Source organism: Panicum virgatum, chromosome 2N (genome assembly GCF_016808335.1).
Source record: "Panicum virgatum strain AP13 chromosome 2N, P.virgatum_v5, whole genome shotgun sequence".
In the NCBI taxonomy this organism is placed as follows: Eukaryota; Viridiplantae; Streptophyta; class Magnoliopsida; order Poales; family Poaceae; genus Panicum; species Panicum virgatum.
Genome location: NC_053146.1, coordinates 68,894,797 through 69,177,309, shown reverse-complemented (window position 1 = coordinate 69,177,309; position 282,513 = coordinate 68,894,797). Strand labels below are relative to the sequence as shown.

General features: G+C 46.8%; 18 protein-coding genes, 5 non-coding genes and 3 pseudogenes across 26 annotated transcripts; 18 read left to right on the top strand and 8 right to left on the bottom strand.

Annotated features, from left to right (window-relative positions):
• Window positions 1-25,661: 25,661 nt before the first annotated feature.
• On the bottom strand, window positions 25,662-30,817 carry LOC120662192 (probable galacturonosyltransferase 7). The gene is made up of 9 exons (XM_039941315.1): window positions 30,403-30,817; window positions 30,214-30,245; window positions 30,003-30,074; window positions 29,485-29,635; window positions 28,878-28,939; window positions 28,097-28,395; window positions 27,483-27,840; window positions 26,855-27,397; window positions 25,662-26,521 (listed from the first exon to the last, which is right to left on the bottom strand). Exons 1-9 carry the CDS (start codon window positions 30,800-30,802, stop codon window positions 26,240-26,242), a joined length of 2,199 nt encoding a protein of 732 aa, XP_039797249.1. The 5' UTR covers window positions 30,803-30,817; the 3' UTR covers window positions 25,662-26,239.
• Window positions 30,818-31,059: 242 nt separating this feature from the next.
• On the bottom strand, window positions 31,060-39,368 carry LOC120662191 (probable ATP-dependent DNA helicase RecQ). Its single transcript, XM_039941314.1, has 20 exons — window positions 39,211-39,368; window positions 38,962-39,074; window positions 38,400-38,475; window positions 38,147-38,289; window positions 37,422-37,508; window positions 36,995-37,078; window positions 36,368-36,575; window positions 35,870-35,955; window positions 35,170-35,401; window positions 34,952-35,072; window positions 34,577-34,713; window positions 34,150-34,258; window positions 33,417-33,459; window positions 33,163-33,337; window positions 32,994-33,064; window positions 32,813-32,906; window positions 32,334-32,570; window positions 32,047-32,253; window positions 31,572-31,886; window positions 31,060-31,468 (listed from the first exon to the last, which is right to left on the bottom strand). The coding sequence occupies exons 1-20, from the start codon at window positions 39,226-39,228 to the stop codon at window positions 31,343-31,345; spliced, it is 2,682 nt and encodes an 893-aa protein (XP_039797248.1). The 5' UTR covers window positions 39,229-39,368; the 3' UTR covers window positions 31,060-31,342.
• Window positions 39,369-61,264: 21,896 nt separating this feature from the next.
• Window positions 61,265-71,296, bottom strand: LOC120662190 (mediator of RNA polymerase II transcription subunit 33A-like). The gene is made up of 12 exons (XM_039941313.1): window positions 70,948-71,296; window positions 70,747-70,860; window positions 69,737-70,090; window positions 68,675-68,991; window positions 68,425-68,516; window positions 68,016-68,343; window positions 67,508-67,715; window positions 66,907-67,021; window positions 64,621-64,788; window positions 63,204-63,879; window positions 62,901-63,107; window positions 61,265-62,774 (listed from the first exon to the last, which is right to left on the bottom strand). The coding sequence occupies exons 1-12, from the start codon at window positions 71,181-71,183 to the stop codon at window positions 61,684-61,686; spliced, it is 3,906 nt and encodes a 1,301-aa protein (XP_039797247.1). The 5' UTR covers window positions 71,184-71,296; the 3' UTR covers window positions 61,265-61,683.
• An 11,817-nt stretch (window positions 71,297-83,113) lies between these two features.
• LOC120659047 (probable calcium-binding protein CML32) lies at window positions 83,114-83,937 on the bottom strand. Its single transcript, XM_039937119.1, has one exon. The coding sequence runs from the start codon at window positions 83,921-83,923 to the stop codon at window positions 83,372-83,374; it is 552 nt and encodes a 183-aa protein (XP_039793053.1). The 5' UTR covers window positions 83,924-83,937; the 3' UTR covers window positions 83,114-83,371.
• A 10,688-nt stretch (window positions 83,938-94,625) lies between these two features.
• Window positions 94,626-99,850, top strand: LOC120662189 (probable inactive receptor kinase At5g58300). The gene is made up of 3 exons (XM_039941311.1): window positions 94,626-94,877; window positions 97,273-98,624; window positions 98,999-99,850. The coding sequence occupies exons 2-3, from the start codon at window positions 97,340-97,342 to the stop codon at window positions 99,628-99,630; spliced, it is 1,917 nt and encodes a 638-aa protein (XP_039797245.1). The 5' UTR covers window positions 94,626-94,877; window positions 97,273-97,339; the 3' UTR covers window positions 99,631-99,850.
• Window positions 99,851-100,884: 1,034 nt separating this feature from the next.
• Window positions 100,885-104,688, top strand: LOC120662188 (eukaryotic translation initiation factor 2 subunit beta-like). Its single transcript, XM_039941310.1, has 10 exons — window positions 100,885-101,012; window positions 101,097-101,197; window positions 101,416-101,521; window positions 101,598-101,653; window positions 101,745-101,796; window positions 101,874-101,971; window positions 102,331-102,476; window positions 102,593-102,735; window positions 102,931-103,016; window positions 104,379-104,688. The coding sequence occupies exons 2-10, from the start codon at window positions 101,153-101,155 to the stop codon at window positions 104,448-104,450; spliced, it is 804 nt and encodes a 267-aa protein (XP_039797244.1). The 5' UTR covers window positions 100,885-101,012; window positions 101,097-101,152; the 3' UTR covers window positions 104,451-104,688.
• On the top strand, window positions 103,180-103,259 carry LOC120663148. The gene has a single exon (XR_005670372.1). It is a non-coding gene; the product is annotated as a small nucleolar RNA SNORD34 (small nucleolar RNA).
• Window positions 103,447-103,527, top strand: LOC120663153. Its single transcript, XR_005670377.1, has one exon. It is a non-coding gene; the product is annotated as a small nucleolar RNA SNORD34 (small nucleolar RNA).
• On the top strand, window positions 103,670-103,753 carry LOC120663151. Its single transcript, XR_005670375.1, has one exon. It is a non-coding gene; the product is annotated as a small nucleolar RNA SNORD34 (small nucleolar RNA).
• LOC120663149 lies at window positions 103,946-104,029 on the top strand. The gene has a single exon (XR_005670373.1). It is a non-coding gene; the product is annotated as a small nucleolar RNA SNORD34 (small nucleolar RNA).
• Window positions 104,201-104,284, top strand: LOC120663152. The gene has a single exon (XR_005670376.1). It is a non-coding gene; the product is annotated as a small nucleolar RNA SNORD34 (small nucleolar RNA).
• Window positions 104,689-105,853: 1,165 nt separating the features above from the next.
• Window positions 105,854-109,825, bottom strand: LOC120662187 (serine/threonine-protein kinase AtPK2/AtPK19-like). Its single transcript, XM_039941309.1, has 7 exons — window positions 109,668-109,825; window positions 107,431-108,325; window positions 107,240-107,322; window positions 107,028-107,148; window positions 106,774-106,947; window positions 106,557-106,661; window positions 105,854-106,460 (listed from the first exon to the last, which is right to left on the bottom strand). The coding sequence occupies exons 2-7, from the start codon at window positions 108,088-108,090 to the stop codon at window positions 106,143-106,145; spliced, it is 1,461 nt and encodes a 486-aa protein (XP_039797243.1). The 5' UTR covers window positions 108,091-108,325; window positions 109,668-109,825; the 3' UTR covers window positions 105,854-106,142.
• Window positions 109,826-114,843: 5,018 nt separating this feature from the next.
• LOC120662185 (protein ENHANCED DISEASE RESISTANCE 4-like) lies at window positions 114,844-119,015 on the top strand. Its single transcript, XM_039941308.1, has 4 exons — window positions 114,844-115,187; window positions 116,132-116,158; window positions 116,582-116,731; window positions 116,823-119,015. The coding sequence occupies exons 3-4, from the start codon at window positions 116,614-116,616 to the stop codon at window positions 118,775-118,777; spliced, it is 2,073 nt and encodes a 690-aa protein (XP_039797242.1). The 5' UTR covers window positions 114,844-115,187; window positions 116,132-116,158; window positions 116,582-116,613; the 3' UTR covers window positions 118,778-119,015.
• A 2,181-nt stretch (window positions 119,016-121,196) lies between these two features.
• LOC120662184 lies at window positions 121,197-141,140 on the top strand (annotated as a pseudogene). Its single transcript, XR_005670202.1, has 19 exons — window positions 121,197-122,317; window positions 122,556-122,750; window positions 123,025-123,086; window positions 123,198-123,687; window positions 124,174-124,374; window positions 125,051-125,306; window positions 125,801-126,044; window positions 126,552-126,712; window positions 132,473-133,069; window positions 133,237-133,397; window positions 133,534-133,747; window positions 133,834-134,025; window positions 134,269-134,385; window positions 134,473-134,718; window positions 134,870-135,074; window positions 139,336-139,532; window positions 139,895-140,046; window positions 140,175-140,433; window positions 140,507-141,140. The product of XR_005670202.1 is annotated as an E3 ubiquitin-protein ligase SHPRH-like (transcript).
• Window positions 141,141-142,222: 1,082 nt separating this feature from the next.
• LOC120662183 (WRKY transcription factor 55-like) lies at window positions 142,223-144,636 on the top strand. Its single transcript, XM_039941307.1, has 3 exons — window positions 142,223-142,733; window positions 143,166-143,273; window positions 143,745-144,636. The coding sequence occupies exons 1-3, from the start codon at window positions 142,387-142,389 to the stop codon at window positions 144,316-144,318; spliced, it is 1,029 nt and encodes a 342-aa protein (XP_039797241.1). The 5' UTR covers window positions 142,223-142,386; the 3' UTR covers window positions 144,319-144,636.
• A 14,360-nt stretch (window positions 144,637-158,996) lies between these two features.
• LOC120662182 (vacuolar-sorting receptor 1-like) lies at window positions 158,997-164,299 on the top strand. The gene is made up of 12 exons (XM_039941306.1): window positions 158,997-159,534; window positions 161,124-161,810; window positions 161,905-161,993; window positions 162,091-162,160; window positions 162,237-162,320; window positions 162,420-162,496; window positions 162,595-162,676; window positions 162,788-162,870; window positions 162,959-163,025; window positions 163,315-163,446; window positions 163,599-163,705; window positions 163,818-164,299. Exons 1-12 carry the CDS (start codon window positions 159,222-159,224, stop codon window positions 163,920-163,922), a joined length of 1,896 nt encoding a protein of 631 aa, XP_039797240.1. The 5' UTR covers window positions 158,997-159,221; the 3' UTR covers window positions 163,923-164,299.
• A 9,992-nt stretch (window positions 164,300-174,291) lies between these two features.
• On the bottom strand, window positions 174,292-190,811 carry LOC120662971 (annotated as a pseudogene).
• On the top strand, window positions 186,994-211,831 carry LOC120662181. 3 transcript variants are annotated; one of them, XM_039941303.1, is made up of 7 exons: window positions 186,994-187,360; window positions 206,419-206,651; window positions 206,752-206,863; window positions 206,956-207,167; window positions 207,275-207,444; window positions 211,287-211,440; window positions 211,590-211,831. In XM_039941303.1, exons 4-7 carry the CDS (start codon window positions 207,042-207,044, stop codon window positions 211,602-211,604), a joined length of 465 nt encoding a protein of 154 aa, XP_039797237.1. In that variant the 5' UTR covers window positions 186,994-187,360; window positions 206,419-206,651; window positions 206,752-206,863; window positions 206,956-207,041; the 3' UTR covers window positions 211,605-211,831. The 3 variants fall into 3 exon arrangements, with proteins under 3 accessions (XP_039797237.1, XP_039797238.1, XP_039797239.1); XM_039941304.1 differs by lacking the exon at window positions 186,994-187,360 and having other exon boundaries at window positions 205,634-206,651; window positions 206,974-207,167; XM_039941305.1 differs by lacking the exon at window positions 186,994-187,360 and having other exon boundaries at window positions 205,634-206,863; window positions 206,974-207,167.
• Window positions 189,209-193,885, top strand: LOC120662180. The gene is made up of 2 exons (XM_039941302.1): window positions 189,209-193,241; window positions 193,311-193,885. The coding sequence occupies exon 1, from the start codon at window positions 192,161-192,163 to the stop codon at window positions 193,058-193,060; it is 900 nt and encodes a 299-aa protein (XP_039797236.1). The 5' UTR covers window positions 189,209-192,160; the 3' UTR covers window positions 193,061-193,241; window positions 193,311-193,885.
• Window positions 211,832-220,614: 8,783 nt separating the features above from the next.
• Window positions 220,615-224,311, top strand: LOC120662970 (annotated as a pseudogene).
• Window positions 224,312-238,317: 14,006 nt separating this feature from the next.
• Window positions 238,318-247,474, top strand: LOC120662179 (B3 domain-containing protein Os07g0679700-like). Its single transcript, XM_039941300.1, has 12 exons — window positions 238,318-239,020; window positions 239,841-239,922; window positions 240,013-240,114; window positions 240,180-240,910; window positions 241,090-241,186; window positions 243,795-243,969; window positions 244,203-244,279; window positions 244,393-244,806; window positions 244,944-244,993; window positions 245,451-245,564; window positions 246,033-246,100; window positions 246,356-247,474. The coding sequence occupies exons 1-12, from the start codon at window positions 238,884-238,886 to the stop codon at window positions 247,156-247,158; spliced, it is 2,850 nt and encodes a 949-aa protein (XP_039797234.1). The 5' UTR covers window positions 238,318-238,883; the 3' UTR covers window positions 247,159-247,474.
• Window positions 247,475-247,809: 335 nt separating this feature from the next.
• On the top strand, window positions 247,810-252,403 carry LOC120662178 (transcription factor RF2b-like). Its single transcript, XM_039941299.1, has 4 exons — window positions 247,810-248,442; window positions 250,516-250,648; window positions 251,274-251,358; window positions 251,664-252,403. Exons 1-4 carry the CDS (start codon window positions 247,937-247,939, stop codon window positions 252,050-252,052), a joined length of 1,113 nt encoding a protein of 370 aa, XP_039797233.1. The 5' UTR covers window positions 247,810-247,936; the 3' UTR covers window positions 252,053-252,403.
• A 6,833-nt stretch (window positions 252,404-259,236) lies between these two features.
• LOC120662969 lies at window positions 259,237-265,346 on the top strand. Its single transcript, XM_039942012.1, has 10 exons — window positions 259,237-259,557; window positions 261,287-261,472; window positions 261,614-261,706; window positions 261,798-261,980; window positions 262,080-262,182; window positions 262,271-262,453; window positions 262,732-263,025; window positions 263,359-263,837; window positions 264,183-264,811; window positions 264,929-265,346. The coding sequence occupies exons 1-10, from the start codon at window positions 259,237-259,239 to the stop codon at window positions 264,993-264,995; spliced, it is 2,538 nt and encodes an 845-aa protein (XP_039797946.1). The 3' UTR covers window positions 264,996-265,346.
• A 1,062-nt stretch (window positions 265,347-266,408) lies between these two features.
• Window positions 266,409-270,805, bottom strand: LOC120662177 (alpha-galactosidase 3-like). The gene is made up of 15 exons (XM_039941298.1): window positions 270,445-270,805; window positions 270,224-270,282; window positions 269,869-269,925; window positions 269,736-269,770; window positions 269,420-269,523; window positions 269,265-269,337; window positions 269,024-269,082; window positions 268,855-268,920; window positions 268,667-268,750; window positions 268,510-268,574; window positions 268,323-268,405; window positions 267,528-267,618; window positions 267,304-267,362; window positions 267,071-267,211; window positions 266,409-266,955 (listed from the first exon to the last, which is right to left on the bottom strand). The coding sequence occupies exons 1-15, from the start codon at window positions 270,639-270,641 to the stop codon at window positions 266,848-266,850; spliced, it is 1,281 nt and encodes a 426-aa protein (XP_039797232.1). The 5' UTR covers window positions 270,642-270,805; the 3' UTR covers window positions 266,409-266,847.
• A 5,029-nt stretch (window positions 270,806-275,834) lies between these two features.
• Window positions 275,835-277,085, bottom strand: LOC120662175 (transcription repressor OFP1-like). Its single transcript, XM_039941297.1, has one exon. It carries the CDS (start codon window positions 276,878-276,880, stop codon window positions 276,086-276,088), a length of 795 nt encoding a protein of 264 aa, XP_039797231.1. The 5' UTR covers window positions 276,881-277,085; the 3' UTR covers window positions 275,835-276,085.
• Window positions 277,086-281,215: 4,130 nt separating this feature from the next.
• LOC120659046 lies at window positions 281,216-282,204 on the top strand. Its single transcript, XM_039937118.1, has one exon. It carries the CDS (start codon window positions 281,282-281,284, stop codon window positions 282,026-282,028), a length of 747 nt encoding a protein of 248 aa, XP_039793052.1. The 5' UTR covers window positions 281,216-281,281; the 3' UTR covers window positions 282,029-282,204.
• The last annotated feature ends 309 nt before the right edge of the window (window positions 282,205-282,513 follow it).

Sequence of the window (282,513 nt, the reverse complement as noted above, 5' to 3'; positions counted from 1 at the left end):
TCTTAGGATTTTCCTGTGAATTTCTAAGCAATTACGAATTTATAGCCGAAATAAAGGAATAAACACATAAAAGAGAGGGGGGGGCTGACAGCCGGTCCCCACATGGCAGTGGGTGCCGGCCCAGCTCCCGCTCCCCCCTTCCTCTGCTCTGCCCCGTGCGGGCCAGCGCGCGGCCAGAAGGGCTCGCGGCGGCCGAGCGGCGGCCGAGCGGCGCGCTCCCGCCGGCGGAGCCCGGCCGGCGGCGCGGCGCGGCCCGGTCGCTGCCAGTGCGGGGCGGTGGGGCAGGGGCGCGCGTAGGGCGGCGCGGGGGGCGCATAGGGCGGCCCGCGGCGGCACCGAGGCAGGACGCGTGGCGGCGGCGGCGTTCCGGCCCTGCCACGGCCAACCGACAGCGGAGGCGGGCGGCACCGCGGTCAGGGAGTCCAAGCGGCCCTAGGGAGCGCGGCGGTGGTGTGCGGGCATGGGCAGGAAGGGCCGGCCGCGTGCATGCGGTGGCGGCGGCGCAACCACGGCGGCGTGGTGGCACTGCGGCGACGGTAGCCGCGGAATTGAGCGGGGAAAAGGTCGAGGAGTAGGAGGATGGCATGGGGAAGCTCACCGAGGGTCGATTTGGGGCAGAGGATGGCTGGGGAAGGGAGCTCGACTGAGAGGTCGAAGCTCGGCGAAGAACGTCAATGGCGGACGCTGCTCTGGAGGTCGATTCGGCCAGGGAGCAGCTCAAATAGAGCTCGAGGAGGGTCGTGGATCTTCGGGGTGAGGCTAGGGAGCTCGGGCGCAAAGGGTTCGCGGCGGGACGGCGAGGAGTGATCGGCTCAGACGTCGACGGCGAGCTCCGCTCGGCCTAGCTCCGCGCGAACCCGAGGATGGGGATGGAAAGGAGGAGAAGCGAGAAACGGCACTGCGACTGGATAAGCTCGCTCGCCCATCGGTCGATCGGCGCGACGGTCGACGCGTGGAAGCATTCGCCGGCGGCCAGAGCGGCGGTATGGGCGGCGTACGAGAGCACAGGAGAGGAGCAGTGCACCCATTGAATGAATTGGACTCGAATTTGACCCGATTTTGGCCACCTAATACTCAAAATTTGATATAGGAACTTGAAATTTGGCCAAAATAAAAGTTGTAGAGGAAAAGGAGATCTACAACTTTCGTTTTGGGCGAAAATCGATTTGAGGCTCGGATCAAGGATAAAAACGAGATCGAACACGGCTAAAACAAAGATTACTATGCGAACCCAATTAACGCTAACGACGAACTCGAGTCCACGATTAGCGAATTAACTCGTGATTAGCGAGCACAATTAACACAGGGGTGTTACACACAGCGGGCGACAAATCGTGCAATATCCGCCTTCATTCCATCCCACCAATATTTTTGTCTTAGGTCCATATACATTTTGGTGGATCCTGGGTGGATGGAGTAGGCCGAGTTATGGGCTTCGTCCATGATTATCTGCCTGAAGTCTCCCTTCTGGGGCACACAAATCCTATCTTTATACCATAACGTCCCCTTATTATCCACTCTAAAGTCCGGTGCCTTATTTTCTCCGGTCTGCCTCTGTATCTCCATCAGCCTCTTGTCCGATCTTTGTGCCTTTCTGATTCTGTCCTCTAGTGTGGATTGGACATTCAGCACTTGGCTGGAGCCTCGAGGGACAATGTGCACATTTAATCGTGCCATCTCCTCGCGCAGATGGTCATCCTTGGGTCCATAGGATTTCCGGCTTAGGGCATCGGCTACTACGTTTGCTTTTCCGGGGTGGTAATGGATTTCCAAATTATAGTCCTTAACCAACTCCAACCATCTTCTTTGCCTTAAATTTAAATCTGGCTGGGTGAAGATGTACTTCAGGCTCTTATGGTCGGTATAGATCTCGCACTTATTTCCAATCAGATAATGCCTCTAAATTTTAAGGGCATGCACTACAGCTGCAAGTTCCAGATCATGGGTTGGATAGTTCTGCTCATGAGACCTGAGCTGGTGGGAAGCATATGCAACAACTTTCCCGTCTTGCATCAGTACACAACCCAATCCTTGTCGGGATGCATCACAATAGATGACAAAATCCCGATGAATATCTGGTAGGGTCAGTACTGGAGCGGTCGTCAATCTTCGCTTCAGTTCCTGGAAACTCCTTTCACATGACTCTGTCCAGGTGAATTTCTTTTCCTTCTTGAGCAGCTATGTCATGGGTCGGGCTATCTTGGAAAATCCTTCAATGAATCTCTGATAATACCCAGCTAATCCAAGAAAACTTCTGATCTCACTGACGTTGGTCGGTTGCTGCCAGTTGGAGACTGCTTTGACCTTCTTGGGATCCACTGCTACTCCTTCCGCGGTCAGAATATGACCAAGGAAGGCTACTTTCTCCAGCCAGAACTCACACTTGCTGAATTTGGCGTATAGCCTATGCACTCTCAGCTTTTCCAAAACTACCCTCAGGTGCTGCTCGTGTTCCTGAATGCTCTTCGAGTAAATAAGTATGTCGTCGATGAAGACTACGACAAACTTATCTAACTCGTCCATAAACACCTTGTTCATGAGGTTCATGAAATAAGCAGGTGCATTTATCAGTCCAAAAGACATTACTGTGAACTCAAACTGCCCGTATCGGGTGACAAAGGCTGTCTTTGGGATATCGCTCTCCCTAATCTTGAGCTGAAAATATCCGGACCTCAGATCGATCTTGGAGAAGTACTTGGCCCCTTTTAACTGATCAAAAAGGTCATCGATCCTGGGAAGGGGGTACTTGTTCTTGATAGTGACCTCGTTTAGTGCCCGGTAATCTACACACAACCTCATACTTCCATCCTTCTTCTTGACAAATAGAACCGGGGCTCCCCAAGGCGACGAACTTGGCCTGATAAAGCCGATTCGTTGTAGTTCCTCTAGTTGTTTCTTCAGTTCTGCCAATTCAGAGGCTGCCATTCTATAGGGTCTCTTAGCTACAGGGGCAGTTCCAGGGACAAGGTCAATAACAAACTCTACATCCCTATCTGGTGGCATACCGGGAAGTTCTTTGGGGAAAACATCTGGGTACTCATTCACTACTGGGACTTCTTCCAAGGACTTGGCTTCCATGCTAAATACCATTGGGTTTGATCCACTTTCCCGGGTATGACAGGTCACTCGTACCCCTTCTGGGTTTGTTAGGTGCACCACTTTGTCAGTACAGCCTATGAGACCATTATGTCGGCTTAACTAATCCATTCCAAGGATCACGTCTATCCCTTCTGACTTAAGTACTACTAGGTCCGCTAGAAATTCTACCCCACTTAAATTGATCCTTACCCGTAGACAACCCAGTTGACACCTGATGTCACCTCCGGGTGTTCGGATTAATAGGGGTGTTTTTAGTAGTACTGTAGGTATTTTATGTTTCTCCACAAAACTTGAGGATATGAATGAGTGTGATGCTCCAGAATCAAATAGTACTGTTGCGAGGGTTGAGCTGACTAGGTACTCACCGAGTACTACGCCCTGAGCTCCTTGAGCTTCCTGTGCGTCGATGTGGTTGACGCGGGCTCGTCCAAACGACTGTTGAGGCTGCCTTATCTGCTGACTATTGTTTGTTGGTGTTGTTGTTGCCGCGGATGGGTACTCGGTTGGCACCCGTCAGAACTGGCTTTGGTCCATTCACTGTGTTGGAAAAGGCTGACGTAGCCGGCTTGTTTTTGACATAGGGGCAGTCAGCAATGAAGTGCCCCGTCTCACGGCAGTTGAAGCAGGCCCTCACATTGCTGTTGTTGGTGGTGACCTGGCTTGCATTACTCTGCGGGGCCCCCATGGTGTTCTGGCTTCTGGGCTGGGTGTTAGGGGCTTGTGGTCCTGTCACTTGAGACTGAGTTCTGTATTGCATTGGGGCTTGGGACCTTGGTGCGTTGTAGCTGAAGCTTCTGGGCTTCTGGAAACGATCCTGCTGGCGAGACTTGCTCTCCAGAAACTTGCGCTTGTTATCTTTCCTTTCATCAATCTTAGCCTTCTCGGTGAGGATTGCCTTGTTCATCAAGGTGTTGAAATCCGGATAGATCTGAGGGGTGAGTAGGGTTCTGAGTTCTGGATTTAGTCCCTTCTTGAACATATCTTGCTTCTTCTCGTCGTCGTTCACCTCTTCTGGTGCATAGCGGGTCAGCTCCATAAACTGGTGGGTATACTCTTCCACCGACATACTCCCATGCTGAAGTGAGCGGAATTCATCTGCCTTGCGCTTCATGGTGGCCAAGGGGATGTGATAACGGCGGAACTCCTTCACAAATTCATTCCAAGTGATGGTGGAGGCATCTTTGGCAGCAGCGCAGTAATTCTCCCACCAGGCTAAGGCAGACCCGGTGAACTGATGTGCTGCCAGCAGAACTTTATCTCGATCCAGGCACTCGAACGGCTCAAGCTTCCTCTGGATCACACGCAGCCAGTCATCTGCATCCAAAGGGTTGCTGGATCCAGCAAAGGTGGGCGGCTTGGTCCTCAGGAAAGCTGTCAGCTTGTCATTCATGGTTTGTCCTCGTGGCTGCCTATTGACAAGGGCATTGGCCAGTGTTTCTAGGATGAGGGTTTGGTTGTGGATTGTTTGTGCCAGGTCCCCGAGGGGTGGTGGTGGTGGCAGTGGCACTTCTTGATTTTCTCCTCGGTTCTGGCTCACTTCTTGTTTATCCTGAGGAGGGCTCTGTCCATTCGGCTGCACTCCCACATCAGCGACTGGAGGGTTCCGAATGCGGGAGGCCCTCGTAATGCTTCGGGAAGCCATCTGTAAATTGGGTAGAGTTTTTGTGAGATTTAGGATTAAGTGATGTTTAAGTTATTTAAATCATATTTTTGAAAAGGCGGTATCTACCTTCTGACGATAAGCACACAACTAACAAGCACACAACATATCAAACAACAAGCACAAATAACTTTATTACTGCAAGGGAGGTACAACACGGGGCAAGGCCAAACGCGTACTACACGTCCGGGTACACAACTTCAAAAGAAAGAAAGGGCACAGATCTTCTTCGGACCACACGGCTTCATCCCTTGACGGTCGCTAGCACTTTAGGCAAACTCATCGGCTTGAGTGGGTTCTTCCCTCGGAAGAGAACTCACGTCTTTTAGGGGAATGAGTGGTCCTTGCTCACCGTCCTCTAGATCTCCGTTTTCCCGGGGTTGCGTAGTGGCTTCTCTTGCGGCGGCGGCCGTAGACCTTCCAGGGTTCTCGGGTGGGGCTTGTGGGTTTCCAAAGAGTGGTCCCCATCCTATGACAGGCGTTCCGAGCAGAACATGGTCTTCTCCTATTGCCGGGACTGGGGTTCCACTTTTAGCCCATTCCTGCATACGCCGGTCCCGGACTTGCCTGAGGCTCTCCTGAGCAACTGCTTCACTGCTGACTGCGGCTGCGGCTCTTGCCTCGGCTTAGACTGCTCAGATCTGTTACAGTCTTACCGCAAGCTCTGCTTGCTTGGCTCGATGGGTCTGTTCCCTCAGCAAGTTGGCTTGCTCGTCAAAGAGCTGATCCAAGGAGGCTAGGTAGGTAGCCACTTGGTACAGGAGGCCTTCTTCATGGCGGCGCCGTTCCAGGCTTCTCATTCGAGCTTCCTAAATTGGGGTTCTGATGGCCGGCGGAAAGAACCTCATTGGTGTGGGGGCGAGGTGTCTTTCGAAAATCCGGCACAGGTAACGGAGTGCTTTCCTAACGGCTAAGGGATAGGTGTCCTGGTGCCTAAACCCTATAGCGGTCACTCGTCATGACTGGATGTCGGGGTAGCGGTCACTTCTGGCGATGACTAGGATCACCCTGCAGCGGAGAGTGCCATGATGCTCATACTCTCTGCTGTAGTACCTTGGGCGTTCCGTGATGCCAAGGCTTTCCAGGGCGTTGATCAAGAGGCTGGGGAAGCCAGGTGCAACTTGGCAGTCGCCCTGGGTCCATCCTTCCTCAGCCATCTGAAAACAAAGATTGGGTGAAAAACTTGCACAATTATTTGGGGTACATAAAGGGAGTGGGTGATATTTATTAATACAACATGGTGGGGTACAAACTTCATGGTTACACGATTATTAGGGCAAGGTTCTAGCTTGGGGTGCTACTCCTATCATGGGGACTCTTCCTCGATCCTAAGAGGGCGCTTCTTCAGTGGAAGATACTGATCCATCGCGTCATCTTCAGTCTGAGTACCTTTATCCCAGTGGGTTTCTTCGGGTTCATCTTCTTCTGTCTGAGTACCTACATCCCAATGGGTTTCCATGGGTTCTTCTTCTTCTTCTTCCTCTATCCACCCACCTATTCCTCTATGAGCCTCGTACTCTCGCATTCGGGCTTGGAGGGCGGCTAGGGAATTCTCGGCGCATGTGACTCTTGCCTGTTGTTCTTCCAGTTCTGCCTCTTTTTCTTGCATTTGGACTTGGAGAGCGGCTAGGGAATACTCGGCATGTACAGTTCTTGTCCATTGTTCGTCCAGCTCTTGGGTTGCCTTTTCCGCTCGGTGGACTTGTTGCTTCAGTTGCGCCGCTTGTTCGCGGTAGAGTTCATCCTGGCCGGTGAGGTAGATGGATAGATGGGAGACCGTGTCTTCTAGGTCTTCTTCTTCCCTTCCTAGTCCTCTCATCCGGGCAATCCATGTGCGTCCTCTTCCTTCAGTCGGCAGGAAAAATCCCATAGGAGTCCGCTGAAGGTGATGCCTGTAGATTGTGCGTAGACGTCGCAGGGCGTTGCGGGCGGCTTTTCGATAGGTGTCTGGGAAGCAAAAACCAGTGGTGGAGATGAACCAAGGGTCAACATCTGGGTAGCGGGTGCTCCTTGCCACGAAGATCATCAGGTCGCACCGAAGAGTGCCCTTGGAGTCGTACTCCCGGTAGAGAAACTTTGGTGGGTCCACAACTCCGATGCGTTCCAGGCTGAGTATCAACAACTTTGGAAGGCCGGGCTCTGCGTGACAGATTCCGCCGATCCATCCATTGTTAGCCATCTGGAACAGGGCAAGAACCAATGGTGAGTGTCAGTGTGAAGAAAGGGTAAGGAAGGAATAATCCTAGTGTGAAAGGACCTAAAACAGGGTTTCGCTCCTAGGGTCACGTCCTACGGACAACCTACAGCTCTGATACCACCTGAAGCGTCCCCTCATAAGAGAAGACTTAAATGTGATACAACATCAGTCCTAGGAGGCTGATGCCACATTTATTACATCAGATGGTTCATTACCGTACAAACCTCCGAGGAGGACACTCGATACAGATAATAATAATAAGTAACCAAGCTACGACATAACACCAGACAGTGACCCACATGGGATCTAGCTCGGGCTCAGAGTACTGCGCCAGCGAAAGCATCTCGAACAGGGACGGTTCCACAGGCAAGGTTGGGTGTAGAACGATAACCCTACTCGGCGTCGCCTGGTACGAAGTCTGAGTCTTCTTCTGTAAAAAGTAAGAATGGGGTGAGTACAACGTACTCAGCAAGTCCAACCACACCCACGGAGGGGGGTTATATCAGAATAACATGCTCAGGTAAAACAAGGATAAGGTTATGGTTTTAATTTGCGAAAAGCTAAATTTCATGCAGGGGTTCGTTTAACCGAAAATATTTCAGAAAACCAGCTTTTTTGTAATGAATAACACGGAGTTTAAGTTTTAACCTGCTACCGGACTCCCCGTCCATCGTAGCACACGGCACAACTGCCGGACACAATTCCAAAACAACTCACGCTAGCCCAACCCAAAGAAACACTAGTTATGTGACCACACCGTAACTCGCCCAATACGGTGGGCACGGCTATTCGAATAGCTTTTGACTCTACAGAGGTCTGCAACTTTACCCACAAGCGGGTACCACAACACGAGCACCGTAGTGTCGGTGTAGATCCCGACATAGCCATTACCCACCTTAGCTAGACCTGATTTGCCATCACGGGATTCACCAAGGGGTCATCGACCTAACTCTGAGGTATAACCGGGGTATAAGTCACACTGAGCCTATCCCTTCTCCTTGGTCACCCGTTGCTCTCAGCCCTCCTGATGGCTATCACGTCAACTAGTGGGGTTTATGCTAAGTCGTTGCCCATTCAACGGTCGAGTGGTTTGCACGATGGTGGAGTTAGGTGAGATGACACACCAACTCGGTCCTTAGTTGTGACAAGATGGATATCTTCTTTCCTTGCCCTGCCACACCAGCACGAGCACACCAAATTTCAAATCCCGTAGAAAGGCCATCCATCCCGTCTAAACCTCACTTTTCAAAAACACCGCTTTTATCCCTTCCCACATACTGACACATTTTCTTTTATAAAACGAAAAACGTTATGTGTATAGTCCTAAGCATTCTAATAGCGATTAACGTCCAAGCAAAATCAGACATTAATCTAGGTGGTCAAGGAATGGTTACAACAAATCAAGGGGTGGCTATCCAACCGTGTTTTCATGCAGGCAAAACATATGCAATTTTATAAAGCAGGCCAATAGGTTATGTTTATAAAACTAGGACTAAAACATGCATCAAAGGGCGGGATTGAACTTGCCGTCTTCGTAGCCTTCGGGGAGGTCCTATCCTTTAGGCTCGGGGTCGCAGAACTGGTCCTCGTTCACCGGCTCATAGTTGTTATCGCCATTAATTAACAGGATTAATTTATGGGCCGAAAGCAAGATGGGCTTAAAGCATAAGACTAAGAAGACTTGTAAATCGGCTCCTGCGTGAGCATCTGGGCCACATGGGCCATGTATCCTTAGATTTAGTTTAAGATTAGAGATAGAGTCCGAATGGGACAAGATTAGTTTAGATTGTTTCCCAAGTCTCCGGACTATAAATATGTATCCTTTGTTATTCGTAAAGGAGAGCGTCATCACGTCTCGCAAACAACAACTCTCGGCACATCGCCACCCCTAATCCTAGGGTTTCATCCAAGTAAATGACATGCTGCCCTGATCGCTTCTTGCGATCAGGGCAGTATTGTTCTTACTTTTACCATGGTATTACTCGTACTGAAGCGTTTTTTATGGCGAGTAGTACTAGTTATCCTGATGTTCGTAGCATGGCTTTTAGTAGATCTGTTGTGCTTCGTTGCTTATCATCTATGAATATCATGTTGTCTCTGTGCAGTCACATTTCAATCTCATGCTAGTTCTTGTTGCATAGAATTATTTGCACAGAGGCAACACCCTGCTTCTTTTATGTCTAGTAGATCTGATCTGTTATGGTTTGCTCTTATCTTAAGAGTTGGCATAATATCTGCTAGATTAGGCCTTGCAAACGGATTGGATGATCCGGTGGTGTAATAGATGCTTTATCTTAGCCTTGATAGGGATTGTTCCGGGAATCGGCTCTTGCTAGTTCTTCGGCCTCTGTTTTGGGTTGTGGTTTAGTTGTCTGTTATGTTCATTAGGCCTAGTCACGTGTAGGATGTTCCGATCTAGCAGTGAAGCTGTTACCATCGTGGATTAGATCAATTAGATTTAATTGAAGCAGCTTTATATTTAATTGCTTTATTCATCAATATCTGGATGCAACAGATCTCATCTGACACCGGGACTCGATCGGCTCTTTAAAGCCGATGCAAGAGTCGTCCCGGGGGGCCGACCACGGCTCGGACTTACATTTGCACGTGTCTTTGTATGCAGGAAACTGTTTGGAGCACGTTCACACCCTCCAGATCGGGTATAGGTCAGGTGGCACGCCCGGCTTTCCACACATTCTACGGGTGCGTGACGGAATTGCGGGCCGTCGACGAGGGAGCAGTGCCTATCAGCGCCCCGGCGACCTCCCGGCTCTTCGTGTTGCCCGTCGCTGCTCGCCGGTGGGTTTCGACAGACAACACATTCTGGCACGCTCGGTGGGACACATCTCGGCAACAACGTCCACTGCAACGATGACGGGAACACAAGATCAAGAACCCGCTCCCAAGCCCGTCACGTATGAAGAGCTTCCTCCTAAACACAAGAAGAAGTATGATGAGATCAAAGCTCTGCTAGAAGCTGATCTCATCGGCTCTTTTGAGAAGACCCGCAACCATGGCATCAGGTGGAAGGGGTTCTCACCAGAAGGCGCTCTTGACAATATAGATCTGTCTGTACCATCAGAAGAACGCACCAGAGCCCTGCGTCAGGAGATGAACTACATGGTAGCCTATGCGCTTCATCGGCACTCTCAGAGCCTAATGAACGAGCTTGAACGCATGGCGCATCGCGTCATCCAGGAGATAATCAAGAACCAGTACTCTCCATCGGGACCAATCCTGGGGAGTCACACAGAGGAAGCTGCACTGCATTCTAGACCGGTATTGCCATTCTCATTTGCGACTCCAAAACCGCAGAGCACGCCGATCTACGTCGTCCACAAGATCGGCGGTGATCCTGGAGAAGGCCAGTTCCTCACTGAGCCACCCAAGGAGATTCCGCACGGCTACACGTGCGCTTACATCCCTGACAGCGTCAATCCAACATGCGCGGTGCAGATGGTAAACCCAGGAGCTTCTGGAGCAGACGTGGAAAAACAAGCGTGGCTGGCAAAGTACGCTACTGGGCCGAGTGCTGAGCCATCGGCCCCAGGAGTTCTTAGTGTGGAGCAGGTCAGTGCAATACTGAGAGACCAGTTCGGCATCCTGCCCAAGAGGAAAGTGATCGGCTATTCCAAGCCGTATCCCAGCGATTATGACTTGATCCCACTGCCACCCAAGTATCGGCTCCCTGAGTTCACCAAATTCAACGGGTCAGAAGGAGCCAGCTCCATAGAACACGTGAGCCGATACTTAACGCAGCTTGGGATGATCTCAGTATCGGATCCGTTGAGGGTCCGGTTCTTCGGCCAATCCCTTACAGGCCCAGCTTTTGGATGGTATGCATCACTGGCTCCGGATTCAATTCGGACCTGGAGGTAGCTTGAAGATCAATTCCATACCCAGTACCACTCGGAGGCTGCTGAAGCTGGAATTGCCGACCTCGCCCAAGTCAGGCAGAAGCGAGGAGAAACTATGTCAGAATACATACAGCGCTTCAGGGAGGTCAAGAACCGATGCTACTCGTCGCGCATCACAGAGACAGAGGCAGTCGATCTGTCTATCCTGGGACTCGCTAAGCCGATCAAGGATGCGGCTTTTCAGTTGGAGTTCACATCTCTGGCGCACCTGGTGCAGAAGCTTACAACATACGAGCATTACCATCTTGAGCTGTACCAGGACAAGTTCAAGCGCCATGTAAACATGTCACAAGCGGAAGAATCTGATGACTCTGGCGAGGAGCAAGAAGTAGCTGTGGCAGAGTGGACTCGGGGGGGACAAACCCTGTCGTGTGCAAGTGGATCAAACAGCAGGGGCTTCTGAAGGACTTCGACTTCGATGTGACCAAGGCGGAGCAGATATTTGATCTGCTCCTCAAAGAAAAACAGCCGAAGCTCCCAGAGAATCACAAGTTGCCGACAGCCCAAGAGCTACAGGGAAGACTATACTGCAAATGGCACCACTCGTTCACTCATTCCACAGGTGAGTGCAAGGAGCTACGTCGTCAGATACAATCGGCTATCGAGCAAGGCCGATTAATCTTGGCTCAACACACGATGAAGGTTGACACCAAGCCCTTCCCGCAAGCTAACGTGGTGGAGCTGTCAGATTTCGGATCCAAGGGCCAGGATTTGGCGTTCCAGATCAACATGGTGGGACCCATGCGCCGCCATGACAAGCAGAGGAAAGAGCCCGCTTCTGGCAAACGGCCGTAGGATGAAGACAAGCTAGGGCAGCAACATGTCACTGAAGAACAAGTGCGTCACATCCGCAATCAACTTCCAGCTTCTAATCGGCTTCTGGAAAAGTACCAGTACCAGTACAAGTTGCGGCGCCGATATGAATCGGAAGAAGACGAGTATGAGCACCGCTCAGGAAGGACATTGGGGAGACGCCAGGCTATACGCGACCACTGGCATTGCCCGTTCTTCAGGTACTGTTGGAATTCCGGCATGAGCCGATTGCCTACTATAGATGATTGCTTGGAGTGCAGGCCTCGAGGACACCAGTAGGACAAGGCATCAGTGTTCCGGCGCTTAGGGCCTGGAACACGTCATGATGGCCGTATGAAGAGGCCAACCAGGGGCGATTCCGAGCGAGAAGAAGAAGAAGACAGGTACCATCGCCCACGGTGGTGTCCTAACGGGCTTAATCGGTCGCAGAAGCGCAGAGTACAGTGCTTGCGCAATCTGGAAGAGGCAGAAGCAAAGTACCTCGACGTGCTGAGGAAAGCGCGTCCGGATCTCGCGGAGCAAGTCAGGCGACCACGAAGGGAGGAGAGACGCCCTCCGAGAAAAGAGTGGCGCCCCAAGCAGACAAAAGCCGATGAGAAGTCATCGGCTGATGTGAACATGGTATTCGTGCTCCCATCGGAGTTTCGGGCACCCCAACCGGAAGAATCGGCTATCGCACAGCTGGATCTGGGCCCACAGTCGATCATCTTCGAGAAGCCCAAGGAGAAAAGCTACAAGCACCTGAAGGGATTGTATCTCAAAGGCTTCATCAATGGCAAGCCTATGAACAGGATGTTGGTCGACACTGGTGCCGCGGTCAACCTGATACCATACTCTGTGCTGCGTCGATTGGGTCGTTCTTCTGCCGATCTGATCAAGACCAATGTGATGCTTAATGACTTCAATGGACAGCCATCAGAGGCGATGGGGGTCCTAAATGTGGAGCTAAAAGTGGGTCGTAAGACTGTGCCAACATCGTTCTTCATCGTCAACATCAAGAGTACGTACACAGTACTGCTTGGGAGGGACTGGATTCATGCCAACTGTTGTATCCCTTCCACAATGCATCAGTATCTGGTCCAATGGGATGGCGATGAAGTAGAAGTGGTCCCTGCAGACGATTCCAGCGAAGTCTCGCTTGCAGATATGAATGCCTGGGACGCAGACGGACAAGAGCCGATCTCAGGGATCGCCCTGGAAGACTGTGATCGGATCGAGGCGACAAAAAATGGACTGAGGCTGGTCTTATCCACTGGCCTCACAGAGTAGATGTGTCCTGGCATGCTACGGGATGTAATAGAAATAGAGAGGCCGATCCCAGCGATCGGCCCCAAAAAATAGAAAGATTCTGCGTGGGTTCGGAATTGTCACATCATGTACACACGATGGCCTGCTCTGGCAATTGGCCACTCATGGACTATTTGGTTTCGAATGATGATGGAATTATAGAGGCGGCCAGCCCGTGCGGTTGGCCAAATAATTTTTCTTGTCATCTCCCTGTGTTTGCCGCTGATCTTGAGGATAACAAAGACTCGCTTGCATTCGCAGCTGATTTTTCAGATGACGGCAAACTCGGATACGGGTTCACGTCAGCTGATGACTTGGAAGAAGTTGACATCGGTCCTGGGGATAAGCCACGGCCGACATTTATCAGCAAGAAGTTGGATCCGGTCTTGCGAGAGGAGATGATAGCGCTACTGAAAGAGTACCGGGACTGCTTTGCATGGGACTACACTGAGATGCCCGGTCTGGATAGAAGCATCGTCGAGCATCGGCTCCCGCTTAAGAAAGGGTTTCGGCCGTTTCAGCAACGAGCACGTCAGATGAAGGCCGAAGTCCTAGAAGAAGTCAAGAAAGAGGTGGAGAAGATGTTGGATGTTGGGTTCATCAGGCCATGCCAGTATGCGGAATGGATCTCTAGCGTGGTACCTATACAAAAGAAGGATGGCCGATGGCGTGTCTGCGTCGATTTTAGAGATCTCAACAGAGCGACGCCAAAAGACGAGTACCCAATGCCTGTTGCAGAGACATTGATCAACGCAGCTGCCGGCCACAAGATGATGATTTTTATGGACGGTAATGCCGGTTACAACTAGATCTTCATGGCTCCAGAAGACGTGAACAAAACCGCGTTCAGAGTACCAGGTGCGGTCGGCTTGTTCGAATACTTGGTGATGACCTTTGGACTGAAAAATGCCGGTGCAACGTACCAACGTGCCATGAATTACATTTTTCATGATCTCATCGGCAAATTGGTAGAGATTTATATTGACGATGTTGTGGTAAAGTCCAAGTCAGCTGGGGGGGCATCTAGAAGATCTGCGCCAAGTTTTGGAACGGACTCGAAGGTTTGGGCTCAAAATGAACCCAAAGAAATGTGCCTTTGGAGTATCGGCAGGTCAATTTTTGGGATTCCTGGTGCATGAACGGGGAATTGAGATCGGCCTGAAGAGTCAAGAAGCTGTGAAGACGATGAAGCCACCAACTACGAAGAAAGAGTTACAGAAGCTCATCGGTAAAATTAATTTTGTCAAATGATTTATTTCTAATCTGTCTGGGCGCATTGAACCATTCATGGGTTTAGTAAAGATCAAATCCGATGATGAGTTTCGCTGGGGGGCAGAACAGCAGCAAGCTTTTGATGAAATTAAAGAATATTTGTCCAAGCCTCCAGTGTTGGTTCCTCCTCAGCAAGATAGGCCGTTCTACGTGTACCTGTCCGTGGGTGACACTTCTATTGCTTCGGTGTTAGTCCAGAAGCACGACGGCCAGGAGAGGGTGGTTTTCTACCTCAGCAGGCACATGTTAGACACCGAGACCAGGTATCCTGAAATCGAGAAGCTTTGTCTTTGCTTATACTTTACATGTACAAAGCTTCGCCATATTTTGCTCTCGGCGGAAACAATTGTCATATGCAAATCGGATGTCATAAAGCACATGCTGTCGGCTCCTGTCCTAAAAGACCGGCTGGGAAAATGGATGTTTGAATTGTCAGAGTTCGATATTCGGTATCAGCCTGCGAAAGCAGTCAAAGGGCAGGCACTGGCGGATCTTGTTGCAGACAGGATCAGCACGGATATTGCTGCACTATTTGTTCGTGCTTGGGCTATGTTTTTTGACGGATCGGCTTGTGATGATGGGTGCGGTGTGGGAATTCTGTTGGTCTCGCCTCGTGGAGCGACTTACTCCTTTTCCATCAGAATGACTGCCCCATGCACTAATAATTTGGTGGAATATGAAGCCGTTCGCAAAGGGATGGAACTGCTCCTTGAAGCTGGTGCAGAAGCGGTGGAAATTTTTGGAGATTCAAAGCTAGTGATCTCTCAGCTCACGGAAGAATATAGATGCAAGAGCGAGGCTCTTTTCCCAATATGGATGCAGTGCCGTGAGTTGATGTCGCAATTCAGATACATCAATTTTCACTGGATACGCAGAACTCTGAACAATGAAGCCAATGATTTGGCACAGATGGCTTCCGGGTACAGGGAAGCAGCCGATGGAGTTGACGTGGAGGTTCAGTTTCTAGAACCCGGAGACTGGAGAGCCGATATCTTCAATTACTTGAAGGATTCGGCTCGGGGGGCACCCAGAAGGATAAGACTCAAGGCCATGAAGTATGTTCTGATAGGGGATGACATGTTCTACAGGACCTTAGAAGGACTACTACTTAAATGTCTGAGACCTTCAGAGTCAAATCGGCTCTTGCATGAGGTTCATGAAGGAGCTTGTGGTACTCACCAATCGGCTCATAAGATGAAGTGGCTGATTAGGCGATCAGGTTATTACTGGCCCACTATGCTTGAAGATTGTTTCAAATATTATAAAGGAGGTCAGGCATGTCAGAGGTTTGGCAAAATTCAGATAGTGCCAGCATCAGTAATGAATCCTATCATCAAGCCGTGGCCATTCAGAGGTTGGGCCATGGATATGATTGGACAGATCAACCCGTCGTCTAGCAAGGGTCACCAATGGGTTCTAGCTGCTACAGATTATTTCACAAAGTGGGTGGAGGCAGTGCCCATGAGATCAGTAGCGTCAAGAGATGTGATCAGCTTTGTTAAAGAGCACATCATCCATAGATTTGGAATTCCTCAAACTATTACGACCGATGGGGGATCGGTCTTCATATCGGAGGAGTTCAGAAAGTTTGCTGATGACATGGGGATTAAGCTGATCAGATCATCTCCATATTATGCCCAAGCTAATGGACAGGCTAAAGCATCCAACCAGAGCCTCATCAAGCTCATAAAGAGAAAAATCGATGAATATCCTAGGCGCTGGCATGAGGTGTTATCAGAAGCTTTGTGGGCGTATTGTATTTCATGTCATGGGTCCACCAAGACGTCGTCGTACCATCTAGTCTACGGCCAAGATGTTGTGTTACCATGGGAGATCACGGCCGGATCAAGGCGTGTTGAGTTTCAGAATGATCTATCCGCTGAACAGTATGTAGCCTTGATGAATGATAATGTGGAGGACCTGACAGAGCTAAGGCTTTGGTCGCTGGAGAAGATCAAAGAAAATAAGGCTAAAGTGGCTCGTGCGTACAACAAGAAGGTCAGGCCTAAGGATTTCCAGGTTGGAGACTTGGTTTGGGAGGCAGTATTGCCATTAGGAACTAAAGATAAAAAATTTGGTAAATGGTCTCCAACTTGGCATGGTCCGTACAAGGTTGATCAGGTCTTGCCTGGGAATGCATACATGCTCGAGGAATTGGACGAAGTCAAGTTTCCTGTTGCTGTCAATGGACAACATCTCAAGAAGTATTTCCCGAGCATGTGGGAAGGCGAGTAACGAAAAGCTGATGAGATCCATCTGGCTGCAGTATAATAGGCCAACACGTTGAGTTGGCCGCAAAAAAAAAGAATCATGACAGGCCAACACGCTGAGTTGGCCAGTAATAATAAAAAAAAGAAAGAGAGAAAAGAAAAGAGATAGGCCAACACGTTGAGTTGGCCAGTAAAAAAAAGAAAAAAAAGAGATAGGCCAACACGTTGAGTTGGCCAGTAAAAAAAAGGATATATGAGGAACGAAACAGCTGATGTGTAACCATCGACTTAAGATGTTTTTAAACAAGTACAAGTTTCAGATTAACAGGCAGTACTAATTGTATCTTGAGCCTATCTACTAGTTCAGGAATTCTTCTATGACATGGATGGCTTCTATACATACGGCGTCTGCTCGTGCTATGATTGCTTCGTCATCCTTGTCATCACCTGTTACTATCTGCCGACTCAAGGTGCTTATCTCTGCAAACTCTGCTTGAATCTGCTCGGTTATTTCCTGGGTCTCTTGTTCGGAGTTTGCGATGGAAGTTTCTTCAGCCTGGATGAGCTTCTTGGTGGTACGGACCTTTTCTTCGAGTTCTGCCAGTTCTTTCTTCAGGAGGTTGAGTCGCTTCTTGTTGGCAGACACGTCAGCTTTGGTATCTAGAGTTGCCTTCTTCTGGTTGAGGGCCTTGCACTTTTGGGTAATGTCAGCTTTCAGAGAAGCTTGAGAGCGACGTGCTTCCATTCGTTGTTGTGCTTTATTCACTTCTATCCGAAAGAATGGAAGGTTGCTGGCTGGCCAGAGCTTGATTTGCAACGGCTCCGGGAGTTGGGTTTCTATTTACTCGAATATGTTCTTTATCTTGCTGGAATCATCAACCAGAGCAGTGATCGGAGCAGATAGTAGATCCTTGATGAGTTGAAGTTGGTGTGCCAAGTTAGCCGATTGCTGTAAACATGATGTTTCTGCTCCAGGGAGAGTCAGACCCATTGATGCCGAGTCAAAGGAAAGTAAATCTGAAATGTCAAAATCCTATGGACATATCTGGAGTTAGAGCAAGATACATTTATGGGGCTATCGACTGATTCAGAATTGGTTTTGTAATGTTACCTATTCTGAAGAAGTGTTGGGCGATTCAGGAGCAATCGTCCTGTTAGAGCTTGTGTTGACATCGAGAACATTGACCGTATCGGCTTGTTCTTCGTTTGCATCCATCAGTGCATCAGGGGTTGCAGCTAGCTCATGTTGATCCAGGCTTTCTGCATTGGGGATTTCTTCAGCTGCTTCCTGAAAATAGAATTACAGTCAACCAGAGTACACATGTATGAGATAAAGAAGAAGTTTCAGAGAAATGAGTTACCTGGTTGGTATTAGACTCTGATGGACTCGGGGAAGTTGGTGCTGGTTTCTTGATCACTCGCCTCGTGATCATTTTCCTTTTCTTGGTCAAGACTCGGGGGGCAACACTTGCAGAAGTTTGTCTTCGCTTGGAAGCCGACTGAAGTAAGTCTGGCTGAACAGACATTATCACTTTCTTCATTGGTGGTGATTCTTTGCAGAAGAGTACATCAGGAGCAGTTGGAAGAAAGTGGAATGGCTCACCAGTGCTGGTCGTAGGTTCTGGACCATCTTGTTGCTGCTAACAGGATTAGCAGGATTAGCCAAGAGGAAGGGATAGAGGACTCAGAGGGAATAAAGTGCATAAATTCAGTACCTCTTCCTCGAGGATTACGTATTCAGGATCGATTTGCTGCAGTCGAGGACCTAGAGCTTTTCTGAAGACATGAGTTTTCCACATATTCCACCAAGTATCAAAGCCGATTGATGAAGAGGTAAAGGACAGATCGGCTGGTATTGGGATGTGGAGGTCATCAAACATGCTAAAGCATCTTGAACTGGTAAGACCATCAGGCAGATCGGCTCTGCTCTCCACCAAGTGGTGAATATGGAAGTGGGGAGGGACCTGTCCTAGACCAAATTGCCGAGCTGCTATGGCTGGTTGGTAAGTTTCATAAGCTGGCTTGATAATTCTATTGGAGGTGCTGATGCCAACGGGGAGGAAGCCAGGTCGAATCATCAGAGAATATAGATGCCGAGTGCTGTCGTCATCGGCAAAGTTATCTAATCTAAAGGCAATTGGGTTCTCAAAGGATTCAGATTCAGTAAATGGGAAGTAGAGAGGATTATCTAGTCCTTTGTAGAAGACTCTGAACCAATTTGCTGCATCTGTTGAGTTCAATTTACTGCCAGGAAGGCTGAACAAAGCTTGGCCGTAGCTAGTACATCTAATTGGTTTGCCACTCTCATCAGGGAAAGAGTTCTTGGTCAGGCCTTGGAAGTTTGGGATATGGTGCTGAAAGTACAGTTGTGCCCACAACTGAATAAACCACCAAGGGCCTCCAGTTCTCAGTTTCTTTTGGTTAAGCAAGTTAGATGTCATCAAATGGAGATATCTGTAGGTTTCTCCAAGGAAAAGTTTACCTAGGCCGGTGCGATTGCCATGGGCCAGGTGATAGGCCAAGGGAAGATAATTCTTAGTTGGAGCTAAAGAAGGACCACAGAAGATGAAGTGCTCTAGCCAAAGATTTAAGAAGGCTATGTGTTCCTTCTCAGTCACTAGACCTTTTGTTTTCATGTGCTGACTCATGTAAGTGCCCCAGTTTGTGCGGTTAACTTTGGAAGAGAGCTTGAAGGGGACTTCTGCCATTTTGTGAGCAGCAGGATTAGGAGAATTAATGTCTAGGCCAGTGATCATGGTAACATCCAGTAGAGTAATGGTCATGGGTCCATGACCAAAGAGGAAACAATTCAGGGCATCAGACCAGAAGTAGCCGATGGTTTTCAGAAGATTTTCATCTTTGTCAAGTGGAGACAGTGATAAACTAAGTGCATCGGCTATGTTCAAATCCTGCCACAAGGGCATATGAGCTTTTGCTACTCTGCTGTACCATGTAATCCAGCTCTCAGGGGGATTAGGCCAGGCTCTTAAGCAGTCGGCCCAGAGGTTCAGATCGATGTTTTGACTCACAAAAGGGATCCTATTTGCTTCACAAGAGATCAAATCTATGGGGTTTTCATGGGTTTGTGGGCCAAGACAGAAAGATTTTGGATTGGAGGGATGCGGCGAAAGGATGTCTGACACCTGAAGTTCAGAAGTATGCATATGGTGTCAAGTTTAAAGTTTTAGTTTCAGAAGCTTGGGAAGCTGAAGAAAACTAAAGGATTGGGCCGAATATTACCTTCAGGCCGCAGATTGCCGCATCATCGATTGCAGAGTTTGTCGTCTGAGCTGCAGAATCCGCCATGATTCAGATCTGTTGACTCGAAGTTTAGTTGCTGTGGGTTCTGATTCGAATTCCGACTACTTGGAGAGTTCTTGCTCGGATTTGTAGAGCTTGGTTTTCGAATTATGCTTGGATTCAAGAGTTCGGTTTAAGGTGGAAGTGTTACTCTACTCTTGTGCGGGTTGCTTCTAGTTTGAATTCTGTCGGCTCTTGGATATTTATAGAAGCCTGATGCGTTGCCATCGGCTTTTTGGGAAGTAAATATCAGACACATGGAATTGAAAGGAAACTGATTTCATTAATGGAAAGTCCATTACAAGGAAAGCCGATTGTTACAAAGGAATTAATCCTTCAGCTTTATGATCCTACCCCTACGATGCTACCTACTACTACTGCTTGTAGGTACCTAGTACCTACGGCGCTTGGGGCTTCGGGCCGGCACATCCCCGCTGCTACCGTCACTGCTGCCATCGTCGCTATCGTCGTCGCTGCTGAAGGCGCTGCTGCCGCCTTCGGACCCGAAGTCGTTCCAGCCCTCGTCGTCGCCGCCACTTTTCTCTTCCTCGCTGTCCTCCTCGGAGGACCCGAGGAACCGGAAGGGCTTTCCGCCCATCGGCTCGTCGTCATCGGAGGGGGAGTCGATCTCCTCTTCCGAAGAGGAGTCGATTCCGTCCGAAGAAGGAGGGTCTTCTTCCTCGCCGCTCTCCGACTCCTCCTGGAATAGGAGCCGTAGGTCTTCTCCTTCAGTCATGGGTTCGTCCTCCTCGGAGGCGACCCCGAAGTCGAACTCCTTTGCATCCCAGTGCAGAGGAGCCAGCGCCTCGTAGGCTGCTGTTGGGTCCCACTCCGGCGTCGGCTCCCGACTCTCCGGAATGGAGTCGATGGAAGAAGCAGGGAGGGGGAAAGAAGAAGGAGAGGAGGAAGAAGAAGAGTCTCCGAAGGAGTTGGAGTCGGAGGAGGAAGAGATCGCCATTGCTGGGGCTGGAGGATTGGGGTTTTTCTGTGCTACTGGCTCTAGGAGGAAGAAGGAGTTTGCTGTGGAAAAGAGCCGATTCGGGTGAGATTAAATAGTGAAAAGATGGAAGACGGATCGGCAGTTTTCACGTACTACGAGAGGCCAGTTGCAGAGACGTTGCGTCTTCCTTGGTGGTTGCAGTGTGTTTAATGAGCATTAACGGGAAGATGAAGCGACGGATTGGTTTTGGAACTATCATTGCCAAAACCAGGGGGCATGTGTTATCGCCATAAATTAACAGGATTAATTTATGGGCCGAAAGCAAGATGGGCTTAAAGCAGAAGACTAAGAAGACTTGTAAATCGGCTCCTGCGTGAGCATCTGGGCCACATGGGCCATGTATCCTTAGATTTAGTTTAAGATTAGAGATAGAGTCCGATCGGGACAAGATTAGTTTAGATTGTTTCCCAAGTCTCCGGACTATAAATATGTATCCTTTGTTATTCGTAAAGGAGAGCGTCATCACGTCTCGCAAACAACAACTCTCGGCGCATCGCCACCCCTAATCCTAGGGTTTCATCCAAGTAAATGTCATGCTGCCCTAATCGCTTCTTGCGATCAGGGCAGTATTGTTCTTACTTTTACCTTGGTATTACTCGTACTGAAGCGTTTTTTATGGCGAGTAGTACTAGTTATCCTGATGTTCGTAGCATGGCTTTTAGTAGATCTGTTGTGCTTCGTTGCTTATCATCTACGAATATCATGTTGTCTCTGTGCAGTCACGTTTCAATCTCATGCTAGTTCTTGTTGCATAGAATTAGTTGCACAGAGGTAACACCCTGCTTCTTTTATGTCTAGTAGATCTGATCTGTTATGGTTTGCTCTTATCTTAAGAGTTGGCGTAATATCTGCTAGGTTAGGCCTTGCAAACGGATTGGATGATCCGGTGGTGTAATAGATGCTTTATCTTAGCCTTAATAGGGATTGTTCCGGGAATCGGCTCTTGCTAGTTCTTAGGCCTCTGTTTTGGGTTGTGGTTTAGTTGTCTGTTATGTTCATTAGGCCTAGTCACGTGTAGGATGTTCCGATCTAGCAGTGAAGCTGTTACCATCGTGGATTAGATCAATTAGATTTAATTGAAGCAGCTTTATATTTATTTGCTTTATTCATCAATATCTGGATGCAACAGATCCCATCTGACACCGGGACTCGATCGGCTCTTTAAAGCCGATGCAAGAGTCGTCCCGGGGAGGCGACCACGGCTTGGACTTACATTTACACGTGTCTTTGTATGTAGGAAACTGTTTGGAGCACGTTCACACCCTCCTGATCGGGTATAGGTCAGGTGGCACGCCCGGCTTTCCACACATTCTCCGTGCACGTGACGGAATTGCGGGCCGTCGACGAGGGAGCAGGGCCTGCCAGCGCCCCGGCGACCTCCCGGCTCTTCGTGTTGCCCGTCGCTGCTCGCCGGTGGGTTTCGACCGACAACAGTAGTACTGCTTGTCAACGGGCTCTCCTTCATTCACACCGTGGTCTACGACGCATACAAACAAACACACAATCAAAAAAAAGGAATAAAAGTTTTATCGTTGAGCTCGAACCGGAAACAACTAAGATATAGAATTCGGAGTAATATTTTCGAGCGGTTTCCTAATGGCATGGTCAAAACTAAGTTATGAGAGTCGTGTTAAAGTTTCGGGTGGATCGGAGTTCATTTGGTGCATAAAATGATAGGTTTTATAAAGGTTCAGGGCTAGATCAGGGACCTAGTTGTAATTATTTGTGGGTGGGAAGGGACTTGATTGTGATTTCTGGAAATATCCGGGCTGTACTAGAAAATAGGTACAATGGATAGTATATGAGGTTTTAGGAATTTAGGAAAAAGAATCAAATGAAACGGAGTTTAGACAGGTGAGATATGGCTGTGTAAAGATTGGGTATTAATTAATTTCCGAAAATGGATTATCAGGAGTGGGCGAGACTTAATTGCACGTGGTTTTCCTGAATGAATTTTGGGCCTTTCGACCAGCACATCTTCACGTGGGCCAGTGGCATTTTAGATTCACCCACCGATCTGTAGTTGGTGGCTAGCTGGTGGCCCATAGGATTAGCAGAAAGGAACAGGGGTGGGAGAGGGTCACGGGACGTCGTCCCCGTCTTCCCAGCGCCGCCATGGCAGCAGGCACGAGCTCTCAGCTCCACCGAAACGGCGCTCCCGGCCACCGTTCCCGAAGCCGAGGGCATGGGGGAGAGAGGAGGGAGAAGGGATCCCGTTTAGGTGACTCCGGGCATGGGAGAGCGAGCGGGAGGGGGTCCGCCCCGAGCAGCCATGGCTATGGCTCCGGGAGCTCGTGGGGAGCTCTGCACCGGCAGGGAAGAAGAAGGTCGCGGCTTGGAGAGGGTCGAGGAGGGTGTGGGGGTGCTCACCGTAGGAGGAATCGAGCTAAGATGGCTTGGTTGGGGAGATCGACGGCGGCGTTTGTGACTCTGTTCTTGGGAAAACAGGAGCGAGGAAGAAGGTGAGCAGGATGGCTTTGGTGAGCTCGGGATGGCGATGGAGGGTGGTATGGGGTGCCTTTTATAGGCGGAGAGGTCGAGCTCGGCCGGTGGCGCCTTCAATCCCGGCGACTGTGGCTACGGCCGCTCGGCGTCAACACGAACAGCGGCAAGCTTGTAGCTGAGGCGATGGCGGCGTTGAAGCGGCAGCAACGAGGCAGGCGTCGGCGTGCAGCGCGGTGTTGCTGAGATGACGGCGGAGTTGACGATGCGTGTTACGAGGCAGCGGGGCTGGCGTGCTTGGGCGCAGTGGTGCGAGCAGGGTGGGGGCACGGCGAGGGGCGGCACGGTGTAGTGCTGGGCGACTGCGTGTGGCAGGCGGCGGCGGTGTGCCAAGGTCGCCAGTGCTGTGTGGAAGTCGTCACACGGTAAGGAGAGGGAGGCGGGCCGGCGTGCGGCGGGAAGGCTGCAGCGGGGTGGGGGAGCAGGGCTGGTCGGGGTCGGGTGGCGCTCGGGAGCAGAGAGGAAGGGAAAAAGAAAAAGGAAATGGAGAAAACAAAATGAGAAAAGAGGAAAAAGAAAAAGAAAAAGGGGAAGGGGGAAAAGAGAAAAAGGGGAGACGCGTCGGCGCCGACCGCGGCAATCGGTCGCGCGTGGCCGACCAGCAGTCGAGCGACGCGGGATGGGACAGCAGCGAGGAAAGAGAGAGAATTACGGTCAGCGGAAAAAGGAACGACGGTGGAAATTGGATGTCAGGACAGCGGAACAAAATTTAGGGAGGGGATTAAATGAGCTCAACAAAATTTAGGGAGGGGATTAAATGAGCTCAACGATGAAATAATTTTTTGAAATAAATAAACTAGCGCGCGATTTAATTTTAATGGATTTTCGGGATGTCACACCCGTTTTCTAGAGTGGTAGCAATCTCACTCCACTGCTACCGATACAGTAGATCACAGTACGTAGATGCCCTTGTGAAAAGATAAACTACTTACATCATTATCGTGTGACCTTTGACGAATATATGCAGTGACTAGTACCGTATATGCTTTGGTTCGGGCCGGGATGACGTGGCTGACAGGAACATGAACAAACGGACAGATTAATCGCACTAACCATTTCTAATCCTCCCAAGACTACCGATGCATGACAACACCCATGGAAGCTTGAGCTTTTGCTATAGTGCTGTGCCATTTCTAATCCTCGGCCTGCAAAGTTGCATCACTGCATTGCCACCATTTACTATTTAATTCGCACAAGTGGCTAGTATTTGTGGCTCCTTAATGCATGTCTCTTGTGGTGGCACATGGTGTACTAGATACAAGTCAAATATTAGGAAGCTTCGATGAGCTGTGCACATACATGAAGTGGTATAAAAAATAGCACAAGTACTGGAGCGATGAACAAGTACGTCAGCCAGCACATCCAAGGGCATCACATTTTGTAACGAACCGGAAAATCCACAAGCTCTGTTCAACTGGCTTGTCGGCCAGACAGTCAGCAGTGTTTTTCTTCCACACCAAATCAGCATCAATTACTAGCTAGCAGCCACCCAGCAGTATTTTTCTCTAACAATAAATCAGCACCAGCTACCAGCCACAGCCAACAGAACAGACATGCTGCCATAGAGATCTTAATTACGAGCGCTAAGGCTGGACGATAAACTCGTAACTCGCTAGCTCGCTCGACTCGCTCGTTAGTAGCTCGGCTCGAGCTCGACTCGTTTTATAATGAGCCAGCTCGTTTTATAACAAGCCAGCTCGCTTTATAATAAGCCAACTCGAGCTGGCTCGCGAGCCATAACGAGCCAAGATAAATAACAAATATTGTATGAATTAGTTGAAACGATCAACGAATAATGATTGATCATGGTCATGGACGATAACATACCTATATTTTTCATTGTAAAATTCACATTATTTTATTTATTTCGCTTTAAATATGCATGTAATGTGTTTTTTTTTACAGATTTACGTTTATGATTTTTATGTAAATATTTTTATACTCTGGCTCGCGAGCCAAACGAGCTAGATCGAGCCACTAACGAGCCAAGCCAAACTAACTTCCTGGCTCGTTTGTATAACGAGCTATAACGAGTCGAGCCATAACGAGCCGATCTGGCTTGATATCCAGCCCTAACGAGCGCATGAGTGCATATGGGAATCTTGCTGGAAAACTTCGCAGTATTTTTTCTTATATATCAGGTTCTGCATTTAACAGGTGTGGTTCACGGTTTCAGTGGTTGGATCTGGATTGCAATCAACCAAAGTACACTGTGCCCAAGAAGTGGCCACGTCTGCGGCATACCGATTATAAATAGCACATAAGAGCTGTGTAAACATTAAAAAAAATCAGTATACCGATCAATGTGGTATGGTATAGAACTATAGATGGACTTTCATTATCAATGAAACAACATATAGGAATAACAAAATAAGGAAGCCCGGCACAACCGCACAAGCAGCACTGCAGTAGAAAACACGGACAAATAATATACAACTTGTCAGAACTGTCAGTAGGTTTGGAGAACCACCATTGCAGGATTGTAATTTTGGTAAATAAACAATGTGTGACGACTATAAGAACGAAAAAATGACTATATGAGAATACATGTGCGCCCTTATTGGCATAAGGAAAAAACAAACAAACAAATCAGCATCGACGAGCGTGACACACCACTTTTAGCAAAGGTGCCACGACTCGTCAAAAATCCTATCTAAAAAATCTGGACAGTGAGGTCTACTGGCTACTTGAAGCCTCATGCACATTCAACCATCCTTGCTGCATATTCTGACTCACGACTAGTCCTAGAATACAGAAATCGTCAATCAAGTTTGTTTTCGGTGAACAGAAGCTGCTGCCTCTACTCCGTAGTCCGTACAACACTAATGGCCAACAACCGCACCTCTTTTCCTGTTCAACAGCTGTGTTTGTTGTACCGGTGCAGAGCTTTTGAGAAGTCTTGCGTCGACAGTTCACAAACTTTAGTGAGGCCATTAGATGCAGCAATCTATTGCCATTGTTCTGATTTCAGGTCCACCTGTGTCAAGGATTTACGTTGCACTCGTCCATAAATCGGTCTCCTCGAACAAGAAACCTCCTCCAGTACTTTTTGTAGTCCGGTATACCTAGTTCAAGCCAAGGTTTCATGTTGCCATTGTAGTGCAACGATGCGGCTCTCCGAGCAACCTCTTCATCAATTCCATAATCATATCCAAGTCCAGCCAGGGTCAATTTTTCATCTAGGGGATAGATGAGATGTTGGAAGGATAGCGAGCTTAGAGGAATTGCTGCCGCTCGCAGAGATCGCTCATCCTTGAATTTAAACTGTAATAAAACAAGAACAAAATAAATAGATGCGCCAGATAATCATAAGAAGCAACATCCAAAATATACCAAGAGACTATATTTAGTGTTACATTGGAGAAAATTCAACAAATACTAAGAAAACAAATTAAAATCCAGAATAGAGAAAAAGAAAAAAAAATGCAGCATCTTTCATGCAATGTGTAATTCAAAGTTTAAACCACATGTGCACTGTGAAATAGTTCTTATCCTGTTCTAACATGCGAAGTAAGAAAGGCAGACCACCTAATGTGAATGTACCCATTTATAACATGCAGTAGCATGAAACTTACAGACCACTACAACACAACTAACCTTTTTCATGAGCAGCAGATAGTTCTCTGTAACATTATGTTCCCTCCATTTATCCAAATTAATCAAATTCACGCCTGACATCCATGCACATGACTTGGGATCATATGCTGTTTTGCCCAGTACATTTCTCATTTGACCCAGTTTCAGACCACAAAATTTGACAGCACCATTAACCTTGTCTCCCATATCAATATTCCACAAGAAAGACAGATCACGTTGAACAACTACATCATCATCCAACAGAACCACCTTGTTTAGATACTTGAATATTTCTGGAATAAGGAAATGTGAATGGCTGAAAAGTGACAGGTATTCCATTCTTGTGTTCTCAGTAGGCTGCTTAATGCTCCTAATGAGAACACGAAACTCCTCTGGCAAGTACAGCTGCTGGATATTATACTTTGGCAGCTTCTCCAAAATAATGGCCTCATAGTTTATAACATGGATAACTGCATTTTTATATGAATTCCTGGCAAACCAGTATTTCATGGCATAGAAGTTCTGAGCATCAGTTAGGATATGAAAAGCAAGATTGCCTGGCTCCTGCAAAAAGATGAAAGAACGCTAGGGTTAACCAGCTCAGAAGATAGTGTACGAATTATTAACACTGTAAATATCAGTCAAATACCTTGCAACTGCTCACAGTTGAGTTGATCACTACAGAAGCCGCAAGAACGTTCTTAGATAGTATAACATAGTGCATATATTTTGGACTGTTGAACTTGCCAGAAGGAGAATCATCTGAATCCAATGAAGATGATTTGAAATACTCTAACGTCAACCTCATATTAAGGCAATGATGACTTTTCTGTAATGTCTGGGCACCAAGGTTGTACAGGAATGCACTCTGCTTCATATGAAAATGAGCTTCATCCTCAGTCATATCAAGTATTTGGCGAAGCTTCCTGTCAACATTCTTACAGTCCACCGTGCAAGATTTGGATCTCGCAATTGTTCGCTCCATCTGCTCCATCCTCTTGTTGATACTGAAATCACCAAGACAATTGTCATTCAAATTATCAAAGTAGTAACTCCTAGCAATGATTGGAAATAAAGTCCCTAGGTCGAATGAAATATATTGACTCCTATGCTCCATCCTAGGTTTGACTCAGCATAGATATATGTTATCGTAAAAATCATTCAGAAAAAGAAAGATTGTTTTAACTTAAACATAATCTACAATTCAGCTTTAGGACTAATCACAGTGAACTATGATCTTAAGCAATAAAATTTAATTCTCACAATGATGGTAGATCAGCATCGACTGTTGATACACTAAGCACCCTCTCATGTTCTTGTATGTTTTGCTTCATTTCCTGAGTCAGAGCTTCATGTCCTTGAAGTTTTGCAATACTCGGATAGTATGAGCGTGCTACAAAGAGTTGGTCTTTTAGCCTCTTCACTATGGAATCTTTCATTACTTCTTTGTGTTCTATGGACCAGAGACAATAACTTCCAAATTCAAGTTGACAAGCCTTCGCCTTTTCCACTTCATCAGCTTTTGCAACTTTTTGTCGCCCTTGTACATCTTTGCTAATCTCCTGAAACGATAAGTGTGCATTATGGTCTAGCATCAGCATAACTCAGGCTGATGTAACAGATCTGGAGGAACTAGAAAGAACAAAACATGAAGTTATGCTTTGAAAAAAAGTAGATGCACTAAACTCTATACTCAAGATTGTCATAAGCTTAACTTTTTAAACTCTAGGACTAGTAATGATGATGGGAAATGATTCAAAGTGCTGCACCATGTAAACTAATATATGCTTATTTTAGTGTTATTCTTGCTGAGGAAAACTAATATATGATTATTTTAGTGCTATCCTTGCTGCCAGTCAGCTACTATACACTCCTACTGTCTTGTGGAAAACATGCTTTCAAAGTACAGTTTCATATAGCCAGAACAGGACACCATACTTCCATTATATCAACAAAAGATGTCTTAAATAAGCAAATTCTGAAATGACATGAAATAGCAATTCCAAAGCAACAAAGTACAACTTTGAGCACTAAAGATCCATACTCTTGTCTCTCGAGTTGATTCCGCCACAGCCTTTGATGGTTCAACTTTTGGTGCTGGAGGAGCTGTGTATGATAGAAATTATAGTCAAATGTAAAGAAAAGCAAAATGACTACAGCATCAGACATGAAAAAAATAAGGTAGGAAAAGATAACCATCCAAAACAGATGGACTGTAACCTCCAAACAGCTCTGACCAAATATCCACTAGTCAATAGTCATAAGGGCAACTATATGAGAGTCAATATACCCAGGGGGTGGCTTGGCTGCCTGGAGATAGCTGGGTAAAAATAATTGCTGCTAGGTTCTAGAGTAAATCTTGGAAGGGAGGGAACCAAGAGGGAGGAAATGAAAAAACTTATTTGATATCAGAAATTTTGGTGAACATCAGAAAGTGAAAGACTCAACCGCTATGACATTAGAAAGCTAATTTCACAGCCGAAATTATGTCCACATATAATTTATTAATTTTCACATGGGTACCATTGAGGCCACATATAACCCCAATGACCAGGTTTGGTAAGCTGGCAGGCTACTCTGCATAGCTCAAAATTTACACACCATGAACAATGAATCCTTTTGGCCTTGTACTGATGTCTGATATGACATACCTTTTGATTTAGCACCACCACTTGTCGAATGGCTATCAATTTGCTTATGCTGATCAATGACTCCTGCACTAACTTTGGAGATCCTCTTCTCTGGTACATGCTGATGAATGACTCCTGCACTGCCTCTGGGGATCTTCTTTTCTGGTGCATCCTGAGGAAAATGTAACCGTCATGGACTGTAGATGCAATCCTATCAACTCTTAAGCAACTTTGGGAGATACACTCTTACAGATTCACAAACGTAACAAGGGGGGGAAATGATCAATCGACTTTCTTTAACATGTAGAAAACATTATCCCCACAGAGCTAAGAAGTGAGGAACACGACACAAGGCACTGCCTGTTATTACAAATTCATGACCTTAGACAAGCTTCAAAAATCCTGGTGGGTCTTTGGAAGGTGGTCACGAATAGGAGTAGACATCAATGCCGCACCCCCAATAGAGTCGTCACTCCAATGTCCAAACGAAAATAAAAGTTACAAAACAATCACCATCAATGGAGTAATAGATAACAGACCTGTCTCCGTCCGCTGATAGCGCCAGGACGACCCCTCTTCTCGGCGTGATCCAACGAAGGCAGAACGACCTCCTAATCCAACGCGGTAATCACAACAAGGAAAAGAAGAAGCAGTGGCAATGAGTCACGTCCGCTCGCACATGGTGGCATCCAAATCAATCAGCATCAACAGCGACTACGCAGAAAGGGGGACAGACAAACAGTGCGCTACCTGTCGGTGCCGCTCCTCCGTCGTCACGTACCCTGCATCGCACACCAATCGGAGAGTAAGGCAACCGAAATCCCCAGGACGAAGCGGTTAAACGACAAAGCAGCGCGTTAATCGAACAACCGCTAGACCCCCAGATCCACCGGCGGAGGCGGCGATCCGAGCATTGAGGGGAAGCCCTGGGCTACATACCGGAGGGGGCGCGGTCGAAGAGGAAGGCGAAGGGCACGAGCAGGGAGCAGAAGACGAGCGCCAGCACCGCCACGCGCGGGCCCCTCCGCCTCTTGAGCGCCGCCGGCAGCAGCGGCTGCGCCTTCATGGCCTCCTCCTCCTGGGGTTGGCGGCGCCCGCGACCTCTCCGCTGATCATCGCACTGCAGGCGACCGAATTGCTCCGAATGCTTGCCGACTGCCGAGTTCGAGGAGGCAGTTGCGTTGCGTTGCGTTGCGACGGGATTTGCTTTGATCGCGGCCGGGCCGGCGGCGCAGTGCGGTTTGTTGAGCCCAGTGACTGAACTGGATGCTGGTCGGTTGGTGACCTCAACCTCGTGCGCTCGTGCCGGGTACGTTAAAGGCAGGGCGTGCGTACCCATCGACCACGTGAGGTACGAATTTTTTTCAAGAAAATATTCACCTGCTTTTTATTTATATTTGAAAGCAAATATTTCGTAAAGACAAAAAAAAGCAAGTATGAAATAAACTAATTAGCTTTTTGTAAACATAATCTATTTGAAGATAGAGATTTCTGTTTTTTTTAACACCTGAGTCACATTTTCGAAGATCAAACTGTTAAACAGGTGTACGCTTCAACACAAGAGGAAAAAGAACGGAATGAATTAGCAAAGAAACCTGAGATAAATCCATGAATCATTGAAACCCATGCATGAGACGAGGCACAACTAGAGGCCGTCGGGTCCCCAACAAGCGCTCGTATCGTACAACTTCTGGTCGATCACCAAAACGTGCACATGCACACCAGCCGGAACAGCGATGTTGCTGATAAAAGTTTCACCTAACCATAGTCCAATCAGACTCCAACGCCACCACCAGCATATATACACATCCAGGTGCAACCCTAGCCTAGGCCGGCAAGCTCTTAGACATGGGTTTTAGCGACCCCTCAGTTTGCTACATTACATGATCATGTATTTCCCATTTTTCTTGTAAATTTCGAATTCGGATTCGAGGCTGTCCAATATCTCGACAACTGATTCTCTCTTGGATCCATTGAAATGCTTGACAACATCGTCTAATAACACCTGAAAACATATCGAATCGTCAGCACTCAAACACAGGACGACAGGAACGACAAGGGTTTCCAACCGAGATTCAGAAAAAAATGTTTGGGCGGCGTCTCCTTACCCCATCGCGGCTGGCGACAAGCTCTAGTACAGATTCTTCAGTGGCACTAGTTGTGCCAGAAGATTCAACTCCATGCTCCTCTATCTTCTGCAGTTTCATTGCTGGCTCCTCAGCAGAACCAAGCATGCCGTCGGTTTGGCCTCTCTTTGCTGAAGGGTTTGCATCACAGGCATCTGCCGTCTGGACACCATCTGCTGGATTATCATTTTCGCTGGCTTCACTTGCATGGGAGGAAGCAGGAGCGTTACTAAAAATCTGCTCTGACAATCCACGTCCCTCAATCGTCAGGAATGTCTTGATCATGTCGTAAGTTACCTGCAATTGTCATGTAGCATTTATTTTCAAAGTAAAGTAAACATTCATAACAGCTTTGGATGAACACATACAATTAACTATACACCTTGTTTCTTTGGAAGCAATACTATGCATAAATCATGAATATATATGGAGTGACAATGTACTGAGGGAATATTACATTCTCTGGGAGCTCCTCTTTGATTGGCTTCAACTTGTCACGTGATCCAACCTTTGATATTGCAAGACGGATCCCTGAGGCTATCTCAGGTGTCAGCCCTACCTCCCTGCAAAACCGACTCCAGTCCAACTCACATCCTTCTCGAGCAGCATCAAGTATGTAGGCAATAACTGTTTGCTCTTTTATTGGCACTGCTCTGCGAAAATACTAGAACACACAAGCATGTTAAGCTGTGAACTTGAGTATACCATCAGTGGAAGACAAAAATGAAAACAACAGTAACTCACAGTAATTTTTAGGAATGAGAACTCCTGCTTCTGCCACAATTCCCATGCAGTCAACTTTGCATCACCCAAGATCCCAGGAAGATTGTTTTGCACAGGTTCTGGCACACCAGCTATATTCTCTACAGCTGGATTTATTGTCGGTGGTGGTGATGGTGAATTATCTAGTGGAAGGTTTAACTCCTTCGACAATTGTGTGATATTTTGGATAAAAGTGTGACTGAAACGCGAGATAAAATGCTGCAAAAAAAAAATCAGATGTGTCAATATAGAGTATAAGAGGGAAAAGAACGGTCACACTACTGTGTATTTTAAAATTGGATGCACTGAAGAAATGCATAGTATTCAACAACAACAACAACAACAACAACAAAGCCTTTTGTCCCAAGCGAGTTGGGGTAGGCTAGAGATGAAACCCAAAAGACACAAAGGTCATGGTTCAAACACTGATAGTTTGCTATGTATAGTTTTCAACGTAATACCTGGTTGACACCATCGATGTTAGCAAGTCTAGCTCCAGTAGAAGGCCTCATCTTTGCAAAGTTTCTTATTGTCTGATCACCACATATGGCATATCTGTAACAAGTGGGATTAAAAAAAATCACTGAAAAACGAAGATTCCTTAACTCATTGTTATTATCGTTTGATTTTTTTTTTACTCACGGAGCGGTCCCGATATTTTGAGCAAGCTCCATCCTGACATTGAGGAGCATTTGATACAGTTTTGATTCATCCTGAAAGAAATTTAAATCAGACACAAAATAGCCTAAATGTCCAGGGTAAGTAGTGGGTGGGTGGGTGGGGATCAGCAAATTACAATTGAGGAACCTACCTCAGAAAATTTTTCAGACTCTAATGTGGGCACAAGATTTGAGCCACCACCTTCTTTGTGCTGCGAACTACCATGTTCCTCTAAATCAATCATCTCTGCAGTCAGCTGTAAAATCAGTGGTGTTCCATCTATTCTATGAGCAGCAGAGAGAAACTTGACCCCTTTTGGACTGACACTGAATATATAAATGCACAGTTAGTGGTCGGGAATGATTAGAATGACTACAAAGCAAAAGAAAAACAGTGACAAAGCACCTGACACATCTAAATGTATCACGGACAGTCTCCTTCAAGTAATCTGCGCATAGATAAAAGAAGACAATGAATAAATAAACGCACATTTCAGGGTGATAAAATATTTCAGTATCCTACAACTGATACAGAGCATTTGCTCGGTGTAGCCATACATCAAGTATACATTCAAATAGAGGTTTAAAAAAGTGTGAAATCAGTAGCTGACATGTTCATGAATGCACTTTCTAATTGACATCAAATTGGTCGAAAGATGCGCCTTCAAATTGGTGCATACTTTCTAAGCTTTACATGTTTCAAGATTAGACTAAAAAAGGATAACCAGCCTACTCTTTGAAAAGACATTGCACTAAGAGTCAATTCAGTGTACCATTATTATGGACATATTACTGTGAATATCTTTTAAGGGCAAAAGGAAGTTACTGTTGGCACAGGTTATGCCATTTGCTTGCATAGAAAATGTAGACCATAACTCTCTTCTTAATACAAATCTACAGTCTTCCTGTGTATTCTACAAAATGATCAAGGGCATAGGGTTTACGAAAACGTTACTTCTACTCACAAGAACAAAGTGTAGCACTATCTCCAAATCTTTTCCTAATCCTATCTTTCTCAGGAAAAAGAAAGCAAGAGAATCGGCTTTGCACATGGAGAGCCAACAATTTTAAAAAGTGCTGCTTCATATGACTTGCGAGAATGACCAATTGAATGGAGAGGTTGGCAACAGTATTAGTACCATGTGCAATAAGGAGGCCACCAAGTGCTTTCCACCAGTTTGGTGAGTAGTCTTTACCTCGCCCATGCATTTGTAGCTTATCATAATTGTTTTCAACAATTTTCTTGGCCTACAAAATGTGAACATCTTTCTTTCAAGAAGGAGCAATCTAATGACCAAGATTAAGTTCTAAAAATATTTACTATTCAATCTACCAATTTGAGCTCATAGAGTAAAAATACTGTGGAAGACTTCAAAAACCTATATGATCTAGTATATGCCAAGAGTGCAGCAAAGGTAATAGTACTTTCCATTGAAATGATTAACTAGGAGTAATCCTGTCCAATATGGTTGTTCCCAGCAATAAAATTATCAGCACATACGTTTGAACAGTCAGTGTATGTCGCAATTGCAGAAAATGTGAAACAAAAAAAGGGTAGAAACTTACTCGTGATCCACGGAGAACATCAATAGGTAAATTGAGGCCCCAGCGTCCTCCACAAGATTTTATGCACGACAGCAACAAAAAAGTTTCTTTTGACAAATCTCTCACATTTTTCACTGCTGTGCAGTTATCACAGTTACCTGTATAGCAAGAGATGTGGGGTTATTAATCATTTAATCAATATGTTACTGCAAGGCAAAATCCAGTGGTTGTGACTTGTGATAAGATTGCATGATACCTCCTAACCCAATAGATTAAACAAGGATAGGAATAAGCAAAAGAAACCTAAACAATTTCAGTTTGACAATATTCACAAACAAAGTCCAACAACTTCTTAAAATTGTTCTTTTATTTATTTTAAAAAGAAGAAGAGAATACCACAGTCAGAGTTGAGCTCTTCGCCAAAATACTGCAATAAGAACCTTCTACGGCACGTAGCAAGGAGGCAATATTTTTGTGCTGCCATGAAGGAATCTATGATTGCTTTCCTCTGGGTGCCCTGTTTGATGAATTGAAACATTAAGAAAAGGAGTCGTACATAACAAGCTCTAGGTTGCAGGGATGTGAACAAACATCCAACATGCACAGTTACGTACATTTTTTGCATCAGCACAATAAAAGTCAACTTTTGTAACATCGCTTCTTTGGTAATATAGCCAGCAGACTGAAGACAGACCATCTCTTCCACAACGCCCACTTTCCTGGTAGTAGGACTCTAGGCTCTTTGGACATCCATAGTGTATTACACATCTAACATCAGGCTTATCAATACCCATCCCAAAAGCTATAGTTGCCACCATCACACGAACTTCATCCCTGATGAAGGATCTGCAAAGGAGCACCATGACAAGATGAATCATAATGCTGCCACCATAGTTTGTAAGAAAAACTGGATCCATAAATCACATTACTGACTATCCTTATGCCCCTCGACTCATGCATTTGTCTGATTGTCTAATTATATGATCGATGCAAATCTAACAGAACAAAGATATTTCAGCAAATAATTTACAGTGAATGTTGAGAATAAATAATAAATCAAATACTAGCCCTTGTGAACCACATGGCATTCCATGCCTCGCAATGAAATGGTCAATCATTCCAGTAATAGGCCAACATAAACAATTCAACAAAACCATTTGTCAGAGAGAAATGTTGATAATTGGTTCAAAATATCATTTGAACATTGGCCAAAACTTGAAGCAATATAGTTGGAGGATTTAGATTGTTCAAGGAAAATGGAAGTAAAAGCAAAACAATATTACATCCAAACAGCCAGTGAAATAGATAACAAACCTATGGGATTCCTCTCTAGCTCTACTGCCCATTTTACCATGGTAAATTCCAGACTTGATTCCAGCAGTAACCAATGCATCATGAACCTGGCAAAAAGATTATTTATGTACCCAAATTAAGACAGCAGAAAGTATGTACTAAACTAAAAGCAGGTCACACAACCAATAAAGAACCCCAACTTTATCAAATTATTTTAGAATTCGTGAAATCACGCTTCCAAATTTTATTAGACTTTAGTGAATCCATCCTTGTAATGTGAACGGAATCTGAAAGTTCCCACATGGCCACATTGACCAGAAAATAAAGGAGGTGCTGTTAGCCTGTTACTCAAACAAACAAAAGCAAATATTAAGGAACTCACATTGCAAGAATTTGATGTGCATCTATATAATTTGAACAGTGCACAACTCCTATTTTAAAGGAAAACAGGAAAAAAATGCATACTCCAGCATTAGGATTTGCAAGTTCAAAATTATACAGTTCTGAAAATTCACAAACCTGTTCGGTCTCCCGGATGGTAGTACAATACACTATTGTTGACTCACCCGCAGCATTCCTCTTTGAAACATCTTTCACAAGTTCATTGATAAAGGATATAGATCGATTGCATGACTTGACACCATAGAAAAGGTTGTGACGATCAAACGATCCAACCACAACGTGAGGATCGCAAAGAACCAAAGAAGTAGAAATATCTCTGCGTACCCTGCAATTAGACTTCAAGTGGCGTTAGGAACTTGGTACAGAGAGAAAAAGGACAATACCAGCTCTAAAAAGCACCTGCAACGTGGCTCCACAAAAAAAAAATGAAATCTCATGTTGACAATCCCCAGCTAAGGTATAGCTGTTATGTCTGTCTGGCGGGTTCAACTGCTTGTATAGTCTATGCATATGTTATTATGACACTAGGGATACGATTTCATCAGTTCTGGGATGATGAAAAATCAAACCACTATTAACCTCTAAGGATCTAGTGCTGATTATTATTATGTTTAGGGAGTTCTGTTGTTCTAAAGCTATAATTTTCACCTTGTCCCTTTAAGCAAAGGAAGATTAGATACAATCAAAAGAAGCATAAAAAGCAAACATTAAGAAAAGAAGGTGATCGAGTAGTAACATCCATACCTTTCAGTGGCTGTGGCAGTTAATGCAACAAAGGGAACGCCCACAAGAAGGTCACGCAATAGATGCAACTCCTTGTACTCCATCCTGCATTAGTGCATTAAGAGTCTGGATTATGGGAAACAGTTTGAGGTGGGTGGGGCCGTCGGGGTGGGGGGATGCTGATTGACTCCAATAGACTCAATAGCAAATAATGGGGTAGGGGAACTATAAAAGATGAAAAAAAAACATGCACATGAAGGAGCAATAGCATCAGCCCAAAATCTGGATACATTAGAACATACAGTAACTAGTAATTACTACAAATACATTTTCCATAAGTGCATACGGGATCTTCCAAAATGCATAAATATACTTATGAAACTCAAATCACTAAATACCAGTTACTTTTGTGAGAAGTGATTTGTTTATCAAAAGAAGAAAAAACAACCTGAAATCATGTCCCCATTCTGATATGCAATGCGCTTCGTCAACGGCCAGCAAGCATATTCCGGCAGCCTGCAAGTTATTCCAAAACCTGGACTAACATGAAAAATGGTAAGTAAACAGAACACAAGCTGCATGCCTTATTTGTTTTGTTGCTTTCAGAAGTAGGGAGGACCTTACTATTTACATACAAAACACAAAGTTCTGAAAGGCCAATCGAAACTAAATTTACTAAGGTCACGGGACTATTACATGAATATCAATCTATTTAGAACAAAATTCTTTTAGTCGTATTGCAGCCAAGTCAGAAGCCAGGGCAAGAAGCCTTTCATTGAGCAAATCTATATCTGCCGCTAGCATTACTTTCATCAATTTTCATTTGGAGAAATTTTATCAAAGAAGCACCTATTCATTTGGAGCTAGATATCCCAACAGCCAAAGATTGTAACTTGTAAGCTCTTTAAAATAAGTTTTTTACTTGAAGGAAATAAGAATGACGTGAGCTATAATTGAAAGTAACCATCTAATTACAAAATATGTACATGCCTTCATTTTCAGCCAAAGTATCCACATTTTTTTCGATTTATCCTACATAATCAGACGGTCAAGTTTTGCAATTGCCTACTATGGTATCACAATAACAAGTCGAGCACTACAGGTTTAATAGTAAAACAAACCATAAGCTTAAGACACCCTCTGAAGTATTTATAAAATATCACAGGATTTTACCTTGAAGAAAGTGAAATTGCTTTCTCTGGTGTCATGTACAGAACATCAAACATGCCTTTTTCAGCCTCGCTGCTGGCTGAGCTATTTGTTTGGGTGCTGCCCAGGTACTCAGATTTAACACCTTTTTGTTTTAAACTCATAACCTATTTTATGAAAATGAAAGCCACAGCAAGCCTTTTAGTAAAAAACAAGAAAAGGGAAGACCATAATCAGAAGAGCATCAACGCTATTGTACTGAACACTCCAGACTTACCTGGTCTTGCATCAGGGACAGAAGAGGGCTTACAACAACAGCTGTCTTCTTTGTAACCAGTGGGGGTATTTGATAGCTGCCAGAATGGAATTTGTCGTGATCAAATGGTAATTTTGTATGTGAAAAGAAATAATCAGATACTAATCGATTAATAAATGAGTTGACGAAAACAGGAATGCAATTTTTTTCCTCTGGGATGGAAATGCAGAAGATTTACAAACGAGAAAATAAATTTCTATAGTTGTAAGAAACAAATCCGCAAATTGTAAGTGTTTAGTTTTAACAACATAAGGAGCAGAGAAAAGTGTGCTCTAGTCTTTTTGAGTAAGACAATTTAACTGGTTTTGGCAAGACGTTTTATAATCATGATTGCCTAAGTGGACTTAGCCTCCAACTGACCTGATGAATTGTTGGCACGAAATGTATCTTTACAGGCCACATTTCTACCAACGTTGTTTTTTTCCCCCGAACGACCACAACCAACGAAAATGTATTTAATGGGACCATCAACACCCATCAATCAACCAATCTCGAACAAGCGAGGGGAGCGGTGTCGACTTACCAGATGGATTTGCCGCTGCCGGTGGCCATGACGACGAGGCAATCCCGTCCATCCAGGACCTTCTGTATTATCTCCCTCTGGTACGGTCGGAACGACGAGTACCCGAAATAGCCCTGCACAAGTGCAGCATACAGAAACGCCCGGATTAGACCAATGCCAGGAGTTAGGATTCTAGCGCGCGGCAGCGGCGGCGCGGACCCACGGAGCCTAGGGTTTGGGGGCGTGGAGTTGGAGCAATGAGATGCTTGCCTTCAGCGCCGCCTCCATTCTGGCACGGAGCTCCGCCGGGATGGCTGGATGGGAGCGGAGAGGTTTCGTCTCGAGGAGGAGACGAAGAGAGGGCTCGTGGCGGCCGGCGAAGATGGGGGCTTTGGCCGTTTGGGGAATGGGGAATGGAAGGGGAAGCGGCGGCGTTTCGGCGATTTTCCCGCCAAATCCATCCTCTCCAGGTATTGGAGCCTAGTGGGCCGTGTAGCCCGTTAGGATTTGGGCCTTGATAGTAGGGTTCCTTCACCGCCGCCGTTTCGAGTTAAGCATTTTGCATTTTTGCTTATGATTGGCCACCACTATAGCTGATACTTCATAATATATGCGATGAAATGTATCAATATTCAAGACAAGGCTCATGTGACAAGATGAATGCCACGACATAATCTAGTATGAAAACAATGATAAGCAACGATTATCATGTGAACTGGGATATGTGTTAATGATGAATAATTTACTCAAATATCTAAGTAAAGCTTATTGAAGAATGTGATATTCAAAAGGAAAAAGTCTAATTTACTACCCCAACTATCCGTTTTGTCCAAATAACCCCCGATCTATTTTTGGGTTTACTAAACCCCCTCCCTTTGCTAAACTGGGTTACTATTCACCTTTAGGCACTAATCCAATCTGGTTTTGATGACTAGGAGGGTGGTTTGCTGACTGGGCGCGACACATGGTGTTCCAACGTGGCAAAAGAGGTAAGGTCCACAAAACCCCTACGACCGGCCCAGCCCAACAAGCGCTCCCTTTCTCTGTCTGTTTTCTCCTCTGCACACTCTGCGACGCCTTCGACTCTGCCGTCGTCGCCAGGTTCGTCGTCGTCGTCGTCCCAAAGGGAATGATCGCAGGTGGAACAAGTTGATCGGCGAGAACTACGGCAACCAGGTGCGTTCCTTACCCTAGGACATTACAGTATGGGATGTTATCCATGTAGTTGGTGCTGCTAGGGTTGTAGCGTTCTGAACTAGGATGGAATCAATTTTGATTGGAACTAGGGTGTAATCTTTGCCGATCTTACCATCTTGTTTCAGCTCGGGTTTGGATGAATCAAGGGAATCACTTGCAGTCAGGTTAAAATCTGATGGTAGCAGAGGATATTCGCGGCATTGTTCCACTGATAGCAGTCCATGTCCTGCGCTCCGACAGGCATGCCCCCACTGTATTGGCTCGCAGTTGGTGGTTTTCAGTAACCGAACTGCAGGATAGTTCATGCTTGCAGTGAGTCGAAGAAGGAAGCAGTTTGGAAAATTTTGAAACTAGTACCCCTAGATAGACAATCTTGTTTCTTGAGAGAACAGAGCTAGGTTAAAGTGGTAAGGTAGGCTACACTAGGGATAGTGAAAATGGGATGGCTACACTAGGGATAGTGAAAATGAGATACGAGTAGTAATATAGACAATTAGGCTACAAAATGGGTTCAGTACTAGGGGTCTCGTTTCCTTGTTTTGAAATGTTGAAAGTTTGATTTTTTTCCCCCTCTGCTTTTGAACTCAGTTGTGTTGACATGTGCAATGGAACCACTCAATAGTCTACCAGTAAGATTTCATTTGAGAGGACAATTTGATTATGATGGATATGGACTGAACTATGTTGGAGGTTCAGTGGCTATGTCATATTTGGACAGGGACAAAGTGTCATTGCCAGAATTGAGGGGTTTCTTGGCTGATCATGTGACACTATCTACAGACGACAACATTGATTTTCATTGGTTGACCCCAGGAGCTGAACTAAATAATGGATTGAAGATACTTGCAGATGACCAGGCATGCCTTCATATGTGTACCTGCATCACAGAGGGAGGAGTGGCAGAAATTTATGTTGAGGTGTACAATGCACATAGAGTTATAAAAGTGGGAGATCAGTTGGGGTTTAATGCAGCTAATGAACGGAGGGCTCGTGATGATCAGACTTTAGAGGACATTGAGAAGGTTAGACAATTCTATAGCTCACCAGGAAAATAGAGTGATAACTGGTGGACCTTTTACAACCCAGGTTCTGATGATTCCAATAGCGAAGATGAAGAGTATATTCAAGATGAAGATGACTCATCTACTAATGATGATGCAAGTCAGGAACTACATGATGAAACATCTGATTATGATGAAGAAGCTAGTGAATTCAGGAAGAAAGTAAGGAATCAGACAAGAAATCCATCAGGGGTTGTCCAAAACCAAATATTAAATCAACTTGACCTTGCTGAAATTGAAGAAGAAGCACATAATTTGCAAGATGACGATGATCCACCAGTCATAGATAGTAGTGAAGAGTGCAGCTATGAAGATGATGATCATGGAGAAGCCATTAAAAGGAAGAGCATATTTGCAAGGTATGACCCATAAGCAAATATTCCTATTTTCTCAATTAGGATGATTTTCAGTGGTAGAGTGCAGTTTAAAGAAGCCTTAGTCAAGTAAGGACTTGCTACTACGAGACACTTGATATTTAGACAGGATGAGGCTAAAAGGATAAGAGCTAAGTGTTCATGGAAGGATTGCCCTTGGTTCATTTATGGCTCCAAGCACAATGATAAGTACATGGTTAAGACCTACAACAATGTGCACCACTGCCCACAAAGAAGGGATAATAGGTTGGTAACAGGGCCTAGGATAGCAGACAAGTATGAACATATCATCAGGGCCAACTCTTCCTGGAAGCTGAAGAATATCCAAGAGACAATCTTGATTGAGATGGGAGCAAATATCTCAATTTCAAAGGTCAAGAGAGCCAAGGCTATGGTTGTGATGAGGATATATGAGTCCTGCAAAGGAGAATATGCCAAGATTTTTAAATATCAAGCAGAAATCTTGAGGAGCAATCCAGCGAGCACTTGTGCAATATGCTTGAATCCTAATTACAATTTTCCAGTGTTTCAGAGAATTTATGTGTGCTTCGATGCCTGCAAGAGGGGCTTCCTTGCTGGGTGCAGAAATGTAATTGGAATTGATGGGTGTTTCTTTAAGGGAGCATGCAATGGAGAACTCATTTGTACAATAGGCAGAGATGCAAATGACCAGATATATCCTGTAGCATGGCAGTTGTAGAGAAAGAAACAGAAAACTCTTGGACTTGGTTTTTGGGGCTTCTACAGAAGGATCTACAGATTCCCATTGGTGGAAATGGATGGGTTATTATCTCAAATCAGCAAAAGGTAACAAATTTGATTTTTATTTGTCAATTAATAGACATTGTTAATTCATATCTCATAATTTTTATTTGTTGTGCATGCCAGGGCCTTCTCAACTCAATTGCAGAATTATTTCCTAACATTGAGCACAGAATGTGTACAAGGCACATCTATGCAAACTGGAGGAAGAATTACAGATCTGAGGACTATCAAAAGCCTTTCTGGATGTGTGCAAAGGCCTCTAGTGTGCCCTTCTTCAACTACTGCAGGGCCAAGCTTGCTCAGCTGACCCCTGATGGTGCCAAGGCCATGATGAACACTAATCCCAAGCACTAGAGTAGAGCTTGGTTCAACATTGGTTCAAACTGTGACAGCGTCAACAACAATATGTGCGAGAGTTTCAATAACTGGATAGTAGATGTAAGGGCCCATCCAATCATTTCAATGCTAGAAGGTATCAGGACCAAAGTTTATGTGAGGATCCAGCAAAATAGGAGTAAGACATCCAAATTGTCAACAAGTATATGTCCAAATATATTGAAAAAGCTGAACAAATACATTGATTTGGCACAACAATGCTCTGCAATTTGGAATGGAAAGGATGGGTTTGAGGTGCTGTTGACATTGAGAAGAGGACTTGTTCATGTAGGTACTGGCAGTTGGCTGGTATACCCTGTGCTCATGCAATTACTACACTTTTTTACATTTCTAAGCCTGCTGAAGAATATTTAGCACAATGCTACTCAGTTGAGGTGTACAACAAGATTTATGACCACTGTATGATGCCCATGAATGGAATCGATCTATGGCCAGAAAACACAAGAAGACCAAAACCTCCAGCCTATGTGAAGATGCCAGGTAGGCCTAGAAAGGAGAGGAGAGAGCATGGAGAGGCCAAAAAAGCAACAAAAGTCAGTAAGATTGGAACCAAAATAAAATGCAGCAAGTGTCACCAGAAAAGTCACAACAGCAGGACTTGTGGGCCTAAATCTAATGCCAAGAGGAGGATTTTTGAAGCTGGCAAAGAGGCAAGTATATGTGATGCAGAATTTTTTTAGGACTTGTCTATTCCACTGTTAACTAGTTTTGATCTGTGCAGGTCCTTGAAGGCAGTAGGCCACTAAAAAAGTCAAGGAAGACAAAATAAAATCAAAACATTACTCAGAGTGATATGCCTTCCCAATCAACCTCAACTCCAGTGAAGGACAAATCAGCTCCCAAGCCAAGGCACTCTCTTAGCATCAAGGCTCTTGCAAGGAAAAAGAAGGGAGCATCTACTAGGAAATGATTAGATGTCTAGCGACTTATTTCTGTTAAAAGTTGGGCCAACTCCTATGAGAAAAGAGCACTACAAAGCTCAGGTCTTAAAAAGCCTAGTCTGCAATTCCAAAGAAAACAGCCTGAACCTGTTATGTTCAGAGCCATTTTCCACCATGCTAGGGGGCGAATTTGAGGATGTGCCTGAAAGGAAAATTTTAGACAAATGTGAGTTCTACAACTTTTATGTTGGGCGATTTTCGAGTTTAGGAATGGAATTATAACAAAATTTGGTTTGAATCAGCAGGTTTGTGACAGTTAGACTGAAAACACCCTAAACCTGATGGTTCAGTTCAATTTTTGATCAACATAGAGATTGAATTTGAACTTCTTCCTGAAAGAAAAATTGTACGAAAACATGAGGGCTAAAACTTTTGTGTTGGACGATTTCAATTTTTGGTAATGAAATATGGAGAATCAAAGGTTGAAAAATTCAGGTTCAGAAGAAAAGTGACAGTTTCAGATAGGAGCAGTGCAGAGCTATGCCACGCAGCTGCTTGCCGCCGTCGAGCAATGCTGTGCGAGCACCAGGACACCGCCGGACATAGCAGCAGGAGGTGGCACGGTGATGGGCAGTAAGTATTTGAATGAATATCGCACTCCCGTACTAGGGACGACGACGACGAACCTGGCGACGACGGCGGAGTCGAATGCATCGCAGAGTGTGCAGAGGAGAAAACAAACAGAGAGATGGAGCGCTTGTTGGGCTGGGCCGGTCGTAGGGGGTTTTGTGGACCTTACCTCTTTTGCCACGTTGGAACAACATGTGTCGCGCCCAGTCAGCAAACCACCCTCCTAGTCATCAAAACAAGGTTGGATTAGTGCCTAAAGGTGAATAGTAACCCGGTTTAGCAAAAGGAGGGGGTTTAGTAAACACAAAAATAGATTAGGGGGTTATTCGGACAAACCGGATAGTTGGGGGTAGTAAATTAGACTTTTTCCTATTCAAAATGACAAACAAAAGTACTGTGAATGAGACAATTGTATGCTTATGCATAGTCTCATGTTGGAAAGCTTGTCATAAGAAATGCATGTGATATTTGATGTTCAAGCAAGTATGAAGAAATGGTTTTCATTATAACGGCAAAGATCAATGTGAGTTCAAGAGGGCTCTTGTGAATAAATGGACGGGATTGAAAGCCGAGTTTCTAGAGACTATGTAAGCAAGGGCTTAGCGTGAGCAAGGAAACCGATAATGATCAAGTCCAAAAATTCTAAGAGACAAGGAGAATTTTGCATTGAAAAGCATCATCTACTAGAGAAGAAAAAATAGCTTGTGAATCAAAGTGGATTTCATTGTTGAGTTGAATGTGATACAAATGTATATGAAGCTATATACGATGCAAGAATGAAGAGTTGGAATTCGGAAATGGGTTTCTAGAAACTAAGTGTAACACCCTAGGTGTCTGCACAGTAATTAAATAGGTGTCTGCACAGTAATTGTGTATATTTTATATGCATCATGTGCTTGAATTGCTTGAAAGGATCTTTTTGTAAATATAAAGGTTATATGTGTAATTACAATTTTAAGCAAGGTCCTTTCTATAGTTATGTTTAATAGGTTGTGTAATTCTAGCTTTTGTGGAGGGTGTTATTGCAAAAATTCAGTGCATTTAATGCATGGAAGCAAAATTTGCTTTTAAGTCTATGTTTGAAGTGAATTTGCTTTGAAAAAGACAAAATCCCTAGAATTCAAAATCCCTTCAATGTTTTTAATTTTAGCTCTTGAATCTTTGATCAAATAAATTTTTGCACAACATCAAAGTTGTAGATCTTGAAAAGTTGAACAACTTTCATGTTGGGCACTTTTCCATTTGAGCTTTGGTTTAAAAGTTATCGCTGGTTTACAGTTTAGTCCCTGGAATTTTTGGAAATTGCAAAACGACCCTTATCTCCATCTCCCACCTCCCTGCTCTGTTCTCGCCGCCGTCCACCGACAGCGCCGCCGCCGGCGTCGTGGAGAGGCTTCCCGGCCATTAATTCGCCTCGCGATGGCACCCACGCGTCGCACCGCTCCTCCTCCCCCTCCTGTTGCCTCGCGCTGGAGTTCCCCGGCCGTGCCACGCACCCCCGCAGCTTCCAAAGCCGCCCCGATGGCCGCCACCGCGACGCCGCCGTGAATAGCCCCGGGCAGAGCCCGCCACCCAATCCTCACGCGCGCCCGAGCAATAAAGGAACCCCAGAAACCCATTCCCCTCGCTCCCTTGCCCTTTCCTCGCGCCCACGCCTCGGAACGCCGCCGCCGCACCACCCCGACCCCCGGCGAGCTCGCCCCGCCGCGGAGCCGCCACCACAGACCCGCTCCACCCCAATAGCCCCCATCTTTAGCCGCGCCTCGCCCTCGCGCAACTCCCAGACCGCTTCCCCTCGCCCGAACCTCACCGGAGCCACCCCGCCGCCGTGCTCCGAGCTCCACCGGCCGCTAGATTTTTTATAAAAATTTCATGATCAGTTCTCTTGTGTAGCTATTTCTTTGATTTAATCCTTGTTTGGTAGACTTTATTTATGTTAAATAGTTTCTGTTCTTGTTAAATCCTGAAAATAATCCTGAGTGTTAATCTGGAGTATCTTAGCTTGTCCAGGACGTTTGAGCTTCAGTTCACGGCTAGATTAGGATCTAAAAATATATCTTGCTAATCTGTTGTCTGTTTTGTTTATTTTCTCATAATTATTTCTGTGTATATAAAATCATGAAAAATTCACAGTAGCTAAATAATCCCTGGGTAGGTCTGCTGTTAAATTTTGAGGTTCTGATTTGCTCTAGTTTGACCTGTATAATTCAAGCTTGTACTAGGTGTTGTCTGAATGAATGAATTGTTGTGATTAATTGGCTACATGTCTTGGCATGATTTTTACAGGGTAGATTGATTTGTTCATGTTCTGTTTAGGGAAATTTTGGCAGATTTTGTTACTGTTTGTACTATGAGTAGTTGTTTTGTTAGCAAACTATGTTTTGTTTGTTATAAGAAAACCACCCCCACTTGGTTATGAAGTTAGTCAACTTCTTTTGTGCTGTTGATCATGATGCCTTGTGTAGTTAGATTTGTTATTTAACTACTCTATAAGCGATTGCCCATGTGTGCTTATAATACTGTTCTTGCATTACATGTAGACACGACTGCCTTATCGGACGGGACGTACGAGCTGATCCCGGGTTCCGAAGGAGGTGATCCAGAAGCTCAAGTAAACACTGCTGAACTAACTGAAGCCCCGGACCAAAGTTCGGAAGAGCCTAGAGCTGAAATAGTTAGCAACTATCGAGAAGGCAAGCCCCGGACATAACCTATATTTCAAATTAATATCATTTACTGTATTATTTACTTGTGCATTTACAGTTCTTAGCGTTTGAATTGAAACCCTAGATGCATGATCCTAGGAACCTATGTACTGAACACTAGACCTAAGTTCGACTACTTGCTAAGCTTATAGGACCGGTAAAAGTCGAGTGATTGCCTGTCACTCGCGAGCTTTATAGGAATTGTTTGTTTACTTTCTGTTATTCATATAAGGACGACAGACGGGGTTGTGTTCGATCTCATGACCTTATGTGAGACCCCGTCTGTGTTGATGAACTTGTTAAGGTCGCGGTGTGTGGTAGCGGTGGTTAAGTTTTTGAAAGTACTAACCACATACCGCAAATATGGTATGCGGCAAGCCTAGTAGCCGATTGGACCGGGGAGTGGATATACCTCCCACTCTCTCTTAGGGATAGGTTTTATTTTATGTTGCGCAACACTACGACTTCTAGGGACAAGGTTCGGCCTTGGAGCCCTGTAGTCGGGGAGAGTGGCACTATCCACAAGCCGGAAAGAAAGGTCAACGGTTGTTTGGAAACGACCCGACGGTGTTCCAGACGTGTGTGCTAGGTTTATCCTTGCAAGGTTGAATTTCGATTCAGAATCGTCCGCCTCTCACGATGAAATGAGACTGCTTGATCCCTTTGCCACACAGAGTAATAAGAGCAACAATATTATTTATCAATTTTGATGTTTGCTTAGTTTTCTACCATGATTGAATAGTAGTTGCTTACATAGAATGGTTAATCAACTAGAATCTTGAAAGCTAAAACTTGAAAGTAAGGACATACTCTTTATTACTTTTCAGCAAAAGGAAAACCAGTGCCTCACAAAACCTTGCATAGTCTAGCTAAAGTGGGCTATTTATACCCGTTGGCGGTTAAGTCTTGCTGAGTATTAGAATACTCAGCCTTGCTGTTAAACTTTCTTTCAGGTATGAGTTTTGAGGATCAGATCGCTAGCTTGACCTACCCTTGCTCGTTGCCTCCTGGCTGGTCCGTAGAGTGGGAGACGTCTGCGACTGGCAATGACTATGACGAGTGATACCATGCTTGGGCTAGCCTGGTGTCCTTTTGCGACGTGTTGTAGCCGTCGTGTTTTATCTTCCGCTGTTTTAAACTCTGAACTTAAATTATGGTTTGTATAACTGTTTTACTTAAGTTGGCTTTGTAATAATGGTTTTAACTGGTTTGTAATCATTATTATGCCTGTGTTGAAAAAAAATTTGTGGTTGTAATATCTCTGGACTCGCCTTCGTGCGGGGTATGCTTGTTCGATCCGAGAACCGGTGGTTGTATCGGGACGTTACCCAACAGACCAAGAATTGTTCCGTTTGAAGTGCGTTTGAGCTAATGTTGCCTTTATGGTGATGGCCTGCGCACTTGAGCCGGGATAATTTAGGCGGTTCTGCCACAGCTGGTATCAGAGCTGCAAGCATACACCAGAGGTGTTGGAACCTTAAAAATCGTCTTCCGTATAAAACGGAACAACAAAGGATTTCGAAAAACTACGTTGGATTCGTTAAGGGTTGTGCATAGAACGTAAAGTCCTAGAGAATTTACGGGAATTACTAGGTGGCTATTTGTGTATAGTTTATGTTATCTGACTTCCAGCACTTTACATTTTATTAAACCATACTCACAAGCAACTCTTAATTCTTGTAACGACGCACCTACGTTGAGGTAAGAAGGTAAGGATCCTCAGTCAGCTGAGGGAGTCTGACCTTCCCGTCGGTGATGCGAGCCGAACGCTGCCCTCAAGCAGTGGCTTACTTGAGGTGCTTCCAATATATCGACGATTAGTTGACTATATTGGAAGTAAAGTGTGCTCAGTCAGCTGAGGGAGTCTGACCTTCCCGTCGGCGATGCGAACCGAACGCTGCGCTCAAGCAGTGACCTACTTGAGCTGCTGCCAATATACCGATCTCGGTCGACTATATTGGGAGTAAAGGAACTTGTGAATACGCCTCTGAGTAGCGTATGTTAACGTTGGCCATACGGCGGAAATTGTATGGCTGCCGCTTCTATAGTGAGCGGTAATGTATGGGGACGCTTTCATGAGTGCTGGCATGAAAGGTTCATTGGATATATATATATATGTTCTGTCAATCTTCTGCAGGTACACTAACCGCGATTCGATAAGTTAAGAACGGTTAGAATGTGTCGACTAGCTATATAGGGAGAGCCGTATCTATGTATGCCACCGTGCTAACCACGTAAGCCCAACCATAGTTGGCAATTGTTTATCTTGTGAGGACGGTCAGGACGTGCATGCATATTTGGTTGATGTTTGATTGGTTCATAATATTTGATGTTGCTACATGAGCTTCTTAAGGAATTTTTAGTATGAATCCTCATAGATAAGTATTAGTGTGCTTAAACCATAAGTGGGTTAGATTTTGATTTTTGAAGCATGCTTGTTAAATGCTTAGACTTTCTTGGTTGAAAACGATGGTTTTGAGTCATGCCTTCATCCTAAGCCCCATCTTGTTGTTATAAGGATCTTTTCATTCCTTTGAATCTCAAATGATGAACCAGTACCGATTGTGGTTTATTATTTTCTGAGTTTGGAACCATATCATCTTTTGAATTAGAATCACATTTGTTTTACCGCAGTCTTCTTAAAGCTTTATTTGAGAAGTCTTGAGATAATTGTATTACTCACATTTGAATCCTTTTTTATTCAGATGGCGACTTGTTCCCAGATCTTTTGGGATGAGAAGGGAAATGCTCATACCGACTGTCTGTACTGGGAGGGTTTCCCGAGGATTCTTTGGGATTCACTTCGTATCTTCCACTACCCAGAGCCACCCCAGTACACGGGACGCTAGTTTTCTGAGGATGGAATTAAGAAGAACAGAGTTACAATGACCATTCCTCAGCACCCCACCTTGGAGTGGCCACCGATTGAGATTGAGGTGATTGGGTACCGTCTTGTTGATGCTTTTGAGACAGCAGCTCTCAAAGCAATTACTACTTTTTGTGAGCACCATCCCGAGGAGGTAGCTGCATATCCTATGGGTTTGTTTCCAGCAGTCAGTGCTGGCAATGCAGAGTGGCTGTTCAGGGTCACCCATTTCGGGCACTTAATTGGAGATGTAGCGGATGAGACTATTAAGGCCGTAGTCAGATATATGAATGCTCAGTCGCACTACCAGATACTTCAGCAGCGACACATGGACCAGGTGATAGACTTGGCCCAGAGCTTTCAGCAAGGTCTTCGTTTGAGAGATACCCAGATTCAGGGACTTCAGGATGCCGTTGCTGGGAGGGATCTGGCCATTGCACAGTTTGAGCATCAGGCTATCGAGCATGGTGCTAAGATAGAGCAGCGCAACATAGTTATTGGTTTTCTTCAGGGGCAGGTGAATGAGCTTCAAGCAGATTGGGCTGATGCTTTAGCACATGTTGGTATGCTCCAGGAGCAACTAGATGCCCCAGCTGAGCCTGCAGCAGCAGATGAGGACCCCGAGGAGATTGAAGGAGTTTCTGATTTAGATTCAGAGCACTCACTTGTTGAGCCTAACCCTCAGCCGGATGACTCTTCTTCCGGCAGTGCCTCTTCTGTGGGCAACCTCGGCGACTTCTAGGCACCTTAGACTAGTCCTAGATACTTCGTGTTTTCTCCTGTTGTAGCTTATGTACATAGGGAAGAGATGTTGTAAAATAGCCCTAGGGAGCAGTACCACTTGTTGTATTATATGTGGTAAGGGTGAGTGATGTTAGGTTGTAAGAAAAATGCTACTTTGGGTGTAATATAAGTAGCGACTACCAGTTTGGAAATCATGATCTTCCTGTTTACCAATTCTCTTCGTTTGTACATTTCTAGGCTGTTTGATGAATACTAAAGATGTTGCAAGTTTTGTGGCATGTGTGCTCATCAAATTTTAGCCTATTGAATTTGTGAGACTAAATTTTTAGTCCAATCACTTCTATGATCTCTGTTGATTAGCAGCATAGCACATAGCGATAAAGAATGAATTGCTAGGTTATCTTCTTTACCCTTTTGCTCTCAGCATTAAGTATCCAAAACGATGGAGCATGAAGCTATCTGACAGCTGACCTATTCTGAGTATTATGGGTTGCACAAATATGTGTTATGCATATTGTGCTACACCGCATTTAGTTAAATTCTGCTGATTTTATTTTGATATCCAATGGATGATCATTGCATGTACCATTGATTTTGGAAGCAAGAAATATGTATCTAATGGATGTCTTCCATAATTACAGATGGTTGGTCATACTCGTGGAACGCCTGATGGCTTCGGTTGTGAGGCTGGCAGTGGATCTCAGCAGCCACCGCCACCCCCGTCGAATCTGGCCGAGTTAATGGCCATGCAAACAGAATTGCTTCGCCAACTAGTGCAAGGGCAACAAAATCAGCCACGCCAACAGTATGGAGGACGGGAGGCACAACCATCGGGTTACCAGGAATTCTTTGGTACCCAACCTCCACTTTTCAGTCGAGCTGATGACCCACTGGACGCCGATGCTTGGTTCTGTACTATCAATTCCAAGTTTGCTCTGCTAGCGATACCGTGTGCTGATGCAAACAAAGCCCACTTTGCCGCCCAACAACTTCGTGGTCCTGCACGTATATGGTGGGATCATTATTGTGAGATGCAACCTGCTGAACATATCATATCTTGGGAGGAATTCAGAACAACCTTCAGATCACATCATATTCCTGAGGGACTAATTGAAAGAAAGTTGAATGAGTTCTTGGTTCTAGATCAGGGAACCCGCACTGTTCTACAATATGCACAGACCTTCAATCATCTGTGCCAGTATGCGGGCCATCATGCTGATACGGATGCCAAGAAACGTGATCGTTTCCGTCGTGGCCTCACTACCAAGCTCAAGGAACGCCTGAACCTTGTTCAGCCCAACACTTACAATGAGCTGGTCAACTTGGCCATTACGCAAGAGGACTGTATTGCCCATCGTGCCGAGAAGAAGCGGAAGGCACCAACAAGACCCTCGAGTGCTCAGCCACAAAGGTATCGTCTAGTGCAGAATACTCCACCCAGACCTCCACAAAGAAATGCCTCAGTGGGCAGGTTTGTCTTTAGGCCGCCTCAGCAGCAAGGAGGATTCAGACCTCCAGTGCCTCAACAGCAGCAACAGCAACAGCAGCAGCAACAGCAATTTAGCCCAAGGTCGAATGCCCCACAGTTCAATAGTGGGAATGGTAATAATCGATGCTTCAACTGCGGCAGTACTTCTCACTTTGCCAAGAATTGTCCGCAACCCAGAAGGAATAATCCAGGGCAAAACTCCAACCAGAACAACAACAAGGGCAAGGTCAAGAGGCAAATGGTGCAAGTCCGACAAGGGCGAGTTAACTTCACTACTCTTGCAGACCTTCCAGAAGGAGCACCAGTAATAACGGGTACTTTCTCTATCCACAATAAACCCGCAGTCATATTATTTGATTCTGGTGCAACTCATAGGTTTATAAGTGACAAATTTGGAGTAAGATTAGGATTGGACTTTTGTCATACTAAGGGATCTTTTATGATAACAACTCCTGGTGGGAAGATAGCTTCCAATCAAATCACTAGATGTGTGCCAATTAAGCTGGGTAGCAAATTGATAAAGACAGATTTGATCTTGTTGAACTTAGAAGGGATGGATGTTATTCTGGGCATGAATTGGATGACTACACATAAAGTACTGTTAGATATCTCTTCCCGAGCTATCGAGATAGATTCACCCCATCAAGGAGCCACCATACTCTATCTACCACAACAAGAGTGCTTCAACTCTTGTGCCTATACCACAAAAGAAATTAAACTTGAAGATATCCCTATTGTGTGGGAGTATGCGGATGTATTTCCAGATGATTTGCCTGGAATGCCCCCTGATAGAGATATTGAGTTTGTTATTGAGCTTCAACCCGGTACCGCCCCTATTTCTAAGAGGTTGTACCGAATGCCTCCAAATGAGTTAGCAGAATTGAAAGTCCAACTCCAAGACCTTCTTGACAAGGGCTTTATACGTCCAAGTTCTTCACCCTGGGGATGTCCAGCCCTGTTTGTGAAGAAGAAGGACAACAGCTTGAGGCTATGTGTTGATTATCGACCACTCAATGCGGTCACTATTAAAAACAAGTATCCTCTTCCCCGCATTGATATACTGTTTGATCAGTTAGCTGGAGCCAAGGTTTTCTCAAAAAATCGATCTTCGTTCTGGCTACCACCAAATAAAGATCAGGCCTTGTGATATTCCAAAGACTGCTTTCTCGACCAGATATGGACTCTATGAGTATCTGGTCATGTCTTTTGGTCTTACCAACGCCCCAGCCTATTTTATGTACTTAATGAATTCAGTCTTCATGCCGGAGCTGGATAAATTCGTCGTGGTATTCATTGACGATATTTTGATCTACTCCAAGAATGAAGAAGATCATGCTGAGCATTTGCGTATCGTTCTTCAACGATTACGAGATCACCATCTTTATGCCAAATTCTCAAGTGTGACTTTTGGTTAGACAGTGTGAAATTCTTAGGCCACACTATCTCCAGTGATGGAATATCTGTTGATCCAACTAAAGTACAATAAGTGATGGATTGGGAATCTCCTATTTCAGTTCATCAAATTCGCAGTTTTCTTGGTTTAGCTGGATATTATCGTCGATTCATTACTGATTTCTCTAGAATAGCCAAGCCTATGACGGAGTTATTGAAGAAGGGAGTGAAGTTTGTTTGGAATGATAAGTGTGAAGAAGCCTTCCAAACTCTCAAAGCACGATTAACTACTGCTCCAGTATTGGCTACACCAAACAGTACCAAACCTTTTGATGTCTATTGTGATGCTTCTGGTACGGGACTTGGTTGTGTGCTTATGCAAGATAACCGGGTTATTGCTTATGCATCCAGAGCTCTCCGGAATCATGAGAAGAATTATCCAACACATGATCTGGAGTTAGCAGCTGTTATTCACGCTCTCAAGCTTTGGAGACATCATCTTATGGGAACTCACTGTAATATTTACACTGACCATAAGAGCCTCAAATATATCTTCACTCAAGCTGATCTCAACATGAGACAGAGGCGCTGGCTAGAGTTGATAAAGGATTATGATCTAGAAGTGCACTATCATCCAGGAAAGGCTAATGTGGTTGCGGATGCACTCAGCCGCAAGTCACAATGCCATTGTCTATCTGTAGAACCATTCAATGAAACTCTATGCCAGGAAATGATGAAGTTAAACCTAGAAATGGTACCTCAAGGAAGTTTGAACCATATATCCCTTGAGCCTACACTTCATGATAGCATCATCATGGCACAATTACATGATGAAGGTATCAAGATCATCAAAGAAAAGTTATCACAAGGAGAAGCAAAGTACAAATGTTTCCGAGTGGATCATAGAGGAGTTTTATGGTTTGAATCTCGACTGGTTGTACCCAAGGATCATCAGCTTAGAAAGCAAATCTTTGATGAAGCACATCTATCGAAGTTTTCGATTCATCCTGGTGGTACCAAGATGTACCACGATCTTAAACAAAATTTCTGGTGGACTCGAATGAAAAGAGAGATCGCCAGATATGTCTCTGAATGTGATGTTTGTCAAAGAGTTAAGGCTAGTCACTTGAAAGTAGCTGGTACTCTCCAACCTTTACCCATTCCATCCTGGAAATGGGAGGACATCAGTATGGATTTTATCGTTGGCCTACCCACTACTCCTCATAAGCATGATTCTGTTTGAGTAATCGTTGATAGACTCACCAAGACCGCTCATTTTATTCCAGTACACACCACTTATTCTGCCAAGAGATATGCAGAAATTTATCTCGATCAGATTGTTCGTTTGCATGGAATTCCAAAGACAATTATTTCTGATCGTGGGCCTCAGTTTATTGCATGTTTCTGGGAGCAAATACAAGAATCCCTTGGAACAAAACTGATTCGTAGTTCAGCTTATCATCCACAAACAGATGGGCAAACTGAACGAATCAATCAAATCCTTGAAGACATGTTGAGGGCATGTACTATTCAATATGGTAAGAACTGGGTTAAGTGCCTAGCACTGGCAGAGTTTTCATATAATAACAGTTATCAATCCAGCTTGCAAATGGCACCATTTGAAGCATTATACGGTCGAAGGTGTCGAACTCCTTTGAATTGGTCACAAGCTGGAGAACGCAAAATTTTTGGGCCAGATTTAGTCTTTGAGGCAGAGGAGAAAGTTAAAGTTATCCAGGTTAATCTTAAAGCGGCTCAATCAAGACAGAAAAGTTATGCAGACAAAAGAAGAGATCCTTTACAATTCGAGGTCGGGGACTTCGTATATTTGCGAGTATCTCCTACTAAAGATGTTCAACGCTTTGGCGTAAAAGGGAAATTAGCACCCCGATACATCGGACCATTTGAAATTATCGAAACTTGTGGACCCGTTGCCTACCGACTTCGTCTTCCATCTCAGTTGGCTGCCATTCATGATGTCTTTCATGTATCACAACTCCGGAAGTGTACCAGGGTACCTACTGAGATCCTTGAACCACAAGATTTCGAGATTGAATCCGATCTATCTTATACGGAGTATCCAATCAAGATTCTTGACACCAAAGAAAGAAGTACTAGAAGGGAGAAAGTTAAAATGTACAAAATCCAGTGGAATCAGCATACTGTAGAAGAAGCTACTTGGGAGACTGAAAATTTTCTCAAACGAAACTTTCCCGACTTTCTTAGAACCAATCCAGGTACCAAGTCTTTGCATCCTTTTCTTCCTGTAATCTCGGGACGAGATTCCTTTTAGGGGGAAAGGCTGTAACACCCTAGGTGTCTGCACAGTAATTAAATAGGTGTCTGCAATTGCTTGAAAAGGATCTTTTTGTAAATATAAAGGTTATATGTGTAATTACAATTTTAAGCAAGGTCCTTTCTATAGTTATGTTTAATAGGTTGTGTAATTCTAGCTTTTGTGGAGGGTGTTTTTGCAAAAATTCAGTGCATTTAATGCATGGAAGCAAAATTTGCTTTTAAGTCTATGTTTGAAGTGAATTTGCTTTGAAAAAGACAAAATCCCTAGAATTCAAAATCCCTTCAATGTTTTTAATTTTAGCTCTTGAATCTTTGGTCAAATAAATTTTTGTACAACATCAAAGTTGTAGATCTTGAAAAGTTGAACAACTTTCATGTTGGGCACTTTTCCATTTGAGCTTTGGTTTAAAAGTTATCGCTGGTTTACAGTTTAGTCCCTGGAATTTTTGGAAATTGCAAAACGACCCTTATCTCCATCTCCCACCTCCCTGCTCTGTTCTCGCCGCCGTCCACCGACAGCGCCGCCGCCGGCGTCGTGGAGAGGCTTCCCGGCCATTAATTCGCCTCGCGCTGGCACCCACGCGTCGCACCGCTCCTCCTCCCCCTCCTGTTGCCTCGCGTTGGAGTTCCCCGGCCATGCCACGCACCCCGCAGCTTCCAAAGCCGCCCCGATGGCCGCCACCGCGACGCCGCCGTGAATAGCCCCGGGCAGAGCCCGCCGCCCAATCCTCACGCGCGCCCGAGCAATAATGGAACCCCAGAAACCCATTCCCCTCGCTCCCTTGCCCTTTCCTCGCGCCCACGCCTCGGAACGCCGCCGCCGCACCACCCCGACTCCCGGCGAGCTCGCCCCGCCGCGGAGCCGCCACCACAGACCCGCTCCACCCCAATAGCCCCCATCTTTAGCCGCGCCTCGCCCTCGCGCAACTCCCAGACCGCTTCCCCTCGCCCGAACCTCACCGGAGCCACCCCGCCGCCGTGCTCCGAGCTCCCGCTAGATTTTTTATAAAAATTTCATGATCAGTTCTCTTGTGTAGCTATTTCTTTGATTTAATTTAATCCTTGTTTGGTAGACTTTATTTATGTTAAATAGTTTATGTTCTTGTTAAATCCTGAAAATAATCCTGAGTGTTAATCTAGAGTATCTTAGCTTGTCCAGGACGTTTGAGCTTCAGTTCACGGCTAGATTAGGATCTAAAAATATATCTTGCTAATCTGTTGTCTGTTTTGTTTATTTTCTCATAATTATTTCTGTGTATATAAAATCATGAAAAATTCACAATAGCTAAATAATCCCTGGGTAGGTCTGTTGTTAAATTTTGAGGTTCTGATTTGCTCTAGTTTGACCTGTATAATTCAAGCTTGTGCTAGGTGTTGTCTGAATGAATGAATTGTTGTGATTAATTGGCTACATGTCTTGGCATGATTTTTACAGGGTAGATTGATTTGTCCATGTTCTGTTTAGGGTAATTTTGGCAGATTTTGTTACTGTTTGTACTATGAGTAGTTGTTTTGTTAGCAAACTATGTTTTGTTTGTTATAAGAAAACCACCCCCACTTGGTTATGAAGTTAGTCAACTTCTTTTGTGTGGTTGATCATGATGCCTTGTGTAGTTAGATTTGTTATTTAACTACTCTATAAACGATTGCCTATGTGTGCTTATAATATTGTTCTTGCATTACATGTAGACACGACTGCCTTATCGGACGGGACGTACGAGCTGATCCCGGGTTCCGAAGGAGGTGAACCAGAAGCTCAAGTAAACACTGCTGAACTAACTGAAGCCCCGGACCAAAGTTCGGAAGAGCCTAGAGCTGAAATAGTTAGCAACTATCGAGAAGGCAAGCCCCGGACATAACCTATATTTCAAATTAATATCATTTACTGTATTATTTACTTGTGCATTTACAGTTCTTAGCGTTTGAATTGAAACCCTAGATGCATGATCCTAGGAACCTATGTACTGAACACTAGACCTAAGTTCGACTACTTGCTAAGCTTATAGGACCGGTAAAAGTCGAGTGATTGCCTGTCACTCGCGAGCTTTATAGGAATTGTTTGTTTACTTTCTGTTATTCATATAAGGACGACAGACGGGGTTGTGTTCGATCTCATGACCTTATGTGAGACCCCGTCTGTGTTGATGAACTTGTTAAGGTCGCGGTGTGTGGTAGCGGTGGTTAAGTTTTTGAAAGTACTAACCACATACCGCAAATATGGTATGCGGCAAGCCTAGTAGCCGATTGGACCGGGGAGTGGATATACCTCCCACTCTCTCTTAGGGATAGGTTTTATTTTATGTTGCGCAACACTACGACTTCTAGGGACAAGGTTCGGCCTTGGAGCCCTGTAGTCGGGGAGAGTGGCACTATCCACAAGCCGGAAAGAAAGGTCAACGGTTGTTTGGAAACGACCCGACGGTGTTCCAGACGTGTGTGCTAGGTTTATCCTTGCAAGGTTGAATTTCGATTCAGAATCGTCCGCCTCTCACGATGAAATGAGACTGCTTGATCCCTTTGCCACACAGAGTAATAAGAGCAACAATATTATTTATCAATTTTGATGTTTGCTTAGTTTTCTACCATGATTGAATAGTAGTTGCTTACATAGAATGGTTAATCAACTAGAATCTTGAAAGCTAAAACTTGAAAGTAAGGACATACTCTTTATTGCTTTTCAGCAAAAGAAAAATCAGTGCCTCACAAAACCTTGCATAGTCTAGCTAAAGTGGGCTATTTATACCCGTTGGCGGTTAAGTCTTGCTGAGTATTAGAATACTCAGCCTTGCTGTTAAACTTTCTTTCAGGTATGAGTTTTCAGGATCAGATCGCTAGCTTGACCTACCCTTGCTCGTTGCCTCCTGGCTGGTCCGCAGAGTGGGAGACGTCTGCGACTGGCAATGACTATGACGAGTGATACCATGCTTGGGCTAGCCTGGTGTCCTTTTGCGACGTGTTGTAGCCGTCGTGTTTTATCTTCCGCTGTTTTAAACTCTGAACTTAAATTATGGTTTGTATAACTGTTTTACTTAAGTTGGCTTTGTAATAATGGTTTTAACTGGTTTGTAATCATTATTATGCCTGTGTTGAAAAAAAAATTGTGGTTGTAATATCTCTGGACTCGCCTTCGTGCGGGGTATGCTTGTTCGATCCGAGAACCGGTGGTTGTATCGGGACGTTACCCGACAGACCAAGAATTGTTCCGTTTGAAGTGCGTTTGAGCTAATGTTGCCTTTATGGTGATGGCCTGCGCACTTGAGCCGGGATAATTTAGGCGGTTCTGCCACACTAAGCTTGGATAAGGACAATTGTGGTTGTGCCGAGGAACCAATGCTAGGGTGACGAAACGTTCTTTGGATTCAACTTGAAGAATCTTGGTCATGTATGGTGTTCATGTCGGCAAGTATCAATCTTTCTAGAATCTTATTGTGAAGAAGATGACTTGAAATAGAAATGGATTTCATTCAAAAGAATAAAGTTCAAGATCACTAGCTCAAGGAAGATGTGCTCAAAGTAAAAGAAGCCAAGTTGGATGCAATCCTCAGGTTGTGGTTGATCAAAGCATAGTATAAGATGAAAATGAGAAGCTTAAGAAGTTGAAATATAATTTATCTTTGATCTTGAGTATAGGTATGCCGTACTATCAAGAGGGATGCATTATAATGATCTTTGGTTTAGTCTCAGTGCTCAAAAAACCTAAGTGAGTTGTGAGAGACACAAAAAGCCTCACATGCACATTTGACATTGCTGCCAGGGCAAATCCGGAAGTTTCGGATTTGTCAATCCGGAAGTTTCGGATTTGGCACACATGGCACTAACGGCAAGTTAGTTTGAAAATCCGGAGGTTCCGGTTTATAGGATCCGGAAGTTCCGGCTTCTAACTGTCACATAAGGGCTAGTTTCTTTGGAACCGGCTATTTATACCTCTTAGCCCCCTCCTTGGTGGGCTGCTGTTCTAGGATCTGTTAAATTCATTGCTGGTCGTCCCAAGAAACTTGGTAGTCATTGTTGAGCTCTCCCCAAACTCTTGTTGTGAGATTATGTGATTAGTATATATTCTTGAGTTGGGTTGAGAGAGTGAATGCTTGAGAGCACTAAAGAGCATAGCAAACCTTGAGCACTTGATTTTAGCCGAGATTTGTGTGATTCACATTTGTTACTCTTGGAGGCGAAGCCTCCTAGACGGCTAGGCGTCGCCGGCTAGCTCCCAAAGATTGTGGTGAGCAGCGGCAAATTTGTTACAGCACCGATCTTGTGCCACGAGGGCGCATGGTCATATAGTGGAAGGAAGAAATAGCTTGGCCTTGTGGTCGCCATAAGCTTCCTCAATGGAGACTAGGATTCACACGTGGGTGCACGGGGTGAATTTGAACTTAAGTAAAACAAATTCTTGTGTTCATTGCATTTATATTTGTTTTATGGATTTGAGGAGCTCTCCATTAAACACTTGTGTCCTAGAGAGATTGTTGTTTGTGTGTGCAGGATCTGTGTGAACCTACTCAAGGAGCTTCATTGAGTAGACTCTACAACCGGGGTTTGAACTTGTTTTCATTTATTAGCACTACTTTTATTGTGTTCACTCTGCTCTGAGTGAACTCGGAAGTTCCGGTTTGATAAACTCGAAAGTTCCGAGTTCACCTTTTGTCTAGCCTAAATCCGGAAGCTCTGGATTTATTAATCCGAAAGTTCCGGGTTTGGCAGACAATGAATTTAAAATCCGCTGCATTTGTGTGAAATTTATAGGTTCGCCTATTCACTCCTCCTCTAGGCGATATCACGGTCCTCTCAATAGTGAATAACAAAAACAACATACTCTCTCCGTCCCTAATTAAACGTCGCCAGAAAGCTGAGCCAGAAACTAATGTGATAACAAATTTCTAACAAATCATCTAACAACTTTCTGGTTTGAAATTTGTTATTTTTATATCTTACAAACGAAGTCGAGTTTGGACAAAATATTTTACAAGATTGTGTATCATCATATCATCTGCATGTGTGGTTTTTTTTGTTGAATTTAGACGACTTTTTTGCTGTGGTTTGCACGTGTTTTCACAGTAGGCTGGTTTCCATAGCATATGTTGCCTTGGAAAAAAGCCCTAACACCCTATGTAGCAGTCATTTCTCAGCTAACACATTTGGATAGACATGTCATTACTGCTGTATTCCTGAGGTGAAGAAGCACCATACCACACACAGCATCAAATTTTTAACATTACACAAATCAGCAGTCACATCCACTTTTTCACATTTAAACATGCACTTTTTTACATTTAAACATAAAGTACAGTGTTTTGATCTTAAACAAATAAAAAAGGACAGCAAAATATGATGCATTTCATTTGGCGGCGTGTGGTTGCGCAAGGCCGTGAGCGGAGAGTCTGGGATAAGACAGGCAGTGCGGTGCAGCTACGGCCTTAGGCGACGACAGTTAATTAGAGACTAGCTGCTGTAGATTTATCGACACTTAATTAGGGATGGAGGGAGTAGATTTCAAGGGGAAAAAACTCTCGTAAGTCAGGGTCAGCGTGGCGTCAATTTCATAAATTTAGATGTTATATGGTTTGAGTACACATAATACATGTGGTCCCATGTTAACACAGAGAAGCAACACAATGCCTTGCAATGTGCAACAACTTCAGCAATTCACTACTCCCACTGATGCTTTAGACTTCGAGCGGAGCCAGAATTAAAACAAAAATAGAGGTGTTCAGCAGAATTTCACATATATTACATGTTAGGGCTTAAGTTAATGCACTCCTAGTAGGTTGCATGATCTTCCCCTGGTGGGCTCGCCATTCATGAGAAAAGTTCAGGCATCCTGATGGATCCACTGGAATTCTGGAACTAAACCTCATATCACTAACCTCAAAAGGCTCAAGCTCTCAACTCCAACAACGAAGGCTATGTCATTGTTAGGTGGAGGGCAAAATGTCCAAACTGCAGGATCACAACATCGTCTCGACTACAGCAGAGATTGCCAGCGGCCCCCCTCGCTCAAGAAGAGACAGAGCAAGGTCATGTTCACGCCAACTCCGAAGCCCAGCTGCTATCTTCTTTAGCGTGTCCAGTTTTATGTCACGCAACCATGATGGAACAAACTTCACCACCAGGAACACAAAGCGCGACACATATGCTTTCCAGGTACCCGGATCGCAGCCGAGGAGAATGTGTCCATCCAATACACCAGCTATGAAATCCATGTGGGTTCCCACCACCCGTGGCCTCCTTGAGAGGAAAGACAATTTTATGACAGGAGAAATCCTATCCGCTCCCCAAAGCAGGCTGCCACAGAAGAAAAGCATGTTGGCCATGGCATAACCTTGGAGTGTGCTAGAAACTGGCCCAGGGTCTTTCAAACTATGTTCTCTGGCTGACAGAAGCAGTGTTGGCAATGTTTCCTCATACAGCACCTGGACCACAAGTGATCCACCTGCAATGCATAGGAGCCCACCACCAAGCATCGCGACCTGATGAGCCATGGAGGCTGCACAAGATAGTGATGTCCGCCCTGACTTCAACTGCGGAGGCCTGTTAGAAGACCATCCATTTGCAAGTTTATGGGACCACTCAATAACTTGCTTGAGGATCACTTCACTGACAAAGTAACTGTCGTGGAATGTTCGACATGTTCTCAGGTAGATGAAACCAGGTGCCATTGGGAGCCTAAGACCTTGATTCGTGATTGAGTCCCCAAGTAAAGCCCCAACTCCACGATTTGCAGTTATGTCAGAACCACTGGATGACGACTGCAGAAAGGACGAAAAGCAACTTTGGACGAGCTGTGCAACTGCATCTTTGTCTCTGCCAAATGGAGAACGCAAACAAGAGAGGACGATGAAGTCATGCCATCTTCGCACTTTCTGTGTCCATAATGCCGCAGTAATGGGCATGCTCGGCCAGGAACTTGCCCCTGCACAGTTCTCTAGTGCTTGTCCAATGACTCCTTGAATGTACTCCAAACTCCTATCTAGCTTAAATGTAATTGTCAAGCTGACAAGCGCAGCCATCGGTAAAGGAAGCATTGGCGGCACACCACCTGAAAGGATCTAGTTTAGTTTACACTTTATATGACGACATAAGTGGAACAAAGGTATTAAAACATGACAATAATTATGAATTAAAACAATTAAGTTGATGTGCAAGAATCGAATGCAGATCATACGTGGATAGCAGCTGTGAATCTGAACACCAGCAGATGCAAGAATTTCCTTTATTTCAGCTTCAATGGAATGAAGAGAAGCACCAGGGCTAGGCCATTCAATTCCATTCATCGGGACAGGTTTCCAGATTCCTCGTGTAATTTCTGCTGAGAAGTAGCTAACGATCGCAGCAAGAGAAGCAGGCAAAAAGTCCACCAGATCCCTTAAGCCTGCAGTATAGTAGCACATTATTCGCAAACATAAAATGAGATTAAGAACGTTCACTGTTACGCAATAAGATATGGAAAAAAACAAATATTACTCACTTGTAGTCAAGTCTCGGCTGGAAAGTCTCCCATGAGCACATGCTGTAAGAACAGCTTCAAGGACAAAAGGAACAGCTTCTAAAAATTCCCATGCAGGAACTGCAGGCCTTTGGAAAGAATCATCTGATGCATTTACAGAGGAACCACTGACACTACTACTAGAAGTGGATGAAAGATTACCAGATGATACCCCAACTTTATTCATTTTTCGGCAAATCATACTCAAAATTTTGTTTGCAACTTGATGGACAGGGTTTTTGTTGCAAAGACCCGAAAGGGTAGATGCTATGCAAGCTTGATTCTGGAAATACCAAGCCCTTAACTTCGGGAAAGAATCAATATAAACCGGTTGAGCAGGGACCTCGTTGACTGAGCCCATATTATTGTAAGAATCCCTACTAGGGGCAGACGAATTTGTGAAATCAATGCGGTTATTGCGCATCAACAACAGATAGTCCAGAGTAAGTTCCATTCTTACTGAGCCTCCACGACCAGCAAGACAGTACTCTTGAGGAGGCTTATAAAACTTCCACAAGCGAAGGAGACAAAGAAATGCACAAGAGAAGACCGAATAAACAGATGTTTCCCCAAGGATGGTGGACTTGTGGTTAGGTGGGGGTGCTATTGACCCAAAACCTTCGCATAGTGGCATCAAAGCTGCAGCAACATCTGGAACCTGTATCAAAAAAGGATTTTCTTAAATTCAGGATAGAAAACAGTGCAAGCATGCTAATAAATACATAAAGCTGAAGGTAGCATTATTATAAATTATACAGCATAAAAATGCTTGCATCTGTAACATGGTGAAATTAGAACACGCATAGCACTAGTACAGTAGTACTTCATTTTCCACAGCTGGGCCAAGCTCTAGTACTTCATTTTCCACAGCAAGGCCAACCAATAGTACTTCATGCAGGATAGTTCTGAAAAGATACCTAAATATTTCCAAAGGCACACAAAATTACACACCTATCTCGATCAATGAGCCTAGGACCGTCATCAAACATTAGTGAAGCAAGGGATAGCTGTTATGGCCAAATAAAGTGCCAACAACTATACTAATCAACATGATAGGTTAACAAGGGCATGCAAAACTACAGTAGAGGTACTTTAAGCTGTTGCTGAAGACCAACTGAAAAGTGAACACTAGATTAAAATAAACAAAAAATCCATACAGAGAGCAATTGGATAGGGATACAAATCTATTGGCATTCCGAATTTCTGATTAACGATGTCGTTGATGGAAATGAAACAAATAAAGAGCCTTTTTCCCGAAAGAAAAACGAAGCCCATGTCCAGTGGTGATGATCTGTTCTGAATTGAAATAAGCAAAAACATTTGCGTAGTTCAATAAGCCTATAACAGATTGCACAGACAAATAGAAGGCACGAGCAAGTTATAATGCATTTTTCCTTACCATTCCATACAATGAAAGAATATGGATGGCATCACCATAAGCCACACCGAGTAAGATTTCATTTAATGTAGACATCTGAGCAAGGTAGTGGCTCCCAGGTGTTGAGGTTGAGGAATCTGAGGGCAATGAAGCTGATAATAGCTTGACCACCATACCAACCACATGTTCCTGACAGGATATTTAAAATTTAAAGAATACTTATAGAAAAAGAAAAGTTCCTGGGCAAAAATAATCTGAGAAACAATACTATGCAGCATAACCACAAATGGAAAAAAATGGCACAGAACATGGTAAAAAAATTGTGCAGTAGAAGAATTCGCTTGCAAAGATTTTGTAATATGTGTGCTTGTATGTTTCCCTATAAGGTTTACCTAACTAGTTGTGTCTCAACAATTTTGCAAGCAAACATATGCTAACATGTCCTACATCCCTACACTTCTAAAGATGTTTGGGACTATTCTCACGTGCAGTGATTAGGCTATCCGCACTCGTCATACTCTAAACCCATCCTCTAAAAGGAATATTCCGTCCTGGTCATCAATATTCTCTTCTCTATATCCAGTTTTCCCGCAGCCATCTATACTCTATCTTTCTCTATATCCGCCGCCTCGAGCACCGCCGCCTTCACCTCCCTCCGCAGCCGCGGCCTCAAGCAGAGCAGAGCAGCCCTCCCCACGCCCTCGGAGAGCGGGACGGGCTCAAGGACGTCGCGGCGTCGGCCGGATTCCGGCAACCTGCGCGGGCCGGTACGCCCCTCCTGCCCTGGTCGGTGCGCCCCTCCTGCGGCGGTGGACAGCTCTGCCTCGGCTGCTCCGCTCCGGTGGACGGAGCCCCCTCGGCTTCTCCGCCGCGCCGCGAGCAGGGGCAGCCCTGTGGCGCGGAGGGCGCACGGCGACCGGGCGCGCGACAGCCTGCTCGAGCTCCGCCCCCTCCTCCTCCCCCCCTCCCTGACCGGCAGGCATGGTGGCGGCTGGATCCTGGCTCCCCCCCCCCCCTCTGCTCGGCGGGTCTAGGGTCCATGGCGCCCTCCTCGCGCGCCCGTGTCCTGCCATCCATGCTCGCCGTCGCTGGCGCGGAGGGGTGTCGTGCGCAAGGCAGATTGACCCCGGGCCGGCGGCACGCAGGAGCCCCTCCTCCTCACTCCTCCCTCCGCCGGCGCCCCTCCTCCACGGCGAGCTGGCCGCGGCGTGGCGTCGTGAGGCAGAGGCACACCGACGGCCATGGCGGGACGACGGCTTGAGCGAGCTCCACCCCGCCGCATCCACGCGGTCTCCACGGACGCCGGCCGCCGCTGCCTCCTCGCCACGCCTCCTTGTCCTGCAGCGGCGCGTGGTGCGGGCCGCCTGAGTGCGCTGCCACCGCGGCCTCGCCCTCCACCGCAGCCATGCGCGCGTTCGCCGGCGCCATCACGGGCCTCCGCACGGTGCATGACGGCAGCTGCTAGCGGCTCGGTGGCGACGGCGAGTAGCTGCTGCTCGAGCTCCATCACGGCCGGGTGGCGAGGCGAGGCGTGCAGGGCCCACGCCGCTCCCTCCCCCTTTCCCTCTCCCTCACCTTCCTGCGGTGGCCGGCGACGCTCGTCCCGCCCGCGTGGCCGGCGTCGCCGGCGGCGCTCGTCTGCCCGGAGGGCACGGACGCGAGGTCGTTGGGGGAGGTGGAGCGGTAGCGTTTCCTCTGTGTCCGCCAGAAATAGTGTTTCCTCTGTGATACGCTCTTTTACCGTATCACTTACCGGACCCCGGTGCAGCAAAACTTGGTCGACCTGCGTACGCTATCGCGTTTAGCGTTCGTTTTACAGTACCAGCGGACAGCCTTAACAGAAATTGGTGAAGGTAAACTTTCACCTATGCTATCAGCCCAAGATCCCTAAGTCCCATCTAAAAACAATACAAAGTAAATAGTGGAAGCACCCTTTTAATGAGTATGAAGAAGTGAAATGCAATTCCGCATTGTCTGATTGATTCACCTAAAAAATACTCCCTCTGTTTGGAATTAAAAGGCTATTTTATTTCATTAGTATGATAGATAATTTTTGTGACACAAAATTGACGTTATTAAATGCGTATTAAAAAATACATGATATAAATTTGGCATCTCATAAATGAAATATTAATAGTCATTGTCAGTGAAAGCTTTGTACCAATGAAACAAAGTACACCTTAGGAGTAATAAACTTTGTTACATAAGAAATGAATATTTGAGGCAGTTATAAAAAATTGGGCCTGGCAATGCGAACAGTATGCGAGCTCTTCACACGATATGGTTTACAAGTGTAAATCAAAGTACCTGAATGTTCCAGCCACGGACAAGCGACGCGCCGCAAAGAATCTTGGCAGCAGCTGTTTTTTCTTCTTCTGAACCATTTGCTGCTATATTGTATAATTTGTCCAATTCCCCAACACTGAAGAAACAAACAGATTCCAAATCAAGGCAGGAATATCGTGGTGGCAGCAGTAGAGAGGGGAAAAACATATCAAGCAGACTCAAATTAAAATATGGACAATCAGCCAATCAGGGTACCTAATTTAACTTGCATGCTCTCTGGATGCATCTAGTTTTATTTTCAACCGAAGGCATTATGCCCCACTTTATAGAAAGCGTATCAAGCATATTAAAGTGGTTGCATCTAGTTTTATTCCCATTTTATGTATACTGCACTACAGAAAATGATGTAATATAACTAAAGTAGTAGACTATTAGTTCAAAAGATGTCTTTAAGAACAAACTGTCAAAATCATGACTGGCCATTAGAGTTGAGTTAGAGTGAGCGATGGCCCAGTTGGGCCTTTTTTCTTCCTTCTAATAACTGGCGGTCCTGCCGGTTCGAAGATAAGTAATGACTTACAATTAGAAATTCTAAACCAATTGTGAAATTAAATTTACACACCTTGAAGCAGGAGTAGCAACCAGAGCATCAATAAGTGGACCAGAAAGTGGAGCCCCTTTAATAAAGTTTAACCACGGTGATTCTTGGGGTAAAGTTGTATCTTTCAAAGGCCCAGATGATACAACATAACCAGGCCATAAGTAAGCAGATGTATCAATCAAATTTCTCGAGATACAGGCCTCAATAATAAGATGAAGCATATTCCCAACTGAAAAGAATAGGTGGCAAGTAAAAAAAAGGATGAAATAACGAGGGATTAAAAATAAATATATCTCCTATGAATAAGAGAATACTGAAGAAAATAAGGGCTGAAATGTTCCAGGAATAACAAGCAAGCAATATGATAAAAAAAAATCTGTTATCATGGGGACCCAACTAGTGGGGGCCAATAAGAAATGATGAAACCAAGCACTTATGTAGTTATGTGTGACACATGCAGCGCGATCTCTGCTTTCTTTCAAATATAATAACTACTAATTACTTAGTAGAATATGAAGAGTATAAGTACCAGCTTTTGTCGACGAGTCAATCTGGGCAACCATGCTAGAGTTGACAACCCCAGCATTATAATTGGACTTGAATATTGCAGCTTTCGAGGCTGCAGAATTAGCTGCATTCATCACTGATGAAGGTGGCACAAGAAGTCCTGAATACTGGATCAGATCCTGGAGGGAAGATATGAGCCCTTGTCTTCGTGGAAGAATTTTGCTTCCTTCAGCTCCGAACATATCACTTTCTTCTTTAAGAATTGCAGCAACCGATAGTGGTATAAGAGCTAACAACATGCATAACCTCGCATCTAGATGAGGAATTGGTCCTTCAAGAGGTTCTCTAGCCTAGTTACAACAGTTCAAATGAGAAAGCCACATGGAAGTAAATATGTATAATTGATCATTATCATAAAAAGTTCTATTCACCCGCTGAACAAGACGAAGTGCGGAAATCCAAAGAGCTTTAAATGTTTCCGGCCAGCTTGCCTCATTAAGTACTTGCAGTGTCTTCGTCGTTTCTGTATGAGAGATAGGAGAATCAGGATATTAGTAAAAAAAGACCAGTTCAGTCTTGCAAGAAAACTGATAGCAGGACTTGAATATTTTGATTGCAAACTCATGGATCATTTTCATCCACATAGTTGAACCAACATATAAAATCATAGTCAGGGGGTACCTTTTAAAACCTCAATAGCTGATATACCACTTAGATGCTTCCCATCAATTGCATTTTCCACATAAATATCAAATATTATCCAGCAGGCAGCCCTCCCAGCTCCAGTAAGTTGACCCAGTAGAGAGCCACCTGATCTCGTATTACCAAGAACATCCACAATATGTTTGTTATTCGGTTGATAGTTTGCATTGCAGACTCTCCGGATATCTATTAACAAGTCATTAATTTTGTGTCCAGCAGGCAGTAGAGTCTCCAAGGCCACTTTGTGAGCTTCAATAGAACTCAACCTCTGGCTTAGATAACTGAACTTTTCAGGCCTAACCTAGAAAGGTATCCTCGTTAGCACATTTGTAATGCTAATTAATAGCTAAATAGAAGGTACAAAACCACAGCAGCACAGGTCAGCAGCCGAATTGAAGAAGAGGCTAGGATCTGGCCTCTGGCAGCATGCCAAGGCCTAATCGCTATTGGCCCGGGGGGGTGTTCAGATTGAGCTATTAGTTTCATGGCTCTCCACTGCCAGGTTGTTTTTGTTTCTCAGTATAGTCACACTTGTTTGTATGCTTTCTAGTGAATGCCTCAGCAGTTCACGCTTCTCAATTCCTATCTAATACAAAGATACGCAGTTCTCCTGCATGCTTCCAAAAAAACAAAGTACAAAACCAGCAGAAATGTATGTTCTGAAAGGTTTTGTGCAAGATAATGGCAATAAGGATGGAAGGTTAGGTAATAAATCCTACAATAAATATGGCTTACTGAGAAGTTGATAGCTATTTAAGTACTGTTTGAAAGTTTCCAGAGTATAATACATGACAAGAAGGCAAGACTAAAATGATGGATACAAACATCTTAATTGTCAACATGTTAATAAGGTGGATTGCACTTAAAACAGCTTCTATTTGCTTGCATTTGAAATGAATGGATCAATGTTCTGCAGTTAAATTCAGCCTTAGTTGCAACCAGACTAAGTTAAAAATTATCAATAGGGTAATACATAGACGAAAACGACAGACCTTTCTATCATACATAGAACAAATGAGAAAGGGTTAGGAGAAAATATACATGTTCAGGAATATCAAGCGCAGAAATGATTGAATCTTTCTATCAGCAACCATCATATGCAGCACATCCAAGGCCATGACAGTGTTCTTCCGGCGCAACTGTTCGCGATGCTCATTTTGGTTCTCCGTAGAGACCTTTTTGACATCTAGGTCCATAGGCTGTGGTCCTTCAATGGCGTATACACTCTCTTGCCCCTCTGCCATACCAGATGGAAGGCCACAGTCCTCAAGTATGCTATCAATCAGTTTGGTGACAACTGCCAACACAAACATGACGACAACATGCCCAAATTCTGTTCCACAATATCCATAATTCTTTGATAGTTGCAAAGCATCAGCAATGGACTTTGTTATCCTGGGAAGTACAGTAACCACATATGAGCAACACACAGTAGAGTACAAGTCACTGCATAGTATTAGCAGGCTGGTCAATAGGAACTATGAAAATTAGAAAAGATGAAGAGAAAAAACACAATAAAAAAGGTTAGTGTGGGGGGACAAAACCTACGATCATATAATATACCTAAGATTCATGACATTACGGAAAGTGTTAGGCTGCTATCCACATCTGAGCAAGAAAATTGATATAATAAGTAGAAAACAAGAATTAGAGAGTCTGGCACAGGTTTTAACATAAAGCCTTACCACTGTACCTCAATCTATGTAACTAAACCTCATCATGTTGTATATTTCAACTTAACTGTACATTTTTATTCAATAAAATACATGCATCTCGATTGAATTGAGAGTATAGCTGAAAAATCTGAAAGAAAACTAGAGTATGTGTTTCAGAAACGCTGATGCCGAGTACGCTATGCAAGGTTCAAACATGCAGCTTGCCAAGAAGTAAGAACCACGGGCAGTAGCTTCTGTGAGTGACACAGAATCTATAATATATTTTGCACAACTTTGCACACTGCAAAAAGTTAGCCATACAAAATACTAGTGTCATAGTAGTGCTACGACTAGGCCTCGTCTAGTGCTAGCAAAATTTCGTAGCTGAAGTCTTACTTGTCACGATTAGGCCCGGCCTCCATAAACAGCGAGGAGGACGTGACGTTACCCTTGATGAGCTCCAGGTAGAGTCGATACGCCTCAGGCTGCACTCGCCGCTGCGGGAGAACCCTGCAACAACACCGTGGCGAGGTCATTCACGAAGCAGTCGAACGAGCACCAATTCGATTCGCGCAGGAATTGGAACAGTGGTAGTACCTGGGGGTGAGGAGTGCGAGCACATGGAGCGGGCAGAGGAGGCGGGAGGCCATGGCCTGGCCGACGAGCTTCCAGAGCGAGGGCGAGTTGTGCGCGAAGCATAGGTTGGAGACGAGGATCGCCGCCAGGTCCGCGCTGGGGATCCCAATGCCCTCCCCCGCGGCGACGCGGGCCAGCTCCACCGCCCGCAGCAGCGGCGGGTCCCCGCGCGCCTCCGACGCCTTCACGGCCGCCATGACCCTCCTCTCCAGATCGGCGGGGCCGGCGGGGACCAGCCCCGCCGCCGCCACCGCCGCCGCCGCCGCCGTCGCCGTCGCCACGATGGCGTCCTCGCCGAGGGTTTGGGTTTGGATTTTTTTTTTTTGAGGGATTTAGGTTTGGATTTTGCGAGCGGGCGTCCCGGATTAACTTAATTTTGGGGCCGTTTGGTTCCCAAACCAAAAAAAAATTTGTCACATCAACAGTTTGACTAAATGTTGGGAGGATTTTTCGGACACTAATTAAAAACTAATTTCAGAACTCACCTGGAAACCGCGAGACAAATTTTTTGAGACTTTTAACTACATCATTAGTACATGTGGGGTTACTGTAGCACTTATGGCTAATCATGCACTAATTAGGTTCAAAAGATTCGTCTCGTCGTGTACATCCAAACTGTGTAATTAGTTTTGTTGTTTAACTACATTTAGTGCTCCATGCATGTGTTCAAAAAGAAAATCACAAATTTCGAGGTGAAAATTTTTGAGAACTAAGACCATGTTTAAATCTTTACCCGTAAACCCCGTAAACGCAAAAAAATGTTACATTGAATGTTGGGACACATGCATGGAGTACTAAATGAAGTCTATTTACAAAACTTTTTGTATAGATGTACTGTAAATCGTGAGACGAATCTAATGAGCCTACTTAATCTATGATTTGCAACAGTGATGCTACAGTAACCATCTGCTAATTATAAATTAATCATAGATTAATTAGCATCATTAGATTCGTCTCGCGATTTACAACCTATCTATGTAAAAAATTTTATAAATAGATTTCATTTAGTACTTCAAATTTTTACATTAAAAAACTAAACACGGCCTAAACGCCCCCTTTGTTTTCCTTGTTCGCCCTCTTCTGCCGTTCTACACTTCTGCGTCACTCACGAGGGGTTCGCGTGAAAAAAAAAAAAAAAGAGGGAGCCCGGAGTTAGAGGCGGAGGGGACACCGCGGGAGAGATCTGGGCCGTTGGATCCCGGCCTGTCGCCGTCGGCCGCTATCGTGGGAGACCGGTCGACCAGCTGATCCGCGGCGGTCCCTGCCAAGTGGCGCTAGCGATCAGGACGTGGTCGGATTACGCGTTCAGGACGGGGCACAACTTGCTGGTACTGTAGTAAAACGTTTCAGAAGCTGAGACCCCATGTCAAGACGAAGCAAGGTCCCATGCATCATGCATGCATCTCCCTCTAGAAGACACGCCTCGCAAATTGTAAGGTGTGGGGTTTTTTTTTAAGAGTGTTAAGTGTTAGTATGAATGGGTGTGAATATGATCTGTCATCCTAAACTATCCTAAACTAACAGGCAAAGCAGCAATTTTTGACCTTGATTGAAGGTCAAAGATACTAAAACACACCTAGGAAGTCCCCCCAGTGTGCTGTGCTCAACAATATAAGGGGATAAAACCCCTGGGCAGAGGCACGTCCTAGTGACTGCACTTGCCTCTGCCCTTAAGAAACCCAATCCACAGAGCACTGAAGCATTGGTAAGAGGCTTCCTAGAGTTCTAACCGGCTAGAAGAAGGAGGAGAACAAGAACAGAGGAAGAAGAAGAAAACAGGAGCTCAAGATCAAGGTATTAACCCTAATCCGAGCCCATGTTTGTGGTTCACTCTTAGGCTAGAAGATCCTAAACTACCTAACAATGGCACCAGAGCCATCTAGACCTAAGTTTGAACCCACTAAGATCAAGAATTTCATGCTAAAAGGCCCGTGTTCATGTTTTGCCTTAGTACAATTTATGCTACCACTGAAAATTGAGTAATAAGTCTGCATTTAAAATTGGGATTATTTTCAGTGAAGTTTTAGATTCAGTTTTTAGTCTGTTTAAAGCATTATTTGTAATGTTTATGGTCCAATTATGATGATGAATTACTTTTATTATGAAAATAAGTTATCTGCCACATACTTACGTGCCACTTGAATTGAGGCTTAACAATGAAGCATCTTATGATCCATAAGTATTATCAATTATGTGAGCATGTTTTACTCACAAAAATTGATATGCCCATAAGTGAAGCATAAAGCTTCAGACCCATTTTGGGAAGAATTAAATAATGACATCCTTAATGGCCAATTACCTAAGAAAATTAAATAATGGGCCATATTCATTTGATGTCATTAATACTTTTATTTACATTTGGAAAATATGGCAGAACCGCCTAAATTATCCCGGCTCAAGTGCGCAGGCCATCACCATAAAGGCAACACCAGCTCAAACGCACTTCAAACGGAACAATTCTTGGTCTGTCGGGTAACGTCCCGATACAACCACCGGTTCTCGGATCGAACAAGCATACCCCGCACGAAGGCGAGTCCAGAGATATTACAACCACAAATTTTACAACACAGGCAGTTTCAGTAGTGATTACAAACCAGATCAAACCATTATTACAAAACCAACTTTGATAAAACAGTTATACAAACCACAACTATAAGTTCAGAGTTTAAACAGCGGAAGGTAAAACACGACGACTACAACACGTCGCAAAAGGACACCAGGCTAGCCCAAGCATGGTATCACTCGTCATAGTCATTGCCGGTCGAAGACGTCTCCCACTCTACGGACCAGCCAGGAGGCAACGAGCAAGGATAGGTCAAGCTAGCGATTTGCTCCTCAAAACTCATACCTGAAAAGGGTTCAACAACAAGGCTGAGTATTCTAATACTCAGCAAGACTTAACCGCCCACGGGTATACTAAACCCTACTGTAGCTAGACTATGCAGGTTTTGTGAGGCTCTGGTTTCCTTTTGCTGAAAAGCAATAAAGAGTATGTCCTTACTTTCAAGTTTTAACTTTCAAGATTCTAGTTGATTAACCATTCTATGTAAGCAACTATTATCCAATCATGGTAGAAAACTGAGCAAACATCAAGATTGATAAATAATATTGTTGCTCTTATTACTCTGTGTGGCAAAGGGATCAAGCAGTCTCATTTCATCGTGAGAGGCGGACGATTCTTAATCGAAATTCAACCTGGCCAGACAAACCTAACACACACGTTTGGAACACCGTCGGGTCGTTTCCAAACAACCGTTGACCTTTCTTTCCGGCTTGTGGATAGTGCCACTCTCCCCGACTACAGGGCTCCAAGGCCGAACCTTGTCCCTAGAAGTCGTAGTGTTGTGCAACATAAAATAAAACCTATCCCTAAGAGAGAGTGGGAGGTATATCCACTCCCCGGTCCAATCGGCTACTAGGCTTGCCGCATACCATATTTACGGCATGTGGCTAGTACTTTCAAAACTTAACCACCGCTACCACACACCGCGACCTTAACAAGTTCATCAACACAGACGGGGTCTCACATAAGGTCATGTTATCGAACACAACCCCGTCTGTCGTCCTTACATTGATAACAGAAAGTAAATAAGCAATTCCTATAAAACTCGCGAGTGACAGGCAATCACTCGACTTTTACCGGTCCTATAAGCTTAGCAAGTAGTCGAACTCAGGTCTAGTGTTCAGTACATAGGTTCCTAGGATCATGCATCTAGGGTTTCAATTCAAATCCTAAGAACTGTAAATGCACAAGTAAATAAAACAATAAGTGATAAACTTTGAAATATAGGTTATGTCCGGGGCTTGCCTTCTCGGTAGTCGCTAACTATTTCAGCTCTAGGCTCTTCCGAACTTTGGTTCGGGGCTTCAGTTAGTTCAGCGGCGTTCCCCTGAGCTTCGAGATCACCTCCGTCAGACTCCGGGATCAGCTCGTACGTCCCGTCCGACAAAGTAGTCATATCTAAATGTAATGCAAGAACAGAATTATAAACACACATGGGCAATCATTTATAGAGTAGTTAAACAACAAATCTAACTACACAAGGCATCATGATCAACAGCACAAATGAAGTTTACTAACTTCATAAACAAGTGGGGGTGATTTCCTATAACAAGTAATTCGTGGTTTGCTAATAAATAAACAACTCAAAGCACAAACAGAAATAAATTTAGCAAAATTTACCCTAAACAGAACATGAACAGATTAAGCTACCCTGTAAAAATCATGCCAAAATATGAAGCCATTTATGCACAACAAATCATTTATTCAGACAACACCTAGAACAAGTTTGAATTATACAGGTCAAACTAAAGCAAAAAAGAAGATCAAAATTTAACAATAGGTCTACACAGGGATGATTTAGCTACTGTGAATTTTTCATGATTTTATCTAGACAGAAATAATTATGAGAAAATAAACAAAACAGACAGAAGATTACAAAGATTTATTTTTAGCTCCTGATCTAGCCATGAACTGAAGCTCAAACTTCCTGGACAAGCTAGGATACTCCAGATTAACCCTCAGGAATATTTTCAGGATTTATCAAGAACAGAAACTATTTATCATAAATAAAGTCTACTAAACAAGGATTAAATTATATAAAAAGCTACACATGAGAACTGAGCACGAAATTTTTATAACCAAACTAGTGTCACATGAGTAAACTACCATAAAAATTTCAGAGCAATACAAACTTTCAATCAGCAGATAAGAAAAAGATTAAATAAGTAGTCTTTATTTACCTAGTGACACAAAACCATTTACACAGCAAAAACTTGCAACAAACACCTACCATATTATGGTTCTACTGCAAAGATCTACTCTCAAGGATTCCAAAACATCAAGATTTGCTATTTTACTAATTTTCTACGAATTTCTATGGAATTTCAAAGTTCACTGCAAAAATTACAAAGGAGTCCTTGGTGGAACTATTCAACTGAGTCTAGGCCTATTCAAATAACCCCTTGGGTTTTCTTTCCATTCAACCCGAGGTCCCTGGGCCGGGTCAGAGAGGGGAGGCGGTGGTTGACCGGCCGTTTCCCGGCGAGGGGCTCACCGGCGGCGAGGGTGAAGGGGTGTGGGAGCTTCACGGGTTCAAGGCGCACCTCTGGGTGGTCTAGGGGTGCGGGGAGGGGCTCAGAGGCGGCGGCTCGACGGAGCAGGGCGGGTCGGCGGCGGAGGCAACCGACGGCGAGGGTGCTCCGGTGAGGGTTGGGCGAGGGGAAGCAGTCTGCGAGCTGCGCGGGCTCACGGCGGAGCTCTCTAGGGGGTTAGCGCGGGCGGAGGAGCGGCGGCGTTCTGTGGCGTGGGAGCGAGAAGAGAGCAAAGGAACGAAAGGAATGGATTTCTGGGGTATGTGTAGTGCTCGGGCGCTCGCTAGAAGAGGGTGGCGGCTTCTGCAGCGGGCTCTCCACCGCGACGGCGAGGTGGCGGCGGCGCGGACGCTTCTGGGCTCGGCGGCGCGCGTGGCACGGCCGGGGGGCTCCAGCGCGAGGCAACAGGAGGGGGAAGAGCTCCGGAGCGACGCGTGGGCGCCAGCGCGAAGCAAAAGGTGGCCGGGAAGGCTCTCCACGGCGCCGCCGTCGGTGCCCTGCACAGCGGCGGCGAGAAACATAGCAGGGAGCTGGGGAAGGGGAAAAGGATCAATTTGCAATTTCTGAAAATTCCAGGGACTAGTCTGTAAACCAGCGATAACTTTTAAAATAGGGCTCAAATGGAAAAGTGTCCAACATGAAAATTGTTCAACTTTTCAAGATTTACAACTTTGATGTTGTGCAAAAATTTATTTGACCAAAGAATCAAGAGCTAAAATTAAAAACATAAGAGGGATTTTGAATTCTAGGAATTTTGTCTTTTTCAAAGCAAATTCACTTCAAATATAGACTTAAAAGCAAAATTTGCTGCCATGCAATAAATGCATTGAAATTTTGCAAAAACACCCTCCACAAAAGCTAAATTCAAAAATAACTATAGAAAGGACCTTGCATAAAATCATAATTACACATATAACCTTTTATAATTCCAAAAAAGATCCTTTTTCAAGCAATTCAAGCACATGATGCATATAAATTATACACAACTACTGTGCAGACACCCAGGGTGTTACAAAAAATGTGCATTCCATTAATAACGCCACTAAGGAATTACTTTTTATAATGATTGGAATGCACAAATTCTAATAAATAAGTTGCTCTAACTTATAATTTTATTCCAGTTTGGAATCAATCCAACGGGATATTTAGATTTATGATTTGAATTTCACTGGTGATTCGTGGTTGTATTCTGACCAAAGTTGTTTACAATCATGGATTATCATGATATAATTCATTTATTAATAAAAAATATTATTCTTAATCCATGCATACTTAGTGAGTCCAATTTTGGACATAAATCTTAAAGCTGACTTTTGAATATTTTCTTAGTTGAGCCATAAATAATGTTGATAAGAATGTTAGGGAAATACTAAGTTTTCTCTGATAAGTGAGAATTTTCTCAAAAGAGTATTGGCATAACGTAACCGATTATAGGACTTGTGACCAGGGTTTTTTTTCCCGACCGGTTTACCCAAACCGGCGCCCTCCGGTTCCGGTAAACCGGACCGGTTTGACCGGTTACCGGTAGAAACCAGTCAAATTCAAATTTGAATTCAAAAAACTCAATTCAACCGGTTCGTACCGGTATACCGACCGGTTAGACCGGTTTACCGGTCGGTTTGACCGGTTTACCGGCCGGTTTGACCGGTTTGAATTCAAATCCAAATTTAAAATCGCATGTGTAACCAGTTTGGACCGGTATACCGGCCGGTTTGACCGGTTTACCGGCAGGTTTGACCGGTTTACAGGCCGGTTTGACCGGTTTGAATTCAAATCCAAATTTAAAATCTCATGTGTAACCGGTTTGGACCGGTATACCGGCCGGTTAGACCGGTTTACCGGCCGGTTTGACCGGTTTACCAAGTGGGCCTTAATGGGCCGTCTCATTTTTTTCCTTTTCTTTTTTGTTTTAACTTTAAATGCCCGAAAAGTATGTTAAACGAACTAATTTTTGAGAAAATTTGACACCATTAGATTCGTCGCACCTTGAAGTATTTTTAGGAATTTTTTAGGAATTTTCATTTTTTTGAATTCAAATTTGAATTTTGAATTTGGGCCGGTTTGGTACCGGCCCAAACCGGAACCGGACCGGACCGGTTTGACTGGTAACCGGTCAAACCAGACCGGTTTCCACCGGTAAGGGGAACCCTGCTTGTGACTACATACTGAACAAAGTTGTTTTGTAGCCACATGTCATTCTCAACTTGAAGATTATGATTAATTTTGTGACTCATGACTATATACTGACAAAAGTTGTTTATGATCATGTGTCACTAAGATTGATTGAGTTATTAAGCTGCCAGCTCTAGAAGAATTATGGGTATAATCATAAATTAAGATAGACTAAACTATTGATGACTAATGTCAATAATGATTATGTTTATACAAAATTAAGAAATCTCTTATTAAGAAAAACTAAAGAAGTGTCTTAGTTAATGATTCAGTTATGAGAAATTATGTTGAAAGGCACATGGGTCATTTCCAATAAAGTTTCCGCTGCAAAAGAAATAACACTCTGATTAAGTGTGGCTTGTATTTATCATTCTGATCAAAGCTGATTGATAAATACATGTCCCCAATACTTTTGTTGGTCTTAATCTACTTCTGGCCAAAGCTGATTTGGGTTATCATTCAACAAAAGAAATTTCATGCACATGATATTAAGTGTGGCTTGTACTTATCCTTCTGGCCAAAGCTGATGAATAAGTACTTGTTCACAAAATTCTATTGTTCTTTTCCATTTCTGGCCAAAGCTGACTTGGACTGGTTCAATAGAAGAAGTTTGTGCTGATGCTTGCTAAAGTATTCAATAAATCCTCTAAAGATAAAAAACAATGAGTGGCACTAAGCAATTAAGTGTGAATAACTATGCCTCTTGGAAAGTACATCCGTTTATGGATGCAAAATCAAACTTATGAATTATCCCTATTGATGATAAGCATTAATTAAGTCATAAATTTCTAATAAAGTTGTTTTAAATACTATTATTAGAAGTGAAGTGTTTTTACCTACACATCATTGGTTCTTAAGATCATAACTAAGATGGCGCATATAAGTGTCATAAAAGGTGTAGTTCCCATTAGAAAAGTTCAATACTAAGGATATTGATGAGAAATTAATTAATCATCAATACCTAATGGGAAAATATTAAGATAAGTCATTTATGGACAAATATCAGAATAAAGGGGAGCAATCCCTAAATTCTAGATAAACGTAAGAATCAGGGGGAGCAATCCTCAAGATAAGTTATGTTAACGAGCACATTTTACATTAATGGTGAGTTATTTCCTTCATCATGTATCAATAAGGATAAGATAATGTGATACGCCTCTGGGCATAATTAAGATAAAAAAATGAGACTAAGGTAATAAGATGAGTCTCTAAGTAATGAAAATCCGAAGTTCTAAAGAATTGTATTTATGAAAAGGAAGATAATGTCATTAGATTCTATTAGTATAAAGTTATGTTTATTGTTCTTATATGTTGGAATAGTGACCTTTACTTAGAACATATATTAACAAAAGGCTATGAAAATTCTTTGAAATATCGTACTACTGCATAGTCCACATTTCGAGGGGGAGAGTGGAACTTTCATTAAGAAAGTATTTTCCGCCTCTTTATGTCAGGTAAGAATTAAATATTAATATATATATTAAGATAAATTTATCATGTGTTAGTTTCTTATGTGTCATTTAATTGACAATGTTATTCTTATTATGAGCTATATGCTAGCCTTAGAACTAAATACTATTTCAGTATCATATCTCACCACTAATGTCGCTAAGTTGAGAATTAGATGGGAATTCTAAAGCAAGGAAGAATAATATTAAAAGAAAAATAGCTAAGTTCACTTATGAATACTTGCTTTAGCTCCTTGTAGTGCTTTTTGTGCCCACATGAAAATCTTTGATCAATCCCACTTAAAATAAAAGGGATTGATTATGTCATAAAGATTGGATGGCACTCGTTGCTCATCATTTGAAAAACTATTGAAGTCCATAAGTGATACATAAGTACAATGAGAAATAAGTTATTTAATTAAGGTTTAAACAATAGGGATATTGTGTACATAAAATCCAGATTTTCTTTTATCTGGATACTAAGATTGTCTTGGTGATATCTCTTAAGTTTTGAACAATAATATTCACCAAGATAAAGGTCCAGGAAATGGGTTGATTCCCATTAAGGACAATAAATTTGCTTATGTTATGGCAGACGTAAGCATTATGTGTTTAATTAAGTTATAAGTTGCCCTAAATTTCCTTAAAACGACCGAGATATCTGGAAAATAAGTCCAGGACTGGACCCCTGGTCCTGGAAAATCATTAAGAACACTTAACCTTATTGGCATAAGTGCAAAAGGTGCTATGTTACTTGCCCACAAATAAGAAGTCCAGTATTTGGACAATTACGTTACAAGAAATGTTGATATTAAGAAATTCCACATAAAGTGTTATCAACACTCTTGAGGGAGAAGTCATATGTGGAAGGCTTCAACCAATACTTTCCCTAAAGGCATCATTAAATATGCAAGTTAAATTGTGGTATGTCTTGAATTATACACCGTCAAATATGGATTTGTATCCCCGATCCATATCATTTTATTGATAAGAAACTGCTTTAAGCAATTTATCCCGGAAATTATTAAATGAAAGAGTGCAATTTTGGATCGAGTAACATGTTGAGAGGTATTCCCAGACCTAAGACATTATGAAAAATTGAATCCAGAATCAAACATAAATATTTAAGACCTAAATGAACTAAGTTTAAGACTAAGTGGTGCTTAACAAATTAAGTATGTCATAAGTGTTGAGCATCAAATAAGTTCTAAGATTATGATGCTCAATATATATAAGCTTTAAGTGATGTGACATAAGTTCTAAAGATTGAGCATCATGTTCAGAGGCTTGCCTAATATATTGCCGGCATAAGAGATAAATGGCAGCCTATTATCTAAGGGACAAGTTATGATTCTGGAAATATGTTGGTTTTCTTCCTTTAAAAGTGCATGCGCATAAGAATAAATGTACGAGGACAAAATATATGAAAAACCAACTGCACTCAAGGACTATAATAACCCCATCTCCCCATAAGCCTAAGAGGAATCACTTTGATTTTGAATGGGGACCATGGTCACTTAGTCCTGTGGTACTTAATTGACTGCATTGATTGATTGATCTGGTGTACCATCTTTTGAAAAATGAGTCCATAAGTTTTGTATAAGCATAAGGAATAAGTTTTTGGAGCTCCTAAGTTAAAGAAGTTTGTTTGATATGAGGTGGCATACTATAGCAACTGGGTTCAATGGTATGTATGATTCACCATTGTAATACTTCTGTCTTGGTATGTCATTTTGTTGAAAAATGGACTTATGAGTTTAGTCTGATGATCAAGGGGGAGAATGTTAGTATGAACAGGTGTGAATATGATCTGTCATCATAAACTAACAGACAAAGCAGCAATTTTTGACCTCGATTGGAGGTCAAAGATGCTAGAACACACCAGGGGAGTCCCCCCAGTGTGCTGTGCTCAACAATATAAGGGGATAAAACCCCTGGGTAGAGGCACGTCCTAGTGACTGCCCTTGCCTCTGCCCCTAAGAAACCCAATCCACAGAGCACTGAAGCACTGGGAAGAGGCTTCCTAGAGCTCTAACCGGCTAGAAGAAGAAGGAGAACAAGAACAGAGGAAGAAGAAGAAGACAGAAGCTCAAGATCAAGGTATTAACCCTAATCCGAGCCCCTGTTTGTGGTTTACTCTTAGACTAGAAGATCCTAAACTACCTAACATTAAGGTCCAGTCTTAAGTAAAGCCAAGACCATTGAAAAACGTTTACAGCATAGTTAGCGCATCAGCTCGGGAAAGAAGAAGAAGAAGAAAACAACAGAGTCTGGAACTCCCAGAACTACACGCATGAGATCAGGACCAGGCGAGCACGCCCGCATTGCTTGAGCTCCCGGTCTTCAGGTTTGTTTTCAGCTCCTTCCTGATCTGTGCCTTCTCTTCTTCACTCTTGGACACATCACCAAAACGCCGATCTACCATGTCTCCAGCAAGCATCATTTGGCAAGCTGTGGGGTTTGGGGCATCGTTCAGCGACCACGCATGCAGTCGTTCGGCGTGATGTGAGAGAGAATGGGACAGTTGGTCAGCCGATTATAACACGTAGAATTACTTGTGACCCTGTTTGATTCCTCTTAATTATTTGGGCTTGGGTTATTTTGTGAAGCAAGATTCTTATGTAAGCCAGTTGTCTGGAGAATCGGTTGCCTGTATAAGCTGAGTGTTTAGCAATTCTGATTATTTTCAGTTGATTCTCTGAGCTAAGTGGTAAAATGTCTGAAGTGCCCTAGTGCTGATAATATCTTATCTTTTAATTGAAATACAAGGCGAAGTCAGTAAGTCCTATATTTTTTATATATCTTGAATAGATAATTGATTAAAAATGATAACGTGTAGGCAATCAATACGTCAACTTTGAACTAATATTCCATTAACATATATAAAATCTAATGAGTCTACCAATAAAATGCAACAATCGCACTTGTATTATCTGTTCAGGGGAGCCAGCCAAGGCGTGTCCAGTGTTCAGGGGATGAGCGGGCACAGCAGGGCGGCTGGGAGAGGACGCCTGCTGTCACGCGCTCGCCCGAGCGGCGACGGGGCCAGTTCCGCGGGGCACAGATCGAGGTGAGGGAAAAATCCAGAGTAGTTCTGACGTTGAGGCTTTTAATATGATGAACAAGGCAACATTGAACTGTATTTGCGCGGTAATTCATTTTATATCCGCCATGAATCAAAATGCAGCAGCCCATGCGATGCAGCATCAACCCAAGACGCACAATAATTACGTTTTTTTATGGGTGGCGGTGGCAGAGACCGGAATGTAGCAATGTCATGTGGACATGGCATGGTTATGCATGAACATTCATTCAGACACTCGCATCGTATCAGCACTAGATCAGTGAAGGGCCTCAGAACAGCAGCACACAACTACTGTACTGTACTAGGCAACTACAATTAGAGAGAAACGCATACGCTGATACGCATGCATCAGGGGAGGAGAGGGGAGGCAGTAGTACCTACAGCCACAAGACAATTGAATTAAAAGGACCATCAGGCCCTGCTGCCTGCAGTAGTGCGTGCATTCAGCCAACTATACTACTAGATAATATATAAGAGAAATAATTAAGGTACTGATGAGCAGCTAGCATATATATCATGGCATGCATGCATCTAGATCTTCTTGGACGATCCCACCTGGGGGCTGGGCCGGGGCGATCGATGATCATCAGGCGCCCCAGACGGTGATCCCCTGCATCATGCACTTGAACTCGCTGAAGTCGACGCGGCCGTCGCGGTCGCGGTCGACGTTGCAGATCATCTCCTTGACGTTGGCCATGCTGCTGGCCTCCGGGAGGCCGAGCTTCTTGAGCACCTCCTGCAGCTCCGCGGCGGAGATGAAGCCGTCGCCGTCGACGTCGAAGACCTTGAAGGCCTCCCGCATCTCCTCCTCGTCGTCCGCGGCGTCGTCCTGGTCGGCGAGCGCGCCGAAGAAGGCGTCGCCGAGCGCGCGGTGGAGCGCGTCGAAGTCGCCGAAGCGCAGGCCCGCGGCGCCCTCGGGCACGTAGGCGCCCACGGTGGCGGCCAGGCTGGCGCGGTCGGCGTCCAGGCCCAGCGCGTCCAGCGCCTGCGCCAGCTCGTCCACGGTGATCTCGCCGTCGCCGTTGCGGTCGAAGAGGTCGAAGACGCGGCGCAGGCGCACCGCGTTCAGGCTGCCGTTGCGGAGGCGGAAGGACGCCGACGGCGTGCCCTTGGCCAGCGTCTGGTTCGTGTCCGCCATGATGGGCAATTAATATTTTGCACAACAGAATGGGAATGGCTCGGCTTGGTTTAATTATTAGTATACTCTTATTATCTATTCCGAGCTCTGGCTGTTTATAGCAGGAGCAAATTGGGCATGGGACGGACGACCGCGTCCGGGGGACGCGGACCAAATTGCATTGGTCCCTGCTTTGCCCACCAAACCAGCCATGCTGCCATTCCGTTTCGATGCATCGACATTGGATTGGAGGTAAGGATATTATGCGTCGTAATCCAAACGTGTCAGACTAGCAAGCTAGCTAGTGATCGCAGCAACTGCGCGCTGGGATACGTGCTACTAGCTAGTTTCTTCACGAATATTTGGGCGCGCAAAAAGTGTCGTTTTTTTTCTTCTTTCTTGACGAATCTCAGCTCAACACCAGCTGGCAGGCAACCGTGGAACGAACGAGTCTGTAATTGCTGCATCGCCTTTTCCTCAAGGTCCGCGTCCGGTCTCTCTTCAGTTTGGCCTGTCGGATCGGAGAGACCTGGCAAATTAAATCCCGACTTGTCTGCACAGATCGTTTAATTAGCAGAAACGAACAGGAGAATCGTTTTGCAGGAGAATCTTCAGGAGAATTACCAGTGTCGTCTGCACAACCGTTGGTACCAGCAGCTGAGCCTTGATTGTTTAGCTCACGTCGCTGGTGAAGAAATAGGCAGCCATGTTTAGTCCAAGACTGAATGAGACACGTACGTCCTGACACCGAACCATATGTACAGTACAGGGCAGAGACCAGATTGTCGTCTTGTCGATACTTGGGCCGAAATTTTCGTTTCAACAACGAGGCCCAAAGTTGAAGAAACGAGCGCTTAGCACCCGCAAGTACCGAAACTTTTGGCAATGCGACAAAGGTGAGGAGAGCAGAGCGAAGCAGATCAATTCAAAGGCAGCGGCCGGAGCACGCACGGGAGGAGAGGACCACCGAGTGGATCAGATCAAATCGTTCTCTCTGGTCAGAGAGACGACCCAAACCTCAGGTGAACCGGCAGCGATCGGGACAGATTCTGAGAGGCAGGCAGGCGCGTCCTTCTGTCGTGCAGCCCCAGCCCCGGGTGATCCCCTGCAGCTGGGTTACCGGCAGGAACTGGAACAGGGGCCATTGGAACGGAGCTGTTCGTCAACGATCCCCCGATCTCTTGCGCAACGTACTACTCCTGTATTTACCATTGATTCATTTCAAGCTTTCAACGGAATCCTGAAAAGAGCCGCACGCACTAGCATCTGTTAAATCCGTGAAGCTTTGTCCGACCTATAACCGAGGGAATGAACAGCTCGACGTTATCCTTTACTTACTAGTATATCATTTGCGCGTACTGTGCAATTAGACTTGTCTCACCGGAAAAGAATTGAACCGCTCCGGCGCCACCCACAGCGCGTGGTACAGGTACAGCGCCAGGGCGCACGCCCCCACGCAGCACAAGCCCGCCGCCGCCGCCGCCGCCATCTCCATCTCCGACGATCGATCGTTGCAACGACGTAACCGGCGCTGCAGTAGCAGTAGCGATGGATGCATGGATGCGCGGGGAAGAATGGCCGATGGATGGATATGTAGTGTCTGTCAGAGAATAAAATTGAATTGAAACACCAACGAACAGCTAGCCAATTGCATGCCTCTATGGAAGATAAACCCGATCGAATCTCATAAGGCTATCTAGGGTAGGGGAGGGGGCGGCCAAGAGAAATAGTATTTTTTTAAAAAAGAATAAAGAAAGAAAGAACGAAAGGGAGCAGGCACTGTGCTGTTGCAGTTGGCGCCATGATACGGACGCACGTGTGCAGGGTGCCTAGGTTGTACTTGTACTAGGTTCTGATGTGCCAAGGACCAGTTAAGCTGTAGCTGAGAGTGAAGCTGGGCCCTGTTAAAGCCCAAGGCCTAGTCAGGTTGGGCCGTGCCCAGGAATGAAGAAGGACCTGGTGTATGTAGTATTTTTTTTTTGCGAGGCTTTTTTGGGGCCTAGGGCGTGGTGGTTAATGCGCCCCAACGATTTTCCATACCTGGATGGATGGCTGCGGGATTCATTACGGTCCGGGAGACCATCATGTCATGTCAACCCAGTCGGCGCTGTTCGTAGTTCCCTTGTCTTGCCGCGGTAGACGGCGATGCCGAAGGCGCGGCGGCACACCCAGCCACGTGCAAGCGCAACGTACACAGATCACTCACCAGGGTGCCGTACGTCGGCAACGGTCTCCAGCACGCTTCAGGATCGATCCATCGGCGCAGGAGTTACGTGTACTGGAAAGTAGCTAGTCCTGCTGGTGCTGCCTAGAACGAACCAGCTGGAAAGGACTTGCAATCCAATGTGCCATATATCACTACAACAAAAACTGATTAACAGCAATCTTTTTAAGAGCTCTGAGATGGGCATAAAAAATAGTCATTTCTGTTAGTACTTAGCATTAACTGAGACGATTATTTCTTATTAACCGAGGAAGTTAAAGAAACCGCCTCTCAAAATCGATTAACACATGCGGTCAGCGTAAAATCTGTTAATACTCCTATTTTCAGAGGCGTTCCAGTTACAAAAGCCCGCCTCAGTTAAAAACCAAGCCCACTCAGATTTAGAAAAGCCCAACTCGATCCGGTAGATGACTCCAACTATATTAGCGTTTTCTTCCTCACTCTCACTACTAGAAAAATTGCTAAAGGTACCGGTTGAAAGGACCATTTGGTACCGGTTATTGAACCGGTATCCTGAAAGCGGTACCAAAGGCTCGAGCCTTTGGTACCGGGTAAAATAATCGGTACCTAAGGGCTCATTTGGTACCGGGTCAAGATTCCACCCGGTACTAAAATATTAACGCAAAATATCCTTTGGCTGGGATAAGGTACCGGTGGAAAGGGCCCTTTGGTACCGGGGTACCCTGAAAGCGGTACCAAAGGCTCGAGCCTTTGGTATCGGGTAAAATAACCGGTACCTAAGGGCTCATTTGGTACCGGGTTAAGATTCCACCCGGTACCAAAATATTCACGCAAAACATCCTTTGGCTAGGATTTGAACCCGCGACCTCTAGCCTCATGCGTTGCTTCTTTAACATCTCACCTACGCAGCAGTTCTGATTGAAAAGGAGATATTTTTCTTTTGAAGTAACCCATAGATGAGCCTAAGGTACCTATTGGTAATACCAACCGGTACATAAGGCTCCTAAGGTACCGGTTGGTGTTACTAACAAGTACAAAGGCCCAAATACGCGCTTGGCCCACGGCCCAACACCAAAGTACGGCTCATCCGAGGCCCCTGGCAGCACGTCGCATCTCCGCCTCGCCCGAGGGTAAGACGCTTACCCTCGGAGAGCATGAGAACTCTCCCACTCGGCCGAGCCCTCCCGCGAGGCCTCGGTGCGAGGGGAAACTCCGCCTAGTTCGAGGCCCCCTCGGCAGACTGGGACTGTAACCCTCCCACTCAACGGGACATGCGTATTTATTACGAACCACTCCGCGGCACGGCACGGGTGTCAGGCGGCGTTAGCGGCCACGCCGCACAGCGGGCATGGCCGGAGTCCCATCCACCAACTCCGGTCACTATGTCGCCATCCCCGGCGTTGTGCGGACTCGCCATGCGCTGCGTGGACGTGACCGGCACTGCACCCGCCACTATGCTACCAAATCTTTGTACTTCCTCCTATGCAGGACCCTCGGTAGGCATGGGCAACGACCCTCGAGCATGGTGCGGCTATCGACCAGGACAAGACCGCCATCAACAACACCATCGGTGCTCCGTCCGGTCAAACGCAGAGGACAGCGTGCCCTATAGCTGTCGCCACGCCGTCCATGGACGCCACAGGACAAGGACACATTCCAAGCATGGCTAAAAGTTTCCAAGGACGACGACCATGCCTGTGGCCATGCCTCACAGTGCTCGGCGACAGGAACTACCAACTGCTCCCCCCGATTCGGGGAGAGGATGACAGAACCCGAGACGCTCCGTGCATGTAATCCGCCCCTCCTTGAGCCTATAAAAGGAGGAGGCCGACCTCTTCCCACCAGGGGGGTCGAACTCTCTAAGACATGCACACTCAAGCACGTTTTCCCCCATATTGTCACTTGCCTCAATCACTCCTCACGAACACTGAGACTTGGGAGCTTCTCTCCCTCTCTCGCCCAAGGTTGTATCCCCTACTACAAGCACCCCGGTGCAATATAATACAGTGTACACCCCCTTTACTGGATGTACGGCCTCATCGGCCGGAACCAGGATAAATCCCATGTCATTGTGTTTCATCTTGCATCAACCATCTAGAGACAGGGGCACGCAGCATCATTACTGGTTGGTGCTGGACCGCGAGGTCTAGACACCGACAGTTGGTGCGCCAGGTAGGGGAAGTTGCGTGATGATCATCTTTTGTTCCCGCTTGCTCTCTGCATGGCAGACGAGTCGTGCCTGATCCGGCCAGGCACGATCATCTGGTTCGAGAGTCTTGAGTTCATGGCAACCGGCAACGGTTACGACATGGTGCTCCTCCCGCCCAGAACCAACCCCGACGCTCCGACACCACAGCACCGGCGCAGGAAGCGCTCGGGCCAGCGCACGCGGCAAGCGTTCTTGGAACGGCGTAGGCGGCTCGCCTCAGCTCCCCCGCATGGGTTGAGGCTAGCGAGCCACCACCTGACGCCGTGGTGGAGGACTCCACCTCTTCATCACCAAAGGCAGCAGCTGAGCTGACAGAGGGGAACACATCTAGTCCGCCGCTCCATCCTTACGAAATGAGCAGTCCTGCTGTGACCTACGCGTCATCCGTCAGTACTAACATGAGCGCGTACGAGGACTTGCCCGGGCATCATCTGCCCTCGGCCCGTAACCTCATCGCATCAACACCTGACAGCTCGTACCCTAACTCCGCGGACGAGGGATACATCTTCATGCGCGATCGAGCCGCCCCGAACTTCTCTGGGGTCCGCAATCGCGAATCCTTTTTGTCGTTTCAGGCTGCGGCGGATTACTGCCTCACCTGCTCCAATGACTCCAGCGAGGGGGCTTACGATCCCACTCGGGAATGCTTCCTCGTCGAGCTAAACGAGCACGATGACAACGCGCCAAACGCAGCACTTGCCCCGGCAGCAGCGCCGCTAGCGCCTGCAGCACCCAGACTGACCACCCCGGTGAACTCGGGACTGCAGCAAGCGCAGCTGGAGCAACTCCAGGAGCTTGAAGCCAAGCTCCAGGAGGAGCGTCAGCATACGCAGCAGCTGCGCGCCATGCTCAAACAGGAGCATATCGGCCATGGTGCGGGAGCCCGCGAGGCAGGATGCGTCGCCCGATAACGGATCATGGCGGATGACGGCGTGGAGAACCAACCGGCCTTGAACAGGGCCAGCCAAAAAATTACCGCTGCGGTTATTCTACTCCGAGCCATGCCCGAACCCTCTACGCCCGAGGGCCGCAATCGGCGCAGGGAAGCGCAAGCTCTCCTCGAAGATGCTGCGGTGCAATAGGCCGAGAGCTCTGCGTTTCGTATGCACTCGGCGGCCTCGGCAAAAGCCGGTGGAACAGCGCGACAAGACTGCGAGGCCTCAATGCACACCCCACCAGCGGAAAGGAACAAGGCACCCTCGGTACGCCCGGCGGTCAGGACACAGGCACCCACGGTGCACGACCGTATACAGTTGCCTCCTGTAAAGGAGCGCATCTGGGACACGCGCGGCAACAACAACGATGGCAACACTCGCAACATCCTCAACCAAAAGAAGCGGGACGGTGCGGCCCGTGGCTACGACCCTCGGCGTGGCGGCCGCTACGATAGCAAGGAGGACAGGAGCCCATCACCGAAGCCCCCGGGCACCCGCGTATTTAGCCGGAAAATCCGCACTGCTCTGTTCCCCCTGCACTTTCGACAGGCCACCACACTCACCAAATACTCGGGAGAGACAGATCCCGAGCTCTGGCTCAACGACTACCACCTGGCTTGCCAGTTGGGCGGTGCGAGTGATGATGCCGTGATCATTCACAACCTTCCTCTGCACCTTGCAGATTCCGCGCGTACATGGCTCGAACAACTTCCCGCCAATCAGATCCACGACTGGTCCGACCTGGTCAAGACCTTCGTGGGGAACTTCCAAGGCACATACGTGCGTCCTAGGAATTCTTGGGATCTCCGAGGGTGCCGTCAGTAGCCCGACGAGCCCTTGCGTGACTACATTCGCCGCTTCTTGCGTGGGAATGTAGAATGCTCTGACGGATTTCTTGCTAGCGCAGAAGAAGATGGCGGAGCTGAAACCTCCGAGTTTGGTAGTGACGAATCGTAATGCCGCAACAAATCATCAAGATTAAACGGAGGTTCCTCACCCCTTGCCACACATTCTCTATATTCTTTTTCCAAATAACGGAGCGCTTCCCTATAAAAAGCGCTAGGTTTCTTGCACCGACGACCTACTGGAGTTGTGACCATCTCTCCAGAAGGACAACGATCACCCCTACTGCCTCCACTCCCTCCAGCTGCTGATGCCATATTTTACTGGAAAACACTTTTATTTTTCACAAAATTATAAATTCTTACAATTACAATGCACATATTATTTACTATTACAATTACAATGATCAGATTAATTACTCTTGCAAATAACAATGAAAACATATAAAAAAGACGAAATCTCTAATTAATTGAAAGAAATCTCTATAACTCCTAATTATTTTGACACCCTTCAGTTCCAGGAGAACACTCTTTTCAAAATCCAGAATCCCTCTAGAAGAAAAAAAAACTTTATTTTAGAAAATGTATATGTCAGTAACCTCGACCCTGCGGTGATGACACAACCTTTCGGGGGGACACGGTACTGTACAAGTACGTCACCAATAGGCCAATCGTAACACCAACATTTACAGTTGATAGGAACACAGCACTTGGCACAGGCAGCATGCTCGTTGATATGCTCTCAGTGCAACAACGGCCACGCTGATTGTGCCAAATATTGTGTTCGTATTAACCGCAAGTGCTAGAGTTATGACCAGCCCATTGGTGACGTCCTTATAATACATCGTGTATCCTCGAAATGTAGTGCCACCACCGTTGAATGGAGATTAACGACGTATACTTATTTTGAAATAAAGTTTTTTTAAGCTTCTAGATGGTTTCAGTGTGAGCACATGAACGAATACATCACTAGAGTGTTAAAATAATCTATTCATAATACAAAAAATTCTAATATACTCATTTTATTAATTCATTCATTAATACAAAAATCAACTATCCACAATATGGTCATATATACAAGTAAATCACATGAAGTGTTTACACTCATTCTAAAAATTTCTACTATCCACATACTCATCTAAATCTAAAAGAAAATCGCACCTACATATGCAATCTAAATGTCCAAGAAATGAGCTAGCTACACATTTTCTCTATTTATAAAACATGAAATGAGCTATACAAGCCAAGGAAGAAGAGAAAAACAAGCCCCAAACCTTTAGCGCCGATGGATGGACGGGGGAATCAAATATCTCCATAATTGTGATGAAAAAATGAGCAAGAACTCCCCTCTCCCGATCCAAGAAAAGTAAGAACAAGTAAGCTAAATGGCTCGGGCGGGGGGAGGGGGAAGGGGGCCAAGGAGTTTGGTCCCGGTTGGAGGCACCAACCGGGACAAAAGGGGAGCCTTTTTATCCCGGTTGGTGGCTCCAACCGGGACAAAAGGCTGCGCTGGCCTTTTGTCCCAGTTGGAGGCACCAACCGGGACAAAATGGGGGTCTTTTTATCCCGGTTGGTGGCTCCAACCGGGACATAAGGCCCCTACCCCCCCGTTGGCTCGGCTAGCCGTTGGACCCGGGACAAAAGCCACCTTTTGTCTCGGGCCCAAATGCAGCGGGGCAAATGGCCTGGAAGAAAGGCCTGTTCTGTAGTAGTGGTCGCACCTGGCACGAACATGCATCTGCAATTACTGGGGTTGCTGTATGTAATGTAACTCCAGTAAGAGCATATAGTGCCTCTTTTAGACTCTGTTTGGTTTCTAAAAGTCCCTGGTCTAAAACTTTTAGTCTCATCCTGTTTGGTTTCAGAGACTAGAGGGTCTAAAGGTCCTTTATTGAAGTTGACAAAATACAAAAATACCCCTATATGCACAGTACATAAAGGACATTCCGCTGCCGTTCGCTGGCGCCGGAGGCCGGGCCGCCGCTTCCTCGAGTCCACTTGCCAGAGAGGGAGGCCGCGCTCGCCCCTGCTGCGGCCGTGCGCGCGCATCATGCTGCCCGCGGCGCTTCGCCCGCCAGCCGCGACTGCTCCGCTCCACTGCGAAGGCGCGCGCACCGTCCCGACGCGAAGGCGCGCGTCGCCCGCACCGCGCCGCGTGTGTGCGCCGTGGCCGCCAGTTCGCCGGCGACACCCCCTCGATCTGCGCGACCCCGGCGGCGACGAGCCCTCTCCGACGGCCGCCACGCCCGCGGCTCGCCGGCGATGATGGCTGGCCGCGCCCACGGCCACCAGGACCGGCTCTGCCGCCTCATACGCGGGTCCTCCTCATCGTCTTCGCCACAGACATACCAGAAGCCGTGGCCGCGCCTCTCCTCCTTCCTTCGGTCGGCGGCCCCTCGCCACCGCCTCACACCTGCGAGGCATACTTCGGCAACAGCTTCTCCCGCCACGTGGAGGTCCTCCCCGCGCGCGGCGGGGGGCGGTGGGTGGTTCCGGTGCCACCACAGCGAGACGCTGGGGAGCTCGATCTGCGAGGGCGCGCGGGTGCGGCTCGACCCGGCGCTCATCGCGATGTCGCGCGGCGGCGGCGGCCTGGACCGGTGGCGCGGAGGAGAGTGATGCATGCGGCGGTCGGCGCGGCCGGGAGGCGCAGTGGAGGGGGGAACGGGTTGGGGGTCACGGTGACGGGGTGGTGGGAGGGGATGGGGCCCGCAGGGGTATGGTGGAATCTGAGTCTAAAAACCAAAAAAGATTCTCAAGAGAGTCTTTTTCTTCTTTAGACTCTAACCATCTTTTAGAGTCTTTTAGACTCTCCTGTTTGGGTTTTTAGACTCATTAGACCCAGGGACTTATGGAAAAGACTCATGAAACAAACAGCACCTTAGTCTTTTGATTCTTCAGCATGTATCTCTATGCTTGGTTTGCTATCCGAAAATTGTACAGGGACTGTGATGGTGAAACAAGAGCTGCTGCTTTTGAAAATAGGGAAAACAAGAGCTACTGCTAGAAGCTACTTTAGATTAGCTGGTTAACAGCCTAGTTGAATTAATTTTCAGACACCACAGTCCACAGTTGCCAGTGAGGATGGGCAGGGTCAGAAGCCGGGCTGTAGAATTGCGCAAAGCTCCATTTGCTGTTCGCCTGTTCAGTAAGCCATCACGCGTGGTTTAAAAACGGTTGGGAGACTGATCACTCTCTTTATTTAAAAAGAGTGATCCGTAAAAGTAAGCCAGAGGGGAGCGACCACTTCCACTAGTACCTAAGGTTCACCAAACCGGTGGAACCGATCCGGTTTGACCGGTCCGGCCCGGTTTTAGTTTGGGCCGGTTTGAAACCGGCTCAAATTCAAATTTTTAAAAATAAAAAAATTTAAAAATTTTCTAAAAATACTTCAAGGTGCGACAAATTTAATGGTGTCAAATTTTCTCAAAAATTCGTTCATTTAGTATAGTTTGCGGGGATTTGAAGTTAAACAAAAAAACATGGATATAAAAGTATACAAATACAATGTAAAAGTAGTACAAAAGAGGGTTGGAAGGTTCATTTAGGCTAAAATATGTTATACAAACATTTATTTAGTATATTTTGCGGGCATTTGAATTTAAATAAAAAAAATTTGAATTTGGCCGGTTACCAGTCAAACCGGCCGGTAAACCGGTCAAACCGACCAGTAAGCCGGTACGAACCATTTGCACTGCGGCTTTTGAATTTAAATTTAATTTCGACCGATTTGAACCGGTTTTCGGCCAAATTGATTCGTAATCCGGTATACCGGTACCGTACCCGCCGGTTTGGCCGGACGGTCGGTAGCCTTAACCCAGCAGCGAGCAGGGTTTTAAAAACCGACCGGACCGGCCTAACCGCCGCCCTCCGGTACCGGTTTACCGGACCGGTTAGGCCGGTAACCGGTGGAAACCGGTTGAATTCAAATCCAAATTCAAATAAATTCAAAAACTCCCATGCAACCGGTTCCGACCGGTTTACCGGCCGGTTTGACCGGTTTACCGGTTTACCGGTTTACCGGTCGGTTTGACCGGTTTACCGGTCGGTTTGACCGGTTTGAAATTCAAAAGCTCCCGTGCAACCGGTTTACCGGCCGGTTTGACCGGTTTGATCGGTGGGCCTTCATGGGCCGGCCCATTTTTTTTCTTTTTCTTTTTTGATTTAACTTTAAATTCCCACAAACTATACTAAATGAATGAATTTTTGAGAAAATTTGACACCATTAGATTCATCACACCTTGAAGTATTTTTAGAATTTTTTTAGGAATTTTTCATTTTTTGAATTCAAATTTAAAATTTAAATTTTAACCGGTTGGGTACCGGTCGAAACCGGAATCGGACCGGACCGGTTTGACCGGTAACCGGTCAAACCGGACCGGTTCCCACCCGGTTAGGTTAACCTTGGCAGCGAGTCGCAGGGTCACTAGTGTAGTGTACACAGTTGTGGCTCACTGTCACACTGGTCCCCTGGTGCTTCCTCCACAACGTTTCGGGCACCGTCGCGCTGCTGCTCGGTCGCTGGCGGCTGGCCCCGTTTCATTCCTCCTCATAAATGGGGAGCACCTCCCTCGCTCTCTCCTCCTTTTCCCGTCCCTCTCTCTCCCCCTGTCCTCGAGCTATTCCATCTCTCTCCTGCGGCTGCGGCCTCCCCTCCATCTCAAAGCCGCAGCAGCACTCAGCAGAAGCAGCGCGAGGCATCAAGACCCGATTCCTCTTGCTGCCGACAGAGGTGCTCCACGGCCGAACCCTAAGCCCGCACGCATTCCCTGTGCTCCAAGCGTGCTGGCAGTCCGCCGCGGAGGTAATCCGTCTCCTCCTCGCTGCTGCTGCTACTCCGTCTCTTCATTTACACACCTGTTCTAAGCTTCGATTTCGAGATTTTGGATTTTTGGTTGCTGTTTCGGTGTGCTAGCTAATCCTTCTATGTCACTCTGCGGGATGCGCATTAGCTTAGCTAGGCGTTTCCCCCCTCTGAATTTGTTCTCGTCTTTTAGTCAATTTTCTTCCGATAGGCGGAGGGAATGTAAGCATCTTTTTCTTTTTTTGGGTTAGATTTTAGGGGAAATCAGTGGGTTTTACATGTGTTTTGTTATTAAAACAGAGGAGTCGAAAGCGAACGCCATTTTTCGAGTTTCACTTGTACTCCCTACCTGGCATGCCAAATTCCCAATTAAGTAATGGAACCGTTCAACCGTACCATTTTTTTTTCTCGCGTGTAGTTTCTGTTCGACGAGGTTTCCCACAAGGAAAGGTCACTTCTTTGCTTGTCCTTCCTAAATTCGACATTTCTTTTACTCAGTAAGTACAGCCGAAATCTACACAGTTCCGCACTAGGTAATCTCACGATTTTAGCTGAGCTGGGGTGGGTGGTTCCCCACGTCATGTTTACATCAGCAGTGTTTTCCCCCTCAGTTACACTGGTTGATAGCCATCTATTCTAGGCGAATTTGTTGGTAGCACCGACGTTCTTGCTGTTTCCGGCGTTTCAGCTAAACTGGAATATACTTCTGCAGTAATGCTGCGTTTGGCGCCAAACGACATACTAGGGTGCTAGTAACATACACCCATAATATCTCGCTAACTTCAATCTTTCCTTTCAGCCTTGTCATTTTAGTTAGCTTGAAATGGACAAAGGTTAGATCTTTGTTGAGTTCCCTTTCTTGTATCCTCGTGTGCTGGATCTAGTGGTAACTACCATCAGTAAACAGTAGCTGCTATGGTGCTATTAATTTCCTGTAGCATGTTCCTCCTATTGCTTACAATCGACTCAAAAAAAAAGTTCCACTTGAGCTATAAATTTAATCTCGTACCCTCGAATCGCCTGCGGTCAATCTTGGTTTTCGCTCTTGGAGCTAGAAGCCACCACTTGAAAATGTGTGGATTCCTGCAAACAACTACTAGGTGTTGAGCTTGGACTTTCGAGCAACGCTCACTGGTCATTTGCTGGCCCGGTTAAGGAATTGTTTCTTTGCAAGGTCTCTTTAAGTGGAGGTGAAGTAACTCTACGCTGTTCTAGAATCTAGATCTTGTAATCCGTAAACAATATGGTAAAATCTGCGCGCACATGGGCATGTGCAGTAGTTTCCCTGACAATGGCAGCTTCCTGAGTTCCCATTAGAAAATTAGGTTAGATTAGCGTAAACTCTGCCTTCGTTTCTTTCTCATTTGGCTCACCTTTTTTTAGTGGCTCTCTGATGACATTATCCTTTTTATGCGATCACTGCCTTAGTTGAAGAATCTTTTGTGAGATAGGAAGGCTGCTCCATGTTAGTCCTAATAGTGCATAAAGTTGCTGGCTTGCTGCATGATGGTATGTTTGTTGATATTGCTGCACGCCAGTGTAAGAATGCATTGCCTGACAACCTGAGTCTATGCTAAACTTACCCTAGTCTTTCATGTGAACAAGTAATAAAATTAAATACATGATGTGACATGCTCATCTTTGTGTACGCTATGATGTGTTCAACTTTGTTCTTGTTCCCTCTTTTTCGCTTACTTTGTTGATGCTTTGGACTTTTGTATGCTGACCGGATGATTTCACTTTTTCTCCCTTCTTTCCCTTTATTTGCTTTCTGTCCATGATTTTAGAGGCCATGTTTTTTTATCGCTTTTTATTTATTGGGTTCCATGCTTCCATTCTTTGAAGATGGGTTTCATGTCTCTTGTGTTTATTAACTGCTGATTTGATCCTCTTGTTCTCAATGTTGCCACACAGACCAGTAAAATGCTCAGCTGTGGTGCACCTGGGGAGATACTAAAATCAAGCTTAGCATAAAAATTTCTTGATGGCTCATATGCATACTGCATCCAGAGTTCTCACTTTACATACATTCTATAATAAACCAGTGAAAAAGGAAAATCCATTGGTTGGAATGAGAACTCTGTAATCATTAGTCATTGATGGGAACTTCTTTTTCAAAGTGTCTTGGTCAGTGTCATGAGTCACTTGCTGGAAAGGAAAGTCTATTGTGCTGCCCCACGGTGGTGCACAGGCGTGCATCGCTTTTGCATAAGCAGACATATTTGTTCACTCCGGATCATGCACTACACAGACATTTGACATATCTACATATCTATCTAATGATTGCCAATGTGTGTTTGGGTGTCTTCTGATAAAGAACACATGGGTGCTTTTGAAATCCTAGTCTCAGTATGCTAGCATTTATCACTGATTGTGTGTTATTTTGATTGAACAGGGTTGTTTACTGCCTCATATACAAATAATATGCTGCTCAATTAATTTGCCCTTTTGAGGATCATCATATGGGTTACCTCAATCTCAGGAGCTCTTTCCATATTCTGCTCTCAATACAGTTGCTGTTATCATTGTTCAACCCCGTGGCAGTCGGAGACTTGGCCTCCGAGAAGCAAGCGCTTCTGGACTTTATCTCTGCAGTCTCTCATGGCAACAAGCTCAACTGGGATAAAAATACATCATCTTGTTCATGGCATGGTGTAAAATGCTCGGCAGATCAGTCACACGTTTTTGAATTGAGGGTACCAGCTGCTGGTCTCATTGGAGCAATTCCTCCAAACACTCTTGGAAAACTCGATTCCCTCCAAGTATTGAGCCTGCGGTCTAATCGTTTAACGGGAAGTCTTCCATCTGATGTGGCCTCACTTCCTTCTTTACATTCCATATACCTACAGCACAATGAATTTTCAGGACCGTTGCCTTCTTCCTTCAGTCCTAGCCTCAGTGTAATAGACCTCTCCTACAATTCCTTCACAGGACAAGTTCCTGCAAGTTTACAAAAACTGACTCAGTTAACTGCGCTAAATTTACAAGACAATTCTTTCTCTGGATCCATCCCTGACCTCAAGCTTCCAAGTCTGAAACTATTAAATCTGAGCAACAATGAGCTGGAAGGTCCAATTCCTCGTTCGCTCGAAACATTTCCAAATGGTTCGTTCTCAGGGAATCCTGGACTGTGTGGGCTACCTCTACCTGAATGCTCAGTTCCTTCACCAACACCCTCACCCGACTCATCTTCATCGCCACAATCGCTGCCTTTGCCACACCATAAGAAACTAGGCATAGGTCTCATAATTGCAGTTGCTGTTGGTGGATTTGCATTGGTGATACTAGTTGTGGTTGTGTTGGTTGTGTATTTTTCAAAGAGGAAAGGCAAGGATGAGAGTGATGTGGAATCCAAAGGTAAGGGTACAGTCACCAGGAGTGAGAAGCCGAAGCAAGAATTCAGTAGTGGTGTCCAAATTGCTGAGAAAAACAAGTTGGTTTTCTTGGAAGGCTGCACCTATAGCTTTGACTTGGAGGATCTACTGAGAGCTTCTGCAGAAGTCCTTGGCAAGGGAAGTTATGGAACTGCTTACAAAGCTATACTTGAGGATGGTACTGTCGTGGTAGTCAAGAGACTAAAAGATGTTGTGGCAGGGAAAAGAGAGTTTGAGCAGCAGATGGAGCTCATTGGGAGGTTGGGCAAACATGCCAACCTAGTCCCACTTCGTGCGTACTACTATTCCAAAGACGAGAAGCTTATTGTCTATGATTATATTGACACTGGCAGTGTTTCAGCCATGTTGCATGGTATGCTTTTCAACTGCTACTTTCTTATCTCCTGCAGATGTTTTTTTTTGTTTGCAACTGATTGATACCCAATTTAATAACATAATTAGAGGCAAGCAGTCCTGAAAGTGTCAACCTCTGACAGCATGCTTAGCTTGGAATCACATAACTTGCAATATCCACACCATGTTATATAATACTTCTCTCAATTTGATATCTAAATTTAAAAGTTAATGTCGTGGACCAATATAGTTGGAAAGAAGGCTCACCTTCTTATGTAATTCGTCCACTTCCCTAAATGCTGAAGCTGCATTTTTCTTACTTTTATATACAGATAACTGGGGCATCAGTTTGTTTTGTTGATAGTATTTCTTACTGAATTGGTTGCTCAACAGGTATCAGGGGTGTTACTGAGAAGACACCAGTAGATTGGAACTCCAGGGTGAAGATCATCCTTGGAACAGCATATGGAATTGCTCACATACATGCAGAAGGTGGCGCAAAGCTCACCCATGGCAATGTCAAGTCAACTAATGTCCTCGTAGACCAAGATCACAATCCTTCTGTTTCAGACTATGGCCTTAGCACTCTGATGAGTGTGCCGGTCAATGCATCTCGCGTTGTGGTCGGTTACCGCGCTCCAGAGACAGTCGAGAACCGCAAGATCACCCAGAAGTCCGATGTCTACAGCTTCGGCGTCCTCCTCATGGAAATGCTCACAGGGAAAGTGCCGCTTCAGACCCAAGGGAACGACGATGTTGTCGACCTCCCGAGATGGGTGCACTCCGTGGTCCGGGAGGAGTGGACTGCTGAGGTGTTCGATGTCGAGCTGATGAAGCAGCAGAACATTGAAGAGGAGCTGGTCCAGATGCTCCAGATAGCAATGGCATGCACGGCAAGGTCGCCCGACCGGCGCCCGACCATGGAGGAAGTGATCAGGATGATCGAGGGGCTCCGGCAGTCCGCCTCGGAGAGCCGAGCATCCTCTGATGAAAAACCCAAGGACTCCAACCCATCATCAGTTTAGTTGTGCGCGGTGCAGCTCCCACCATCTGCTTCACCAATTGCTTCCAGTTGCAGCCCATTCGATTTGTTTAGCTAATTTGTGATTGAGTTCATGTAAACCATTGTTGACATCAGGTGCATTCAGCCTCAGGAAAAAAAAAACTGAGCTTTCTCATTGAAAGATTTCAACTTTGTATCTTGGCGAGTGTAGAATTTTTTTCCGCTGGAAAATTGATTTGCTAGACTTGTTCCATGTCGTTGTGCTGCTCACCGTATGCCTACTCGAGACTGCAAAACTTCTTTTAGGCCGTGTTTAGTTCCATGCATGTGTAAACGCAAAAAAATTTTGCGACGGAATCTTGCTAATTTAAAGTACTAAATGAAGTTTATTTATAAATTTTTTTGCACAGATGTGTTGTAAATCGCGAGACGAATCTAATGATGCTAATTAATCTATGGTTAATCAATAATTAGCTGATGGTTACTGTAACATCACTGTTGCTGATCATGGATTAAGTAGGCTCATTAGATTCGTCTCGCGATTTACAGCCCATCTATGCAAAAAATTTGTAAATAGACTTCATTTAATACTTCAAATTAGGAAGATTCCTTCGCAAAATTTTGCGTTTTTGCGTTTACGGGGTGGGAACTAAACATGGCCTTAGTATAATCATTCGGCAAGACTAATCAGCGCCGCTCCACAATGACGCACATGCTGAAAGAGGAAGAAGAAAAAACTGGGGCTATGTTTAGTTCTAAAATTTCTTTCTCCAAACTTCACTATTCATCTATTACATCAATTTTTTTGCCTCATGCATGGAGTATTAAATGTAGATAAATTAAAAAACTAATTGCATAGTTTTAATGTACATGACGAGACGAATCTTTTGAGTCTAGTTAGGTCATGGTAGGATAATAATTACCACAAACAAACGAAAAATACTACAATATGCTATAGTGTCCAGCTCTTTTTTGCCACCTTACGGATACACGGCCTGGATCGAAGTTGCGCCGCCGCCCCATGCTCGCACACCAACAACAACTCGGTCTCGCCAGGGCCAGAAGCTGGGGGTTTTCCGATAACGATGTATTGCGTCCGATGCAAAACAAACGGCTCAGATTGGCTTGTCGGTGAGAGGTTTTCAGTAAGACCCCACGACCACGAGGTAACGTATTTCGTAGTCCAGCAACAGAACGTTGAGTGACATCCGTCCGATCGAGGTCAAGCGGCTGGGATTAAGGAGGTGGACGTTTTTGCGAATATAGCCCTGGCATCTCCAAAGACTAAGAATGCAGGAGAAAAAGATAGAGAGCGAGAGGATCCTGAGGAAACCCTAACTCGAAGCCCTACGCCGCCGCCGCCGCCGCCGCAGTCTCTACCTCGCTCGCGCGCGCTCTCCACCTGTAAGAACTCCTACGACCATCTCGCGCCGACCGAATCGAACAAGCGCCCCCGCGTTCGATCTGATCCGCTTCGTGCTGTTGCAGCAATCGGAGACGGTTCGAGGAAGAGCCTCTCGGGGGTGAAGGCGAGCGCCTCAGCCATGGCGGACGAGGAGCACGCGGAGAAAAAGGAGGAGGTCCCGGAGGTGAGCGGCTTGGCTCTTTCTCCGCCTCTGCACTGATCGATACGGGCGGTGCCTGTTGGCTGGCTCTACTGTGGTTCGGCTAGACGCTAGACTTGATGCGACGTAGTTCAAAATAGGGCTTGCTAATTGTTGTAGATTGGATTAATTATGCCTTGATGCCTGGCCTCATTTTTTGTTACGACCACATGTTTATTTACCAATTTTTCCCTGTCCGGCAGCTTGCCCCCTTTGATCCAACAAAGAAGAAGAAAAAGAAGAAGGTTGTCATCCAAGACCCTTCTGATGAAGTGGACAAGCTGGCTGACAAGACAGAAAGCTTGGCAGGTATGTATTCCTGCAACAAAGTTGGTTGGGGATTCATTGGAATATCTTCGTTAACGTGCTTCTTGTTATTCCTCAGTCACTGAACCGGCTGAACTCAACTTCACTGGGATGAAGAAGAAGAAGAAGAAGCAGGTTAGGATTTGGACTCTTGAGGCTCGATTGTGCAATTTATGTGGAGCAGCAAATGAATGGTATTCCATTTATTAATCCTGCAAATTTTCAGGTGGATCTTGATTCATCTCTTGCTGACCTTGGAGATGGGGACGACGCCCAAGGTGTGTTCCATTTGTTATTAATTTAAACCTTGCTCTTGTTGACTGCTTTTTGCAATATCTGAGTCCCTGCTCTTTAGATGATCAAGCTGACGAGGAACAAGGGGAAGGCATTGTACTTGGAGGTGGCCCTAGATACCCTTGGGAGGGAACTGATAGGGATTACAAATATGAAGAGGTACTTAAATATTTTTCTGCCAATTCTATTTCCCATCTAAACATGGATCTCTGTGCATTATTATTAATAAACACAAGATTAATCGATAATTTTTAGTGGAATATGTTAAGCGATTATCCAGAGCTTTACATCCAGGATAAATTTGACGTTTGGATGTTTCATGATATTGGAATTGCGTTGTTGTTTCCACTTTATGACTTGTGTGCTTTTGGCATCTGTTGCTTTGGGAGCATAAAGCATGCATCATTCTGTGCTGTTAATTTTGATTATATTTTTCCGCTGCGGCTCTCCCATACGTAATTAGCTTGGGTGGATCAAATTACTACTTGTGAAATTTGGCATTGGTTATTTCTTTGCAGCTCCTGGACAGAGTGTTCAACATTCTTCGTGAGAACAACCCAGATCTTGCTGGGGACAGGCGTAGAACAGTTATGAGGCCACCTCAGGTTCTTAGGGAGGGAACAAAGAAGACGGTTTTTGTTAATTTTATGGACTTGTGTAAAACGTGAGTTTCAGCATCACTTTGCTTATTTTTAACTGATACTTTCTCGTGTCAACCTTCTGAAGTGCTCTTTCCAGTTGATAAAATGTTTATTCACCCCCTTTAAATTGTATCTCCAGGATGCATAGGCAACCTGAGCATGTGATGAACTTTTTGCTCGCTGAAATGGGAACAAGTGGATCACTTGATGGGCAGCAAAGGTTGGTGATCAAAGGAAGATTTGCTCCCAAAAACTTCGAAGCAATCCTGAGGAGATACATTAGTAAGTTACCAATTCGATTCTGTCGATATGTGTAGTATGATATTTTCGGAAGATGATTTTGCATTCCTTTTATAAGCATACCATCTGTATTGGTTAGAAGAAATATGGTTTTTATTTACTTGTTTTCCTGCAAGTTTCTTTAGGTTCTGTACTCTATATACTTGTTTTCATCTTACGTGATTTTATACCTTTTAGACGAGTATGTCATCTGCAATGGTTGCAAGAGCCCTGATACCATTCTATCCAAGGAGAATCGTCTATTCTTCCTTCGTTGCGAGCAGGTAAAATGTCATGCAAATCCATGTAAAATTGTGGGGCCTGCAGTTTTGATCTTGCTATATTTTCCATGGGCTCTGGGCACATTCAGTTACATCCAGTTTGCGCATGATTGTTGACTATGAACATTTCTAGCTCATGCATTGGCATTATTTGCGTATTCTGCACTTCTGCCAATGAAGAGTTGCAACTTTATTGCCTACATTGTTTGAAAGTCTGTGATAAGAATTGCAATTTCTGAGGCTTAAAAACAATGCCATAAATTTGTGCCAGCATTATCTTTTGTTGGTTATTTTTCTGCTATAGATATTTTTGCATGCATTCTTTCTAAATGAAACAATTTTGTGCCAACTTTTTTGGTACACATAAATTTTCCTCTCATTTTTGTTCTATAATATATAATCTGCTAGCCCTTATTTGGTCCAGCCATGCTGTTGTAGCCTGTGATGAGTTGCAGAATCATTTGCCTACATTGTTTGAGTTAACATGATAGGATCTGCTAAATCTGAGTCTACCTTTTTCATTGATCATATTGGAAAACAAAATTTAAACATGATCATTGTTGCATTTATTTTATCCCCATTTCACTTCCACATTACTTTGCACTTGCTAAACACTTCTAGTAGACACTTCGTCGAACCATCACATCAGCATAGGGTCCTGCCAATGATGAGTTGCAACTTTATTGCCTACATTGTTTGACAGGTCTTTTATGATAAGAAGTGCAATTACTGAGGCTTAAACAGGATCATAAATTAATGTATTAAGATTGACAAAATCTGAGTCTACTGTATTTATTGATCATATTGGAAGACCAAATCTAGGCTTTATCATTGTTGCATTTAATTTCATTCCCATTACACTTCCACCTTACTGTTCACTTGATAAACACTTCTAGTGGGCACTTCCATTGAACTATCATGTCAGTTTATGGTTTTGCCAAAGATGTGTTGCAACTTTATTGCCTACATTGTTTGACAAGTCTTCTGTGATAACAAGTGCAATTACTGAGGCTTGAACAAGGTCATGAATTTGTGGCATGCAGTACGTGCTCTCAGTTTCCCTATCACTTATTTTTTTCTAGGTATTTTGGGATGCGAGTCTTATACTGTTACTTGAGTTTTCTTTTAAGAGTCAAAACATTTGCTGTGCTGAAATTAGTTATCTCATTCTTGTTTACGGCTGTACTTTTGGCCTATGATGAGTTGCAGAATTATTTGCCTACATTGTCTGAGTGATAGTATGATATTATCTGCAAATTTCTGAGGCTATCCTTTTTAAATCATTTTTAGACTGTTGTTTTTCATTTTTTTTGTTACCTAAGATTTTTATCAGAAATCTGAATTAGCTGTTCTTTTGCTATCTAGTGTGGATCTTCAAGGTCTGTTGCTCCAATCAAGGCTGGATTCGTTGCTCAAGTTGGTCGCCGGAAGGCCTAAACACAAAACAAAGCTTTGAATTGTTAGTCTTGAGCTGCCATATGATGTTAGAATTGAGCTCATGCTCTGTTTTGGTGACTAATTTTGCACTGTGACCTTTGTGGCCGTGTATTTCTTTTTCGTGTCATGTGAATGTGGCTGAGTTTCAATTTTTTATTATCTATATGTGGCTGGTTTTGGGGCCGTATCAATTTAACAATGGTGGGCAGCTGTGCAATGTCGAGCTACCTTTGTCATCGATGCCATTAAGCGTGAGGTGGTTATCGAAGGGATTCGCTGTCATATCATATACAGGTAGGTTTAGTAGCACTAGATACTGTAGCCAACTTTGATAATTAATTACAGGTATTAAATAAGGACAGTTTACAAAACTAAAAACTCCTGCGCTATTTCGCGAGATGAATTTAATGAGGTCTTTGACCGCACAATTAGAGGAGGGTTATTGTATCATTACTGTAGACAATTATGGATTAATTAGGCTTATTAGATTCGTTGTGCAAAGTTGTACCCATATGTGAAAAAGTTTTGTAAATAAACTTTGTTTAATATTTCATGTATGTAAGATTTCCTTTGTAGCCTAAGTAGCGCTAGGGAAACAAAAATGGCCAATGGCCGCGTTTGGTTACCGCTAAAAAAGAGTATGAAATGAAATTTATTTGCAAAATTTTTTCACAGATAGGTGTAATTTTGCGCGACGAATCTAATGAGTCTAATTAATTTATGATTTGCTACAATAATGCTATAGTAGTCATTCTCTAATCATGTGGTCAAGATCTCATTAGATTCGTCTCGTGAATTTACCCAAGGGTTCTGGAGGTGGTTTTGCAATTAGACTTTATTTAGTACTACTAATTAGTGGTCAAAGGTGCAAAAAAATTCACCAAATTTTTTCACCATCCTAACCAAACACGGCTAATCATGTGCTGGCGAGTGCAAAAGCTGTTCTGACCTGAAAATTTAAACATCTAGTTACAGCAATCACAAACACGTGTATTTGACCATTTTCTAACATCTAGATTAATCTTGTGATTATAAGTTTATATCATATAAAATGGTATATTAACAGTGATTGCTTGTCAAAAGTTTAATCCCAAAGAAACTAAACGTGAGGAAGCATCAATTTTTCATTGTAGTTAATATATTTTTATAAAAAATGGCAGCAGTGTTGAAGACTATTGATAACATTTTTCTTTGGATAAATGAAGCAGTAATATTACCTGCTGCCTTGGATTGCTGTTCTCGCTGTTTGGGTAACATTTGTTTCGAGAAGCCCGTTGTCCCGTTGCATTTAAATTTAAGCTCATCTCGTCACGGCGCCGAAAACTGTTGCTCATCACTTTCGAAATGAAATGTTCAATTACTAAAACTTCGTCAGCATTCGCTTATCATCAATGCATTTCACCTTTGAGCAAACTTCCCAGTACATTATGATATAAAAAACCGTCTGCCCCTATTCTATGTTTCCATGCAAATGGTACATGTTTGAATACGGCGACATCGTCTCTTTTGCCGATACATCTCAGAAGACATCTCGCTTAATCAAAGGTCACTCGATCAAAATTGTACGCACATGTTTGATATACAACACAACACAGAAACAATGTCTCTTCTGAAGATACATCGCTGAAGACATCCCACTACCAAAATATCACTCGATCAAAATTGTACGCACATTTCCAATGCGCTACCACCCTAATCTTTCAGCCTAGAGCTCGATGGCTGCACCTCCTCAAGGATTGGCGCAGGCCTGACATAAGTGAACCCCGCGAAGTTGTTGTGCCCGCCGCCAGCGGGAGTGGCCACCGGTGAGTCCAGCACGGGCGTCTTTGTCCAGCACTCGTCGAAGTTGGCAATGCATGTCAGCCCAGCTACGTTAGGCCTGAAGCTTGGCTGGATCTGCCGGGCCTCCAGCTTCCTCCAGTTGATTGGTTTGAACCACTTGTGGTTCTTTATCTCGTCGCTGCCTCTAGGGCCGCTGCCCAGCCGCTTGTTGGGCTCTTTGTGCAGCAGCTAGAAAATGGTGGGGATTGAGAATGTCAGCTCAAATCAAGCTAATGCTTCTGATTATGAACGATGAGATCACGGGGAATGAATGTAAAAGCTTACGCCTTTCAGGAGGGAATGAGCTTCACTTGACAAAAATGAAGGAAGCTTCAGTTTTTCTTTTACAATCTTCTGCTGAACTTTGTCCCTGTTCCCAACAAATGGGGGCTGCAACGTGTTGCAAAGAGTATGCATAATTAGCAAAGAAAGCAAACGAGATAGTAAATCTGCCATGCAATTCCTATCTTATGAGAAGCTCTGATGCAAACATGCAACTCACCTTGCCCGTAAGCATTTCAAAGAGGAGGATTCCAACGCTCCACCAGTCTGCAGCCTTATCATGCCCCCGGCCAAGAATAATTTCTGGGGCCATGTACACAAGAGTGCCACACATCGAGTTTGATCTAGTATTTTCACAGAATTCCTTTGCAAGGCCAAAGTCAGTGAGCATGGCCTACAAATGCAGGGCAAAGGAAGAGATGTCAGCAAATTGAGTAAGTGATGAAGATGTCGGCTGTCGTATGTGATTCTTACATGGCCATCGGCATCCAGAAGGATGTTTTCAGGCTTGAGATCCCGATGCATAATTCCATTGGCATGAAGATGCGCTACAGCAGATACAATTTCAGCTGTATAGATTCGTGCAAGCTCCTCCCTGATATGTAAACCCAGTTTATTATCAATAGTTCAGTACCATTGCTACTTCCTTTTGATAAACAAAACTACTAGCAAGCAATGGAAGATACCTAAATAACCCTTGCTTATAGAGCTGAAAGAAAAGATGCCCCCCATTTACGAAGTCCAGGACAAGATAAAGTCGATATTTCGTCTGCATAGTTAGACCATTGCATTCTAAAATTTGTATTAGGATTTCACCAAATATAAACTCTTCTTCTGTACTGTGTATAAGGGTGAGAATATGTACAAAAAAAGTTACCTGAAATGAGTATCTCAGCTGCACTATGAAAGAGTGGTCGAGTTTTGTCAATATATCTCTCTCGGCTTTCATATACTCAGCATGATTATTTTCCAATATCTTGTCCTTCCTCATAACTTTCATTGCATATATCTCTGAAGTATTTTTCTTTCTCACCTGAAATACTTTGCCAAATGCTCCTTGGCCAACAAGCTTCAAGATTTCAAAATCATCAAGCCCAACACCCTCATCTTCTGTTGTAGCATTATCAAACTCTTCATCGCTGAGCTGCCCTTGTTCCCCTTCCTTTTCTTCTGAGAGGCACTTTGCAAATTCTGATGATCCCGCTGTTTTTCCTAGACTGAGCTTGCTAAGTCGCAAGGACCGGCTAACAAGTGATGTTGGACCAACAAGAGAATGGGATCGCTTGATGATGACAACAGGATCATTGTAAACCTCTTCATTGGACTCAGCAGTAGGCGCAGGGCTGTCTGGACCATGGCCACAAAGGTTTGTTGGTGTTTGGACTGGGGGGGATCCAAAAACATCAGAGAAATCGTACTCCACACTTTCTGAGGAGACAACATCTGGGGGGCCCATTGGGAGAAGTATCTTGACTGGGCAGAGGTTGGGGCCCTGTGCGAGGGTTTCTGTCAGAGTGGAAGGCTGAGAAGAAACCATGTTTCAAAGGCTTAGCCACTCCTAGGAAAGGCTTCTGAACTAAGATTTCTGCCACAGTGAGGACTAAATTAGGCTTCCTCCACTGCGAATACCTTTAAGGAAGTGGAAGCTTCAACCAGGAATTCCCAAGTATCCGGCGAAAAGGCAGAGAAAGAAGATGGTGCTGTTCACTGTTGAATAAGAGATGCTGGATGCCAGTGCTTTCCCTGAACTCATGAAGCCCAAGCAGTCAATGCTGGACACAAAATGGACATTGGTTAGCTATCTTTCATGCAAAGAGGACAAGAAAGGAGAAGGAACTTGTATGGGTCTCAAATCCCAAGACAGGGATACCCTGTTGGTGTCTGTCATTGGCTGTAACTCTAAAAAAGTTCTTTTGCTGAGGATGCTACTTATAATCAAGTTATGAATCCTAGAAAGTTCATGGAACTACCTATTTTACCAGGATTTCTAAATTCTCTGACATTATGGACACATCTGATAACTGAAAAATAAATATGAATCTGAATGATGTTATACGCTGTGTTCGCTTGGTTTGTCAGCCAACCAGCCAGCAGTATTGTTCTCTCATACAAAATCAGCACTAGCCACCAGCTACCAGCCAGTCAGCAGTACTGTTCTCTCATAACAAATCAGTACCAGCCATCAGCCACAGCCAAGCGAACACAGCGATAAAAGCTAAAGCAGAGACAATCATACTATCCAGCCAAAATAATGTAGCCGGTTACTCTAGAATATCCAGAAGTTGCAGTAACCATTATTATATTGTGTCACAGGACAGGATTATGTGTGCTGTTTTACTGGAACATTAAAAACCCCAGTGCAGCAGTCAACAAGTAACTGGACAACTATGCAAATTCACAGCTTATAAACAATGGAGGTGTACTGTCAAGCATATGCTGAGCATGTCAAATGTACAAAGGAATCCTTATAATTCTGGTGATGTGAAATTGTGAATTAACACAACACCATGTCACCATGACTAACAAAAGCTTTGGAGCATAGCAAGGAACCCTCAGTTTCCAAAACTAAGCTCCAAAACTTTTCGAGCAAGAGGCACAGAGCCTGCTTTTATAGAAAGAAAAGATCATAGCATAAGATTTTTTGCTTTCTGAAAAAGCAGGACCAATGCCTATTGTCTAAAATTTTAGCCCAAGTCCTCCGATCCTATCATCCTATCCACATTATCCTGTACTAGCAGGTAACAGTGTACCCAATTCAGAGTTTCGGATCCCGGCTGCCAACAAACTCTTATTTACGTCCAGCTCAGGCACCTGTGCGGGAAAACAAATATTGGTGCTCTGGCTTAGGCAGCCGAATAATCGGTAGAAAATTAATGCTCTCCTTGCCAGCTCATCCACATCGAAGAAATCGTAACGGTGGAAGCAATCAACCGCACCGAGGAGACAGCAAAGATTTGCAGCGGGAAACGGACTAGGTAACCGATGAATCGAGCAAGGAAAACCGAACCGCAGCGAGCGCTGTGTGGATCGTAGGGGCATGGACATGTGCGCGTGGATTGCAGCCGACGATCGAAAAGATACAGCACAAAAGGAGGGGGGAGAATTGTCTGATACCTTTCGCCGATGGGAGGGAGGGATGGCGACGATGCGCCGGCGTTGATCCGTTCTGCTCGACCGGCGGCGAGGAGAGGAGCGCGGGGGCCTCGGGTCGCGTGGATGAATGGTTGGTGGTGGGGAGAGGAGTGCCGAGGAGGAAGGAAGGGAAAGCGGAGACGGGGTGGGTGCAGGGGGCCCACAGGTCACTGGCTAGTGGTGGGCCAGGGCCGACCCAGCCGCCAAGTCGTTTCCGTCTGGATCTGCTCGTGTATCTTCTCCGGCTCGCGGGAAAACACGTTGACCGGACAAGCCAAGCTGTGCCGATGATGATGAGCAAGTAAGGAGGCCGCGTGGGCAACTGGCCCAGCTGATTGATCTAGGCCGAGCCCAGCCATTTTCCAGCCCAGCTACGTTGGTCAAAAATGGAAATCGTTTTCATAGCCACCATTGATCATCCCATCGGATGAAATAGGGATGTAAATGGTATGGATATTTTCCGACTGTATTCGAATTTGATCCGGTCTGGAAGGTTTTTATCCATCCATATCTGATTCCGAGTATTCAATGTCCGTGACCGATCCATATCCGAATACTCAAAAGTTACATTTTTATGATGTCGGCATCCATTGCAATCTTATGTGGCAAAAACTAGTACTATCCATATTTGACTCCGTATTCGAACAAAAATATGAATACAAATACGATATCAGTAATATCCATCTGTATCCGATCTGTTTACATTCCTAGGATGAAGGAAGAAAATGGTCGCTAATACGGGAATCGGCATGCCCCTCCATGCTCTCCTCTCAAGTAGGAGACAAGCACTCAAGCTCTGCTCTTCGCATTGCGGAACTGGCAGCTTATGCTTAGGGTTTAGAGGGAGGTCCCAACATTAGTCGGTTACATCGATATCCCAATCCGACCGGCCGGAGCTGAGTTGTTGTTGGCGCGCGTTGATGTCCAATCCAACTCGGTGTTTGTGTTTGTATTTTTTTTCTTTTTTGGTCGCCTAGTTATAATCTTTCCAGGAATATAACCTTGTATTTTTCTGCTATATTAATAGAAACACACTCGTTGAGTGTTGTTCGTTCAAAAACACATTAGTTGGTTACTATCTTATAGTATCTGCATTGCACGTAGATAGGAGTAGTTGCATGTTCCTTTTGGAACAGCTTTTCTTGCACGTAGATAGGAGAAGTTGCCTGGCCTGTTCTGGATCCTGTCTCGGTCGAGGGAGTCATCAACGCGACATATAAAAAGGATTGATAATCCCAACATCGAACGCACCACGACAACGCGGAAAGCACAATGTGGCAGATGCGAAAAGCCGAAAAGGGGCTTCTAGATCCTCCAGTCAGAACTCAGAAGCCAAGCCATTGGGGGCATTTTGGCCTTAAAAGGGTGCTTCCTCGTAACCCATCCCCATGGGCCATGAGTAGGGTTGGCAACGGGCATATACCCGTCGGGTTTTGCCCACCCAGATCTGTGCCCGCGGTGCTGGAATTAGACCCGCTAAGAAACTCATACCCATCACAGGTTCATTTTGAAGCCCAGACCTGTGCCCGTTTGGGTCTCGGGTCGCCCGTGTCCGTTAACCGAATAGGGTACTACGGTCATCGAACAAACCAAAAATTGACGTAACAGAGGGAGGGTGGCTTGCGAGCGGGCGGTGCACGGAGAGATGCGAGCCCTGCGTTGCGAGGTGAGAGAGGGGGGCCGCCGGTGTGTCGCACGAGCTGCAGTGTGACAGACCCGCCGAGTTAAAACGCTTAATTAAGTGTAACCGCCGTCCTTTGGCGCATTATCTTAATTAAGTGTAACTTGACAGACTGTTTCCAACCCACAGGCCGATCGAAACACACCAGAAGTCTCGCACGAAGGGGAGCACAGAAGGTACCAGCAAGATAAAAATATTGCAAAAATAGTAATTAACATTAAGGCTTTTACAAAACAGTTTTAACTTTAAAATTTACAAATGAAAAGAGAGCAGCGGAAGAGAATATATCTTATAGAGCATTTTTACTAGAGAATAAATAAAACAAATTAAATAATTCGAGAACTACCGAGACGTGAAGATAAGACGCCACATCGAGCCCACCGATGTGAAGCCTGATTAGCTCCTATACCTGAAACAAGTTAAACAACCAATCCTGAGTATACTAATACTCAGCAAGACTTACCCGACCAGTAGGTATAACTTAGCCCACATACCTAGACATGCAAGGCATTTGGTTGGTGGTTTTTTTTGCAGAAATAGCAACTAGAGGTGTATCCTTACTTTCAATATTTTAGCCGCATATTTTATATAGATAGACTATCACTAATGTTTGCCTATCTACACACTCATGTTGGAGCATCCAATTAAGATTCAGAATAATAGCTATTTTTATATCTCTAATATCCTAACTCATTTGCTACGAGGTGACAAAGAGATCAAGGCCCTCATAACCGCGAGACACGGCGAATCGATCCGATTTAACCTTGTAAGGTGGACCTAACCAACACGGCACGTATAGGCCCCGTCGGGCCCCACGCACCAACCATTCCCCTCCCCACCTCGAACTACAGGACCGCCCCACCATCACATGGTCAGCCGAGCTCAACATGAGACCACCAAAAGTAAACATGCATCCACATTTCTCCACGACTACTCGACTACTCCAGGAGGTGAGTTGAAGTCCTGTACTTTCGAAGTAAAGCAGTACTAGGCTTACCGGTTTCGACTACCTCCTACTCCCGGCATGCGGTTAGTACAATTCAATCCCCGATCAGCACTGCCACAACGACCGATCCTTAATCGACACGGACGGGGCTAAGACACCCAGGAACCCTGTCCTGTTGCCAAACCTAATACCATCATCCCCGCCCGGTCTCAAATCTCCATATCCATTTCAATCCATTTCTCAATTACTGAAGTATAAAGATAATAATGTATCTCGCGAGTAACCGGCAATTACTCGGCTTCTAAAGTTTCATGTGTCTCGCGAGTGACACGAAGTCGCCCGACTTCTACCGGACTTATTTAGCCTGGCACCGCTATCGACCTAGACATACTAGTAAAAACTCAAGGAAACATAGGGATCATGCAGCTAGGGTTCCAATCAATTCCTAATACGTAATGCACAAGTGATGGATAAAACATATACATAGTGAATCATAATTTAAAATAATAGGACATGCACCAGGGCTTGCCTGGGGGTAACACTAAGTTAGTGTTAATTTTAGTAAGGCCTTGGGCCCTTCCGACCATTGGGCCGGGTCTTCACGAATTCCTTCTCAATCCTGCTTCGCTAGCTCTTGGGCTTCTTGGCTACGCTTGTTCTACAGTCTCGAGATCGCATGCACCGGAATCTACATGTGTGCATAAGCATATGATATGAGAATGTATGCAATATAATTTGAAATTTTGAAATAAACCTGAACTGATCATGAATATTGTTAACCGAATAACCCGACGTCCATAACTCTGCAAAACCGGAATATCCGGATTTAAATCCGGAGTCTCCGGGTCTATACCCGGAGTTTTGCCCGGAGTGTCAAAAACCCGGAGTATCCGGGCTTATACCCGGAGTCTCCGGGTCTGACAGCATTTTCGTCCCAAAAACTGAAATCTTGATTTTGGCAAAACCACCCCACCAAAATTGAAACCCTCTTGAATCCTAGTTCAAGGATGCATAAGGAGATGATTGACTAGAGGAAACCACTCAAAACCTACTAGAAACATAGATCGGGGCGGCACAAGTTGGAGTACCTTGAACGAGCTTTTCCCCGCACGAAGAACTTGAAACCCAAGGCTTCCCGGGGAGGAACATGTGGAGAAGAAGGTGCTCCTCACCATCTTGAAGCCTTCTTAGCATTGAGCTCAAGTTGGGGTGGAGGATTTTGGGTTTAGGGCTCTAGGGAGAGGGAGAGCACTTGAGGGAGAGAGTGAGGGAGGGAGTAGACGTGAGAGAGGGAGAGAGTGACGTGAGAGAGTGAGGGTGAGCGTGAGGGAGAGAGAAATAGTGTGGTTATAATGTTTTAACATTTGGAAATAGTAAAAAAGACCAAGGCACGTGATATAAAACTTCAGGTCCGGACTATCCGGAAGCAAATCATGAGTATCCGGGTAATTCCGGAATATCCGGGTGCAAACCCGGAGTATCCGAGTTTTCCCAGGCTCCAGAAAATTGGACTGAACTTGAGTTGATTTTGGTGACTCGATTTGTACCCAAAAGATTAGGTCTCTAATTAACTAGTTAAGCCCGTAATTAATATTGATTATATGTGATTAACACTTGGAGTGTTACATGCAGCCTGCTGCCTGTAGCAGCAACGTGCAGACGCACGCGAGCGAGGGAGGCCGGGAGGGGGTCAGGTGGCAGGCCGCCCAGGGGGGCCGCCGCTGCAATGGCTGCAGGCTGCTGCCTGCAGCAGCAGCGTGCAGACGCACACAAGGGAGGGAGGGAGGCTGGGAGGGGGTCAGGGGGCCAGGCCGCCAGCGGGGCGCCGCGCCGTCACAAGGGCCTGGGGGGCAAGCGACTATTGGGTGTGGGGGAGGAAATTAATTAGGTTTAGGATTTGGAATGGACGGATGGTTTGGTGTCTCTTATATACTCTCTATATTGGACTAGACTGAATTAGACTGGGAAATGGGCTGGTATACAAACTAATATGACTATTGGCTCGGATAAAAAAAACCCATGGGTTCACGGGTTCGGATTTTACAGTCCCAAACCCGTGCCGCAAACCCGATGAGTCTGAATTTTTGTCCATTAGCAGACCCGGGGGTTGTAAAAGTGATCCAGACCCGTGTCCTAATAAAATAAAAACCCATCAAATTTCGAATTTCAGGTAGCCGTTGCCATCTCTACCCATGAGGTCGCTGGTCGCTTGCCTGACTCGCCGCGGAACGTGTATGTCATGCATGGCGCCGGGTTGGTTTGGTTGGTGCTTGGATCTCCTGCCGCGGAGGCGCCTGCAGTGCAGGGATCAGTGCAGGCGGCTGGCACGGCACCGTCCGGGCGCGGCCGAGGCCACACGTGGGACGGCCGGTCTCGCTCGCCCTCCACCTCCTCGTCGCCCCGACCTGGCCCGACCCAGACCCAGGCAGCCAATGGACGTAGACCACTCACTCCTTGTCGTTGAAGCGGTCGCCCGCGCCGTTCCCCTTCCTTCCCTGCTGCCTCCTCCCTTTTTCTCCTCCGCTCCGCCTCCGCGTATAAATATTTGCCGAGCACGCGCCATCGTTTTTCATGAGCTCAGCTCACCTCCTCTTGCTTGTTTTTCTATTGCTCCCTGCCTCCCTCCCTCCTTCGCTCACCACCAAACAGCACCTGCAGCCAGCGTCCGTAACTAAAAATTATTCGCCCGGTTAGGCAACCCCAACTACCGAGAGCTCAAGCCCGGGGACGCGGGAGGCGTCGTACGCACCAAGCCAGCCACGGGATTTGGATTCGGAGGAGCAGTTGAGCTTCAGCCTTCAGCGGTCGCGGGCCGCCGCCAACCAGGAGAGACGACGGCAAGGGGAATTGGGGAAAGGCCAAGGCCAAACTAGAGGTGAGTGAGTGCGCGCCTCTGTTCCCATCCCATTCCCATGCTCGCCTTGCTTCTTTTTCTCTTGCTCTGCTTGTTTCGTGCTTCAGACCGCGATTCCCTTCTCCAATGTTCTGGAAACCCACTTTCCTTTCATGGAAACACGCAGTGGCCTTGTTTGATTGTGTAGCGCGCTAGTAACTGTAACACATTTTGCTATTAATTACGGTGTCAAACAAAGTCAGTTTATAAAATCAACTTCAGAACCTCCGCGCTAGTGATCTGAAGAATCTAATGAGGTCTTTAACCACGCGATTAGAGGATGGTTACTATAGCATCACTGTAGCTAATCATCAATTAATTACCGTCATTAGATTCGTCGCGAAAAGTTACACCCATCCCTAAAAAAATTTTGCAAATAAACTTTATTCAGTTTTTCATGCGGGAAAGATTTTCTTCTAGCGCTAGGATTCTAGCGCGCTGCCACACAAGGCCACTTCTGCCCCTAAACACAAGTTTTTTTTTTTTGAGGGCACCCCAAACACAAGTTATTAGGCAGGCGCGGCACCGCAGTTTCTCTCCTCTCTTGGAATTTTCTAGTAGGCCTAGTGGCAGTTTCTTCTATTTATCCTCTTCTTCTTCTTTTTTTTGAGTCTTTTTTTTTATCCTCTTCAGTAGTAGTAGTAGGACTAGGAGTAACGACCCTTTTAGTGCACTTATTTATTTGCCCAAAGGAAAAGAACAGTTCAAACGTTTCCTGAAAAAAGAAACAGTTCAAACATAAGGGTCGCTTTTACTCCATCATGCTTACGGTTCTTTCTCTGCCATCATTCGCACTCAAGTCAGAGACTTTGCCTGCCAGACGTTACACAAATAAAAGTACATAATCTGTTTATTTGTGCAAAATTAGATGTGAACAGAATGCTCATGTGTTCCCCTGCTATCTTTTGGGTTGATTGGCCCCGCAGGCAGCGTTCTCCGATCATCGGCAGCTCCTAAGAGCATGGCTTATAATTCAGCCCGTTGCCAGCTAAATGGGTACGCCATGTCATATAAAGTCATCACATAGCCATCACAAGTATTATAAACTGGCTATTAGAATGGTTGCATGAGAGCATCAAATATTTAATGCTGCCATGTATCCACGATCTACTGTGAAGTATATCTCTGTAAACATGAAACATGCATGCCAGAAACGAGATGAGGTGACACAAAAGATCCCAAGATTGAATAAAACACCAGCTTTCTCGCCGGCAGCAGGCTGGGAGCAGGCTTCTTTTTCTCGTGCCCCGTGTTTCATCCCGGCGGTGTACAAAACGCCCGTTCCCTCTTCTCTCTCCTTTTCTCTTTCTGCCAGCAAGGAAATTTATGACGTGTCCATGTATTCAGCCAGCTGAGGTGGCGTTATAATACTTGCTCTAATGTCCTGGGCCCTGGGGCCTGTCGGCTCATGGAAAATTCAGACGCCAGGCCGGTTCGCCGCGTGAGATGTCCGAGGTGCCACTGCGTTCTTGAGGAGCCCGGCGCACCCGTCTACCAATGCGGTGGATGCGGCACTAGTCTTCGAGGTAATTTCAGGTTCAGTTCTTGTTTCGATCGCTAGCACTTGGATGCTGCTCACACTGCAGATTTCTGATGGGTTCTCCTGTGCTCGTACAGCCAAAAACCGCACCGGCAGCACAGGAGACGCGGCCAGGGCTTCGCCTTCAAGGAGTGGGCTGCCTCCTCAGAGCAGACACTTGGACTCCACTGACGTCGCGAGCACCAGCAGGTCCAGCACCCCCACTTCCCTTGATGCCACCAGCACCAGGCACCGAGCCACCGACACGACAAGCCGGCATGAGCTCGTGTCGGCGAGGGGGCATGCTTCCGGTGATGTTGCCAGCACCAGCAGCACTCCCACTGTTACAAGCACCAGGCGCCAAGGCACTCGCACGAGGAGCCAAGGCGAGTCCGGCGATCTTGTTGTGTCGGCGAGGAAGCACGATTCCGGTGATGTTGCAAGCAGCAGCAGCACTCCAGGTGCCACAAGCAGCAGGCGCCAAGGCGCTGACTCGACGAGCCGCCGCGAGTCCGGTGATCTCGTGAATCGTGTCTCTGAGCAAGTGGCGCTGATGGAGAAGAGGGGATATGATCAGAGTGCTGCCAATCAGGTGCTCTCTTACAATTCTGAAGGTCGCAGACAAGGAGATGCAGATGCTACTCCTCCCAAGGAGAACAAAAAGGCTACTACTTCCGAACTGAATGATGATACAGAGAAGAGGATGAAACGCCAGGCTGAATCACCCGATGCTGCGAGAAAGAAACATTCAGGCGAAGCCACAGTGCAGCCGCAGTACAACCATCGCGAAGAACTTGCACCGGAATCAACTCGAGCCCCAGCTGCGCATTCTGCACGACATGTGTTGGGACACGAAGATGCTGCTGCCGGCGAAAAGGCGATCAGCCCATCTCGCCAGGAGGTTCAAGCAGAAAACTTGGGGCCCTTGCGGAAGAGGATTCTGAAGACGGTGGATGAACTGAAAGGCGACCTCTCTGAACTTTTCAGTAAGTCCCCAGAGCTCAATCCAACGCCACGCGCGCGTCCTCCTCGTCTTCCCAAGCAAGAAGGATACGTGTCTCGCGCGGCCGTGGCCCCAACCCTCCATGCCAGGGCTCGCCATCAGGCAGCAGCTGCCGCCGACGGCCACCGTGGCAGCCCGGCTCGTGTGGTCAAGCCCCGCCAAGCTGCTGCTCCTCCGCGTGGCTTGCCGTCACGGCGCTACCGCCAGTGCAGAGCCGACCAGTGCTGCCACAACGTGCAGCCAAGGTCGTGCCATCACGGTTGCTGCCGCCACCACGGCAAGCCGGAGTGCAGCAGCTGCCGTGGACACTGCTCCAGGCCCAGAACACAGGAGCCATCATCAGCGCCGTCGCGGAAGCCACCGGCAGCCAAGCGGCGCCTGCCGCCCCGCAACCACTGCCGGCCGGTCCTCAAGGGCGCGCCGTTCATCATCTGCTCCAGCTGCTTCAAGCTTGTCCAGGTGCCCGCCGACTTTGCCGTATCGACCAAGACGGTGCGCAAGCTGCGGTGCGGCTCCTGCTCGACGGTCCTCTCCTACTCCTACAGGGACCCTGCCAGGAAGAAAGCGTTCAGCGCAGACGGTTCCGAGCTGCAGGGCGGCGAAGAAGGCTGCGCGGCGCAGCCGGAGCTGTCGGACCCGTTCGCGCCGTTCGTCGACGGCTTCGGGCTGAGCAGCTACTCGACGGAGGACGAGCAGGCGCTGCACGTCTCGAGGAACACGTCGTTCGACACCATGGACGGGACGAAAGGCGTGGGCAGGCTGCACCGGCTGATGGGGTACGGGTCGGCGAGCGAGCTGCTGCGGCACTCCCCTGACCTGTACGAGAGCTTCAGCGAGCGGACGACGGCTGACGTGGGGCACTACCACAGGAAAGGGAAGGGTGTTTGTGTTTGGGTCGACGACAACGACTACGACGTCGACGACTCGGATGAGGAACTAGACGGTGGCGCGCTCAAGAGATCAGCGGCGAGAGGATTTGGTTGGCCGCTCCCAGCCACGGGGATGCCAGGCAAGAGGATCCCTTCACCGGGCGCCATCCGGATCAAGTGATAGCAGGGTAGCTAATAGAGGCTTGTGGAATTGGATTGCTCCGCTTTTTTGTTGTTGTTAGAATTCTTATAGGTATAGCTTTACCATTCATTAGGTGCAGTATTGGATTATTTATAGGCAGTTTCCTTGTCCATTTTTTTTTCGAGCTTGAAAATGCTGTGCTGACGAAATGTAAATATCCAGCATTACAAATCTCACAAACAATGAGCATTAAGACATTACTCCTATTTGGGTACAACAAAGCTGAGTGCTAATCATTGTAGTAATTTGAATCAGAAGAACTTTTTTAATATAAATGAAACAAAAGAACTCCATATATGAATTATTGGAATAGTTTTTCATGTTAGGTGTGATGCATGTCTCACGGTCCTGTCTCCGCCACCGGCAGAAGCTTGACTAGAAATCAATCTTCTTCCTTAACAAAGTATCCTTGCTCGAGTTGATGTGTTTAGTCTATTTACTAATTTGATATAGTCTCAAAATTACATAATTTTTTAAATTACACAATACAATTCAGACACTCACAACGTCACGCATACTATGAACATACGTACACAAACTTTACCCTTATAAACATCTTCGAAGACTGATATACTTACTCCCTTCATCCTAAAATGTAGGACATTCTAGATTTTTGCAGGCAAATTAAGAAGGTAGAGAAAAGACGTATGTATCCCACGTTAGTGCATTGTTCATTTAATCAATTGCTTAATTTTTATTGCCCGCACCAAAATCAAAGAGATTAGCATATCTTTTTTACTCCTCTGACCCATCATAATTAATATTTTATAAAACTAGCACCAAAACTAAGAATATTAACATATCTTTTTTTTCAAAGAACTCTATAATGCCTTATATTTGTAAAAAATTTATTCTAGAACGGAGGGAGCATGTGACTACTTATTAGTTGTTGGTGAGATACTACAAATCATCAAGCTTTCAATCATTCGAACACATCGGGCATTGAATTCATAGTTCTATGTAGTTAACCCGAGAATGTATTGATAGTTTTATTTACATGAAATAGAGTGAATATTATGCTCTTATATTATCATACTATTATGTTATAGATGCATTATGTACAAATATAGATCTATATTACATGCTGATGTAAGATCATGTGTCATGTTGATAGTGTTTTTACTAAGAGTAAAATGCACCGTGGGCATCTGAACTTGCAGCGCTGTGTCAAATAGGTCCATGAACTTTGAAACCAGACATCTAGCCCCTCGAACTTGCGAACCCGTTCACCCCAGGTCCAGCCCGGTTTTGCATGGCTTGCGGGCACTGTGCGGCCAGGATCTACTACAGTAACCCCAGATTGCTACAGTACCGTGGTTTTGTTTTCCCCCTTTTCTAATTTATTTCAGTTGAATTTTTGAAAAATCATAACTCTTCGATACGACATCGTATAAAGATGATTTTTATATAAAAATTGTAGCCCTCGACGAGATCTACAACTTTCTAGTTTTAAGTTTTTTCATTTGATGAAGTTAATTAGCCCAAAAATTTATACAAAAGTACATCACCATAATAATCACGTACTTCTACTTGTCGCACTAGAAAATTAATATATTTTTCTGTTTGTTGTCAAATGAAGACACTTGTATACTAAAATTTTAACACTCTAAAAGATCTATATTCTTATAGTTTTCAGTTTTTATATTTGAAATTGTTAAGATGTCGATAAAACAGTAGAAAGCAGCATATTAAGTACGCGAAAGACGTTGAGGTTTTATACTATTTTATCAACATCTTAACAACTTCAAATATAAAAACTCAAAACTACAAGAATCTAGATCGTTAAAAATGTTAAAATTTTGGTATACAAAGTGTCTTCATTTGACAACAAATAAAAAATATATTAATTTTCTAATGCGACAAGCAAAAGTACGCGATTATTATGGTGTTGTAATTTTATATAATTTTTTTGAGCACCTTAACATCGTCAAATGAAAAATTCAAAACTAGAAAGTTGTAGATCTCGTCGAGGGCTACAATTTTCATATAAAAATCATCTTCATCCGATGTCATATCGAAGAGTTATGATTTTTCAAAGATTCAGCCGAAATAAATTAGAAAAGAAAAAAACAAAACCACGGCTAATGTAACAAATCCGGGGTTACTGTAGTAAATCCCGACCGCACAGTGTCATGCAAGCCATGCAAAAATCGGGCTGGATCTGGGGTGAACGGGTTCGCAAGTTCGAGGGGCTAGATGTGTGGTTTTTAAGTTCATAGACCTATTTGACACAGCGCTGCAAGTTCAGGTGCTCACGGTGCATTTTACTATACTACTCATTTGATATAGCCTCAAAATTTCTTACGCCATAACCTTCTTACTTGAGTTTATGATGTGAATTTGACGAATTGGCAACGCTCGGCAGCTTAAAAGTTCTACCTCAACTGTCTTTCGAAAAAAAATCGACCTCAACCCAGCCCTTCCTCCGTTCTCTCCCATCAGACATCAGTTCGCCGGCCGGTTCCTCCTAAAACCTCCGCCGACCGCCGTGTAAACACATCTCCGTCACCAATCTCTACCCCATATGCTCCAGCCACTGCCACTCGTCTTTGCTCCCGTCTCCTCCCTCTCTTCTCAAAAATCTGAGGGCTCCAACTCCAATCACTGAAGCACCGCGAGATTTTTTTTTTTGAAAGCTCCGCGAGATTTCCTCGAATACCCGCGCCCAATTCCGCTCCGGCGTCCAAAAAACCCCACCTAAGAATTCAGCACACCGCCTGAATCACACATGGGGAGGAAGAAATCTCGGCCGGTTCGAGCGGCGGGCACCGCCTCTGCGGCGGCCGAGGCCGACCCTGACGCGCCGGGCCCTAGCGGGGGTACGAAGCGCGCGGCCAAGGGCGAGGCTAGGAGGGACGTGCGCGTGGAGGTGGATAGGAGCACGTGGGGGCTCGCCGACGCCGACCACCGCGACGTCGCAGAGGTGGTCCTCCGAGACGTCAGTGTCTCCGCCGACGGGGAGGAGGCGTTGGAGGAGGCATTCGGGGCATCAGGGTTCTCCTTGCGTATGCTTGTGCGTGACGCGCCGGAGGAGGGCTTCAGGATGGGCCAGTGGCCCGTTGTGCCGTCGGATTGCGTGCTCCTGGAGTATGTCGTCGTCCGTGGGGATCGCCAAGAGAAACACGAGCTCGTCGTGTCAGGGTGTTTTGATGGTCCTGATGAAGGTATATCCGGCCTCGCCCATCTGGTGAGCTTGAGATTCGTCACCCTGCGCGTTCAATCGCTTAGGGCGTTTCGGGATGCGGGCGAAGCCAAGGTTGAATCATTCAGGGTTAGAGTGGAGGTGATGGAGGGGGCTTTCAGCGCGTGTGAATCGCTACTGGAGGTGGCTAGGCATCCATGGAGGAAGAGCTTGATGAATATGATGGCTTGGTTGCGTCCTGAGGTCACAACATCGGCTGCAATCTATGGGATGGATGGCCTTGGTGTGCCAATGGATGATGCTAATGCTGATTTCACACCGAAAAGTGATTCGCAGTTTGATCTTGCTGCTTTTTATGAGGCAGTTAAGCCTTCGATGTGAGTATCTTACATCTCATTATTACTCTAAGCTCATAATCATGTGCTTTAACATGAATGTAGGAGAGCATTTAAACTCAGGTAAGTACTTGCTGCCATTGTTATGTTACACCATATGTGCCTGCTTTGCCAGAATCTATGATTTGAGTTATACAAAGCTTAGTTATGATAATGCAACATACTTTTTTCTCGCTGTTGTATGATACTTCTTTTTTTGTTCCTGACTTCCTGTTATTAGTAATGCGGAACAGTTGGAAGTTGGTCTTCCTGATTTAGTTCCTCAGCTCAGGCCATACCAACTCCGTGCAGCACATTGGATGGTTCAACGTGAAAAGGGAAATATTCTCCATCATGAATATGTTAATTCTGCACCATATTGTGTTCCTATCGATTTTATTCACAAGAACTCAAGGATGTTCTACAATCCTTTCAAGTAAGTCTGAAGTGCGTAGCCGCTAATCATATCTGGTTGATATGTTTGTAGCTTGCGGGATTAATTATACTAGAGATTACTTAAGTTCCTTTCATATTGTCGTACTATTCGAGCAGCCTGTTTTCCGAGCACATAATGTTTCCTGTCTTGATTTCAAAATTTATTTGTTCCTCTGAATGCCTCAGATTTGCACATATATGTCACTACAGAGGAAATATAAAATTTAATTGTTTCCGTGAATGGCTCAGACTTTCATGTATCTGTTGCTTTGCAGCGGAAATATTTCATTGCAACCGGAGCCTTCTCCACCTTATGTTTCTGGGGGCATTTTGGCTGGTATGTTGATACCAACTGTGATAATAAATTCATGATTATACTGCTTTCATGGTTTTGACTTCTGTGGATAGTTGCTGCTGACATTCCTTTTGTGTGCTTGATTGATTATAGATGAAATGGGCTTGGGGAAAACTGTCGAGCTTTTAGCTTGCATTTTTGCCCATAGTAGGCCATCTTCAATTGGCCTTTCTATCTCCCAGAACAAAACTGAAATGGCTCAAATAAAGAGACAGAAAGTAGAAAGGGTTGAGTGCGTTTGTGGGGCTGCAAGTGAAAGTTCTGCATACAAGGGTCTGTGGGTCCAATGCGACGTTTGTGATGCCTGGCAACATGCTGATTGTGTTGGTTACACACCCAAAGAAGATATACATTTTGATAACACAGCTGAAGATGTAGCATCAAAAAATGAAAAAAGTGACAAGAAGCCTGGGATTAGAAGGAAAAAGAAACCCAGGTGCACTATTGTTGATACAGAAGACAAATATGTTTGTGCACTGTGCTTGGAGCTTACTGAAGCAGCTCAAACTAATATATTCAGCCATGCTACATTGATAGTATGTCCTGCACCAATATTGGCACAGTGGTATTCTGAGATTACCCGGTATGATTTCTTTTATCGAAATGTTAGTTGAACAGTTTTGTGGATAGTTTCTGAATAGCAGAATCAACATTCTTCTGTTTTTCTGAGCTAAACATCATTATATCAAGATAATGTGTAACACTATATGTGCTGCTGTTAATTTCAGATTTGAGATCTCTGTCTCTTCTTTAGAATTTAGGATTATTATTTTGTTCATACCATGCTAGACACATAACTCAATCTTGTCTTCACTGCTTGCATTTTTGGTTGTTGTAGAAGTTCCACATCTGTATTTTAAAAATCCTTCTGATGGATCTATAAGAATTAAGAGTGCCTATAATAACAAGCTTTTTAGATAATATGTTCCCACTCTAATACAATCTACACCAAGAATGAAGCTTCAAGTGCCCTATCCAATTTTATTCTTCAAATGTTTCAGCTTATCTCTTTTTTTTTGCGGTATAGTTATCTGCATATAATGATAGTAGCTGTTTTCTTTAACTCAAGGCACACAAGGGCAGGATCTCTGAAAGTTTGCATTTATGAAGGTGCAAGGAACTTAGATCTGCCTACCATCCAAAAAATTGATATGACTGATATAAGTACTGCTGATGTTGTCCTGACAACCTATGATGTCTTGAAAGAAGATCTATCACATGATTTTGATCGGCGTGATGGTGATCGTCGTTTCTTGAGATTTCAGAAGAGGCAAGTAATGTTTAGTTTCACTATGATGCCTGACAAGATAGGATAGACTGATTCCAGTAGTTAAAACCCTCTTTAAATAATTGGAAGCATACCTTTCTTCTTTACCAGGAAGTCGTGGATCTTTTCATCTTTGAGGCAAATGTATTTTTTGGGGGTTTCTTGTTGTTGATTTTTTGGGTTGGGGAATGCAGCATGTCAGGTAAAGCTAAATTGAAACAATAACTACAAGTAGCAGAGTTACATGACCCATATACATGCTTCTGCCTCGCGAAGATACCAAGGAGCTGAACTGCTCAGAATAGGTTTTTTTTTGTTGAACACGCTGGAGAACTGCGTGTTATATATATTAAGAAGAGGGAAAAAGAGAGGCCATACACAACGTCAAAAACACCTGCGTCTTTTTTTTTGTTTGAGGTGTTGTGTTGGGTTCAATGATATCTTTTTAGTGATCTGGCATGATATGCTGAAAGGATAACTAACTTGAGCTTATTTACATTTAGAATCAGGATACACTGATAAAAGCTGAAATAAAAGTGAAATAGCTTGTTGGATCTGGATACTCCTTTGAGTGCTTACAGTCTTGTAAGCATCCCATATGTTATCCTGGTGTGCCATTTATGCAAAAATTAAGATGACTCATCTTGAAACTCTGCTGAACTGTCATTACACTCTATAGATATCCCGTCATTCCAACTGTCTTGACAAGGATCCACTGGTGGCGGCTTTGTTTGGATGAAGCTCAGATGGTAGAGTCAAGCAAGACTTCTGTGACTGAGATGGCGATGCGGCTACATGCTCAACACCGTTGGTGCGTCACAGGAACCCCGATACAACGCAGGCTTGATGATCTCTTTGGGCTTCTACGTTTTCTTAGGACAAGCCCATTTGACACATATAGATGGTGGGTGGACATTATTAGAGACCCATATGAGGTATGTTGCTTGCTACTGTTAACTGTGTTTCTATTACATGCTGACGCTGGAAGGCATTGTTAATCACTTGCTTAGGCTGATAACTTAAGCACCGTAAACTGTTAATCACTTGCTTAGGCTGACAAATTGAACACCATAATTTTGTGGTGGTTGGTGATGGATATAGTGAAATGCGAGAAACCTGGTTAGTATGGGTCTTACACTGAGCCTGTTGGGTCTTCTTACCATCTAGCTCCATGAAGTCTGAAAACATAGGCAGGATACAATGAAAATTTTAGTGCTAGTTTATTGCTTGGTATAGCAATACAAGAAATCATGAATAATATTGCCATAGCTGTGCATGTAATGCTTGTCTTTACTTGGTAGGCCTTGATATGAATAATATTGCCATAGCTGTGCATGTAACGTTTGTTGCTAGGCTTTGATAACATCTTTTTAGTGAGATAGCTGGACTGAATAATTATTTTCTTTTTTGTCATTGAATCAAACTGCAGAAGGGGGACCGAATAGCTATGAATTATGCACACAATTTCTTTAGGGAAATCATGTGGCGCTCTTCCAAAGATCATGTCTCAGGTGAACTACAGCTTCCTCCTCAAGAAGAGTGTTTTTCATGGCTCATCTTTTCTTCCATTGAAGAATATTTCTATAAGAAGCAGCATGCAACCTGCATGGATCATGCACATCAGATTATTAGAAGTTTGAGAAATGATGACAACAGAAAGGAATCAACTTCAGGTACTTTGTTCACCAAATCAGTCATTTCAGGTTTGCAGATCAATTCTCCGGGTCAGTGTTTTCATTCTATTTCATAGATATTATGAGCAAAAAAACTAGCTGGAAAGGACATTTCTTAAGCAGATAATATAGATGAAAAGATTTTACTATTACTTTCTGCTTCCTTCTCCTTGCTTTGTTTGTCTCACGTGACTGGCTAATGAGGTGATTTAATATCCAAAATTTACATTTCTCTTGTTCTCCATATCCCACTCTAAACAAAGCAACAATGTGCACAGTGCCCTTCAGAGGCATTCATAGGTAATAGCAAATGTTCAATGACTGTTACATTTTGTATAAGGCTGCCTCAAAATTCCTTTTCCCAGAAACCCATGTCGTGTTGCGTGGGAGCTTTCAGCATTGGGTAGGCCCTTTTTGTTAAACACATTGCTCGGTGGTCGACAATTGCCACACTATATTCCCTTTTTCCAAAAAAAATTAAGCTTCTTTTTTACCTTGTGTTTGCAGATTCAAATGCTTTACTAAATGTTTACCTCTCCAATGATGACATTGCCAAGCTCCTAGTCCCACTGCTGAAAGTTCGGCAGGCATGCTGCCACCCGCAAGTGGGGAGTTCTGGTCTCTGCTCCCTGCAGCATAACCCATTGTCAATGGATGAGATTTTACAGGTGAATAGCTAATTATGTTATAGTCCTTGTTGCCACTGTTGGAGAGAATAATTGCTTGTATTCCTCCAAACCCTAAAAGGGTGGGATATATAGATTCTATACATGTGCCTCTATACATGGGCTCACATATACACCAACACCCCTCCGCAGTCTGAACTATCGGCGCAGTGGTGTTCAAGACTGGACAGCAAGAAAGCCAACACCCCCCCGCAGTCTGAACTACCGGCGCAGCGGTGTTCAAGACTGGACAAGAAGAGAGTACAAAGGGCAAATACCCCCCCGCAGCCACAACTAGCCACCGGCTACGTTGAGACTGGAGCGAAACTCCGAGAAGGTCGAGGAGGGCAATCCCTTGGTGAAGATGTCAGCAAACTGGGAGGTAGTCGGGACATGGAGTACCCGAACATCGTCGATGGCGACTCTGTCGCGCACGAAGTGTAGGTCGATCTCCACATGCTTTGTCCGCTGATGTTGGACGGGATTGGTGGAGAGATACATAGCGCTGACGTTGTCGCAGTAGACGAGCGTGCTCTTGGCGAGCAGGCTGTGAAGCTCCGCCAAGAGCTGTCGTAGCCAGGACGCCTCCGCCACGCCGTTAGCGACAGCCCGGTACTCCGCCTCAGCACTGGAGCGGGAGACAACCAGCTGCCGCTTGGACGACCAGGAGATCAGGTTGCCGCCCAAGAAGACGGCGTAGCCGGAAGTAGAGCGACGAGTGTCTGGGCAGCCAGCCCAGTCAGCGTCGGTGTATACCACCAGCTCAGCAGAGGACGAGCGGTGAAGCACCAGGCCGAGGTCCACAGTGCCACGAACGTAGCGGAGGAGACGCTTCAGCGCAGCAAGGTGTGACTCCCGGGGATCATGCATATGGAGACAGACCTGCTGAATAGCGTAGGTGAGGTCCGGCCTGTTGAAGGTGAGGTATTGCAAAGCGCCAGCCAGACTCCGGTAGACAGTAGGATCAGCCATCGGATCACCCAGATCAGCAGACAGCTTCGCCTGAGTGTTGACAAGAGTGGAGCAGGGCTTGCAATCAGTCATCCCAGCCCGCTCCAGAATATCGAGTGCGTACTGCCGCTGGTGAAGGAGAAGACCAGACGGGCGAGGCTCAACAGTGACGCCCAAGAAGTGGTGGAGCTGACCCAGATCCTTCATAGCAAACTCCTGCTGCAGAGAGTGGATGACACGCTCAAGCAACTGCTGACTGGAGGCAGTGAGCACAATATCATCAACATAGAGCAGCAGTTAGGCAGTCTCATCCCCACGGCGGTAGATGAACAGAGAAGTGTCAGCCTTGGCCTCGGTGAACCCCAAAGTCAGCAAGAACGTGACGAACCGAGAGTACCAAGCCCGATGAGCCTGCTTCAGACCATAGAGGGACTTGTTGAGCCGGCAGACCATATCCGGACGACTCGAGTCCACAAATCCCGCTGGCTGACTGCAGTAGACTGTCTCTGACAGAGTGTCATGAAGAAACGCATTCTTCACATCCAGCTGGTGCACAGGCCAGGAGCGAGAGCGCAAGCGAGAGGACCGTGCGCACCGTAGCGGGCTTCACCACTGGACTGAAAGTCTCATTATAGTCCACACCAGGCCGCTGGGTGAAACCCCGGAGAACCTAGCGAGCCTTGTAGCGCTCCAGTGTGCCGTCAGCCCGACGCTTGTGCGTCCAGATCCACTTACCAGTGACCACATTGCCACCAGACGGACGCGGCACGAGGTCCCACGTCTGGTTAGCAAGGAGAGCCGCGTATTCCTCTTCCATCGCGCGACGCCAGTGAGGATCCGCCAAGGCGTCACGGACAGAGGAGGGTACCGGAGAGACCCGCGGCTCCCCCTTGGTGGCGGAGAGAGTCGCGGCCTGAGACGCCATCCGCCGAGTCACCATGGGATGGACATGTCGAGGATCCCGATGGACAACTGTCGGGTGGTACACCGCCGGCAAGGCTCGAGAGCGAGGCGGCGGAGGCGGCGGTGGCGACGGCTCCGGTGTAGGCGTCGCAGGAGCCTCCGGAGCCGGAGGCGGCGCCGGTGTCGGCGCCGAACGACGCTGGTACACCTGCACCGGCTGAGCGTACCGCGCAGGTGCAGGAGGAGGCGCCGGTGCAGCGCGTGGCGCAGCAGGGGCCCACGGGGCCGGGCACGGCACGACAGGAGGTCCGGGGGCTGCGCGTGGCGCGACTGCGGGCACCAGGGCCGCGCGTGGCGCGACTGCAGGCACCGGGGCCGCGTGTGGTGCAGCAGGGGTCACCAGAAGTGCCGGTGCACCGGAAAAACCTGCAGGGAAAGGGCAGACAGGTAACGGTGGCTGAACCACCGGGTCAGTCGGGAACAGAGACTCCAACTCGGGGTCAGGAGAAGGTGTGGAGGAGTAAGGGAAATCCGACTCGTCAAAGACGACGTGTCGGGAGATCAGGACGCGGCGAGAGGTGAGGTCAAAGCATCGGTACCCCTTGTGGTCAGGGGAGTACCCAAGGAACACACGAGTCGAGCGGGGCGCCAGCTTGTAAGAAGCGGTTGCGGAGGTGTCAGGGTAACACGCACACCCGAAGACCCGAAGGTGGTCGTAGCGAGGAGGGGTACCGAAGAGGGCGTGGTGTGGAGTGGGAGCAGAAGCAGTGGACGGAAGACGGTTAAGCAAGTAGGTGGCGGTGTGGAGGCTCTCGGCCCAGAAGCGCGGGGGCAGAGAGGCCTGGATTAGAAGGGTGCGCACGACGTCGTTCGTCGTGCGAATTATCGGCTCAACCTTGCCGTTCTGAGGAGAGGTATACGGACAAGCCATACGCAGCTGAACACCCCGAGAGAGGAAGAAAGAACGGGAAATGGAGTTGTCGAACTCACGCCCGTTGTCACACTGGACGGCCTTAACGGTGAGGCCGAACTGAGTAGACACCCAGGCAAAGAAGTGGAGGAGGGTGGGAAAAGTCTCAGACTTAGCCCGCAAAAGAAAGGTCCAAGAGTAGTGCGAGAAATCATCGACCACCACCAGATAGTACTTATAACCAGAGAGGCTAAGAACAGGAGAAGTCCAGGTCACAGTGAACAAGATCGAAGGCATGCGTCGCATGCGAAGAAGAAGAAAAAAGAAGCCGAACATGACGACCAAGCTGGCACGCATGACAGAGGTGCTCAGCAGGAGCCCTAGTACCAGGAACATCGGTACTACGACTGAGCTGAGACAGAACGTCGCGGCCAGGGTGACCAAGACGGCGGTGCCAGGTGGTGGAAGACGGTGTCGCTGCAAAAGCGGCAGACCAAGACGGCCAGGGCGAAGAAGAAGGCGAGAGTGGTGCAGCGGAAGAAGGAAGGCGAAGGGTGTAAAAGGGCCCTGTGCTGTCACACCGGAGTAGCGGACGCCGGGAGGCCGAATCCTTTACAGTGAGGCCAGAAGAGTCAAACTCGATGGAACAAGAGTTGTCAGCAGTAAACTGACGAATGGAAAGAAGGTTATGAACCATCTGAGGAGCAACAAGGACATTGGGAAGACGAAAAAAGTCAGGAGCAGAACCCACAGCGGTGACAGGAAGGCAAGACCCGTCACCAACCATGATGGAAGAAGGACAAGAGGGGTGTGGGGGTCGGACAGAAGAGAGGATACCGGCATTTGGGGTGGTGTGGAAGGAGGCACCCGAGTCGGCGATCCACTCGGTGCTGACCGGCGGCGTCCGCCCCATGGCGCTGAAGGACTGCGCCAGTGCGGCCTGGTCCCACCCCCAGGCCAGATCGGTGGCCGGCCGGCCATGGCGCCGGCGAGCATGGCCGCCGGCTGGCCCGGCTGGGGCTGAGGTCGAGGAGTTCCCTCCTGACCATGGAACGACCACATCGGGAGGCGCCCTGGCCATGGGGCGCTGAAGGATGGCCATGGCGTACCTCCAGGGACAGGAGCAGGAGTGGGAGCCGGGGTCGGGGTCGGAGTGCCCCGACGACCTCCACCAATAGCACCCGGAGCCGGTGTAGTGCCGTCAGCACCACCACCACGACGTCCACCCCCCCCCCCCCGACGATGCCCGTGGCCTCCCCCACCCCCGGTCTGGCCGATCCGGGGTCCAGATCTAGAGGGCGGAGTCTGGTGAGAGGACGAAGCGCTGTGCTCGGGAAGGGTAGTGGTTCTCCGCGGCGACCCGACGAGTGAGAGCGACGGCCGCGGAGCGCTCGCGCTCCCAAGCGAGGAGGGCTGCGGCGAGAGCAGCTTCGGCCGCAGCAGTGTCGGCGGCGGTCTTCGGCCCGCGGAAGGCGGCGGCGGCGAACAGCACATCCGCGGGGGGTATAGGTGGCCAAACGGGCGGCCCGGACCGGCCCGGCACGGGCCCGTCTAAGCACGGCCCGTTTAGGCACGACCCGCTTAAGCACGAAAATATTAACGGGCCGTGCCGTGTCTGCCCATGGGCTGAAGTGCCGGCCCAGGCACGGCCCGAAATTGATTTAATCGGGCCGGGCCGGCCTGTTTGGCCCGGCAGCCCGAAAATGTTTAAATATGGTTTGATAATGGATAACATAGTATTTAAACGGACCTATCGTGCTATCCATCGGGCCGATCGGGCCGCCCTTTTTCGGGCCGTGCCTAGACGCATCGATGGGCTGACAGTGAGGCCCGGGCACGGCCCGGCTATCGTGCCCGTGCCGCCCGGAGCCCAATAATAATCGGGCCTAGATTGTGCTCGAGTCAGGCTAAATTGGGCCGGGTCTCGGGCCCCCATGGGCATCGGGCCAAACGGCCATCTATAGCGGGGGGCATACCGAACCCAGGCCACGCGGGCGCGGCCACGGGCGGCGCGGCCACGGGAAGAGGCGCCGCAGGCGCGTGCAGGGACGCGGGCACCGCGGCTAGCGCGGGCGCGGACACGCACGCCATGGCCAGCACGGCCGTAGGCACGGGCACCGCGGGCGCATGTAGGGGCGCGGGCGCGGGCGCGGGTGCGTACGCGGACGTCGCGGCCGTGACGGCGGGGCACGCTCGCGCGGCCAGGAGGACGAGCTTGCGCGGGGCACGAGCGACCAGGAGGGCGAGCTCGCGCGGAGGTGCGGTCGCGGCGGCAGTGGCAGGGCACGCCCGTGCGGCCAGGAGGGCGAGCTCGGGAAGGGCGGATCCGGCGGCCGCACCAGCAGTCCGCGCGCCCTGGGCGGCCAGGGCGGCGGCGGCCTGGGCCGCAGCGGCGGCGGCGGGCCACGCGCCCACGGCCAAAAGGGCGCCAGGGCCGGATCGGGCGGCGGCCAGCGGAGCAGAGGGCCCGGCGCCGGCGGCGGAGCAGAGCGTGTCTGCGCCGGCCGCGGGGGCGCCCTGGGCGGCCATGGCGGCGGAGGCGGCTGCAGCCGCGCCCGCAGCCCGCGGCGGCGGAAAACGCGGCGACGGCGGCGGATCCAGGCGGGCGCGGCCAAGCGGACGGCGCGGTAGCGGATCCAGGCAGCTGCGGCCAAGCGGGCGGCGCGCCGGGCGCAGGGGAGGAGAAGGAAGAGGGGAGGGAAGAGGGGCGGCGGCCGGCCGGCCATGGCCGCCGGCGGTGGCGAGCGTCGGGCGGCGGGTAGGGCCGGCGGCTGCTAGAGGGAGGGAGGGAGAGGGAAGAGAAGGCTAGATACCATGTTGGAGAGAATAATTGTTTGTATTCCTCCAAACCCTAGAAGGGTGGGATATATAGATCCTATACATGGGCATCTAGATGGGCCTCTATACATGGGCTCACATATACACCAACAACCACCTAATATTTGTGGTGCAACTTTTTAATAATGTTCTTAGTAGGCTGGTAATACTTTTGTATCCAGGTCCTTATTGGTAAAGCAAAAATTGAAGGAGAGAAGAGCTTAGGAAAATTGTAGTTGCCCTGAACGGTCTTGCAGGGCTAGCTGCTATCGAACAAAAGAACCAAGAAGCCATTTCACTGTACAAAGAAGCACTAGCTTTGGCTGATGAAAATGTTGATGATTTCCATGTTGACCCTCTATTGAATCTTCATATCAACTACAATATTGCGGAACTGCTTAGAACTAGTTCTGAATATTTACAAGAGTGCCCATTAAAAAATCAGGCTTCTGAAGTTGACATTGGCCGGAAAAGAAAGGAGATTAGCACTGTTGAGACATATCTACGTAGCATAAAGCGAAATAAAATATGTGAGAACGGTGTTTCAAGTTTGACAGCTAATGGTTTGGAAACGTTTGAGGAAGATGAAAATGTTATTGGACAAGCATGCACAAATGGAGAAATGGACACAGAATGTTCCTGGAGGCCACTCATCATCAAAATGTTTTGCTGATGAGTGCTTGAGGAAGACTTGCAATGCAATCACAGAAAAGTACTTGTCAGTTTTTACTTCAAGGCTGATAGTAGCACAGAAGGATTTTAATGCATCATTCACAGAGGTTTGATTAGTACACTTCTCTCTTATTTTTGTGTTTGCGCCAAGCTATTTTAATCTATTTATGTTTATATTTCATTGTCTTCTTTTACATTCCTAATCCTCAGTAAATGTTTTGCGATCCAAGCCTTTCCCTTTTCTCCTTCATACTGACCCTCTGGTTGCCTTTAGGTCTTGAATATCACTAGGGAGCTACAGAGTGAGCATATGAATTGGTGGCTACATGCTTTGGACTGCATTGACAGGAGCAATGCTAGCGAACTCCTTAAGAAGATTGATAATTCTTCTACTAAGAGCACCACTGGTTTAGGTTCAAGGGGAATATCTTCCAGGTGTATTTTCTGTTTGTCCATTTTTTTAGTTTATTCTCCATGGTACCTATGGTGATTTTTCTGTTCAAGAATTCATGTCACTAAATAAATTCTTCTTTTACTTGATAGTTAACTTGGTTGTTTTGTTCTTTCACAGGGTTAAAAGTATTGCTGGCTTAAAGTATGAAATTCAAGCTGATATTGATTCTCTACAAACTTCTAGGCAACAGCTGATGGATAGACTTTTGGAAGTTGACAGCACAATGGATAATCCAAGGGATGAGGACATTGAGGGTCAGCGATATTGTCCAAAGTGTTATGATGGTTCTGGTTCTTTATGTATCCAATGTGAGCTAGATGAACTCTTTCAGGTAGTCACACACCAATGCCTTTTGATGTATTTATGTCCCTATGAGATTAATCATTTATATCAATTTAATCTTATCGTTTCTTTTAAAGGTATGAAGCACGGCTGTTTCTTGTTAAGAAATCAAACAATGATTCTGTCATTGATTCAGTAGAAGAAGCACAGGATCTACAGAGGCGAAAATATGAGCTCAATCACTTCTTCCGTAATAAAAAATCCAATGAGGGATCTGAACCTGGTTATGACAATAATAATCCTAGATCGGCTCGAGAAAACATACAGGTGTGTTACATACTTTTATTCTGCATATCGTACAGTTAAATAGTTGTCACTTCTCTTGTCCACACTGTTTTCTAGGATAATGTGACAACCTCAACTCTTGAAAATAATTTTGCACCTTATATTTGTTTCTCCCATGTGTCTTCTTCTCTAAGGCACGCACATATTTTGAGATTCAAACTTCATAATCTTTGACCATTTAGTTGCTATCCAATATTATATGTTTTGTACTGCCAATGTTTACAGGTCTACAGGCATCCTTCTCGAACTGAGACCACATTGAGGGTTATCCGAAATCACTCAAAGACAGTGTTGGGAAGGCAGTATTCTGCAATTGCTAAAAAGCATTTACTTCTTTTTGAGGTAGATTTTGTTTCCTTCTCTTTTAACATGCTCAAGCTGGTTATTGTAATGCTAACTAACAAATTTGGCCATGACATGGTGATTGAGGCTATGCGCAAGGAGTTTTCTCAAGCACGGTTTTTGTCAATTGCTCAAAATCAATTATTGCGTGCTCATGACGAGATCAAGATGTCTATCTCAAGACTACAGCTGAAAGAGAATCATGATGAACCTAGCGCTGTCAATATTGTAACTAGAGAGGAACTCATACCATATAATGTCCAGTTTACAAGTGAAAAATTCATGTCTCTCTCATCCTTAGCCCGTGTAAGGGGTCAACTTCGGTATTTAAAGGTGTGTATTAACTTTCAGTAAACTTTTGCTATATAACTTCACATTCTACTCTACAGCTTCCATGGCTTGTTTTGTTTTCAGATATTGCACTATGATACTATCTTGGATTTGTGTGTGTTTTTATTGCTGCTGATTGCATTTTTGCCTTTAGGGTTTGGCGCTATGTAACAAGAAAACACTTAACAAGCATGGCGAATCGTTGCCTAGAACAGGCGATGCTGTTGATACAGCTACTTCTTGTTCTGTTACAGGACAAACCATTTCTGATATTAGTAATGAACCATGCCCAATTTGCCAGGAGAAGGTTTTTGACCAAAAAATGGTTTTCCAGTGTGGTCATTTCGTATGCTGCAAGTGTGAGTATCCATGCTAGTTTTATTTTTAAAACTTCTTCAAAGCCGCCATTTGAAGAAAAGCAGTAGATAGCATAAATACTACTGTTACATGTCTGCCTGGTTGTTGTTTGCTGGAATTTACTTGAGCAATCTTAAAGCGAAGTGCAAGTCGATCTCCACATGCTTCGTCCGCTGATGCTGAACGGGGTTGGTAGAGAGATACACGGCGTTGACGTTGTCGCAGTAGACGAGCGTGCTCTTGGCGAGCGGGCTATGGAGCTCCGCCAAGAGCTGTCGAAGCCAGGACGCCTCCGCCATGCCGTTAGCGTCAACACGGTACTCCGCCTCGGCACTGGAGCGGGAGACAACCAGCTGCCGCTTGGACGACCAGGAGATAAGGTTGCCGCCCAGGAAGACAGCATAGTCGGAAGTGGAGCGGCGAGTGTCCGGACAGCCAGCCCAGTCAGCGTCGGTGTAGACAACCAGCTCAGCAGAGGGAGACCGATGAAGAACCAGGCCGAAGTCAACAGTGCCATGGACGTACCGGAGGAGACGCTTTAGCGCAGCAAGATGTGACTCTCGGGGATCATGCATATGAAGACAGACCTGCTGAACGGCATATGTGAGGTCTGGCCTGGTGAAAGTGAGGTACTGCAAAGCTCCAGCAAGACTCCGGTAGGCAGTAGGATCAGCCACGGGATCACCCAGAGCAGCAGACAGCTTCACCTGAGTGTCGATAGGAGTGGAGCATGGCTTGCAATCAGTCATCCCAGCCCGCTCTAGAATATCAAGTGCATACTGTCGCTGGTGAAGGAGAAGGCCAGACGGGCGATGTTCAACAGTAACACCCAAGAAGTGATGGAGCTGACCAAGATCCTTCATAGCAAACTCCTGTTGCAGAGAGGAGATGATGCGTTGAAGCAACTACTGACTGGAGATTGTGAGCACAATGTCATCAACATAGAGCAGCAGGTAAGCAGTCTCATCCTCACGGCGGTAGACGAATAGAGAAGTGTCAGACTTGGCCTCGGTGAACCCCAATATCAGCAAGAACGTGGCGAACCGAGAATACCAAGCCCGAAGAGCTTGCTTCAGACCATAGAGAGACTTGTTGAGCCGACAGACCATGTCCGGACGACTGGAGTCCACAAATCCCGCTGGTTGAGTACAGTAGACTGTCTCTGATAAAGTGCCATGGAGAAACGCATTCTTCACATCCAGCTGGTGCACAGGCCAAGAGCGAGAGAGAGCGAGCGAGAGGACCGCGCGCACTGTAGCAGGCTTCACCACTGGAGTGAAGGTCTCATCATAGTCCACACCAGGACGCTGGGTGAAACCCCGGAGAACCCAGCGGCCTTGTATCGATCCACTGTGCCATTAGCCCGACGCTTATGCATCCAGATCCACTTGCTAGTGACCACATTGCAACCAGACGGACGCGGCACGAGGTCCCATGTCTGGTTGCCAAGAAGAGCCGCGTACTCCTCTTCCATCGCGCGACGCCAGTGGGGATCCGCCAGGGCGTCGCGGACAGAGGAGGGTACCGGAGAGATCCGCGGCTCTCCCTCTGTGGCGGAAAGAGTCGTGGGCTGAGAAGCCATCCGCCGAGTCACCATGGGATGAATATGACCAGGGTCCCGATGGATGACGGACAGGTGGTACACCACCGGCTCGTCACGAGAGCGAGACGGTGGAGGTGGCGGTGGCGATGGCTTCGGTGGAGGTGGTGGCGGCGACGTTGGAGCCTCCGAAGCCGGAGTCGGCGCCGGTGCCGGCACCGAACGACGCCGGTACACCTGCACCGGCTGAGCGTAGCGCGCAGGCACAGGAGGAGGCACCGAGGCTACGCGTGGCGCAGCAGGAGACACCGGGGCCGCGCGTGGCGAGACAGAAGGCACCGGGGCCATGCGAGGCGCAACAGAGATCACCGGAGGCGGTGCGGTGTACCAGGAAGACCTGCAGGAAAAGGACAGATAGACAAAGGTGGCTGAACCACCGGGTCTGGCGAAAACAGGGTCTCCAACTTGGGGTCAGGGGAAGGTGTAGAGGAGGTGGAGTAAGGGAAATCCGACTCGTCAAACACAACGTGTCGGGAGATGAGGACTCGGCGAGAGGTGAGGTCAAAGCATCGGTACTCACGCCCGTTGTCACACTGGACGGCCTTAATGGTGAGGCCGAACTGAGTGGACACCCAGGCAAAAAAGTGGAGGAGGGTGGGAAAGTTCTCAGACTTGGTGCGCAAAGAAAAAGTCCAAGAGTAATGAGAAAAATTATCAACCACCACCAGATAGTATTTATAACCAGAAATGCTTGATACATGAGAAGTCCACAGATCACAATGAACAAGATCAAAGGCATGTGTCGCATGCGAAGAGGAAGAAGAAGAAAAAGGAAGTCTAACATGACGACCAAGCTGACACGCATGACAGAGTGCTCAGCAGGAGCCCTAGTACAAGAAACATCAGTACTACGACTAAGCTGAACCAAAACGTCGCGGCCGGGTTGACCAAGCCGGCGGTGCTAGGTGGTGGAAGACGGCGTCGTGGCAAAGGCAGCAGACGAGGAAGAAGTCGAAGGCGAGGCAGCGGAAGCAGAAAGATGAAGGGTGTAAAGGGGCTCCGAGCTGTCACATCGGAGGAGCGGACGCCGGGAAGCCGAATCCTTCACAGTAAGACCAGAGGAGTCATTCGATGAAACAAGAATTGTCAGCAGTAAACTGGCGAATGGAAAGAAGATTATGAATCATCTGAGCACCAAAGAGGGAGGTGGCTGGCGAGGCGGAGGAAGCCGGTGGAGCAGCCACGAGCGCGGTGGAGGAGGACGAGGACGAGCTGGTCACGGGACCCCTGGTGATCTCCTTGAGAACGAGGTCGTCCCGGACCTGCGGGAAGGAGGGGAAGGGCCTCTGGCAGGTGATCCATGTCCGCAGGTGGCCATAGGTGGCGTTGAGACCCCGCAGGACATTGAGCACCAAGACCCGGTCGGGCACCAGGCACCCGAGGTCGTAAAGAGCATCAGCCATGCCCTTCATCCTCTTGCAGAACTCACCAACGGAGAGGTCCCCCTGCTCGAAGGTGCGGAAGCTCGCGTCGAGCTGGAGAGCGCGGAACTCGGAGTTGCCGAGGAACTGCCCCTCGAGCGCCAACTAGGCCTGTTGCGCGGTGCCCCTGTGAGTCCTGACGATGTCCTGCAGATCTAGGAAGATGGTCCCAAAGATCCAGGACATGGCGACGCTGTCGAGGCGCATCCATACCACGTCTCGTGCCTCGACCGGGGTGTCGAGGAGGACGTGGTCGTCGAGGGCGTAGCGGCGGAGGGCGAGAAGGACCTGGTCCCGCCAGCGCCCGTAGGAGGAGGACGTAGGGTCGAGGAGGACGGAGACCAGGGCCTTGATGTTCTGGACGCCGGCGGCCTGGAGGTGAAGCTGGGCGATCATGGGATCGGTCGGATCGAGCCGGGGTCCAGAACCCGAGGACGGAGCCTGGTGGGAGGAAGAGGCAGCGTGCTCGGCGAAGGGGACGACGGGCTGCTGGCCGGAGGAGAGGAGGATGTAGTGCTCCGCCTCGGCGACCCGGCGAGCAAGGGTGTCGGCCGCGGAGCGCTCGCGCTCCCAGGCGATGGCAACCACGCGGACCCGCTCCTGAGCCGCCGCAGCCTCGGACTTGGCGGCAAGGAGGGCCGCGGCGAGAGCAGCGTCGGCCGGAGCAGCGCCGGCGACGAGAGGCGCCGTTCCGCGGAAGGCAGAGGCGGCTGCGCCCCCGCGCCAGCGCCCATGGTGGCTGCGGCGGCGTCGGCGTCGGCCGCGCCCCCCGCGCCCAGACCGAGAGGAGCGGCGGGGGCGGCCGGAGGCGGTGGCGGCGGCGGATCCGCGCCCGCAGGGGGGTGCAGGGGCGGCGGCGGCGGCTGATCCGCGCCCGCAGGGGCGTGCAGGGGCGGCGGTAGCAGCAGATCCACGCCGCCCGCGACGGCGGCGGCCGGGAGGAGCCTGCCCCTGCGGCGGCGGCCATGGCCGGCGCGGCTGCGGCAGCCGCAATGGCGGCGGCGGGCCCCCAGGGGCGGCGCGCGCCTGCAGCGGCCGCAGCAGCAGGAGAGGAGGAGAGGGGAGGGAAGGAGAGGGGAGGGGGCCTCTAGATGGGCCTAACACATATACACCAACACTAAGTATTATGCTAATCTAGCATCAGGGTATATAGTTGGATAATCATGCCAATTGTTTGTTCATATGATGGATATTGATTAGTGAATCCCTGGCTTTGACTATTTATCTGCTTACTACTCTCAGGCTGTCTTTACATGACAGAACAAGATGCAACACAATTTGGGAAGCGTAAAAAATGGATCACGTGCCCTACATGCCGTCAACGTACAGATCTTGAGAATGTCGCATTTGTAGTCGAGAAACAAAGTGACAAAGCCGAAAAGAGCGCAGAAGATTTGACTGAAAGCACTATTTCTGTCCAAGGTTCATATGGAACAAAGGTTTCCTGCCATCTCCTTCCTTGTGGTTGTTTTATGTATTCTGCACTTGAAATGTACATTTACTGCTTATTTGACTTGTAACTTGGAAAATTATCATTGGAAAATAGGACCTTTGTGTCAATGTGGCCAATCACATGAATACATGATTAATCATGTAACCTCGCAAAATGGAATGACTATATTTTCAAGAATCCTGAAATGTTATTCAACTACACTACTATAATGGACTGGCTGTTAAGTATTTGCAGAGTAAAAGATATAGCCCATACTTTAGCTAGCTCCAACTTCTGGTTTGTTTGCTTATTGTATGTTGAATTTTGGTGTAATAATCCCATCTTCTGTTTTCTCTTTTTCTGGTGAAGATTGAAGCTGTCACAAGAAGAATATTGAGAATCACTTCAACTGACGGAACAGCTAAAGTTCTTGTTTTCTCAAGTTGGAATGATGTACTCGATGTATTAGAGCACTCCCTTGCAGCTAACAACATTTCATTTGTTCGGATGAAAGGAGGAAGGTGAGATATCTCAACCCATATTGAATCAAGGTCTTGATTGGCCTTTTACTGTTCCTTTTCTTTTTTATCTTTCTGCTAGATGGTTATTAATGAGGAAGTACTTACATGCTAGTTCGTTTCCTTTTCAGAAAATCACAGTCAGCACTCTCCCAATTCAAAGGTCAGAGCAATATAAATGTAGATAAAGTGAAAAAGACAGTCTCCAAAATGCAGCCTGTTCAAGTACTACTGATGCTCATACAGCATGGAGCAAATGGTCTTAATCTACTGGAAGCACAGCATGTTATTCTAGTGGAGCCATTACTAAACCCTGCTGCTGAGGCACAGGCTATCAACAGGATCCATAGAGTTGGGCAAGACAAGAGCACATTTGTTCACCGTTTTATAATAAGTGCACATCCTATTTTTTAATTTTAACTTAATACTGGAGACAGGTTATAATGCCTTATTTTGCTTTTAGGTGAAGAAAACAATAGAAGAGAGCATCTACAAATTAAACAGAAGCAGAGCTGTCTGCTCTATTCTAAACCGAAAATCCAAAAATTTCAAAGATGAACCTGTTTTGACCCTGAAGGATGTCGAGTCACTATTCCCAATGACAGCACCTGATGAACCCCCAGAACTGGCAAATGAAGATCATGATGATAGCTTGAGGAGTTTGCCTCCATCAGTTGCAGCTGGGTTAGCTGCTGAAAGAAGGCGACTGATAGAGCAACAGGACAAATCAACAATAAGCTAACAGATGTCTTAACTTCTCGTATGAAGGATTCAGAAGCAGAAGCATGTATATAGTTCAGATATAGCAGTTCGATCAGGGACATGTCATCGACTTATGCCACGCGTATCGTCATTCATGAACGCAGTTGCATTTAGGCTACTAATTGGAAGGTCAATTTTCTTCTCAATTGTCTGGTCTTGTCCTCGAAATGTACTAAAGAGAGAGAGACATGCCTTACCCAGTACCCACATACGAAAAGATATAAAACTTGTGGGGGCGTCCGTGTTCCCGTCATGCATGTGTCAGGGCAAAGACTAGTCAGCCTAGATGCACAAGTTTTCATAAGAAAATTGCCCGTGAGTTGTAGTTGTCTGCTTGGAAGATGCTCTCCGATCCCCTGAAACATTTGCCCTTTTCTCCACCATTCACTGCGTGGCGAATGAACGAAAATTCTTCGTCTCAACACGAGCTGCTGAGTTTTCAAAAAAGAAAAAAAAAACACTAGCTGCTTCTACAACTACAATTGACAGACAACGATGCACCATTGCATTGGTGTTCAAAAGAAAACGAGAAAGAAAGAAACGCGCCAATTGTATGCTGTAGTGTTAAGATCATCAGGGAATGGCTATTATTACGTTATCGCTTCCAAATAATATAGTAGGATTATAAAACCACATAGATCGGAGGAGCCTCACTCGAATGGTTAGTGAAGGTGACTATATTCTTCACGAGGATCTTCAAATAATGTCCGATCCTCAAAATGTTTATCGACAGTGAGACAACAATACTCGCTCCATACTTGAAAAGAAAGTCGTTTTGGACAAGATTTGGATCAAATATTGGAATATAAATCATGAATAATTTTTAAGTTGTTGAGTTTCGAAATACAAAAATTATATGAATAGATTTGTCTTGAAAAATATTTTCACAAAAATATTAATATATCACTTTGCAATAAATATTTTTATAAAAATAAGAAGTCAAAGCTATGCTTTAGAAACCGTGTCGTTGTCCAAAACGATTTTTTTTAGTATGGAGGGAGTAGATCTGTAGCTAGTGATTTCGTCAGTATCAATATAATTTAGTTTATAGCAGGTGTAAATGTGTGCCTTGTGACGATAGTGTGCGCGCCTTGTAGTGATTATGTTTGTCATTTCTCGTTATCTATAGCCCTTATTACGTTTAATCTCATGAAAATTATTATCTGTTCAATTCTGTCCACTGAGCTTAGCTTGTGACTCTAAGACACGACCATGAGTCGGCTGCCCCTGACCTCACGGTGGCGCGTCACAGCGATGACGACCGGCCTGCTCCCGCCCCTAGCTTCGTCGCCTTGCGCGCAGTGCCAGTGCGACACATCCATCCGGGGGCCCACATGTGCGCCTGCATGTTCTTCCACGCCACTTCCTCTTTCGCCTTCGCCCACCCCGTCCCGTCCTCCTCTCCTTTTCCTCCCAACTTCCCACCGCGGCCGCCAATAAAAGCAAGCCGCAGTAGCTGCTGCTGCGACGACGACCCTATCGCTCTAGCTACGGCCGTTGTCCGGGCAGGTGGACACGCATGCACTTGCTGCACCGCAGCTCTAGCTCAGCTAGCTTAATAGCTAGTGGATTGCTGCCAGCATGGCGGCGTATTCAGCTAGCGGCGGCGCCGACGGTGGCGGCCGCTCGTCACCACCTGCCGCGGCTCCTCGGGCGGTGGTGGACAACCTGATCGACATCCGTGAGCGAACGGAGATGCTCCGGAACATGCTGCAGGGGTCGCCCACGCCGCCCGGAACGCCCGCCGTCGCCGCCGACGCCACACCTGGGACCAGCGAGCTGATAGACGGGATCATGAACAGCCTGTCGAGCGCGCTGTCGGCAGCTCTGGACACCACCGCCGGCGGCCATGGACAGGGCCGGAGGAGGAGGAGAGCTGGCGCGGTGACCGGGTCTGGACCGCAGCGCCGGAGCACCACCAGGAGAAGGTGAAGAAAGTTAATCAAAACCCTTACTAATTAACCGTGCAACTAGTAGCTGCATGCATTAGGATATATATACGACCATGCTTATATGATTGCCTTGCAATTTGGAGAATACCCTAGACTGTCTAAGTTTAGTAGTGGGGCTTAATCAACTTTATGTGCCCATGATAGGCAGAAAGCTGAACTTGCTTTCTTTCTAACAACTTGATTTCAATTGTGTATTTTTTTTAAAAAAAGGGGGTTAATCCAGGTTTTGGTGCTTCTAGCTTAGCTATTCATAGCTGCAGCACTTGCATATATGCTTTTTCCATAGTTTATTAAAATAGTATTCCAATTAATAAAATCGGGCGTAATATATATGGGTCGTCATTAACCTAGCTTGTATATATATGTAGAGTATGTCATTCATGCATGTACTACGTATTTATATGGCAGATCACACAGCCCCTTCTTGAGGACAGTCACTACAAGTTCTCTGGATGATGGCAACTCATGGAGAAAGTACGGCCAAAAACATATCCAAGACTCGCCTAATAACCCAAGGTATATGTGCATGTATTGTTAGAAACTTATATATCATGCATAATATTCTAGTTGATGCAAAGGCCGGAGATGAGGCGGATCGAGACTACCTTCGTTCATTGTCTACAAAAAAATTAAAGATAATTGGTCGAATAATTGAAGCCTAGGGGAGAAGAAATAATCTCTCCTTTTCCTTTTGCCTAGCTTTACTAGAGAAACTAAAGGGGCGCACCAAACACTTGTATACTAATACTATATGTAACTTGTTGTCCAGTGAATTAGAAAGCACATGTATATATTAGCCCTCATGTACAGCAAGCAATTAATTCACTGATAAACAAAGCATATGTTGCTTTCTATGCGTAGCAAGATTAGTATAGCTTAAAAAGCAAAACAAATTAATCTCAGCTACTGCAGTACTATAGCTTGTATTAGCATCTTATAGATATCAGTTCTCTCTTGATCGATCTGCATGCGTATGTGTATATGCAGGAGCTACTTCAGGTGCACCCACAAGCCAGACCAAGGGTGCAAGGCGACCAGGCAGGTCCAGGCCTCCGATGACAACCCGTCCGAGTTCGTCATCAGCTACTACGGCCAGCACACCTGCCGGGACCCCTCCACGATCCCGCTCGTCATCGATGCCGCCGCCGCTCCGCCCGACGACTGCGCAAACCTCATCAGCTTCGGTTCCGCTACCCTGGGCCTGGGCGCATCCACGACCACGCTCGCCGCCGTTCCTCCCCAACCCCAAGCCTTGGATCCGACCATGTTCATCTCTCGCATGGTCGGGTACAGCTCCTCTCTGCCGGCGCAGGACTACCGCTACGGCAGCGAGGAGCTGCACAGCAGCAGCGCCTCACCGGCCGCAGAGGTGGCCGCCGTGGTGGGATCAGCTGGAACGACCTCGTCGGCCATCGTGGGGTCGGCACCGGCGGAGTACTACTGGGGAGGCCATGGCGCAGGCAGCTTCCCGTCGTCTCCTAGCAGCCTCGGGTTCATGACGGGCTCGTTTGGATCCTTTGGGAACGCCGGGGATGATGACATGTTTGGCTTCGATCCCTGACAATAATGGCTCATGCATGCATGCATGCATGACAGGTTTGCAATTTGCATGCATGCACTAGTAGTTGCACAACTAGTAGCCGCAGTGAATAGATTGATGTGGCCAGATATCCACATGCATAGATAGATGTGTTGGTTAATACAATAAAGACTAGCTCTATGTTCATCTGATGAACAGCCTCGTTCTGTGTATTTGTACATATGATGCATGATTATATATGTATATATATGATCCGGAAAATGTAATGGAATGTATGTAGGCTACATATATAATCTGTTCTGTTAAGCAATACTACTAGGTACTTCAACTTTTATAATATGACAGAATATGTAATTTGTGGTCATTTCTTCTGAAAGTGAAAACAATTCTATCATTTAGAATTGAACTACACAACTACACAAGAACACACACAACTACACAGTAAGCCTTTGATCCAGGCCATTTGTCCCGGCTGTCTTTGGCCCGGGGCCAAAGGTGGCTTTTGTCCCGGGTCCAACGGCTAGCCGGACCAGCGAGGGGGACAGGGGCCTTTTGTTCTGGTTGGAGTAGAAATCATATACATCTTTCGGAAGATTTTTTCTTCCCCACCTTCCAGTGTTTGAGATTCGTGCAAACTATTTCATCCGTTGGATCTTCCCAACCCTAACCTCCTTCTTCCTCCCGCCCTCTTCCTCGCTATGCGCCGCCGCCCCCTGAGCCTATCCGCCTGCCCGCGTCCTCGCGAGCGCCCGCACATCCACCTGCCTGCCGTGCGCTGCGTGCTGCTGTTCGCCGCCGCTTCTGCTGCTGCTAGCTGCCGCCGCTTGCTGCTGCTTTGTTGCTGCTGTGCTGCTGCTGCTGCTAGCCGCCGCCGCCGCTTGCCGCTGCTTTGGTGTTGCTGCTAGCCGCCGCCGCCGCTTGCTGCTGCTTTGTGCTGCTGCGCTGTTGCTGCTAGCCGCCGCGGCGGCCACCGCTTGCTGCTGCTGCGTGCTGTCACTGCTGCGCGCTACTGCTGCACGCCGCTGCTGCGCCGACGCCGCCCGAGCGCGCCGGAGCCGGAGAAGATGAAGGAAGATGTTCAGTTCAATATTTTTAAAATATTGATTCAACATTTTCAAAATATTGGTTCAACAATTTTTAATTAAATGGGTTTTATTGGGTTTTATAGGTAACTTGCTTAACTATTTTCCACAAGATGTATAGGAACCCCCATGTACTACTTAGGTGAGTTGGCAAGGAAACCATACGCTAGACAATAGGTCTTGGAATCGAATCCCGCGGGGCGCAAAAGTTTTTTTTAGCGTCAGGGACTTTTAGTCCCGGTTCTGCCACCCGGAACTAAAGCCTGGAGGCTTTTGTCCTGGCAGCCAAATCCCGGTTCCAAAACCGGGACAAATTGGCCTTTGAAACCGGGACAAAACTGCCGATTGTAGTAGTGACACACACACACGAACGATTGACAAAAGACTCAATACGTAGCAGTAAACATCATGCATTTGTTATCTCCTCTGAAAAAATACAGAAAATCACAATCAGCTTTTCAAGCATGGTTTGTTCGGCATGATATGATATACTAAAGTGCAAACTTGTTCAGGCCCGCTACAAAAGATTGAGATTGCTATCAACAGATGCGTGAATCGTCTAATCCTAAATGGAATATATAGAACTAAGGATGCAAGTTAGATAATTTTTTGATCATTAGATCGACCCAAAAAGTTGATAAAATAAACTAGAATGTCATTATGCGTAAATAATTTTAGGAGGAAAAATGATCTAGAGTGACATGCCATTGTAATTAATTAGCTGACCCAAAAATATCATTAGGTACCCACTTGCATTCCCTATATAGAACTATATATGCTAACGGCAAAATCTCGGCAAGATTTAGAATGTGTGCTTTAGTTATGAGCTGCCTGTCGTGAACTGATCAATTAAGCAGTAGGATCAGCACACGGTTTGTCAGTGTCAGTCCAGTTTGTGGCCTGCCAGCTCTCTTTAACGCTTTTTAAGCTAGTTGTATATGGTGTTGTGTAGATCATGCCTGTCACTAGTCGGCCCTTTCTGCATCGATGCCTGGTTGGACCGATGGATATCCACGCAGGCCCCTCGTGACAAGAGAAGTTAGAAAATCCTTAATCTTGCCAAGTTACTGTCAGGCCAACTTCAATATTGCTCACTCTCGTCCACTTCCAAGTCCTGCACTCCAAGGACTTTGACTAGCACACATTAATTATATAGTGCATGCGATTGTTTTTAGGGGATCGGACAACATGGAAATTAAAATGGCTAGCTCTCAACAACCACTCGATACATGCATGCATGAATTGAGCCCCAAAAAAATCTCAGGAAAAGAAAGCCTAGTTTTTCTTCTTCTTTTTTCCCCTTCCGAGCAACCAAGGGAAAAAGGAACCCAACTGAATTCACTTTACGTACTGAAAAGAAGGCAAAGATTATGTATGTATGCATATAGCTGCATGGAAGCAAAGTTAACATAATACAGTTCATGCCACAAGGTATATATAATTAATTTCTTTCTGGACGTTCTAAACCACATCAAAGGTAGAGTATATACATGATGTAAGAATACAATTGAGTTGTTGTCATTGGTGGTGAATTGGAAAAAAATTAGGTACAGCAGGGCTGTAAACCTGTGCCCTTACAGTCCCATCTAGATATCTGCCACGTGGAGGAAAGAGCATCAGATGGAAAGGCCTTTCGCTTGCGCCCAGCGCATGTGCTCTCCGCTCGGCTCATCCTCCCAACGCATGCGCGGCTCGTAATCTTCCTCGGCTCGTTAGCTTCTAATCTTGACGAACGCATATGCTAGGGCCGGCAACATCTACACCGACGCAAGCACGATCACGCCGCCGTTGCCGGCCGCCGCTCTGAGTTGCCACCGCCGGCCACCGCTCCGAGTTGCCGACGTCGGCCGCCGCTGCCGCGAGTTGTCGCCGCCGCTCCGAGTCGCCGTGGCCACTGGCCGCTGCCGTGAGTTGCCGCTGCAGCCGGCCGCCGCTACTCTGTGTTGGTGATATGTCCAAGTGGCCATCATCACAATACGGTTTAAAGGCCCAAAAGGATATTGATCCAAGAGTGATTAGAGTTACTAATGGGCCTATGAGATAGAAGCCCATTAGTACGCCCTATATATATGAGGGAGGGGCTAGGGGGGCGGACATCCTGTGAGCCGCGCCACCTCCTAGCCGCCGCCCCTCCCTCTCTCTCTCGGCCGCCGCCCTTGCCGTGCGTGCGGTGCTAGCACACCGACGCCCCGCGTTTCATCCCCGTACGTGTGAACTCCGTGGAGGCGCTGCTACGACTGCTGCGCTGATCGGATGCTGGGATCAAGTACGAGGAGCTCGGTTCGTGGGGCGTGATCGACTACTTTGTCTACATCGACACGCGACTTCTTCCGCTGCGCTGCGCGTCTAGTGGTAACGATTTATGATCTTCTACTCGCAAGTATCTTGGGTATATGCGGTAGTGATGCTAGCGTAGCCTACCCGTTTCCCTACAGTGGTACCAGAGCCATTTTGCGTAGTTTTTGGTCTGGATCTTTTGCATATAGGTGATATGTTGTAGTAGTAGATTGGATCTATTACTTTTGCACGGTTTGATTAGATCAATTGGTAATAAGGGGTTAAAACTGGAGCGAGTTGATTGCGCGGCATGTGACAAAAGATTAGTTTGTGTTCTTTCTCTGTTATGCATACGACATGTCCCTACCGGCTGGAATCACCATCGGGACTAACTGTGTGCATAGTCAGCAGATTGAACCAACAGATCGAGGTCATGTGTAGATGCAGTCTTCTCAAGTGCAAAGTTTGCACGGTCAATGTGTTTGACCTAGTGAAAATTGAGGCATTATGAATGGCTCGGATTTGAGGTGATGCGATCACTCTGATGAGATTTTCATAGGGATTCCATAGATGCGATCTGTGTAATTCCGTGACTTTCTCGCTGTAGCGGCTTCCCAAGCGCTACTTTGGTAGAACACGTCGTACGGCTAACTTGTTTTTGCAGGTTGTGATGTGAATGGTATGGCCTCAATGTCATGTGATGATGTATGTGATGATTTGTGCGGCCTGCGTGTCGCAAGTTAACACAACCGGGTTGAGGTTGCACCATTATTGTATAACGACCTGCGTGTCGACTTGTGATGTTTGAATCCTCATGTAATTATTTCACTAGCTATTAGATGTAGTAGCTTAGTATCTTTTCATGGAGGCTTCAATCATGATGGCGATGATGATCACCACAAGACAGGACGGATGGCAATGGAGGTCACCTTGGTGGCGATGGAGCCCATTGTGATGCAAGAGGCCATACTATTCACAATATAATATGATTATATGCCTGTGATGTTTATTTTTCTGTCATACTATTCTTTCATGTTTTTACATATGGTGGATGCTTTAATCATGATAGAATAGTTTCCCTCAGAAAAGGTTGAGTTTTTGATGCCTTTTACCAATAGCTGCACCTATAAATTTTGATCGTTGTGTGGTAGGTTTACCAAAGTAGAGTACCCTCAGCTATCACTTTTGTATAGGGTGGATGTCGGACATTCACAAGCATAGTATTTGTTTACTCAATAAAGCTATCAAAACAGTTTTGGGCTTTAAGGCATAGGGTTGGGGCCGGGGCATTGGATGCCACCCAACAAATAAGAGTCGCATAGAGATGTGATTAGTAATTTGTTGCTTACCTGTATCACTACTTTTCTAGCCGTGATGTTAAAGCTCACTAGGATTTTAGTGATTATGGATCTTGAACCACTATATGTCATTAGAGGGAAGATGACTTTGATATAGTAGGTTGTCTTTTGTTAAATCAGTTAATGAAAGTCTTTACATAAACTTAGTGCTGAAATCTTGCTTTACTTTAATGTTGTAGATCATGTCTGCCAGTAACAATTCCGCTTTCAATTTGCGTTCTGTTCTTGAGAAAGAAAAGTTGAATGGAACAAACTTTATTGATTGGTACCGCAACCTGAGAATTGTTTTCAGACAAGAGAAAAAGGAGTATGTTCTTGAGCAGCCATATCCTGATGATCTCCCTGACAATGCAACTGCTGCTGATCGCAGAGCTTATGAGAAGCACTGCAATGACTCACTTGATGTCAGCTGTCTGATGCTCGCCACCATGTCCCCTGATCTGCAGAAGCAGTATGAGCATGCGGATGCTCATACCATGATAGAGGGGCTGCGTGGGATGTTTCAGAACCAAGCCAGGACTGAGAGGTTCAATATCTCAAAGTCCTTGTTTGCGTGCAAGCTGGCAGAAGGTAGCCCGATCAGTCCTCATGTGATCAAAATGATTGGTTACATTGAGACTTTGGACAGACTTGGTTCTGAACTTCACCAAGACTTGGCTACTGATGTTATTCTCCAGTCGCTCCTGGCGAGCTATGAGCCTTTTATCATGAACTTTCAGATGAATGGCTTGGATAAAACATTGAGTGAGTTGCATGGGATGCTAAAGACAGCAGAGAAGAGCATTAAGAAGAATCCCAATCATGTGATGATGATTCAGAAAGGGAACAAAAAGAGGAAGCGTTGGACGCCTCGTAATCCCAAAGGTAAAGGCAAGGAAAAGAGTTCCAGTGGTGAGTCCTCGGGCTCTAAGCTAAAGCCAGCACCTAAGGTCAAATCTGGCCCTACTTCTGAGGATGAATGCTTCCACTGTCATGAAAAGTGACATTGGTCTAGGAACTGCAAGAAGTACTTGGAAGAAAAGAAGAAGAAGAAGGGAAGTGAGACTTCCACTTCAGGTATAAATGTTATGGAAATAAATATTGCAGTATCTTCTAGTGAATCATGGGTATTTGATACTGGATCGATGATTCACACTTGCAAATCGTTGCAGGGTCTAAGTGAGACTAGAAGATTTGCAAGAGGCGAGTTGGACGTTTGTGTCGGCAACGGCGCAAAGGCTGCGGTGTTGGCGGTCGGCACCTACCACTTGTCTCTACCCTCCGGATTAGTTTTGGAATTAAATAATTGTTATTGCATTCCTGCTTTGAGCAAGAACATTATTTCTTCTTCATGTTTGGAAGAAGTTGGTGATTTTAAGATTGTAATAGAGAACAAACGTTGTTCTATTTTTTGCAATGGTATTTTTTATGCTCATTGTCCATTGGTGAATGGATTATATGTTCTTGATCTTGAGGATAAATCTGTCTGTAACATTAATACTAAGAGGCTTAGACCAAATGATTTGAATCCCCCTTTTATTTGGCATTGTCGCTTAGGTCATATAAATGAGAAGCGCATTGAACAACTCCATAAAGATGGAATGTTAAGCTCATTTGATTTTGAATCATTTGACACATGTGAGTCTTATTTGCTTGGAAAGATGACCAAAACGCCTTTCGCTGGTCATAGTGAGAGGGCAAGTGACTTGTTGGGACTTGTACATACCGATGTATGTGGACCAATGAGCTCAATAGCCAGATGTGGTTTTCAGTACTTCATTATTTTCACTGATGACTTTAGTAGATATGGCTATATCTACTTAATGAGGCACAAGTCTGAATCGTTTGAAAAGTTCAAAGAATTTCAGAATGAAGTACAAAATCAATTAGGCAAGACAATTAAATTTCTGCGATCTGACCGTGGAGGAGAATATTTGAGGCTTGAATTTGGTGATCATTTGAAGCAATGTGGAATTATTCCGCAGCTAACTCCGCCTGGAACGCCTCAATGGAATGGGGTATCCGAATGGAGGAACCGAACCTTGTTGGACATGGTTAGGTCCATGATGAGCCAAGCTGATCTTCCATTGTTATTTTGGGGTTATGCTCTTGAAACTGCTGCGTTCACACTGAATAGGGTTCCAAGTAAGTCTGTTGAGAAGACACCATATGAGATATGGACTGGGAAGCGTCCCGGATTATCTTTTCTCAAAGTTTGGGGATGTGAAGTTTATGTCAAACGTTTGATGTCAGATAAGCTCACTCCAAAGTCAGACAAATGCTTCTTTGTGGGGTATCCTAAGGAAACCAAAGGATATTATTTTTACAATAAGGCGGAAGGCAAAGTGTTTGTCGCTCGCAATGGTGTTTTCTTAGAAAAGGAGTTTCTCTCAAAAGGATTTAGTGGGAGTAAGGTGCAACTTGAAGAAATTCAGGAAACACCCGAAACTGTTCCTGCAACCACTGAACATCCACGGGATGTGCAAGATGTTGCACAACCCGTAGTTGAGGCACCAGCCCCACGAAGGTCTATAAGGGTACGTCGCGCTACTGACAAGCTCAACCTCTTTATTACGGAGGAGCGCCACGTATTATTGATGGAAAATGATGAGCCCTTGACCTACAAAGAAGCAATGATGGGACCCGACTCCGACAAATGGCTTGAAGCCATGGAATCCGAGTTAAAATCCATGCATGATAATCAAGTTTGGAACTTGGTCGATCAAATTGACAGTGTAAGACCTGTCGACTGTAAGTGGATTTTTATGAAAAAAATTAGACATGGATGGAAATGTTCACATCTATAAGGCACGATTGGTGGCGAAAGGTTTCCGACAAATTCAAAGTGTTGACTATGAGGAAACCTTTTCGCCCGTTGCAATGCTAAAGTCTGTTCGGATTCTCCTAGCAATTGCCGCATATTATGACTATGAGATATGGTAAATGGATGTCAAAACCGCTTTCCTTAATAGACATCTAAGTGAGGATGTGTATATGACACAGCCTGAAGGTTTTGTCGATCCTAAAAATGCTGGGAAAATATGTAAGCTTCAGAGGTCCATCTATGGATTGAAGCAAACATCTCGGAGTTGGAATATTCGTTTTGATGAAGTAGTCAAAGGGTTTGGCTTCATCAAGAATGAAGATGAGCCTAGTGTTTAAAAAAGGCTAGTGGGAGCGAATTTGTGTTTCTGGTCCTATATGTGGATGACATATTACTGATCGGAAATGATATTCCAATGCTTGAAACCATTAAAACCTCATTGAAAAAGAGTTTTTCGATGAAGGATTTAGGAGAGGCGGCTTATATTCTGGGTATTAAGATCTATAGAGATAGATAAAAAGGCTAATTGGATTAAGCCAAGACACGTACATTGACAAGATATTGAATCGGTTCAATATGCAAGATTCCAAGAAAGGTTTCTTGCCAATGTCACATGGCATTACTCTAAGCAAGAGTCAGTGTGCTACGACACCTGATGAGCAAAAGAGGACGAGTACAATTCCTTATGCTTCAGCCATAGGATCGATCATGTATGCTATGCTTTGCACGCGCCCAGATGTTTCCTTTGCTCTAAGTCTTACGAGCAGGTATCAGTCAGATTTCGGTGAAGCTCACTGGACAATTGTAAAGAGTATCCTTAAGTACTTGAGAAGAACTAAGGACATGTTCCTAATATTTGGAGGCGAAGATGAGCTCCTTGTAAAGGGTTACACCGATGCTAGTTTTCAAACAGACAAAGATGACTCCAAATCGCAATCCGGTTTTGTTTTCTGCCTCAATGGTGGGGCAGTGAGCTGGAAAAGTTCCAAGCAAGATACGGTGGCTGATTCGACGACAGAGGCCGAGTATATTGCAGCTTCCGAAGCTACAAAAGAAGATGTTTGGATCAGAAAGTTTGTTTCTGACTTGGGTGTTGTTCCTAGTGCGTCCAGTCTAGTGGACCTCTATTGTGATAATAGTAGTGCCGTTGCACTAGCAAAGGAGCCTAGAACAACTAAAAAGTCCAGACATATACTGCGGAAGTATCACCTCATCCGTAACTTTGTTGAGAGAGGTGATGTGAAGGTTTGCAAGGTGCACACGGATTCAAACGTTGCTGATCCGTTGACGAAACCTCTCCCACAACCAAAGCATGAGGCGCACATGAGATCTATGGGTATTAGATACTTACATCAGTGATTCTAGTGTGCGTGGGAGATTTTTGTGTCATGAGTATGTTTATGTAATGATAAATAATTGTTCTTTGTTCCATGGATGATTATTTTTTACATTGATTATCAAGTATGTGACTTGTTCGTGAAACTCTTTGTTGACAATGATATGATTCTAAATTATCCCTAGTTTATGTCGTTGTATGGGACAACAACGACGTTGAGACTAGCACATGCATTAATTGATGATCATGTTTCACGGATCATGGATATGGAGATATCGGATTAATGATGTGGACACATATTGGTGAACATGGTGTTGGATTGACCCACTCCAAGACAATGTTGGGATTGTTATTTTGTATGTGCCATCAGTTGTTCTTGAGTGTTATACCTACTGGATCCTTAGACCTGAGATTGCCATTGTTTCTCACTGTGTGTAGTGGTGCATCTTGGGGCTGCTAAACGCTACTCCGTGACTGGGTAGTTACAAAAGTAGCTTACAGGTGTGTCATGAAACATGGAATGGGATGTGAGCGGATCAAGATGGAATTTGCCCCTCCTAGATAACAGGAGAGATATCTTTGGGCCCCTCGAGATAGTTGGATTTGAAAGTGCATGGCCATGCCAAAGTGATTAAAGAGTTAATCATGATGACTAAAGGTTAGTTATGAATAGAATCCACTATTAGATCGAGAGAATGGTCGAGCTCACAAAGGTGGCACGCATCTCGCTTTGAGCTTGACTGGTATCGTGTGGCAAAGAGATCGGTGTATGAGTATATCTAAGGTTCAGCCGATATAATCTTTATGTGTATTTGTGAGTCACTATGCCTTGCTAGGTGCCGCTATTGACTTGTGATTCGGAAATGATTTTCGATCACGACCACCTACACATAAACCTAACGGGTCACACACTTAAGGGGTTTGGAATGTTGGAGAGCTTGCCTGTATGATTGTCTCTAGTGCAAGTGGGAGATTGTTGGTGATATGCCCAAGAGCTCATCATCACAATACGGTTTAAAGGCCCAAGAGGATATTGATCCAAGAGGGATTAGGGTTACTAATGAGCATATGAGATAGAAGCCCATTAGTACGCCCTATATATACGAGGGAGGGCTAGGGGGGCGGACATCCTGTGAGCCGCGCCACCTCCTAGTCGCCCCCCTCTCTCTCGGCCGCCGCCCTTGCCGTGCGTGCGGTGCTAGCACACCGACGCCCGGCGTTTCATCCCCGTACGTGTGGACTCCGTGGAGGCGCTGCTGCGACTGCTGCGCTGATCGGCTGCTGGGATCAAGTACGAGAAGCTCGGTTCGTGGGACGTGATCGACTACTTTCTCTACATCGACGCGCGACTTCTTCCGCTGCGCTGCGCGTCTAGTGGTAACGATCTATGATCTTCTACTCGCAAGTATCTTAAGTATATGCGGTAGTGATGCTAGCGTAGCTTATCCGTTTCCCTACACTCTGATCCCATCACTCTGGACGACAGCACGACGCAGGCCCGCACCATGGCAGGAGCATCTGGCAACTAACACTATAGTCTAGTCTAGGTCATGTTGGATCCGATAATGCAGCTTTGCATGTTGGATCGGAGATGCAGCTTTGCAAAGTTCATTATTACTGAATCGATGGTCTCATTCCACCAGCATCTTGACCCAAATCACCTCCATCAGGCCGCAGCTGAACATGATGTTCGGCAGCCAGCGGCAGCGGCAACTCGCGGCAGCGGCCGGCGGCGGCGGCCGGCAACGATGGCGATGACTTGTAGAGGTGGCTGACACAGCGGCGTGATCATGCTTGCGTCGGTGTAGATGCTGCCGGCCCTAGCGAGCCGATCAAGATTAGAAGCTAACGAGCCGAGGAAGATTACGAGCCGCGCATGGGCTGGGTGGACGAGCCGAGCGGAGCGCGCATGCGCTGGGCGCAAGCAAAAACTCATTCAATCTGATGCTCTTTAGGCCACGTGGCAGATATCTAGATGGGACTGTACGGGCGCAGGTTTACAGCCCTGCTGTACCCAATTTTTTTTTCCGAATTAGACCTTGGTTAGTTTGCACGATTAGTCGACCGATTAGGAAATTGCAGTCCAACAACTGCAGAAAACTGTATTTAAGAGTGTAGAGGCTCTGCAGATCAGTGGACCTGGGATTGCTGTCACACTGATTTAACTTGAGGGCGACATTGCATTGTCGACCTGGATTGCTGATTTAACTTGGACTTGTTGATCAATTCAAACAACGAGTGAAGGCAGCACGTGCATTGATGGACCCTACGACAGATTATTAGTTCTCGGCTGGTTCTCAGTAATCAATGCCAGATCATCTCGAACGATTAAAAAAACAAGTTGATTCTCTAAGCTAGGTGATATGCATCGATCAGAGAAAACCAAAGAAAACTTCATGGCGAAGTCCGCGGTCATCTGAAGTTCTCCCCAAGTCGGTTTGCATATATTTCTCGCCATGTGAGAACTTTACTGTAAAAGTATATAGTGCTTTTTCGCTTGGCGTACTCTGCTTATTAAAAGGAAGTAAAGACGTCTCCCAGAGCTTTCCACTGAAGGACTCTAAAGAGATAAGTTGTTTTGGTTAAAAGTTTCTGAAGATAGCTTTAAAAAAAAAAGTTTCTGAAGATGTGTGTAAACAGTACATCCTCTGAACCTTCTACTCATGGTGCACTGCTAATTAAGTACCTCAAGTGTTCACCCTACCTTTTACTTAGTACCCTTTTATTTGAGTGTGCTCAACTATTCATCATCAATTCTAAACTTACCACAAGTGCGTCAGTTTCTTAATTAAGTTGAAGGCTTGTGGTGCAATAATTGCCATGGACTTTACAATCGAGCAATGCTAATCTGCTGTATGTATGTAGTGCCTTTGTTAAATGTTAGCGTCCTTTTGAGTGAATCCACAAACGACGACAGGTGCTTTTTAGGTCGATAGTTGTTACGTGCGGATGAAAACCACCTGCCACGCAAGTAAAATCTCCCTCCCGTCTGAGTGTTGGTAGATTTGATTCTTTTCACTTCACCAACTCCGATCCATCAGAGAACGCTGGAAAAGCTAACCGCCGGCATCGCAATAATTCCGAGCTTTGATAGGTATGGACACGGCCTACCTAGTTGTTCTTTTCATCTTTTTGGATGTGCACAACTGAATTCTCAACTGATTCACCGTAGCACTGTGGAGATACCAAGTGGGGCGCATGATCTACCAATTTCCATGTATCTTTCCTTCAGTCACGTTCACGCTCCCAAGTTGTCATGTCACGCTGCTTTCAGGGGCGTGTTTGGCAGGGGGCCTATTTGAAAATGAAATCCGAATAATTACTGAAGTAACCCAGTGTAAAAAACAATTACATACTTATAGAGAATTCCAAATTTCAACTCGTTCATAACACTTGACACATGTATGACCTGAACTGGTCGATCACTCAATGACCACGGAAATCAGCCCGGAGGTTAGTTGGGCCTCACTGGTTCTTCCGGATTCGGCCCACCTGCAACTCTGGTCTTCCGTTTTAGGCCCGTCTCCTATCTTCCTCATTCCTCACCTCTCACCTGCCGCCGTCGAAAGCGAGTCAGCGACAGCGAGAGAGACGACGACGCGTCAAGGGTGAAGCGAGATTAGCGGCGGCGATGGCTCTCCCGGCGTCGAGCTCCGGCCTCTTCCGCTTTCTCTCTCCCCGCAGCCGCCCCCAGTCCACCGACATCGTGGCTGCCGCCACATGGGGAGTCTTCGCGGGCACCGCCGGCCTCTACCTCGTCCAGGTCAGGATCGATCGCCCCGCTCGTATCTCGCTGTAGCTTGGTATTAGGCTTGCATCTGTTGCTTAGTAGTACGTCGATTTGTTTGCTGCATCGGCGTTAGGGTTTGGTTGTTTCGGATCGGATCTGTGATGTTTGTTTACTCGTTATTATCGGTCTCGATCTGCGGAGGTTAGATCCGTGGACTGAGGTCTCATCAACGATTGATCGATCACTCTATTGTGGCTGTGAGGGAAGGGAATATCTAGGTGCTTATCGCGACTTGCTCTCTGGATCTAATTAGATGAGCAACTAAATAGTTTGTGATGACCTAGGCTATGAGTTTATTTATGGAATTTCTATGTCAAATATATCTTAGGAATCAGCCAAATTGTTGCAATAAATAAGCTCCGGCAAATGTCCAAGTAGACACACATTAAGTTGATGCTACAGCTACATCAACAAATTCAACATAATTCTGACTAATGGTTGTGGTTGGTGCCACTTGAAATTTGAAACACATGTAGATGTTGTAAAATACTCCTATGTGATCATATGGTCGCACCATTTTGCTTTCACCTGATCATATTATCTTTAGTGGGGCTGCACCACCCTTTTTGGTTCTTTCTATAGCCAAGTTATATCTTGTGCCTGTGCTCCTGTCTGAGGAGCTTCTGTATGCATCGAGGGGTTATGAACACCTACACTGTATTTGGTGCTATAAGAATGTTCTTTGAATAAAGAAGTTTCATTGACTCAACAAACTGTAGGAGCATTGCTGTTCTTTTTTGAGCTGTCTGTGTGGTCATTCAGATGACGAGTTCGTGGTTTACCTCTGATCATTGTACATGATTCCCTGTACCTATGTTCTGATAGTTTTGATATTGGTGTCTGCTCAGATGCTAAATCTGTCCAAAATTGCCTAAAAGTTTACTGGTAGATTGCAGTCTCACTAACATATCATCTGTACTCCTGATAGTGCATTTTGTCTTATAGTTCATAGATCATAGATCATTTGAGGTTGTAATGACAATGGCAACGGAACCGAATTGTTGTGGCATTTCCTTTGTCATAGCCTTAAGCTAGTGTATTCCTCCTTTTGGTGATTTAACTCTATCCCTCTCACCCTAGTGGCTGGAGATCACCGCCTTTAATGAGACCTGCAACTACGAGTTTACTGAGCACGTGTGATCTGTTATGTAACTGTTTGAGGTCACTCTATTTGACTCACTGATTAGACGAAGACTCTGTTATGTTACATAAAGACATTGTTTTTCTCCTTTTGATGATCTAACTCTTCCTCTCACTTGATCCATTAATAAGAGGATATTCGGTATTGTGTGTTTGGTTATAGATCTTAGTTTCCTTTGTTGATGTCTGTTCTTGTGCCTGTTTTGCTGTGGACTACAGTCTCTTTCACTGAGATTCTGAAACCTTTTTGGCTCTCTTTTGCAGCCATTTGACTGGATTAAGAAAACTTTCCTCGAGAAACCAGAAGCAGAGGCATGATTCTCGAGGCATAAAAGGCAGCTACAAATACACCACTTTTGTCCGACATGATTTCTGAGTGAAGAAAACTTGGATAACTCAGCAAATAATATGAGACCCCTCATGCTTCCTTGTTTGTTTTTGTTGAGATGTAGGATTTCCTCTTGCATGTAATCCTCACGAGGGGAGTGATTATTCATATGATTTTGATGTTTAAAAATAATATTTAGTCCAAGATTCATCTTTTCATATTGTTGCTTCCGCGGGCACTGCTCCCGTGTAAATGGATCCACCAATATCTAGCTAATAGATGTTGGATTATGATGTCATTTTCTTGTCATTATCGTCCTAAGATCTGTCACACAATGCAAGGATAGCAACTTGTGTTGCTTTCCGTTTTCATATCATTATCAGCGTTCATCATCTCCATTACATGTGTATGATATGCGACCGATGTACATGGCGAGCCGTTTGACCCCGAGGAGCGAATCTCCAAGCTGGGGAACGTAAAGGCGCCCGGTCCTCGAAACCCCACCGCACGCAAGTCGCGTCCCATGTATCCTCGCCGCTCCGCTTGCTTCCCCGGATCACCACCAGTCTGCAGCCGATCGCCACTGCTCCATCCCTCCCCTGCCGCGGCCTGGTCCGGTCAAAATCAAACCCCTTGGTGCACGGGGCAGGTTCCTTCGTTGTTGCGCCCGGCTCCCCCCCGCAAAAGCCTCGCATCGCCTTTTCTTGTCCTCAAGCCACCCAAATCGCACGCCCCTCATCGGATCCATCGCGCAGAACCCATTCGATCGTCTCCCGGCCTCGTTCATCTCCACTCCTTGGCTGATCGGCAATGGGCACGAGGCTGCGGCCGCCGGCGTGGTGCTGCGCGATGCTGGCGCTGGCGCTCGTGCTGGGGGACCCCGCGGCGGCGCGGTTCGTCGTCGAGAAGAACAGCCTGCGGGTGACCTCCCCCGCCGCGCTTCGGGGCGTCTACGAGTGCGCCATCGGCAACTTCGGCATGCCGCAGTACGGGGGCACCATGCACGGCGTCGTCGTCTACCCAAAGGCCAACGGCAAGGCCTGCAATCCCTTCGCCGACTTCGACTTCTCCTTCAAGCCCAAGCCCGGCGGCCTGCCCGTCTTCCTGCTCGTCGATCGCGGAGGTCAGCTTCCCCCTTCCGTTCTTCGAATCTACCTTGAGGAAAGATTTTCTTTTTTTTTCCTGCTTGGCACTTCAGAAATGATCGACGGTAATTTCTTTGTTTAATTTATTGCGTGCACTTTCTCATTTCATTTGTCCTCGCGGGCAATTAGCGCATACTAGCACTGGATGAATAATTTAAGATACTGCACTGCACTGCACTGCACGTGTTAATTAATTTTCTATGCTTGGGATTCTGCAAGTCTTTGTAGTTAGTATAGGTTACTGTCGATTCGGTCTGAACTCATGTCCTTGGGGCACACGTATTTTGTCAGGACATTAAAAAGATCTTTGTCACACGATGGGTTTTGAATACTTTTTACATTCTATAGTTGTGGAAACGCATGGGTTTTGAATCCTTCCATCCATGTGTCAACTGGTACAGCTTGCACTATTTATTTTTTTAAGATATACAGATTGCACTATTCACAACGGAATTCGGTCCCATTCAGGGCACCAAAATCTATCTCTAATCCTTTAGGTGGTGAAGAGTTAACTTAATGTGCTTGGATGGGTTTCACGCATAGTCACCAGATTCGGGGTGGACCTCACGTTCCTCGACCCGGGAACGTCGTCCCAAATCGAGGGTCGGGGACGACCAGGGTCGTCGACCCAATTCTAGCTGGTTCACGTCCCGATTCACCACCGGAGCGCACACGGCCGGCCTCCCAGTAGAGCGCAGATGACAGACCATGCCGGCGGGTCTCGCTGGTGGAGTGTGGACTGCGGAGGCATGAGAGAGCCATGGACTACCAATTTTGTTCTCGGATGGTGCCAGATGGTGCAGTCAGCTACCATATTGGTGAAAGCGGTGCAGAGCAGAGGCAGAACGGGGAGGAAAGAGATGGCGGCGGCGGCTGCAGCATGCGACGTGTAGCAGCCAGCGACTCAAAGATAGGGTTACGTTAGATGAGTAATGGGCTATTTGGGCCAACATGGGCAGCCCAAGTTTCTTTTCTCTCCTTTTTTGCTTTTATATCTTTGCCAGACCACACATCTCTAATTGTAGGACATATAAGATCTACGTGACTTGTGTCATCGACCCGGATTAATCGGGGTCATTCGTTCCAAACTATTCCCTTCGACCCGCATTTTTATACACATTCGACCCTCGATCCTCGACCCCGATCCACGACCCGATCGACCCGGGAACTATGTGACTATGGTTTCACTTTCACGTCCGGAAAAAAAATGCAAGGGGTCATTGAAATTTTGGGTAACTAATTTGTTTGGAGAAAGATTTAGGTACACTTATGGAGTTGTTGTGCTTGTGCCTTGATTGACTCGGGTGATCTAAATTGGGGCAACTAATCTGTTTGGAGAAAGATTAAGGTACATTCTGTAGCTTTAAAAAAGACGGACCTCCTTTCAAAAAAAAAAAGAAGAAGAAGGGCCTAGTCTGAAGATTAAGTTAGAATTCACACTTCTTGCACTATTCAATATTCATCATTTCCCAAGAAATAACAATACCAGTATCGGGTTGTGCTATCAAAATATACAATCACTACATCTGGATTTTGGGTTTTATAAACTATCTTTTGTGATATGCAGACTGCTACTTCACAACCAAGGGATGGAATGCACAAAATGCTGGAGCTGCAGCAGTTCTTGTTGCTGATGATAAAGTGGAGCCTTTGATCACAATGGACTCTCCGGAATCTAGTGGTACAGAGCACATGGAGAACATCACTATTCCTTCAGCACTTGTGACAAAGAGATTTGGCGATGACCTTAGGAAAGCGCTGCAAAATGGAGATATGGTCAATGTCCTTCTGGACTGGAGGGAATCATTGCCCCATCCCGATGAGCGTGTGGAGTATGAATTGTGGACAAACAGCAATGACGAATGTGGTGCTAAATGTGACATGCAAATGAACTTCGTTAGGAGTTTCAGAGGAATAGCTCAAGCCCTTGAGAAAAGGGGCTACACCCAATTCACTCCTCATTATATTACATGGTATTGTCCAGAAGCTTTTGTCCTGAGCAAACAGTGCAAATCGCAGTGTATCAACCATGGGAGATACTGTGCACCAGATCCAGAGCAGGATTTCAGCATTGGATACGACGGCAAAGATGTTGTGCTTCAGAACCTGATTCAAATTTGTGTGTTCAAAGTTGCCAATGAAAGTCGCAAGCCGTGGATGTGGTGGGATTATGTGCACGACTTTGCTGTTAGGTGCCCAATGAAGGATAAGAAATACACACGTGAATGTGCTAATGATGTTATCAAGTCACTTGGTGGGTCTTGCTAACTTTATCCATAACAGTTGTTTGCTGTTACATTGATGGTTGCTTAATTATACAGAAAATGAACCATCTGCCATTTTCACAGGATTGGAATTTGAGAAAATCAACAAGTGTATTGGAGATCCTAAAGCCGATAAAGAAAATCCAGTCCTTAAAGCAGAACAGGATGCTCAAGTAAGATAAACCATATTACTTCATTATGCATTGATATATATCTTTGTATTTTTCATTAGTTTATAGTTGGCTAACCTTTACGCTTTCTATCCTTCAGATTGGTCATGGTTCTCGCGGCGATGTCACTATACTGCCTACCCTTGTCGTTAATAATAGACAATACAGAGGTATGGCTAGTATCATCATGTACATTTTTCTTATATAGCCCATACGCTTTTATGAAACTTTTAAACTTACCTGTAGGTAAGCTGGAAAAAAGTTCTGTGCTAAAAGCAGTATGCTCGGGGTTTAAGGAGACAACTGAACCTGATATCTGTTTGCGCGAAGGTTTGTGAACTCTTAACATTTCGTTAAAGAACTGTCCCTGAAATTCTGGACTTCTTCTAATGCTGCATTCCCTTTTTGTGGGGTGGTTTTCTTTTGTAGATATCGAGACAAATGAATGTTTGGAGCACAATGGAGGTTGCTGGTTAGACAAGGCTACCAATGTTTCCGCGTGCAAGGTACATTTTTGCTGGGGAAAATATGCTACCCGTTACCTTATTCAATATAGTTCATGTATGAGTACAAATATCTAATCTATTGAGTTTTATAATTCTAGGATACCTTCCGCGGTCGTGTTTGCGAATGCCCTGTTGTCAATGGTGTAAAGTTTGTTGGTGATGGGTACACCCACTGTGAAGGTATACTCACATTTTGTTTCTTCAAGTTCTGTTGGCACCATCTGTTCCACAAAGTCTATGTTCCGATCTACATCTTTTTTCCAATTATGCTAATGGGCTTTTCTTTGGCAGCTTCCGGCCTCGGTAGGTGCCAAATCAACAACGGGGGCTGCTGGAAGGAGACCAGGAACGGAAAGACTGTCTCAGCCTGCTCAGTAAGATAACCTCTTCCACAAATTTCTTGTTTCCAGTTTTGTTTGTGGCTGCTATTTGAAACACGAAACTAATTCTGGAACTGTACAGAATGAAGAAGCTAAAGGCTGCAAATGTCCGACAGGTTTCAAGGGTGATGGAGTGAACAGTTGCGAAGGTACACTACTTTAGGGCCAGAAAAGTTGCCTAGCAACCCTGTGTGGTTTTCCATGTTAACATAATAATATGCTCATTTGTAGCTATAGGTTTGCATAATTTATATTGCAAGACTAGTGAGCTTCCTTAAAAAAAGAATAATATCTTGCAACTCAATAGACTGGTAGTTGTGTTTTTGCCTACAGAAATTCCCTCCAACAAAGCACTATCAAACACTATGATGGCTCCCAGTTTGCTAGAATTTAATGTTCTTGATTCCTTATGCAATTTCTTTCTGGTTGCATTTGCAGATGTCAATGAATGCAAAGAGAACCTTTTCTGCAAGTGCAAGAATTGCGCTTGTGAGAATACATGGGGAAGCTATGAGTGCAGCTGTGGCGGCAGCAATATGCTGTACATCAGAGAACATGATACTTGTATCAGTGAGTCATCTAGCCTGAAACCTTTTTGGAACTTATTATGGTGCAGTAGTTATCAGCGCATCTGTAGTCTGAACCTCAACACCCTCAAAGTGGATAGGCAATATGTTTCCAACAGTAGTAATGTGAAGCTATTTTTGGCCTGAATGCTGCAGGCAAACACTCTACCTCGTCAATGGGCTGGGGCTTCCTATGGGTTATTTTCTTTGGCCTTGCCTTGGCTGGAGCAGGAGCGTATGCCGTGTACAAATACAGGCTACGGGTAAAACAACTCCCCAGTCTTTCTGTTTACTACCCCTGTGATCTTTTTTAGAGAAAGATATTGTGAATACAACGTACATCTGCCCAATAACTTTACTATGATGCCACTTCAGAGCTACATGGATTCGGAGATTCGCGCGATCATGGCTCAGTACATGCCCCTGGAGAGCCAAGAAATGCCGAACCAACACCGCCCCGTGGAGCACGCAGACATCTGAAATAACAAAGCTTACATGAAGTAGGCATAAGGGCTAGCAACATCGCAGACATCTGAAACAACAGAGGAGCCGTCTCGGAGCTGCCCTTTGTGTGCAGAATATTGATTGATTCTCTATAGCCTGTGATTCTGGAAGGCAGAACGCTTTCTTTTTTTTTCTCTCTCACCTGAAGATTACAGTTACGGAGCAGATTAGGTTCTCTCACTGCAGTTTAGAATTACTCCATTGCTAGTTACATCTTTTCTGCATTCCACAGTAAATGTTGCCACTCTGTAAATACTGTCGTTCAGACTTGGGACATATAAACAGTAGTGTGTTTGATCACCTGAATAAAAGTAAAAGGCCCAAAAACAGCACACGAGCCTACTACTACTACTGTTTGCAGAAGGTATCTGCAGCCTTTTAATCTCTGCACCTCCATTTTGTCACCAGTCCGGGTGAGATTTGCTCGCTCCTTGGGATCACCGCACCGCACGTCCATGAGGATTGCACATGATGCGTGACAAGAGCCATGATGCGTGTTGTCTGAAATGATACGCGGGCAGGCAGCGGCATGATGCTCGTAATTGGAGGAGCACCCACCCTGCACTCGATCAGAGAGAGCTCCAGCGGTTTGAACAGGGCTGGGCGCGGTGGGTGTGGGATCGCATGTTCCCTGGCGGACTCGCAACTGGGCCGCCAGGCGGCGGGTAAGGCGAATCTAACCCTGGTTGTTTGTGAATGGATGATGATGGCTTGGCCGGATGGGCCCAGCCAACCTTTGAGACCGGCTACTGTGGGCCTCCGCTGGCGAAGTTGGCAGGCGAGTCGGTCAAAATATTCCCTCACAATGGGCCCACAAATACTGTACTAGGCACGGCGGGGCCTTCTCCATTCTCCCCCACCACACATGCACAGCCAAGCGGAAGCGGGAGCGGCTATGCATCATCACTTCATCACCTTAAGAAATATTTGCCGCGCGTGGTTAACGAGCTGCCAACCCAATAATCTGGATACACAACTTATTTAATTCTTCTATTGTATACTTAGTCCGGTCCACTAGTTCAAGAATCAAAATAGAGAACAGCAGTGCATGCGGCCATGCATGCAAAAAGGACATCATTAATGATGTCATCCCCTATGCAAGAAAGTTTAGAACTTAAAAAACTATAAATTTTCAACCGTGTATAATTAAATCTGGACTGCACCATTATCTTTCTTGTGGTAAGATCTTCAAAACAAGATCAATTTGTCTATATTTGCATACTATTTTTTAAAAAAAATATTTTTTAATATTTAATAATAAATTGAGACTATTGGAATAAATATTTTAACAATACGGACAAATAATTATTTTTTGCAAACAAAAAGTTAAACATAACAAACAAATAATAACACACAATGAACAAAATATTACACATTGTGAACATTTGATTGTGTAAGATAATAATAAGAAACAAATATCGCGAACAAATACGTCCACATCTCGGAACTATTTAACCTACAAAGCGAACAAATAATTTGGTGATGCAAAAATATTAGTTACATATAGATAAATAAATTTATACAAGAGAAAATGAAATAGAGAGAAAACGAAATAGAAGGAAAACCGTGTTAAAATTGAGAACGGAAATAATAAAATAAAATAAGGAAGAAAAAATAAAAATAGAAAAATAAGATAATAAATGCAAAAATATATGAAGTAAACCAGGAAGTAAGAGAAATAAAAATAGTAAAATAAAATAATGATATTTTTCTATTGTGAAATGATAGAATTTAAAAATGAAAACAAAAGGAAATAAAAATAGGAAAGTAAAACACTAGATAAGAAAAAGAAAGGAAAAGAATGAAAAAGAACAAAAAGGTGGATTAGTTATTTATTGCTCCATATGGTGTCAGACAAAGGTCATGCAGGCCTTGTTTAGATGCATAAACTTTTGGATGTAAAACACTATAGCACTTTCGTTTGTATGGGTTAACTAGGCTAAAAAGATTCGTCTCGCAAATTATAGACAAACTATGTAATTAGTTATTTTGTTTAGCTACATTTAATATTTTATGCACGCATTCAAAGATTCGATGTGATGGGGAATATAGTAAAGTTTTGGAATTTTGAAGGCATCTAAACAAGGGCGTAGTATCTTCGTATAAGCACATTTGGTATAGAACTGCCACCAGCCCAGCCCACCAAGGTTGCTCTGGAAGGTTGTGGCTGATGGCTGGTGCTGATTTGTTATGAGGAACAGTACTACTGATTGGCTGGTGCTGATTTAGTATGAGAGAAAAATAATGCTGGTTGGTTGGCTGACAAGCCAAGCGAACACAGCGTATAGCTGCTGTTGGACCAAATAAACTAACAATCAACCCACCAGCGGACGGTCAACAGCTTCAGGCGATGAATTCATATTTTGCAGCACGTGCAGTATATAGTCACAACTTAGCCAAGCACAGCACGCATGGAGGTAGCAGCAGGCAGTTCTTGTAAGGGTAGCTTTAATGTTTTAACATGTGTTCCGAGGAGGTGCTTTAAGAAGAGAGACAATGCAATGCACAGGTTCCAAAAATTGGAGCAGTGGTGCCAAGCTAGAAATTCATAGCGCCGGTAGCCAAATTTAGCAACCTTAGCTAAGATTAGACAAATATTCCCTTCTCACATCGTAACTATAAATGGGCAAACGGGCGACTCGACACGACTTGGCACGGATCCACCAAGGCACGACCTGTTTAGGCACAATTATTAAACGGAGGAGCGTGTCGTGCTCGCCCATGGACTGAGCTGCCTGTCCAAGCACGGCATGATTGTGTTTTTTCGAGTAGGGCCGGCCTCGACATCCCTCCGCATCGGCCGTGCCGTTGCGCCTCGCCGCTGCTTGCTCGGCGGCACTACCGCACCACGTCGTCGTCCGTGGGGCTCGCCCGCTCATGCCGCCGTCCACACGGCCCAGCTCGCCCGCTTGCGCCGCTGTTCGCGCGGCCTCGCCTCGCTGCCATGCGACCGGCTTGCGCGGCCGTCTGCCCGACCCCATCTCCCCACTGCTTGCCCGCTCGTGCTGCCACGGCTCGGCACCATCCGCTCACTGGCGTCGTCACGCCGTCGAGGAGAGAGAGGGAAAGGAGCAGCAGCCAATGTGGAAAAGGGATATGGTAGATTTTATACCTAGAGTTTGACAGAAATGGGTTGGTAAGGAGTGATGGGCTGCATTATTAATGGACTTTGTTTGGTGGAGCTAAAATCGTGCCGGGCCGAGCTAACCCACGTGCCAAGGCGTCAGTCCAGCCTGATTAGCCTCGTGCGTTCGGGTTCGTGGGCTTGCCCATGGATCTTGAGCTGGATGTAATCGTAAACTCCCAGTGGACAAAGCATGAGAAAAAGCTAGGTGACCATGATTTTTCTTTGCGGTCTTAGTTCCACGGGAGGTGCTAGGCTTTGCTAAACGCTGGAGCAAAATAGACAAAGCTAGCACCATTCGATCTATGTAGCATAGTTCATCCTTCACGATTATACATTAAAGTTTCCCTAAGCAGCGGTGCCCTCATCCGAAGCACAAAAATATGGCCTAATACCGGGTCCAAATATGAAGCACCACCAAAATCCTTTGTGTACTCGACATGACTATTAGTCGTAGCTACGGACGGACGTACGTGTCCAAGCATATATATGATCCCATGGAAAATATGTCAATCATCATCGTCCATTCGTCCTAGCTAGTTTTTATTTGGCGGGCAGATAGATAGAGATGTCCGGAATTCAGGAAACAGCACTATTTTCCGGTGGTGTTCAGCGAATAGCACTTCAAAACCATGTATCCATCAAACAACACCGGTTCCATAAAATGAATTCGTAAAATAGCACTTCATATACTCTTTGCTTTCTTTTACTTCTCATTTCACATTTCTTCAAAAAAAAAAGCAGACCAAATTACCCCTATTGGTATAAGCGCCTCCCTTTTATCGTTCCATCAAGATTGAACCGCGGAACAACAGATTTTATCGACAAATACGAAGGGTAAGATTGTCTTTCGCTTTTGGTAAAATCATGAGAAACAAATTAAAACATATGGCAAATGTGGACTGGTGCTGTTTCGTGAATCTTATGGGTCGTTGCTGTGCTGTTAGATGAATTTACGAGTTACCGGTGCTGTTTGTTGAGCACCAACATAAACAAGTGCTATTTTGTGAATTCTCCCTCCATGTATCGGTTCTGATTGTTTGGATTACGAGCACCACGTCCGCAAGCATTAATTAGGTCCGTTTTACGCGGACCAGGGTACTTTATTTATCGCACCATACGACTCGATCGTACAGCAGGCTACATCCCCGGCCGCTACCGCCGCCGTCGCCCATGCTGCTCGCCGTCGCTCTCCCTCTCCACCACATCTCTGCCCACACGCCGTCGTCACCATTACTTTCGTCGTACGTGCAGCACCCACGATGGCCGTCACGCTATATGAATATGGGATAGAAAAACAAAAATTTTCTATAGCATAAACCAAGATTATTGTAATTATAGATTACGGAATTACTACCAGACGCGCGGATGCGGAACTTCTGTCGCATGTCGATGTAGTCGAACAGATGGAAACCGGCAGTTCAGTTGCGAGAACCTCCTCACAAACGGCTCGTCCTTGTGCAGCAAACGCAGCACCTTCACGAAGTCCATACGTACGGGAAGAAGCTTCGCTCTCCGATTGCTAGATATGCGAGAACGAACTAGAACTTACGAACTAGAACTTGATGCGCGGGAGAGATGACGGTGGCCAGCAGAGGGGGCTAGGGTTGGAGGCGCCCCTCCCCCTTCCCCTTGCTTATATAGGCCTGGGGGCGCCCCTAGGGGGGCCTTAATGGGTCCCACCTTGGGCGCCACTTTGGGCTCCAAGCCCCCACCATGATTCCAACCTTATGGGTCTCTCTAGGCCCATTAGTGCATCAAAGCCCAGTCTAATTTGGATCTCATCCTCATTAAGCTTCTGGCCCTTAAGTGTATGACACTATGGGCTCACGCATGAATAGACATGGCCCAGTACTCCTACTGGCCAATAGTTGATAGCGGTCTCTAGCAAGACGTGTCAACTCCTATGCATGCGCAAATCATATCTGTCGAGCCGTCACAATCTTATACATGATGTTCCCTTTGCCTCACGATATTTGGTCTAGCTTGAAGCCGACCACTCTTTCTCGATCTTGTGATTCGGAATCCTTGGTTAACTCTTAACCCTAGCATGACCATGCATTTCCTGATCCGAATCACTCGAGGGGCCCAGAGATATCTCTCTCTTGTAGAGAGGGGCAAATCACATCTTGACCGACTATGTCTCACAACATGCTTCTTGACAGACCCGAAAGCCACCATTATAACTACCCAGTTACGGTGCAGCGTTTGATGGCTCCTAAGTAAGTCGGTTCACATCTTGAGTACATACGACGATCTCAGGTCTTAGGACACAGCGTAAACATTGTGTAATGAGAAGTCATCATCTTATGTTGGGTCAGTTCAGTCTCATGTCTCACATGAGCACATATTATTAGTTTGACATCTCCATGTCCATGACTTGTGAAACGTAGTCAATCAACTAATACATGCGCTAGTCTAGTATTCATATGTGTCCTCACATGAACTCCGACTAGGAACATTTTAGAATATCTATACAAGTAAAGAGTTTCACAAATACTTCACATAGTTTGGAGGTAAAGAGGCGAGAATGAAATCAGTGGCCAACTCTTGGCCAAGTGGGAAGCCCAGCTCCTCCAACCTCTGTGTATAACCAACCATCTTGATTACATGCTGACCCACTGCAGCGCCTTCTGCCAGCTTGCTCTCGACAAAGGCCTTGGACACATTGAACCTTTCAGTTCTGGCCTAAGTTTGAAACATGTCCTGAAGTGCCACGATCATATCGTGTGCCTCATGGTTTGTCTCGAACTGCATTTGTATGTCAGGTTCCATGCAAGCGAATATGAGGCAGCTTACTTCAAGGTTGTGGTCACAAGCCTTTCTGTAAGCAGTCTTTTCCTCAGCAGGTGCATCATCAGCAGGCTCTTCTGGTAATGGGGTATCTAGAACATCTTCCTTTTTCTCTGCCCTGAGAATAATTCTCAGGTTGCGGATCCAATCCGCATAGTTAGTCCCATTTAGTTTGTCCTTCTCAAGGACCGAACGCAATGAAAAGGATTGGGTGTTATTGCGGACCATGATCTATAACAAAATAATAATGCAAAATACTAAGACAAACGTATTCTTGATAGAGTAAACGATATTAAACAATTAACAGAATTTACTCCCACTAAAATCAATATCCCTCTATTGATTCTTAGCGATTCAAGGCCCACAACTATCAAGTCGACTAGTGAGCTTTAGCATCACCGCTAGAAGACTAGATAGATCGGTAAGCGACTCTTTGCTAATCATATCACATATGAATCTTGTTGTTGGGTGACATCTCCATGTCTTGCTCCCAACCTTTATGCCCCTAGGTCCTTAACCGTTAAGATGACCTTGTCAAGCTAACCAACCCTTTATGCGTGCATGTATCCGATACAGCCTGTCTGGTCAAGGAAAACCAGTGGCGCCCTAATTTCATAGACCCACCACCAATCGTACAAGACATGTGACAAAGCAAAGTTTAGTTGGTAGGGCATGATAGCTCGAAATTTGTGAGGGATCGTTCTACTTCTACTATGACGCACGTAGTAGTAAAACATCGAGAACGGCAAGCACATAATTGTGAATCAGTATGGCCCATGTTCTTATGGTGATCTCCATCTCCATAGAACCTGTTCGCCATATTGATCTCCATCTTCATGTTTCATGTGCACCATCCTCCATGTGATGAAGCCTCCAAGAACTAGAACTCGCTATTACACCTAATAGCTAGTAAATAAAATTACATTTACAACTTGGATCATCACAGGTTGGCACGCATGCCATTACATCAAATGCAACAATTCATATGGCTCCGGCCGAATTGTCATAATCACGACACGCGGGTCATGAAACAATTACACACATGCATCACATACACATAGGGGCCATACCGATCACAAAACCTGCAAAACAGAGTTATGCGGTTCCGACGTCCGAACTTAAAACGCCGAAAACTCTATCTTCCAGGCCGAATTTCGCAAATCTAAATTTCGCAAAAATAGAAGCACTGTTCTGAACCAAGTCTAAGTTTTTTTGTAGATACAAATCGAGATAAAATTCGCCTCAATCCGAGTTCGTATGCAAAAGTTATGACTGTTTTACTGTAAAACACGCTTTTGTAACAAAAACGGAATTCGCAGTAGATCCAATCTACTGCCCTATGCATCTCATGCATCTGGCTTATGCCCTAAGTTTCGATTCGACCAATCACATTGATCTCCAACCGCAGCGACCGGGTTTATGTGCATCACTTAACTCCGATGGCGGAAAACCGACCGGTAGGAGTATGTCGTTGCACAACCTTCGCAGCTAGTTTACGAAACTAGGTCATAGATCGATCTGAAAATACGCATATCTCCATACGCACATATCTGAATCTATAACGAGACAGTACTGGCTCTGATACCACTATATGAATATGGGGTAGCAAAAACAAAAATTTTCTACCGCATAAACCAAGATTACTGCAGTTATAGATCACGGGATTACCACTAGACGCGCGGATGCGGAACTTCTGTCGCACGTCGATGTAGTCGAACAGATGGAAGCCGGCAGTGCAGTTGCGAGAACCTCCTCACGAACGGCTTGTCCTTATGCAGCAAACGCAGCACTTCCACGAAGTCCACACGTACGGGAAGAAGCTTCGCTCTCCAATTGCTAGATCCGCGAGAACGAACTAGAGCTTGATGCGCGGGAGAGATGGCGCCGGCCAGCAGAGGGGGCTAGGGTTGGGGCGCCCCTCCCCCTTCCCCTTGCTTATATAGGCCTGGGGCGCCCCCTAGGTGGGCTTTAATGGGCCCCACCTTGGGCGCCACTTTGGGCTCCAAGCCCACCATGATTCCAACCCTATGGTCCTCTCTAGGCCCATTAGTGCATCAAAGCCTAGTCTAATTTGGATCTCATCCTCATTAGGCTTCTGGCCTTTAAGTGTGTGACCCTATGGGCTCACGCATGAATAGACATGGCCCAGTACTCCTACTGGCCAATAGTTGATAGCGGTCTCTAGTAAGACATGTCAACTCCTATGCACGCGCAAATCATATCTGTCGAGCCATCACAATCTTATACATGATGTTCCCTTTCCCTCACGATATTTGGTCTAGCTTGAAGCCGACCACTCTTTCTCGATCTTTTGATTCGGAATCCTTGGTTAACTCTTAACCCTAGCATGGCCATGCATTTCCTGATCCGAATCACTCGAGGGGCCCAGAAATATCTCTCTCTCATAGAGGGGCAAATCTCATCTTGACCGACTATGTCTCACAGCATGCTTCTTGACAGACCTGAAAGCCACCTTTATAACTACCCAATTACGGTGCAGCGTTTGATGGCTCCTAAGTAAGTCGGTTCACATCTTGAGTACATACGACGATCTCAGGTCTTAGGACACAGCGTACATATTGTGTAATGAGAAGTCATCATCTTATGTTGGGTCAGTTCAGTCTCATGTCTCATATGAGCCCACATTATTAGTTTGACATCCTCATGTCCATGACTTGTGAAACGTAGTCAATCAACTAATACATGTGCTAGTCTAGTATTCATATGTGTCCTCACATAAACTCCGACTAGGAACATTTTAGAATATCCATACAAATAAAGAGTTTCACAAATACTTCACATAAGCATTAATCAATACAAGTTGTCATCCATGGATATTCAAGGAACACTTTATTAATCATGAATATAAGGAAATATGATTGTCTCTAGGGCATATTTCCAACACAGGCTCCCTGCCATCCTCCTTTCATCAATCTGCCTCCTCGTCTTGCTAAATGGTGATGCATGGACATGGCTACCGCGTTTCATCTACGCTATAGTATTTCTTCATCGTTTATCGTCTCCTGTTTCTAACGCCGCCATTTGCTTTTGCAACAGCCTCTCACGTCGAGTCTGCTCGGACCTCGGGCAGCTTCCACTGGTACAATGGGTTGTTCGTGTTTGGAGATTCTTTCGCCGACACCGGAAACTTCCCCAAGTCAGATTTGAGCCAAGTTACTCGCCAGTGGTACAAACCCTACGGCTGCTCCCATGGGCTTCTGCAGGATCCAACCGGGTGCTTCTCCAACGGCTTCGTTTAATCGGATTTCATCGGTAATTAATTAATACAATCTACATTAATTATATTGTTGATAAGATCGATCGATCTCACTTGCATTTGGATTGTATTGTCGATCTATCCTGTCCTAACTAGTGAGTGTGTGTATGACTGGATTCGTCGTCGTGGTGTTGCAGCAAAGATTCTGGGGCGCACCATGGCCCCCGAGACCTACAGAGACACGAAAGAGAACAACGGCGACAAGTTCGGTGTGAACTTCGCCGTGGGTGGCGCGTTGCCCCCACCGCCGCTCCCGCCCGTCTACGGCGTGTCCTACTCGTCGCCCCCGCCGCCCGCGACGCCGTACAAGAGCGACTAGCCGCGTGCAGTTCCACCGTCCGCCCGTTGCCGCCGCGGTGGCGCACCCGCCAGTGACAGACAGAGTCGAGTCGCCATGATCGACGACGCATCAGTACATCTTGCACTGTAGCTGTTGGTTCTTCCTCCTCCTCCCGCCGCTATTTTCTCACTTGTAGTAGTTCTAAATTTGCTGCCTTTCGTGGTTGGTTCGATCGATCGATCGGATTGGATTCAAAGGCTCCTGGGATTCTTTCCATTCTCCTTTCTCTGGTAGTAGTATCACCGTATGTATCTTATCGTACGACTAGTATTACTACATTAACTACTACTACTTGAGTGGCAATGCCATGACTTGGGGTACGGTCTTTGGGGAGTAGAGCTCGAGCTCCAATTTTTATTTCAGGAAAAAACTTTTTATATATCCTTCGGACGGTGTCCGTGCACGTTTCACGTGCATTTCCTTTCCTCCATGTTCTCTCCTTCTGGCCATGGCAGGCCAGCTCACAGCCCGCTCATGGCTGCTGCTTCCGTTTTCGGTCTCGCAGCCAGTAGCTGGTGCTGCAAATGCTGCGTCTGCCTCGTTGCCGGTGCAGGCAACTCGAGATCCGATCAGCTGCGTGCCACTGGCACGATCCATTTGTGAATTGTGAGGCGAGTTCGGCCGTCGGGGCCTGCGCTGGACAGATCACCGTTGCTTCTTACGAGTATGGCAACCGAGGAAGGAAGGAGCATCCTCGTGGGATCATGTGGGACTGCGCCACGCCTTCAAGCCTTGTTCCTTCATTCAGGTAGAGGTAGTAGCCAGATGGGTAGCGGCGCTGACCTTGCCAGTAACAGCCGTCCAAAATCGCTTCAAAATTCACCAGTTATTTTAGAAGCAACAAGCACAAGATTTGTACCGGGAAATGAAATCCCGATGACAATTCGAAAACGTTCTGCACAGCTACGTATCTCCCGGCGCGAATTATTCGAATCCCTGGGGCCTCCTACAATCCAAGGCCCGGCCCCCACCCAAACACACCCTCTTCTCGCACAATAAAGCTACTCAACTCAGCTACACAATGGCATGCAGTGCAGGAATGGCGGCCGGGCCTCTACTGTACTTGACTACTTGGGCCCCATGCCGCACAGCACCGCAGCAGCTTGACGCGCGAAGTAGGTCAGGATGACGTCCGCACATGAGCGACTCCATCATCACCTTCTGCTCGTCGACCATGCCCAGCGCCCCGGCGGCTTTGATCATCGAGTACTCGCCGGAGACCTGCACGAGCAAGAGGAAGAGGACGGCAGGATTAGTACTACGCGTGTGGGGCGCGTAAAGCATTTCGGACAACGTAATTTAATCTGACACATGGCACATTTATTATCTACTGTATGATAGGATATGAAAAGCTCCTGTCTTGGAAGCACCAGTGTGTCCAGTAACTGAAAACTTTGGTGGCGGTTAGCAGATGATCAGCATTAACTGCTCTGTCTGTAGTAGTAGTAATAATTGGAAGCCCCCCCAACCAAGTACGCTTTTGTTGGTGCCAAGTTAAAAAAAAAAAGATAACAGATGCATTTCCAGACAGCGATTAGATATGCAAACACAGGACACAGGACATAGGACAAGAAAAATGAAATCCATGGGATATAGACAAAGCAAGGACAGGCTTCATATGACTTGCTGGTTCTACTTGCAGCGGCAGAAAGAACCTAGTTCATGTTTGCTGGACAACTAAGTTAACTTCAATCACCATTTTCATGCGCACAGATGTATAGTAGAGTGGCAGAGCACTGGCTTATACATAATAGCATACTGCAGTTAACTTTGTTCAAGTGATCATTCTCAAAATGACTTAACTGAGGCTGTTTGAAGTAAGCATTAGATAATTTATGTGCAATCTGATCTGGACAAGATAACAAGAGAGGTTCTAAGGCAATGAATAAAGGATTGAAAAGCCAAGTGTCGAGCAATATCATTGGCAGTTGACACCATACTTCCACTTCAAACAAGGAACATGACCATGTGGACCAAATGGAGGGGAAAACTTCAGAACAGGATGGGTGAGCCAATGAACTGACCTGGTAAGCAGCAATCGGTAAGGCTGAATTATCCCGAAGAAGTCGGATGATATCCAAGTACGGTAATCCCGGTTTCACCTGTCAAATGAGGTCCATGGTTATAGATGTACACATAAAAACTGTCTTCATAACAAGCCACCATACAGCAGGAACATTACTAGCAGAATGTCAGCTCCTTCTGCCTCATCTGCTGCGGTTTCTATGAGGGCTTCTCTGTAGTTGGCTGGGTTCATCTGATAACTTCAGATTAAAAAGAAAGCCAACATTTAATACCAAGCAATTAAATTGTTCACAAGATGGAAATAGTATCTTTGGTGCAAGTTCCATACGTCTTCTTATCTCCAAATCTTGGATTTGAATCTAAAGCTTCTCGGAATGGGCCATAAAACGAACTGGCATACCTGCAAAAGCATACATTACAGATGTATAATTTGGTTCAAACTAAACAACAACAACAACAACAACAACATAGCCTTTTTTCCCAAGCAAGTTGGTTCAAACTAAAGAAACACAAAATGTTAGGGCATGGAAATGATATGGCAACAAGAAGAGCATAGAAACATACTTTGCAGTGTAGGACATAATAGAGACATCATGGAAACCCTCAGCATCCAAAGCAGAGCGAAGTGCTCCAATACGGCCATCCATCATGTCACTAGGGCTGACAACGTCAGCACCGGCACGAGCCTATTCATATGAAGATTTTTTGTGAGAAAAAAACTAGCACATTTATGTGACCAGACACCAAAATCAAGAGATGAGATGAACCTGTGAAACAGTCTGCTTGCACAACTGATAAACTGTTTCATCATTCATAATTACTCCTGATGCAAGACACAAACAAGTCAATGATTAGCTGGAGAAAATAAAAATTTCATTTTTGGAGATTTCTTATGATTTGTCTAATGTTCTCATCCAGGATAAAAATCATTAAGTAGAAAAAATTCAAACTCAAGCATCATTATGCAACATATATAATACAGAAAATCAAACTGACATATTGACTAGTGTTTCTTAACAGCTACTTCATGAAAGAGAAATACTGAATTCAACGACTTAAAAATAAGAGCAGCAAGAAGTGGTTTTAGCTAGGCAACCAAAAAGCACAAAACATGTTACAAAGTACAAACTAAATTCTACTGACTAATATCAGGCATTAAGGTATAAGGCCTCCTTGAAAAGGTAATTCTGATAAAGCTACTGTAGACAATGTATGGGGACTTGAAAATATATTGTGTACAGCATCTTCAGGGAAAAGGTGAACAGTTTTAAGCAACTAAGTTTACAGTATAATCCTGTAAAATTTCTTAGGCCCTCAAGGATTTTTTTGTTTGGAGAAGCAAGATCAATATGCAGCCAGTGCGCAAGATGAGAACAAAGGGGTCATCTTTCTTACCATCTTCCCTCACAATACCATCATGACCATCAGATGAATAAGGGTCTAACGCAACATCCGTGTAGATAACCTAGCGGTCATATGAGTTTAAGGAAAGATATTAACCTAGCGGTCACATGAGTTTAAGGAAAGATATTAGGACCTATGATGCAAGCCAGATATTGAATGAGGGGCCCATAAGCTTACAATATCAGGGAACTTGTCTTTGAGCAAGCGGATCGTACGTGGAACCAGACCATTATCGTTGTACGCTTCATCTCCTGTCGGAGACTGGAGGAAAACAAGAGTGTAAGCTACTCTATATATAAGACACGAACAAGCAAGAAATTTATTATATTAGTCAATAGACCTTCAATGCATCAGGAACTTTAGGAAAGAGCACGAAACTGTTAACACCGACATCGCGGGCCTTATAAACCTGCATATACCATAATTTTGAAAACATTGTTTAATACTATTGATCCAAGCAGAAAAATGCAGATGTATTTCTATCTCTAGTAAATTCATCAAAAAGAACATTACAAATAAATACACATTGATGAATATGAGATAATCCCCAATGCTTTCAATACCTCGTCAAGCAGCCCATGCCTCCACCCAAGCCTATAGCACCCTGGCATAGCTCCAATAGGAGCATCTTCCTCTCCTACAGATCATCACAGAGCAAATCCGATATCAAATCTGAATTGTGTTGAACACTTGTGTCATTGAACGTGAATTCCACTACCAACCTTCATGGATAAACAATGGGAGCACAAAATTGGCAGGTGAGATGCTCGTCTCCTGGAATGCAGCCCTAAGAGCAGGCGATTTCCGGTTGCGGCGGGGGTGCTTTGCCATGTCCTAAATGACACATTGGGAGAAGAATATGTATATACACAGGTCAGGATTTTGCAGTTACGGTAAGAGCACAAAGAATTCAGTGAGGAAACCCATCGAATGCATACAAGGGGCCTGATCTGCGGTGTTCCTTCAGGGGCCTTTGGCCTAACCAGCGGCGGGGGAGCAGGGAATTTCCCAGCGACGGCGTCGGCCTCGCACTCCTCGATGGTCCTCCCGGACGGCGCCCTGACGGCGGCTGCCGCCTCCTGCTCGCTGCTGACCCTGATGGCCGTGGAGCGCAGCCTTGGCCCGGCTCTTGGGACGGCGGAGCAGCTCCCAAAGGCCGCATGGCCGTGGGCACTCCTAGCCTGGAGCAGCTCCCAATTACTGCGCCATTGTTTAAACACCAACAAATTGCCTTTGTTTAAAACCAAACACAAATTTATTAAATTTCCTGAGGTACAAACAGATTCATTCGAAGCAAAAGACAGCTACAGAAACAATTGAAATATGCAATTTAGTGTTTGTACAGACCATTTACAGTGAAAGCTTTACAGAAATTGCAAGAATCGACCATTTACAGTGGAAGCTTTACAGAAATTGCAAGAATCACTCATCCACCACTCATAGTTTTTTATGTCTGCTATTTAATCCAAAATCGCTAGACTTTTATGCACCAAGATGACTGTACACAAGATACTACTACACAAGATACTATCATACTACTGAACACTATCGCAAAGCAGACACGAGAACATGATCCATGACCCCATGCAAGCCGTGCTGGCTGCTGAACTGTGCTGCTAGTTGCAACATGGTGTTGCACAGCTTGTTAATTTCGAGCAATTTATATTTATATTTATATAAAAAAAAACAAATATACCTGCATTCAGCAGCGCCAGAGGTTACATTTCTAACAACTCTGTAGCTACTCTGCAGAAGTGTAACTACTTGGCATGGTCAATAGGGAGAAATCTTGGACTTTATGATCACAATCAGTGAATCAGAACATCACACACTGTAACCTTGGAAAATATAATGTTCTAACCAGTGGGGGAAAAGCTGGTGGCTATAGGTTGGAGGAAACAAAAAGGGCCAAACAGGCCAGTGTTCTGTATGGGAAATGCAGCAAGTACCACTACACGACAACCTTTAAACAGCGATCAAAAGAAAGGCTAATCCTAGCTGCTGAGATACTACACAGCAAGTCCAACCTCTAGCTATGTTGAGTTCAAAGAACATAATACTGACTACACAAAAGATTGCATAGTGTAGACATCAGAGTGAGGCTTTCCGCGTAAGTCCAACCTCTATCTATATTGACTTCAAAGAACATAATACTAACTACACAAAAGATTGCATAGTGCAGAATCTGTGTGAGGCTTTCGGCACAAGCAACTAATCGAAGAGACTTGCCCTCCTATGCACCGAACTGGAATTAGTTCTCCACGTCCAATGTGGTCATGCACCTCACTACTATCTGCAAGTAAAGAATTAGTTGTTGGTTAGGCACATCCACAAGTATGCAAAGGTTTTCTATGCAGACATTACAATTTACAAGATCCACACTCTTCAAATGAGTTGATGACACACAATGAGTTGTTGCTCGTTAGTTTATTCAGCAGATTACTAAAGAAATTAAGAAAACAAGCCACAAATTTCGGGAAATAGAGATTAGGAAGGCAGAAAAAACACAGTATGGTTATCTTGTTGATCCATGTTCTTTCTGAGGAGACTAATTATTCACACATGTTAGAAAAGACACATAGGATAAAACTCATTGAGAAATGCAGAGTCAGCTACTTTCCGACTAAAAACTGAACATTTTGACCAAAAAAAAAGTACTCACTTTCTCTTGCATTCTGCAGTACTTTATTATTCTTTTTGTGTTATAATTACGGTACACATGTGTAAGGAACTTCAAACAGAGTATACAAGTCATGTTGTTTGAAGGCAAGTAAAGCAGTTATGAAAGCAACTCACATTGTTGCAAAAGAGTGCAAAATATAGATTTCAGATGATAGCTTATAAGGGAGCCATTCCATCAAGTACTAATGACCCCATTCCATCAAGTCAGACCTAAATTCAGTTTTCAGATGATAGCTGCAAGGCAAGTACTCACCGGCACGTGCTCGACCTCAGGGCTGGCAGAAAATCTAACCAGGAGGACTGGTCTGAAAGGGCAAATAAGAATTTACAAAAAAGAATGCAGCAAGTTGTACGCAATGGTTTTGGGGAAATGAAAATTGCAATGATGCTGGGAAACAAAAAAAAAAAAAGAACAGCAGCAGGATATAGTAAATAACAGTATCTCATACTGATAATCATCACATAAATATCATCCAACACTGATAGCCAACATCACCACATAAACGTCATCTCAATCCCATAGCCAACATTATTATCACACACACCGATAGCCAACATATCAGATCAATACCTACGACCCGATATAAACTAGATAGTAGCGGCTCCACCCATTCAATACCCTAAACTCACTTTCCTCACACGATGCACACCTCTAATGCTGTGGAAGGATAAACAACTTCTTATTAATTTTCAACCTTGTTGACAAGGTATATTAATTTTCAAAGAAGTAGGAATTTATCTATGTTGCACTGAACTATTTCTACTTATGCTTCCTATTTCCTGTTGGCTGTCAAACAACTGTGCAATTGTTTGAGATGCCAAAGCATGAAGCACTAAAAGCCCTTGACATTTACAGGAGGGCTGGCCAGCAGGTAACTGTCCTACATGGTAGTAATGTGCAATGTATCTTAACTTGAAGAAGATCAGGATGTAACAATTATGTGCGCTTAGACGCTTAGCTGTTATTTTTTAACCGTCAACATCTTTGATGGTTTAGGCTGAAACCTGGGGTTTAGACCTCGCAAGAAGTTTTCTGTTTCCCACTTTGAGGGAGGTGAGGTCATTTGTCTCATTCTTCTTTTCGATCCAATGACAGCAAACTACCAACCTGATGTAGGGAAACAATTAGCATCAATATTTGTGGCCCAATGAACAATTTCTCTTTTACTTTGATATTTTTGTGATAATTGTTTCATCAGGCTATTTACTTATTGTGGAATACTGGAATGGATTATTAAATATGGGCTATCCTTCTTATTTCATCAGGAGCTTCCTGAGCGGCATCCTATTGTAGAGGAGAAACTGCAAGTTGAAGAACCTGCTCCAGTACCTTCTTCCCAAATAGCTTCGGCTCCCAAGCCTGAGATTGCAGATACTGGTGATTTACTGGACATAGACGTCTGCTGCATTGGGACGAGACCACTGTGGTGGGACTGGGACATTACGCTAGGAGATGTGAGTTTGGGCATCAATCTGGTAGCATATTCGAGATCATCGGGATGGACATGGTGATGTTTTCATGTCTCATTTTTTTTTCTTGCAGATAGCAGGATGTGTAGTTATGCTCTTCAGTTTGATTATTCACAAATTGGATTGCTTATTATGTAAAACTGTATGACTGGAATTTGAACTATATAGTAATAATAATTGATAAAACATAGAGATAAGTTATTGCGTACCCAGTTATCTAAGTTGACTGCAAGAACAGTAATGTTGACTTCTGATGCCATTTGAACCACGCAACAGCTCAAACCAAATGATTCTAAGGGAAGCGAAATGGTAAACTTTCCAAGTGGCAATTTGCACGAATAAAAGGATATTCGATATTTCTTCCTGTCGATATAAAATATTATCTTAGCAACATCACTTGGTGAGCCTGCGGCGTTGTGCTCTCCGTGATTATTAATTTTATGAACTTTGCGTTTTGAATTAAATATCACTTTAATGTTGATATTTCATTTAACTCGTGCGATTCATTTGTTTTTAGTAAAAAAATTAGTTAGTATTAACTTGCGGTGCCTCGTTCCCGTCAAAAAACAAACCCATGTGCGTGTTATATGTGTTATCCAAGTGATGCCCCGGTCCTTTGTATTTTCTATGCTATAGGCCTGTTTAGATTTTTACCCATAAATGCAAAAAAACGTCACATCGAATGTTTTAATACATACATGGAGTGCTAAATGAAGTCTATTTATAAAACTTTTTTGCATGGATGGGCTGTAAATCGCGAGACGAATTTAATGAGCCTACTTAATCCATGATTTGCGACAGTGATGCTACAGTAACCATCCGCTAATTATGCACTAATCATGGATTAATTAGCATCATTAGATTCGTCTCGTGATTTACAACCCATCTGTGCAAAAAGTTTTGTAAATAGACTTCATTTAGTACTTCAAATTAGCAAAATTTCTTTACAAAATTTTTACATGTAAACAACTAAACAAGCCCTATATAAACTGCATTGTCATTTTTTTTACAACAAACAACTTTGGGTGTGTTCAAATGCTAGTCACATAACCAAAAAACCAAAAAGTTTCCAAGATTCCCCGCATTAAATGTACCAAAAAAAACGTATGCATGGAGATTTCAGTTCGGAACAGTGCCAATTTTCATGATCTAAACACACCCTTTATAGTTAGCAGCAACGCGCTGCTGAGATAGTTACGCCAATTAGGCCTATAGAAAGTAGGGCCTGATGCAACGTACATTGGCTTACTAGATGCCGATATGAACAAGAAAAGTTTAAATGTGTAGAAAGTCATGTGTCTTGCTTGTCTAGCTAGAGCATCGGCAGTCGTGTTAAGCCTCCTACGAATCTTGAAATTATTTTAGGCCCTATTACTTGTTTGGTTGGAGTAGAATTGAGTAAGATGCTTGATTCTCCAGTCAGGAGGATTTGAAGGATCCTCCATATTATGTAAACTTAACTAGCTACTCACCATCAGAAAGTCATTTGATGACGGAGAAATTGAGCTGACCGATGATTGTTGTCGCAACTAGGCTGGCTGCCTTGCCCATGATCACAGACGTTGATGCATCGAGCTTGGCCTGAATGTAGATCACTTGCGTCGATTATACAAGAAAGTTAAGAATAAAAATCCCACGACCTGCCAACTGAGGGTGAAGGTTGTGGAGATCGGGCTCAGTGGAGGCATCCACATAACACCGTGAAGCCTGCAACTTTGCAGCACCATGACTTTATATCTGTTCATCGATTGAGGCTGCTGAGTTTTAGTCGCCATGAGAGCTGTAGCAAGCACTTGGTTCTGTTGTGAAGTGTGAGTCGTGCAGATCAGTGTAGGTGGCTGGTATGCCCTCTGTGCTAATTTAGGCATATATAGTAGCTCCCGCATATGATGATATAGAAATGTGGCAAAACTTATCGTGGATTTATTGGCACACAAAATAAATGGATATCAGAGATTTCTTCCTAATAATATAAAACATTATCATTGATGCATCAGGTAAAGGTCTTTACAGTTACGTTTGTGAGCCTACGTCACCGACGCCGCGCTCTCAATGATTGTATCAATTTCACAATTTTTGTTTTTTATTAAATATTACTTTAACGTCAGTATTTAATTTCACGATATTGTTATCTTATCGTGTAAAAATGTTTAACTGTCCCATCGCAACGCACGGGCACACTACCTAGTTGAAAGTGTATTCATAAATGGTGACACCCATTTGCTGTATATTTGTTGAGGGATAGGTTATTTTCTAGACAAAAAACAATCAAAATTATTTAATTTATTGCTATATCAGATCTTTACCCAAAAAAATATGATCTTTAAAAGGATCATAACACATGTTCCTATATATTTGTTGTGGTTTGTGGAGACCCACAGCCGGGTGGCGTAGTGCACCCGCCTAATCCCAAAGGGTGAGTACTCGGGGAAGCGCTAAGCGATTCGGCAGGTCTACCTAGGGAGCAAGAACACAAGAACACTCGAGGATTTAGAGTGGTTCGGGCCGCCGGAGCGTAATACCCTACATCCACTGTGAGTTGTATTGCTCTTGCATATAAATGAATCTATCCTCTGCCCAGGCTGGGTACTGGCTTCTGCCGGGACTTCTTCGGCCTTAGCTAAGTCTAACGGGCGTCTCCCTTTTATAGCCCAAGGGGACGCGTACACAGGCGTTGAGACCCCGACAGGTGGGTCCAACGCGGATGTATAGTATACTGCGCAGAAGGCATTAATGGTGCTACAGTGGTTGAGAATCTCTCCCCGGATACGTTCATCGCCCTGTGGACTCTCTGACCGAGCAGTGGATTCACCTGTCCCGTCGGCGAGGCGCCCGTTGAGGTAGTGTAGGTTGCGGCGTAGACTGTTGGGTCTACCGCGTAGGCATCATGATGGGCGAAGGCGAGCCGTCGTGTCCAACTGGCGTAGCAGACTGACATGCGTGGCGTGGGCGGCGCCAGCGGCTGTACTGTGTGCCTTGGTAACGCGCGATCAACAGTGCAGCCTGGCAAAAGTTGCCTCGGGCTCTGCAGTGGCAGAGCGCACTTACGTCTCCCGTATTGAATGCGATAGGTGGGCGAGTCTTTCCGAGGAAATTTCGTGGCCGCGCGCGTGCCTGCGCCTGCGGACACGTGGCGGCTCCGGACTCCCCCAGGCGAGGTGTCTGTTCCCTCCCCGCTGAGGGGTCCGGATAGTATATGGGGTCCGGGACCCCGTGGGAGGTCCGTCCCCCCCGGCTGTTTTGGCTGAGCGCTCCCTTCTCCGGGACATGCGGCGTCACTGGACCCTTCCCTAGCAAGGAATGGGTCTGGGGCCGCTGACCGGGTGAGAAGGGCTTCGGACCGCGGGGGTCCGGCTGCTCAGGCCGTCAGCGCGTAGTCAAGGATAACTACGAGGCTCTCGCCTAGACACAGCAACACCTCTGGGACACATGGTGACACTGGACCCGTCCCCGAGCGGGAAGCGGGTTCGGGACCGTTGGTCTGGTGAGATGGAGTCGGACCCAGGGGTCCGGCTGCTCAGCTCCTTATGGCGTAGTTACGGATAACTACGCGAGTCTTGACACAGCAAGAGGTATGGCTGGGCGTTCGGGTTACCCGAAAATTTCGGGTCGGGTAGTTCCGGTTTCGGGTTTCCAAAAATACTACCCGAAATTAGTTTGAAAAAAGAAGAACCCGAAAATTCGGGTTCGGGTTCGGGTTCGGGTTTACCCGGATTACCCGAATTTCTCACACTTCACATATCAAATTCCACCCGCATGCGTTGCGGGCGACCTGCCGCCAGCAGCCGCGGCTGCGCTCCCAGCGCGCGGCGGAGTAGGCCCGCCCGGACTGGCCGCCGCCGCCACCGAAGGCCTGAAGCCTCACCCGCCGCCGACGCCAGCGGGCTGCGAGAGCCGAGAGCGGAAGTTGGGGGCGAGATCCGGCGGGCGCAAGCTCTTGGCCTCCTACTCCGGCGGAGAGAGGGAGAGGATTGGAGAGATGGCGGCGGCGGGTGAGGCCGCGGCCTCCTGCTCCGGCGGAGAGATGGCAGCGCTGCTGGGGGCGGCGCCATGGTGGCTGGCCGCCGTGGGGGCGTGGGGCGGCGCCGCGGCGGGTGGCGTCCCCAACACGGCCTCTGCGCCTCTGCGAGGCGTGGCCGCGGGGGCGAGGAGGCGACGCGCCGACGGGGAGACCGGCGGGGGCGGGGGAGGCGGCGGGCGGCGGTCGGCCCGTCGGGTTTGGGGACGCGGGGGTGGGGGGCTGGGGGGTGCGGCGGGGGGGGGGGTATGCTGCCCGCCTGCCTGCCTAGGGTTAGGGGGCTTGGTGTTGGACTGTTAGTGGGATGGGCTGAATACAATGAAGCTAATGGGCTTGTCAAATTTTTGGGTAGATCGGGTATTTCGGGTACCGTGGCCCAAAATCCGAATTACCCGAACTAATTTCGGGTACCGTGGGTTGAAACCCGGATTTGGATTCGGGTTTTTCGGGTTCGGGCTCGGGTTTTTCGGGTTCGGACTTCGGGTATCGGGTTTTTTGTCCAGTCATAGCAAGAGGGGGTACCCTAATCCAGAGGTACCGACAATATTGTCCGTTTCAAATTACAAAAAGATTTAGCCTTTCTAGATACATTAGTTTGACTATAATATCTAGCTGTCGTGTATATGTTAATACATTATTACAAAACGATTTTGTTTCTTGCTAGTACTTTATCTTTAGGTCTTTGCTGCTAAGATTTTTGTCTCGTGGTCATCAATCTCGTCACCATGCTCACTTGGTTTAACCCTGTGCCATCCGCCAGTGGCGGAACCAGGATTGAGTCGAACCCCGGGCCGAGTTTTAAGTATAGTCGTCCACAAACTCATAGTTCAAAAGATACATGAAAATATAAACGGAAAGATAGATAATATACAAAAAAACACCATCGCAAAATAATATATTTATTCTTCTTCAGCAATTGATCCAAATCATTCTTCCGCAATTGATCCAAGTACAAAAGTAGAAGCTACTGCAAAATGAAAAAAATTTAGGCCGAACCCTGGGCCATGGCCCGGGTGCCCGGGGGTGTGCATCCGCCCCTGCCATCCGCGCAGGCACAAGATCCATTTACTATTGTACTAGTACTACGATTATTCCATTGGGAAAAAACTTGCTACCATTTTAGTCATATAGGTGATTCTGTTGCCGAGTATCAGACTCAGCACAACAGAGTATAGAGTAGTAGTCTATAAGATAGAATAATAGATAGAGATTGATGTCTAATTAGTGAAGTCAATTCAATAGTTAATTGGTTTTGCAGATTCGAAAAGTTTTTTGCTAGTACAAATTCAATGGTCAATTGGTTTCGCAGATTTCAAACTTTTCTGTACCACTTGACATTACAATATAGATACGATATTGATGAAGTTGTACATAGTTAGACCGGTTTTTTTTTGAAACATAGTTAAACCGGTTTTATTGATGAAGTTGTGGTCCGCCACTGACGGTGACGGAAGCCCAGCATTTTGTGGGCGACGGTTAGATAACAGTAACCAAGTACGAAAGCCGAAAAGGATCGAACGGACTAGTTACAGCCACCAGAGCAAATCGGACGGGCGTGCGTTGAAAAATCCCGAGCACTTGCGTTTTTTAATCCAGGTCTTGCGGGCGGCTTTAACACGGAGACACAGCGTGAAGCGCGGTAGGCCAGGGCACGCGGCACGGGAGGCCAGCGGCGGTGGATTCGCAGGAGGTGGAGGCTGTAACCGGGGGAGGAGTACCTAGGGTGTGGCGTGTGGGACCAGGGCGCGCCAACCGAACGGGTGCGGTCGGCAGCACCTCCAAAAGTCGTGACACCACCAATAATAAAACAGGCGCTTTTTTAGCTGGACTGACAGGGACGGCATTGATTACTTGCCTGGTACAGAGCGATGCAATGCCATCAGATCTGGGCCTATTAATAGAGGAGGCCCAACGCTCCCAGCTCCTCCCCGCTCATACTACTAAACTCAAAGAAAGTCTCGTCTTAAGCGGAGTCTCTATTCTTGTTCTTTCACACGAAGAATAGACTCTTTTTTAAGAAGAGATTTTCTTTGCTTCGACCATATCAACCAGGAGGAGACGGGCCTCAGACGCGATGTCTCGTACTCCATCCGTCTTAAAAAAAACCTAGATTTTAGCTTTGAATCTAGACGCGCTTGTCTAGTTTTAAAACTAAAATTACGGTTTTTTTTAGAACAGAGGGGAGTATATGGATCTGCTCCATTTTGGATCTCGTCATGGGTCTTGTTATGAATGTGTGGATCTTGCGCTCCTTTGGATCTGTCTCACGGAGACGCCTTCGGTCAGTGCAATTCTTTTCTTTTCTCTCTCTATATAATCTATATAGGATCCGTTGTTAGCAGATTTTTCTTCTTCTTTTTTTTCCTCTATAATTAGTCTGATCCGTTGTTTGAATCACTCGTCGGTCTCAGCAACCGGGACTGGTTCTCTGCGGAGGATTATCCGGTCGGTGTCCGGGTCTTAGTCCCACCCATCAGCGGTCACAGGAGAAATCAGGGGCATCAGCAGAAATTAGCGCCGCGTAGGAATCCCACCGGCCCAAATCTGCGTCGCACGGACTGATGGTGGATCTAGATGATCCTGTCAGAGTCGGTGGATCCTGTCGGGTTCATTATGCTTTGGTACATCTCCTTGTAGATCTAGATCGATCCTGTCAGAGTTGGTGGATCCTGTCGGGTTCATTATGCTTTGGTATAACTCTCTCGAACAGGGTGTTCTTTTTTGAAAGTGAGATATAGTGAAACAGATGCTTTGGTACATCTCTCTCGCTCGTGGGGAGCCGCGTCATCACGGGCGGTCCAAGCCTTCGCCATTCAACAGACTTAAAGCTTGGCGCCCGACACAACTATAATAGAGGTTGTGGGACTCCTTTTTCTCTCCAACTTCTCTTCTCTTACTTCTAGCATCGCCTAAGTCTCGTAATGTATTTCTTTGCCTTTCACGACCGGCCCCCAGACGGGGTGGCCTGGCTTTTTTTAGGCTTTGATGTTAGAAGAATGCTTGCGAGCGGCGGGGGAAAGCCGGAGAGGGCGTGCGCACCGTCCCTTAGCTTCAGTGGGATCAGTAGAAGAGCATTAGGCCCGTGGGGTTTTGTTTCTGCGATGTCCCTTAGCCTGAAGGGGGATTGAGACGCCTGACCATGGCGTTGGTGCCAGGTTTGGTGGCCGTTCTTCGCATAGTCCCTCCTGGCGACAATGTCGCTCTCGGGGAGATGGTGTGGAGGGTGCTGTCCGCCAGCTTGACCCCCCGCAAGGTTTTCGGTGGAGGAGATGCTAGAAGAAAGCTTGCGATGAGGACATCCCGCTGGACCCGTGCGGTCTGGGGGCTGTTCCTCGCAATCCCTAGCAGCTTGGCCGTCGCGCCGGCCAAGGGCTCGATGCTCTTCATTGTCGCTCACTCCTCCCCAAGACAGGGAAAATTGCCACGCAAGTGGCAATGCGTTTGTACTTTTCGACGGCTTTAAGCCGGTAACCCTTTGTAATCTTTGTTCGCAAAGATCAATGAAGTCTCCTTCTCCTTCGCGGAGTGGACGACCGAAAGTGTATGGGTGGGTGCCACCCCTGTAGGAGATTTTGGTCCTCGAATGTGTGAAGTTTCCAAAATGGGGGCGTGTCAGCGCACCCGCGGGTGTAGCCCCCCGAGGCCTTGGAGGGGTGTTCGCACTCGTCCAAGGGCTATAAACGTCGCCTCGCTTGGTTGCTTCACTGAGGTGGCCGTCCAGCATCTTTTTCAGCCGGCATCGGCACTCCTTTCAGCCGGCCTCTGCATTTTTCGTGCTAGCACAGCGACCCAGTGTCTAGCTTAACTATCTGGCATGCGTGCGTCAAGATTTGGAGTTTTGGTTAAACACACGGAACTTCATAATCGACGGTCGTCGATCTATTCGAGGGTGCGGCCTGAGCCGCGGTGTGCGAGGAGCCCCCGAGCCCCGACCTACGTAAAGGCGTTCGGGGAACCCTCGACTTCGGTTACGGCCCTCGTCGCCCTTCCGCAGGGAGGAGGGGTGAAGCGCACCATGCTACCCATGCCCGGGCCGCGAGCTATGGCTGCTTCGGTGAGCTGTTATCAGGTAGTTCAAGTTGACGTCCGTGCCCCGTTCGATAAGGGTCGGCTCGTGGTCCGGGGACACGTCACATAAAGCGCTCGCAAAGGTACGCTAGGCGGGGCTCGGACCCATTCTATAGGGTCCGAGGGCTCGATGCTCTCCCTCGATGGGATCCCCCTGCTAGGCACCCTCGATTGGCCTTGAACTCTGCGTAGGACGTCTCGAACTCCGTGTTCGAGGGTAGCTTGTATGGCACGTCCATGCAGTCCCTGACTCTAGAGATCTTGGGCGCCTGTCGAACCCTCGACAGGCCAGGCTTCGAACCCCTGATCAGTAAGGCCTCGGAATAAGGTTCCCTCGAGGGTGAAGAGCCCCCGAAAGGAATATTCCGTCACGGTCCGCGAGTGGCGCGGAATCGCTGGTCGTGTGCGTGGGTCTTCCGCTGGTCGTGGGCGACGTGGCCCAGTTCGTGCGGTGCATTGCGGGCGCGCCTTTTTAGGCGGCTACCTCGGGTAGACGAAGCGGCGTGGGCGGCGGCTGACGGATGGAACAGCGCAACAGTCGCGCCGCGCCCATCGGTTACCGCTCCGTAGTTATTGCCGAGTGTGTGCATGGGAGACTCCGCGGTCTACCGCATTGAATGTGGCAGATTCGGGCCATGGCGACGTATCCGCGCGTCGTGGTGAAATAAAAGCGAGAAAGAGGGGATTGTTTGGGCTCACCTGGCCATTTGCCTTTATCTCCCTTGCCTTCTCCGCCTCCCCTGCATCCTGAGCCCACAGCCGAGAGCGAGAGGAGGAAGACGGAGAGAGCGAGAGCGCACCTTAGGCATCACAGAGCTTGCCTTCCCACATCCCCCCGTAATTCGAAGCAATGTCGGATGTCCGGGAGCCGTTGCTGTGGGGGAAATCCACCGCCATAGAGGCGGTTCTGGAGCAGCTGGTCGCCGACTGGCTGCTACCGATGAACATCAGCTCGGAGCGGCCAGCGTGGATTCCCCCGCGGCTGGAGGAGACCGAGCCGAATCCCCCGAGGGCTACGTCATGAGCCTCGTGCGTCTCCACGAGCGGGGATTCGGCGTCCCCGTCAGTAGATTCATGCGGGCGTTGTGCGAGCACTACGGGGTGGAGCTGCACAACTTTGGCTCCAACTCCATCTCGTAGGCGGCTGTCTTCGTCGCTGTCTGCGAGGGATACCTGGGGATCGAAGCACACTGGGATCTGTGGATCCACCTGTTCCGCGGCGAGCTCTTCGTCGAGAACGTGCGGGGCCAGCCGAAGAGGTTCGCACGCGCTGGCGGCCTGATGCTCCATTTGCACCCGAGCCGGAAGAACCTGTACATCCCCAATTAGATGACCACGAACAACGCCGGGTGGACTCGAGGGTGGTTCTACCTGTGCAACTTCGGCAACAGGCTCTCGGCGTTCACCAATAAGGTGCTTCGGAAGAGACCAGCGAAGTGGGATTGGGGGGTATCGCCCCCAGCGCATCAAGCTAGGCTCGAAGTGCTGAAAGAGGCGTTGGTGCACCTGGCGAGGAAGGGGTTGACGGCGGCTGTCGTCATCGCGAACTTTCACCGGCAGAGGGTGATTCCTCTCACGGAGAGGAGCCTGCCGATCTTCGGCCTCACCCCCGGGGTCCCGGCCTCGGGCTCGAGGACGTCGATGGTGTTGGTCCCCCGAGGCATCGCTGCCCGAAGGGCGAGGAACGCGGTGGCGGAGTTCCCCGACGACGGAAACGATCTCTGGGGGATCAAGATGCGCCCCGAGCCGGGGTACCTTTCAGTGGTGAGTCTCGATTTCGATCCGTTGCCGACTTGTGCTATTCCTTTCCCCGCTCCCTGACTCTGATTTGATTGCGTTTTGCAGGGGGTGAGCCGCAGGTGCCACCCCTCGAGGCCTCCGATCCCGGAGGAACGCGAAGTCAACCGCCTGCACGCAGAGGCGGTGAAGAAGCGGAAGGAAGTTGCGGAGGCGGCTTCCGACAGGAAGAGGAAAAGGAAAGGGAAGCACGACAAGGCGTGCAAAATCGCACGCGCGTAGGGGAAGCCGCGGCCCGCTACGCCGGAGTCCATGGATGAGGAGGAGGACGCCTCGGATGCTGAGGCCAACCTTACAGGTGATGATGAGACGGCAACAGGCACGGATTCTCCGCCGGTCTATCAAGAGGCTGGCGACGAGGACGCGCCAGTGACGCCGCGTGAGGTGAGGCCCATGCCGGGATTGTTGGTGGACCCGCCCCTCGTGGGGGCGGAGCGGAGGTCGCCCACGCCAGCGGCGGGATGAAGGTCGCCCACACCGGCGGCGGGCGGAAAATCATCTACGCTCGCGACAGAGCGGAGGTCGCCCCTACCGGCGACGGGTGAGGGGATCCCCGCGCCCGCGATGTCGACGGGCGGCAACGGGTCCGCGGCGAGCACGGGGACGCCTGCGCAGACGGCCTCGAGGCTTCAGACTGGTCCGAGGACGACACCCTCGGATCAGTCGTTGAGGGGCGTCAGTGTGCCGCGGGCCCGAAGGAGTGGCACAGGCAAACGCAGTATGAGCGCCCGGTCTGGGTAAGTGTTTTTGGTTTTATTCTTTGTGTTCATTTAATCGATCCCCCAATCCTACTAACCTCAGCCTTTCTTCCCTGATTTTCAGCTCCGGGGCCGTTGCCAAGGATGCAGCCCCGCTCGCGCCGGCCAAAGTCCTCAAGACCGGGGCGCGCGCCACGCCACACTCGGCGCCGCAGCCCCTGCCCGTCGTAGATATTGTGGCGGAGGCCGCGAAGCTACGGGAGGACACGGCTCGAGGGACCCAAGCGGCCCAACAGGCTCGAGCGCTGGGGAATGTGGGCGATGCCGGCCAGAGTGGCGTTGAAGCAGCCTCTCAGGCCGACGCCGTGGGGGAGGCCGGCCGGGGCGGCGCAGATGGAGCCGCCTGGCCGGACGTCGAAGTCGAGTCCGGTCAGAGCGATGCGGATAGCGCCGCCCGGCCGGTCGCAGAGGAAAGACCTGGTGGGGATGCGCAGGAGCGCCCCGCCAGCCAAACGGAGATGGAGTCCCTCGTCCTCGAGCCCCCGAGGGCTAGGGTCGAGGGCGTCGCGGAGGAGGAGTCAGTGCCGAGGGCGCCAGTGGCGGAGGAAACCCGCGTCTCGGTGCCTGCAGAGGCCCGGGACGAGGGTGTCGTTGCAGCGGTGACGACGCAGGAGGCGCCGGAAAGCGTGGTGCCGGTGGTGCAGCTGCCGGATAGCAGCGAGGAGTTCGGGGATTCGAGGGACATCGACCCCGCTGTTGCGGCAAGCGCCGCCGACAAGATCGCCGAGTTTACGTCGGCCTGCGAGGAGGTGCTCAATGAGGGGACATCTGAGGGGCCAAATCACGGGGCAATCATCCAGTCCAGGGTCCCCCCGGAGTTTCTCCACGACGAGCGGGAGGAGGAGGCCGTCTGGCAGGCGCAGATCGAGGCAGACTCTCAGATTCTGAACCACCTCGATCGCGCCCTGGAGCTCCATAGGATGACAGATTACCAGATCAGCCAGGTAAGCGGCTTCCTCCCGGGAATCGTTCGTATTTTGGCCTTGATTTCATTTGTTTTACCCATGCCTTTCCTCTTGCTGCGGCTGAGGGACATCTCGCGCAAAAAGAGCGCCGAGATGACCCATCTGTACTCTCAGGTGCGCTGGCTTGGGCAGCACAATGCTGGCTTCGTGCTCCAGAACATCGACGCCAACACCAAGATGACGGATCTGGGGGCGCGTCAGCAGGCGCTAGAGGAGGAGCTGGCGCGCGCCGCCGGCGAGCGTGACGTCCAGAGGGCCGCAGCGGAGCAGAAGGCTCAGGAAGCCGAGGCGCAATCCACCGAGCTGCAGCGCACTAGGACGGCGCTCGAGCAAAAGGAAGCCGAACTCCAGCGCAAGGAGGCCGAACTCCAAGGCAAGGAGGCCGAGCTCTAGCGCGAGAAGGCAACCGTCGCCACGCTCACCGGGACCCTCGAGGAGAAGGGCAAAGCCCTCGAGGGAAAGGAGGTGGCGCTCCAGAATGCGGAGGCCGCCCTCAAGGAGAAGGAGAACTCCTTGTCTTCACTCGAGGAGGCCACCCGAGTCCAGCAAGAGGAGGCGCAGAAGAACATCGCAGGTGGATGCTCGAAATTTTGCTGTTGTTGGATTCTAGTTTTTCGCAGCTTATCTTGGTTCCTTTGATCAGAGCTGAGGCAGAGAATGGCGGACGAGACTACGGCGAAGGAGGCGGTCAACACCATACTCATGGCGGCGCAGGCGGAGTACGCTGACCTGGAGCGGACCGCTGTGAGCGTGTGCCAGGAGCTCGAGGGGGAGGGCGCCTTGTCTGGTAGCTTAGTGATCAGCCGCCTGCGAGCGTTAGGTGGCCGGATCGCTGAGCACGCCAAGAGCACCTTCGGCCTCGGTGTCCTGCGGGCCCTCACCGTGGCCTCGATGCACTATATCATGGACCTCTAGAGGGTGTCGTCTGGGTACGTCGTTCCCAACGACGCCAATGCGGACGCCGCGTCGGCCATCATGGGCGACGCCGACACAGCCGCCGAGGAGTTCGCCACAGTCATGGCCGGGAAGCTCGAAGCTGACATCCCCCCGATAGCCGAATTCGATGCTGCTGCAGACCTGCAATGGGGGGATGATAACCTGTAGGGAGACTGGGCCGCGGAGCCCTTGTAATGAATTAGTACTTGTCGTGATTGTACTTGTAAATTAAGAAATTCCTTATTGTTAAATCGACAGTGTGGCCCATCGAGGCCTTGTGCATTCGAGCCCTCGTTTTCTTTACTCTACTTCCGTGTTCTCGTATGCGACTTTGGTAAACTTCTGCGAGGAATTTCGCGTTAATAAGCGACTTAGGCGTGGGGTGGTGAGGGGGGTGCCATATCCCGGAGGCGTAGGCGGCCCCACGACTCGGCCGGTCCCGTACCGTTGTTGCTTATGCCTCGCGTCCGTTTTTTCCAAGTGTACGAGAAGCTTAGAGACGGAAATTTTTCGAAAAAAACATTGGCGATTTTTGGGGACGTTCGGGGGTTCCCCCCGTAGTAGACCCCGAGGGAGGCTTGGCTTTGCCGAGGGTAAAGCCAGGCGTACCTCAGTGTTCGTACGCATCCGAGCCCCCGAGGGTCCGGAAGGTTCCCAAAAAATAAATAAGTAAAGCATACTCCTTTATTGTTTCGGGAAATCGAAAATGCGAGTACAAATGATGTACAAATAGCTCGGAACTCTAAGGATAGAAGCGACGTAGCTGCTGTATGTTCCAAGCATTTGTGAAGATTTTGCCGTTTTTGTTCGCCAGTTTGTACGTGCCGGGCTTGAGCACTTCGGCGATGATGTATGGGACTTCCCATAGAGGTGAGAGCTTGTGGCGGCCCCTGTTGTCCTGTCGAAGCCTCAGCACCAAGTCCCCTTTGTTGAGGTCTCGGCGCCGGACTCTCTGCGCTTGATATCTTCGCAAAGACTGCTGGTAGCGTGCAGAGTGTAGGAGCGCCACGTCTCGAGTCTCATCCACTTGATCCAGCGAGTCTTCGCGGGCTTGCTGGTTCCGCTGCTCTTGATAGGCCTTGAGCCTTGGTGACCCATACTCCAGGTCCGTGGGGAGTATGGCCTCGGCGCCATAGACGAGGAAGAACGGGGTAAAGCCCGTGGCTCTGCTTGGGGTCATCCTCAAGCTCCAAATAACCAAGGGTAGCTTTGTGAGCCACCTCCGGCCAAACTTGTTCAGCTTGTTGAAGATCCTTGGTTTCAGTCCTTGGAGGATCATGCCATTAGCACGCTCCACTTGCCCATTCGTCTGTGGGTGCGCCACAGCCGACCAGTCCACACGTATGTGGAAGCTGTCGCAAAATGCCAAGAACTTCTTGCCTGTGAACTGGGTGCCGTTGTCGGTGATGATCGAGTTCGGGACCCCGAACAAGTGGGTGAAGCCCCCGGGCGCCTTCTGCTATGGGCCGACGAGGTCCAGCCCCCACACGGCAAATGGCCACGTGATGGGGATGGTCTGCAGAGCGTGGGCCGGGAGGTGCGTCTTTCGAGCATAGAACTGGCAGCCCTCGCAGGTCCGCACGACGTCAGTGGCGTCGGCGACCGCGGTGGGCCAGTAAAAGGCTTGTCGAAACGCGTTACACACGAGGGTGCGCGACGCGGCGTGATGACAGCAGGTGCCAGCGTGGATGTCGCGGATCAGCGGCTTGCCCTCGGGGATGGGGATGCATCGCTGCAAGACGCCCGAGGGACTGCGCTTGTACAGCTCGTTGTCGATTAGGGCGAAGGACTTGGCCCGCCTAGCGAGGCGTCGCGCCTGAGTGCGATTCGGAGTAGGATCCCTCGAATCATCCAGTCAAGGTACTGGGCGTGCCAATCTTGCGAAGTGGGGGCCTCGTCGATATCCATTGCTTCGGCCTCGTCCGTGGAGGAGGTCTCAAAGTCAATGTCCATGGGCTCGGCCTCGTCCGCCGGGGGGTTCCCGCCGGAGGGCCCGGCGTTCGAGGGGCCTGGCTCCGCCAGATCCTTGAATTCGACGGATGGCTTGGTGATGTCGCGAGCGAAGATGTTCGGGGGGACGGTGGTCCACCCTGATGCGATCTTGGCTAGTTCGTCGGCATCCTCATTGTACTAGCACGGGACATGATTGAGTTCTAGGCCGTCGAATTTGTCTTCGAGGCGGCGTACTGCTTTGCAGTATGCCTCCATCTTCGGGTCGTGGCAGCTAGACTCCTTCATCACTTGGTCGATGACGAGTTGAGAATCACCGCGTACGTCGAGGCGCTTGACACCAAGCTCGATGGCGATGCGGAGGCCACTGAGGAGGGCCTCGTACTCTGCCATATTGTTAGACGCAGGGAAGTGCAAGCGTATTACATATCGCATGTGATCTCCGAGGGGCGAGATGAAGAGGAGGCCAGCGCCGGCGCCGGTTTTCATCACCGACCCGTCGAAGTACTTGGTGCAGCATTCAGCTTGGATTTGTGGTGGGGGTAGCTGAGTGTCCGTCCACTCAGCCACGAAGTCAGCCAAGACTTGGGACTTGATCACTTTGTGGGGGCGTAGGTGAGAGTTTCTTCCATCAGCTCCACGGACCATTTGGCAATTCTACCCTCGGCTTCCCTGTTGCGGACTATCTCTCCCAGAGGGAAAGACGAGACCACGGTGACGGGATGGGCCTCGAAGTAGTGGCGCAGCTTGCGCCGGGCCAAAACCACTGCGTATAGCAACTTCTGAATATGCGGATAGCGTGTCTTGGTTTCAGACAATACCTCCCTGATGTAGTACACCGGCCGTTGGATAGGTAGAGCATGGCCCTCCTCTTGTCTTTCGACAACGACCACCGCGCTGACCACTTGGGTCGTCGCGGCTACGTACAGATAGAGGGGCTCGCCATCCGCGGGTGGCGTGAGAATGGGGGCGTGAGTGAGCGATGCCTTGAGCCTGTCGAGGGCTTCTTGAGCTTCGGGGGTCCACGTGAAGCGCTCGGTTTTCCTCAGGAGTCAATACAGGGGTAAGCCTTTCTCGCCGAGATGCGAGATGAATCGGCTGAGGGACGCTAGGCATCCCATGACCCTCTGTACCCCCCTTTAGTTCTCGGATCGGTCCCATCCGAGTGATGGCCGAGACTTTCTCAGGGTTGGGTTCGATGCCCCGCTGGGAGACAATGAAGCCCAAGAGCATGCCTCGAGAGACTCTGAACACGCACTTCTCGGGGTTGAGTTTTACCCCTTTAGCCCTTAGGCAATCGAATGCGATCCTGAGATCGGCAAGTAGGTCATCCGCCTTCCTGGATTTTACAACGATGTCGTCGACATATGCCTCTACGTTCCGCCCGAGATGGTCCCTGAAAATGTGGAACATACACTGCTGATATGTAGCTCCGTCGTTTTTGAGGCCAAAGGGCATCGTGACGTAGCAGTACATGCCGAAAGGCGTGATAAAAGAAGTCGCGAGCTGGTCGGACTCTTTCATCTTAATTTGGTGGTAACCGGAGTAAGCATCAAGAAAGGATAAAAGTTCGCATCCCACAGTTGAATCTACGATTTGATCAATGCGTGGCAAAGGAAATGGAACCTTCGGACAAACTTTATTTAAACTAGTGTAGTCTACGCACATCCGCCAACTCCCATTCTTTTTCTTTACTAATACAGGATTAGCTAGCCACTCGGGGTGGAATACTTCCTTGATGAATCCGGCCACCAGAAGTTTCTGCAGCTCCTCGCCGATCGCCCGGCGCTTAAGCTCGTCGAAGCGTCGCAGGCGCCGCTTCACCGGCTTGGAGTTGGGTCGGATATCAAGGGAGTGCTCGGCGACCTCCCTTGGTATGCCAGGCGTGTCCGAGGGGCTCCACGCAAAGATGTCTGCGTTGGCGCAGAGAAAGTCGACGAGCACCACTTCCTATTTGCTGTCGAGGGTGGCGCTGACCTGCAACGCCTTGTCGTCGGAGCGATTCGGGTCGAGGGGCACCTTCTTGATACCTTCGGCGGTATCGAAGCTTCCCGCATGTCGGTGCATGGAGTCCAAGGCCTCGCTTGCCATTTTGTTGAGGGTGGCTGCGAGGGCCTCGTCCTCCGCTTGAGCCTCCGCGTGCTCAACGCACTCGACATCGCACTCGTAGGCGTGCTCGAACGAAGAGCCGACGGTGATGACACCCTTCGAACCCGACATCTTCAGCTTGAGGTAGGTGTAGTTGGGGATAGCCATGAACTTGGCATAACAGGGACGACCAAGAATGGCATGATAGGATCCCCGAAACCCCACTACCTCAAAGGTCAGCACTTCCTTGCGGAAGTTGGCTGCTGTTCCGAAGCCGACGGGTAGATCGATCTGGCCGAGGGGTTGGACTCGCCTCCCCGGCGTAACGCCATGAGATGGCGACTTGCTGGGCCGAAGCTTGTTCAATCCAATCCCCATGAGCTCCAAGGTGTGGGCGTACATGATGTTGAGGCTGCTGCCTCCGTCCATGAGCACCTTGGAGAAGCGGGTGTTGCCGATGATGGGGTCGACAACAAGCGGGTATCGTCCCGGGTGTGCGACGTAGTCGGGGTGGTCTTCGCGGCCAAAGGAAATGGTGTCCTTCGACCAGTCGAGGTAGGACGGCGTGGCCCTGGTGACAGAGAAGACTTCCCGGTGCTCACACTTGCGCTGCCGAGAGGTCATGTTCGTCGTTGGTCCTCCAAAGATGAAGAAGGCATTCTCCACCGGGGGGAACTCGTCATCTCCACCTTTGTCGCCAGCATCCTTCTTCTTGTCCTCGTCGCGACGCGCGATGCGGTTGTAGTACTTCTTGAGCATTTCGTACTGCTCAAGGGTGTGGTTGACCGAGCCCTTGTGGTAAGGGCACGGGTTCTTGAGCATGTCATCGAATAGGCCGCCTCCACCTCGAGGGGGGCCTCGAGGTCCTTTGCGGTTCGGAGTGGCGACGAAGGCCTCGTCAGAGTCTTCCGCCTGCCCCGGTCCACACTGGATTGGTGGGGCATGCTTCTTCCCTTTCCTTCCCCGCTTTTGTTTCTTGGCGGGGGCGTTGATCTTGGCATTGCCGCCCTCTGCGGGCGCATCTTCCTTGCGTTTGTTCGGCTTGTCGTCGAAAATGGCACCAACTGCCTCCTCGCCGGTGGCGTAGTTGGTGGCAGCGTCGAACAACTCGTTGGTGTTGACGGGACGGCTTCGCACAAGCTCGTGCACCAGGTTCCTGCACGTCGTGCCCTCGAGGAAAGAGTTGATGACCTCGACATGGGTGACACTGGGAGCTCGGTGCATTGTTTGGAGAAGCGCCGCACGTAGTCGCGCAGGGACTCATTGGGCTTCTGGCGACACCCTTTGAGGTCCCAGGAGTTCCCAGGGCGCACGTACGTGCCCTGGAAGTTGCCCACGAAGATCTGGACAAAGTCGGCTCAGTTGTGGATCTGGTCTGCGGGCAAGGGCTCGAGCCACGTTCGTGTGGTGTCAGCAAGGTGAAGGGGAAGGTTGCGGATGATAACCGCGTCTTCCATCGCGCCGCCCAGCTGGCACGTTAGGCGGTAGTCGTTGAGCCAGACTGCGTGATCGGTCTCGCCCGAGTACTTGACGAGGGTGGTGGGCTGTCGAAAGCGCGGGGGAAAAGGAGCGGTTCGGATCTCTCGGTTGAACACCCGGGTGCCCGGAGACTCCGGTGACTCACCCCTGTCGTGCTCGGGATCGAAGCGTCCACCCCGTCGAGGGGTGTACTTCCCGCCGTTGATGATGTAGCGGGCGTCGCCTTCGCCGGCATGCCTGCGCGGGTCGTGGAGTCGCTCCCTTGCGGGAGCCTTTCTGATGCGGTCGTGCACCGAGGGTGCCTTCGCGTCATGCGCTACGGCTGCTTTTCCCGTCCCCCTGGTGGAGTATGCACCGAAACCTCGTGGTCCTGGCGTGCAGTCCCACCGGGCTGCTTTGGGACTATCGAGCGCATGCGAGACGCAGAGCTCTCGGCCTGCTACATAGCAGCTTGCTCAATGAGCGCCTGTGCCTCGCGGCGCAGGTTGCGACCCGAAGTCATCGACGGCTCGAGCATTGCTTGGAGTAGGTAGGCCGCAGCGACGAGTTTTTCGCCGGCCGTTTTCAGTTCTGGAGGTTTGTCGATGTTGTCATCGGCTAGGATCTGCTCCCGGGCAACGCGTGCCGCCGCCTGGGCATGTGCGCCACGCGCGGTGTGCTGTTGCTCGAGTGCGGTGCGCAGCTCCTGAGTCTACCGACGCTTCTCGTCGAGCTTGGCTTGAAGCTCCTTGAGCTGCGCCAGCTGTGCCTGCCGCGTCGCCGAGCTTGACGAAGAAGAATGGGCCGCAGCCGGCACCACCGGTTGGTTTGCCTGAGCGTCTGCCCCGCCGTTCCCGTCAACACCCGGAGCGTTGTCCTCTTGCCCGTCCGTGAGCTGGACCATGAAGCACTCCCGGGCAGGATCGTAATCCCCCTCGCTGGAGTCCTCAGAGCAGGTGAGGCAGTAAGCAGCCGCTAGCTGGAACGAGCGGAAAGCGTCGGGGTCGCGGACCCCGGAGTAGTCCTCGGCCTCCTCAGCCGTGAAGTTGTCCATGAAGAAGTTAATGTCGTCGGCGATCATGCTCGCCGTCTCGGGGTAGGAGTCGTTAGGAGACGATGCGATGAGGTTGCGGATCGACAGGAGGTGATGACCCGGCAGATCCTCATACTCGGCGAAGTTGGTGCTGGATGAAGAGGTGTAGGAGGCAGTGTTGTGCATCTCGATGGGGAAGGGCGACGCTGCAGTCGCGCCCCCCCTGAGAGGCACTAGGGCTGCAGTCGATGATGGTGCCGGCGTAGCTGACGCCGATGCACGTGATGACAAAGCGGTGGCCCCATCGATCGCGACGCTGAGCCGTGACATGGCAACCTCAACCCACATGGGGGAGCTGAGGCGTGCCGCCCGGAGCCGCTCTACGCGCGCTTGTCGCGAGTGCTGGCCCGAGTGCCTGTTGCGCCGGGCTGGGGAAGTCGGAGTGTCCGGGTTGCGTCTGGGCGAGAGGAGCTCCATGAGGTAACCGTTGCCGGTTGCTCTGAACTCGAGACTCCCAAACCAGATCACATATCCTGCTGGGAGCAGATCCGAGAAGCCCATGGGGAATGGGTTGGATCTGCTCGCCATCCCTGGAGATCAAATGGGAACAAAAGAGAAAATGTCACGCAGCGTCCCCTACCTGGCGCGCCAACTATCGGCGTCCTGACCCGACGGTCCGGACCCAACTAGTGATGATGCTGTGTGTTTCCTCGTCCCAGATGTTGATGCAAGAGGCAACACAGTAACGCACGGGTTTATCCTGGTTCCGGCCGCGGGGCCGTACGTCCAGCAAGGGGGTGTGCGAGGCCACTGTATTATCTTGCACTGGAGGTGCCTGTAGTAGGGGGTACAGGCGAGGCAAGAGAGGGAGGGAATCTCCCAAGTCTCTGCTAGAGAAGGAGTTGATTGAGGCGTGTGCCAATATCGGGTGCTCAGTGGTGCTGAGTGTCGCGTTCTATCGAATGGGTCTGATCGCGCGACCCCCTTAAAGGAAGCCCACCTCCTCCTTTTATAGACACAAGGAGGGACGGTGTACATGCGCAGGGGATCGTGGAAGTCGTCGTATCTCCCCCGAATCGCGGGGGCGCAGTGGTCGAGCACTGTGGGAAGTACACTGTGGGGCATGGCGTCGGGCGTGGCAGTCGTCCTGGGTATCGTCCTTGGTCTTGCGGAGATCGCGCCGGCGTCCTGCCAGCCCCAGCAAGCGGCGTGGTCGTCGCTGTAGGGTGTACCGTCGTCCAGATGTGGCATGGCGGCGTTCCGTGGGCCCTGCATGCCAGGGTCTTGCATATATATGTGCGCCAGCGGTAGTGGGGCACGTGGCGGTCCCGGACCCTGTAACACCCCTGTGTTAATCGTCTCGCTAATCAAGAGTTAACTCGCTGATCGTGGACTCAAATTCGTCGTTAACGCTAATCGTGTTTGCATAGTAAACATCTACTTAGCTGTGTTCGATCTCGTTTTTGTCCATGATCTGAGCTCCAAATCAACTTCCGCCCAAAACAAAAGTTGTAGATCTTCTTTTTCTCTACAACTTTTATTTTGGCCAAATTTCATGTTCCCATATAGAATTTTGAGTTTTATCTGGTCAAACTCGAGCAAAAATCATTTACACGAGTGAACAGACGAACTCCAGTGCTCAGCACTGTGCACGCCCGAGCCCATACCGGCGTCTGAACGCCGGCGAGCCACTCCACGCGTCGTTCATCCCGGCGATCCTCGTCGTCCGAGCGCCGCTCTTCTCCTCGCTAGGTCGAGAGGCTTCCAGTGCAATCCATTCCGTTCCCCTTCCTCGCGCAGCGAGCGGACTGAGCGAACCCTAGCTTGTCACTCGCAGCGCCGGCCGTCGTTCGTCGCCCGGCCGTCGTTCCTCGCTCCCCGATCCTCCCGAACCTCGTTCCACCTTGCCCTTGACCTCCTCTGCCTCATCTCGTGCCTGATTGAGTCGTTTCCCGGCCGAATCGGCCTAGCTCCGAGCTCCAGACCCCGGCCGCCATCGCCGTTCCCGCCGAGCTCCGCCCCTCTTCGTCGAGCTCCCTCTCCGAGGTCTCCTCCGCCCAAAATCGACCCACGGTGAGCTCAATCGCGGCCTCCTCCTACTCCCCGACCTTTTCCCCACCCGAATCGGCGCCGCCATCGTCGAATCGTAGCCGCGCCGCCGCGGAACGCGCCGCCCGCCGCCCGCGCACGCCGCCGGCTCTCCCTGGGCGCCGCCCCTCGCCGCTGCCGCGCGCCCTAGGGCCGCCTAGGCTTCCTGGTGCTCACGCCGCCCGCTCCCGCCGCCGCCTCGCGCCGCAGTGGCCGGAACGCCGCCGCGCCGCCGCTCCAAGCCGCGCGCCGCCCCTGTGCCCCGCGCCCTGTCCCGCACCCCGCCCCGCCTGCCGTCCTGGCCGTGGGGCCCGGCAGCAGCGCCGCCGGCCGGGCCCCGCCAGTGGGAGCGCCGCCGCGGGCCCGGCAGTGCCGCGCCGGCCATGGCCAGGCGGAGCGCGCACGGCGCGCGTGAAGCAGAGGAGGGGAGCAGCTGGGCCGGCGCCCACTGACTAGTGGGGCCCGGCTGTCAGCCCCCTTTTTATGTTTTTCTCTTTTTCTTATTTTTTGGCTGCAACTTTAAAAAATCCATATAAATTCACAGAAAAATGCGAAAAATGCCAAACCAATTTTGTTAGGTTTCTAAAATCTTGATCTTCAGAGGAAAAATGCTTAAGCATGCTTTTTATCACTTTTTCTCTGATGAAATTTAATTTGTGATTAACCTAGTTTATTTTGTACCACTTGTTCTATAACTCTAAAATTTATGAAAAATTTGCAGTGGCTTTATCCTTGCATGTGTAATCCACGGTAAAATTTTCAGATGCATAGCCTATGTGCTTGGTTGTGCATCTGTTAGTGTTTGCTTTCCTTTCTAGTGCTAAAAGAAATGTGTTTCTATTTCAGTAAATGCTAGAAAAATTTGGGTGGCATGCTTACTGCTTTCAAGTTAAGCTAGCAAATTTTTGTTACTAGAGCTTATGCGCAAGTTAGGGTTTTGCTTATAGTTGCCCTAGCCTTGTTCTTTTCTTTATCTAATTGTTGTTAGTTGTTTTTAGAAGGAAACACTTCAGGCTAATTTGAGTTAATCGTTTCATCGCATTATGTGCTCATGCATTGCACCATATCCTAACTGTTGTGTGTCATATTTTATTCGTGTAGACGCTACGAACGTAGCTGTCCACGAGCTGATCGTTGAGCCGGTCCAGGAGCCACGAGCAGGAGCGCAGCAGGAGGACGCCGTTGAGCACGCCCCCGGAGACCTAGTTAACCCCGCTGACCTGCAAGGCAAGCCCCGGAGCATAACCTTAGTTTAATTTATTCAATGTTTATTTAAGTATTGTGCATTTATGTTCTAGGAGATTAATGGAACCATAGTATGCATGTTTTTCCTAGGTACCGTGGGCCTATACTAGTATACAGGTGTCGGTAGAAATGCTCTGCTAAATAGGATTTCGGTAGAAGTCGAGTGATTACTGTCACTCGCGAGTTTAGGATCTTGATCCCTTAGCCTTGGCTTTGAAATGTTTTGTTGAGTAAGAGAATTGGAGACCGGGCGGAAGTGAGTTGGATTAATGGTATAGAATGGATGAAAAGAAATCTCCGCCTGTGTCGATTGAGGACCGTTCCGTTGTTGGCAGTGATGACTGAGTTTGAACAGTACTAACCACATGCCGGAAGTAGGAGGTAGTCGAAACCGGTAAGCTAATTACCTGATTTGCAACGATACTTTGAATCGCGACCTGCTACTCTGGGAGTGGAATGATGGCGGGTGTGGGAGTGTATGTCGCCTCCTAGTTCTCTGGGAGTTCGCTGTGAGGGACCCTTCACCCGGGTTTTGGCAGGCGTGATTCAGACGTCGGGGTGATGATGGGAACAGTTGACGTGTGTGGCCCGACGGGGTTTACGCGTGTCGTGTGAGTTAGGTCCACCTTGCAAGGTTAAATCGGATCGATTCGCCGTCTCTCTTGGTTAAGAGAACCTTGGTCACTTTGTCACATCGTAGTAAGAAGTTGAATTGAAAATGGGATGGAAAAGACTGGTTTTGAAGTTACTAAAAGATAATCTGTTCCACCATGTGTGCTTTAGATGAATAGGTGAACTTAGTAATACTTGGTACACTAAATGGAGCTAAAATATTGAAAGTAAGGATTCACTTCTAGCAGCTTTTCAGCAAAAGAACTCCAGAGCCAAAAAGCTTTGCATGTCTAGGTAATGGGCTAAGTATACCCAGAGTCGGGTAAGCCTTGCTGAGTATTAGTATACTCAGGGTTGTTGTTGTAACCCTTCTGAGCAGGTTGTGTCCCTGCGGACTTCGAGGAGATCTGTGCGTCCTGGATTGGACAGCCGCTTCCTCCAGGTTGGACCGTCGAGTGGGCCCCGTCTTCCCCGTGAAGTTTGGGCAGGTTGGCGTCACATCGGTGGGCAGGATGTGGAGCTCACCTTTTATCGTCGTCGTAGCTATCGTATTTGTATTTCGAACTCAGTTTTAAACTTCCGCTGTGCGTCTGAACTCTGTTGTTGTATTTAAGACTTTTATGTAAAACCTGTGTTGTAAATTAATTTGAAGATTTTTGTATGCGGGTAACACCTGTGCTCATCTTCGTACGGGTCTAAGTGCAATTGTGATCCTGGAGTACAGTAGTTTAATCGGGATTTTACCCGACAGCCTGTCAGGTTACACCGTTTTAAGTGCACAGTAACTGGATTAAGTATTAAGATGATGGTTAGTGCATTTAAGCCGGTTTAATTTGGACGGTGCTGCTACAGACCCCCCCCCCTGGGCGGAGTGCAAACGCGTGCACTAATGGGGTCCGGGAGTCACGTGGAGGTCCCGGACCCCCTCGAGGGGGAGGTCCGGGCCTCCGGCTGCTAATGCTGAGCGTCCCTCCTCGGGGGGCACGTGGCGACGCCGGGCCCCTTTCCGAGCAGGGGACCGGTCCGGGGTCGTTGGTGTGGTGAGGTGGAGCCCGGACAGCAGGAGTTGGCAGAATAGTAACGGCAACTGTGACGAGCACGTCTCGTACCGCGTCGCAGGTTCCCACAGTGTTGCCATAGCGTCCGAGATGGCGGAGCAGTGACCGGAGTTGGCGGATGGGACTCCGGTCACAGCTACTGTGGGGAGCTGTGGCGGAGTGGTTGGTATTTAATGCCTCCGTACGACGGGCGGGTGAGCGGAAGGGCCGTTTGTCCTTTACGTCGAGGGGTGGCCTCGAGCGAGACGTAGATGATTCGCCCTGCTCGAGGGTAGGTTCGCTACCCTCGAGCGAGGCGGAGATGATTCGCCCTGCTCAAGGGTAGGTTCGCTACCCTCGAGCGAGGCGGAGATGATTTACCTCCTCGAGGGTAGGTTCGCCACCCTCGAGCGAGGCGGAGACGCGGGGCGCGGTCGAGGGTCTCGATGGGAGCCCTCGAGCGAGACGGAGATCACCCCGCGAGTCCAAGGGGGGTGCAGATGGGCCGCATGCTGGGCTTCTTTGAGTGCTTTCCTTTCTTCCAGATTGGAAGGAGTTTGTAGGCCTTCGTGGGCTCAGTTGCCTAATATGTGTTTGCGTTTTTAGGGTGATTTTAGTACCCCGATTAGGGTGTCCCTAATCATGGTCCCTGACAAGGAGGATGAAAGCTTGTGCAGTTTACTGTTAAATGATTAGAGTCGGTACTGCAACACATCTGCTTGATAAACATATTTGTACATGTCCAAGTATCTGATGAACGGATTAAATTCAATATAACTCTTGACTATTGACCCTTGCTTTATCTGGAATTTGTCAACTATTGAAAACTATTCTCTTTCTAGTCCCAATAAGTTGATGGATCTGATTATTCCATGCCATGATTCTGTGATTACTTTGTTTAGTTTGTTAGTAGTTTGCATGGTATCTATCACTGTGTGGGCATAATCTATTATGTCAAATGGGGCCACAACATGCACATACAGTGTGCCACATTATGGTGGATGACTGAGTCGGCTGCAGTCTCTCTAAATCATGCCATGATTAGTGAATCTTTGCCCTCTGCTTACTTTGAATAGAATGTAGCTGGAATCTTACATTCGCATATCAACCTCAGTGAAAGAATTTACTTAGTATGGCCAAGCCTGTTGCAATGTGTTTATTTGGTAGATGAGTGATTCTTTGTTTAAGTGATATATTTTGATCAAGTTGGATTTGGGTATGAAATGGGTATTTCTTGATTTGATGAAATGTCAACTGCTTTTTCTAATATGTTTTGTTTAATTATCTTATTCTGCTATATGAAGAAACGCGTTCTCTAATAGAATCGAATTCAAGAATAGTAGAAGCATTAATCAATGAAGCTCATGTTTTGGGAGAGAGGATTTTCTACATTCCTCGTGTACATCAGTACGCCCTCCCCTATTTGCGTCTGAAGTGGCCTACATGGCCTACTGTTGATATGCTTGCTGATGATGCTGAGGGTACCAATGACGTTGCTGATGATGCTGAGGGTACCAATGACGTTGCTGATGACTAGGTATTTTAAACTCTGTTGCTCCCACCATTGCCAGCACCCCTTCCTCCCTCCCTCCATCCCAGATTTTGTTAGTTCGACATTTGCAACTATTCATTGCTAGGATGTACCTGGTGCTGGTAACGATAAGGCTGAGGTGTATGATCCAGTGAAAGCTGGAAGTGTTGGATCCGAAGAAGAAGCTGGTGCACACAAGGCCCCAGAGAAACAAGGAGGTGAGACTAAAGATTATTCTAGTGGCTCTGTAGATTTTGAACTCTCATATTTGCTTTATTCATACCATATGACTGAACTGAGAGCTCTGCAGGTCCTATCATTTCTGCAGGGTCATCGTCAAAGGGAGAGTCATCTGGTAGCAGTTTGGAACTAGCTCGAGTCAACTTCATTTATTCAATGTTCCCGAATGTGTCCACAGATTCTATTGATGAGTTGCTCGAGGCAAATGGTTTTGATACGAATCAGACTGTTCATATGCTTCATGATAATGCTAAGGCTTCCAATGCCCTTCATGATGACAAGGTATTTTAAACTCTCCGTTGCTCCCACCCTTGCCGGCACCTCTCCCTCCCTCCCTCCCTCCCTTCATCCCAGATTTTTATGCCTATTGATGTCCTACTCATTGCCAGGCTGATAACCAAAAAGCTGAGGTGTCTGATCCTATCAAGGCTCAAGTCAATTTGGTCTATACGATGTTCCCTAATGTCTCTACAAATTCCATTGATGAGTTGCTCAGGGCAAATGATTTTGACATTGAACAGACTATTGATGTGCTAGATATGCTTGATGATGATGCTGGGTGTAACACCCTAGGTGTCTGCACAGTAATTAAAAAGGTGTCTGCACAGTAATTGTATATATTTTATATGCATCATGTACTTGAATTGCTTGAAAAGGATCTTTTTGTAAATATAAAGGTTATATGTGTAATTATGATTTTATGCAAGGTCCTTTCTGCAGTTGTGTTGAATAGGTTGTGTAATTATAGCTTTTGTGGAGGGTGTTTTTGCAAAATTCAGTGCATTTAATGCATGACAGCCAATTTTGCTTGTAAGTCTACATTTGAAGTGAAATTGCTTTGAAAAAGACAATTCCTAGAATTCAAATTCCTTTCTATGTTTTTTAATTTTAGCTCTTGAATCTTTGGTCAAATAAATTTTTGCACAACATCAAAGTTGTAGATCTTGAAAAGTTAAACAACTTTCATGTTGGGCACTTTTTCATTTGAGCCCTATTTTAAAAGTTATCGCTGTTTTACAGTGGGGTCCCTGGAGTTTTTGGAATTGCGTTTGGGTCCTTTTCCCTTTTCCCCAACCCCTGCTCTGTTTTCTCGCCGCCGCCGATAGCGCCGCCCGCCGTCGCCGTGGAGAGCTTTCCCGGCCATTACTTCGCCTCGCGCTGGCACCCACGCGTCACTCCAGAGCTCCTCCCCCGCCTGTTGCCTCGCGCTGGAGCTTCCCCGGCCGTGCCACGCGCCCCGCCGCTTCCAGAGCCGCCCAGGCGGCCGCCACCGCGACGCCGCCGTGGAACGCCCGCTACAGAGCCCGCCGCCCTCTTCTAGCGAGCGCCCAAGCACTACACATACCCCAGAAATCGATTTCGTGCGCTCTTTTGCTCTCTCCTCGCTCCCACGCCTCGGAACGCCACCGCCGCTCCACCCCGAACCCCGGCGAGCTCACCTCACCGCGGAGCCACCATTCCAAACCCGCTCCACCCCAATAGCCCCCGCCATTAGCCGCGCCTCGTCCTCGCGCAACTCCCAGGCTACTTCCCCTCGCCCAACCCTCACCGGAGCACCCCCGCCGACGAGTTGCCTCCGCCGCCGACCCGCCCTGCTCCGTCGAGCCACCGCCTCCGAGCCCCACCCCGTACCCCAAGACCACCTAGTGGTGCGCCTTGAAGCCGTGAAGCTCCCACACCCCTCTACCCTCGCCGCCGGTGAGCCCCTCGACGGGAAACGGCCGGTCAAACCTCGCCTCCCCTCTCTGACCCGACCCAGGGACTTCGGTTTTGAATTTGAAAAAGCCCAGGGGGCTGTCAGCGATGTCAGTGACTCAGGGGAATAGTGCTATAGGGGTTTGTTTGTAATAGTTTGCTGCGATCTTTGAAATTCAATATCAATTCGTGGAAAATTCGTAAAATAGCAAATCTGGATGTTTTGGAATCCTCTTGAAGAGCTCTATGCAGTAGAACCATACTATGTTAGGCTTTAGTTGAAAGTTTTTGCTGTAGAATTTGATTTGTGTTACTAGTGCATAAATATTGGTTGATTTTATCTTTTTCTTATCTACTGTTTTAAGCCCTGTCTTGAAGTGAAACTTTTATGGTAGTTTGTTCTTATAAGACTAGTATTTCTATAAAAATTTAGTGGTCATTTCTCATGTGTAGCTATTTATTTGTTTTAATCCTTGTTTAATAGACTTTATTTATGGTAAATAGTTTCTGTTCGTAATAAATCATGAAAATATTTCTGCATGTTATTTTTGAGTAGATTAGCTTGTCCAGGAAGTTTGAGACTCAGTTCATGACTAGAACAGGAGCTAAATTTGAATCTTGTTAAACTGATGTCTGTTTTGTTTATTTTCTCAGAATTAATTATGTGTAGATAAAATCATGAAAAATTCATAGTTGCTATTTATTTTCCGTTTCAACCTCCTGTTAAATTTTGAGATTCTGATCTTCTTTATTTTGACCTGTATAATTCAAGTTTGTTCTATGTGCTGTCTGAATGATTGATTTGTTCTGATTAAATGGTTAGATGTTATAGCATGATTTTTACAGGGTAGCTTAATCTGTTCATGTTCTGTTTAGGATAATTTTTTATAAATTTATTGCTATTTGTGATCTGAGTTGTTTATTTAATTAGCAAACCTTGAGTTAAATGCTATAGGAATCAACCACCACTCATTTTATGAAGTTAGTATAACATGCTTGTGCTGTTGATCATAATGCCTTGTGTAGTTAAATTTGTTATTTAACTACTCTATAAACGATTGCCCATGTGTGTATTTATAATGTTGTTCTTGCATTACATATAGATACGACTACTTTGTCGGACGGGACGTACGAGCTGATCCCGGAATCTAACGGAGGTGTTCTCGAAGCTCAAGTAAACACTGCTGAACTAACTGAAGCCCCGGACCAAAGTTCGGAAGAGCCTAGAGCTGAAATAGTTAGCAACTACCGAGAAGGCAAGCCCCGGACATAACCTATATTTCAAATTATTATCATTTACTGTTATTATTTGCTTATGCATTTACAGTTCTTAGGAGTTGAAGTGAAACCCTAGATGCATGATCCTAGGAACCCATGTACTGAATACTAGACTTGAGTTCGACTACTTGCTAAGCTTATAGGACCGGTAAAAGTCGAGTGATTGCCTGTCACTCGCGAGCTTTATAGGAATTATTTGTTTACTATCTGTTATCAATATAAGGACGACGGACGGGGTTGTGATCGATATCATGACTTTATGTGAGACCCCGTCTGTGTTGATGAACTTGCTAAGGTCGCGGTGTGTGGTAGTGCTGGTTAAGTTTTTGAAAGTACTAGCCACATGCCGTAAATATGGTACGCGGCAAGCCTAGTAGCCGATTGGACCGGGGAGTGGATATACCTTTCACTCTCTCTTAGGGATAGGTTTTATTTTTATGTTGCGCAACACTACGACTTTGAGGGACAAGGTTCGGCCTTGGAGCCCTGTAGTCGGGGAGAGTGACCCTATCCACAAGCCGGAAAGAAAGGTCAACGGTTGTTTGGGAATGACCCGACGGTGTTCCAGACGTGTGTGCTAGGTTATCCTTGCAAGGTTGAATTTTGATTCAGAATCGTCCGCCTCTCACGATGAAATGAGACTGCTTGATCTCTTTGCCACACAGAGTAAGAAGAGCAACAATATTATGATTAATCTTGATGTTTGCTTAAAGTACTACCATGATTGAATTGTAGTTGCTTACATAGAATGGTTAATCAACTAGAATCTTGAAAGCTAAAACTTGAAAGTAAGGACATACTCTTTATTGCTTTTCAGCAAAAGGAAAACCAGAGCCTCACAAAACCTTGCATAGTCTAGCTAAAGTGGGCTACTTATACCCGTTGACGGTTAAGTCTTGCTGAGTATTAGAATACTCAGCCTTGCTGTTGAAACCCTTTTTCAGGTATGAGTTTTGAGGATCAGATCGCTAGCTTGACCTATCCTTGCTCGTTGCCTCCTGGCTGGTCCGTAGAGTGGGATACGTCTTCGGCCGGCAATGCCTATGACGCGAGATACCATGCTTGGGCTAGCCTGGTATCCTTTTTGCGACGTGTTGTAGCCGTCGTGTTTTATCTTCCGCTGTTTAAACCCTGAAGCTTTACACTTTTGGCTTGTATAACTGTTTTACTTAAGTTGGCTTTGTAATAATGGTTTGAACTGGTTTGTAATCATTACTATGCCTGTGTTGTAAAATTGTGGTTGTAATATCTCTGGACTCGCCTTCGTGCGGGGTATGCTTGTTCGATCCGAGAACCGGTGGTTGTATCGGGACGTTACCTGACAGACCAAGAATTGTTCCGTTTGAAGTGCGTTTGAGCTAATGTTGCCTTTATGTTGATGGCCTGCGCACTTGAGCCGGGATAATTTAGGCGGTTCTGCCACACTGGGGATATCAACATGGCTGGGGATATCAACATGGTTTATTCAAGGTTCCCAAATGACTCCAGAGAGTTCATTGATGAGTTACTCAAGGCAAATGATTTTGACATAAAACAGACTATTGATATGCTTGATGAGATGAACTCACCTCATGATGACCAGGTATTTTAAACTCTGTTGCTCCCACCCTTTCCAGCACCTCTCCCTCCCTCTCTTGATCCCAGATTTTGTAAGTATTGTTGCTGGAGAGATACATTCATGAACCGTGGCACCTGTTGGACAAGCTTTTCTGATCGGCTTATTTATTGCAGGGCCTGCCTGGATGATAAGCCAGTGGGGATTTCTGTTGCAAAGTAATCTTACATATCAAGTCAGTCTGTTTGATTCGTGTTAGTGGTCTATGGTGTGTACATACTAGTTGCACCCAGAAGTGTGGTTTGGAGGACAAAGTAGTGGAAGCTACTGTTCTATTCCTGTTTGCAGGACAAATCGCTTGTTTCAAATTGCTTGTTCAGGTCCTCTTGTCTGAGTAGTTTGGTATTTCTGGTGGTTATCATGAGTTTTTCACCCCTAGGTTTGCTCTCGGTTGCTTTCTTTGGGTTTGGTACCCAGTTATTAGTTTAAACAATACAATTTATGACGTGACTGCTTGTTATTTGTGATATTCTGGGAGTGTTGAATCCATACTGCTTGTGTTGCTGCGCTGCTTCGTACCAGGTTACCAGTCATATATAATTAGTATTAGTACTCCATTTCATAATGAAAGATGTTTTGGCTTTTCTTGATACATAGCCTCACTCCTGATCAATGTTTAAAATAGCGGGCTAAAACATTTAGCGGTTGGTGTTTGTATAGGCTAAGAAAGGCTATAGCGAGTTATAACCTAGCTAACCGATTTAGCAGTTGTGTAAATGCAATGTGTGAATAAATTGATGACTCTAATCAACTCTATACGGGAAGTTAATTCTTTATTCATCGTAAATTAATATAACACAAGACCGTTGCACTCTTTATGTAGCTATCGTACTATGACACTACTAAACTACATGGCAATCATGCCATCTCCTACTTAAGACCTCTTATGACATGGTATGGTAAGAGGGGAGGGTAGCACCCCTATTTGTAGGACTCCATGGCTCATATGGTTTTGCCATGTGTTCATCTTTTACACACTTCTTTACAAAATATCTAACTTCAGAATTTTCCTCATACTTATATAACCATACAAGTATCTAATTTCTAGAGTATTCATATTTTACCATGAAGCATGGTAACCATGATTCAAGTATACTCTCTAATCTTCTAGAAGCTTCTCAAAATTATACATTTCTACTTCAACATCATGCATAAATCTATGAGTAATTTTTCATATAAACATGAAATCAAGAAAAATTCATATACTGAAGTACTCCTGGGCTTCATTCTCTTGTTACAACATTGAAGAAATACTAAATTTTATAAATGACGAAGCTCAATATTAAACTAATAATAAATAGAAATTAATTATATGATTTAGCTAGCTAAATAAACCTTAATTTAGCGGCTATAGCGGGATTTAGCCGGCTATTAGCGGATTTAGCCTTTCAAAGCTAAGAGATACATATTTTAGCTTTTTCTTCTTTCAAAAGCTATAGCAAGCTATAGCGGTGGCTATAGCCGGATATTTAGAACCTTGCTCCTGATCGAGATCGAGGTAGATCCGTTTTTATTTAATTAGACGCTATGTATGTCCAATAGATTCTGAACCATGATGCGACTTGCAGACTTGCAGTTGTAGTAGATTTGGTTGGACGCTATGTATGTCCAACCAGCAACCGGGGTGCTGCAAGTCGTTGGCGAACCGTCGTTCACCGTCGCTGCCAGCACGACGACGCACAGCAGCGCCAGAGTCGTCGCCTGCGTACCTATCTCCGCTCGCTCGGTAGCTTCTGAGCTTCTGACCGAGTGGGCGGGGAGGGATGGGAATGAACTGCCCGAGTGTTGAGTAGGCAGGTTCGCGCGAGGGATGAACTGCCCGAGTGTTGAGCTGCGTTCGGTGCGGCTCGTGAAGAATGAAGCGAGGGGAGAAACCAGGAAGCCTCTGGATCGAGACCGCTGTGCATGGTGCAGCGCATGGGCTCTGCGTCGTGGGCGTGCGTGGCCAGCCATTCCTGTAACTCTCGCACATGCATGCATGCACCGACGGCGCATTATGGACTGGACGCCAGCGTCACATGCCTGTCGGTTAGTCTGGCGAAACTTGTCGGCTTTTCAATTTGCAACTATTTAATAAAACAATATTATTTTTTAAAAAAAATCAGGAAGATGATGTGTCATTCGCGTCTCACAATTTAAAGCTGCTAGTGCCTCTCTTTCTAAACAACGAAGGATTAATGCACCACTTCAGATTAATACTAAGTGTGTTTTCGAAAAAAAATCAGATTTTCTACTCCATAAAAAAATGGGGGGCACTTTTTTTTAGAAACAAGCAAAGCAGACGTTCATACACGCACGCAACCGTACCCTTATGAGCACAGACACACAACTCTACCCCACAATTGACGAAGTCACCACAAACATCGCCTACAACTGAAAGAGAAGCGCCGGTTAAATCCTAAAATAAATCTAGGATAAATGTGTCGCACTCAGGATATGAACCCTGGGTGAGAGCCCTTGTAACACCCTCTGTGTTAATCATTGCATAATCATGTGCATTTCTTGCCATAAGCATCATTTGCATACATGCAAGTATGATCTATTTTGTTCTATGCTTTTTTATGCTTGCCATGCCTTGTTATATCATGTTTTTGTATGAAATGCTTGCATGCTTGGTTGTTTGACACCTAGATATATTTTGTGATGTTTAGATGATGCTTTGGAGCAATGTTTGTTTTGGCCATGTCATCTAAAAATGTTTTGTTAGTGCTGGCCAACTACTTTTGACCATTTGAAGTGATTTTGAAAACCTTTTCAAAAATGCTTGATAAAATGGTTTTTAGCAAAATTGTTCTAAACAAAAAGTGTAGTACTTTTTATGTGCTTCAAAAGTTGTTTAACTTGCATCTCTTGAAAATGCTTGGAAAATGTACAAAAACTGCCCAACAGTTTGGTTGTTTGTAAATTGATTTAAAAACCTATTTTCATTAAGTCTTTTCATATCAGTTCTGTTTGGCTGCCTATATTTTGAAAACGGTGCCGAATTTGAAAATGTTGTAATTGAAGAAAATATAGCTTGCAAAATTTGGAGCAACTTTGATATATAAAGTTTTTCAAATCTCCGCACGGTTTTCGAGTTACAAGTCAAAACAGTTTGCAAAATTTGGGAAATAGGGTTTGGCCCCTGTCGGCTGGCCGCCTGGCCGACAGTGCCACCGCCATCCGTCACCAACTGGCGCCCGCGATGTGGCAGCCATCTGCCGCCGATGTACGGTCAGGATGGCGCCGTTCCGACCACGCCGTCCCCATAAAACCGCGTGCCGCGCGCGTCCCGAACCCTAACCCTTCTTCCTAGCTGCCGCCAGTGCCCTAGCTTGCAGCGCAAGCGAGCACCGCCGCCGCCCTCGCCGTTCACCGCGTTCCAGCACCACCATCGCACCCCAGCCAGCCAAAATCCACCCAAAGCTTCGCCGAGCTTTGCTCTACCACCCCACGCCGTCGAATCGAGGTAAAACGACAAGGTATAACCGCGTTTCCGTTTCCTTTTCCAGCCGGCGTTCGGTCCGCCATGGCTGCCGCCGCATCAAGCTCGCTGCTGAGCAGGTTAGTCACGATTTATCCCTTCTAGCTCGCGTTCTGAGTCCACGTTAAGGTCCTCTAGCTAGTCCAAGGACGAATCGATCTGAATCCGCCGTTTGTTCGGACGCGTGTTCGCTGCCGACGTGTTCACCGCTGCCGCCATGTGCGTGTGCGTTCCCGCTCATCTGGCCGTATTTTCTCGCAAATAGTTGGTGTTTTCGTCGTGCTTCAGCAACATGAAAGCTCGTGCATGCCTCGGCTTACGTCGTCGTTGCCGGGAATGCCCGCTACGCCGCCGAGCAGCGCCGCCGTTCGTCGCCGTCGACGCTAGGGTTAGCTTTGAGTCACATTTTTTGTGTCAATCGATAGATCTCGTCGGGTTGAGCACCATGGTGTGCTTGGTTGATCGATTTGGTCACCGCCGGCGTGGATCCGCCGTCGACCCGCCACAGCGCCGCTGTCCCCTGCTTCTGTGTCACTAACATGCGGGACCCGACTGTCAGTACTTTTTGTTTTTTTTCCTTTTTCCAAAAATGAATTTCATTCTTTTAAAATTCATAACTTGCTCATTTTTAATCCAAATTGAGTGAGACAAATTTTGGCATGCTTATCTTTAGTAGTTCTACAGTTTAAAAATATGAAATGATGTTTCTTTGGTATTTTTTATATAATTTTATTTATTGCTTTAAATGCCATGTAAATAGAGAAACACATAACTAATTATGGGTGCATGATAAAATTAAAGTTTCTATACAAAATGTTCTCGTTTTCATGAGTACAGTAAGGGAAAAATGTTTTTTATGTTATGTTCTGTTATAAATTGTTGAGTTTTGATTTATGTGCCATGTCATGTTGCATTTTGTAAAATCCATAGTAAAATAAATGTGCAAGATATGTTCTTGCTAATTTTTGTACAATGTTCTTATGATGTTATAAGTGTAGTCAAAGTGGGAAATCTGTTGTTTCACAGTTTGCACAGTACAAAGTATTTTCATGCCTAGTTTTCCATGCATGTTGTCATTTTTGGTGTAGAAAAAAATAGGTAGACTTTTGCTGTAATTTTTTATTATAGCATGTTGATAGCATGATAGAGCTTCTGTAATTTTTACAGAATGTTTTGAGATGCTTTGTTGTTATGTTATTTTTATAATGCTATGGAAGATGTTGTTTTATGCATGATGACCATATGGTAAAAATAAATAAAATATGTTTTTCCATGTTCTTATGTCACCCAACAGCTGATGGCAATGTGGGTCTGGTCAGTTAGTGATTATCCACATGAGGTTATGTTTATTTTTTTTTTAAACTTGCCTTTCCATGCCATGCCATGGAACCAGTTGCTTTGCAACTGTTATTTTATGTATTTTAGTTTGACATTTATGTTTGCTTCCTAAAGATGTTTTGTAGATAAGTTGTTTACCTGTTTGCTGCAAAAGTTTGGGAAACATTGCACGATCAGTTTCTGTTTTATAGTAGAAGTTTGATACAGTACCGGAAAACCTATGTTTGCCGTGTGTTTTATTGTTTGCCGTGTGCTTTCTATCGGGCACACGGCAAAGACGCCCTTTGCCGTGTGTTTTTTTTGGCACACGACAAATTCATGCTTTGCCGTGTGTTTTTTGTCGTGTGCCAAAGAAATGGCACACGGCAAAGCATGGATTTGCCGTGTGTTTTTTTGGCACACGGTAAAAGACTAATTTTTTTCTCCTACCAACTCGAAATTTTTTCTACTCCCTACATATAACTTGTGGTACTTCATATTAAAATTTGGTATATTTTTGTATTTATTTGCTAAATTTAACTAAATAATTTCATTTCAAGCAATTTTTTGAATTAAGTCAAATTTGAATCGCAAGTGATTTAAATTCTAGAATACAATGAGTGAAAAAAATGATATTCATGCTATTTAACCCAGTTTGAGACCATACCCATTAAATAAAAAGAAATTTCGAACATATTGTCCATGAAACACAACTGCGAACATGTGTTCGAATTATTTAAAAATTCTACAAAATGTAAATGAAGTCTGAAAATCAAGAGATTTGTCTTGATGTGATAGCATCACACGTGGATGCCGTGATATAAAGTTGAGAAGATTTTGCACACTTTATCATGATGATGTTTACAAAATTGAAACATCTGACAAGAAATATACATGTGATTGTATATGATAGAGTTAGTAAATGTATTTTTTGAATGCAACTTTTTTATATGATCTCATATGCAAAAAAAAAAAGTTTATACCAAAGTCGTACAGCTCGATGAAATCTAAAACTTTGTAGTTGTCAACTTTTATATTTGGGTTTGTCTAATATTTTAAAATATTATTAGATGTTATCTAATTTGAAATCATAAATTTTAAAAATTACAAATGGCCTCGGATGTAATTAAGTTATATACCAAAGTTGTAGAGCTCGTTGAGATCTAAAACTTTGTAATTGACAACTTTTTTATTTGAATTTATTTAGGATCTCAAACTAACTATTTACAGTTTTACACAGAAAAAGAAAAATAAAAAAAACATTTGTCGTGTGTTTTTGTGGGGCACCCAGCAAAGACGCCCTGTAATCAATCCACGTCCATTGAATCGAGCTCTCCTATTGGTCCATTTCTCCCCCACCGGATCAGGCAACCACTCTCTCTCCCTCCTCATTTCTCTCCCTCCTCATTTCTCTCCCTCCCCTCACTCTCTCTCTCCCTGCCTCCCTCATCCCTCACGCGCAACGCAGCCCAGGTGGCGGCGGCAGCGGCTGCCCCGGCAGTAACGGCGGTGGCGGAGAGGCGCGCGGCGCACGGCGGCGACGGCGGGGCAGAGACGCAACTCGGGGCGACGGCGTGCGGCGGGCAGCATCGCGACGGCGGTGCAGCGCCGCGGCGAGGCCGCGAGGTGGGGCGACAGTAGTGGGGCGGCGCGGGGCGGCGGGCCGATGGCGGGGCGGCCGGATCCGGCGGCGGCGTGGTAGGATCCGCCCCCGGCGGGTGGCGGGGCGTTCGGATCCGCCACCGGCGTAGGCGGATCCGGCGGCGGCACGCACGGATCCGCGGCCTCCCTCATCTTCTTTCTTCTTCCTCTTTCTCTCTTCCTTGGTCAATCCACCCTTAAAACCAAGCCCATGCTTCTTGCCATAGTGTCGTTGATTCTTCAATATATGCTCAAAGGTGACTTTGGAGTTGTAGCACCTTTCTATCTTGGCAAGCAAATTCTTCACTTCTCTTTTGAGCTTATTGTTCTCCTTCAAAAGGTTAGTCTCACAAGACATAGAAGTAGAACAAGCATCTAATTGCGAAGAGTATGGAATATCAAGTAATTCATCACAAGAGGTGGATACATGCTTCTTGCCTACATCACAAGGGTTAGTAACATGTGATTGATCATTTGACCCAAATGATCAGCTCTCACTAGTTTTAATTTCTTCATTGGAAAGCTTCTTAGTGAGAAAAGCATGATCTTTGACCAAGTTATCATGAGTAACACTAAGTTCCTCGTGAGCCAATTTTAGCACATTATGTGAACAAGTAGTAACATAAAGTAGATGCTCTTGTTGTTCACATGTTGCTTTTAACAAAGAGTTTTCATTTGTCAACTTTTCATTTTTAGCACACTCTTTATTCAAAGCACGGATGAGTCTACATACAAGTCCAACATTTGGACCATCACAATCAGTCACTATATTGCCCATTGATACCTTGGTGTCTCCATGTGACATGGAGCAATCCGGTGATGTAGATGAGCATGTAGAATCATCACTTTTATGACCATCATCAAGTGTGCATGGGGTATCATCAACAATTGCATCACTTGTGGCTTCCTCATCCATCTTCTCAAGTGATATTGTGGTTGATCCTTCATCTTGATCACTTGAGCATGAGGTGGAGCAATCTTCCACAACCACCGAGGTGTGGTCATGCTCAACTACCTCATGTCCCTCCATCTTGGGCTCACCAACATCTTCATCAGAGACCTTTCCATATTTCTCATTGAGATAAGCCCATATCTCATGAGAGCTAGCAAAGTCCATGATCTCCTCAAATATGCTTTCATCCATAGATTGATAGAAAATGTTAGTAGCTTGGCAATCTAGATGTAGGCATTTCTTTTGCGCTTGAGATGCAACCTTTCTATCAATTGCACAAGAAAATCCCACATCTACGATCCACCACATGTTAGGAGAAATAAACTTGAAATTGCATGACATCCAATCTCTCCAACGTGCAAAGTGTGTGCCATCAAAAAGTGTATGGACACTCAACATCTAGCACATAAGTCGCCATCCTCTCGGGCCGGTTAAGACCACTAAATGAGAGACCACGTCTCTGATACCACATGTAGGGTCGAGATGGCGGACTAGAGGGGGATGAATAGTCCTTTCTAAAACTAATTGCGCCGGCTAACCGAAACTTATACGGAATTGAGACTATTCGCTTAGCCAAGACTTCACCCCTCTAACTATGACTCTAAGGCACCTCCAAAAAGATCCTACACAAAGCAAATGGAGTGTCAAGCTAGCAAGAGCTCTCCAAACAATTCTAATGCCAAGTCACACAAGCCTAAACACTAATACTTCACAAACCGGGGGAGCTCCTACACAATTCTAATGAGCAAAAGCACAAAGCCAAACCTAAGCTCACTAGATGCTCGAGGATAAGGATACACAATCCAAACCCAAGAGCTCAACTTGATTAGATCCACAATCTAAGCAAGAGCAACTAATTAAGCTACACAAGCTAACTAGTTACACTAGGATCTCTACTTCTAGCTACACAAGCAAGAAGATGATTAGCAAGCTATGCAAGCTAACTAATCATTAGAGAGTAACAATACAAGCCCAAGATATATATGAATGTAAATACAAGGCTTGTGATTTGGAGAATGCAAACCACCGAAAAGAGATGAACACGTTGACACAGTGATTTTTTTACCGAGGTCTCGGAAGCTTGCCAACTTCCCCTACTCCTCGTTGTGTCGACCAACACCTCGATGGTCCTTGGGCTTGGACGGTGCACTCGCCAAGACCGGCCTCCTCGAGGCTCTCAAAGGCACCACTCGCAAGTGAGGTACTTAATGACACGCTCCAATAGGGTTGCTCTTCACGATCCGCGCGAGGTGAGCACCAACATCTCACAAATCACTTCTCCGGACCACCACACAATCTCCTTGCGTGCTTCAACAGAGCCTCTTGCCACCAAGCCGTCTAGGAGGTGGCAACCTCCAAGAGTAACAAGCACACCGGCTTGCAACACGATCACTTAATGCCACTTGATGCAATTTCTCAAAGCAATCGCACTAGAATCGCTCTCTCACTCGATCGGATGATTACTATCAAGTTAGAGTGAGTAGAGGTCTCTCCAAGCACTCCCCAAGCATGGACACCAAGTCCCAAGGGTGCTAGCAACCTCCCATGGCCGGCCACATTGGATATATATAGCCCCCATGAAGAAACTAGCCGTTACTAGGCATTTTTCACACTGACCGGACGCCCCGGCGTCCGGTCACGAAAACATGCCCGAAAAACCTCTCTGGAAGTGACCGGATGCCCGGAAAACTGACCGGATGCATCCGGTTGAAGCCTACTTGACGACCATCGCCAACGGTCACTTCTTCGCCCAAAAATCACTGACCGGATGCCGGGACCGGACGTGCAGGCCACAGCGTCCGGTTGCAGACCTTCACTCGGTAAAACGGCGATATCTCCTTCATCCGAACTCCGTTTTTGATGATCTTGGACTCTATGAAAAGCTAATTCAGAGGGAAACACAACCCACATGAGCTCTTGATCCAAAGCACAATGGATCAAAGAATTATTCCACTTCAAGAGCCATCCAAGTGTCCGGAGAACACCGAAAACCCTTCCTTTCTTCTCCAAGTTGATCAACATCAGCTCCAACACCTTCCCTTTTGCAAATGTGCTAACACCACCAAGTGTACATCACCATGTGCATGTGTGTTAGCAATTTCACAATCATTTTGAAAGGATTTTGCACTTAAGCTCACACGCCACTCGATCCTAGAACATCGCAATGTTAGAACGCTCAAGTGGCACTAGATGACCGATATGCAAACAAGTTTGCCCCTCTTGATAGTACGGCCATATATCCTAAATTCGGTCAAGCACTTCTCTACTCAACCTTAGATCGGTGAAATGAAATGCCCTAGGTTATACCTTTGCCTTGCGCATTTACATTTCATCTTCATCTTCATCTCCATCCTCCAAAGTACTAATGCAACCAATGCATTGATACAATCATGAATGATATGCTCCAAGCCATATCATCACATGACCTCTTTGGTCCATCGATCCTCGACCTTGCCTTCTCTTCACCGTTGCCTCGGTCCATCGGCGCCAAGTCTTGCCCAAGCTTCACCGCCTCACGGTCCATCGCTTCAAAGCCTTGACTTGCCCTTCTCCATTGCAACCAGTCCATGAAGCCAAGCCATATTTTGATCTTCACCACCTTGGTCACATGAATCCATGTCATGACTCATATGCAATGAGCTCCTTCTCATGTGGACTAAGCACCTGTGTATATCTCCATACAACATTATTAGTCCATCTAATGTTGTCACTCAATTACCAAAACCAAACAAGAACCTTTCGTGTAATATTGTCCATCTAATGTAGCACATTTCGTTGTTACTTGACAAATAATATCCAATTGTGGATTAATTAGGCTTAAAAGATTCAGCTCATCTAATCATTTAGACTGTGTAATTAATTATTTATTTCAACTGCATTTAATGCATTATACATGTGTCCGAAGATTCGATGTGATGGATACTGTGCAAAATAATTTAGAAACTAAACATGGCCTCAGAATTCACACTTCTTACACAGTAACTGTTCATTATTAATCGTTTCCCAAGGAATAACAATACCAGTATCGGATTGTGCTATGAAAAATATACAATCACTACATCTGGATTTGGGATTTATAAACTTATCTTTTGTGATGTGCAGACTGCTACTTCACAATCAAGGGATGGAATGCACAAAATGCTGGAGCTACAGCAGTTCTTGTTGCTGATGATAAAGTGGAGCCTTTGATCACAATGGACTCTCAGGAATCTAGTGGTACAGAGCACATGGAGAACATTACTATTCCTTCAGCACTTGTGACAAAGAGATTTGGCGATGACCTTAGGAAAGCGCTACAAAATGGAGATATGGTCAATGTCCTTCTGGACTGGAGGGAATCCTTGCCCCATCCCGATGAGCGTGTGGAGTATGAATTGTGGACAAACAACAATGATGAATGTGGTGCTAAATGTGACATGCAAATGAACTTCGTTAGGAGTTTCAGAGGAATAGCTCAAGCCCTTGAGAAAAGGGGCTACACCCTGTTCACTCCTCATTATATTACACGGTATTGTCCAGAAGCTTTTGTCCTGAGCAAACAATGCAAATCGCAGTGTATCAACCATGGGAGATACTGTGCACCAGATCCAGAGCAGGATTTCAGCATTGGATACAACGGCAAAGATGTTGTGCTTCAGAACCTGATTCAAATTTGTGTGTTCAAAGTTGCCAATGAAAGTCGCAAGCCGTGGATGTGGTGGGATTATGTGCATGACTTTGCTGTTAGGTGTCCAATGAAGGATAAGAAATACACACGTGAATGTAATTTTTAAACTTACCTATAGGTAAGTTGGAAAAAAGTTCTGTGCTAAAAGCAGTATGCTCGGGGTTTGAGGAGACAACTGAACTTGATATCTGTTTGCGCGAAGGTTTGTGAACTTTTACCATTTCGTTAAAGAACTGTCACTGAAATTATGGACTTCTTCTAATGCTGCATTCCCTTTATGTGGGGTGGTTTTATTTTGCAGATATCGAGACAAATGAATGTTTGGAGCACAATGGAGGTTGCTGGTTAGACAAGGCTACCAATGTTTCTGCGTGCAAGGTACATTTTTGCTGGAGAAAATATGCTACTCGTTACCTTATTCAATATCGTTCATGTATGAGTACACATATCTAATCTATTAAGTTTTATAATTCTAGGATACCTTCTGCGCGGTCGTGTTTGCGAATGCCCTGTTGCCAATGGTGTAAAGTTTGTTGGTGATGGGTACACCCACTGTGAAGGTACACTCTCACATTTGTTTCTTCAAGTTCTATTGGCACCATCTGTTCGACAAAGTTATGTTCCGATCTATATCTTTTTTTCAATTATGCTAATGGGCTTGTCTTTGGCAACTTCCGGCCTCGGTAGGTGCAAAATCAACAACGGGGGCAGCTGGAAGAAGACCAGGAACGGAAAGACTGTCTCAGCCTGCTCAGTAAGATAACCTCTTCCACAGATTTCTTGTTTCCAGTTTTGCTTGCGGCTGCTGTTTGAAATACGAAACTAATTCTGGAACTGTATAGAATGAAGAAGCTAAAGGCTGCAAATGTCCGACAGGTTTCAAGGGTGATGGAGTGAACAGTTGCGAAGGTACACTACTTTAGGGGGGAGAAAAGTTGCCTGGCAACCCTGTGTGGTTTTCCATGTTAACATAATAATATGCTCATTTGTAGATATAGGTTTGCATAATTTATATTGCAAGACTAGTGAGCTTCCTTTTAAAAAAAAAGAATAATACACTAGACTGGTATGCTTGTGCCTACAGAAATCCCCTCCAACAAAGCACTATCAAACACAATGATGGCTCCTAGTTTGCTAGAAATTAATGTTCTTGATTCCTAATGCAATTTCTTTCTGGTTGCATTTGCAGATGTCGATGAATGCAAAGAGAACCTTTTCTGCAAGTGCAAGAATTGCGCTAGTGAGAATACATGGGGAAGCTACGAGTGCAGTTGTGGCGGCAGCAATATGATGTACATCAGAGAACATGATACTTGTATCAGTGAGTCATCTAGCCTGAAACCTTTTTGGAACTTATTATGGTGCAGTAGTTATATGCGCATCTGTAGTCTGGACCTCAACACCCTCAAAGTGGATAGGCAATATCTGTTTCCAACAGTAGTAATGTAAAGCTATTTTTGGCTGAATGCTGCAGGCAAACACTCTACCTTGTCAATAGGCTGGGGCTTCCTATGGGTTATTTTCTTTGGCCTTGCCTTGGCTGGAGCAGGAGCATATGCCTTGTACAAATATAGGCTACGGGTAAAACAACTCCCCAGTATTTCAGTTTACTACCCCTGTGATCTTTTTTAGAGAAAGAGATTGTGAATTCAACGTACATCTGCCTCATAACTTTACTATGATGCCACTTCAGAGCTACATGGATTCGGAGATTCGCGCGATCATGGTTCAGTACATGCCCCTGGAGAGCCAAGAAATGCCGAACCAACACCGCCCCGTGGAGCACGCAGACATCTGAAACAACAAACCTTACGTGAAGTAAGGCCGCGTTTAGTTCCCAAAAAGTTCCCAAACTTTTCCGTCACATCAAATTTTTCAACACATGCATGAAGTATTAAATGTAGTTAAAAAAATAACTAATTACACAGTCTGACTGATTACCACGAGATGAATCTAACGACATTAATTAATCCATGATTGGATATTAATTACCAAATAAAAACGAAACATGCTACAGTGTCGTAACCCAAAGTTTTTCGCGATCTAAACGCGGCCTAAGCATAAGGGCTAGCAACATCGCGTGGGTGGTGGTCGTCCACCTCTACAGAGAAGTCGGCTCGGAGCTGCCCTTTGTGTGCAGAATATTGATTGATTCTCCATATAGCCTGTGATTCTAGAAGGTAGAACGCTTTCTTTTTTTCTCTCTCCCTCTCCTGAAGATTACAGTTACAGAGCAGATTAGGTTCTCTCAGGGAGTGTTTAGTTGGTGAAAAAGTTTGGGTTTTGCTACTGTAGCACATTTCGTTGTTATTTGACCATTAATGTCCAATCATGGATTAATTAGCATCATTAGATTCATCTCGTAGGAATTAGTTAGACTATGTAATTAGTTATTTTTTCAACTGCATTTAATGCTCCATGCATGTGTCCGAAAATTGGATGTGATGGATACTGCGCAAACTTTTTTGGAACTAAACGCAGCCTCACTGCAGTTTAGAATTACTCCATTGCTAGTCACATCTCTTCTGCATTCCATAGTAAATGTTGCCATTCTGTAAATACTGTCGTTCAGACTTGAGACATATAAACAGTAGTGTGTTTGATCGCCTGAATAAAAGTAAAAGGCCCAGAAATAGCGCACGAACCTCCTCCTCCTCCTCCTCCTACTACTTCTACTTTTTGCAGAAGGTATCTGCAGCCTTTTAATCTCTGCACCTCCATTTTGCCACCGGTATGGGTGAGATTTGCTCGCTCTTTGGGATTTTTTTTGAAATAAAGGCAGGAGCACTGCCACATCATATAAGAAGAAGAAGCATTCGTACATAACGCGCCGAAGCGTACACCACCACCACACAAACAACGCACGCAAACAAACACACCCAACAAAACACTACACCACCACAAACTGGGAGAGGAAGCGAAAGAAGCCGACGCGAACTGCGCTGTCGTCGCCAACGCTGTGCCATGCTAAAAGCCACGGCCCGCTGCAAGCCAGAGCGGCAACTCGAACTCCTCCACCAAGGGACTATCAGCCTCAAGATGCACACACATGACCGTCGATCCCCCTATTCCAGTGGTGCTTCAGCAGGACACTCCCGTCGCAGCGCCGATGAAAAACACTGATCCTGGCCACTCTGCGTGGGGGCCTCGCCTCTCCCACCGCCTCACACTCCTCTGCCAAGGACTCAGATAACTGAGACCGCTCTGAAAGCATCAACATCCGTCCAGCCGTCACCGGGATCACCACTGCACCATATGCGCCAGCTCGAGACCTCCAACACCCAAGGGTCCTCTGCACCTCCCTACCAACATGGACCAAGCGCACCTCCTCTGCCGCTGCGCGCGGGCAACACCACCAACCAACCACCACTGCCTGGCCAAGGTGAGTCTCCAAATCCGGCGCCTCCAACGAGGGCATGACGCAAAGATGCCGCCGTTGCACGTTCAAGGATGGACTGGGTTTTCACCCTAAAGAGCCCCGTGCAGTAGGAACATGATGCCTCACAGTGGTGCCCCCAACAGGGAGAACAGCGCCACAAGGGCGCCGCCACCATTGCCACCGACTTAAGCGTCAGTGAAGGCTTTCGCCCGACTCAGCACCATGCCTGCTGAAAGTTCTTGGTAAAGCCCGTAGCCCACTCCTTCCCGCCTCTGCAACGCCTCCACCTTTAGAAGCCCGGCATAGCCCGAAGCACCACCTCGGCGCCACCAGCATGCACCAACGACCCCCGAGCCCCACCGCCAAGGCGGCGCCGGACCAGCATCGCCGTTGAGGAGGAGAAGGAGAGCGCCAACCACTACACCACGTCGCCCGTCGCCCGTACGCAGCATGCCCCCGTCCCCCACCATCTCCATGCCACAAGACCCAGATCTGGTCAAGGCAGAGACCCCCAAACGCAGCCATCGCAAGCCACCATCACCTTCGGTCGCGGCCAACAACGGTCGCGGCCAACATCGGCCAGCAGGGCCTGCGCCTGGCCAGCCACGGCCACCGGCCGGCCGCGGCCACAACTCGCACCAGCCACGGCCGGCTCCTGCATCTGCGCAAGACGCTGCCGCCGCCGCTCCCCGGCGCCGGACGCCCCCCCCCCCCACACACACACACACCTTCACGCGCCCCCGTCGCGCCGCCACCAGATCCGGCCGGGGCGACACCGGATTTGGTGGCCGCCGCCGCCGCGCAGCCGCCCACTGCCGACGAAGAAGCTCCGGAGGAGCCGAGCCAGCCGCACCCGCCCCAAGCCGTCGGAGAGAGGGGGAAGGCCCCGCCGCTGCCTTCATCGTGGGCCGCACGAGGTTCAGCGGCACGCTCCGGCGGCGGCGCGGCGGGAGGAGCGGAGGCTAGGGTTGGAGGGAGCCGCCCCGTCGCCCCCGCTGGGGCGACGCGAGCGGGCGTGCCCTGACAGGATAAACATGCAGGCTGGCCAATGTGACAAGAGCCATGATGCGTGTTGTCTGAAATGATACACGGGCAGGCAGCGGCATGATGCTCGTAATTGGAGGAGCACCCACCCTGCACTCGATCTGTGAGAGCTCCAGCGGTTTGAACAGAGCTGAGCGCGGTAGGTGTGGGATCGCATGTTCCCTGGCGCTGGCGGACTCGCAACTGGCCGTGGCCGCGGCGGCGGGTAAGGCAAATCTGGCCCGTTGGTTGTTTGTGAATGGATGATGATGGCTTGGCCGGATGGGCCCAGCCAACCTTTGAGACCGGGGCTACTGTGGGCCTCCGATGGCGAAGTTGGCAGGCAGTAATCGGTCGAAATATTACCTCACAATGGGCCCACATATACTATAATCCCCCACCACACACGCACAGCCAAGCGGCGGGAGCGGCTATGCATCACTTCATCACCTCAATAAATATTTGCCGCATGTGGTTAACGAGCTGCCAGCCTAATAATCTGGATACACAATTTATTTAATTCATCTATTATATGCTATCCACTAGTTTAAGATAGAGAATAGCCGTGCATGCATGCAAAAAACACACTAATAATGTCACCACACATGCATGAAAGTTTATAACTTAAAAAACTATAAATCTTCAACCGTGTATCCAAATTAAATTTGTATTTGCACTATTATTTTTATTATGATAAGATCTCCAAAACAAGATTATACTCGGCTATCGGAAATAAATATTTCTACGGAATGGCTATCTATAATCGTAACCTGCCAGTGGACAAAGCACGAGAAAAAACTAATTGACGCATGATTTTTTTTCTTTGCAGTCTTAGTTCCACGGGAGGTGCTAGGCTTTGCTAAACGCTGGACAAAATAGACCAAACTAGCACCATTTGATCTATGTAGCATAGTTCATCCTTCACAATTATACATTAAAGTTTCCCGAAGCAGCGGTGCCCTCATCCGAAGCACCAAAATCCTTTGCGTACTCGACATGACTATTAGTCGTAAAGGACGTACGTGTCCAAGCATATATATAATCCCATGGAAAATCTGAAAATATGTCAATCATCATCGTCCATTCGTCCTAGCTAGCTTTTCTTTGGCGGCCGGGCAGATAGATAGATATGTCCATCGATCGGTTCTGGTTGTTGGGATTTCGAGCTCCACGTACACCAGCGTTAATTGTGTCACAACCCAAGGAAAGAAAAAAGGAAACGAAAATAAAAATTCCCCGCCGGGCCCACCCGTCAGCCGCCTTCTCTCTCCCTCTCTCTGTTTCCCTCGCCCGCGCCGCACGCGTCGCCGCCGGCCATCCTAGGGACACGTGCCAGCCATCCTTGTGTTTCGTGCCACCCCCCTCCCTCTTCTCATCGCCTTAAGACCCCGCCCCGGTCCCGCTCCCCTCAAACCCTAACCCTAGCCCGCCATTGCCGCCCCCCCCCCCCCCCCCCCCCCCCCGAAGCTCTGCTCGCCGCCCGCCGTCGCGATTCGTCGTCCCCGGTGAGCTCCTCCTCGATTCCTCGCACGGGGAGCTCCCCCTCGTCGTCCTCGACCCGTTCCGCCTCTAACCCGGCCCCCTCTCCCTCCCTGCAGAGCTCTCGGCGGAGCTTCGCCGCCGGCACCGCCCGTCATCGTCGCGCCGCCTCCTCGTCACCTCTCCTCGCCGTCCGTCGTCGGGGTGAGCTATGCCTCGCCCTAGAACACGCCATGCCCTGCCCCTTGCCCCGCTCCGGCTCCGGTTCGCCGGCGCTACCTTGCGCCGCCGCCGCCGTCGCGCACGGCGTGCGCGCGCGCGACGCGTGCCGTGGCCGCGCCCACGCCGCGGTCAAGGCCCGACCTTGCCTTGACCCGGCCTGGGTGGGGCGCCTGCCTGTGGGGCTCGCCTGTCGGCCTCTGGCCTGCGGGTGTGGCCCGGTCCGGGTACACCTAGCGTTTTCTAGCGAGTTTGTTTAAGAAGCAATCTTGCAAAATGTGTATAAATTCATGTATAGCTCCAAAAAATATGAAACTTGTTTGTTGAGTTCCTGTAGCTGAGATCTACTTAGGAAAAATATTTTTTTGCATGTTACTTTGCTGTGGATTTATCTAAAGTTTTATCTTGCAAAAGTGAGTTTAATGCTTATTTATTTATGTACTACTAGAAAAATCTCAAACTAAATTTTGTTAGACTCCTTGTGAAGTTTAGTGTTCAGTGGTGCTACTTGTTCACATGGTTCCTTGTTGTTTATCAAAGTTTTAGTTTGTTTTCCTATGCTTTGTCTGAAAATGGTTTATTTTATAACTTCTTGCTGGAAAGTGATAAAATGGCAAAAACCAGTTTTGTTAGCCTTGTGTTCCTGCCTAATTTCCATGATAATTTTCTTGGATTTTTTTAGTTCAGTTTGCATGCCTTTCCCGATTTATCTTGCTTGGAGTAGCTGAAAATTGATCTATTTATGATTTCTTATAGGAAAATGCTTTTGCTGCAAAACCAATTTTCTTGAGTTCTTTGCATTGTCTTCTGCATTCTCAAATTGTTTCATGATTTATTCTTGTTTTTTAGTCCATTTCTTATTTCTTGCATCGCATTCATGCATTATAGTGACCGAGCCGTCAGAGAACGAACCCGTGAAGCCCATCGAACCCGTGGAGCCTGAACCAGAGTCCCGTTCGTGGTCGAGCCGGAAGTTAACCCAGGCAAGCAGCTAAGCATATTCCTTGCACTTATTTAATCGGATTTAGTTTAGCTATCTCACCGGGTAATGTTGGGTTATATATATTATGTATGTATTGCATGCTTGTACCTACTTTGATGCATTATCCTTCCTTGAAATGTTCAACCATGTCCTTGCCACACTTTAGTCAGTTACTCACTTAAACTTGACTAGATGCTTAGTCCTGCTTAGAATCCTAAATTGCTTGCTAGAAAGGATTGGTTTGGAGTATCACACTTATCCGATTATCCTTGATCGCACTTGAGCATCTGGGGCAAGTGGAGTGCAGTATCGAGATTCGAGCGGAATGTTAGGGCCTAGAGAATGAAGTCACATGGGCATAGTCCGCTTGTATCGATTAAGGACCGAGTGGACGACGTCGGTTTTGAGCACCTTTCCGTGCTACCACATATCTAATATAATGGAACGGATAAGCCAATTACCTTCCTTGACTTGATCATTGATGTACAGTCCTAGATACGTGGCCAAGGGCTATGTAGAGAGGCTTAGAGGTGTCCCCGGGTGGACCTGTGAGTAGGAAAGTTTAGAGATGTCCCCGGTGGAAACTAAGTCTCTACGCGTAAGCTAGGTGTGAAGATTTCAATGATCGAGCCATGTTGGGAACGGTTGTCGTGAGTGCCCCCTTATCCAACTTTGGCCGGTTGGGTGAGTCGCATGGTCCTTGTGTCGTGTGGGTAAAGTAGTACACCCTTGCAAGGTTATAACCAATTCGAATTGCCGCGCTCTCGGTTATGAGCACGCTCTTTAACCCATGAACTCCTCATAGAATTTCGATTGTGATGAGAATGGTTCATGTTACAGCTATGATCAGTTATGGATTATATTACTCTCTTAATCAACTAAAATTGTTTGGGGTTGGGCAAGATTAATTAATTCTGCTAGGTGATAGTGTAGAGAGCTAATGCTTATGCAATAATTACTTAACCTTAAAGCTTTTACTTGAGCCATTGCATGATCCTTGTATATTTAATCGTGTAAGTCTTGCGGAGTACCTTTTGTACTCAGGGTGCTTTCTAAACCTAGTTGCAGGTGAGCCGGAAGTGGTGTTCGGCCACTTCTACCCCGCTGACCCGAACACGGGGGAAGAGTAGGTCGTGGTGGCTGTAATGATGTCCTTGAGCAAGGTGTCATTACTTTAGTAAGTCTTTATCGTAATCGAGTTTCGGGAGAGCTTGTAAATGCAATAAATTTTATGTTTCTGTTTAATATGACTTTCGTGAGCCCGAGGCTTGTAAGTGAAGTTTGAAACCCACCTATATTGAACTTGTAATATTAAGTTTCGAACTCTGATAATATAAAACTACTCTTTGTGGACTTTTGGCGATGTATTCGATTGTAAACGGTATGTGCATATGCTGATTCTGGGCGTATGTTGGAGCACATACCGGGACTACCGGATTTGATATTATTTTGGATGAATGACGTGTCGGTTATTCGTGTCTCTAGATGTGGGATAACACGTGGCACGCTCTCCGGCAAGCACGTGTTAACTCTCATCTGGATGATAATGACCGGCGGTTCGTTTAAAATAGTATCAAATTGGGCGGTTCTCACAAATTGGGTCCGTTTTACGCGGGTAGGGTACTTAGAGCAAGACTAATGATTTAGTCAGCTGCTGGCTGTAAGAATTTTTGCAGCTCATCTCTCAGCCTATTTGTATAATAGTTTAGTCCTCCACCATAAATATATGACACACTTGTCTATCTAACAAAATGTCTTGATTTTTGTGTCGAAGCTTGCTGTAAACTAACAGCCCACTTCCTCTCTCTCCCCTACTCTCTCCTCCACCTCAGCATTTAGTTTGATTTTAGCCCACCATAATACTTGTTATTATTTTATCGCACCATACGACTCGTATAGGCTACATCCCCGGCCGCCGCCGCCGCCGTCACCCGCACTGCTCGCCGTCGCTCTCCCTCTCCACCAGATCTCTGCCCACGCGCCGTCGTCACCATTAGTTTCGTCGTACGTGCAGCTCCCACGATGGCCGTCAGGCTCCCTGCCATCCTCCTTTCATCGATCTGCCTCCGCGTCTTGCTAAATGGTGATGCATGGCTACCGCGTTTTTCATCTACGCTATAGTATTTCTTCATCGTTTATCGTCTCCTGTTTCTAACGCCGCCATTTGCTTTTGCAACAGCCTCTCACGTCGAGTCTGCTCGGATCTCGGGCAGCTTCCACTGGTACAATGGGCTGTTCGTGTTTGGAGATTCTTTCGCCGACACCGGAAACTTCCCCAAGTCAGATTTGAGCCAAGTTACTCGCCAGTGGTACAAACCCTACGACTGCTCCCATGGGCTTCTCCAGGATCCAACCGGGCGCTTCTCCAACGGCTTTGTTCAATCGGATTTCATCGGTAATTAATTAATACAATCTACATTAATTATATTGTTGATAAGATCGATCGATCTCACTTGCATTTGGATTGTACTGATGATCTATCCTGTCCTAACTAGTGAGTGTGTGTATGACTGGATTCGTCGTCGTGGTGTTGTAGCAAAGATCTGGGGCGCACCATGGCCCCCGAGACGTACAGAGACATGAAAGAGAACAACGGCGACAAGTTCGGAGTGAACTTCGCCGTGGGTGGCGCCGGCATGTTCGAGGTGCCACACAAGGCGTTGACCCTAGCCAAGCAGATCGACTCCTTCAAGAAGATGCTCGACAGTGGCGACATCGGGAAATGGCAGCTTCGGGAGTCGGTCGCGCTCGTGGCCATCTCCGGCAACGACTACGCGCGCGTCGCCAACATGAGCGGCGAGAGCGAGATCCTCGACTTCATCGGGAATGTGACGGACGAGATCGCTGGCGGTGTGGAGCGGCTGCGAAAGCAGATCCCAACAAAGCCATTACCCATCTTAGCTAGATCTGACTAGCCACCACGGGTTTCACCAAGGGGCCATTGACCAATCACTGAGGTTTAACCAGGGCATAAGTCACACAGAGCTAATCCCTTCTCCTTGATCACCCGTTGCTCTCAGCTCTCCTGATGGCTCTCAGACTAACTAGTGAGGTTTATGCTAAGCCGTTGCCCATACAACGGTCGAGTGGTTTGCACGATAGTAGAGTTAGGTGAGATGACACACCAACTCGGTGTGACAAGATGGATATCTCCCTTTCTTGCTTAACCACACAGGTACAAGCACACCAATCGGCAAATCACATAGAAATGCCATCCATCATGTCTAAACTCATCTTTCGAAAACTCCACATTTTCCCTTCCCACACACACGCACATTTTTCTTTTATAAAACAAGTTGTACCGAGTTTAAGGTCCTAAGCGTTCTAGCAGCGATTAACGTCCAAACACATTCAGCCATTAATCTAGGTGGTCAAGGAATGGTTATAACAACTCAAGGGGTGGCTATCCAACCATGTTTCTAGCAGGTAAAACATATGCAGTTTTGTAAAAACTGGCCAATGGGTTGTATTTATAAAACTAGGACAAAACATGCATCAAAGGATGAGATTGAACTTGCCGTTCTCAATTCCTTCCGGGAAGTCCTGATCGAGGTACTATCCTTCGGGCTTGGGGTCGCGGAACTGGTCCTCGTTCGCTTGCTCGCAGTACCGCTCGTCGACGGGTTCTCCCTTGTTCACACCGTGATCTATGACACATACAAACAAACACACAATCAAGAAAAGGAAATAAAAGCTTTATCGTTGAGCTCGAATCGAAAACAATTAAGATATGGAGATAGGAGTAATATTTTTTTGGAGGTTCCCTAATGGCATGGCCAAAATTATAATAGAGTTGGCGTGGTAAAGTTTCAGGTCGATCAGAGATTGTTTGGCGCATGAAATGATTGGTTAAAGGAGTGATTAGGGCTAAACCGTGGTTCAGGGGCCTCTGTGTAAATAGTTTTGAGGGTGAAAGGACTTGATTATAATTTTAGAAAACATCTGGGCTATTCTGAAAAAGGTCAGGGGTTTATTTAGAATTAAGTTTATATGGTGAAGGGTTTATTTTGGATTATCATAAAGGACAGGGATTCTTTTGCAAAAATGCAAAGAGTGGAAGGCTCTTAAAGGAATAGGGGGAAGGGCAGGGGGGTCTGGGCAATTTTGCCCTTCTCCTACCTCCGTCCCGAACAAAACAGAGGGGGGGCGTACGGCAGCGCTTGTCGCCGGTGAGCCAGGGCAAGGCGGCGCTTGGGAAGTAGGGGGGAAAGGGAGAGGAGCCGATCCCCTGCCGAGGCTCGGGCGGAGATGGTCCGAGGCGCCCTGGCCACGACGGCCGTCGGTCGGCGGGCGGCGGCGGCCCTGGGCCGGCGCCCTGGAGGCGCGGCGGCGGTCAAGGAGAGGGGGAGAAGCGAGAGGGGACCGAGAGAGTTCTATCCCCTACCTTGGCTCGGGATGGGGCGCAGCGAGGGGAGCTGTCTGCGGAGGCCGACGGCGGCGGGTAGAGCCGTGTGCGGTGGCGGCGCTAGGAGCTTGGAGAGCGAGCTAGGAGTGGCGGTGGAGGCCGTGGGGGAGATGAGCTGCGCGGGAGGCCTATTTATATGCGGAGTAAGGCGGTGGAGGAGGAGCGAGGTGGCGGTGGCGGCCGGCGAGCTCAGCGGGGCACCATTAATGGCATGGGGGCGAGCTGCTGTGCTGCTCGGCGTCGCGGAGCGGTGGCGCGGGCGGCGAGGTCGGCACAGGGGGACGCGACAGCTCAGGCAGGCGGCGCTGTGCAGCTTGACGGCGGAGGGCGCGGCGAGCAGTGCCCCGCGTGGGCGTGCACAGGGGCGGTCGGCGGCGAAGGCGGGGTGCGCATGGGGCGGCCGGCGTCGAGCTGCGAGCAGCAAGCGGCGCGGCGCGGTGGCGCGGCCGCGTGGTTCACGCGTGGGCGGGAGCGTGCGCGTGCGCGTGCCGCTTGTGGGGTCGGCCGGGAGAAGGGGCGCGCGCGCGTGTGCGTGGGGAGCGGCGTGGCTCTGAGAGCCGAGGGCCGGACGGCGCGGGCCGAGCGGCGCTTGGGAGCAGAGGAAGCAGAGAGGAGAAGGGAGGAGGGAAAGAGAAAAAGAAAAAGAAAAAGAAAAGGGGAGGGGAAAAGAGAGAGAGAAAGAGAAAGAAAGAGGGAGGGAGATCGCGCTGGCGCCGATCGCGGCGGGCGGTGCGCGTGGGCGGCAGGCAGCCGAGCGGCGCGGGATGGAACGGCGGCGGGGAAAAGAGGGAGGGGTACGGTCGGCGGAAAAAGGAGAAGATGGAACGACGGGCGAAGATTTTTGGAGGAATTAGGGTTTGGGGTTACTTGAGCTCAACGATGAAAATAATTTTGAAAAATTATTTTTAACGCGTGAATTATCTTGGTGTATTTTTGGGATGTCACACAGCAACAGTGTCTACCTCGTCGACCTTCATCGGGCTTTCACCGACATCGTCGATCCATCCGATCCCTAGGACAGTACATGCTGCAGTCATATGAAGATTTCATCCTTATTACTTATTAGCTGTATTTCAACACACAAGCAGTAGGCAGGCATCATATATATATAAAATATGTATATGTTTGGTGTGCAGTCCCGCAGGTGGCAAAGCAGTTCATCAAGAACAAGCTGAAGCCGTGTTGCTACAGCTTTGACCCGAACGGATACTGCGGGCAGGTGGACGAGGATGGAGGCGCCCTGTATAGCGTCTGTTCCTACCCTGATAAGCACTTCTTCTGGGACGACGTGCACACCCACTCAGGCTGGATGGGAGGCCATCATGGGGCAGCTAGAAAAGGACATCAAGGATTTCCTCCACATTACCTACTAGCTAGTTATGAAGACATGCATGGGTTTGCCTCTTCCGGTGGTCTTTGAGTCTGTTCTAGGTTAAGGTATTTTATCAATCAGTTGTAATGCGTTAGCAAAGTAGTTTCTTTCCGTCAATAGTGAGTAATGTGTTGGATTGGATCGATCAGGTTGTTATATTGGAATAAATTGATAGACATCGTGTTCATCAGTTATTATTGAGTTTTCAATATGATACATAGCCGAACTGGAGATCTCGGATTGCTTCCGTGCAACAAGGGTTCCGCGCGGTTAGTTCAAACCAGGGTCCATCAAATCCATATCAACAATCACGTGGGAGTGGAAACAACTCCTAGTGTGTTTAGATATCAATAATTAAAATTAATTCCTTCTATCTTATTCCTTTCATCTCCCTCGCTCTCTATTCTCTTTGCTGCGGCCAACTTTATCCTTCTCTTTTATCCGATTCCTTTTCATCTCCCTCTCTCCTCTATTTGCTCTTGACTCCCAAGCTTCTAGCGACAATCCTTTTGCGGGGAGCGAGTAGGCGCAGGGCTCCGCAAGTACGAAGCACCAAAATCCTTTGTGTACTCGACATGACTATTCGTAGCTACGGACGGACGGACGTACGTGTCCAAGCATATATATGATCCCATCAAAAATATGAAAATCGCCATCGTCCATTCGTCCAAGCTAGTTTTCTTTGGCGGCCGGGCAGATAGATAGAGATGTCCATCGATCGGTTCTTGTTGTTGGGATTACGCACGCAGCATTAATTGGGTCCGTTTTACGTGGGCCAGGGTACTTTTTCAGATTTCACGCAATCTTTTTTATCGCACCATGCGACGGACGCGAGCAAAGCTTGGATTGGATTGTATTGGATTCCCAAGCATCCATCTATCGTTTTCACAAATGAAATCCACATCACGATGTAGATTTACCAACAACCTCTGGTTAGTGGCGCGCACTTCCCGGGCAACACACCAGCTAGCAGTATCGTTGGTGCTACACAACTACGCTGCGGAGAATGTACAGTATTTTTACCATATTTTAATAAGTGAAAAACAGACTATCAGAATTGACAACAAACCAAAGTGGAAAATGGCATTCCTTTTATTTTATGGTTAATTAGATCCATGCTATTACAATCATTCAAATTTAATGATCTGCCATTACACTTCATTTATTTTGAATCGTGCCATCATAATTTTACAGCTTTTTGAAACATACCACTGCTTATCCTTTCAACATGTTTCTTAAAGCAAACTACCCGGCCTTCTTCCTACTCTCATCAATGAATTGTATTGATATATTAGTGAATTTCAATAATTAGAATAGTATGGATTCAATTAATCCTTTTATTTTAGTGCCTTGCCTTGCGCTTGCTTCTAGTGTTCCGCTTCTGCAGTTCTGCTAGGCTGATTTAGTGCTGCCCTCCCACGGGCCAATGAATCCTTTATTTTAGATACTTGCCTTGCCTACTTGCTTCTAGTGCTGCCCTCCCACGGCCACGGGTCTCGGCCATGGCGACCTACGTAGCCATGCTGCTAGTACTACCGTCATCATTCCTCGGCGTCCACTCCCAGGCTCACTCCTCCGCGGTCGCGTCGCTTCCAGGCGGGGCCGGAGACCCGTGCGCCCCGAGCCGTCACTGTCCGCGACGGAGACCCATGCCGGGTGCTGGATGCACGTAACCCCTGCCTGGTCCTGCGGCGCTCGCCTTTCTACCGAGACCCGACGGCGACCGCTCGGTCGATCGCGCGCGTGGCGTGACGGCAGCCGTGTCGACTGCAGGGGCGGAGGCAGCAGCAGCTTCACGCCGAGGCTTACGCGACGTGAAAGGAGGAGCTAGGCCCCCGCTTGCGGTGCGGCGTCCACGTCGTCGCCGACGAGCGCGCCGTGGCGAGCCACACCCACCCCGCGCCGACCGTGCCGACGGCGACCGCCGCCATTAGTCACCCCACCCGGTCGTGGCCTCACGGGCTCCACCCACCCAGCCCGCCACACGACTAGTATGTTGGGAGGAGCCTGGAGCGGCAGCGCGGCCCATCTCAATTCTCAGGCCTGACAGAGTGAAGGCGACGTTACATGAGCAGACAGCAGAGGCAGAGCCCGGCGGGCGGATCGGACGGCTCCGATGGCGCCGGCGCGGGCATTCAAGGCCTGCCCGCCGCGCCTGGCAGGTGGCCACAATCGGCCGCCCCGGCATTGGGCGTTCCCCTCTCCTTTCCTGCGTCTGCGTCCAGGCTCCAGGGATTGTGTTGCTGCCTGCCGCACAGAGCAGCCAGCAGCAGCATCGTTTCCATCCTCTTTCCGCAAATTTTTCTTTCAACACTGTAGTTTACAGAATTTCTTTTTGCCACCTCTGCACTGTAGTATAGTATAGGCCTTGTTTGGTCATTCTACAAAACTAGCGCGTACGTTTTCCGGAAAAAAAAATCTCGCGTGCATGAAGTACTAAACGAAGTATATTTGTAAAATCTGTTTAGGGATGAGTGTAATTTTTCGCGACGAATCTAATGATGGTAATTAATCGATGATTGGCTACAGTGATGCTACAGTAATCATCCTCTAATCGCACGGTCAAATGTCTTATTAGATTCTTCAGCGTTACTAGCGCGGGGTTCTGGAGTTGGTTTTATAAACTGGCTTTATTTGACACTGTAATTAGCAGTCAAAATGTCAATATTTATTAACACGCTAATATCTTAGCGCAAACCAAACAAGTCCATAGTTACTCCGTAATTGGTAGTAGCACCTTTTTTTGAATGAATAAGGCCATGACGATGGTACAGGCCAGGCAGATCGACCGGTGGACAGCAAAGTAGCACGCGCTGCGTTTGCACGGCCACCTGCAGCAGTCCAGTGCAGGCAGTCGTGCTCTCGTGTGGGAGCTGGGAGGGAGCGGCCAGCGCACGCAGCAAGAAATACAAAAAGGAGCAGAGCATGTCATGCGTGCTTGGTTGCAGCCCCCGGCCCAAAGGGGAAAAAAAAAGAGAGGCCCCAACACTTTGCTCCCCTGGCCACATTCCCAATTTTTACTACGAACTGAAGATGAAGAAATAGAAAAAAAACAGAGAGAAAAGATCCCCCCAAACTCATCCCACCTGCAACTGCATACCCCCCGCGAGCGAGCGAGCGAGCACTACTAGGAGTATTCATTCTTTAATCTTTTCGTTAACAACAAACAACTAGGCAGGCAGGCAGCCGAGGAGGAGGATGGGTTGCTGTTAGTTTACTACTACTACCCTACCACCACCACCACCACCACCGCGGCGAGGGGCGAAGGCTTCGTCCCCCATCCGGCAATCCGACCACCCCCCCTCCCTCGAATTCCATTCCGTCCCTTGTCTTCCCCGCACCCGCATGCACCAATCGCCAGCCTGCGTTCGTTGCCCCCTCCACATCCATCGGAAAGCTACGCCTCCCCAACCGCCTCTCCCTCACCTCTCTGCCTCTCCCTCTGGCCGGTGATGCGCGCGCTCAGGTGAGCTTTGATCGGACCTCGGAGGAGTCAGACTGCCCGCCGGCCATGGCCATGCCTATGGCCGTCGCCAAGAGGTGCATGAACCCGGCCTGCGGCGCGCCCGCCACGGGAGCCGGAGGGGACTGGAGGAAGGGCTGGCCGCTGCGATCCGGCGCCTTCGCCCTGCTCTGCGACAAGTGCGGGTACGGCCTCCTCTCTGTCTATCCCCTCCTCTGCTTCTCCTCCTATCCTACCTATCCGCCGTCGGCTTCCCGACTCTCGAATGGGGAGGATGCATGAATTGCTGGTGCTTCATACCTTGTCCTCTTCGCGTTTCGATGCTTTGCGACTTTGTTCCCCCTTTTCCATTTTTCCCCTGTAAAAAGGTGAAGCTAAGCTTTTAACCTCCGCTTAAAAAGTGCGGCGATTTGTGGATTCTTCCTTCTAGTGGATGGATTCCCTAACCAAACGTCCAACCCAACGAGGTGGAGCGTGTGCAAACTTCACAAAGTTGCCGTTGACTCTCTGCCTCGGCTACTGCTTGGCTGCGCGGTAAAATTCAGACGAAGGGATTTCTTTTTCGTACCAGCTGTTGATTCACGAGGCGGGAGTTCACAATCTCAATTAGGAATTTCATCAGTGTTCAGCTGCTCAGAGCTCAGCGGTCCGTCACTGAAAACAACAAGTACACTGACATGGGCATCGGTCACTGTGGAATTGCCCCAAAGGGATGACCTCTACTTCTCTTTGTAGAAGCGACTATTTCCCTGGCCTGTTTTGTGATATGTGATTGGATCAAAACTGCTGTTTGGTACCAAAAGTTTTAGCTTTTAACTATGAATTGGTTTTGCGCATGAGGCAGTCATATTTGATTATGGGAACTACATGCCTGCCTAGTTGAGTGATAATAGCCTAGCTTTCAGTTTTTGCTTGATTGATCCTTTTTCTCAGGAAAGATTTACTGTTTAATTCCGCAGATCGGTCCGTTTCTAATTCCTATTGCATGGTTTCTGGTGTACATAGGTTGGCATATGAGCAATTTGTATTTTGTGATATATTTCACCTAAAGGAATCAGGATGGAGAGACTGCTCATTCTGTGGGAAGGTGAGGAGCTGACACAAGTTGCAATAGGATGCAAATTCTTGCGCTTGAGTTGCGTAGCAACAGTATTCTGATGAAAGTTTACTATTTCAGCGTCTCCATTGTGGATGTGTAGCTTCTAAAAACTCTTATGATCTACTCGATAGTGGAGGAGTTCAATGTGTCACTTGCATGAAAAATTCAGCAGCTCAATCTGTAAGTACCCTTTGGTCGCATTATCCACCTCCCCTTTCCAATTAACCTGATTATACTTTTTACAGGCCTCTGGTCAAGTGGTTCCAAAGCTTTTTCCATGTCAAAATAATCTGCGCATTTTCGGTAAAAGTGACGAGGTATTGTCTGGTAGAAAATTTGAACAATCACCCTCCCTTGTGTTGGATTCCAGAAATGATGATCTAGCTATTGTAAATAAGAGCAACCATCCATTCTTGGTGAAAAGCATAGAGGCTGGGCAAAGCAGTAGCATCTTGAGGCAAAAAGAGATAGAGAATGGTTCAAGGCAGATCAAATGGGAACAGCCACCCCTTAGTATTGGGGACATGGGAAAACCTTTCTTAACTAGGTCTCAGAGCGCATTAGAGTCACCTCAATGTACTCGAAGAGATGACAATAAGGATCCAACTACAGATAGCACAACAAGTGAGTCTATTTCAGAGGCATGTCTCAGCATGAGCTTGGGTATTGCTAATAATGGAAACAGGATGGAGGCTACTTCAACAGTGGAAAGACCTATACTATCACCAACGACAGTCATTGCTGAAGGAAGAGAACTTACCACTGCATTATCTCCCTTTCAGCATGCACAAAGGGCTCGGCATTTCCTGACCAGACCACCAAGGGTTGGTGAAGGTGCTGTTTTTGATCCAACGAGAGATATGTTTCCACATCTTCGTGTTGCTAGACCACCCGCTGAGGGAAGGGGCCGCAATCAATTACTTCCACGGTATTGGCCAAGAATAACAGACCAAGAGCTGCAACAGATATCTGGAGAGTATCCTTGATAAATCTACCACCTTCCTGGTGACACTGATCATTGATATTTAGTTAGTTCCTGGAGAGTTCCGTGAATATTCATTAGGATGATAAACCTGCATAATATGATGTATAATATCTCTCTTTTTTTTGTCATGGATGATAGTTTTCTTTTGCCTTCTTTGACTATAATTTAAGTTCAAATTCCACAATCGTTCCATTGTTCGAGAAGGTCCTGAGTGCGAGTGATGCAGGCCGCATAGGCCGCCTTGTTCTTCCAAAAGCCTGTGCTGAGGTAAGTCTAACACCCCCTTGGCTTCCTTTTATTCATTTATGTATTGTTTTATTATACATTTCTTATGTTCCAAAAGTTGTTTGGAAAGGAACATTGAAAGCACGCCTTTCCTCCTGTCCAGGTTTTACTGAAACAAATATGATAGTATTGTGGGTCTATAGGGTATATATATATATATATATATATATATATATATATATATATATATATATATATATATATATATATATATATATATATATTTTATCCATGTACCAGAAACCAAATAGGAAAGGGACCTTAGTACTGGACATTGTATATACATTAACATGGAGAGACTGATCTATGTAATGCCTAGTGTTACAGATAGGAGAGAGTGAACTGTGCGATAGTATTGAGTTAGGCCCTTTGGGCAATATATAGAATACAAGAGAAGAGGCACCCAAACCCTAGACTACTAGTACATTTACCATTATACCCTTATATCCTTAACACCCCCTCTCAAATGCAACGTGAATGCAATGACGTTGCATTTGGAGAGTGAACTAAGCCCTAGACTAAAAAGAAACAAGAAAAAGATACATCCAAGTCTAAAATCTTGATATCGTCAAAGCGTGCAACTCTTGAACATGTCATGTAGATGAGCTTCTCCACAAGAGGGTATTGCCTTCACAAACCAGTACTTGAGCAAATACCTCGAGTCTTCACAAACCAGTACGTCGACTCCTCAAACACGAGCCTTGCTTTGGAGAATTGAACTTGACAATAACTTGAGATGTGTCAAACCAGCCAAACGGAGAGGAGAATGAGAGATCACTGCTGCAAGACGGCAAACAGGAGGATGACATGATGATGACGACAAATAAACGGCCATTGATCATGATGTGGAGCAAAACGGCTCCGAAAGGACCAAGAGGGCATTGTCGCACCAACAACGATGACAATGATTAGCTAAATCGACAGGACTCAGGTAACCATAAAACAAAGAAGATGGCTGACTAACAACTTGAATATGTGGACACGCACGGCATCGACGAAGGATATGTGAGCAATTGAACTTGGATTGACACTGACTTGGATGAATATAGCAGAAATATGGCATTATACTATGGATAGAAGCAGCAGCAAGCAACGAGCAAAATAGAGCAGCAATGGACTGATGCAGTTAGGCAGTAGATCAATGTTTTTATGGCGTCGCCTAGGCGACAAGGCGCTCCCCTATTTTGGCCCGCCTAGGCGTCGCCTTAGCCCGCCTAGGCGGCTAGGCGGTGGTGACTCGCCACAACTCGCCTTAACGCCGTAAGAACATTGCAGTAGATACTAGCAGAAGATGCAAATGCAATGCTAGCACGCTGCAAGCAAATGAACGAGCAGCAGCAAAACAATGAGCAGATCTACGATTACCAGGACTGAGCAGCTGCAGAGGCGAACGGCCAGAACAGAGCAGTAGCAAGCGGAGGCGGACAGCTACCACCACAACAGAGGAGCAGGCGTACAGCTACCACCACAACAGAGGAGCCACACCCCCCTGCCAGCAGCAAATAAAGGTGGACAGAGGAGCCGCACACCCCCCGGCCGGCAACGAGCGGACGGTCGCGCGGCGCACGGGCGGACGGCGCGGACAGGGGCGCGACGGCCTGCGCGGAGCAACGGCAGAGCAGAGAACCGCCCCCCAGTGCCTTGCTGTAGAGCAGAGGCGACGAGCAGGGACGGCGCGGTGCGGACGGTGGACGCACGCGCGGACGGGAGGCGGACGGCGGCGCCGGACGGCCTCTGCGACAGGCGGAGATGAGGACGGGCCGCCGTGCGCCGATGGATCCGTGACAGCGGAGACGAGGATGAACGGGCGGAGGAGAGCCGGCGGACGGACGGGCAGCGCTGCTGCGCCGCGCAACTGCTGCTGTTGCGCCGGCGGACGGACGGCTCCGCGGGCGGCGGAGATGAGGACGGGCCCCCTCGATCCGCGGCCGGGGATGACGAATTGAGGCCCGGAGATCCGCGGGGAGGTGGCCGCAACGGCAGCCGAACGGGCGGCCGGACGAGATGCTGCTGCTGCTGCTACGACGAAGACGGCGGCGCGACGGATGGAGGCCGCGACGGGTGGCGAAACTTGCTGCTGCGACATGACTAGGGTAAGAAAAAAAAATAGGTTTAGGGCTGAGGGTTGCCGCCCCCAGGAGCAAAATCGATGCTCCCAGGGGCAGCGCGGCGACGAGGGTGGCGGCGCCGGATCTATACAACCTGCAGCTCTGATTCCATGTTACAGATAGGAGAGAGTGAACTGTGCGGTAGTATTGAGTTAGGCCTTTTGGGCAATATATAGAATACAAGAGAAGAGGCACCCAAACCCTAGACTACTAGTACATTTACCATTATACCCTTATATCCTTAACACCTAGCACTATTATATCTATGTAGACATGCAATGATGTTGCTTGAGTTCCTATAGTACTTGTCCATGGATACTCTTAGTCTTTTTGTAAATAATTAAATTAAATATTTTCATTGTTACGATCTACTGTGTCTGTTCACAAAATACTACTAATGCAAGAAGCTGCTTCAGGCTAGACCATCTTCTTCTCCCCCATTGTTGCTGTGTCATCCTGGGCTAACAAGGTGCTTTGTGTAGGCATATTTCCCCCCAATTTCTCAACCGGAAGGTCGCCCCTTGACAATTCAAGATGCAAGAGGAAAAGAATGGCATTTTCAGTTTAGGTTTTGGCCAAATAATAACAGCCGAATGTATGTCTTGGAGGGTGTTACACCATGCATACAGTCCTTGCAATTACAAGCTGGCGATACAGGTAATTAGCAACTTATTTCTTTGGACACATTCATAAGCATCATCACTATTTGAGTACGCACTTACTTCTTTCTTGGTTGAAGTCCATTTTTTTAAGAATATGTATGTCGTGTATAGCTTATTATTTCTTACATTGTTTCCATGCTATAGTAAATTATGCCATCTATTCCATGTTCTCTGGATGTTGTTTTACAGGAAAAGTTTTTTAATTACGCATGTTTATTTTTTTTGCAGTGACCTTTAGTCGGATAGAACCTGGAGGGAAACTTGTTATGGGCTTCCGGAAGGCAACAAATACTGTCAGTCTGCCAGTAAGTTAGATTTTCCTATTAACCTCTCAGATAATCTGATATTACTGCAGGTGCTTGTTTTTCATCTGCTTTCTCATGTTTTACTTTGATGTTTGTATATTACTTTCACACAGGACTCACAGATCTCAGCTATTGCAAATGGTTCCCTTCTCAGTGAGACACTCTTTTCTACTGCAAATGACAACTTAGGAGTAGTAAGTGGTTACCCCGGATTTCTTCAGTCAATAAAGGGGGCTGCAGATCTCCATCCAAGCTCTCTATATGATCATCATATGAACTCAGCTGATGGGGATGTTAGTTGGCTTAAGGCAGATAAATTCGGCAGCAGGCCAGATGAAGGGTCTTTGCAGTTTTTACAAAAGCGAAGTCGCAATATTGGTTCCAAAAGCAGGAGGTTCTTAATGGATGCTGAAGATGCCATGGAACTAAAGCTTACCTGGGAGGAGGCTCAAGAGTTGTTGCGTCCTGCTCCCACTGCAAAACCAACTATTGTGATGATTGAGGACTATGAATTTGAAGAGTATGATGTAAGTTTGCTATTCATTTCATTGTTCATGTTCTGGATTATGGCATCCTCTCTGGCCGGCACAAAAGACAGATCATTGTTCATGGCAAAATACTTGGATTATCTTCAATCTAATCTAATTGGACTACATACACGCAGGAACCCCCTGTCTTTGCAAAGAGATCAATTTTCACCATCCGTGCAACAGGGTAAGTAAATCATTGGACAAAAGACAGTTATTAACTTTTGTTTACTTTAGAGTGGTTCTGAATAGTGTACATAATGGATGGGTTGGTTTTTTTCATAGCACATTTGAGAGAGCTTTCCCCAAACATTAAAAAAAAACTGAAATTACTTATGTGTTAAGGTCTTCTGCCTCATAATCTCAGTGAGTGAGATGCACTTAGTTCCAGGGTGATGTATTTATTAGCTATTGAAGATATTGGGACTGTATTTTATACCTTCCATGAAAAAAACATACCAGAATACTTTAAGAGGTAGAAATGATAAATAAAAATAATTGAAAAAGTGATGACATTCAACCAGAAATTGCATTAATTGTGGGATCATACCATTTTGAGGATTGGTTCTCTAAATGGATGCCAGTGCATACTATTGGCGTCAGTGTGCCAGATTTGTCAAAAAAAATCCATTTTATATATGTAGGGAACAAGATCAATGGATTCAATGTGACGATTGCTCGAAATGGCGTCGGTTGCCTCTTACTGTTATTATTGCTTCCAAATGGACGTGCACTGACAACTCATGGGACCCAAAAAGGTAATGCTATATTGTGTTCTCTGTTGATACATCAATCTTTTGGTTAATCATGAAATTCTGAAACCCTGGTATGATGATCACATTGGTGTGAAACAATGCATTGTATGTGTTCTATCTTTTGGCTAATCATGAAATTCTGAAACCCTGGTATGATGATCACATCGATGTGAAACAATGCGTTGTATGTGATCTTCATCTGTTCTGTCCGATTTCATAATTTTGTTATGGAGGCTTATCCATAGTCTTGGTGGATCAATAATTTCAGTTATTCAAAAAATAATTTCGGTTATATCCTGGATTTGCTAGATTTATCCATATACTTTTAAAGATGGCCGTTTCTCTCTTATATCTCTTTTAAGTAAGTCTATTTAAAAAAATTGTTAGCATTGGGCCATTTTTCTGTGATACCATCCCTTGTCAGTGTTTTTATCCTCATTTTCTATAATACTTCAAATTCAACTATTTCAGTTGCTCCTGTTCTGCGCCTGAAGAATTGACCCCAAAAGAGTTGCAAAGTGTTCTGCAGCAGTATGAAGGTATATCTACCTATACTTTCTGACCTTGATGTGACATGCCATATAAGGACATTGGTATAGCTCACTCGACCTTATTAAAAATGGGTGCACTATACATAACTTTTTCCATGTAACAGCTGATCGGTTGAGTAATGAAGAAGCAAGGCACAAATATGTCAAATTTAGCACTACTCTGCAGATAGCTCATGCTGCATCTTTTGCTATTTTGCAACATAACAATAGAACGTAGTATCAGCAAGTTACCTGTTGCTGCAGAAATGAGGAGGCGAAAGGGCAGCTACTACGGTTTGAAGCTGAATGTGGCCGAAATGGACGCATCCAACCTTGATGCCTTGGCCACTGCTGCAGTGTTCGGTGATGTCGGGAACCAAGGTACAGCTTCAGTTGCGACAACCACAAAGCACCCTCGGCACCGCCCGGGCTGCACATGCATCGTGTGCATTCAGCCACCCAGCGGCAAGGGGCCCAAGCACAACCCTTCGTGCACCTGCAACGTCTGCATGACCGTCAGGCGTCGATTCAAGACGCTGATGATGAGGAAGAAGCAACGGCAATCGGAGCGAGAAGAGGCCGAGGCGAGCAAGAAGATGGCCTGGATGAACAGGGACGAGCCCGAGGGGAGCAATCTGTCGAGATCCCCGCAGACACTGGACACCACTCGAGACAGCAGTGATGTGGCCATGTTCGACAAGACGGCTGACATGAACAAGGGGCACATCGACCTCAATTTCCACCCTGCCGTCCGGGACGATCATCAGGGACAGCACGGCACGCAGCAGCCCCGGCCGGTGAGCATGGTGGGCCTGATGGAAGTTGCGAGCCGACCCCTGGACAACTACATGAAGCAGAACGGCCTGACGAGCCTGGCCGGGGAGCAAGGGGGCGGTAGCTCCAGCACCGCCACGGTGCCGCCAGCTCCGGTGGAGAGCGAGGAGCGGGCCTCCAACGAGCTCCGTGTCGCGTCAGTGGAGAGGGAGCGGGAACCTGACGCCATGGCCGTCGACGAGGCCGGCGACAACCAGCAGGACAAGTCTGGCGACGATGTTGCTGCTACCTGACAGCGTGCGTGCGTGCGTGCGTGATTGATGGTGTTGTCAGTGTGCGTTGACGTGCTTATCTTATCGGCTCCTCTTGGTTTTTTCAGGAACAGCTGGTGAGTTTTGTTGTGAAAGATAAAATTATTGTAGGGTTCCATCTTGATGCTTCTCCTGGAGTAACATACGTGTACGTATGAGGCTGTGCAACCGCAGATTGTAAGTTGTAAAAGTCTGTAAGCGTGATGCTCGGTATTGGTTGGTGTTGTACCTAACGCTTAAAACCTTTGGATTTGTACTGGACATCCTATATAGTTGGTTCCCTTTCCTCATTTTGAAAGGACCAAGTCTTGCACTGCCCAGAGAATTTTGCATCCTCTTGCCTCTTGAGTAAGGGTTTTCTTAGAAGAAAATTCTGATGGGACGTGAGACCTGCTACAAGAACGAAAGAAAAATTAACAGTTCAGAAAGAAAGGCCCATATGCAATTATGCACACATCGCCTACATGGTTACCCAGCCCATGTATGTTATGAACAAAGTCGGCCCAGTACATGCACGGCCCATCATTCCACCTTCCGGCGCGTGGTGGGGCGAGCACATGCTCCTGTGTGATGAAGGGGGCCCACCCCAGCTCCTTCGTTCCCAGATCCCGCACTCCACTCTCCTTTCAGAACCCAACACCGACGCCACTGTCAAGCCTAGCCTAGCGCGCAGTAGCCACTCCCCGACCCAGACAACTACTGTTACGCGCAGCCGACCAGAGAGGAGAGCCAGCAGCAGACAGACGACCTGCCCGGCGCAATGGCGATGCCGCCCAAGCCCGGCGACCCGCCGCAGCGCTCGCCGGGGCGGAGCCCCAACCTCAACCTGCCCTGCCCGCTCCCGCCTGTTCCGGGCGGGGCGCCGCAGCAGCCAGGCGGCGGCCTGCCCGCGCCGCGCGTGGGCCATCACCGCCGCGCCAGATCTGAGGTGGCCTTCCGCTTCCCGGACGACCTGGGCGCCGGCGGGGGCGCCGGCTTCGACGAGATCGGCTCCGAGGACGACCTCTTCTCCACCTTCATGGACATGGACAAGATCGCCGGCGCCGACCGCGACCGCGCCGCCGAGACCTCCTCGCCGCCGCGCCCCGCCAAGCACCGCCACAGCGCCTCCTTCGACGGCTTCGGAATGGGGCCCGCCGGCGGCGGGACGGGGGGCCAGCAGGACGGCGCTGGAGGGGTCTTCGGCGAGGTCATGGAGGCCAAGAAGGCCATGTCCTCCAAGCAGCTCGCCGAGCTCGCCGCCATCGACCCCAAGCGCGCCAAAAGGTGACGCCTTTTCTTCCAATTCAACATCCTCGCATTCGGAGGCTACTAGCTACGACTCCAGTTGGTAGTTGGTGTTAGGTAGGATTGCAGATGAGATGGCTCTTACTTTTTGTGATCTACTGATAGATTGGGGTTTAAGTGCTTCCAAATTGTGTATCGGTAGGAGAAAAAAGAAGAAGCATTGCCACCTGTGGGCCTTGCCGATAGTTGGGACTTGTGGTCTGCATCAAGGGTAGTGAAAGGCAGCTTATAGGATTGGGCTGCAGTAAGCTGACTAACTGAATCGGATATAGCTACGTTACCGTTGTTGCTTACCAAAGTTTCTTTCCAAGTGAAAGCAAAGCAAGCACCCATAAGAGTACTGAAATGCCATTTTTTTGCTTTGCCGGCTAGCGCTTAGTCTGTAAAGGTACCTCGTGTCATTTAGTCTTAAATAGGCAGAAGGCAGAGGTCAAGAGAGGCGGGATACGACCGATTTGAATTGATTTTATGGCATAGGTCCTCCAATATGTCAGTTTTCCTTTGGTTGGCTAGTGTCTTGGTCCACAAAGCTTGTTTATTCTTACATAAAGAGAGGGATACGACATTGGTTATCTTTACAACCTTCTTTCCACACTGAACTTACTGTTACACGCATTTAGGGTCCTCCCTCCAAGCATGTTCAATAAATTAGCGTGGCGTACTTGTAAATTGGTATCTGTTTCCCTCTTTGGTGTGTATATTAAATATACATCGGAGATGGTTAGATATTGCTTCTCAACTTTGTACTAGGGCCAAGCTATGGGATTCATATGTTTTTGATATAGTGTTTTACTTGTGACGTTGTTTACCATGTTTGCTCTCCACCCTGACTTTGGTAATAATTATCAATGATACACTTCTGTTGTGGTAATCCTTGATACAAGGAAGATATTATAAGAAAAATTTTCTCGCATAAACATTGGTATTATCAATGTATTATTGTATTTTATTAGGTATATTGCTACTCCGCCCTGAAGGCTATTTTATGTTGTTAGCTGTTGAATAAATTCTTAAATTAGAGAGAGGCAGGGAATGGCGGGAAATTGTCACATTAAATAAGAATGTAGTTGGTATTGGCTCCCTGCTGGGAAGGTGTTTCTATTATTTCATGTTTCATGCCTAAGACACTCCAAGATGGCAAGATGTTAAATGAAGTTGGGTGAATGTTGGTACTGCATTGCTATGTCTCCTGTTTCAGTTAACTACACTGCGCAATAGTATTTCCCAAAACTTTGCTACAAGGAAGCTTTGTGATATCTGGATTTATAATTTAGGGGTACACTTGTACTGGCTGGTGCAATTGCCCCTGGTTGCAGCCATGCATTGATTTCTGTAATGTTTCCTCAATGATATGCTTATGTAATGTCAGGTGATTCGTGATTTTAATTGAAGTAGTGCTATATAACAATGATAACATAGATATTCATTTGCATTATGAAACATCATCAAATGACAGCTACTTTAACTACAGCTGCTAACATATGCAACCGAACTTCAATTGAGATTTTGATTGGTTTTCTTTTCAGCATGAGTGCCTTTAAACTTGTTGAAGTTAGTATGTTTTTATTTGGAATTTACTAATGTTTGGCTTCCTGCTGTGGAACAACCATCTTTTGGTTCATTTCCCAGAGCTGCAGTTGCTCTGAATTTTATTCCGTTTTTGTGCAGTTTTACCTTGAAATTTAGAAAGACAGTCAGAAGAATGTGCAAGGAGACGATTCTGTTAAGTAGCTGGAGCAGTGGAGCGTAGGCAGACTGAATTTTGTATTCATACCAATCACAGTCGAACTTAGCAAGTTAACTTTATCTGTTCGTGTCAATGGTTTGAATGTAATTATCTTACCATATTAGTCTGTCTGAGTCCACTAGTTGAACTTTATTAATTATTATGTTCTGACCTAAATCATCCTAATATTTTTTGACTGCATCATCTGCCCAAGTCAGCTGTTTGAACTTTATTATTTTACCCAAATCATCTGAACCAGCTTGCTGTATTAGCTGCCTGTATTTCAAAAGAGTGTCTATTGAGTTCCTGAGCTTGGTTTGGTGCAGAATCATAGCAAATAGACAATCTGCAGCTCGGTCAAAGGAAAGAAAGGCTCGATATATAACAGAACTAGAGCGGAAGGTTCAAACTCTTCAGACAGAGGCTACTACTCTTTCAGCACAGCTGACGCTATTCCAGGTACGTCTCATTTTTCTGTTTGTCTCATGTACTGCCTAACTGTGTTCACTTCATTTGGTTTCAGTTCATAATGACATTTCAATTTTATCTATGGTGTGCAACCAGCTACACACCATAGTTCATACTTGTAACCTGTATGAGTCAAATTCCAATTGCTTTACAAATCACCACTTCACCAGTCAGAACAGGATTTTCCTTGAACTGATGCACATGCCATGACCATGAGAACACATGGTAGGATAATTTATGTGATCATGGTGTGTGTTGAGTAATGCCACGTGCAGTGATAAGGGAAAATATTAGTTGGGGTTGTTTTATATGGTTTTCTCAAGGATTGGATATTTGAGTGGTGATAGTCAGTATGTGACAGTAAATTTTTTTTGAGTATCTGTTGGTTTTGGCAACTATACTATCCCCAATGATCCACCCATTCTTGTTCAATGGCACCTTATTACTCAGTTAATATTATGCTGCAACTTTAAATTTTGATTCAGTATTTTCCAGTATATTTTACTGGACTGCTTCTGTTCTCCGAATCTCGGAGCAGGACTAGCAATTTATTATGTCCACATCTTTTGTATTAAATTTCTTGATATCCTTCACACTGTTGTGTTTTGCTGGGCAGAGAGACACAACTGGACTTTCTGCGGAAAATGCAGAGCTCAAGATAAGGTTGCAGGCCATGGAGCAGCAGGCTCAGTTGCGTGATGGTGAGTCTTTAACTTTTTCACAACAAGTTTGTGTAGGATGATGTCTCATTGTTGCAGCCTAGCCTCATATTAGGCAGACCAGATAACTTAGCAAATGGTTGGGAGTTCTTTTTGTTAAGCATTCCAGTGCGGACCATAGACTTGGCAAAAAAACAGAGGCATTGTTTCAGGAGCTATACCATTTCATCTCATTTCACACATGGTTAGCTGGATAGTGCTTGAACAATCTGTAAAAATCTGCAAGCATTGCAGTGATCCTGAGATGATTTTGTGTTATTTACTGACGGAAATACACACCTTTGCAGCTCTAAACGACGCACTGAAGCAGGAAGTTGAGAGGCTTAAGATAGCAACGGGTGAGATGTCAAAGTCCAATGAACCGTACAGTATGGGAATGCAGCATGTCACGTACAGCCCTTCATTCTTCCAGCTCTCAGAGCAACATGGAGTTCAACACCACGGAAATATTCAGCTGCCGCCTCATTTCCAACAGCCTCCTCCCAGTGTCCCGAGCCACCAAATGCTGTCCCACCCACCCAATTCCCTCTCGGATATGATGCAGCAAGATTCACTTGGGCGGCTCCAGGGGCTAGACATTGGCAAAGGGTCAGTGGCTGTGAAGTCAGAGGCAGAGGTTGTGGTGAAGTCGGAGGGCAGCTCTATATCTGCAGGTGAAAGCAATAGCACCTTCTAGTTATACTATACATCGGCCTTCCAACATGCTTTCGTTTCATTTAGAGTTCTTTTGTTCATAGTTGACATCCTTGAACTGCTTCCTCCTTCATGGTAGGCCTATTCTTTTTATTCAATTTGTTATATCTAGTTAACCTTGTTGGGTTGTGAATTGTTGTCATTGGGGTGGCTGATTCTGTAGAAACATTGATATGTTTGTTTTGGGTTCATCTTCTGTGTGTTATGGTTGTTTCAAGTTAGGGGGTTGAGCGGGCACCGAGTGATTGGATTTGCAGAATTCCTTTTTCTCCATCTGTTTTTAGCTTTGTTGTAGACCTAACAATCATGAGTTACACTTTTGGGAATGTGTACATTTTTGTGTTGCTATGCTAATTTTTAGTGTTATCTTTTGATGACGCTGACAGTAGCCAATTACGTGTGAACTGCGCGTTGTTTCAGCAGTAGCTGAAGAGAAATGTCTTGCACACATTTTAGCTAGCGAGTACAGTACTAAATGTAAATGAGAAATGCACAACGAAAGGCAAGTTTAGAATCGAAAGAGAGATCTTATATCAATATGGACCAAGACCTATACCTTATTTTGCACTACTACTTGCCAAAATTTCTGCAACCTCTTTGGCAGCACGTGGAGGTTTGGCCGAACGGACGCTAGCAAAGAGAGAAGCTAGGCTAGCCGGATTCACGAAGATACAGCCGAGGGCAGTATCTATCGCTCATATTCAGCACTCAGCAGCAGCAATCGACTATCGTCTAGAGTACTCCCTTTTCTCTGATTAGCCTATACAGTACATATGAAGCTGAGCTGAGCTGTCAATGGGGATTGGGAAAGCTGAGCTGAGCTGAACTCTATACATAATGAAGCTAGGGGTGAGTAAGTGATCGCGGCCGGAGTAGCGACGGAAAGGGGCGATCGGTGGCAGTTGTGACTTGTGACACCTCACGACGGTGGTGCATGCCCGCCTCGGCTGCAACAGACAAGAGAAAAGGATCCAACGCCCAGGCAATTAGAGATTGCCGCTGTAACTTTGACAACGATCAACTCTCAAGAAATAACTGTATGTAGATAATAAACAAAATGAATGCCCATTTGAACGGTGAATTCGTTGTTATAGCAAAAGCAAAGAAAAAGAAATCCTCGAAACACACTCCAATACTATTCAGCAAATGCAAAAGTATTATGTTAAACGTGTTACATGTTTACGCCCTGTCTCCTATAGATGACTTATCAGCGTATAATTTAATTAACATATAAAAACCTGCTAGGCGACATGCTGCAAGCGCCCACGTATATTTTATATTATCATATATGTTAAATTAGGCCAAATTTTATTTTATTTATTTTAAATAATCCAATAGATGCCGCCATATCTTTTAATAATGAACTAATGTGTCCCAATATCCTCTCATGATATATATAGATAACATTTTTGATATTATGACAGCCCTTGGATTAAGTGACCAGTGCCGACCATTAAAAAAAAGTGACCTGTGCCACCCGTCCGTTTCCATCTTTTCTTCAGTAGCCGCCGTCCATTTTTCGCGGGTTGATACACACCAGAATAGGAGGGTTGAATGCGAAAGAGCATATAGCCTAGTGGTTACAAGAGACTAGGTAGCACATAAAGTCCTGAGTTCGACTCCATGTGAGATCGAATATTATAATATTTAACGGCGTTGTGCTTTCAATGGTATGCGACCTTTTCGTAGCCAGCGAGGCACAAGTGGTGACTTGATCAATTTCGAGGATTTGCCGGCTCATTCTTTAAAGAATAAGTTCTCATTTTAAATTTGCTCATTGCTTCAAAAATAGAATCTGGAGTTTAGGTTAAAAACTAGCCCTCCAAAAATAGAGTCTTTAGGCCCCGTTTAGTTCCAAAAATCAAAATTCCAAAAAAAAAATTCCGGCACCTGCATGGAGATTTAAATCTAGACGAAATAAAAAACGCATTGCGACTGCTGCCTGTAAATCGCGAGACGAATCTAATGAACCTAATTAGGCCGTAATCAGACGCTAAATTGCTACATTAATTCTACAGTAAACAACCTCTAATGGCGAATTAATTAGGCTCATTACATTCGTCTCGCGATTTACAGACGAGTTCTGTAATTTATTTTGTGATTAATCTATGTTTAGTACTTCAAACATAGAAAGATGCCTTTTTAAAAACTTTACGGAGCGCAACTAAACACGGCACTCAACAAGTAGAGGGTCCGATTTGAGGGTCATCGCTGGAGATGCTCTAATAGCTGCTAACGTTTGCCGAGATCGCTCATTCTCTCAATCCAATTTGGAGATGCTAGTAACGTTGGTATAGTCTGTATAACAGATTGTCTCATAAAGTATTATGTATATATCCCTTTTGAACTGGCAGTATGTCTATTTTTTTATAGGCCTAAGAAATTCCGTAATCTCCCCTACACCAGAAGCTTTCTTGCTTTGGCAAGATCTTTGCGGGAATCAATGTATATATCAACAATGCTGTTTTTTGTGCAAAGTTGATTGCTCCGTCTCCCAACACATGCATTGAACAGATCAGATCAAAATCTACATCATAACCACTTTGTACATCTCTCTCACAGTGTGCCACACTATGTACATAATTGAACCACAGTACTAGTATGTACTATACGCCAGGCCGACAGATACATTCTTCATTGTTTTGGAGCTAGTGTGGAAAATAGAATAAGCTAGTTTATTTAGGTGATGTTTCACTTATTTTATGATGGACTCGGAGGTGCTGTGTACTTTTCTCTTATCTTTTCCAAGTGCTTGTAGTTGTATACACTGTCAGTGTCAGATAGATTCCGAAAGTGACTGATATTCCTCAGCCCCACTGCTCGGATCGGAGTGGCCCTGTCCCATGCACAGACACAGTACACGGCAGGAAAGGAAAGCGACACCCAGTAAATACGCCTTCTGGGTGTCGAAAGCGACTGGTTGTCTGTTTCAGGTTACAACAGTAGGGCTGGCTCACCCGACGGCCCGACCCAATGGAGTGACGGCGCCGAGCTGACTCCACGCGACCCGCTGGCTGGTATGTTGCACGATTTATTTTATTTCCCTGGGCACAACGGCATCCCTGCTTTGATTATATTCCCATAATTAAGATCGATCGACAGGTGTGTCATGTCCGAGAGACCGATCCACTACTTACGGCCACCTCCATGCTGTCTAATCATAATTAGTCTAGTTGATCAATAATAATAGTGTGTCTCTGTCTCTGTGTCTCTGTCAGTCTGTCTCTGTGAAAACTCGTAGGAGTACGCACTTTTCATAAACCTTTTGATGCAAATAAAATATAATGGATGCAATATATAGGTCTTGCTCCTGCAAGAAGAAAAATGAAGGATGGCTCCTGCAAGAAGAAAAATGAAGGATGGCATAAATCTGGATGCAAATAAACTAAAATTCTTTGGATATCGATCGGGAAAGCGTGAGAGAGGCTGCGGCCATGTGTTTTGCCTTGGTGTGCTTGCCTCCTGCTCGGGGGCACAAGTCGTGGTGCAAGAGCCGTCCGGACACTGCCTCCGGATAAAGTGAAGGTCCATCGTCACCATCTGACAACGGCGGAGCCACATTGATGCCTAGGTATTCCTAGGAGTACCTAACTTTTCTACACCAAACCAAATATACATCAAACCTATACACATGCTTCTTAGCTATCGAAATATTCTAATACAATCAATTGACCACATTGTGACCAGTTATAAGTACATGACATGTTTGTGATTAGTCTTTTTGTATAGTTTTTACCTATAAACTATTTTATATAGTTTTGGACTAGTCTTTTTTGTTTGAGATGGGAATACCCAACTCTGAAATCCCAGCTCCGCCACTGCCATCTGACACAAGTACAGGACATCTCTCTCTTTCTCCATCTTCACAACGAGGATATCCGGTTGCTGTCACTGTCTATAGCTACAGTAGCAGAAACTAGATTTACATCGGGGTTGAAACCTGCCAACGAACATAGGTAAACCGCCAAGGTAAATATAATGTTCTTGGCGGCCGACCGCCAAGCAAAACCCACCAAGTACAGAGAGTTAAGGAAGATTCGATATACTTGGCAGCAGACTGCCAATGATTATTTTCTTGGCGGCCAATTAATCGGAGCATCGTTAAAATTTCAAATACGTCAAGTAAATTCTATTTTTTGGCGGTATGACACGTCCAATTAAACTATTTTTATTGGCAGTCACTCCCCGTACTTAAACTTTTTTCTTGGCGGTGGCAGTCCGCCAACTTAAATTGTATCGATCTCTCTTTAGCTTTTGAGACGTACTGTGGGCCCATACATGCATGCATGCTCAACTTGGGACTGTTTTATTTTGGCGCAATCAGAAGTTCAGAAGGGATCACAAAAGTACATGCATGGAAGGCTGCCCCTCCGGGCCATCCCGTTTGTCCTGCATGGCCCTGGCCCTACCACATGCCTGAAATAGATCATCTTCAAGCATTGTAGCTACACAGCTCCAGTGCAGCTTTACACGGGATACGTTTTATAATAAAAACAAGTTGACACGGAATTATTCATATCAGCTCTGACGAGGCTCGCTCACAAAGTCACAAATAACTTTATATATGCTGCCTAAGAAACAAGAAACCAAAAAGACAAAACAAAACGAAAAAGAGATTCAAGACTCAAGGGTTCCCTTTTCTTTTAGTTTTTGTCTGGATTACTATGGGTAGTATGTATCTAGCGTGTTTATTGCCCCTCTTTTTGTTAAGGCACAACAAAAAGGGTTCTTTGCTTGTAGCTCAGAGCTAAATAAAGCTAGAATTGATTGGATATGCTTTATTTGCGTGAGATTACATACGTACGCTGTAAAGTTGACAGGCCAACGAAAATCCTAGTCATTGTTTCACAAATCAGAATCTGTCAGTGAGCACCCTAACTAGCCAAAGTGTTGAAGTCCTCGCTAGCTAACTCTCCGTCCGCTATGATAAGAATTCATCAAGAAACAAACGGCTAATGTATATCACTTGAGAGAAACATTCATTTGCTCTCTCTATGTGTAGCGTGTGCAGATCCCAACAAAAACCGGCGGCCGGCCGCCGGCCGGCGGGTGCCGCGTGTAGAGTGTACGCGGTCGCAGCCACTATCTGACCGCCAGCGACGAACTGCGATGCTGTTCCGGGGTCACTGGCCCACGAACCGAAGCGGGCCCACGAGTGCTGACCTGTCAGTCTGACTTTTTGGAGAGAGAGAGGGCGACGACACAAGCGCGTAGACTGGGCCCACCCATGCTCGAGATTTCTGACGTCCCAATCCCATGGCTAGCCTCTAAATATGGTTCCATATTTTCATTTTGTTCAACCGGCCCGTAACATTCTCAACTGGGATCCAAAATATATACAGCAGCTCGTACTAGGGGGAAAAAAACTAACGTTGGAGAACAACAAATTAAATAATAAGATACTATATGTATTGCATTGCATCATACACATCCACTGTTCTTTAAGAAAATTATAAATATACATCCCTTGGATTTGCTCATGATATAATAGCAGGGAATAAATGAGATTCCATACTTCTTTTAGAAGATGGATATCTCTGTACTATTATAGCAGTCCTTGAATGCAGTGGGTGACCTCTCGTCCGTTTTTCCGGTTTATCTTCAGCAACTGCCACCCAATTTTTTTTTCTCTCCGAGATCATGGACCGCCGGAACAAAAGTGCTGAGCAACCCTGTTCTTCCGCGGTGGCATATAGTATATTCCCCGTTTTCAACTTCGGTTTCACTCATTGTTTATTAATATTTACCTGTTGTTTTACCATTATATTATTTACTCAGGTTTGAATGCCAAAGGATGTGGATCAATGCACTGCCTACTATGCATCGTAAGTTAGCAGTCATCAATAGTTGCTATAAAAGGATTTTCAGGGACGGGTTCACCTGATGGTACAGTCTAAAGGAGAAGCTCGACGCATGATTAGCAGTACAAACTGCACCGATGTTATGCCTGAACTTCAGCACTCCGCTTTAAATTAGTCACAAATTTGTTCTGCTGTATATTCATGGAATTTTCAATCATGCATGAGTATTGAGTAATTTGCAAGAGCTAATACATACTTTCATTTTTTTTGTAGAGAGTATATATGCAAAGTAATAATAGATGGGTGTGTTATGTATTTGTGTAAATCCAAACATGTGCCACTTGTCAAAGATAAAAGTCTACATTTGTCGGTAATAAGGATTCTGCTCGCTAGTTACACGATATATTGACATATATATTGTTTAAGTTGACTCGTACAAAGGTGTAAATGCAAAAGCGACAAATTAAAAGAGGAGCGGTGTCTACGTAATCATCTTAGCAAATGGATTGGTTAAGGAAACCGCCAAAATACTTGAACTCAGATACAACATATAAATGCTATTGCCATATCAGCATAGCCGTTGGTACCCGACAAAAAGGCGATCCGGTTACAGTACTACCGGCTAACTACTAAAGTTGTCGTGTTCGCTTGATCCAATTCCGAAGTCATAGTAACACTAGCATATCTAGGACGTTACGCCACATAACGGTTTATTTGGATGTCATATAGATACCAGGCAAAAGCGGGGAATAGCCACAATGTTAATTTTCTAGTATGTCATCGGTACGGCATAAGCAATAGAATTCTCTTATATTCTTGAAAGATCTTTGCTAAATGGAACTCATTTACCGAGACACTTTGGTGCAATATCCATTGCTCCATCTCTTGGCATAGAAACACATTTACGGTATGAAACAATGGCAGCATACATACATGAGCCCTGTCCAACCCCCCAGCCCCCTGTTTTGGCAGTCATCTACATCATTGCTTTGTCCACACACTAACAAATCGTATAAGAAAAAAACAAAAAAGGGTGGATGGAGTGGAGATAAATATGATGAAGCCGCAGGCAGGCAGGTCGGCTATATAAGCAGGGGCAGGCGGGTGCCCCACAAGCCACAAGGAGGCTATTCTGACTGACCTCGGAGGGACAAACAGATCAGAGACAACGCAGGCACAACCCAACGACCCAAACCAACTCCAGACCGGGCCCCAGAGGAATAGGGGGCGAAATTTAGTCAACAAAAAAAAAGAAGAATTTCCTGCCGCCGCGGAGGGGCCAAACCCCTTGGATTCCGCAGCGCTTTCCTTCCGATTCGATTCCTCCCGGATTCCACCGCCCGCTCCTTCTCCGAGTCGAGTTCCAATGGCGTACTACGGCGGCGGCGGCTGGTTCGTGCCCGGCGCCGATGGCGGGCGGGGGTTCCCGTGGGGGAGGGGTGGCGGTGGCGGCGCCACCGGCGTCGTTGGCTCCAGTGGCAACGGCGGGGAGAGGGAGACGCTGGCGGCGGTGATGGCGAGGAGGGCGCCGCCGCCGTCGATGATCCGGCGGGACGCGATGCGCGCGGCGGAGGCGGCGGCCGGCGAGGTGCTGCTGCGCGTGCACCCCACCCAGGAGGCGGAGCGCCGCCGCCAGGACGTCATCGGCTACCTCAAGCGCCTCATCGGCTCCTCCGTCGGCTGCGAGGTGATGCGTGTCCCTGTCCCTCCCTCCCCCACGGAACCTCACGCACGTGCGCTAGCCGCTATCCTCTCGGGGCGCCTGTACGTTCCTCGCTGAGTCCCTGTCCGGCCGCCGCGCCTCGGGTTCGCGCGGCCGCATCGCGTTCAGCGCTTCGGCTTTGGGAGGAGAAAAAGGGGGTTTTAGTTTCCCGTTCCGTGTCGTGCGGCCGTGCTGCTTCCACTCCCGGAAGCCATGCCTGCCGCTGCTTACTCGGATTCGTAATCGCCGCCTACTGCACGAACGCCGGTCGCTTTCGCATCGCCTGGGCCTGGGGGGCCGAGGCGGTGTGATTAGATTAGGGGTAATATTCTTATTATGCTTATCCTGAATGGTCTTATTTTACTGTTTCCATCTTGACTATCAGTTGTCACATCATGTCGCAAGTAATTTTCTCGTACTAGACTCTTTTTTTTTTGCGATGGCGTACTACTTTTTACCCGTGTTCTTATTCTTAAGCGGCCGATTTGCTGTCTGACGTGGAGTGCAGTCACTGTAGTGTAGGCCGTAGCTATCTCCGTGTCTTTATACAAAAGACACGACGCATCCGTCCATCGCCACGTCATGCGTGCCTCCGCTACCTACACAGCCGCCGTGTAGTGTACTGCTCCACAGTTGCTTGCCGTGCTCCTGTAGCTTTCCCACCTGACATCTGGCCACTAGGTTTAGGATTGGGATTTGGGATAATCTGTCTGTTTATTGGGATTAGAGCTAATCAGTCCGTGCGATTGGGATTAGGGCTAACCTGTTTAGTAATCCTCTTTCTATACCAACCATGGTCTTTTTATAATGTCAACTTTTTTACTAATATAATCATTCATCAGTTGTTAGTCTCAGTTGTGTCACCAAGTAACATCATGTGGCCAGTATTTTTTTTTTTTGTGAAGGATCTTCCTGTCCTCTTACAGTTGGGTAATTGGGTCATATCTCTGTTGCTTTTGCTTTTACCCTGTTGCTATAGCGCAAGTACAAGTTTTGTTAAGCAGGCGATTACAACGTTTCTAGGAACGATTATAAGTCTTTCTAGGCCTTGCGGTCGTGGACTGGACCCCCTGTTGCGTGTGCCGTAGCAGCTTGCTCCATATCTTCAGATAAAGGTAGCACTATCCGTCCATGGGCATCGTGCGAGGGATGGGTCAAACCTTTTACCGCCCCCAAAATAGTAAACTCCAAGTTGTGATCATGTCTGTGCTGGTTCCTCGTGTTCACAATCTACGTGCATGCGTAGGTGAGCTGTGACGCTTTTCACTGCATTTGTGGGCAGTTCATCACGTGCCTGAACCGAGAAGGCACAGGAAACTGTCTCGACACCATTGTGCCATGTCACATCTTGTTGGCTTCGAGTGCGTGTGTATGGCTGCATGGCGCTCCTCAACTGTATAATTCTTCTTCTTTTTTTTACTTTTTGTACAATTCTTGTTTATAGTTAATAATATGGATGACATGTTTTAACTGTCCGATTGAAGTGCATGTAGCATTTTTCATAGTTGATTTGCTGTTGTGTGCAGCACATTTTCTTAGTTGATTTGCTGTTTGTGTGCAGCACATTTTCTTCTTAGTTGATTTGCTGTTTGTGTGCAGCACATTTTCTTCTTAGTTGATTTGCTATTTGTGTGCAGCACATTTTCTCCTTTCTTTTGACCCATTACCACATTTTCTGATGAAATAATGCTACTTTTGTTTTATCATAATGCAGGTATTTGCATTTGGATCAGTCCCTCTGAGGACTTATCTCCCCGATGGTGACGTTGATATAACCGTACTGGGGAACACGTGGTTAAACAGTACATTCATTAATGATGTACGTGCTGTACTCGAGTCTGAGCAGGAGAACTGTGATGCCGAGTTCAAATTAACAGGCTTGCACTTCATCAACGCTGAGGTATATATTCCTACTTCTGCATTATATGTTTAACCCACTTAATATCAAAGTAGTTGAGACACATTGTTGTTTTATTGGAGATAAAGTTGAGGCATATTTTTTTACAACCCACAGTAAGTTTGATTTTTGTCCTTCAACCAGGTTAAGCTCATGAAATGTGTTATTGAGAACATTGTTGTGGATGTCTCTTTCAACCAGATGGGCGGTATATCCACATTCTGTTTTCTTGAGCTGGTAAGTAAATGCAAGCTTGAATTGTTTGCTGCAATTAATTTTTTTCAGTTTGAAAAACACTAGATTGAACTAATTAATGTTACTGCTTCAGGTTGACCGTCGGGTTGGAAAAAACCATTTGTTCAAAAGGAGCATTATGTTAATCAAGGCTTGGTGTTACCATGAAAGCCGCATATTAGGAGCTCATCATGGACTCATATCGACTTATGCATTGGAAACACTTGTTCTTTACATATTCAACATGTTCCACAAATCTCTGCATGGTCCTGTGGAGGTAAATTTTACAAGCCCGAGCTTCGTTTTGACTTCTTACAATCTGCTTTATGCAAGATGTGAACTAAATGTTTTGCATTTTACCTGCTGTACTTGATAGGCCTTTTATAGGTTTTTGGAATATTTTAGCAAGTTTGACTGGGACAAGTATGGAATTAGCTTAAATGGTCCTGTTGATTTATCGCAATTGCCAAACTTAATTGGTGAGTTGTGCTCTTGTATTATTTTATCTTGTTAAGGAATCGGCATGTCGTGATCTTTGGTCTAATTATTAACAAATGCCACTTGCAGTTGAGCCTACAGCAGGACAAGATGAATTATTGCTTGACAAGGAGTTCGTTGAAGGCTTTCTAGATAGACTTGTTGTTGTTCCAAACGAGTCTGGTGAATATAACACACAATTTCGCCAGAAGTTTTTGAACATAATTGATCCACTCAAGGGCAACAATAATCTTGGCAGAAGTGTCAGTAAAGGTTAGAATAAAGCATTTTATTCTGTATTGTCTACTGTTTCGCCTTACTATTTGCTTACAGTTTTGTGTGTATGGTGCACGCGCGTGCGCGTGTCTTAGAGAGTGTGTGTGTGTGTGTGTGTGTTGTGTGTATTCCATTTTCTATCAAAAGAATTGCTTGTGTTCAGTATTGTAGCACGTAGTCATGTATAATATTTTTTTTTCTGTATGCGTATAAGAAGTCCTTTTAATGGAGAGTTATTATGATTAGTGTTATTGAAGTATGCTAATTTTCTGCAGCAAACTTTTATCGCATACGAAGTGCTTTCTCATTTGGAGCACAAAAGCTTGGTCAAATTCTCAAGTTATGTCCCGAGTTCATTCGCAATGAAATTTATGGGATTTTCGCAAACACACTGAAGAGACATGGAAAGGGAGAAAGACCAGATATTGGCAACAGTTCATTCCAATCCTTGCTTGGTCCTGAAACTGCACTTAGTGATGATGGATCAAGGTTGAAAACTTCTTGCATGAATGATGGTGAAAACAGAAGTGACAAGGATTTGAGTGTGACAGATGCGCATAAGAATTCAGGTAGATGTCTGCCATGTCTTGTGCAGGATCTTCCTTGGAATAAAATCTGGTTCATAGAATATGCATCTGATTTCACTGCAAATTCATCATATTTTGCGAGTTTGAGCAGCCAGTTGTCCCTTCCTTGCAAGAATGGTAATGGCAACATTAAAGAGTGCTTCGAGAATTATGCAACAGGGCCAGATTTACACCTCATCAGTAGATTGCATCTGCCACAACAGATTTACGCTAACCATCCATTGCATAAATTGACTAACTCTACTAGTACAAATATCTTGGATTTTTCCACTACTTGTCCTGTTAATGAATCAGATTGGACTGCTCTCCATGCAGATAAAACTCCACTCCCACCCTTCTTGCTATCAAATATGCTGGATCTCTCAGGCGATCTGGATTTGCACTTGGGATGCCTTCGCAAAGTTCAGTACCACCTGGAGTCTTTTTTTGACGAAATCCTGCCAGCTCTTGAAGAAGCTTGTTTAGCTGGGGTGCTAAATGAGGATTCTTTCAAGTTTCCTACAATGATCTTCAAATCAACGTTAAATGCTAGCGATGGCTTATCATTAGCGTCGTCAATTGACAGCGAGAGAAGGAAATTATCTCCAGTTTATTGCTCTCATAGCACAAGAGATGACTCTCAGCAACCACATGTCGAGGCCCAAGTGGATGTGGTTTGGCAGCAGAATTTGCCATTGTCCTCCAACGGTTCCGCATTTTCTTCATCTCCTTCGACTAATTCAGATAACTATCCTGTTTCTTGGTTTTGTGTCTCTCCTAAGTCGCGGGGAACTGGCACATATATTCCCAAAGTGGTAAGAACCCTTACTCCCTTAGCATGCTATCTTATTTCTTTGTACTGTATATTTTGCTTTCAGTAGATTCACTCAGTTCTTGCTTTATGTATTATGCACCAACTGTCTGCTATGATCTACATGACCCCTTCTTTCCTTCCAAGGATAAAGAATTCTTGTCAGATACGTAGAAGGTTTCGGTTAAGTTGTGATTAGCTTCACTACCAAATCTCTGTTTAAATTTTTGGTAGGCTACAGGCGCAGTACGTTTCAGTATAAACCAGGAAGCATGTGTCAGTACATTTATCCATAATAAAACCTTCAGATGGTTATTCATTTGATCGTCATTCATATTTTCATTTCTAGAATTACTACTCGTACCAGGATCGCATGTCGCTTGAAAGAGATCTCGTGCGAGAAAGAAAGCAAAGACAGAGGGTACCTGGTCGTCAGTACTACACAGCTGAGCAAGGATACTCCAGTTCACAAACTGAGCACACCACAGCTCAAAATGAATCCCCCAAGATGCAGACCAGTTCGCAACAGAATGGTTATTCAAGCAAGATCCCAGTTCCAAGTGGAGATTTACTTGATTTCAAGGAGCACGTAGCAACAGACAGTGGAACCAAACAGGCAGTAGGAAACTTTGTTGAGAATGGCAGTCAGACAAGGCCACCCTCATCGTCAGGGATAGTACTTCCTCACAATGGTCAAGGAAATCCCTCGGTATTGAATAGCTGTCAGATAACCTCACCCGCCTCAACCGAAGAGAATATTGAGTTTGGATCGTTCGGGTCTTTCTCGTTGGGACTTGTCTCGGCGCGGTTCGAGGAAGCATTCCCAGCTCTCCCCACTAGAAAGAGAGTTGAAGAAGTGCCTGCCCCCGCCACCAAGGGACCTGCTGATGAAGCCCCTGCCCCCGCCACCAAGGGACCTGTTGATGAAGCCCCTGCCCCCACGGTGCTGAGCACTGACACTGTTGAAACCGAAAGCAGGTAGGTAGCCATTTCTCATAGACAATAATTTTCTTACAGTCGCGACACATTATTTTGCATCTGCAGCTTTGTTATTGTACAAGTGAATCTCATAATGTTTTGAATGAAAACGTTCAGGTCACAAAAGGTGTACCAACTGAAAGATGAAGCTGATTTCCCCCCGCTCCAAGCTGGCTGCCGCTGAGACTGACATGACATAGATATGATCCAACAAGCTAATCGTAGCGGTAGAAAGTGAGAGGGGAAGCTGGAGGAGTTACAGCACATGTCGGATAGGGTGGCCCAGCAGGATTTTCGTCCGGTTGCACACCAAGTTGATTGATGCTATTGACCGTCGTGGAAGCAGTGCGGTGCCATGTAAAACGATAATAGTCCTCGTTTCTCTTTTCCCCTTTCTTTTGTTTTTTGTTGATGAACCCTTGTTTCCTTCTAGGTAAGCAACACCTAGAAGGCGTAGCGTAACATAGTGTCGCCTTTAGCATAGAAAATCCAAAAACAAATCGATAGGAAAAGTGGCAGACGCTTTTTTTTTAAAAAAAAAGAACTGTGCCTCTGTCGACAATCAGCGTAAAGCTTGGGGAAATGGTGGGCCCACTGCCAAGTGCCAAGGTGGGTCTAGGAATTTATCACAATCTTACGGTAGACAGCAAAAGGGGAATAATTCAGAGAAGAGGCAAATTCAGATAGAGAACCCCCAGAGCGACAGCAGCTGATCCCTTCGATAGATGAGCCTTGAAGCCTCTGAATACAGATGGCTTGCTCATTAACATCTGATAATTGGAGGGAATGAGATTTAGGCGCTAGATCAGCAATGTTTGGTGTGGACCGTGTTAGACGGGCATTGGACGGCATCAACTGATGTCGCTCAACCGCTGCAAAAAAAGAAGCCGGCCTGCTCTGCTCCGGGTTGCTCTTGACTGACGATACTGACGCCATTCAGATTCAGAGTTGCCTTACACAATCCATGTATGGCAACACAGGGGTATCCCTTGAACGATTCTTGGCTCATGTGTTGTCCCCGAAAACAAATAGCATTTCTCGGCTTCCACCAAAGGGCCAGGGAATCCAAATCCTAGCCAATTTCTGTATCAGAAAGTGGAGAAATAAATGGCAAGCGGAGACGATGGTGTCGGCATGATCATCGAGTTCAAGAATTAACAGAGGAAGGAGTTTAGGAGGCATGAGAAGAAGCGGAACACGCGCTGCCAGCCCGCGCCACCGCCGGCCGCCGGCGCCGACTCTACTTCTCGGCGGGAGGCAGGCCCCTCCTGGCCTCCTCCGGTCCCCGGGGGAGGAGCAGTGGACATCGACCGCCATGGCTCAGCGACAGCCTACAGTGCTACCTGGAACATCTCAAACTCAAAGCAATGCCGAATGGAGTTTGGATGCACATATAATCAATCGAAACTGCGTCAGAGAGTACAAAGACATATTGCATCGATATAGCTACAAGTAGAGTCTTCAGGAATGTGACATGTGAACACTAAAAAATGGGGACTTCATTCAGTTTCAAGCATTCAGTCACAAACAAAACCAGGCAGAGGAAAAACAAAGCAATCATCAGCTTCAACAGCAAGATCAAGGTCATCCGGCTGTATCCATGTCAACGCCAGGCGCATCTCGTCTGATCATTTTATTGGAATTATATCACAGTTACGTTGACATTGCCAGCCTGACTACTGCATCCCCCAACTAGTTGCAGTGCGAAGGCATGGTACTTCTAATTTTAAATCAAATAATTACACATTACGTGATCACAACAGCTTACGACAAGTGCCTACCATTGGTCCATTGTCCAACGGCAACAGCATGGCATCAGCTGCAAGGCTCCACAGCAATCAATTTAACTCGAGCGGGAAAGTTTACATGGTCCACTTGTATGGACATCCCCCAGAGAAAAGGCAAACAATATTGCAACATTTCTGCACGAATCGAACTTCAGCACAAGTGGAACGGAATACGGGAAAACAGATGGATTTTATTGCCATTATATACTGGGATAAAACATGCTGCCATCCAGAGTTCACCAGGTCCAATCAAATTGAAGCGACACTGATGGCTGGAGAAAAAATATACATCTTTGTGTCATGCACGTCAACTTGAGCGCCAAAAGTTCCAACAACATTTTCTGATAGAGATTCATGCTGGAAAAGAAAAAGGAAATTCCGATGAGAACTGATTTCCTTTGACCAGGTGTGCTTTAAAGTAAAGAGGTGAACCGAATTTGTCACCTAATAAGAATTGAAACTATTTGCCTACCTTCCAAAGGTCTCTAACAGAATAGGCAGCTGATTCATCAAGGCCTACTGCTGGCAATTTCATTGTAATATTAGCAATCTCCGAACATCGGTTCCACAAAGCAACAGCAAGCCGATTTCCAGACAGGGGGCCAGCCCACACCTGCAAACCACGAGGTACACTGTGAATCTGACATACAAACCCTATAGCTAAAACATAGACTCTTATAAACTAGAAATAAACAATCAAATCACCTCGCGGCATCCATTTTTTCCTTCTCCCAAAATTTTTCTTCCTTGAACTCCAAGAGGATCTATAGAAAATAGAACACATGAAAAAAAAACTCAACAGTTTACATAATTAAATGAACACTATCAGCTCAATTTTTCTGCTGTAGTGCCACATACAATGTCATTAAATTTTATGCAGAAAAGAATAGTGTAATCAATTACTCTCTGAAAAAGGATCAGAATACTACCTTGGTTTACTTGAATTACTTCTTTGTTGCTCAATATTTTCATCGTTTCTGAAGTCATATTTCTGACATCACAGCCAATTAATAGAGGGGCCTGAAGCATAACAATACAAGTAACTTAGCAACTAACACATTAGAAGATCACCTTTTCCAAATTGGAAGGAAATATCAGGAATTGGAGAATTGACACCAATAAACTTATATAGCATTAATTAGCAAATGTACGGATGGTGCAGTGGTTGGACACCCAGTAGTGGGGTCAACCACCCATGATTCTAACCCTGTTCTAGCACAAAAAGAAGTCATTCATTGGCTCACACTCCATCAAATACACCTAGACGCTGCTGGCCCTAAGTAGATGCTGCTGGCCGGGAAAAAATTTACAAGTGTCAAGCTGGCCTTCAGGACTTCTCTAGCCCCGGAGAGGCTCTTCTCCTCTGATCTAGTTTTTTTAAAGACTCATATAGCATTTATTATCTTTGTAATCATTTGTTAAATGATTAATATTACAAGCAGAAGAAAATACCCAGATATACTATTAAGTTGTGGTTTGAGCACTAAAAACATGGGTCATAAGCAAGTTTACCTTAAATGTACAGTAATTCAGGAGAGCAGTCACAAAGACATCAGTCATCATTCAGATATATAAAGACTCAGATTTTGAGCAATAAAAATTAGAGTTTTTTTTTTGTTTTACAAGACTGTTCAGTTTACCCCTCTACCCAAGTATCCCATTAATAACTGAAGCAGTAACCGAATGTGACTGACAACATTGGTCCAATCTTCATGAACACTCACCTTCATGAGAGCCCAGATGCTAAAATGTGAGCGATACTCAGCAAAGGTCATGCCACCATTCCCTACCTCCAGCATATCTGGGTCTGAGAAAAACAGAGATTCAAAAACAATATATGAAGCCCACTTTTAAAAGTTTTTGAAACATGGAAAATTGTGATCAGATTGTAATCGTAATTAACATAGTTACCATTCCAACCACCAGGTCCAGCATATGATGCCCACTTGTTATTCTTATCAGCAATATCTGTCATGCTTGTTTTCACCAGACACATAAATCAGTCAGTTTGAGAACACATCGACTAGCTAATGTTTTCTCTCTCTTTCCTGGAAAGAGCATGAGTTACCTTTTCCATGTATCCGTTATGTCATCTGTTGTACGCCAACTATTGCCAACTTTGCCAGCCCACAAGGCTGGATCATCCTGGCCCCTAAGATAGAATAGCATGATAGAACATTACACACATCTTACTTCAACAAGCTTAGAAATTGAGCATGCGAAGCTGTAGTTTCCACCAAAAGGAATGAGGCCTACCACTCACACAAAGAGTAGAATATTTGGCGCCCAGTTGAATTAAGAGCATCTCGCATAGGAGGATATCTACGAATATGACACCATGAAACAAACGTTAGGACAACATGGTAAGGTCATATGTGTTCTGAACTGTGGTCAACACTAAGTGAAGACATGTTGGCCTTCTAACCTTTTCTGAGGCTTTATTCCCAGATTGTAGCAGTTGTCATACTTCAGGTAGTCAACACCCTGAATAAAAATAATTTCCGTACATGTATTAGTACAATAGCTTCAAGTTTAAATATAGTTTATCATTCTTCGAACCCTCAAGGCACAAATAGGTAGGTTGATATTAGCACTTTAAATCGATATTGTGCAGTTAATATTTATACATTCGTAGTATAGTCAGTGCTTGTTGGTCATACTCATACCCATGAAGCAAAGAGTGCGGCATCATCATTTTCATGATAGAGCGATCCAGGTCGAACTTGACAAGTAAATATCCTGAAAGATTCAGATTGTTATGTTTTCCCATCACTTGAAGCAAACAGAATCAGGAATTTGCATATCTATAACGATCACTTACCCAGCATCTGAGTATATACCAAGTTTTAAACCTTTTCCGTGCACATAGTCTGCAAGAGCTTTGATGCCTGAAGGGAAATTCTTTGGATCAGGTAGCAATTGATCCTACGAGTTACGGATACAAGAAAGACCTATTAGAGGCTGTAGGGCTAAACTGTTGATGAAGTAATTGAGCTTGAGCATTGACCCATCCCAAATTTTCCACACCAGAAATAATGTAGCCAAATCTGCAACTGCAAGCATTACACACTACCTACCTATTGCACATGTACCCAAATGCAAATTGAAAAAGAATTTGGAAAACAATGGATTGTTACCTTGTTTCTTCTTTTCACATAGGACCAGCAATCATCTGAGGAAGCGAGCAACAATAAGAGTATGATTATTTTTTCTAGACAAAAGTCCCTTGCCTTGAGGCAACAATCTGCTGAATTGAGCCAAGTGGTATACCAATATTTAAATAGTTGTAGCCCAATTCAGCCAGTCCTGTCGACACCAGCGCATCAGCTGTTCAATAACAGGGGAAGTCCACTTAGCTACACGCCTGAGCAAACTCTACTTTGGACAAGGCATTTGCTCCTAAGTGGTGCTTGCAAACATTGCAGTTGAACAGTAAACATTACTAATCCCACACGTCTATCCAACATAATCCTCCACCAACCTGGATTTACTCTGAGCAGTGGGCGGCGCACCAAATAAGGAAACACTACGAATTGGGCTAAAATTTTGCAACGAATGAAAAGGTAGGGTAGCGGAATCGCTGATTCCACAGCGAGAAATGAGGGAATGGAATCCGCGGTCGAACCTGTTTCGCGGATGACCGTCTCGTTGATGTTGCATGCGAAGAAATTCCAGCTGTTCCACCTGCACCCACCACGGGGAAACGGATTAAGCACCCCGCGGAAGAGGGAGAGGGCGAAGACGGTAGCACAGGCGCGAGGCGGAGCAGCAACTGCAGTCGGGGTACGGGGAGCAGCAGCGGGAGCGGGAGCGGGAGCGGAAGGGTACGAAGAGCAGAGCGATTACCCCATCTGCGGGGTGAGCGCGAGGCCGTTGTTGAGCTGCAGCTTGCCGTAGTTGGAGGTGTCGTAGAGGAGGCGCAGCGCGGCCGTGGCGAGCGGCTGCATGCGCGACGGCGCCACCCTCGCTGCCGCCGGCGAGAGGATTAGCAGGAGGAGGAGGGCGGAGATGATGGGGAGGGGGAGGCGAGCCGCCGCCTCCATCTCGGCCTCGGGATGCTTCTCCAGCACCCTGCTACTGCGGGGGTTGATCTGAGGGTGAGGGGGCGATGGGCCGCGACGACGCCACGCTTGTGAAGAGCAGTAGCGGAGCGAAGCAAAAGGATAGCGAAAGTATGGGCCCACCCGTCGGCGGCTGTTCGTCTTCAGAGTAGCTGGTTATTTTATCCGGCCCGGTCCAGTTCAGATGGGATTATAGACAAGTGTCAAAAAAGAAAGATTATCTATAGAGGAGAGAGGACGATGAAAAAGATGAGACAGACAGGTGGCAGCTTGGGGATAGGGACGTTTAGCTGAACATGATGGTAATCATCCTTGTCAAGTCATCCGTTGGCCGATTTTGACTCGCTCATCAGATCGTTCTCAATCTCAAAACTTTTTTCCAGTTGTTTTTTAATATTACCAATACAGAAAGCTTCACATGTCCCATCAACTGATGACCATGTATAAGCATTTCATGTTCTAGTTGTTTGCAGAAACTTTGAGAAGGTTTTTCGTATTAGTTGTTGGCCGTCGCTGTTTTGCGTTGATCGGCTACTAGATATCATTACAAGTACTACCGGCAGGTCCTCCTCCGCTGTCAGCTGATGGACGGACGTGCAATGAGACGCTGGCTATATATGCGTGCGTGACCATCGGCATCGATCAGCATCGCCACGCCACCGTATCAAGCCAAAGTGTGCACGGGTTCTTGTTCGTGCTATCTAGTGTACTCCGCCGCCGCGCATTTCTGCATCATTTTGGGCCCAGAAATTCTGTTCAATAAGGATGAGTTGGCATGCATACGGGGTGCAACATGGCATGCAAAGCGTGCGTGGATAAATCATGGCAACCAGACAACTGAGTCGTGGCGTGTAACATTTTCCCATCATTCCATCCAATAAGCCAACAACTATAAGGATTATTGGGCCCAGGATTAAGATATATAGAAGGCCGAATTCGGCCTGCTCTACCGACTTGTTGAAGAAGAACAAGACACTATGCGTGGGCTTTATGAGTGGGCCGAAATTATCATATCTCTCTCTCTCTCTCTCTCTCTCTCTCTCTCTCTCTGGTAGTCTACTAGTCTGGTGGTGGAATCATAAACCTTTTTTCAGAAAAAACAAAACGGAAAAAAAGAATCATAAACCACTGCTCTGCTTAGCTCCTGCTGCTCCACCTGACAAACACGAAAATGCCCGGAAATTGAAGGGTTCAACGGCATTACGGCGAGACCTACCACAACAACTTTCCTCCGTCGATTCTGAAGCTGAAAGCCCAGCCCCCCATCGGCGACTAGAGTACTAGACTTCACCTTCACCATCAGTCAAGTCCATCATCATCGTCACGAGCGCTGCGCAGGGTAAGGGTTGCAGCGCTGTCGAATCTGACGGCCCCTGGGCGAGATGATGAGATGGCGAAATCTTTGTACGTTGCGCCTGTCCTCTTCTCGCCATGCGCATACCCCCCCCCCCCCCCCCTGTGGCTCTGTCCATCTGCATCTGCTTTTCCATCCCGATCAGAAGACCGCTGCAAGCAACTTCAGAGCCTGACATGCTAAAAACTATACGCAAAGAAGAAAGGAGGGACGGGCCCAGGGCCGTTCCAATATTTTTGAGGCCCTGGTGCAAAATAAAAAATTGGGCCCCATATCTAGGTTTAACGAAAGCTAAATAACTAAAATATATGTGGATTCCATGGTACAATAACATTTGTTTTGCACTATTAAGAACTAATATAATCATTAGTGCTAAAGGAAAGGGTGAACTTGCTTACCCATATCTTCTTGACTTCAATTAAAAAGAATCATTCGCCTTGGATTCTTCGAAATGAACTCTTCAATTATATCTTCATATTTCCTCACTTTGGAAGGCATGATAACCCTGTTTCATAAATTACCAGAGAACAAAACTACATTAGAAAAGATACCTATGAATTTCTTATTGGAAGAAAATTCATCATGAGAATTAAGGGAAATAATAGACATGGAAGATTTATCATAAGAGCGAGAGGTAATTAAACATATACCTCACTAGTGACTGACTTCCCTTGAGGGCCGGGCTTGAGGATCAGGCGTAGATGTTGTTGGCTTTTGGACTGCACTCTCGAGTCTCGATTCTTGAAGATGGAGAAGCATATATAATCCCAAATCAAATTAGAGATCTATAAGAGTGATTGTCTGACTAATTGAGATGTGAGATGGGCACTTACCACTTGGGCTGTTGATTTTAGGGGCAGATGGCGTGGCGAGATCGTGCAGGAGAGGAGACGAAGCGTTAGCGTCTCGCACTCTCGCTCGATGCCTCGTTCGCTCGACCAGCGACGGCCTCGACGCCTCGCGTTACGGCGGCAGGCAGCGTCTCGGCGCTTCAACTTCTCAACTGACGGACTCACGGTCCTGCCGTCCGGAGGCGATAGATAGCTTGTGTATCTTTGATCCAATAACAGTCCAGTATATATCCACTTAAGGCTCATAACAAGCAGTTGATCTTTTCCTCTCTTTAACGGCCCACATGTTACAAGCAGCCAGCCGTTCTCTATTGAAGCGTCGTTTTGCTTTTTTTTTTAAAAAAAGCTGTCGTTAACCACGTGCATGGCTGCATGAGGAGCTCATCAAACTGAACTGTCCATTATCACTTAAGCATGTTAGCAAAGTTTTTCTATATTTTTTTCTCAGCACTGTTGTATTCATAAAGCTGGTATAGTAACTTTTTCTTCAGAACGAATATAAAATAAATGTGAAGCTAGTGATGTTGAAATGTATCTCAACACTTTAGAGAAACTAGTTCAATATTTTCAAATATTAGATTCAACACTTTAGATAAACTAGTTCAACATTTTTCTAAAAATTGTTGAAATAGTAAATTGAAAATGTTGATTACAACAAACTTCAATGTTGAAAACTGTTGATTTTCTAAAACTAATCAAAATATATTGATATTGGATCTTATTCTTTTGCTTTAATTCTAAATAACACTATAGTAATAATGGTTTCGAAAATAGATTAGCAGTTTGTGAGAAAAGTTCAATTGAAATTTGAGATCCAAACTAAGATCTCGACCCACCTCAGCTAATCACATGTTGACAGCTCACCTTCCCTCCCACCCGGATCTGCTTCCGCTCTGCTCCCGCATGCACGCTCCATACCTTCCGTGTGCATGCGATTAGCGCTATCAGGCCGTCGCACGAATCTCCAACAATGGAAGATAATGGAAGATTCGTAAGTATTTTTCTTGTGGAAAATAGATAGGAAATTCGCTGCCGTCCTGGGGGACCGCGGACGGCACACGACAGATTCGGTAGACGGACGGACGGCCGGAAGTTGGAGCGTAGCGTTGCTGGGCCTAAACTCTGTTGTTGGGGGCCGGTGCGGTCGGTCCACTTGCGCTGGGCCGAAACCGGGCCTGGACGGGCCCAATGGCGTCGCCGCACCTGTAGCCTGCAGGCAGGCCAGGATCGCTCATCTTTTCTCCTTCCTGCGCGCGGCCGGCGCAGAGATGCCCCCACGCCACGCAGCTACGCCTGCCTCGCCTCTGCCCGCGACTGTGCAATGCTCGGGAGAAACTGACGGCTCGATCTTGATCTTGCTCCGGGACAGGAAGGTTTTCCGGGCGTCTGTTCCTCCAGTTGCATCTGGCCACCATTGATTCCACCACCAAGCTCAAGAGGATTGTGGCGCTGCTGTGGCCTGTGGAGAGTCAGTGTGGCACGGGTGACGTACTCGTACAGTAGTGAAGCTGTACAGTTTGCTAAGCTATGCTGGAGAAGCGGCAGGTCAGGCCCCTGGCTAGTAGCAGTGGTGGCTACTCCACTCTGGCCGTGTTTAGTTCGTGAGGCCAGTAAAAGCAAAAAAAATTTTGCGTCGGAATCTACCCAATTTGGAGTAGTAAATGAAGTCTATTTATAAATTTTTTTGTATGGATGGGTTGTAAATCACTGTTGCAAATCATGGATTAAGTAGGCTCATTAGATTCGTCTCGCGATTTACAACTCAACCATGCAAAAAGTTTTATAAATAGACTTCATTTAGTATTTCAAATTAGCAAGATTTCTTTTCACTTTAATGCGTTTACGGGGTGGGAACTAAACACACCCTGTATAGTCGGGAGCAGGCCGACCAGTGGATAACTGAAGACATACAGACACGTCCATTTCACCTGAGGAGGCATGGGAGCCCTGGGGCTCAGCTGAGAGCGAGCGACCTGTCCTGTTGGACTGCCAGCGGATTCCCTGTTTACTTCTAGTACTTCAAGTACGGCCGTGTCGTCGTTAACTACTTAACTTGGATCAGCTTCAGGTTCTCTTTTTGCTGTTCTTTCTTTCCAGTGTTGACCTTGTTAATTTTTTTCACTTTTCACAACTCGTAATTTACTTTTAGCTGTAACTTTATCTATTGTTGCCATCAGTATTTGGTATCATAGGAACAGTCAGAAACGGCATCAAATATTGCTCGCTTGTGAGTTGTAACCTTATTATTTCAGGAGTCGTCCGTCGTACAGAAGTTTCTTTTTAAGGGCTAAGCGGCCCAAGCACTCAAAAACCTCAACTAAACCCTCTTAGGCCACCGGCACCCTCATGGCTGGCCTTCTCTCTGAGCTCAAGGATTTAAGAGAGCCTTGACACAGGTCAAAGTCCCTAACCGTGAGCCCTAATTAATTCCTTCTCGCTGGAGGTGCACAAGAACAGCCTCGCTAGAAGCCGTCTCTCCTTAGGAAAAAAAATCACGCTTTCTGGCACATTTAGAGTGGCAAATAGACTTCACTCTATAGTCTATTTTTATCTTCACGTTGAATAGACTAGTCGTCTTTGGACACGGAAAACTCCTTTTTAAGACAAGGGCACAAAAAAGAAAGAAATAAAACATATTCCTTCCATTTCAAATTATAAGTCATTTCAAGAATTTTGGAGAGTGGAACGGAGGGAGTACTATCAAACTGAAGTCGGAAATCACATGTGCGAATCGGTACGCGACGTGTGTCTGGTACTTACATTCCAAAGTAACTGTCCGAAAAAGAGAGATTTGCACCGTCGTCATCAGCGTCGAAAAGCCTCGTTTCATTGGCTGCTACTGTGTCTGTGTCCATAGCATGCCTCGGTCCATGGAAAAAAGGTAAAAGGAAAAGCTGAAGTAATCCATTTCTCTGACGCAAGTTATTCTACTACCCTGATCTGTAAAGGCGGCACACGATCGATCGCTTCTTCAGCTTTTCAGCAGCAACATCAACAACCAAACAAGAGTGATGTTTCCACGCAGTAAAAACAAATCAGCAGCCGGTGTTCTGATCTGTGCAAGAACCCTGATCATAACCAACTCCACCCTAGCACACCACAATTTTTCACATGAAGGCGCGAGCTAGCGCGCGCCCCGGATCATCCACGCTATACACGGCAGGCACGCACGCCGCAATCTTTGCGTTTGCGCGTAGCGATCGGTGAAGTAAACTAGGTAGCTAATCCAATCGTGATTCGTGCATGCAGCAGCGTCCCCTCGCCGGCGGCGGCACGCAGTGGAGGTGCACCCACGCGCGCCGGAACGCGGCGACGATGGCGCGGTGGTGGTCGGGCGCGTTGAGCGCGATGTAGCACGCGAGCAGCTCCTCCAGCCCCCGCGGCGACCGCACGCCGTTCGCCGCGATCATCTCCGCCATGCTCTCCAGGAAGTCCTCCTCGGGGTCGGCCGACTCCTTCACCACCACCAGGCTCTCGTACATCCACGACCGGAGCCTGGAAGCGCGCGGCCGCCGCCGCCGCCGCCGCCGACGACGACTCTTTTGCCTGCAGGCCTCGTCCTCGTCCGCCGTCGGCAGCAGCGGCCTCGCGTGGAACCGTAGGCGCACCCTGGCAGTGGGCGACGCGGCCGCGCTGCTGCTGTCCGAGGCCGCGCCGGCGTCGGCCCTGGCAGGCGGCTTGGTGAGGATGGGCCGCAGCTTGAGCTCCGGCATGGGCTTGAAGCGGTCGTCCCGGCGCGCGACGACGTCGAAGACGATGTCGCTCGGCTGCGGGCTGCGCGGGAATTGGGTGTCCCGGAGCTTGGTGTTGTCGTCCTCCCTGGCGGGGCGCGGGCGCGGGCGCTGCGGGAGGGCGCGGTCCCGGCTCGGGACGTAGTAGGACGCCCTGTTCGGGGAGCAGGGGCTCGGCGCCGGCGCCACCGGCGGCTTGTCGGCGAACCCCGTGGCCCAGTCGCCACCCGCGATGGCCCCGCCCCTCTTGCGCCGCAGCTTGTAGAACCAGGAGTTGATGCTCATCCCCTCTGCTCGCGTTGCACTGGCTCACTGGCTTGGGCGGGCAGTGAGTGCAGCAGGGGAGTGTGGAGCTAGCTAGTGAGCGCAGCCGTGCCGGGCGCCGAGGCACTTTTTATGGCGGAAAAGTTTGCCGCGGGTTGGAGCCGGAGAAAGGTGCGGTGGGAAAGCGCGAGCGGCAGCTAGCTTATGAGAGAGAGAGAGAGAGTGTGTGTGTGTGTGTGTTTGGTTGATGTGCTAAAACATCAGAGTGTGCTAAGATGCATCTGCTTCCTTGGTATGGTCATGTTCCAAACAGACACTGTCAAGTGCAATGAGATGCATGCACATGTGGGTTTCAGATGTGCTGTGCAGTGAAAGTCAAGTGGATTACTCCTACTAGCGAAACATAGAGTAATAATCTCCTCAAAGTGTTCCGACGTGGATTCGTGGTGAGACAAACATGCAACAATGCACAAAGTCAAATTGTTTCAAATTCGGAGTGTAATCTGGGCTCTGGAAAGGGAAGGGAAGTGGACCACAGAACAGAAAGGTCCGGGGGGACTCGAGACCCGGGAGGGAGAGGGTCCCGAACTCCCAACCCATCATCCAAAGGTGACTGGGTGAGCAGGATGCAGACAGCACAGCGATTCAGAACGAAACAGCTTTTTACCAGCCGATTTTCTTTCAACCCGTACCACTTGTTTCTTGAGTTAATTCCTTGAATGCCATTGAAATTTTCGCCATCTCTTGATTGTCACTAAATGACATTGAAGGAATTTTTTTGTGTCTATGACATGTGGGGTCAATGGCACTCAAGTAATTGGCTAAAATTTTAATGGCATTGAGGGAATTGACTCTTGTTTCTTCGGCCACCTCTGCAGCTATTTGAGAATTTGCACACGAGGAATGGATTATATTACACGGAGGAGGTGCATGCATTTGCTCGGTTTTGTTTCTAGTGTGAAGAAAACCGAGCCATTTGCTGAGGCACGCAGGCAGCTTTTTGGTAATGCAGGGGAGGGGACAGCGCGCGTCTTCTCCACAAAGTCTAAAGCCTGGTCTGTGCTATTCAAATGGAAAGGGATTTGCTAGGTTTGATCCTCCTGTGGGGGCGACGCAATTCAATTACACACATGCTTGTGCTACTAGTTTGCTGATAGTTGCTTGCCGCTGGACTGGATCCATCGCAATATCTGCACGAGCAGGAGCTATGTCCGTGTGTGTCTAGCAACATCAAAATAATAACTGGAGGCACTGTTCACTTGTTGATTCACTGCTAGCTAGCAGTAGTAGCCAGCCGAGTAAATAAAAGCGACGGCACCGCACGTATCTACATACTGGGATATATATAGGCCTGTTTAGTTCATTTTACATGTAAACGCAAATTTTTTTTGCGTGGGAATCTTGCCAATTTGAAGTACTAAATGAAGTCTATTTACAAAACTTTTTGCACAGATGGGTTGTAAATCGCAAGACGAATCTAATGATGCTAATTAATCCATGATTAATCAATAGTTAGCGGATGGTTACTGTAGCATCACTGTTGCAAATCATGGATTAAGTAGGCTCGTTAGATTCGTCTCGCGATTTACAGCCCAACCATGCAAAAAAATTTGTAAATAGACTTTATTTAGTACTTCAAATTAGTAAGATTCATTTGCACTTTTTTGCGTTTACGGCTTTTTTGCGTTTACGGGGTGGGAACTAAACATGGCCATAGCTACAAGTTGTACTGCAACAGTCGTAGCGGCCCCCCGCTTGCAGGGAAGATTAGGAGCACTGTAGTGCAGATGGACATTCAGATTCAGGTTTCAGTTTTTACTGCAGGCCGAGTAGCAGGCTAGCAGCAGCTTTGATGAGTTTTGACGTGACGGGCTCGTAGTTAGTGCACATCTTTTCAGTTTTCGCCCGGCCGGCTGCCTGCCTTCTGAATTTCTGATGCCATGCAACCGTGCTGTCCTGAGGCAGGGGACGAACACGGTGTGATGGGACGGACGGACCGGATCGCCCAGGATCTGGTTGTGACTTTGTGAGCAATGGAGGGGGCGAGAAGGGAAGGAATCCATGGGCGTCCCGCCGGCTCGCGTTTTGTGGAGCACCAGAGCATGCATGATGGCGCCAATGATTCCGTGGCGTTGGCGCTCTGCTGACGACGCGCGGGATCCGATCATTCCTGCCAGTGGTTGCGGGAACACTAGCTAGCTAGCAGTCAGCAGAGGCCGACTGGCCGCAGTGCCCGTGCGACCAGGCAACCACCGCCCTAGGCTAGGCACCTACCTGGAAGAGTAGAAACAAGATCGTTAATCCCCACTAGCGTCGACACGTACGGCAGGTTAGCCAGCTAGCTTGGTGGTTGGTTGCTCGTTTCGTACGTAGACGTAGATTGGAGGGCAATCATGCTTGCAGCAAAATGATCTGGTGCGTCTATGCTGCTGCTCTGGTTGCTCACACACAAGCATACAAACACGTACGTACTAAGATACTCCGGATGCGGGCCCATATATAGCCAAAACCTTCCAAGGTCACAAACAGACTAGTACGTACGGGTGGGGTCATTGTTCTCTGATGTCTGATCATGCATGCGGCCGTGCATGCATCTCGCGCAGTGTTATTGCTGCTTGCAGCCAGGCGCTGGAAACAGTTGTTCGTGTAGCATCTTCCGCATGCACTGAAGCCGGCACCGCCCGTGCCGCACGTGCACGCAATGTATGTGATATTGTCTGTAACGTCCCGGCTCTCTAAGGCTGGACCCGTTTACATCTGACAGTTTTGTAGAATATAGACCGCCTTCACAAACCAACACAAAGTCTTTTCTACACACACTTTATCCTCACTCATGCGTACACGGGAAGAATTTTCAGGTCGGCCACCCATCCAAAATTGCTCCGAAAAAGAAGTTGCAACTTGTTGACATGAATATATCATTAATTATATTAAGTTATGGACCGGGATATTACCCGGGGGATCACGGCCAGCGCATGCGATCGCGGGTGGAGGCCGGGCAGCATAATCAATCATCGGGATCGAGCGACGCCTCGCCCTCGCGCGTGTCCGCTCCCTGCATGATTCCGTCTTTGGCCGGACAGCGCGGGGCCGGACCACACCAGTGGCTTCAAAGCTGCCGTTTCTCCACGCGCGGCCGGCGGCGACGACCCGACGACGACGGGTGCACGGATCTGGGTACCGACGGGGCGAGCAACAAAAGAGGCGGTTGGCCAGCCTCACGTACGGTACGGTATAGATAGTAGCCGTCGACGCCGTCCGTGTCCAGCTAGCGTCTGGTGTTGGATTTAGCTCTGACACTGTGATTAGGCGCGCCTCCTCGGGATCGTTTGCTCTGTTTCGGCCCGGACACTTGGACGCACCCCAGGGAAATGGACGCCATGGGACCGCAGTGATGAGTTCGTTGGAAGCTAACGACTGTTCGGCCCGATGCCGCGTGGAAAGGCCTCGTCGTGACCACATTCACTGGGCTTGATGGAGCCCAGAATGCTGTTCCGGCGCGGTGAACGTCTGTGCTTCTTTACAAGAAACGGCCCAAAATGTGCTGCCGCTGATCCTACTCTTCTTTTTTTTTTGGACAATGGATGGTCCGATTACCTAATCAGAGTGAACAGATTGCGTCCTTGAACTCGTCTGCAAACATGATCCGAGGCTGTGCAGGGATGTGCGGGCATAGTATTTGTTTTGAGCTTTGACAGATGTAAACAAATAACTAGTCTGAATTATGAAACAGACAGCTAATCTTTGGTGCGACATGGATGCCTCTCACTCTCCTCCTGCAAGATGGCTGCGATTAGCTGCCAGCCAACTGGGGGGCACAACATTTGTTAATTTATTTTACGACGCCGTCTTATTCCGGTCAAACAGTCAATTATTGATCATCCATATCGTTTAAAACCCCGCCAGCTCTAATTTCCACTCCAAATTACTAATTTCCATATGGAGTAGCTCTACTAGCCCTCGGCGATTTGGGTTGAGGCTAGCTTGTAAAAAAGCTGGTGTTTACTGTAAAACGTTGGCAGTGTGCGCTTGCAGAGGCCGGAATTTCTCGCTTTTGTAAAAAAGAGCATGATGAAAACGAAATGGAAAAACATCCATCTACTCATAGAGGCTAGCAAAAGCTCCCCTGGCCTGACCACCCTCAATTCCATAGTGTCTCCCCACTCTGCCAATGCAATCTACGTGAACACCACCTCCGCCCATCGACCATCATCATCATATATAGCAATCATCGTTCAACAACCGTTACAGCTCCGGCCTTTGAATCATCATCGATCGCATCTAATAATCCATACCAACAGCAACCAAATCCTCTGCGCTGAGCTCTCTCGATCGTACCCAACATTCCCTTCACCGGTTCGCGCGCACATCCACCAGCTGAAATCATCACTGCAGCACTCGACCGCCATTCTCGGCCGCGCAATGCCGCTGTGCTGCGTAGAGTGCAAGCCATGCAAGGGGCACTGCCTGCCGGGGCTCTTCAAGAGCCGGCGCCCCGCGCAGCAGCTCCGCCGCGCGTTCGGGAAGATGAAGGTAGGCGTCGGCGGCACCCGGAGGCGCCGCCGCGCCGGCAGTTTCAGCTCCGTCCGCGCGGTCTTCTGGCCGCTCATGTCCATGCGCTCCGAGGCCGACGCCCGCAACGACGCCGCCGCCGAGTCCCGCCCGCCGGCAAGCGCCTCCACCGACGGCAGCGTCGTCAGCGTGGGGGCGCGCGCCCCGTCGCCGTCGCTCGACAACGACACGCCGGGCGCCACGGCGTCGACGACCGCCGCGAGGGTGCTCGCGCTGCAGGCCCGGCTCGACGCGGCGCCGCCGAAGCTGGCCCTGACGCCGGCGGCTGCCAAGGTGAGCAGCATCGGCGTGGCGGCGCGTGAGGAGGCCAGGGCCATCGTCCGCCACGGCGAGGAGGCCGCCGACGTGGAGGCGGCGTGCCGGAGCTTCGAGAGGCACCTGGTGGAGATGCTGGTGGAGGAGCGGAAGGTGATGGACCTGACGGACGTGGAGGAGCTGCTGTGCTGCTGGGAGAAGCTGCGATGCCCGGCGTTCGTGAAGCTGGTGGGCCGATTCTACGGCGAGCTCTGCATGGACCTCTTCACGGCCCGAGACGCCAACGTGTCATCTGAGGCAGCAGAGGCTTTGACCTTGACCGCTTGCGCAGTCGACCCATGACAGGTGGGCCCGGCATGTTGGGACGGCGCATGCTTTGCCATTGCTTGCTGCTTGGTGACATGGCTCTAGATCGCAGGCGTGCTGATGCAGTACACATTCAGAATTCCCCGCGTCTGTTGGTGCGAGCTTGTGTGTTATGTTTCGTCTAGTATGCAAAAAAAAATCTGATTGTTTTTTCCCTGCTTCTGAACGTTTTTGAGTGAGAAATGGCTTTGTGAAATTTGGTGACCGGACTCGAGTAGGATGAGCAACTCTGCAACTCACAGGAAAAGCAGCCTAGATAGCTCCTTGAAGAAAGAAGAGTTACGTTAGTGCAGAGCTTTATCCAAGCAAATGACGACAGGCACCTAGCGAATCGGAGGGCCCGTCTAAGACTGTCTGTGCACTCGTGGTACTTTATATTTCTTCTCTAAAAGAAATATTTTTTCTAATCATCGAGATTCTATCCTTTATATACAGTTCCTCCGCAGTCATTCATCTTCTAT

Excerpts from the sequence above, each read along its gene's own strand:
- LOC120662183 (XM_039941307.1), top strand. The coding sequence starts at position 142,387 with ATGGCGGCGTATTCAGCTAGCGGCGGCGCCGACGGTGGCGGCCGCTCG. Across the intron at positions 142,734-143,165 it reads CGGAGCACCACCAGGAGAAG|ATCACACAGCCCCTTCTTGA; the intron begins GTGAAGAAAGTT and ends TTTATATGGCAG. Across the intron at positions 143,274-143,744 it reads GACTCGCCTAATAACCCAAG|GAGCTACTTCAGGTGCACCC; the intron begins GTATATGTGCAT and ends GTGTATATGCAG.
- LOC120662191 (XM_039941314.1), bottom strand. Across the intron at positions 37,079-37,421 it reads GAATGGGGACATGATTTCAG|GATGGAGTACAAGGAGTTGC; the intron begins GTTGTTTTTTCT and ends GCACTAATGCAG. Across the intron at positions 35,956-36,367 it reads CCATCCGGGAGACCGAACAG|GTTCATGATGCATTGGTTAC; the intron begins GTTTGTGAATTT and ends TCTTTTTGCCAG.
- LOC120662182 (XM_039941306.1), top strand. The coding sequence starts at position 159,222 with ATGGGCACGAGGCTGCGGCCGCCGGCGTGGTGCTGCGCGATGCTGGCG. Across the intron at positions 162,161-162,236 it reads TAATAATAGACAATACAGAG|GTAAGCTGGAAAAAAGTTCT; the intron begins GTATGGCTAGTA and ends ACTTACCTGTAG. Across the intron at positions 162,677-162,787 it reads TGGGTACACCCACTGTGAAG|CTTCCGGCCTCGGTAGGTGC; the intron begins GTATACTCACAT and ends TTTCTTTGGCAG.
- LOC120662969 (XM_039942012.1), top strand. The coding sequence starts at position 259,237 with ATGGCGTACTACGGCGGCGGCGGCTGGTTCGTGCCCGGCGCCGATGGC. Across the intron at positions 261,473-261,613 it reads TGCACTTCATCAACGCTGAG|GTTAAGCTCATGAAATGTGT; the intron begins GTATATATTCCT and ends TCCTTCAACCAG. Across the intron at positions 262,183-262,270 it reads GCAATTGCCAAACTTAATTG|TTGAGCCTACAGCAGGACAA; the intron begins GTGAGTTGTGCT and ends TGCCACTTGCAG.
- LOC120659047 (XM_039937119.1), bottom strand. The coding sequence starts at position 83,923 with ATGGCGGACACGAACCAGACGCTGGCCAAGGGCACGCCGTCGGCGTCC.
- LOC120659046 (XM_039937118.1), top strand. The coding sequence starts at position 281,282 with ATGCCGCTGTGCTGCGTAGAGTGCAAGCCATGCAAGGGGCACTGCCTG.
- LOC120662192 (XM_039941315.1), bottom strand. The coding sequence starts at position 30,802 with ATGGGTACGCACGCCCTGCCTTTAACGTACCCGGCACGAGCGCACGAG. Across the intron at positions 27,398-27,482 it reads CAACTGTGAGCAGTTGCAAG|GAGCCAGGCAATCTTGCTTT; the intron begins GTATTTGACTGA and ends ATCTTTTTGCAG. Across the intron at positions 26,522-26,854 it reads ATCTGCTGCTCATGAAAAAG|TTTAAATTCAAGGATGAGCG; the intron begins GTTAGTTGTGTT and ends GTTTTATTACAG.
- LOC120662180 (XM_039941302.1), top strand. The coding sequence starts at position 192,161 with ATGGAGTCCCTCGTCCTCGAGCCCCCGAGGGCTAGGGTCGAGGGCGTC.
- LOC120662175 (XM_039941297.1), bottom strand. The coding sequence starts at position 276,880 with ATGAGCATCAACTCCTGGTTCTACAAGCTGCGGCGCAAGAGGGGCGGG.
- LOC120662190 (XM_039941313.1), bottom strand. The coding sequence starts at position 71,183 with ATGGCGGCCGTGAAGGCGTCGGAGGCGCGCGGGGACCCGCCGCTGCTG. Across the intron at positions 68,517-68,674 it reads AGCTATTGAGGTTTTAAAAG|AAACGACGAAGACACTGCAA; the intron begins GTACCCCCTGAC and ends TCTCTCATACAG. Across the intron at positions 62,775-62,900 it reads GATTCACAGCTGCTATCCAC|GTGGTGTGCCGCCAATGCTT; the intron begins GTATGATCTGCA and ends AGATCCTTTCAG.
- LOC120662177 (XM_039941298.1), bottom strand. The coding sequence starts at position 270,641 with ATGGAGGCGGCGGCTCGCCTCCCCCTCCCCATCATCTCCGCCCTCCTC. Across the intron at positions 269,771-269,868 it reads CTACAACTATTTAAATATTG|ATGATTGCTGGTCCTATGTG; the intron begins GTATACCACTTG and ends TCGCTTCCTCAG. Across the intron at positions 267,212-267,303 it reads GAAAAAATGGATGCCGCGAG|GTGTGGGCTGGCCCCCTGTC; the intron begins GTGATTTGATTG and ends CGTGGTTTGCAG.
- LOC120662189 (XM_039941311.1), top strand. The coding sequence starts at position 97,340 with ATGGGTTACCTCAATCTCAGGAGCTCTTTCCATATTCTGCTCTCAATA. Across the intron at positions 98,625-98,998 it reads TGTTTCAGCCATGTTGCATG|GTATCAGGGGTGTTACTGAG; the intron begins GTATGCTTTTCA and ends GTTGCTCAACAG.
- LOC120662179 (XM_039941300.1), top strand. The coding sequence starts at position 238,884 with ATGGCCATGCCTATGGCCGTCGCCAAGAGGTGCATGAACCCGGCCTGC. Across the intron at positions 239,021-239,840 it reads CTGCTCTGCGACAAGTGCGG|GTTGGCATATGAGCAATTTG; the intron begins GTACGGCCTCCT and ends TGGTGTACATAG. Across the intron at positions 239,923-240,012 it reads ACTGCTCATTCTGTGGGAAG|CGTCTCCATTGTGGATGTGT; the intron begins GTGAGGAGCTGA and ends TTACTATTTCAG.
- LOC120662185 (XM_039941308.1), top strand. The coding sequence starts at position 116,614 with ATGGAAAATTCAGACGCCAGGCCGGTTCGCCGCGTGAGATGTCCGAGG. Across the intron at positions 116,732-116,822 it reads ATGCGGCACTAGTCTTCGAG|CCAAAAACCGCACCGGCAGC; the intron begins GTAATTTCAGGT and ends GTGCTCGTACAG.
- LOC120662187 (XM_039941309.1), bottom strand. The coding sequence starts at position 108,090 with ATGGTTTCTTCTCAGCCTTCCACTCTGACAGAAACCCTCGCACAGGGC. Across the intron at positions 107,149-107,239 it reads TATAAGCAAGGGTTATTTAG|GGAGGAGCTTGCACGAATCT; the intron begins GTATCTTCCATT and ends TTTACATATCAG. Across the intron at positions 106,948-107,027 it reads TTCTGGATGCCGATGGCCAT|GCCATGCTCACTGACTTTGG; the intron begins GTAAGAATCACA and ends CTGCATTTGTAG.
- LOC120662178 (XM_039941299.1), top strand. The coding sequence starts at position 247,937 with ATGGCGATGCCGCCCAAGCCCGGCGACCCGCCGCAGCGCTCGCCGGGG. Across the intron at positions 250,649-251,273 it reads CACAGCTGACGCTATTCCAG|AGAGACACAACTGGACTTTC; the intron begins GTACGTCTCATT and ends TTTGCTGGGCAG. Across the intron at positions 251,359-251,663 it reads GCAGGCTCAGTTGCGTGATG|CTCTAAACGACGCACTGAAG; the intron begins GTGAGTCTTTAA and ends ACACCTTTGCAG.
- LOC120662181 (XM_039941303.1), top strand. The coding sequence starts at position 207,042 with ATGTTCCCGAATGTGTCCACAGATTCTATTGATGAGTTGCTCGAGGCA. Across the intron at positions 207,168-207,274 it reads ATGCCCTTCATGATGACAAG|GCTGATAACCAAAAAGCTGA; the intron begins GTATTTTAAACT and ends ACTCATTGCCAG. Across the intron at positions 207,445-211,286 it reads ATGCTTGATGATGATGCTGG|GGATATCAACATGGCTGGGG; the intron begins GTGTAACACCCT and ends CTGCCACACTGG.
- LOC120662188 (XM_039941310.1), top strand. The coding sequence starts at position 101,153 with ATGGCGGACGAGGAGCACGCGGAGAAAAAGGAGGAGGTCCCGGAG. Across the intron at positions 101,654-101,744 it reads AGAAGAAGAAGAAGAAGCAG|GTGGATCTTGATTCATCTCT; the intron begins GTTAGGATTTGG and ends GCAAATTTTCAG. Across the intron at positions 102,736-102,930 it reads AATCCTGAGGAGATACATTA|ACGAGTATGTCATCTGCAAT; the intron begins GTAAGTTACCAA and ends TATACCTTTTAG.